The sequence below is a fragment of the Enoplosus armatus genome, chromosome 8, assembly GCF_043641665.1.
Source record: "Enoplosus armatus isolate fEnoArm2 chromosome 8, fEnoArm2.hap1, whole genome shotgun sequence".
In the NCBI taxonomy this organism is placed as follows: domain Eukaryota; kingdom Metazoa; phylum Chordata; class Actinopteri; order Centrarchiformes; family Enoplosidae; genus Enoplosus; species Enoplosus armatus.
Genome location: NC_092187.1, coordinates 446767 through 708794, shown reverse-complemented (window position 1 = coordinate 708794; position 262028 = coordinate 446767). Strand labels below are relative to the sequence as shown.

Here is a 262028-nt window from a genome sequence, read left to right as displayed (position 1 = left end):
CTGAATCTAAAACTCGACGTGCTGAGACTTGCTGGGATGAGAGTTACCAAGAAATAACAATAACAGTTCATTTAAAAACATCTGTGATATATTACATTTGTAAATGCCATTTTCATAATTTAAGGACAGTTAAATAACAGTGGAAGCAGCGGAAGCAATATGCGTAACAATATGTCCCGGTTTCAAGGTGCAACAGTCACTTAATGACCCCCCCACCTATGGTCGCATTAAATAGAAATAATACAAAACGGCAGGCCAGCTCCTTCTTTTCTCCTTTTTTTTTTTAAAGAAAAGCCAGCAGCTGTCAGTCAACACAGTGTTACAAAACCAAAAGTAATTCAAGCTATGCTGACAAATGCTCTCCTGATGGCAAAGATACCATCGGTGGCACTTCACCGTCAGCCACTGCCCTTAAAGAAAAGAGCTTCCTCTGACATTTGTCCTGCTTCGAAAACAGGGCCAAAGAGCGCTCGCTGGCAAAGAACCATTCAATTAGCTACTACAACATATGAGTCATTCTTTCTGAAAGAGCAAAACTGCCTTTTTAAAAGTGGCTGCTGTGGCAGGAAATATCCACAATCTGTTGCCTGTGAGCCAGTCCACTGAAAACCAATGTGCTTGCAGTTAAAAAAAAAAAAAAAAGCTTGCCATACATGTTTACCAGGACACAGCTTCATCAATCAATGGCACAAGTTAACAGCTACTTACTGTTACCTATTCTGTGTCAGCTCAGAAGGAAAGCACCACCTGCTGTTTTGCTGCTGGTGACTTTGTCCGCGAGGGAGAGCAGAATCCATCCTGGAGTGCGCGGCAACATCTCCCGCCTCCTCCAGGGGAGGAGCTTCACCTCTTTCCAGGACTGTTCCCGCTCACAGCAGAGGGAGGCTGAGGGATGTAGCCGGTGAGAGGGTAGAGGAGAGGGGCCTGTACTGCTTGGCTGTCTGGTGGTACGTGGTGTTGGAACCGCAGTCTATGTAGCGATAGGCCTCAAGGCTGTTCTGGGATGTTCGCACCATGTATGAGGTTTTCACCGAGGTTCTGAAAACAGGGAGGATAATACCAAAATTAAGACCAAGCTGCTGCACACAATGACTATCACAATAAATTAGCTACAGACAAAATGCATGATGGGACCACAGAAATGATCTCCAATAATATTTAATTACAACTAGTAGGGAAAAGTGCACCTGCAGAAGAAATGCCAGTCATTTCCAGTATGTGAAATGATGGTTATTTAGTCTAAACTGCAAAGCAAGAATTATTGTGAGCACACAATTTCACACGAGCAACAACCTTGAGGAAGTGGGGTGTGTGGTTTCTACTTCATACTTCTACTTCAACATTTCAGAGGGATTGGAATTTTTACTTCTCTCACACACACATATATATATACGTATATATATGTATATGCACACACACACACACACACACACACACACACACACACACACACACACACACACACACACACACACACACACACACACACACACACACACACACACACACACACACACACACACACACACACACACACACACATTTTTTTTGAACACGACTTTTACTCGAGTGAAGGATTCAATTTTCAATTCAATTGTATTTATATAGCGCCAAATCACAACAAAAGTCATCTCATGACACTTTACAAACAGAGCAGGTCTAGACCGATTCTTTATGATGTTACTACAGAGACCCAACAGTTCCCACCATGAGCAAGCACTTTGCTAAATACTACTTCCACCCCTGTGATGATGAAAGTAAAAACTTAACAGAAGTAACGAGACAAAAAGGACTTTGTAATAATAAAATGAAGCATTCGCTCAAGTGAAAGAAATACTTACTGCATAAACACCACAATGTTGTGGACCTTAATGCTGGGCATGGTGCAGAAGGCACTGAAAACGACACAAAACAGAAACTTCGGAGTTATATACCAACTCTTCAACCAACTCTTTTCTTTTTGTGCAATGTACACAGGAAAAACTCTTTGTGTTGGCTTTAAGTTAAAAAGGGGCACTCCACAAATTCTACACATCAGAGTCAGTTCGCTCATCACGAGAAGTACTACTCAGCCATGTGGAAGCGGTTGTATGCGTCTTCTGTGGCTCTGGAGGGAGCTTTATAAAGTCTGAAACTATGACCCTGATGACGTCATCATCATCATCATCGGCCTTGGAGACTACAAATGTATAATACAGGAAAGCCTGCGTTTCAAACTAGAGGTAGTTGAGAAGATGTGGTTGTGTTTCAACATGACACTGACTAACTGTTTGGACAAAGTTTAGGCAGAGACACTTACTAGACATATGGTGCACTGCTACCAATCTCCACACTGACAGTGTAGTTCACCTGCAGAAGATCGATATGTTACACAACAACAAAGCTCAACGTGTCGCTACAGATGATGATGAGGAAGTAACTTCATGGCAAATACATAGATACTCTATCAGCAGTGAGACAATGGGTTTGGGCAGCATGTACAAGGGTTCGCCTCAGAAGCTAACTCTTTGATCAACCTCGAGTAACGCTGCCAAAGTGCAATTCCTATGCATCTGACAGTGCAGAGCAGCTGAAGAAACTTAAAGGATGAGGCTGGCTATATGTTATATTTTTGTTATGGTCAACAGATCCCCTGGCAAAACCGAAACCCTCATGTGTCTGTCTATGGCTCTCTGCACCAAGGCAATGAGGGTCACAAACATTATCATTTTTTAAAAGGCTAAATGATTTTCTATTTTACCTGACTCTCGCTGAGCGGCAGAATGGTGGTGGCATTGTCCAGCTGCTCGGTGCCAATCACCGTCTTCATGTAAAGGACCTGGCAGCTCACGCTGTGCACCAGCACCGAGAAGAAGTTTGGGTTGCTGAGGTTCAGAGTGTTCTGAGAAAAAAACAAAAGTGAACTAGAACATTTCTGAAGAAATTCTGCATGCGCCTGAAGCGCCTCGCCCAAAACCCGACGCCGCCACCCGCCCCGAACCGCTGTGTGGGCACGTCCCATTAGTCTCCCACTCATCCTCCTCCTCTCTCTCAGCCTCCGGCCCTCTGACCCCCACCCTTAATGTTAGACCACAGCACTCTGTACGATAACATTACTTAGTCTTCACTGAGGACGCTAATATATAGTATGTTTATGTAGTCTTTAAAATGCAGGAGCTGTCACAGAGTGACCTGGGGCCCCTGGGGTTAGGGTTAGGGCAGCTCAGACAGTTAATTTAATGGCAAATCAACCTCTCGAACTATTGCTTTCCATGATTAGACCGTGAGTCCAATCGCCCTGATAAACATATCAGCAGAACCCAAAGAAACACGCAGACCCTATGGGGAGCTTGCTGTTTTAACTGTCACTGGGAAGCCAAGAGTACAAATCTATATGAGTGTGAACACTGTGAACACTCATATAGATCAGGAGCGACTTTAAGATTGACATTTTTTAGAAAACTTGAAAAAGCCTCTCCACTCTAGGTCACGTGACTCCCTCTCTATCTCACTACATACACAATCAATGTTTGCCCATTCTTTATGATTTAGGCAAAAATGGTTGGGCTGATCTCTGAGAAAAGTCATAGCACACCGACAGGGTGGGACTAGATACAAAACAAAACATTTACACTGAAGAAGATGGAATAATAATAATAATAATAACAATAAAAAGAAGTAAGCTTCGCTTCAGGCATACAGTGAAATACACAGACAAGAACTATTATGTTTTTGTGACAATACATAATGAAATGGCAAGTGAGCATATGTTCTGGCGAGAGAAAACCTACGGTCATGTTCATTAGGACCTTCATATTGGAGTGGTCGAAGCGCACAGTCACAGAGTGTATCCCATCGTCCACCACAACCATGGAGCGAGGGAAGAGGAAGAAGGCCACAAGCGAAGAAGCCAGGAGGCACAGCACAACGGACAGCACCACATACAGCTTCCTACAACACAGAAACACAGACAAACTCATGCACTATACAAAACAGACCAACGTTTTTGAATGGCACGTAAATACCATTTGATTTGAGTGCTACAGAAATAAATGTACAGTGGGCACAAAAATTGAAAATCTTTTTCAGCACCCAGAAAGCTGGGCACATATCAGTAAGTTTTTGGCTACTTACGTTCTTTGGGGCTGCAGCCTTTGGTCACTGTATGGGATCAATGCAACCAGTTCATTCACTTGATCTATTGGGCAAGAGACAACAGGTCATGTAGCATACCGATTAGTGTTTCCCATTCAAATACTTACTTAAATTAAAATACAACACACGCAATGCTATGGTTTCATCGCATCACATTTCTTCAGGCCCTTTATATACCAGTTTGAATGAAAGAACCAGTACCGGTAACATGAATAGACAGTTCAGACAGTTTACTGCATGAGCTACAGACAGGGGACAAATGAAGGGGGGGGAGGACCCTGAATACAAGAGCGGAGAAATGCATCAAATGCAGGTCTCACTGGCAAATGAGATTACCTGATGAAGTAAAGGTTGCACATATAAATCATATAAATGAATGATATATAAATTAGTTCACAGAGTTCCACAGACTTGGCAAGGAGCACTGAAGCTGCTCTGGGTGACTCCATGCTGAACCACTTCGTGTTTAGTGTTTTTTCCTTTCATTTGTCACCCATCTGTATTTGCACATTTAAGCCTTGGTCCGAGATAATTTAACAAACTTTTCCCGGGCTTGAGTCCAACAGTTTCTACTCACCCGATGGTATTCGTCCGGTGCCTTGGCATGTTGGACACGTTATGCTGTCCCTGCCTGTGAACTCCACGTACGGGAACTGGGCTATGTCCTCCCGTCTGCCGAGCCCGTCCAACGAGTCCTTATCGGAGCTCTCTCCGTCCTCGTCCCGCCGCCCAGGGCGCTGCCTCTCCGGCAGCAGCGACAGGCTGCTCTCGCTTCTAGACCACCGCGTCCCCATGGCGGCTCGACTCGCCGACGGACGCTCACAACCCGCTTATTTCTCCACCGACTACAGCTGGTATTGTTGGTGGATGAGAACGACCCATTCAGCCGAACAATATGGGAGCAAACTGACTCGGGGGCGACGGGTCGGCTGTGATTCACAGAGAATGCCCCTGTGTCCGCCGGCAACAAACCGTCACCATCTCCATTAAACCAGCTGACGGAGTCAAAATGTAACGTAACGTTGTTCGGGGCCGCCTCCCGAACAGAGGCGTCCAACAAGTTAGCCGGTACTCCCGCCGGCTGGGGCGGTGTTGAACATAACGCGAGCGGCGGGGGTTTGATGGCGTAACTGTTTGTTTTTTTCCCGTTTTGTTGCTTTGTACTGCAGCGCGAGCTCAGCTAGCATTAGCTTTGTTTTAGTACAGAGAAGCCCGCTCTGCTCCTCCCCGGGGTGTGTGTGTGTGTGTGTGTGTGTGTGTGTGCGCGCTGTATGACACTTTACCCGGTGGACAGGTGTGAAACTTTGGCCATATATTGCCTTTATTGTTTTACATCTATATTTCGGCTGCCGTGTTTTTAGTCGCATGCCGATTTTGGACATGACCAGGGGGGCTGCCAGAGGGCAGGCGCCACAAGCTCTACCCACCGAGGCGAACCACCCACGGCCCGGCCAGCTGGGGGCAAGCAGTGAATTCTAGTCCATTCACTATTTTGCGAAATATAGGGCATCTGTACAGTTTGATACATGTTCAAACTTTCTAATTATTATTTCAGTGAGCGTATATAGCCACTACCTATCCTGATTTAGAATGCTATGGTGCTGTGGCTTGTGTAACATATTTCCTTACACCAGAACATTTTCATCATGGGAATGGAGACATAGTAGATAGTAAAGACGTACAAGACAAGCTGGAATTGCTTTGTACATTGAGTCATACCAGCTCCAGTGAAGAGATCAGCGACTTGGATGACTTCTGTATAATCTTTACTTAACAACATCACATCTGGGGCCTCTGGGTGCTCTCTGGGGGCCTTGGGGTGCTCTTTAGGGGCCACTGGGTGAAGGCTTGTTTTCTTGTTCTTTCCAGACAATGGGTGTAGGGCAGCAGTGGAAGGGACATCGTTGGCGGTGACGGAGTTGGATTCTGGACTCTGTGCCCTAAAAAGACTGACTTTTATATAGTTTTTTTATGTTACTAGTTTAAAACCCTGTGTTGGAGCCATAATTTGTTTTTATTTTACCCTTACCTGCAGTTTGGGTTATTGAACACAAGGTAGAGCATTAGCATAGGTACCTATAAGTAAGTTGTCAGGTGTGGATGGGAAAGCAAACAGTTTTTGACCGTGTTGGCGTCTCGGCGTGTCTTTGTATCGCCATGATGCTGTGAGCTGTTTGAACATCGCTGTCATCAACTACGGGTATGTCAGTCTGTAAATAAATGGATCGCAAAAGATACAGTCCACTGGACATTGGTTTATTTTTTTAGCCCAGAACACGTTTCTGAAGAAGTTATCCCCATTGCTCCCTCAGTGGCTGATTTAGGTTTAGTTCTGCTGAAAGTCATTTATATTTATTTGGTAATTTATTAATAAATCATTGGAACTGAAGTATGTTTTCCTTTGGGTAATTTCTACTGCTCGGCCCTGCTAAACAAACACACAAGTCCTAGGCTCTCTCCTGGGTGGCGTTGTCACTAAAAAGAACCTCTTCTCGGTCCACACATGCTCTGAAGGTAACGGTAGCCACACCTAAACCTGATTCCAGACCTTGTAAAGCTCAATATCCACTGAGACCAGAAGCTACTGAAGGGATAACTCCGGTGTAGTAAGGACAACTCTATAATTTCATTCAACCTAGGATTGGGGTGAGGTTGGCTCGAAAGATGGTTGGGGTTAAGCATCGAACTTGAGTGGTCAGGGTCAAGAAAACCCATCGGTCAGGGCATCGTGCCTAGAAGTGTAACAGGAAGGACATAGCTAAGGCCAGAATGAGATCTGCGTGGAGCAAACTAGCCATGCATTAACCTGTACCCAATGGATTACCCAGGAAATGAGCCAAAATGGGTTTAAGGTTAAATAGTCCTCTTCCAGTAGCCTCGAACGGAGGTGGTTGAGGTCAGTCAGCTGTCCAAGGATCCTAAAGTCCTATGAGTTGAAAGTAGACAACTGGTGTTTGATCCAACTTTGTTACTGTAGTTGTCTGGATTTCTGGATATTGCTTTTCTAAGTATAATACTTATGCCCCTGTCTTTATAACAGCAACAACTGGTTGTGGTTGCACCACCCCGTCTTCTAACCCAGGATGAGGAGGGGAGCTCATCATCAAGGAGCTTCAGGGGAAACAAAGTTGTTAATTTTCAAATTATGTAACGAGTCTAATAAATACAGCACACTTCAGAAAGAAAATAAAGAGCGTAACACGTTGGTCTTACAATGCGATGAGGAATCTCTGATGAAGGCCCTCCTCCCTTTCCGCTGGTGGCATTCGTCGTTTCAGTGTCTTCATAAAAGCAAAGAGGCAACATTCATACCGGAAATTGGCAATGTCAAATCGACCCATACAAATTCAGACATCTTTCCAAATGAACTCTATGTCGCTGTTTCCAAGTTCCAATTCCAAATCGTGCGCGTTTCACCTTCCAAAGTTATACATCCAAAGCACAATTTATGCGGCATTAGAACCAGGAAGTAGACGTATCCTCTTCCAAGTCCCACTCTGTGTTCCAATGGGTCTTACCCACATTTATTCCCCAGTATTCAAGGTGAGTTTCAATAAAACTACAAAAGAATGAGACATTACCATTACCTTTTTGGAATGCGTAATAGCTGGAAAGGCTCAATCTCTGAAATCACTAGGAAGAACAATTGCATTTTGGGAATGTTACATACCGTTGGCTATGATTTAAATTTTTAAACAGGCAGCAGATACATTTGTTGGAAGCATTACTGATTTCTATTCAATATTCTATTAGACCGTGAAGAGAACCAATATACCTGCGAGGAAACGTAGAAATACAATTAGGGCATTTTGCAACCAGTGCTATTGTCTACATATGCAACTGTGCACATATAGAAACATTTTTGCAAGGCACTGTATGTCACATTATTATTAGCTGCTTAACTTTGCACATCTTCAACAACGTATATCGTTTTACACTTTTCTCTGTCTTAATAATCCAAACAATGACTGAAACATGTTTTCTTAGAGAGCACAGGCCTAAATGAGGTGACGTGAGACCATCGGAGCTTCTGTGTTTTGTCAGAGTGATTGATATCAGGTGATTTGTTTCTGCGCTCTCCCTCCTGCCTGTTGGTGCAGCTGGACTGTTACAGGGGTCTTACCTTCCGTCCCCTCTTTCTCGCAGCAGGGGGGCTTCATTTTGTTCCCAGCCTTCATCCCCTCACGGAGAATGCCAGGTATTCTACCGTGAGGTGCCAACATGGATCAGTGGCTGAGCCGTAAAGCGCTTTAGGAACCGTGAAGGTTGAAGAGCGCTATATAAATGAAGACCATTTACCGTTTACTGGTTCCTTAAACAGCTGAAGAAAAAGCTGCTTTTATTTTAATTTATACACAAAGTGAGGCCGAGGTGAGATCCACACAACAGGTGGACGTGGACTAAAATTTCTTCAATGCTGTACTATTCATATCAATACGACCAAAGGGCCTCATGAAGCCTCACATTTTCTCTTCTGTCAAGAGAAAAAGAATAAGACTCCAGATGCACGTTCCTAACCATCCAAATCTGCTCTAACCCTGGTGTGCTGAATGATGACTCACACTTGATCATAAATTGGAGGTGTGAGGCAGATTGTTTATTAGCATAGGTAAGGCCACCTAAACACCATATAAGGGCGTTGTGTTGTGCCATGTGCAACGTGGACATGCCAAAGAATTGCCACCAAAAAAAAAAAGGCTGTAAGAAGAAGAACTTCAGCAGTAGTGAAATCAAGGTACTGTTAAATAAACTTAAACAAAGTAAACGTTTTTTTTAAAGTCATGCACTTATATAGACTTAATTGGGATCAATGGACTGATAGTATCTCTTTAGAACACAAATTTAATAATCTGATATATTATAATTACTCCAAAATATATAGTCATCTAAATTTGATTATATGATATTCATGTGTTGTTTTTTTTATGCTCCTCAAATTTAAAACGTAGGTTTCCTTTTTGGGGACTGTGAAAACAAGATGTTTGTTTTATTTTCTTTGTTCTAGACCACTCCTAAAGTTTCCTCTTACCTGGGAGAAGAGCAAGGACAAGAAGGCATTGGTGAAGCCCACAAATCGATGGGTACTAACAAAATAGGAACAAATTGTGGATACAGATAAAAGCGTGAGAAAACGTCTTCGTATATATCCCTGCATGAGGCCCAATGTGTTTATGATGAAGTTGTTTACAAGATCACAAAGCTCTTCACGGATCTAGCCTCGTGATTTTGCTCTGAAAATGCACCAGATTGACACATTTAACTTTAAAATGTAAGAGATTTCCGGCATGGGAGCAGGCCCCTAGACCCCCATAGAGGGTCGGAGGTCCACCCACCACAGTCTTACTAAATCCTGTGGGAAACACTGCACAGAGCCCCTCCTCATAACAAATCCCAGTTGAACAGTTTTTGGGTCAACCTGTGTTGATTTTGGTTATATGACCTGGGGGGCTTATCTTGAGGTGGATTGTATTCCTCATGGGTTTGTTGCCTGGCGGATGTTCGTTAGTTGGTTCTGTCTGGGTGGACCTTGTGACCTTAGGTTACATCTGGGCTGTGGAGTCTAAGCTATCTTTCTTTTCCATGAGGTTATGTCACGGCATCATAAGCCAAGCCTCTGTTTCCTCCCTCCATCATTGACTCACTATCGGGATTTAGCTTGGATTTCTTGCGACTACACCCCATAGTTTTATCTTGAAAGTAAAATACAAGTTAAAAGTTAAAAAACACACTTTTTAGAAAGCCATATTTTCTGTATTATCTACTCTAGTGGCTTATTTTTATTTTTATTTTTATTTTTTGCTGCTGCACTGAAGACTACAATCATCCCGAGTCAATAAATGGCTGCAGGCACAAAAGGGCTAATGAAATCTGGTTGATATTCAGAGTGTTTTGACTTGTGCCAATGCATTCCTCTGTACTAATTTTATTCAAAAAAGAAACAACTGACAAAAACTGAAATCAGGAATTTATTAGTAGACATGTCCCCTGTTCACTGATCTACCAAACTGTCCACAGATTGGATATGACCCCTTATAGTGCCTCACCTCAAAATAAAACATCTGGTACAATGTTATCACCAAAAACTGTTTAAATACCATAAAAATAAATCATTTGCACAAAACAATGTGCCATTTTGCTTGTGATTACCTCTGTGCAGCACTTGTATACATATATAAACATTGACAACCTCTTGATACGTTTTTATAGAAAGAACAAACACTCAACTGGACTAAAACCATGATCTAGATTGATGACAGAGCATTAGCCTTGTAACTGGTAGAGTCTGAATCAGCACTGGTGAATGTGACCATTCCATATGTTTACTAGCCCTTTGGACCATTTTACCAGCTGAAATGACTGTTTGGATTAATTTACCATTGTAGAATTTGACCGGTGTTAAGTTTGCATCCCTCCCCGTGACAACTCAAAAAAAAAAAAGTGATCTTCTGGGCATAAAAATAACTTGTTTGGGATTTACACGTGAAATTGAAAGCAGCCAAAAGAGTTTTGAACGGGAAAAGAAGGATTACACACATGGTCTGTCTACATAGACACTGCACAGGCTAGTGAATCTAACAGATGTAACGGCCACAGTAAAATGTAAAGTGTTAAGCTGGTGAATGATGTTCACTTCAAGCCCCGACTCTCTGCTCCCCTATAAAACAACAGGTTCAGGTACGTGTTCAAGTGACAGAGAGAGAGAAATTAAGAGCCGTTTGGATGAGCTGCATAAGCAAAAGGAAGAAGCTAAATGACAACAGAATTCTTTCATAAAACCTCAAACAATCATAAATAATACACATAAATAAAAAAAATAAAAAAACACACAACAAAAGGGAAACCAAGGCAAATCCAGGCATTAAGCATGACATGGAAACACATTGATCAAATATGTGACAGAGGCTGGTTGTCGTGCCAAGTAGTTCAACAAGTCATCACTTCAGATTATTAGAAATATATTAAGATAAACTAAGAAGGCAAAGTCGTTATTTGGAGATACATCTGAATGTTCAAGCTTAGAGGCTGAGGGGGGGGTGGAAAGCAACTGTACAGTAACAGATCAGACACATACTGCTCATGTCACGTTGCATAGAGTTGGCATTGTGAAATAATAAATAAATGCACCGGTGAAAACGCGATTAAATAAACTGCAGGGAACAAAATGCAGAAAAATGCTGGTGACAAATTAAAGATTTCTGAAAATCACGTCGGGCAGCTCCATAGATTTATAGTTTGTTTCTCTATCCATTGTGTATTCAAAAGGGATGCGACCTAGTAGAAATTTTTCCATAGTTTCAACACAAGCACTTCACACAAAACGAGTTGCTTGCTGTCAAAAAGTCACAAACAGGTCTGCGAGCAGTGTGAAGAGTGTGTGTGTGCGTGTCATGGTGTGACGATAACCTGGAGAGCTGAGGATTGTTCATTCTACGCTCATCGAATTAAAATTCTGATGCAAGCTGAATCAGGGTTTTCTATAAACAAGACAAAGTAAAACACAACCTTAGACTGTATCTGCTTCCACCAAGGGCAAAGCAACAGATAACGGGGTTTTAAATTAGAATTAATCTCGGATATTTCATTTTTGAGCGTGTAACTCCGTTTGAAAACCTTTTTATTTATTTATTTATTTATTTTTATTAAATCTGCTCACGTTCAAGTCAAGATGAAATGGCATTTCAAGAGTATTTAGCTTTGTTGTCGTATTTCCAAGAGAAACCGAACAGGCAGGCAGAGACGTAACACTGGGAGGAATTCGATGTTAACGTTGAAAAGCTGGCGTGTCATGACCAACGCACCATGCTGTTGCTAGCTAACTACTGAATCTCAGCTCCGTGCCGCTAAAAGTTGAATATTGAATGATGGGTGGACGTCATGATATTATTATACGTTTTTTTTTTGGCATGTATTCTGAAAGGGTTTTCATCTCGACATTGAATATCAAATCAACACCAACAACCCATAAACTGAAAGTAAAATCTACATTCTGCATTTGGATTTCAGCTCCAAATTTGAATGGACATTTGAGTCCTGCTCAGCTTAAAAGGCGAAATACTGAAAGTCAACTGTCCAAATGTGTATTTGTAACATCGTGATAAAGCTTCAGAGCAGCTGAAGTCCGAATATTTGCAACATGGGGTCATGATGTTGTATCTCACGTGTGAGGTCGAGACACTTTTCAGAGTTCCAGTGCATTAAGCCAAATTACTAGCTACCCAGTCTACTCGGCTGCGTTGCCTCTGGGCCCAGTAGACTCGTTCAGTCGTCCTCCTGTGCGTTAACATCCAATCCAGCTGGGCAGGAGAATATCTAATGCCGACATGAAATAATGTTTCCACTCTCTCTTGAAGTTAATATGGCGTCAAGTGTCTGTACACAGTTATACGCTCATTCCCAAGATAAATTTACTCAGTGTTCTTTTGGTTTCAACACAGCGTTACTCAGTTTAACACAGGTTATCATCCACATTCGATTTATCTTGACCAATTTTTTTGAGAGAGTTTGGGTCTTTAAAAGTTTCCAAAAAAGAAAAAGCACCCATCAAGATCCATCCCCAAAGAAGCCTTCACGTCACTGATTTCCCCCGTTAACTTGGTGTCTGTCCAAGTCCACCACTGTGATTATTATACCTTACTTCATGTTGTTTTTATTTATTTATATGGATATACTAGTAATGACACACGACCGGCCGGTGGTTCCTCAGAGAAGAGAATTTGATTGTGAAGACGTTGTTTCACGTGTACCAACTCTCTGCCGCTGGGATTGTGGTTGGGAAGAAAATGATTCTTGAGAGAGCGAGAGACGGGAAACGTTTGCTGGTCGTTGTGTGACAACAAGATGTTGAGAATAAAACTGAAGTGAAGATAGTGTCAAATCTTTTACATGTAAACACAAAAAAAAAGGTTAAAGATGATGAAGGCAGTGAGATAAAGTCCTCTTCTGCATGTGTATTCTTAACATTTCTCTCCATTTCATGACGGGCAGATCGCTGCAGGTTATAAAGGATGTCAGTAGACATCGGGGGAGTCTTGGTAGTTCCTACTGAAGTAGTCACCAGTGTAGAGCCAGCCCTGGGAGCCGGTGTACGGGTTGGTGCCCATCTGGAACCACCTGAAAGATACGCAAACACAGATTAAATGTTTGCAGAATTCTTTGCTTAATGCAAGTACAATCCAATCCACATTTATGGGATTTTTTTATGGAATACTGAGTACTCATGTAATAATGCGCTGGCACCGGAATACCTTCAGGTCATGGAATGTTGGCAATAATCGCATTTTGGTGTAACATGAAACACTGACTGTAAGTACTGTAAGTACAAGAGACCAACCCGCTGAAAGGAAAGTGGTAGGGATAAGTACTGATTGAAAGGTAAAGCAAAAAGATGAGTTTTAAGCTTAGATTTAAAGGCCTCAACAGAACTGTGAACCATTTGAACACTTTAGTAGTAGTGTGCTGTAGAGCGGACAACATAATGGTACAGTAATCCAATCTTAGATGAAACAAAGGCATGTATTAGGATCTCTGCAGCAGCCAAGGACAGAAAAACGCCTTATTTTAGCCACGTTGTGTGAGCGGGGCTGCTCAAAAGAGAGGATGGGATCAAGCGTTAACGCCAAGAGTCTTGGCTGTTGAACTCGAGAGTTAGCAGCATCTCAGTTTTATTGGAATTTAGGAGCGGGAAATTACGTGACATCCAGCATTTCACGGCTGATAAACAGGCCTCGAGATTTCTGATTTGAGCATCATCATCTGCCTTTACAGGCGCGTACAGCTGAGTATCATAGGCGGAGCAGTGGAAATATATTTTTAACCACGTGAAAGACATTATGCATTTGTCAATTTGTAAATTTAATCTGAACGTGGCCCGTCACGACGGATGAAGAAACATCCAGGGCAGACACCTCTATCCCACGGGAGAGAATCGAGTCCAGGGTGTTCACACTGCTGTGTAGTAGGTTCATTTACATACTGTGTGAAACCAAAAGTGTTAATAAGTGCCAAAAAGGCTTTACTTAGAGGGTCAAAGGCCTTAATTAAGCGAATGCTGAAGTCGCCAATAACTGTGATTTTATCAGAGCGAGTAGCAAGAGAAGACATCAAGATACAAGATACCTTTTGTTATTAGTAAAAGGTTTTAGAGGCCAGCGTACGGGATGCTGGAGGGATTCAGTAGTGATTTTGTTTTGGAAGAATTCACCAGGTGCTTTCTGGGACATTTTATCACTGCCAGTGATAGGGATGATTATTACATTATTGTAGTTCACATGTTTAGGGAAGAGGGATGCAGTCTCAATGCTATTAACTTCGCTATTAGTCCGATCGCCTGCACTATGAACATTTCCCTGGCAGGAAACTCTAGGCTCCTGGCTAAGCTTTCTTTTGTGATCTCTGACTGCCTCATCCTGACGTTATTGACGCCGACATGGACTACAATGTTGCTAAAGCTAGTGGTGGTGTGTGCCTGGGTCCCCGTGCTTCTCCCTATGTCATGCCAGCACCCTCACATTAGCCTCTAAGCTAGGAAGCTCTGACCCTGGGTAAACAACACTGGCTGTCGTCGTCGTGTTTCCAATGGCGCCAGAGACACTACGGTGACCAAAAATAAAGCTTTACTCTCGACAATGCTTGTGATTCCACCGAATGTGCCGCAGTGCATTTCAGAAGTATGGAAAGCCAAAAGGATCACAACCAGTCAGGTCAGGAAGATGGATGACTTGCTCCCACCACAGCATGAAAATCTTACTCTGTTGTAGGTTACCATGTTGGCTTGAAAAACTTAACATTGTAGTCTAACATCAATATCTACGTAGTTTAACCAAAACTAGACTGCATTCCTTACAATAGAAAAGATATGTCATTTGATCCCATGTTCTAAATGGTCATAGTTAGTCACTTCTGACATGTGTGCAAAGTTTCCTGACTTTTCGAGCATGTTTAGGGCCTCAAAAAGGCAATTCATTTGGGGGAAGAAGAAGAAGAAGAAGAAGGAGAAGGAGAAGAAGAAGAAGAAGAAGAAGAAGAAGAAGAAGAAGAAGAAGAAGAAGAATTCCTTGCATTGCAGGACTTTCCTGCTGGAGCTCTAATAATACCCAAGTGCATACTTTTTCTTTAAGGTACCCAAACAAACAGCAAAGGAGATCAGTGCTTGATTAGCGTGGCGTGTCCTCCTTCTTTACCGATTGGGTGATTACAGTTCAAATTCATTGGCTGTGAAAACCAAAGGGGCAGAGCTTATTATCATGCTTATTAAAATGCCTGATGGCGATCAGAACAACATTTATAAACGCCTGGTGAACAGTGTTTACAGAAACACCCTCAAGCATCTCTCCACTCTGCTGTAAAAAAATACGTGCCTAATCTATTTTTGACAGAAGCTGCATCAGGCTACACAGAGCAGATGAGCCAGGCAGGAAGTCAGACACAGTAACAGCATAGTGCATCCGGCACAATTTTCAAAATAAAATGTCAAATAACCGGTGGTACCAGGCCGTGGTCGAAGAGCAAAAATCAAGGAAAAAATGACCAAATCAACAAGTCAACAAAGTCGGGCAGGCAAAACGCTCCGCTTCTGAAACTTCTCCTGGTGGGGTACGTAGCTGTGTGGAGGATGGCGCAAAACCGCAATGCAGACGCAATGCCATTGAGCCGTGTCCAGTGGAATCAGGGCGTTACTTTGTGTGTCACAGGAAGCAGCGTCCTTCTTGTGTTTGATCAAACTGAAACTACAAAAGGAGTCTACATAGAACCGCTCTTTGGTGTTTCTGTAACGTGATGCACCAGATATTTTACAGCTTTCAACGTGATAACTAGACTATAATTTCATTAAATGCTGGAGAGCATTGAAAGTTATCATGCATGTGTATCTGTGTGTTTCTTACCGAGTCGACCACTCCTCGTCATTCTTGGCTCTCCCCTTTCTGGCAGCTCTCTGTTTCTCCTCCAGTCTCTCCTTCTCCTTACTGGCCTCATCTGCACAAGAACAACACACACACACACACACACACACACACACACACACACACCACACACACACACACACACACACACACACACACACACACACACACACACACACACACACACACACACACACACACACACACACACACACACACACACACGTCTGCTGATTGTCCAATTTAACTCAAGGATCAAGTGGAAGAGACTAGAGACTTGTGCTAGAATATTATTATTGATATATTAATTTCAAGGTAATAATATACTTTGCTTCTTTCTTTAAACTCTTGGATTACTCACTTAGATCAACAAGATGACATGAGGCAGGGACGCATATATCCAGCAGGTGGCGGCATTGTCTTATTATTGCATATTCTTTGTGTCCCATGACAAGTAATTTAAGATATCACAGTGATATCACACAGAACACAGAAGAGGTTCTGGCTGTATGTTCAGTCAAACTCCATTAAACACTAATAAGGGACTTTAAATCAAATTACCCATGTTGCCATTCTCCATGGCTCTGATGTCAGGCCTGAAGCGACAGTCTGTGGGGGCCAAGCTGGCCTCCATGCCAGGCTCCAGCTCATTGAGAGACATTGCAAAGTTGGTGAAGTTGTACATCTGGAGAAGGAATTAGAGATAGAAGTGAGTGTGTTTGTAAATGCAGTCTTGAGACAAGAGCAGCTGACTAAAACAGCTCTTTAACTGCGTTTCTGTTTTCTGGCTCCATCAGAGTCCATCAGACCTTTTCGTATTGGAAAAGCTACTAATCAACAAAAACAAACGTTCTTTTCTTATTTCATGGCACGGAGTGACTTGTGATCCTGTGTGTGTGTTTTTATTTTGATACCGTAGCAGAGTGTGCTGGTCTGGAGTCTATCCTCCACAGCAGAGTGCTTCCTGGTACGACAGAAACCGTCTCCTGCACTTCAGGCAGGTCGTCTGCATCATCGTTTTCCGCTCCCTCCGGCTGCTCCTGGAAATAATGCTGTTTATTATAATTGCTGTTACTCTGAAAATATGCAATCAAAATATTCAGGGCAAATGTACTACACCACCAGGATACCAAGAAAAAAAGAAAACAAATAAATGGAAACACCAAAATCATAAGAACAATTATAGAAAACAAGCAATTCAATAATATTCAGAAACTGGGTGAAATAAACAGCAGTACAATACGGCCGTTCAGCCTTTTATACTTGCATTAACTGGACTTCACTTATGTAGCGCTTTTCAACCTTAACTGTTCCCAAAGGGCTTTGTAGATTAGGTCTCATTCTCACACCGATGGCGATGAACCTGCTATGCAACACAAGGTGTCCATTGGAATCAACTTAGGGTTCAGTGTCTTGCCCGGAGATAGGGATCGAACCCTACCTCCCGTGCGACAGTGCTAACCACTGCACTCCCCAATACAAGCATCAGTTTTAGATTAAAGAAGGGACAGGTGTCAATTGTTCTCACATTTTTGGGCTTCTTGTTGTCTCCTTTCCTCTCTGACTTCTTATGGGCCTCGTAGGCCTGAGGGTCGACACTCCAAATGCACTCAGTCCACTTCCCGTAGATGACACAGTGCTTCTTTTTACTGGACGGAGAGAAAGACAGAATGCAGAAGGGAGGAAGTAGAAGAAGAAGAAGAACGGGAGGGAGGCGGGGCAAGATGAGGAAACAAGGGAGAAGAGAAAGGCAAGAGAAATAAAAAAAAAAGAAGAAGCAGTATGGGGTAGAAGAAAATTATAGAAAAGGACAGGAGGCCAGCCAAGAAGAGGAGAATAAATGTGAGTGGAGAAAAAGAATAAACAAAGAATAGACAAAAACGGAGGAGAAGAAGAGGTGCACAGAGGAGATGAGGAAGAAGAGGAACCAGATTAGTATCTATTAGTAACTATTTTAAGTGCTATAGAATATGCATACTGTAGGTGATGTAAACTCTAACCTCTTATCCTGGATGTATCCCTCCACTTTGTGCAACTCTTTGAAAAACATCCCGCAGGGCTTGAAATTCAACACACACTTGTCTCCAGTGCTGCAGGTGGAACAGAATAATGGTGAACTGAATGTAAAAGGTGATATTAAATAAGAATTCCTTGATACGGGCGCATTGGAACGTTTTGTTTATTTTACTAAAGCTTATGCAACAAAACCCATTAGAAAACCCTTCAATTTAACATGCATCACTGTGCTTTATTAAGTTCATATAAAAGATACATGTTCAAACAATGACAATTACCAACATTTCTGGTCTCAAGGAGAAAACTTTAACTAATTATAATTAAGGGTATTATTAGTATAATTTAATTGAACCGATTAATTTAAACCCTCTTTAGAGGTGTGGTGTTTCAGACTGACTGAAAATGAGCGCAGAAAAAGAAAAAGAAAATGTCAATCAAGATTTCCTTGTTTTGCATGCAAGGCATTTCATCCAATCAATGCAACAGTAAAGCTCAGTGCCGGCAAACCGTGCCAGACTGTGATTCCAAGGCTTCTCAGCTCCTTGTGTGAATCTGGGCAACTTTGTGAACATGACACAGCGTGGCAGAAATAAAAATGATACAAGCTTTGCAGAGCTTGAGAAGACACACAAGCTGCAGTGAAGGGTGAGTCTCGATGATAAAGGTCAATCAACTCCACAGATGACTTAACGTCCCTTTAAATCACCTTGAATTATATTAGAATGAAGGAAAAGAGTACAAATCCCAACTAATTAATTAAGTAATGAATTGGTAATTCCGGTATTTTTTAAACCTGAGCCCTATTTTTACAGATTTTGGGGTCTAAATGACTAATGGTTACCAAAAAGACAGCAACAACAACTGCAGAGACCCTGAGTTCCTCTTAATTTGGGACTCAATAATCAGGTTTATGGAATTACCTACTGCTTTTCTGGGGGGCAAAAATGAAGGACTTATTGCTATTCATCCCTTCCATCCTTGACCACCGTCCCTCTGCACATACAGTAATTATTCATGTAGGCAGCAATGACATTAGACTCAGAAATGCTCGCTGAAACCATACAATGTCTGGGTAAAATATATTTATTCTCCAGTCCAATTCCAACCATGAAACAAGGATGTGAATGATTCAGCCACCTTTTTAATTTGGACCATTGTTGTTGTTGTTGTTGTTGGTTGCCACTTTGACTCATTCTGGAGAAGGAGAGACCCCTCAGGAAAGATAACTTTAACTTTAATCTCCATTTACATAAACTATCTGATAATTGACAGTCTATATACCAGTAATTATAATTCACAGACCCTACAACCCTCCCTCCCTCAGATCTGCCAATCATGAAGTTCTAACTCATTAAATTTACTAACTAATTTAGCAACTCTCTCCGTTCCGGCGGCATCTATTGTTTTTCAAATCTAATTCGTGTCTCATTTGTGGTCTGATGAACAGTAAGTTCAAGTAAGGGAGGGGGGCCTTAAAGAGACAGGAGCTAAAATGGCTTCTGGCTGCATGAAGGGACAGAATAAGATGAGTAAGGACTTATTTGAACAGTGAATCATGCAATCCCAGAATAAAAACATAGAACTGGAATTTAGCACAATAGGTCCCCTTTAAGGCTATTTAATGCCACTGTTTAATTAAACGTAAGGCCAGTTTTACGATAAATATAAACATTAAATGTGAAAATATAAACATACATTGTCAGTTCAAAATTATAAATAAGGCACAATGACAATAACTAAATTAAAGAACATTTGTCCAAATACATTTATTGGTGTGAAAAAAAAAAAAGTCTGAATGCTGAAAGTCACTTAGACCCCTGTATTATTATCGTGGTTCTCTGTTCTATAGTTATACATGGCTTTAAAATAAATAGGCAAATGCCATCCTGTCTCATTTAGCCTACAGACAGTCTGTTGTCATAATGAATCTAGTCAACTTCCTTGTGTAGACTGATGATTGCCCCACTTTTTACAGCTTGTCTTTTGCCCAAGTATTGGTGGAGTTGGATTATTTAGCCGGCAATGTTTCCTACACATATTACTTTTATATTGTTCCTCATATTTATATTCTGAATCTGGACTGTGCGAGGGAGTGCACCATGCAAATCATCAGTTCAAGTTGATGAGTGTAATTACATGAAAGGAGACTTCCTCTGAAATACTGGAGATGAATGGCTAAAGGTTAGGTAGAAAGTAAACCCACATAAACTGGAGTGTTTGCAGGTTAGATAACTAGCTAGCTCCTCCATGCCATCCAGTCACCAGGAGACAAAGTTTGCAAACAGGAATAACAAAAAAACTAAAAGACTGTAACAGGACAACAGAGGCATTTGAATTCAGCTCTTGTTGATATTGCCAAAGATTAAATGTTGTTGTTGTTGGAGTGAATTTTAGACTATGCTTACTACATTCAATAAATAAATATGTAATACCTTCCCAAATAGAATTTAAGACTGTTTTATACTATTTAAAGGGCATTTTATTAGTAAATGTGAATTTGAGACATTTTAAGACATTGTAAAAGGACGCGTGGCCAGCCTGGTTCTATCTGGAGCTTCTCTCACATAATAATATGAGTCTAATTATGAAACCATTGTGGTTGGGTCACCACAGGTTTACCATGTCAGCTATGTTAAAAATAAATTGCAAATATTCCAACAAATTCTATGCTATAAACTATAAACTCCCATGTATAGTTTACCTGTGGTTGACTATTTCCACTGTGCCATACTGCTCTATCCATAGTTTGCCCAGGATGATATTATGTACACAGCAGTGTGGGTTACTCCATGTGTACGCCTCGTTGTGCCTGGAGAGGAAGGAAGGGAGAAAGACGGAGGAATTAAGGACAGAAGATGAGTAACTGATTTTGGATCAAGAAACTGTAACATTAACACACACACACACACACAGTTTCACCAGCCTCTCTTTTGGACTTACTTGAGTAACTCTAGTGTGATGGTCCCTTTAGGCTCAGCCTCAACGCTCTTGCCCCAGAACTTGAGTTTGGGGTAGATGGAGCCGTGGAAGACAAAGTCCCCGGCCAGGCTCTCTGCATGGAAGGCACTGACTGGTGGGTGATGGGACACTTGCTCCGATACCAGCCTGAAACCCTGCTCCTCTCTGTAGAAGGCAGTGAAGAAGAGAGAAGATAAACAAACGGTTAAAACGGAGTGACTGTGGCTGTGTGTGTGTGTGTGTGTGTGTGTGTGTGTGTGTGTGTGTGTACCTGGTGAGTTCATAGGTCTCTCCCAGCAGAGGATTGAAGGGTTTTCCAGTTCTTTCCCACTGAGACGCAACCGCTGACACCGCAAAAGCAGCTACTGCCTGAATACAAAGAATTAGTATAGTGTGTGTTAGTGTGCTAAGTGTATGTGTTTGCATGTCAGGTGGGTTTTCATGCAAGATGGTTGACTAATCAAACACACTGGGGATCAGTGGATTTAATGGAGAGAATTAGTGTCTGCACCATGTAGCCCCTGTTCTGGTTTCCCTCCTCTTCTCTCTTTACACCAAGTTACTTGGCTCTGTTATTCACTCACATGGCTTTTCCTACCAAACCTATATAGATGACACTTGACTATTTCTGTCTTTTCCCCCGGTCTGAAACCCAGGTGTCAGCACAAATCTCTACGTGTCTGGCTGACATCTCTCACTCTGCTCATCACCTGAAGCTCAACTTCGATAGGACTGAGCTGCTCTTCCTTCCAGGGAAGACATCTCCCGTCCATGACACTGAATGACCAACTGTCCTTTGCTGACAACATCATTGGGACAACCTGCTCCTGCAGATTCTTCCTCTACAACATCAGGAGGATACGTCTGTTCCTCATCCAGGAGGCAGCGCAGGTTCTGGTTCCTGCATATGCCATCTGACCTCTACAGCTCAACCAGAATGCAGCAGCTCGGCTGGTCTTCAAACTACCCAAGTTCTCCTACACTACACTGCTCCTCTGCACCTTGCACAAATCGGATTCAAGACACTGGTACTTGCCTACCATACTGTGAATGGCTCAGGCCCGTCCTACATCCAGGACATGGTCAAACCATACACCCCAGCACATCCACTACCTTCGGCTACTGCCAATCGGCTTGCCACTCCCTCACTACCGGGGGGTTCCCGGCGTGATTGAAATGCATTTATTGTAAGTTGATTTGGATAAGAGCGTCAGCTAAATCAATGTAATGTATTTCTTTAATTACACTGGCAGCGCAACGGTTTACATTTCACTAGTTGTTATTAACTGAGCATGTCAGAGTCAAACCTGCAACTGAAATAAACTCTTTACCTACCAAGTACTGGTTGCTGAACCTTTCTCTCCAAACACTTTCTTTCTTTTTGGGGCTCAATTTGTTTACATTATTTAATGTAGTGTATAGTGAAACTGTTGTTTTCTGCGAATAAAATAAAATGAATGAAAATGAACACTACTACATTTTTTTGGAGTTACAATGTGTCAGAATGTGTAAGAGATCAAAAAGGAATATCAAAACGTCCATACAGATACAGTAAAAAATGGTTAAAGGTAAAAAAAAACAAAAAAAACAGATGCTTGTTTATGTGAGTCCACACAGTGATGGCTGGCTGGATCTGGATGTGAAGGAGGTACATCATTGCTATCACTAATGTGTATGTGTTGTTCAGAGTCATGTGTTCTACGGAGCTGTAAAGCAAAACCACATGTAGACGGCGTGCACATGTGCGCCTGTAACCTGCATGCGTTCTATGGAGTTGGACAGCAAGCAGGCTCTGTTGATGAGGTAAGTGTGTTCCATGTATTCTGTGATCCTCTGCAGGAAGCTCAGAGGCTCGTTGAAGACGATGGGCATCGTGATCTTGGACAGTTCCTGTGAAAAGCACACATTATGAAGTCTGTATTTTAGGTCTGTGTGAAATCATTTGAATTTCTTAGACACTCTCCATTCTGGTCCCACTGAATCCAACTAATGCAAGAGAAAACTATTGATGTAATAGGCCAGATAATGTGATAATATCTACAGCTTGATGCTGAAACAATTGCTGGCTAATGTTACTTGATCATTAAAAATATTACACAATCTTCAACACCAGTTATGAAAGTACTGCCTCATCTTTGGTTACATGGCACCTAAAATGACATGCAGTTATTGAAAACCTGTTTCAAGTGTTTCTCTGTTTTATCCTTCTTTCTTTCTTTTTTTTTTAAAGGCCAACTATATCAGGGCTCAAATCACACTAAGCTCTACGTGGGCCAAATATATTCACCAGCCTGGTCATCTAAATTGACCAATCATCAAGTTTTCATCAGTACAGGGTATTTGTCATTGTGATGTTGACGCTTTCATTTACTGTATGTATAGAAAAGTAGCATTTGATTTGCGTCTGGAAATCTGCGAGTCCTTACCAGTCCGATGCATTTCTTCAGGATGCTCCAGACACTGACGGTGTTTCTGGGAAACATGGGCGCAGGTAATGACGTCCTGAAATGAAAGAAAACAAGAAAATGACTGGGCATGAATGGAGGACACACACACTATGAAGGGGGGGGGGGGGGGGGTGAAAAGGGTCACAGAGGACGACACGCACGTACATACATTCATGTGATTATTTACTAAAACGTACACGTGCACATCTGTGTGCATGGCGTTGTACTAATCACACACACACACAGCTCCCCCAATATTTGACACAGATTTTCTTGAAGGATTATGTCGAAATGGAAAATGCTAGAACAACAAAGGAACAAACTATTCACCCCAAATCATATTCATAGTCTGAGGATTGTGGACCGAGACGGATCAGAAGAGATTTGTTCACATGAAAAAGTCATGGCTCTCTTCCCTACAGTGGCTCTAGTGGGAGTGAATGGAGAAAATTCCGCTCTATATATTCAGATGTGTGGCGAAACATTTTTAGAAAAGAAATTGTTGCAATAAAATGAAAATGACTTGAAGACCTGTAAACAAAACTGTATTGGTTTCAGAGGGAGGCTTCAAATAGTTTCTGGACAACACATAATGCAACTACAAAATAAAAATGCACACAGCAGATGGAATGTGGTGCAGGAACGTAGCAGTACCTGTATTTCTTGATGCCGTTCTCCTGTGTCACTGACCCATTGTTCTTCTGACTGCTGCTATCAAACACCAGTGCATCTTTAAAACTGGCCTCCGACACCCCTTCATAGGACTCGTCTGAATCCAGGCCTGTGGGAGAGAAAATGTGACATTAGGTTATAACAAATCTCGCAAACAGACAATTTTCTGTGCAGAATACCTGCTCATTCACCAGTGTAATAAAAAGCAACTAAAAAGACATAGAAAGTCAACAACTAGTCTTCCAAATAAATGGCCCACATTGATCAAATATGAATATTTTGTTTGCAATATTTTAACACAGACAATGCAAACCGTTTTGCATCAGTCTTGTGTTTGCCTGGCACATTTGTTTGCCTGGAACAGTTTACATTGACTAACCTCTTCACTGGCACAGCGGTGGGTCAAAACTCTTATATACTTTTTAAATTTGATTCCAAAGTTTCAAGATACAATATATGCCAGGCTAAACAATGGAATGAGATGCATATATACTGTCATGGTGCAGCCACATGAAATCATGGCATCTTATTCAAATATTTGCAATAGCTGCAATAAAATGTTGGAAATCAAATAAAATACACTATCTATATTATATTATATTATCATACAGTGTGGACATTGTTTTCCTAAATTCAAAACAATATTAAGGGTACAATAGAAGTGCATGCAGTTATAATTGGGGTCCAAACCACCCATGAGATTCATAACAATGGACGTCCTGACCAAATGTAATTTGCTTTTTTGGTCTACGAGCCACCCAATGTTACAGTTGGCATCTTATAGTATGACAAGTATCCTGTCAGCTGGAGTATTTTTGAATGTGTATACCATGTACCGTGTGTGCGCACACCACTTTTACAGAGATACACGTTTTTAGAATTTGTGGTGCCCCCTATGTGGTGCCCCCTATGAGTTAGGCTCAAAATGATTTGGAAAGTCTATATAGATTACTATATAGATTTATGATGATTAGACATGGCAAAGTTTTTGATTGATGGCGGCCAAGCAATCTTGCCCATTTATAGTGCATTAGTGTATCCTGTCTAATATCGCAAACCTGACTGCTTCCTTCGCCACTGGTATCTACCAACAGGTTCTTAGGTTACTGCCACGACAGGCTCCAACAGCCTTCTGGCCACAACGGCAGCCTCCCCCGCCATCTGATCCAACCCACCACCAGGTGGTGATCAGTTGACAGCTCTGTGCCTCTCTTCACCCGAGTATCCAAGACATACGGCCACAGATCTGATGACACGACCACAAAGTCGATCATCAATTTTTGGCCTTGGGCGTTCTGGTACCAGGTACACTTATGAATCACCCTATGCTCAAACATGGTGTTTGTTATGGCCAATCCATGACTACCTTCTGTTCAAAGTTAACCTCTCAGTCTGGCAAGTCAGACCCCTGGAATGCTGGCCAAGCTATGTAAACAGCTCATAGTCAACAGTCAAGATGACACTGAAGGGACACTAAACTAATAATACATGAAAAAAAATACACAACATCCTCGTGACTCAAAGCAACTCTATAAGGATTTGTTTTCATCTAATGTATTTTGTAATTAGCTAATGCATGGGTTTCAGACCCTTAATAGCAACTGTAACATTAGCATGCATGGCATCCCATGGGTGTTGACTTGGGGGATTAGAAACCTGAAACGACCTGAAACGACCACAATACAGCATATGAATAAGTACAGATAAATCAGATAAATAAGTACTGATTTGGGGCAGACACTCCCAAACTTAAACCCCCACTCCATCCCTTCTCTGCTGCTGGATAAAATAAAATAAATACTGCTGCAAATTTGTCTTTTCTTTGAGAAAGACGATCTGCAAAATATCTTCATCTTCATCTATAAGCCAACACGTTAAGATGCAGTTTTAGATTTTCTTTTTTCAGACTGACCAACAAACATGCAAACGCAATCCCACCTGTGACGGCGTCGTAGAACTCATCGTCATTGCTCATCTTCTAGAGTCAAAGCCGACCAGTCGTTTAGGAAAGATGCACAACTTCTAGCACATGTTCCTTTTGGTGGTGGCCCCTCAGAGCTCTGAAGGGAGGCCTGTCCCCCTGGAGTGTGGACTGATTTTTGGCAGATGGTTTGACCACGCAAGAATGACACCAGGAGATTTTTGATTAACAGAAAGCCCATGGACAGCTGAATCAGTTCGGTTTGTGTTTCTTTGGCTTCGTTGAGAGAAGCTACTTAGTAACCTGTAGAGACAAAAAAAACAACAACACCTATGTCTTGAGTTTTTTTTTTTACCATGAAACCTGTGTTAACAAGTCAAGAAGAAGATTTGACAATGACATCAGCCTTACCTGGGTGCTTGGAAACTAATATAGTGAGAGACAGAAAACAATATTTTTGTGCAAATCTCGTCTGTCTTTTAAGCAGAAGCAACACCTCTCTAATCCTTCTCCTTGTGAGAATGAAGTCTGAGGAAAATACACAATAGGAAAACATATTAGTCTACGTTTGAGCAATAGCACTGTCCATTACAGCTAAACAAAGACTGAAATTCCCATTCCCTGCCTTATATCTGTTGGATCTGGAGACCTTGGCCTCTAGGGCTGACCCAAATGCTTTAAAGCCTCTACTGTTGGCATGGTAATTGACGTCCAAATCAGTATACAAATGCTGCAGGGTTTTACCCCAAAAATCCCAAATAGCCCATGAATGAGAAGTAGTAATCCAACATTATCGTCTATAACTACTAGTCATAAGATTGAGTGTTATTTTACATTCTGATCTTAAATCTTCAACTCCTTTAAGTTTGTCGAAAACATTTTCTGTAATTTATGCAGCAATGCTGGTGTGAGAACTTCCTAAAGAAAACAACATGCTGAGATGGTTGAGTATGGACTACAGCAATGCTCATTATACTAGCCCTCCATAGGCAGCAGTTGTAGGTTTTCAGATGACACAAAATGCTAAGGGTCATTCCCAGACACTGCATAATTCTTATTTTGTATTAAGCAACAGGAAGCATCATGTTGCTGACAAAGTCCCTGCAGTCAACACAACACTGAGTCCAACTCCAGGCTCATAACAGAATCAACAACTACAGACAAAAGTGAACTTAAATACTCTCAGTATCAGTACCCCTGATAATCCAATATTATACTAATTAGGGCCCGAGCAGGAAAGTCCTGCAAGGACCCTATTGGAATTGCTCGGATTATTATTAGGGCCTGAGTACCGAAGGGTGCGAGGTTATTAGGTTGTTATAGCTATATGGCTGCTTTGGTTATAGCTAGCTAGCCTCCAATAGAAATAATGTTACACCTCTATAGATTGCCAACAGTGTCTTTCATAAACAAGCTTAGTTATAATAATATAATTACAGAGAGTGAAGATAGAGGTATAGAGGTCACAATATAGTTGTTTGCCATGCTAGCTTACATGGTAAGGGGATAAATTGGTGAAGGCAATAGCTCTGAATTAGCAAGCTTTTACCAAAAAATTGTTATGGCCAAATGAAATTGGTCTTATTGGAACCACAAGAACTGTGCCCAGCTTGTTGATACCATGAAGTTTAGGGCAAAAACTCTATACAACAGTTTTGTATAGAGATGTGCTTTCCATAACTCAGAACTGTCCCCAATTGTCCATTGTCCATGTGCTTATCCACACGTACTTTCTCTATGTGCTTCTCCAAAGTAAAAGATAGTAATAGTAATAGTAATTATAATAGTAATAATCTCAGCTCTGTTGCCGCCATGCCACCGCATACATTCGCTGTGACAATACCTGTATTCTCATCAACACAATCAAAATTGAAGGATTTTTTTTACCAGGCGCTGGCGAATGTAGACAGGTCAGTTAGATAAGTAATCCAGTTCTATGTCAGCTTTCACACCCTGTACTGTCACTGGATGCACACACAGACATACACATGCACATGCGTGTGCATGGCTGAGTTGTACTAATCACACACATGTGGGAATTCTAATCAATAATCACACCAACGTATGTACTATGTGGGGTGAAATGGGTCATGGAGGATACAAGTGTATGTGTGTGTGTGCGATTAGTAAAACTCAGCCATGAACACGCACATGCATGTGTCATTTTTAATCCAAATAATTCAAACTGAATTGAGGATTGCAATGCCACTTTGCATATTGATTGAATTGCCAACTGCAATATGTATTGCCATTTGAATAAAGAGGCCAAAAACCTTCCATACGTACACACGTGTGGAACTTTTAGAAAATAAACACACAAACATATGTACATGCGTCTTGTCCTCCGTGACACAGACACACACACACACACACACACACACACACACAGAAACAGAAACAGAAACAGAGAGTCTATGATTGGCTGTAACAGGCTCTCAGATCATATAGCTCACTCTTTTCCAGACACCCGTGAGCTGTTTCGTAACCATGACAGACAACAAACACACTCCTCCATACTTAATGAATACATACTTAATACGTAATCTCAATCTATGGCTCTTATAGCACAAGCAAATGCATTCCTGCAGTTTGACCATTTCTTCTTCACACGTAACTATATTGTTACCTTCAGGGCACATCAGGTAAACTAGCATACATCAGCAACACACACACATAATGTTTGACAGCTGACACTGGTAGGGAGTACAATTGTTTCTCTCTACAGGACTGTTTTGAGTGCACAGACATGTTAAGAGATGCTGCCACCAAGGAGAACCACATCAACCTTGAGGGGACTATACATCATCAGTGACATCATACATCATAATGTCAGTGTTTCCCATACATAGGCACTACTTGGGCGGCCACCCAGGTAGATTAAGACGTGCCAAGCTAGATAAAATCCGAATATAATTTTTTTTGTCCCCAATCAAGACACACAATTGTCATTTCATAATGCGCACAGACCAGCAGACCTTCAGCCCCGTGGAACAAAAGATTCTAGCGTGATTTTACTGGGACGTTGGGCAGTGCACCAGTTGTTGTCTATGTAGCAGCTGTAGTTTCCTGATTAGTTACAGCAAAAATGATTAGTGCCAAGCTGTTTCCCGGGTCTGTCTGTGGAAACACTCCAAACACGACATTTACAACGGCATCACCTGAATGTGTCGATCAGCAGAACGAGACAAAACCAGACTGGAAGGCGAGTCCAGGCAGCCTCTCACTGCAGATCCGGACCGTGCCAATGTAATAACTAATGCTATGGGAGTGTTTATCGTGCAGATATGCCACCGTGCACTGTCGTACGAGACTATAGAATTTAAGCATATGGTCAAAGTACTTGAGCCCTGCTACAATGTGCCTTCGCAGGTGCATGTCAGTCAGTCCGTTGTGCCTGCCCTGTATAAACCAGCACAAGCTGCAGTTCATCAGTTATTATCAATAGTCTTGCAATGGAGCATTACTGACATTTGTGTTATTATTATTTCCCTATCCAGAGCCAAAACAAAGCTGCCTTTGGATCAGGTGACAAGGAATCACACACCGCTAGAGCGGGACTGACAGCTGGTATCAAAAAGGCAAAGCGGAGACGTCAGGAGAGACTGGAGAGAGACCTCACCACCAAAGATATGTGACAAGTGATCCAGACCATCGCAGGCTACAAAAGCGGGAGCGCCCCATCATGTGTGAGGCTACGTCACCAGATGAGCTTAACACATTTCATGCTTGCTTCGATCTCCTCAACAAAGAGTCAACTGTCGAGTCTGATATCACAAGACCATTACCAAGGGAGAGTTTAAATGTCAATCGCTCACAAACGTTTTATTAGACTACGGCCTACTATGACTCGCCGTCAATCACAAGACCAACCTTGCCAGAGTACATCGACTGACTGGGGCCATTTGGACAAAATAAGTGCTAACGTCAGTGTTTCCCACAGGTTGAGAATTTACTTGTGGTGGTGGGTGGCGGGGCGTGTGATGGGCAGTGTTTCATTCTGCCCTGTCACTACATTATTAACGATTAAAGCACTGTCCGCTGCTTACGCGGGTTCTTAATTCTGTCACAGCTTCACATTCATGACATGCCAAACACTCTAGTCAGCAACTTGACACGTGCATCCCACTCTGAAAATTGTCCGTGTGGAAACAAACACCACATAACAATATGATTGTTACGCTAATAAACTTGTCAAACAAAAGGTCTATGAATTAATCAGAGAGACGTAACTTAGCTGTTATGTTAGGTAGCTAGCTAACTCATTGATACATCATTTTGCACTGACTGTTCAGTTCTGTGTAGAGGTTAATATTGCTAGCTAGCCAGTCCATCTACCCTCATAAGTTAAAATAAGATGTTGTGGGATATTTGTTTTTGTTATGCATTAAGATGCAAATGATCTTTAAAATGATTGAACAGTGAATAAACCTTTAGTTCATATAAATCTAATAATAGGCTGAAATATAATGGTATAGAATGGAAAACTTCAGGACACAATGAGCATACAGTGTACATGATGAAGCCCTGAGGAATGTTAGATAAGGCACCAGTGTACCAGTGTATCAGCTGTTGCTTGATAAATCAAACATGAGGCTACTTATAATAGTGTCTAAAAACAAAAGATTTTCTATGAGAACTGAAGTAGAAAATGTATGTATGTATGATAAGTTTAATCCTAAGAAAATCAATGAAGCATGAATGAGCAGAAAGTAAGTACAGCTGAGCACACGAACATTGAAAAGCAAAGGTCACTCTGCCCTGAACATGTCAGAGTTATAGGGTTGTTTTTGTAAGATAAAGGATGCACATGTCAGAAGAGTTATAGGGGTGTTTTTGTAAGAAACAGGATAACAGCATTGATACTGGAAGTTGCCCTGATGCCAGAAAGCAGGGGCAAGTTTCGGTAGATAAGGTGTTCTGCATAGCAACAGCGTAAGGAAAGCATGCAGAATTTGTAGTTGTTGACTACAAGTTGTTGACTACAAATTCTGTTGACCAGCTCGATTTATTGTACTTTGTTTTATTCTTCAATAAATCTACAATATACCAGACTCTGAAGATCTAGTAGTGTGTTATTACAGACAATGTGGTGGGAGGGAGACCTGCACCCATCTGGCCCTGGTGAAGTTTTTTTCATCCACAATGTAAAGTTAACATTAACACACTAAATACCACAAGGTGTTCTTTTTTTAGGCATCCAATACTAAGGGTGTAATGGTACACAAAATTCACGGTTCGGTATGTACCTCGGTTTGGGGGTCACGGCTTGTTATGTTTTGGCTACAGCACGGAAAACAAAAAAAACACTTATTTTGAAAAATGTGAACATTCAACAGTGGCTCATTGGCCATCATTCTCACTGTAACAGTTAATGCACTCAAGAAAAAAATAATAATAACACAAATGTCAGTAATGCTCCATCGCAAAACTCTGACCTGTTGAAAATTCCTGAACAACTGCAGCTTGTGCTGGTTTATACAGGGCAGGCACATTGTAGTGGGGCTCAAGCACTTTGACCACATGCTTAAATGCTCTTCGGCCGAGTACAGTCGCATATCTGCAGCAATAAACACTCCTGTAGCATTAGTTATTACTTTGGCACAGTCCGGTTCTGAGAGGCTGCCTGGACTCGCCTTCTGCTGATCTGACACATTCAGGTGATGCCGTCATAAATGTCATGTTTGAAGCATTTCCACAGACAGACCCGACTTCTGTTGAACAATGTCGGCACACCGTTTGACACCAATCGTTGTCCATCTTTGCTGTAACTAACCAGGAAAGGATTGCTACTACAGCTGATAGACTACAACCGGTGCATTGGCAAAACATCCCGGGTAAAATTTGCACTCTAGAAGTTTTGTTCCACAGGGCTAAAGGTCCGCTGGTCTGTGTGCATCACGAAATGACAATTGTGCGTCATGATTGAAAAAAACAAGATTTGGATTTTATCTACCTGGGCGGGCCACCCAAGAAGAGCCTATGTATGGGAAACACTGAACATCAACATGTATCCTGGTCTGCAGAGGGAGGACTTGCACTACTGGCTACAATAACGACTGCTCAACAGAATGGGAAAAACATCTCGAAAAAAGGGAGCAACAGCAATATACTGTACCTAATCAGCTTAAATCACACACTGGTGCTGCTGAAAAAATGATAAATGAGAGTGTAAATGGTAAATGATCTCACTTATATAGAGCTTTTCAACCTTCACGGTTCCCAAAACGCTTTACAGCTTTTCACCCCGTTGTATCTCATATTTCTCTTCCCACTAAGGCAAAACAACATGCAGAGGGACAAAATAAAACATGTCCACCAAAGACAGTGAGAGACAGAGTAGTGCAACCTCTAGTTGGCATCAGTCATTCGGCCTTGGATGAGGACATCAGCCCAGGAGGAACATCACAGAGGGAAAAACACTGTCCCACTCAAACACACACACAATATTTTATATATATATATATATATATATATATATACATATATATTATTCCAGCCAAAAAGAAAGTCATGATTTAAAGGATTTAAGCCAATGTGCCGTGATAGAAGAATTCTGTAGCGCAAATTTCTAATTTTAGCATGTGTGAGAGTAAAGTTCATCATTGACAAATGAAAACAATAGCTCAAGACCTGGTTTTCCAAGCAAAGACAAAAGCTAGTCCTAGACTTACATACACATACAGAATATTACACATATAGAATATTTTTAAAATGGATATATTTTACCTGAGAACTCCCCTTAATCCCCATACAGAGCAAATCTTAAAGTGTTCACCGAGTTACTTCGTGTCTCTACCTCTGACTTCAGTGGTGAGTCTGTCATGGTCATGCTGCTGGAACTCAGTGTAGGCTAAACCTTCTGGGAACAGAATCCTGAGCACACACACACACACACACACAAACCGGTCAGTGTTGTGTGAGTCAGCACGTTTCAGCAATACCTGCCAGGATGAGTGTTACGTCTTTAATAAGTCCATCTTTAATATGTACGCAAACACAGAGACACTCCTAACTGAGTGCATATAAAATACATGCAACATAGTTCACGACTGTACTGGTGTTTGCCTGGTTCTGCTGGGAAATCTAGTTTAGCTTGATTTTTGCTTTTGTGTCGAGGAGTTCTGTGGGTCCTGCCCAAGATGATTACTATGTAGGAATGTATTTAGAATTTATTTTGGGATTTAACCTGAGTGCTTAAGCAGCTCTGAAGAATAGGTTTCACATTATCAGGACGAGATACACTTTCCTTTCATATGGTATCTCCAATATAAAATCATAATAAAATACATTCAGAACAGGATTAGAATTGATTTATATTTTAAATATAACTAGCTGAAATATTATTTCCAGAGCAGCAACAGCAAAGTCACTATATACACGTAATATCTCACTGGAAACATGTCAGTAAAATAAATAATATCCTGACCTGATAAAAACACTGAGTGAAGTTTCAAAAGAATGAAGACAGACAGACATCAGTCAGTATCAGTCCTTCCTCCTGTCCTCTGTCCTCCTCCCTCTGCTGCCGTTTGTAGAGAGAGGAGCGGCTGCTGTCTCATCCAGTAGCTAAATTTACAAGAATTTGCCACAGATTCATGCCAAAACAGTTAGCTACATACACGACAGCTTTCCTTTCAGCTCGTTCGTAACAATTCGCTATTAGCTTAAGCATCTAAAGCTGTATTAGTAAACAAGCTAATATCAGATAGTCATATTGATCTACTCTGTCTGTCAGTTATATTAATACTCACATCCCTCGAGGCACCGACCGAGGAGGTGGAGTTGCAGCCATCTTTGACTCAAGCCTGTTGATCAATTCTAGACCTAAACTGGATTATAACTCATTCGAAAGCCTTGTTGTTAGTCTTTCACTCCCAACCTGGAAAACTCTAAAGATACTCACTGTTTTAATCACACTCTCTGGTTATGGCATTGAAATTGAACATCTAATAGTCTTTCCACAGAATCCTTTGATATCGGACCATTATTTAATAACTTTTGAATTCCTATTACTGGACGACACGCCATTAGGCAAAAATGCCTACATCAGATATCTATCTGATAGTGCTGTAGCTCAATTTGCAGAAATGGCGCTCCACCAAACTGGAGGAATCATGTTTAATTTTGCTGAGATAGTCTCAAAACTTATAGGAAGGCCCTCTGTAAAGCCAGAGCGGCCTATTACTCATCATTAATAGAGGAGAACAAGAACAACCCCAGGTTTCTCTTCAGCACTGTAGCCAGGCTGACAGAGAGTCCTATAGCCCTCAGCAGTAATGACTTCATGAGCTTCATTAATGATAAAAATAAAAAACTATTAGAGATAGAATTGATCACCTCCTGCCCTCAGGTGGTGCCTCACCTTCAAACACCTTAGAAACAGCTGTAAAACCTGATGTATATTTGGATTGCTTTTTTCCCATCGACCTTCACCAAAGAACTAAAACGATTTCTTCATCAAAACCATCAACTTGTGTCTTAGACCCCATCCCAAAGTAGGCTGCTTAAAGAGGTTTTACCTTTCGTGAACACTTCTTTACTAGATATGATCAACCTGTCTTTAGCAACTTTATTATAACACAAACACATCACAAAAAATAACCAAAAGTTACCTTAACTGCAATCTCTACAAGAAAGCATTTTGTTTTCAAATGATCAATCTCATACAAAAAAAGTGCAGCGCTTTAAGCATAAGGATTCACCGTATTGTCAGTCTGGCAACAACGGTTACTGATTTATCAAAAAAAAGATAAACATGTAATGTTCTGTTGATGTTAGCAGCATTTTTATCCCTTATTGTAATGCAATGTTCCCAAGTGACAGCCTACTGTGTCAGTGTAGACCTTGGTGTCAATGACCCGCAGTTCGCCAACATTAAAAGACAAAGCTTTGCTGAGTCTCTCCTGTGAGTCAGATCTAGATGGTGATGGAGGCGGTGAGAAGCCAAACAGGCAGGGGAACATTCCCTCTGTTTGCTGCGGCAGTGAAACGAGATAAGCGGTGACTTTAAGCTGACGTTACGCCTTGCCTGAGATACGCGCTGCAGGTGACCCAGGTGTTTCTTTGCAAATCATTCTTACACAAGGGAACCCGAGGGGCTTCACACAGTACTCTCCTTCCGACATGTACATCCTTATCTTTTTTGGCGTTATCTGCCTTTCGTTTCACAATGGGCAGTTTTTTTTCTGGCAGAAAGGCGCTGGCAGGGTCACTGGGAGCGCCGGGGTGAAGCGCGTGTGCGAAACACTGCGCGTCGAGTTGTGTTTCTATGACAACGACACAGCTAACATCGCGCCAACAACGCGCGCGGTGTTACTAGCACTCACCGGCAACATTTAGTTTCCGGTCGACAAAGCTCGGGTCGAGCGCCTTGTGGGCAATTTAAAAAAAAGGGGTGAGGCCAGCGTACTTTTTTTTTTATTGTTTCCAATGGGCGCGCCGTGTATTAACACTCTGCTACAAACGCTGGCCGTTGGGCGTTTTTTTTTTTTGTGGTCGCCGAGAGTTAAAAAATGTTCAACTTTGGGCAAAACGCTGCGCTCGTCACTGTCACTTTTTACCCAGCCGCCCAACCACAGTGGAGGAGGGGTGGGACAAATACCACGAAGACCAACTGAGATGTTTTCTCGCACACAAAGTCACATGAAACCAGACAGACTGGCGGGTCCGTCCTCTCTCCCTACATGCTTCAGCCTTTCCTTCATCCAGAGCAACTAATCTACCTTGTGCCGACATGTTTACATTCAGTATTTGTTGATAACACAAACTATCTGCGAAATTAGGTAGACTACTTGCAACACATACTTCCGCATATATTCCGTATCATAGCAACCAAAGCGTCACAGCTGAAAAAACGCTAGCGTTTTCTGCTGGGAATAACGCTTTGGTGGACAGTCAACTGTCAAGCTGGGTGTTGTTAACTCGCTACCAAGGAGAAACCATCCCAAATGCAACGCTACCGTCAACTGTTTGTTTGCAAACATTAGCACATACAGACTAGCAACTGATCTAGCTGGCCAAATGAAAACTAAATGAACCTCTGCTAACAATTTTAAATAAGGACGATGTAATTAATTAAGCATATGGGGTACTGCTCGCCCTTGACAACACTCACCAAGCTGACTGTTTGACTCTGACAGGGCGTCAGGGAGCTTTTTATCAGATAGCATTAACGTTAGCGGGTAGGGCTATAAAAAAGGGTGGCTAACTAGTCTAGTTAGTAGTTATAACAGTTTGCGGCCTTTAAAACACAACATGAGACCATGGGCAGAGCGGTAAAATGACTGTCGTCTTACCTCGGTGGTGTGTGCAAGGTGAATGTTTGAAGAAAATCCAAAGAGATTAGCAGGAATTTAGTGTGTAATTTAGCCTTGGATTGACACAGAAGCGGAAGTGGCTGGTAGTGGGGGCGTGGTTACATGAATGACAGGCATGGTATGCAGCCAATCAGGTGATACGTATCTACGGCTTGACCAATAACAATTCATGTTGGGTGTCTGTAAATAATATCATAAAGAGTACGGTCTGGACCAGAGTTTCCCAAACTTTGGAGGCTTGAGGCCAACTAAAAATTCTGCCAAAACCTCCGAGGCCTACCCCCATCTCATTTTGTCATGGACATACATGAAAAACACTGACAAGTAGATGTCTCATCGCACAAAATAACATTATTTATTTAACAGTAGCAAAGGTTTCAATGAAACTATGGACACTACAATAAATATTTACATATCATCTTTTAAATTGAGGGGGGGGGGGGGGGGGGGGTGATGGCTCTGTTCTAGTCAAGTGCTCACTGTGGCAGTATGACAGTGAGCAAGTATGCATGTACCAGGACCAGCTAAATGGAATTCAGTCATCATCAAATGTATTATTTACACCTGTGCTTTTCCTACTGTGACATGTTATGAAATGAAAAAGGCCTATTACATACTATTTGAAAATATGACATTAGTGGACTCCTTTGGATAGCTGGTGTTCATTTCAAGCCCTGTACATGAGATATTAGCTTGGCCCGTGTGTATTATCTCTCTCATCAATAATGTAACCTGGCAGTCACTGAGATGTTTCAACAGCTGGCTGCCTGCTTAGTAACATGCATGACAAAGAATTAGGGATGGTCTACATCGACAGTATCTCCACTACAGTCTCACTCTTTCTGTGTACATGTTCCTGTGTTTGTGAGCTACTAAAATAGTCATTATTGTGTTGATTTGTATGAATGCATGTCCCTTTTGTTCCTCATATCACCTTTTGATATAAAGCAATAATGATTCTTCCAGTCAGTTTCATAAAGCTTTTCAATTTGTTGTTCTTAACACTTGTTGTCACTCATAACACTCTCCTGAGAAAATTCACACACTACAAGTGATGCATTTCTGGTCTGTTTGCCATGAACAAACTGGGTAGTTTCTGATTGACACTTGATCTCAATGAAGCGCAAGGAGGGCTTAGCAAATTGACAGCATTAAAAAAAATCTTCTTAATCTTGGATTTGTATTTGTGGTTGGGTTGTGTGATATCTATGTGTGAAGTGTCAGTTTTTCATGCAGTGAACTCTACACACACAGAGACTGCACACAGAAGAGTAGAACAATGCTTTGCTGTTGAAGGCAGCATCAGACAGACAAACAGTGTTTTTCTTTTCCCACCGGCGCTTAACAACTATGATGGTGTGAGGAGAAGAAAAGAAAGTGGGAACAGAGAATGGCATGAGAATAACTAGGAGAAGAGGAGGGAACAAGCAGGGAACAGCGGAGCAGAGGGGAAAATGGTCTCCTTTCAGACACGGTGGGACACAGAGTCCAGCTTGTACACAACCACACACACATACAAAGACACAGTCATGTACTGTACATACAGATGCTCACACAAGCTTACATAATAAACTAACATGCACACTAGGAATGTGTTAATAATGGTGCTGTACATATCACAAATATCACGCTAGGCTAGAGTCAACATAGTTACTGCCATTGTCTACATGTACTGCTCAGTGGCTAAGAAAAAGACAGATGTAAATTACACTTGTTCTCTTTTTTAATGTGTGAAAGATTCAGAAATGGCGTTTCTCTGCCTTTCAACATCTATCTCAATAGTTTTTCAATAGTTTTCCTCCTGTTTGCTGTGCCGAATTGCGTTTTAACATAAAAGCACTTCTGGCCAAGCAAATGCTTGATGTTTATCATACAATTGCACCAGCAGACATGCTTTTTCTTCCTCACGTGTTCCCCTGCACCACACCGCCTCACTGCAGGTCCATCTACTCACCACCAGATGGAGGTAGCAGATGAACTTTGCTACCAAATGGTGGCCTACTCACAATGTGGAACCGAATCTGGTTAACTGACATTTTATTTGTTATGTCCTGTAATAGATGGGCCTTCATAATCCTTAAAAAAACCTTCAATAGAATAGAGAAAAGGAATGTGTAGTTATTTAAAGGCACACCCACGCTAATACAACATAATGGAATATAAATAAAAGCATGTGTACAGTGCACAATTGTGGGACAATAAAGGAAATTTATAGTAAGATAATCTAGAAGTGAATTTTACAAAAACTAAAATAAATCATGTGACTTACCAAAACTATATGATGTGCAAATGTACATCATATTTCCATATGTACAACTCTACAGATGTATAAGAAACTAATATTTAGTGGCATAAAAGCTCTTTCATAATGTTTTAAATTATTCAAGATACCAGGGGTGGAAGAGGTATTCAGATCTTTTACTGAAGTAAAACGTTGGAAACAGTCCAAGAATATTTTACTCAGGTAAAAGTACTATTACTAAAACTGTTACAGATTTCTAAAGAATTACTAAAAATGTGCTTTGATAAAAAGTAAAAAGTAGGTTCAGCACTCTGAGTAAATGGTTCAGCGTTACATTTTTAAAAGGGAACGAGTGGATGGAGGGAGGGTGAAGAAAGAATTGTATATAATGATGATGTTATAGACTTCAATTAAAAAAACACATTAAGGCTACAAAATAAAGTGCATTAATATGTCAATGCATACACATCACACCACTGATGTCACCTCATGTCCAAACCAACAGTATATTTCTTTTCTATAGACGGCACTGTGCATACAACTGATTATTGATTATAAATATACAACCTCTTACCTCCTTCCTCACTGTAGCCCTCCTGGAATTAACTAGCCTGCGAGCCTCGGGTCGGGCCAATTACAACCGTTGATCTAATATGTATGTATGATGACCTACAGAGCAGTGCCGTTGAGACATTTTTGTAAACAACCAAGATGGCCTACCTGCCATTTACCTAAATAAACAAAAAAACATACATATTCACATACAGATCATTTTTGTTTTCCTTGTCCAGGTTTTGAGGTAACTCCCTTTGAGATTCTTGCCTCCACCCCAATACAGTGGAGGTGGAATTTCATTTGTGGTACTCACAGCAATGAACATCTCTTCCCAGAGACAACAGGCTTCATTCACCAATATGTGTGTAGAAATATTCTCACTTTGCACACAAAGTAAGTGTGCAGGCAAAATTACCGTTGAGTTCATGACACGTGCGCACCGGCCAATTTTGTTCTTACCACAGTGCTTATATTTGTGAATCAGAGTCACTTTAATTTGTCCGCTATTTGCAATCAACATAGTGCTACACCCCCATTTCTCTATACAAGGAAATACGTTTGCCCAGAGATCTATCATGGAGAAAGCGGTGAAGTCGTTGCAAGAGGGAAGAATGGCCCCAAAAGCCAAAAAGCAAAAGAATTTCACGACTGAAGAAGTTGAAACAATAGTGTCTGAGGTTTTCCAAGTGTTTTCAGAATCAGAAATCAGAATCAGAAATACTTTATTGATCCCCGGGGGGAAATTTTACACTACTGGTGCTCCCATTCAAGATTAGAAAGCAGCATAAATTTTGAAATAAAAGTATGTACAAAATATAAAAATAAGAAATAGAGATTAAAAAATATACACATTTACAATATTTAAGTGAAAATAAAAGTAAAAAATATATACAGCAGGAATGTATATGTATGTCTATATATATATATGTATTGCACAGTCATTTGAGAATAAGTAATAGTGAGGTAGTATATTTAGAATATTTCCAGTCTGTTTCTTCTGAGTGTCAGTGACAGGGAGGAGTTGAACAGTTTGATGGCCACAGGCAGGAATGATTTCCTGTGGTGCTCAGTTGTACATTTGGGAGGAATGAGTCTCCCACTGAAGCTGCTCTTGTGTCTGACCAGTACATCATGGAGAGGATGTGAGACATTGTCCAAGATGCCCCGCAGCTTAGACAGCATCCTCCTCTCTGACACCACTGTCAGAATCAGTCGGATCAGTTTGTTGAGTCTGTTGGAGTCCGCCACCCTCAGCCTGCTGCCCCAGCATGCAACAGCATAGAGGATAGCACTGGCCACCAAAGACTCATAGAACATCAACATAGTTTTGTCTGGAATGATGAGGGCTGCAATAACCAAGGCGGTGAATGTTGCGTCTCATACTGACTGTGGCTCAGGTACAAACAAAATGGTTTGACATTTAAGTTGATGAGAAAAAAAGAATAACAGACCAGAAGAAAAAGGAGGAAAAAGGCAGAGGACAAGGACCGCCTGATCTGTCAGCCGAAGATGAGAGACTCGCTGCAATTATTGAACAAACATTCAGTGGGATATTTCTAAGAAATTAGGGTGACATCTGGCTAGGGGCTAATTGTAAGATGATGTTTGCAATTGCCTGTGTTTTTTTCTAATTAATGGTCTCTATTTTTTTTTACAAATGTTGGCGTCTAAATGACTAATAGTTACCAAAAGTTTTGGAATTGGTCCAGTAGATCGCCTCATCTGGCAACTGCGAGCGGACTGCAATGGCTGCAACATAATCCTTGCTGGAAATTAGTCGGGAGCTAGACCAATTAGTGAATTTGTAGACCAATAAAATAACCAATCCATTCTAAAACTAACAGGTAGCCTGTGCAGTGATTTTAAAAACGGTTGAAATGTGTGCTGTCCTTCTGGTCCTATGATCTATGGCTTTGGTCGATGAGAGAGGAGAGCTTCTCAGTATAAGCATGTGAGAAATGGACGCACTCTAGCAATATTTTTCAAGTGATAAAAGGAAGATTTAGTCACATTCCAGATGTGGGCATAGAAAATCAAATTAGAGTCGATGATGACACCTCACCTGAGTGCCTGTGGCTTTAAACTAAAGGTCAGTTTCTGTCTCTGTGCCTCTGCTCCTATGGGGAATACCTCAGTGTTATCCTGGTTAAGCTGAAGATTGTTCGGGGCCATCCAAGCATTAATGTCTGAAATACACTTGTGGAGGGCACCTATAGGGCTTGTGTCATCAGGAGACACAGCAATATAGAGTCGAGTATCATCAGTATATCTGTGAAAATTGATGCCATGTCTCCTGATGGCAGCACAAAAAGACTAAAAAGGACTGGACCAAGGATCCAGCCTTGAGGTATGCACAGTTGACGTCATATTTCTGAGAGGAGTGTTTGTCTAGGGCAACAAAAGATGTGAGGAAAGACGTAAACCACTTAAGAAGAGAGCCAGAGACGCCCACACATTTATGTAGTCCGTCTAAGACAATATTGTGGTTAACTGTATCAAATGCTGTACCCAGGTCAAGGAGAACAAGGACAGAGAGTGTTTTTGTGTCAATTCTAAGGTCGTTCACAATCTTTACCAAGGCCGTTCATGGGATCAAGAGGGCAAGTGGAGGGCTTAAGCTGTGATGCTACCTTCATGAGCATTTCAGTGTCAACCAGGGCAAAAACATAGTGATTCAGGAGATTCTAAGGTATCACTTCTTTGCTGAGTAATGCCAGACCTAATGAGGATTATCTTATCCCTGAAGTAAGCTGCAAACTCTTTACTTCACTTTACTCATCCCAAAGCTCCTTTACTTCTCATGCGAAGTTCGTTTGAGCTTTAAACTTGCTGACAATATTAACAAATACTAGCAACACACAGTATTACTGCACTGATTAATCGTGATTAGCATCTGACTTTAACACACTACATCTTGATGAAGCAGTACAAAAAATACACACAGAGGTATTTACCCTCTGCAGGTTGCATATGTCTGGTAAAACTCTGCATCCACCAAATGAATGGACATAATTACTCTGCAATAACTTTTTTTAGCTACATCTATAAACAGATCCAGCAGTTTGAATTTATGAATGACATTTTGCTGCTGTTTGTGTCCACAGTAAGCTGTGTAGTGTTAATAGAATTAAAATAAATATTGGAAGATAAAACATGGTCATGGACATTCACAAATGAAGGTCAGATACTGATAATAAATGACCTAACAATATAAATGTATTCCATATCATATCCTGAATATGATAGGATAAGACTTTAAACACAGCCCTTTTCAACATAAACTTTAATGAAGTCACCATGTGCAAAATTTGGAAAAAAACAAGAACGAAGTCCAAAGTCGAGATGGAATGAAAAATTCCCTTTTAACCCTTTTAGATCACATCCCCGGTCATATTGTGCACCTATCTAACAATATATGCCAAAAAGATTTTGTTTCTTTTCCTGAAAAACAAATATATGATATATGCTTATATAAGCTTGAACTAATCAATTTCAACCAATACTATAATGACAATTTCAATTCAATTCAATTTTATTTATATAGCGCCAAATCACAACAAAGTCATCTCATGACACTTTACAAAATAGAGCAGGTCTAGACCGACTCTTTATAATGTTATTACAGAGACCCAACAGTTCCCACCATGAGCAAGCACTTTGGCGACAGTGGCAAGGAAAAACTTCCTTTTAAGAGGCAGAAACCTTGAGCAGAACCAGACTCTAGGTGGGCGGTCATCTGCTTTGACCGGTTGGGTTTTAGGGAGAGAGAGAGAGAGAGAGAGAGAGAGAGACAGACAGAGACAGAGAGATAGACATAGAGACACAGATAGACAGACAGACAGACAGATAGGTAGGCAAAGATGTATGGCAGCACTAACAGTAGAAATAGCTGTAATATTAGCTGAGATTAATAATAGGAGCTTTAATAGTGACAGAACTACGACTAAACATAATAACGGTAGTGATGGGAGTCAGGCAGGCCCATGGCAGCAGCAGCACCCAGGCGTACCAGGACCACGATCCACAGCGACCTACGAGTCGACAAAGCACAAAGAAACTCCGGGGAAGAAATAAAGTTAGTAACATGCATTGGACTGTGATGAATGTGCAAAGATGAGGAGGGAGAGGAGGAAAGCTCAGTGCATCATGGGAAGTCCCCCGGCAGTCTAGGCCTATAGCAGCATAACTAGGGGGCTGGTCCAGGCAGGCCTGAGCCAGCCCTTAACTATAAGCGTTATCAAAAAGCAAAGTTTTAAGCCTACTCTTAAAAGTAGAGAGTGTGTCTGCCTCCCGGACCCAAACTGGGAGCCGATTCCACAGGAGAGGAGCTTGATAGCTGAAGGCTCTGGCTCCTGTTCTGTTTTTGGAGACTCTAGGAACCACAAGCAGCCCTGCATTCTGGGAGCGGAGTGCTCTAGTGGGGTAATAAGGTACTATGAGCTCTTTAAGATATGATGGTGCCTGACCAGTAAGAGCTTTGTAGGTGAGGAGAAGGATTTTAAACTCTATTCTAGATTTTACAGGGAGCCAGTGCAGAGAAGCTAATACAGGAGAAATATGATCTCTTTTCCTGGTTCCTGTCAGTACACGTGCTGCAGCATTCTGGATCAGCTGGAGAGTCCTCAGGGACTTATTGGGACAGCCTGATAATAAGGAATTGCAATAATCCAGCCTAGACGTGACAAATGCATGGACTAATTTTTCTGCATCTGTTTGAGACAGGATCTTCCTGATTTTTGCAATATTACGGAGGTGAAAAAAGGCAGTCCGTGAAGTTTGTTTTACGTGGGAGTTAAAGGACATGTCCTGATCAAAGACAACTCCGAGATTCCTCACGGTGGCGCTGGAGGCCAGGGCAATGCCATCTAGGGTAACAATATCCTTAGATATTGTATTTCTGAGGTGTTCAGGGCCAAGAACAATAACTTCTGTCTTGTCTGAGTTCAACATCAGATAATTACAGGTCATCCAGGTCTTTATGTCCTTAAGGCATGCTTGGAGGTTGGCTAACTGATGAGGTTCTTCTGGCTTGATCGATAAATATAGCTGGGTATCATCTGCATAGCAATGAAAATGTATGGAGTGTTTTCTAATAATATCCCCTAAAGGAAGCATATATAAGGTGAATAGTATTGGTCCAAGCACAGAACCTTGTGGAACTCCATGACTGACTTTGGCGTACATGGAGGATTCATCGTTAACATGTACAAACTGAGATCGATCTGATAAATACGACTTAAACCAGCTTAGTGCGGTTCCTTTGATGCCAATTAAATGTTCCAGTCTCTGTAATAGGATATGATGGTCAATGGTGTCGAAAGCAGCACTAAGATCTAACAAAACAAGTATAGAGACAAGTCCTTTGTCTGATGCAGTGAGAAGGTCATTTGTAACTTTCACCAGTGCTGTCTCTGTGCTATGATGAGCTCTGAAACCTGACTGAAAGTCCTCAAGCAACCTATTGTCATGTAGAAAGTCACACAGCTGGTTGGCGACTGCTTTCTCAAGGATCTTGGAGAGAAAGGGGAGGTTAGATATAGGTCTATAGTTGGCTAAAACCTCTGGATCAAGTGTGGTCTTTTTAAGAAGAGGTTTAATTACAGCAACTTTAAAGGACTGTGGTACGTAGCCTGTTAATAAAGACAGATTGATCATGTCTAGTAAAGAAGTGCTGACTAAAGGTAAAACCTCTTTGAGCAGCCAGGTTGGGATGGGGTCTAAGAGACAAGTTGATGGCTTAGATGAAGAGATAGTTTTAGTAATTTGGTGAAGGTCAATGGGAGAAAAGCAATCCAAATATACATCAGGTTTTACAGCTATTTCTGAGATTCCTGTGTTTGAAGGTAGGATACCACCTGAAGACAGGAGGTGATCAATTCTGTCTCTAATAGTTAGAATTTTATCATTAAAGAAGCTCATGAAGTCATTACTGCTGAGGGTTTTAGGAATACATGGCTCAATAGAGCTGTGACTCTCTGTCAGCCTGGCTACAGTGCTGAAGAGAAACCTGGGGTTGTTCTTGTTCTCTTCTATTAGTGATGAGTAATAGGCTGCTCTGGCTTTACAGAGGGCCTTCCTATAAGTTCTAAGACTATCTTGCCAAATTAAACGTGATTCCTCCAGTTTGGTGGAGCGCCATTTCCTTTCAAGTTTCTGCACTGTTTGCTTTAATTTGCGGGTTTGGGTGTTATACCATGGAGCTGACTTTCTTTGTTTTATTATCTTCTTTTTAAGAGGGGCAATAGAGTCAAGTGTCAATCGCATTGAGCCTGCAGCACTGTCAACAACATTGTCTATTTGAGAGGGACGAAGGTTAGCATAGGAGTCCTCAGTTGTATTGAGACGTGGCATTGAATTTAATGCCGAAGGAATCACTTCCTTAAATTTAGCTACAGCACTATCAGATAGATATCTGGTGTAGACTTTTTTGCCTAATGGCGTGTAGTCCAGTAATAGGAATTCAAAAGTTATTAAATAATGGTCCGATAACAAAGGATTCTGTGGAAAGACAGTTAGATGTTCAATTTCCAGTCCATATGTCAGAACCAGGTCGAGGGTGTGATTAAAACAGTGAGTGGGTTTCTGTACCCTCTGACAGAAGCCAATCGAATCCAATAAAGAGGTAAATGCAGTACCAAGGCTATCCTTATCAACGTCCACATGAATATTAAAATCACCTACGATAATGACTTTGTCTGTTTTAAGGACTAAACCTGATAAAAACTCTGAGAATTCAGATAAGAATTCAGAGTATGGACCTGGAGCGCGATAGACTATAACGAATAAGACTGGCTTCAGTGTTTTCCAGGTTGGGAGTGAGAGACTCATAACGAGGCTTTCAAAGGAGTTATAATCCAGTTTAGGTCTAGAGTTCATCAACAGGCTTGAGTCAAAGATGGCTGCAACTCCACCTCCTCGGCCGGTGCCTCGAGGGATGTGAGTATTAGTGTGACTGGGCGGAGTGGATTCATTCAGGCTGACATACTCTTCATGACACAGCCAGGTTTCTGTCAGACACAGTAGATCAATGTGATTCTCTGATATTAGCTCGTTTACTAATACAGCTTTAGATGACAGAGATCTGATGTTTAACAGTCCACACTTCATTTTCCTATTGTTTCGGCCTATAGCAGTAGTGGTCTTAATTTTTATTAAGTTTTTATTAATGACTCCTCTCCTGTTTAACTTTGGTTGAATTAATTTAAGTGGTCGGGGGGCAGACACAGTCATTATGGGGTTTTGGGTGGGTAACTGCTCTAATGGAAGCGCAGAGAAGCGTGTAGGACTGCGACTCTGCCTCCTGGTCTGGACTCTGGGTTGTCACGGTTTTGGTTCACTAATAAAGTCGGTCAGATTTCTAGATATGAGAGCCGCTCCATCCAAAGTGGGATGAATGCCGTCTCTCCTCATCAGACCAGGTCTCCTCCAGAAAGTCCGCCAATTATCTACGAAGCCCACATCGTTTGCTGACAGCCACCTATCAATCAATCTTTAAGTTTTGGCGGCACAGAGCTAACATTCATTAGTTATCTAGCCAGCAACAGCATGGCAGGTCGGTTATGGCATGCCCACTTTCAACGTCCAAATCAATCAATCTGTTTCACTTGGAAATCACGGTTGGACGTCATGATACGGATGTTAGATACTGCCAGAAAATGCCATCTCATCTCCACTTTAACTCTATGCAAAACGGACACATGTAGACCTGCTCTATCCAATCCATGTATGTAGTGGACCGGAACAGATCCAAATGCTGCCTGCATTTCATAGTTCGCACTCTCTGTCTGCCTCAAAAACTTTTTGTGGCTTGACTCCAGAAAAGCAGGGGGCCAGCCCTATAGACATGAAAGTCTATAAAGAGTGCGGCCTAGATGTCTATTTGTGTCATGAGATAACTTTTGTTGTGATTTGGCGCTATAGAAATAAAACTGAATTGAACTGAATGAAAGTCTGTCTGTGACTTACTGAGTGAGTGAGTGATGAAGTTACACCATTGGTCCGTCGAGTGCGAACGTTAATTACTCACAGTAACTCCAGATTCTATGAGTATACAGTAGGCGCAGCCCTCTAAGCTATTGACCTCACTCAGCACCAAGGTGGGGCACGTAGTAAGTGGGCGGAAGTTCGACTAAAAGTCTTCAATTCAATTCAATTTTATTTTATTTATATATTGCCCAATCACAACAAAAGTTATCTCATGGCACTTTACAAACAGAGCAGGTCTAGACCGACTCTTTATAATGTTATTTACAGAGACCCAACAGTTCCCACCATGAGCAAGCACTTTGTGACAGCGGCAAGGACAGACTTCCTTTTAACAGGCAGAAACCTTGAACAGAACAATGCTTTAGGTGGGCGACCATCATAAAATCTACTGCTGTGAGAAGTGGAGAAGATGGTTACGCACCGTAACGGTCCAGAAGAGAGCAGAGTAGGAGAATCAGACTCAGAATCAGAAATACTTTATTGATCCCCGCGGGGGAAATTACACCACAAATAAATATCAAAATAACAAAAGCACCGCAAATAACAATCACTCTGACAAAACACTAAACACAGAGTGTGTCATAGAAAAATGACATTCGGCAGATAGAAACGAATGAAAGAGCAGGGGGGGAGTTCATCATTAGAATAGTTCTAGTTATAATTAGAATAAGTTCTCTTTTTAACTATGTCCATGTGTGTGTGTGTATGTGACCATATGTGGTCCAGCCATATACTAGGTTTCAACCTGCTCTTGTTTTTCCTGTGATGATCATGACACACTACAGAACCTGGACCTGACTAGATCCAAATATAATTTGGACACAGCCCACCTTGGGTCCCAGGTTGGGTCTGTAAGAACCGAGAGGACCCTTAAAGAAGTCTCTTCCCGGTTGATGCTCTGTCAGACCCGTACTGCATCACAGTGGAGCAATAGCTGAGACATCTGCAGCTCAGGAGGTAGAGCGGGATGGCTACTAATCATAAGGTTGGTGGGTAAACTCCCCCTGTTTACATGTTGAAGTGTCCTTGAGCAAGGCACTGAACCATAAACTGTCCCCAAGTGTGTGGGAGAAATGTGAGTTGAATTGTGGACTAATAAATTAATTTTATGTATGAAAAGTATGTTTAGGATCATTCTCATAAAATTAGGGGACTCAACCTATTGCCAGACAGAACGTCAATATTGGACGACTACGCAAAACCCTAAATTACATTCAGTGACAATGTTTTTAAAATGATCTCTTTCTACAGTATCTGCGTATGGCAACCACAGTATGGTAAAGGTTAAGGTTAAAGATTAGGGTGTATAGCAGATAAGTTATAGGAGGGTTAAGCAACTGATACACCTGGTTAGGGTTAGGGGAGATTGTGTTTATGATTAATAAAAAGGCATTAAAGGCTAAATCAATCAATGCAATTAATTACAATTATTATTGTTCTCTGAAAGGACACAAATGCCAGTCTTCTGCATCAAAGTCAGACGCTCTACACACCCATCCTGTACCCTCACCTCTGGACCCAAACTTTCTATCTACATAAAGGGCACACAACTACTGCTGTACAATTGTGAGGTGCAGAATCATCCTTTGAGGACTTGATGGCTATGATGCTGGGCTGGTATAAAAAGGTCCTCAATTGACCATCCTCGAACACCCTTAAAGCTGAAACTCAGCACTTTGACCTGTGATAGTGATCGTTTGTCCAAGCCAAAACAATAGAAAATGTGTCCCTGTTCAAACTTGCAAACAGTTTGAGGGTTTCTTTAAAGAAAACCATTTAATGTGAATTCAGAATGTTTTCCAATCTCATGACACCTACTTGAAAACATCATGCATTTATTCTAATAAAAGCTTTGTAGGGTCAGAGTGGGCTCCTTCAGCCTGGCTGGGAGCAGTGTGTCCAGCTCAGGCCACAGCTGGCCCATCAGGCAGGGGGCGGGGCAAAAGCGACTGGCCAGCAGCCCTCTGTTTGAATGAATATCAATCATCCCTCCCTGGCTGAGCCGCCACCCCTCTGTCACCCAGGGGCTGTGATTGGTTCATGGGGGACCAACCTGAAGCAGCCGGTGAAAGCCGCTTTGTCAGTGACCACAATGAGGTTGAATAACTAATGAGATGTCCGAGCTGAGGTGTCTTCCTCGCACTATTCTCAGAGTAGCTCTGGACATGACCAGCAGCCTTCCGTGGGCCGAACCCTTGGGACCAGGGAAGCTAATGGAATGACAATGCTTTAACACAAAACAATACAAATTTTAGCTTTATCGCCAAAGAAGATACATAGTTGGAGGACAACAAGACACCTTTCCATTTGGATTACTTTTTTTAAAATCTATTTGTTTTTGACAGTTCGAAGGGGAAGAAGCTTTGAAGTCCAGTAGGTTGGAGTGAAGAAAACCAAAATGAAACCAACAATCCTTCTCACCTGCCTGGCAGCTCTCTACTGTTTGAGTAAGTACAGTTTAGCTTTTAAATTCAGTACTGTAGTGTAGCTTGGTTCAGCTATTGGACGGCATGGGGTTAGAATTTGGGGAACTGTCAAGTCCAGAAAGCAGAGGATGCTGCTGCAGCTCTTCTGTTGCTGCTTTGACTTTGACTTTCAGTAAACTGGAAGTCAAATGTTTGGCACCTAAGTTAAGAATTATCCAGTTGAAATCCATAATCACTATCATAACAGTTTCCCTGTTGAAGATCCAATTGTTCCCCATAGAACAGTTCCACTCAGTCCAGGTGACTGGAAACTCTTGTCAGTATCTACATGGATGAGAACCGATTTTCACTGATCCCCTGCACAAATATGCAAACTCAAAGTGAGTGTTAACATCTGGATATAAACTGGAACTAAGTATCAAGTTGCACAAGAACTGTGGATGTGATGAACGCAAATTTGACAAAGATTCTTACCACAACATCCATTTGGTCTTTCCTGCACTTTCAGCCACCTCTTGTGGCCCCAAGCTTCAGAAAAACCAAGTGGACCGTGGTCTGATACGAATTTATGGTCAAACTGCTATTTCCGAAGACTAAGAATGTACAATGTTGTGGTATATAAATGCAAACATACCTCATAGTCCATTTAAAGCTGTTGCATTGAAAATGTTGAATAACTTTTTTGAAGAACATTATGCAATTTTGTGTCACTTTCTTCCCACCAAAAGAGTGAAAGCAGAAGGCTTTGGAGAATGGAGATTTATTTGGGGGATGGATAACAGGGGTCTCCTCCAAATAACTCAAAAATAGTAATATACATGCATAAGATGTAATTGTTAATCTTTAATAAACACTAAAATATTCAAATTGAAGGCCACCAACCACTGTTTGACAAAGCAAGATAGTTTATTCTTCAACAAACAGTAGTTTTACAAATAAATAAAAAGCTCACTACCTTTTTCTGAAGACTTTAATAAGCAAACTCCATCTGGGATGGAAGATTGTATAGTGCAGTTGAAAGCTCCAGAAAAAGCTAGTAAGTGGGCTTTTCATTTTTAAATGTTTAGCTTGATTTAAGTGTTTGAATCAGGGTTTAGTTTTTGGTGTATTTTTGGGGCAGCCAAAAACCACTTTTTCTGTACCCAGAATTAATTTCCGAACCCAGTGCTAATTTATTCATATATTCATATCTCCAAACAATAAAAAAAGAGCATTTAAAAGAAAACTGAAACCCTGAGGGTCAAGTCATCGTAATTTTCCAGGTGTTTTCCAGGCATGGTCATACCATGGTAAACCTTCAAAATAACCCACAAAGTTGTAAATTGGAACACAAAAAATGTATTTGAGGAAAAACAGAGCAGCTTTGCATGAGAAGGGGAGCAGAGCAGACGCTGTAGGAGTCTCTGTCTTTAGCTCAGACCACAGTAACGCATTAGAGTCAGTGGCCTCTGACCTTCAGGAGGGGGTAGGTCTCTAGGTTGTCCTGGTCAGCAGAGCAGTCTGTGGGGGGGGGGGGGACCACAGACACAATAGGCCCCCCAAGTTCTCAGCCTTCAGTGACCTGACCTTCCCACCCTCATCTCCATAACACTGTCACCAGTCTGCACTCAGATTGAGACCTTATTAAAGATATGTGTGTAGGTAATCCCCCTACAGCTGCCCATGACCGTGTCCTCAACAACCCTCCCCTGTCAGGGCTCCACACACACACTGTCCGCGATGTACAAGGCCAGCAGTAACACCCCTTTAATCCATAGCAGGGACACAAAGGGCCTGTGGTGGCTGGGGCTTCCTGCAGTGTGATAACTGATAACTTCTCAATCAGTGGAGAGTTTAGGCTAATGCTATGATTTGGAGGCCTTACTGTAGAGGCCCCTCATCTAACATTTACTTGGAAGGATTTGTGAAATCCCTAATTCTTTATATTTCCACTAGGGCTGTGACTAGCGATTATTTTCACCATCGATTATTGTCACAATTCATCGTTTAGTCTATAAAATGTCAAAGAATTGTGAAAAGTGCCCAAAGTCCCGCCCTCAGAATGCTTCTTTTGTCCAACCAACAGTCCAAAGCCCAAAGACTCTTCACTTACTATCGTAAACGACAAAGAAAAGCAGCAAATCTTTACATTTATGAAGCTGGAACCAGCAAATGTTCTTTTGAATAATCGATTTATTGAATAATTTGTTGCAGCTCCACTTTCCACCCAGGTAAAACTTGAGAATTCTAAGGGAATTCTCACAGCCATATGTCCAACGCCAGTGAGTGGTTGACAGTAGGAGCATGACTGAGCAACTTCTGATAATTGACGGTTCGACAAGGCAGGATGAATATGTACTAAAAATAAATCCAACGCTGGTCATCAGCTTCACTAGTAGTTATAGTGATCATGACCAGCACATTTCCAGCTGGTTAGAAAGCACGATCTAGCTTTGTAACCAGCTTGACCATCATGGTACAAGTCTGTTACTACCATAACCATCAAATCTTTGACCAATCAAGCAGCACCTTAGACCATCGAAGGCCAGCATGCATCATGAGCTGATTCGAGTTGAATTTTGTGCTGTGGTTGTGTGAGGCAGCTCCCAGGGTGATTGTGTGAAACGGTGTAAACTGTGGAACATGGTGCTGCTGGTGAACAGCGTGGAGCTCAGGTGAAATATAGCCAATTGGAAGGAAAAGTTTGAAAGTTTCGGTGAAAGTTTTGGGACTGAATATAGATGTCGGAGGAGCTGGCCTGTTTTCGGCACAGGATAAGCTCACAATTTTTCAAGTCTGTCTTAAAAACAATAGTCAGGTGCCCATATGAACATTGAAACAGGTTTTGCTTGCTGTAATCAGTCATTCTGTTCATTCCGACCATTGAAAGAGTCCTTCCTTTATGTATTGTTAGACTTCATAACTTTTCCAGATAAGCTGTAACTTTGAGTTTTAACCAGTAAATTCAGTGGTCGCATAGAATTCACAACAATGGCATAGGAGCCTATAACTGATTATACTGAGTTATCTTCCTCTACTACTATTATTGTCCCATTAAATGACAGCCTCATTTGTCCAGTAGTGCTCTCAACTGGCTGCTTATGTCCGAGTGTCCTGCCTGGCTTTTTGTTGATAATGAGATTTCCCTAATAAGAGTTTCTGCACCCATTCTGTGAGCTGACACCTCACTGATTAAAACTGCAGGACAAACAAAGAGACCTCCTCTCCATCGCATTCGAGATTATTGCTTATTGATCCACCTGGTGGGGACCCTGTTTTTGGTCAAGCTTTTTACATCTGCACTGACAACAAAAAAGCAGCCCCCAAATACAGATGGGACATACTGGGTCCCAGGATGGGCTAAGCATCTCATCAATGTTGTAAAAAAAAAAGATTGAGCCCGATCCTACCTTGATTTTCAAAGATTAAACTCACACTCTTTATATCATGTAATATACATTTTGTAGGTTTAACATTCAGGATATTTACAAAATGAAATGAAGTTCTGTGAGAGAATGTCGAATAGGGATGGATACCAAACCTCAATGTATCTGTTGGTACTGGTCCAAACTGAAACTAGTCTGAAGCACAGAGATTCAAAAAACTGTCAGAAGTACAGAAAGCTCGCAGATTCATAATCTTGTTAACTGTTTGATCAGATAGTTCTTGATTTCAATTAAAACGTAGCCAGTTTCATCAAATTTTGGTTTGTTTATTGTTAAATGAATAAAGGATTTGTAAGAAACTGGCTTATATTTCTCAAAGTAAGGCACCAAAAATAGTACTGTTTTGGTACTCAGGTTTTTTTTTTATAGTTTGAGCTGTCTTAAAACTATGCCTGTTAACTGTTTTAACTGCACTTTGAGTCATGGACACAAGCATGTTTTTATCTCCACTCATCTCTCAGAAAAACTCAGTGTTGAGACGTTCAACTTGGCATATGACACAGTTGGCCTAAACAAAAGACATGAGCAGACCCATCGCAGCAACTACAACTGCATGTTTGTGTAACACAGCCGAGAAAACTTGCCGTCTCTGAGCAAGGAGAGTTTTACCCCCATTACGAGGACAATGGAGGAAGCCCCGGGGGCAAAAGGCTTCATGCCAGCACAGACCTTCAACTGCACATTCATCGTTTAAATCAGTCAGGGGCAGTGGAAAACAAGAAAGGGGAATATTAGAATATATGATATTGCATGTGCTCTGATTTGTTATTGTTTGAATCTAACATCAAACCTTTGCTTTAATGGTATGTCAGATTATTCTCCTTGTTTCTTATTCTCACCTCTAACCGCGACCATTGCAAGGGATTAATGAGAACTATTTCTCAGTTTCGTTTTGCTCGTCATTCCTAGCTCAAATCAATGCAGCCCTCAGAAGTTGCCTTTCAAACAGAGACTGTGAGAAACTACCCTTCTGGACACAGTTTCCCCCAACTGTTGTGCGTAAATGACCAGAATGCAAGTTGTTTTCATGTTCCCTCAGGGTTGTGATGCAGCATTTAGTCACTGGGCTCGTTCATGGTCGGTTATTTCACCGTTTTGCCTTAATTACCTTCTAAGCTCCCAATTCTGATGGAGGGCACCGCGTGGTTGCTGTCTTGTGTTAGCTTCATCGATGTACTTCAGTTGTGGCGTCTTCAAATATGTTGAGTGATTTAAATGCTACATATTCAGTGCTGCCATAAGGGCTTTCCTAAATTTGTAACTTATCAGCTTAGTTTGCAAAGAGCTATGTTTGCCTCTATTGCTTTGAAGGTAGTTAATTCTTATTCATGTTATTTGTAACTATATTGTTATTTTCCACAAACACACACACACCCTTACTCAACCTATCAAGTGTCCTGCCGAGGAATATGTATGCACGCTGCACGGTCTACAATCAGTTCGTGAACAGCGGATCCTCTCTGTTGTCCTGATTCTTTGACGGGAATCATCTCCATATCTGCCGACTCAAACCAATGACCTTTCCAAAGGCCCCACCTTTATTTTAGAGATGTTTGAAGGGGGAGAAAGGATAAAGGAAAATAAATTGATGAAAGGATTTTCTTCTCTGTCCCCTTTTTTTTATGGGTGGGGCGGACAGAAATCTGTGAAGTTCAGGGGCAGCAGTCCTGCTAAACAATAGCAGCGGAGGGCTGGGAGAGTAGCTCAGGCTGGACACAATCTGCCCCCCACCCTCATATACACATCCATCCTCTCCACCTCCGACTCTCTCATGACCCCTGACGAGCTCTGGGTTGCAAACACAGGGTGCTAGTGTGGGGGTTGCTGGACAATCCCCTCCCCCATCCCTATATTGAAAACGGTCCAATCTCTAATGCTATGCATTTAATCATACCTCACGCAGCTTCAGCTTGTTGGAAGTTGCATAGTTAACTCCGCCGGTCTGGATCTGCTTTAAAGGTTGTTGTCTGGCATCCTTTAGTCTTGACACACAATTATCATTCTTCATCCATCTTGATGCAGTGATCTACTGGATGTGAGGGACACAAGGCTTGATCCCATGTCAATGCCAATGTGTCAAGGCACAAGTCTCAGAGGTTAGCTCAAAATGACTATTGACTTAGTCCTGTTACACTCTACTCTGTTCCTATATACTCGACACTAGATTACGAACCTTACACTGACTTACGTCACAAAACCACATTTTCTTAAATGATGTTACCTGAAGTTACATTACCTTAAACTACACTACCTTAAGTTACGTTACATTATCCTGCATTACCTCACGCTTCGTTTCTTTACGTACCCTTACATTACCTTCCCTTACCTTATGTTAGCTTATGCTACCTTCCATTCCATTACTTTATGTTGCCTCACGTTGCCTTAAGTTACCTTATGTTAGCTTACATTGATTTGTGTTTTACTCCCCAACCCCCCCACATCCATACACTCTCCTGCATCAGAGATCAACACCGGCCTTTTAGGCACCATTCATAGGTTGCAACACCATGTGTTCGATAACCGTGGCCACAGAATGCAATGCAAGTCCCCTCTTGGGAGCCCTGAATTTCATTAGCAGGCCTCAGGGATGGGAGGCTCAGGAGGGTTGCAGGGCTCTATCAGCCCGTCCAGACACAGCTGACCAGTAGACCCACAATTCTCTCTGCTGGCTGCATTTGCTGGGTGGGAGATCTCTCATTAGGAGGAGGGCAGATGCTCATGTCTTTATGTGACACATCAGTGAAGCTGATGACAGAAATCATTGGGAGGGGGGAACAGCGCTGCTGTATGTTCAGGCTGTGGGTAAGCTCCCTGGCTGCATTAATATATTTAAGTGACAATCTATGATCTGACGGGCTGTCAAGAACTCAAAGTCAGTGCAGTGCCATGATACCTCAGTCCATACCATTTATCAGGGTTTAACCAACACAAAGCATTTATGCTGAATGTAACTGCTGTGGAGGATGTTTTATCCATGTTTACATTGATTCATTTAATTTGGATGTGCAGATGTAAGGCACGGTGGGGGCCAGTGACAATTTTGGTTGAACCAAATTTCAAGACTTAATATTTTCTCCACCCATGCAGATAGTTTTGGTTGGATATGTTCAGATTTTGAGATACCTGTGTCTGAGATCCACCCCTATACTATGGAGGTGTTTCATTCACTGTAGTGCTCACAGCATTTAAAAATGTCATTTGAAAAATTCAACAGTAACAGGGTTAAGTAACCAGGACAGATTTTCTTCCAATGTTGCATATGAGCACCGCAAACCAAATTCCATTTTATTGGGTTGGAGGTAGAATATGTTTGTTTGTTTTTTGGTTTTAATGAAAAATAACAATCAATGGGAATATATATGTGATGATGATGTTCAACACATTAGCAAACAGCATCAACTAGCCTTCAGAGTGCAAATGAACTTCACCGGGAAAAGAAATACACAAAATGACCGAAACCAATCCAAAGTCAAGTTCAATTGCAGGCTGCTGTGTCTGGTACGTGATGCTTGATGGTGGCTGAGCAACAATGAATGTTGTTGGCTGAGTTGAAGGAAAGGGCATATTTGGCTGAACAGATGCAGGACTCCATAGTGACACGGATAAGGCATTGTACAGGTTCAAGTGCAACCGCGATTGTTACTGCTTCACAGCTGGGACGGAAAGCAGCCATTGCAAGGGTTCAAGGCTCTTTGCATATGAGGACATTAACACCAAAAAAAACTGAAAGACCATCACCAAGGTCACAATGGAGAGGGACAAGGGTGAGGAAAAGAGCTCTGGTGGCATGGGAAAGTCACCTCATAGATGGATCTGAAAGGACGGAAAGAGATGGGAGGGGTGGAGGGGATGCATAAGAAGGGGCAGATGGTGCCCTTGGATGCATGGTGGCTGATGTGATTTTTTACAGAGGTCACTGTGGGTTGGGTGCAAATAAGCATAGTCACAACACTATTGTCACAACCGGCCCCTGGTTCAATGGAGGCTCTTCTAATTTGACCCCAGCAACCCTTGCCAGTGTTCTCCTCCTCAGCTCGGGTATTGTTGTTGCCCTCTCTGGCTGGATGCATCGCTGGCATTCAGCCTCCATTGTAGCTCATCTTCAGTAACAGCGTTACTTTTTGCGCCTGCAAAACCAAAGCACCATCACTCAAATACTTGGTGTGGAGTGAGGTTTTTTTTCGGGGCTATTCAGGTGGGGTTCCCTGAGGCTTGGTGTCCTTCCCCCTGTGTCTCCGGAACCATGGGACGTTTGTGGATTTGAAAAATGGGTGATCCACCATAAATTACTTTATACCAAACACCCCTGCAGTTCAAGGTTGCTTTCCGACATACAACTCATTCCATGCATATGGTGTGTCCTTGAGCAAGACACTGAACCCTAAGTTGCTCCCAATGGAGGCCAGCACTGGTCGCCATCGGTGTGTGAATGGGTGAAAAGCACTATATAAGTGAGACCATTTACCTTTATTGGGCCTCCCATCACTTCCTCAATGTTCAAGATGGTTTAATGGGATATAAACACAAACCTGATTACATTTCTGAGTTGCAATATGCCTTTCTCTCTCTGATAACCTGTGTTTGTCTTTCTCCGGCTGCAGGTGGTTGTCTGGCCTCAGAGCTGTCTTTCCTGCTGGAACCCAGTGATGTGATTGCGGTGAGGGATCGCCCACTCATGCTGGACTGTCGGGTGCAGGGCGAGGAACCGATCACGGTTACATGGCGTAAAAATGGGTTGCCTTTAACCACCAGCCCGCGGGTTCGGGTGCTGGCGAATGGCACTCTCTTCATCCAGAGCTTCCAGAAACGCAGAGAGGGGAGTGATGCGGATATGGGCGAGTATGACTGTGCTGCCCAAAACCGCTATGGCATGCTGGTCAGCCGCAAGGCCAAAGTCCATTTGTCATGTAAGTGTTTCACAGTGTAACACAGCACATACTGAATCTATATACTTTTTTGTGCCATACATGTGCTTTGGAACAGTACAAATATTCCTCAGAGATAGGAAGAAATAATGTCACTAGTTATCTTATTCCCTGACGAGCAGAGGAAGTTTCTCGCAGTGCAAATAAGTTGAGTAGGAAACTGGAGACGCAAAGAGGAAGTGCAGACATACTGATATCGTAATTATGAGATCCTTTTGTGTAATCAGGAGATGCTGTCACAATTACAAGGAATTTCAAAATTGCCATTTTCTTTCTTTGGTTAATGCAATTTCCTTCTGTAGAGGTCTGATCAAAATCTAAATTACAGCTCTAAGTAATTACTTGTTTGTCCATTAATTAATGATGTTGTAATTATGGGCCGTGGTCATGAGTCCCCATGTCTGGGGTAAATCTTAATTCCCTGTAAGAAGACCTGCCTTCTCTATGGCACTAGCCAAATTCTGGTGGAGAAATCTTGGAATTTATTATTATTGGCTTACAAGTAGTCAAATTTAAATATACTGAATATACAAGGGAACACGATGTGAAGTTAGGGAATAAGGGGGTAACAACATGGAAATAATATGGAAAGAATTTAAACTAACAGGTGCCTATTCTATCATTACGGGGTACAGTGTGACCTACTGACCGACAAAAGTGGAAGTTTGGGGGAAGATGGAGTAATGACTTCTGTAGCACTTTACAAATTGGCTGTGATTCATTTCAAAATGATTCTTGGGCCCACCCAGTGAGGATGTTTAGATGAAAGATGTTTCTATGCAATCACAGTGGACTTTCACATCACATTTCCCTGCTATCTATTTAAGAAGAGAACTAAAATGAGCCTTTTTGCACATCCTTCTCTGGTCACTATACATACACATATAGTGCCTATTTGAGCATTTCTTCAGAGGGCTCACAGTGCAGAGGCAGAGACAGTATGGCTCCCTTGGAAGTGTTCTGGAGGTTCTGTCTCGCTCAGGGGGACTTTGTTATAGATCTGAAACCAGCCACTCTCCAGATGATCACAGCAATAGAGCTGGTAAATAAGATGTTATCGTATCCAGTAGGAATGATGGACCAAACTATACGTTACAAGTTGTAATAAAACATGATTTACTTTAAAACTGTATTTGTGTGATGGGCATTTGATAAAGACAACCATGTCCACCCAAACACAGATAATCACACAATAACATAATTAGATTTAGGTGTGAAGGCTGCACACTCTCCAGTCTTGTTCTCTGACTCACTTGAAGATAACAAACGGTAATTTCCTCAGGCATTTTAATATCCATATCCCTGCTTTACCCAGAGGCCATAAACCTGCACAGGGAGCAGAGAATGTCCCACAGATAATCACCACATGTTGACTTTCTCTGTCAAAACATCCCATAGTCTTTGTTATAAATGATGCGTCACATGGTGAACACCTCTGCATCATACTTGGCAACCTGCACCCCCCTCGGGCTCTTTGATCCGTTGTTGTCAGTGGGAACGGGCGCCCAGATACAAAACATACCAGCTTCTCATTATGGGAAACCTATAAATTACACTGCATGTGTTTTACTGTCCATGGCTACATGTGCTGAACACACACACAAACATACACACTACTTTAATGTACTACCTTCTCTCCCCCACCCCACCCCTTCGCTCAGACGAATAAAACAGGGGGAGTGGATAATCCAGGAGAATTATGGCTATCTTGAGGTGGTCTTACTTCAGTGTAATGAGTTGCTATGGTGATGCTCTCTCATTTGCGGACCCCTCTATGGTATACACCCTTATTGATTATGGCCACCAGGTTATTAGAAATCCTGTGTGTGTGTGTGTGTGTGTGTGTGTACATGAATGTGAGTGGAAGTCCTGGAAGTGGTAATGCTATTTTAGGCTATTCCAAACCTTCAGTAGGATTTTTTTTTCTTTGCATATACAGGACAAGTGTGGTGAGAAAAACTAGGTGTGAAAGACATGTCATGATTTATAGTGACAAAGGCTACACATCATTTTGAAATGGATCGCAACTAGCAAAAATAATTCTAATCCAACCCAAAACTCTGAACAATGCAAGTCTACACAACAATGAACAATATACAGAAGGAAAGTTGGACATACCAGGAAAAACAAGTGGAGAAATAGGAAATGTAATTTAGGAAATAGGAAATGTAATTTAGTGAAAACCTGGTATGAAATAGAGCCCACAAACCATCTCATCAGAGTAGTAACTTTTAGTCCCTAGTTTAGGTCAAGCTCAAGAAAAAAAAATCTTTAAAACTCCACAGCCACAGTTGTTTTAGGCAGACTTTCTATTCTAAACCTTTGGTCAAACTAAAGCTGGGACGTCATAATGATCATTTTTTTCTCAGACTTGACAATTCAATGAAATTTTTATTTATATAGCCAAATCACAAAAACAGTTATCTTATGACAGGTCTAGACCATACTCTTTATAATGACAAGACTCAGAAGACACAAGTGCCCTGTCAGTGTTTCAAAATGATATCCACTTTCCTCAATATAGCTGATTTTTGTGTGGTTTGCTCCTCAGCTCTTCCTAAGTTCCACACCCACCCAGCATCCATGTCTGTGGATGAAGGAGGTGTTGCCCGCTTCCAGTGTCAGATCAACGGAGTACCTGAGGCCAATATAACCTGGGAGAGAGACAGCATCGCACTCAACACCACCGACAACAGGTAACATCATACACACAACCACTACAGTGCGCTGGACAGTATGTGCAGTAGTATGTGTGGCTGCTACTACACAACCACAACTGCACTATAAAAAGCAAACTGCACTCAGATAATGTTCATTAAAGTGTACTTGTACATCACAGTGTACATTTGCACACCTTGTGTGCTAGTTGGGGGTGTTGTTTTCAATACAACACATTTCACTGGCTTCATCTATGGCTAAAACGACATATAGTATAATGTGTGTGTGCGTATTTGTAATTCAGTGCCTCACCTCCATCCTGACCTCCCCTCCTGTCCAGGTACACTCTGCTGCCAATGGGTATTCTCCAGGTGACAGGCGTGAGGCAGGCGGATGCTGGGGTTTTCCGTTGTGTCGCTACCAACACTGCCAACACTCGCTACAGCCGCGAGGCCACGCTCAACATCACTGGTAGGTGGACACACATGTAGCGTGTGATATACAGAGTTCTATTCCCTCTGGCTCTAGTTGTCAAACTTTTCCTGTCATGCCCCCCCCCCCCAGCAAAAGTGGATTTCATTTTAATCAATCATTAACAATACAGGCGATTAAAATAAAGAAAAGATTCAGGTTGGCGAGATAGCCTTGCTAGCATCAGAGCACTTTTGTTTGTCACCACATGAATCATATTCATGCAACTAAGTCCCCCCCCCCCCCCCCCCCCCAGCTTTGTGTTTAATGTGCTATAGTAATAATTGACAATGTGAAAGTAAGTGAAATGAACATTCTACAGTTTATCGTGGATTGACATGGACACTGCAGCACCAGCTGATAATATAGGCTCAGTTATCGCCTCATCCTCATTCACTTTTTGTCTTCCTTTGTTCTTCCAGGCGGAGCTCCCAGAACCTACAAGGAGCCAGTCATTCTGTCAGGACCCCAAAATCTGACCATCACTGTGCATCAGACAGCCATCTTGGAGTGCATCGCCACAGGAAACCCAAGGCCCATTGTTTCCTGGAGCAGGCTAGGTACCACTGGAAAATGCTAATGGAATGAATATGATTGGAGGAGAATTAGTTCATAACATGCAGCATGTTTTAACCTCCTCTGTTTGTTCTGTTTGTTTGTGTGTCCATCAGACGGACGCTCCATTGGGGTGGAGGGTATCCAGGTTCTGGGGACGGGAAACTTGATGATTTCAGATGTTTCCCTGCAGCACTCGGGGGTGTATGTGTGTGCTGCCAATCGGCCCGGCACCAGAATGAGACGCACTGCACTCGGACGACTCGTGGTACAAGGTGAGGCCATATAGAGATTATAGAGTATATAGTGTTGTTGAGCAAAGCACTGAACTCTCTACTGGCCCAGTAGAGCTCCTCATTGGCCACCAGTACTGGTCACTGACTTTGTATTGACCTACTCTACAGACAAGGCTCTTTTGTTAACAAAGTCTAGTCCAACAGTTTTGGAAATACACTTCTTTGCTGAAATATCTACATCGGGTGAGAAGACCGTTATGAAATATAATCTCTCTGTGTCCAGTAAAGACAGAGCCAAGACCAGCATTTAAAAAATACTGAAGTTATGAGTCCAAGTGCAACCCCCTTCTCAGAAATGTATGACTAGCAGGCAAAAACATCTGTAAAGGTCTCCTGTTATTCTCGTATTGTATACATGTAATTATTTAGCTACATTTTCTTTATACTTATCTACCTTTCAAAACCCTCCTAACACAGTGGAGAAATGCTAAATCACTTTATTTTGCTTAGATTTAATATAAAGTTATTATCAGAATCAGCTTTAAAAAACGGAATAATGTGAACCTCATTAAGACCCCAAATTTCCAGAATCTGTTGTCTTGCTACAAAGATAGGTGTAATAGATGTTAAGCCTAGCTGCACTTTGCTCGATGAGCTCTGTCAAAAGTGAGAACATACAATCAAGTATGACAATGTCTGATTTACAAGTTGGCTAGTTGTTAATAAAGCATCAATAAGGTTCATCTATGTTTTGTTCCAATTTACAACAGTGTGTTTTTTAACCTGTCAGGACCATTATGAGGACAGTGCTTGAGAAAAGCTGTGTGCAGTCACTCAGTTGTTAGAAGTTAAGCAAGGCTAGCAGTTTAGCCTTGTTCCCAGTCTCTGTGCTAAGCTACGCTACACACGTCCTGGCCCTATCTCTGTAAAATGTTGGACTGTTCCTTTAATATAAAAACACATCAGTGCGGGTCAATGTGCAGTCAGGGAAGGAAGGGCTTAGTGAAGATACACTAAAGATAAATTAGTCTGAATTATATATAAACATGTACTGTGTTGTCATGTAAGCAAACTGTACACGCTGTTTTGTGGATTGACCATCCGATACAGATACATCCTCTCCAGCAAACATGCAGCCATTGTACTTGAGCTCGATGAGAGATCCTGTGTGTTTGTGTGTGCACTTGACCATATTAACTGGCAGTGGTGGTGAGGGGAGGGGAAGGAGAGGGTTGATAGCGAAGCTCCGCCCTATCTTATCACCTTTGCCCCTGGCAGTTTAGGGGAGGTGGAGGCTGGGAGCATGGGCCTGCTGTGTGGTGTATGGTGACACTATTAAGCTCTCACACCAGTGTGCAGCTGGCTGTGTGCGTTTGCATGTGTGTGTGTGTGTGTGTGGGGGGGGGTGGACTCATCCATCATCCTGCAGATGTCCATACACTCATATTTCTCACTGTCATTAGCTGTGTTTTAATTGGCTGTCCAGAGACCAGCTCAATTAACTGCTCACCTCCCAGCGTATAAGAAGTGTTAAAGTGTTAAAGTGTTCAAGGTTTACTTAACAGACTATCTCTGGTTTCTCTGTAGATGATGCACTTTCCTATAAGTCATGGGAGTTCAATTTGATTTGCAGAAAGGCTTAAACCCTCACTTGACTGTTATCAGGCTATTGAATAGGTGTTATCGTCACACATGTTGTCCCAAATGTATGGGCTAGTAGGGCCTACTGGTATGTTCAGGAGGCTGTTATCAGCCATTTATTTCAGTGAGCCAATGCAGTGTGTTCAGGTGACATGGTCCGCAGCACCGGGAGGTGGCTCTCACCCAGTAGGCTGGGGTTTGTCTGTTAAACGTGTTAAACCAAAAGTCATCAGTGTAACGGAGTTTTCAGAAAGTCGCTCTTATTAATGACACTGGTGGCCGCTAAGTGAACGGCAGTCTGCATCCTGTTGCTCGTGCCCAAAGTCTGTAGACGCAAGCGAGCCAAAACTATATAACAATGTATAATAATAACGTACGTGAGTTGCATGTCAAGTGACTTCACGTGTCATGTGATCTTTTCCTAACCTTAACCAAGTGCCTAAACCCCAAGCCTTCTGAAGCTACTAGGAGGTGTAGTAGGCCCAGATAACCACTGATTAACCATGTGAGTAGATTCACTGACTTCAGCTAAAATTCAAGTTCAGTGGGAGTCAGCTGCTGTTTGTGTTTGCAGTGTGAAGGTTAGCAGAGGTCTGAACGCTCACACAGTCTGTGTGTCAGTCTGTGTCCACGGTCATGGTCAGGATGGAGGGACAAAGCGGACAACATGCAGAGAGACAAAAAAGCGGAGGACAGCTAGGCAGTCAGTGCAAGGTGCATAAAGGGAGTGCAAGGGTAAGGGAAGGGGGTTGAGCAATGACCTGCAACCTCAGACCTCTAACCTCTGAAGAATGGAGGATGGTCAGGCAAATAGGCCCAGCCCTCCCTCCCTCCTTCCTAACCCCGATAACATCATCAGGGTTATTTTTCTCAGGCTTTGTAAAGGTCGTCCACAGAATATATAATACAAATATTTGGAGATTGGTATTAAGTATTAGGAGCATTACTCCCCATGACAACTAAACTGAACTTTATAAGTAAAAGTGGTGGTGCGCCTAAAACAGACTTAAGTTACTGCTTGTTTTCAGCGAGCTCTTCAGTCTGTGGGATGAAGAGGACCGAAAAAGCCACAACACTGAACTCAACTCAGTCCAACTCCCATGTCAGTCAAGACTTAACTTAAGTGTGATAAAATCAGGAAAAGATATAAACTATTTTTATACTTTATTAATTTCAGTGCAGCGTGAAAATCAACCAGCAGAGACTTCAAACAGGCTCTACTAAACCACCGATACTGCATTTGAAATGAAAATGGTTGGGTATAAAGTCAACTAGGAAATATTGCAATAACATGCAAATGCCCCACATTTCTCCACAGATCCCCCGAAAAGAAAGACATGAAGCACATTTCATTAAATGTCTTGTAATCTCAGTGACATAAATCTATATTCATATAATTCAGCTTTGCCTTCATCCATCCGTCCTTCTCTTGCTGTTGTGTCCGACTCTTTGACCGGATCAATCAATACTTTCTCCTGTCACTCTCTTGCAGTGATTGGCATGGCCTCGGGTGTAGAGGAGGGAAGAAGGGGACGATCTCTAATATATTAATCCGTTTATTGATCAATTTGATCTTTGTTTGGGAGGGGGTTGGGGGGGGGGTTGAGAGAGAACAAAGAGCTTCAGGCTTTGGACATTTGATAACATGACCACCTAGAATGTGGTTTACAGAGCTTCACAAGTGTAGAAGTTGTAATGTCCTCATTCGGCATCCAAAATTAGAACTGGAGTAGAAGAGAGCTGAGATGAATCTTTACGAATTTCTTTAATGACACTGGGTCATTGTAGTAAATACTAATACTACTAATAAAATGAACGTGATACATTTGATGTGATATCACATCATATCTCAGATGATTATGTCTCATAGGATATATGGGCTAAAATGTGCGCATTACAACATTATTGTAATGTTGTAAGTATCTTTTTGTATATGTTGGGAAGTGTGTTTAACACCAATAAGTGTCAGTAAGATTCTGATCTTGTCCAATTATGCTTTTGAATGTAAAGAAAAAACGACATGAGAATGTCCGAATGCATTTTGTGCACAAATGACAGGAATCAATGGTCTTCGATGTCTGAGTTTATGAATGGGAATATACATTGAATTTATTTCTATCGTTTCACAAGCTCAAAATCTTATTGACCCTCATTTGAGCCCATAAAAACTGAGACTTTTTTAAAATGTGAAAATGATTTCTAGTGTTTAGAAACATGTTTATTGTTCATTTTTGCAAATATGCCCAAAATAGACAATCAGAAAATATTATACTGGAAATGTTTGCTCTGTCTCCACCGGCCTTTTTGTAGTCAAGTCAAGCCCTCCGTTCCAGTTGTAAAGGTTCTACACAGCCTGAGGTTCAGATGTGCTGATGACTCACGGTGAAGGGAAATGTGTTCATTATTCAGCTGATTCAAGTTCAGTGGGAGCCAGCTGCTGTTTGTGTTTGCAGTGTGAAGGTTAGCAGAGGTCTGAACGTTCACACACGTCTGTGTGTCAGCCCGTCTGTGTCCACGGCCATGGTCAGGATGGAGGGACAAAGAGGGACAACGTGCGGAGAGACAAAACATGGAGGACAGTGTAGGGTGCAAGGTGCAGGGAGGGAGTGCAAGGGCAAGGGAAGGGGGTTGAGGAATGACCTGCAACCTCAGACCTCTGACCTCTGAAGAATGGAGGATGGTGCGCCCAGCCCCCCCTCCTCATTTTTGTCCACGTTTTCCAGACGAGATGAACGGCAGATCATTATCATGCAAATCCCACTGAGGGCTTGAGTTTGCTTCTCACATTTTATATGAAAATCTTTCGCTCACTGAGGAGACAAAGTATCACATGCTGAACCACCATTACTTCTTGCCCAAATGTGTTGACAAAAATATACAAATATGTAAATATGGCATGTATCCATATTATCTCTTTTACTGCAGGATTTTAGTGTATTTTCTGTTCGCGTCTGCTATGAATGTACTATTTATGATAATATCAGGTTTTATTGCTTATGTAATATTTGATTATATGTACATTTATAACTTCAAACGCATAGTATTTGAAATATAAACTTAAAGAAAGAGATGAAGCACTTATCATTACATTTCTTGTAATGACAATGACATAAATCTTATTATTAGAATAATTATTTAATTATTATATGAATAATTAAGCAATCTTTTCAGAATGTGATAACTGAACTGATCATTTCATTCAGTGCTGGTAACTAAGTACATTTACTGAAGTGCTGTATTTAAGTCTAATTCTGGTAAAACTACTTTTATGTTACTTTATAATTACAGTCCACTTAATTTCAGAGAGAAATGTTTAGAAATAGCAGATAAATGCTATTATGCTAGCTGTGCAATTATTGGTAATTATTAAGAATGATTAAAAATTTAAGCATTACCCATTAAAATTCTCTTTGCAGCTTATTGTAATGATATTTAGAGGCGCTGGAAGATAATGTCCCTCAGCATACCTTACTACCTATATGTTTGCTTATATTTAAATGCATCTACTGCTCGTACTCTTTTACTTGTGCTTTAACGACACTTTTTATGCGGGACTGCGCTACATGACTCATCATCGGCTGCATCAGGCACAACTAAGAGACCAAAATAGAATGCCCAGTTGTTTTGCTCAAACATATGTAAATCTAGTCATGTCCAAGCAGTGGACTAATAAGATGAGCTGTGAAGCGCGGTGAAACTCAAGGTCAACACTGATCAATAGAGTATGGATCCAACTGATGAACGGTCAGCCGAGGACGCCTGACACTTTCTAACATGATGCTGCGACAGCTGAGCAGATGAAGGGGTGGACAGCTACCCCACCCCCTGAGAGTTAATGACCACACACACACACACACACACACACACACAGAAAGAGACAGCAAAACCTGATTTTTTTTTCTTTTCTTTCTTTTCTGACAATGAAGGAAACATACATTGGGCATTGAACTTACTACAAATCACGCAGCACTTTAATTACTGCTGACCATTTAAAACGTACTGTAGTACTTTATGATAATTTCAATGTTTAATGGAAATCAACTCTGGGATACTTTAGACTGTCTTGAGATAGATAACCCATCACAGTCATGCAAGTCTGCATTTAAAACTGCATTACAGTGATAACATATTATACCCTGGTCACCAAAAATACCATGATTGGCTGATAGGTGTTCGTTGAATCATATGTGGGGACACCTCAAACACAGTTCTTAACAGTGTACGTTAAACTGCAGGTAACCCTAATGCTCTCTCTGCTTTGTGCTATGCTACCAGTTAGCTGAAACCTACTTCGCCATGGTTTAAAGTGGTAAAGGCAGACAGGTGGGGGGGGGTTATTCCAACAAGCAGGTACAATGAGTTATCTTACCAGGAGACACACTGGTACTGAACACAAAGACGAGTAAAGTTACTATAACAACAGAAAGCCTGAGACCACAACAATGCCTCTTGTGACTGTCACTTTACCAGACCGGCTCTTTCTGCATCAGTGTTCGTTTTCCAGATCCGAAGGAGTCTTATTCACTAACACAAGCGATGTTTTCAACTGCTATAGCCTTTTTACACAGGACAAGTCTGTTTCTTGAAACCCAAAAGCTGACATTACTTAGTTTTGGCTCAGATGATCGAAACAAAGTGGCATGGCCAGTAGAGGAAAGAAAACCCCTGGCTGCAATGATGAATGTGTCCTCATTGAAATGGTCATCTAGCTGACACATCCCCCACAGCACATAGGTGGATGGTTGGGGGTGTGGGGTCACGGTGGGTGTTGAGGTCAATAGATCAATGGATGCTAAGTGTGGGCTGAAGTGGGGAGGGGCTTTAGGGCTTAAGAAGCGTTGCCTATATCCCAGCATATATATGCATGTCTATTGTGCCTCTAATATTGAACTGGGTGTCAACCCTGCATCTGTCCGGGGACAGCTGAGGACTGGCTGGGGTCAGCAGGCTGTGTGTGTTGTAAAGGGACCTGACTATCCTCTGGGGTTTGGAGAGACACCCTTGATATATGAAGTTCAAGCACTGACAGATTTATTAATTGGTGAAACATTCTATGTATTTATTGATGGTTTGAGAAGATTTTCAAATGAAGGGTACACTATTTAGATCAGGCATATTCGGTTAAGTACCTCTTTAGGTATATATAAATTGTAAATGTATTATTTGAATACATTTCCCCTTGACATTAGCATTTAAGGTCTCAGTATCTGTTAGCTGTTAACAAGGAAAAAGGAGGCCATTGGGGGCAGCAAGGTTTATGGGGTACATGAGTCACGTGCTTTAGTTTTATATTGTGATTTTTTTTTATTGTTATTGCACCTTGTCTCATCAGCCTCTCTGTTCCTTCTCAGCTCCTCCTGAGTTCCTACAGTGGCCGCAGTCTGTGTCCAAACCAGCAGGGGGCAGCGCTGTGTTCACCTGTGTGGCCCAGGGCGTCCCTGAGCCCCACCTCATTTGGCTGAAGAATGGCAAGGTCCTGATGCCCGGACACAACATCAAGCTGACCAATAACAACAGGTAGGTGATGACACTGATGTACTGTGATCATAGACTGTATAAAAGAAGTGGACGTAGCCACCGTGACGTCACCCACCGGTTTGTGGACTACCGTTGTGAAGCCTCGAGTTTGGCACTTGGGCCGCCTCTAGAAGTGACCATATTTGGACAAGAGGGTGGAGCTGGGGATCTAAGAACCCGAAGAAACGCCTACCTAGTAGCTGCTAACAAAGTTAGCTTGTAAATGTACTTACTGGGAAAAATGAACAGCCAAGTCATTAAGAAAATGTTTACTGAGGTAATAAATCAAGTGAGAAGTAGGGTTATTAGGGTTATTATATTCTATACAATCAGACTTCTATTTGCAGCCAGTGGAGTCGCCCCTGCTGGCCATTAAAAAGAATGCAGGATTGAGGCATTTCCACATTGACTTCACTGTTCAGAACCAGAGTTTGGTGCTTGAGTGTATTTCTTTTTCATCCCAAAACTGAGAATAAGAATGACTTCAGTCTCTTCTCTGACTCCAATTCTTAGCTCCGTACTCACAGAATGGGAAGTGACACCGTTTAATGATCTTTAAAGTACATAATTACACATTTAGACAAATAGTGTTCAAAGAAAACAAGTACAAGCTGAATCAACGTGCTGCATTCAGTATGATCCTGATGGGCCAGTTGCTTATCAAGCCCACACAAGTAGATAAATGTTAATTTAACTTTAAAAAAAACTGCTCAAATACTGCGGGAAGTTGGAACGTGTTACTCAGAGTACCTAGAGCTCCAATCAGACTGAACATTAGGTTGAGTTACAGTCCTGGTGCTAGTTCAAACTTAAAAAGAACATTACAAAAATATGAGGAATGCATATTGACTATAAAGTTGAATATCACAGCAATCCAAAGACAGAGTCAGCAGTCGCACGTTCTCTTATGACGGAAGCAAAAAGAGAGAAAAAGTGCATTTGCATGCAACAAACAGCAAAGAAATGGAAATAGAGACTTGTGTATCGCATAGGTCTGGCATGTGAGAGGCTTGTCTTCCCCTAAAGTCTGGTTCTCTATGAAAAGTCGAATCTGTGCAAGTCACCTCTAACATGCAGTAGAGCCTTTTTAGCCCTGCATTTAACAATTGTACCACATGGTGGCAACACTGAGTCACTGAGTCTGTTAGACCCTGGATGGGGACTATGATTAAACAATGACATAAAATCAAATTACATCCCTCCATTGGAATGTTAAATAGTGTCCATACTGTATATTTATGAATTATACCATGTTTGTATTTGGGATACAAATTAAAATGACCATGTATCCCAAATACAAATACACTGTAAATCTGCTGTGCATTCCACTTTCAAATATTTCCAACATTCCCTGTAACCACATGTTGGTGTTGATGCTGACTTCTTAATATTATTATTGATGTTGTTCAGTTAATTAAAGCAAATCAGCCTAGTATGATAGTAGAGTAGTAACAATAACATTGAAAGAGTATCCTGTATGTATGCAGCTAGAGTGCATGCAGCAGACAACACAAGGAAGCTTCGTAATATTTGACTTAAAAACCAACCGGTTCCACTACCCTGACCCCGGCTTACTGTGTGATTAAACGCATCTGTAATTTAGAATATGCAACATGCAAGCATAATATGCACTGAAAAAATGAAGGTATTAAAACTAGGGCCTCTCAGTAAGATGAATAAAGTTTAGGGATGGCCTGATTCCCCTTTTTCATGTCCAATACCAATTCCGATACTCCAACCTTGAGTGTCTTTTTCTCTCTCTTAAACAACTAACTAACAAATCTAAAACGAACAACTCTACTCCCATAAAGGAAGAAATACAGAGCCCACAACATGACTCAGTTATAGACAGAACGGTACATATGGCATCTTAAGGCGCTCACAACTGAAACTCTATTTCACCTGATATCAAGTTAGCTGCATTGAAAAAAATATATATATCTAAGGGTCATTTACATGATAGTTTAGGCTGATGGATCATACCAGATTGTACTTTTCTCCAACATCTGATCCATTCATTTTGGCCAGTATCGGACCGACACTGATACATCCCTAATAAAGTTATGAATTTAATTCAAGTTAAAGGAATTTCTACAGAGCAGACCAGGGGGCCTTTTGGCTCCTGATGATCTGGGACACCAGGACAGGTGCCCAATTTGTCCAGTTGGTGATCCAGCGTTGAACAGCAGTAGTACAGTAGTAGTATTCATATGGGTTGTAGTGGAAGAGGTAGCAGCAGTGATAATAGCGTCGGAGTAGTACTAGTATTAATGATGTCATTGCATTAGTATTAGTACTAGTATTCATACAGTATTAATAGTGTTGTGAGTATTATTATTAGTAGTGGTAATACGTAGCCATAGTAGTAAATGTAGCTGCAGTAGAAGCAGTAGTAGTGGTATTAGTAGTTGCAGGAGTACTAGTGGTAGTAGTAACAGCAGCAGCACAGCAGGTGAAGTTGAAACAGTAGTATTAAGTGTAGTTGTATGAACAGTATTGGTACAGTGTCTCTATCTGCCGACCTTCCGTGTGTTTCCATACAGTGCCCGTGTTGTGGCGTCTGGTAGATATGACTAGCAGTGAACTGATGCAGCTGTGTGTTGTCTGTGCAGCACTCTGGCCCTGACCCGCATCAGCTCGGAGGATGAGGCCATCTACCAGTGCATAGCTGAGAACAGCGCCGGCACCAACCAGGCCAGTGCACGTCTGGCAGTGGCCCAGGTTAAAGACCTGCCCGACGCACCCCAGGGCCTCACAGCCAGCGCGCTGTCCCCCAGCGCCCTGCAGATCACATGGAGCCAGCCCCCCCCCAATGTCACTGACAGCATCATTGGATATGTTCTGCACATTCGCAAGATAGGAGGTGAGTGTCAGCACACACACACACACACAGCAAGAGTCTACTGTAGAAAGATACCGTCTGTAATAATAACTAAATCTAAATGCCTGTGTGTGTGTGTGTGTGTGTGTGTGTGTGTGTGCGTGATTCAGAGCCCGACAGTCTGGAGCTGCAGGAAGCCATCAGTAAAGGCACCTTCCAGCATGATGTGACCAACCTGGAGCCAGCCACCACCTACCGCCTCTACCTGAAGGCCTACTCTCCTCTGGGAGCCAGCCAGCAGTCCCGCACTGTGGTGGCTACAACACTAGGGGGTGGTAAGAACCACAGGGAGTTCACTTCTGCTGTGTCTCCTGCTTCATTTTTCATTATTCATGTTTTATATCACAGTGTTGGTCGTCGTCCAAAAGATGAGAGAAGAGAGAAAATGTAAAATAGTGAAAAAGTGAAAATAGAATCTTCCAAAGTTACAGCCTTTAAGGAAGGGATCACTTCATGATTATTCTGGTCACTGCACTTATTCTGGTCACTGCACTGTTTGTTATTTATCTTATTTTTATTTTTATTCTTATTTTACCTTTTATATTCTACTTATTTGTTATCGAAACAATAGCACCTTCAGACCACGGCAAATTCCTTGTAATGTATGTTACTTGGCAATAAACAGATTCTGATTCTGATGGACTGTATGGACAGGAGGAATGATGGCACGTAATGGCATGTCTGATAGATTCCTAACAAATTGGAACGTAGCCTTTAAAAAACGTTCATCTCAACGCTGTCCACGCACACCTTCATGTCCTCACTGGTGTTTTTGAAAGGTTTCTTGTGAATCATGTCTCCTCTTCTTCCCCTTATTTTGCCCAGATTAAAATGAGTCACCCTGCAACTATTTTGCATTCTATTCACATTTTTATAAGGAGGACAGGGCGCTTAAGAGCTGTAAAACCATTTTGAACAAAACGAAGTGCCGCACACTAATGGAAAACTTTTGTGAGTTCCATTATGTATTCAGAGACTCGAGGGAGCAGCTTCCGTATATAAATGGTACATTTGGTGCGAGATTTATAAGTCTTTATATATTTCAACAACTATGAAGGATACCTGTGTTATGTAATAACGTCACTCAGTTGTAAAATTGAATGGCTTTGCGATGAAATTAAAAATGGCATCTTTCAATAGGTTCTTTTATTAGTTTGCAGTTTTATTGTTTCACTAGTTTTATTATTCTTAATGTTTCTTTAGCTGTTGTTCTGTGGTTTTTATTATCATGTTGCTGAATTGACTTCCTGTCAGCTGTTCTCATCATGTCCTTGGAGGACAATTTTTCTGTCTAATCTATCAGCTCGTCCCTCACCACCCTCCTTTTTCTGTCTCCGCTCCCCGTCCAGTGCCGACCCCTCCCACGTTCTTCACCAAGGTGGTGAACTCCAGCGCTGTGCAGGTCTTCTGGGAGCTTCCCAGTAAGGCAGGCAAGGCTGAGGGCTTCAAGCTGTCCTACCGCAGGGTCCCCCACTCTGTCTTCCAGGGACCAATTCAGCTACCCTGTCACATCAATGCCCACACCATCTCTAAGCTGGGTGAGTCTGTGTTGGGTGTGTGTGTGCGTGTGTGCTTCAGGAGTAGATGGGGTAAAGTTTGGCCCTCAGTTGTATCTCTCAGGCAGGGCTTTCTCGCAGGCTGCTTACAAATATTGCCTCCTTTGCTTGAACAAACACACTCTTCTCCCAACCATCACCCTAACACTGACCTTAATCATGATCATCAACATGAGATCTCATCACGTTGTACTATGACTCTGGCTGTTCGTGTGTCTGCCTGTCATAGTTGCACCAGCAAGTATAAGTAGATTAACTGAAATCCTCTGTTCCCTCCCCATTAATCGGTATGAACTATACAACGGGTCAGCATTAACAAACACTTGCTGGTGGAGTGAAAAAGGGAAATAAATTGCCTACACCATAAATATTTCCAGCCCATACCACCAAGATGTCACCCCCCCCCCCCCCCCCCCTTGTCTTCTTTACTGAACAGCAGACTCTCCCCAGTGTTTGTTTACACAGTGACACATCCGGGCTCAATACCTGTAACCATGACAACACATTTATATTGGTCACCTACACAAATGACTGAATTGGAATACAAGCCATCGGCTGCACCATGTCATCTTCTATAATGGTATTGTATTTCAATGGAAAAAATTTAAAAACATGTGTTGCATTGTTGATTGTGTGGTAATCCCCACTTTCTGCTACTCCTATATAGAGCTTTTTCCAGTTTTATTTAATAGGTTCATTTATAACGCCATCAGTATGTCTTGGGTACGGCAAAAGTGTCAGTGGTGACCATGCCAAGTGGACAAATCAACAATTTTCGAGGTCCCTCGGTTTCCTGAGGGAAACTGTAAATTGTAACTGTAAATCCAGACAGTGTTCAATTGGTACACTTTCAATGAATTTCTAGTGCAATTTAAAGATTCTTTAGTCAGTACACAGCAGGTCAGTTGAACATGCAACAGTGTGAAAATTGTTTAAGGACAAACACAACTCAACAAATATGGAGAACAGTGTATATGTAATAATGATAAAACCATTGGGTTTAAGTGGGAGCAGCTCTTTTTAAATTCAAGAACTGCTTAGAATGTCAACACAATTCACTGCACCCACTGTCTCAAGACTCTGCCACATAATTATAGCTCTTTCCAAGAGTTCATTCCATCTTCCTAGAAAACTGAAAGTACAGACCTTTAAAATAAAGTATTGCCACTTTTCCTTATGACACCCCAACATGTTTATCTCATTTCTGGACTTAAAGTAAACTATAAAATCAAGAAAACTGAAAAGGAAATAGCCGTATGTGATAATATATTATATCTGCAGTGAAAATAAAGGTTGACTACTCGTAGAAGGTCACTGACAGACAATTAAGTCTATGTCTGTCTCTTGTCAGTCAACAGTTTCATGACGTATCAGCTCATTATCTAACGGCACTTGATGTAATTGCGGTTGAAAGTGCGGCTCCATGGCTCAACATCAGAATCAGAATCAGAATCAGAAACTGTTTATTGCCGAGTAACATACATTACAAGGAATTTGCTGTGGTCTGAAGGTGTTATTGTTTTGATAACAAATAAGTAGAATATAAAAGCTAAAATAAGAATAAGAATAAAAATAAAAATAAGATAAGATAAATAACAACAGTGCAGTGACCAGAATAAAGTAAAGTGTCCAGGTAAAGTGTCCAGTAGGGGGTGGGTGCGTTAATGTAACGCAGGGGGGACAGGGGTGATGTACATTAACATAACGTATAAGTAGTGTTTGTGTTCGGGGGGGGGGGGGGGTCAATGTAAGTTCGTCAGGTTGACTGCAGAGGGGAAGAAACTGTTTTTGTGGCGGGAGGTTTTGGTCCTGATGGACCGCAGCCTCCTGCCAGAGGGGAGGGGGTCGAACAGATGGTGTCCGGGGTGGGAGGGGTCGGCAGCGATCTTCCCTGCTCTCCTCAGGGTCCTGGAGGAGTACAGGTCCTGAAGAGATGGGAGGTTCCAGCCGATCACCCTGTGATCAGGTTAAACTTCCTCAGCTGCCTCAGAAAGTACATCCTCTGTTGGGCTTTCTTGATGAGGGAGCTGATGTTCAGCTCCCATCGGAGGTCCTGGCTGATGATGGAGCCCAGGAAACGGAAGGACTCCACAGTGTCCACTGGAGAGTCACACAGGGTGATGGGGGCGCGTGGGGCTGCACTCTTCACATCATGTCTCAGCATACAGTTACCGTTTTGGATGCTAAAGACCAATTCTGTAAAATAGGCTGGTGCCACTTACTGATTGATTGCTTTCAATTCACAGCGTGAAATGCAATCGGCAGCAGTCATAAAATTTAGATTTTTTGATTTAATATTTATATATCGTAAGAGGGGAGGGAGAGAGGGGTTATCAGGAAGCCAAGAGGACACGTGACTGAAAGAAGAAGTGATTGTAATGCAGGAACAAGATATTGTGGTATAAAACCAAGACACAGCGAGGTGTCGTTGAACTGTCGCATTGCTTCATAAGCAGCTAAATTATAATGAATAAACTGTAGTCTTTATTCCAATTAATCCAATTTTCCCTCTGATACAGTATATAGGGTGTGCACTTGTAATCCCTGCACCACTGATATGACAGCCGATGTGTTGGTTTTGTAGGAAAGGGTAACTGAGTGTGGTCGCGCTTAAAGAAGAGCGCGCATCCTCCGTAGGAACATTCTCTTAAGACACAAACCCTCCCACTTTAAAAACATTGCTTCTGACTGACTATCCTGACCGACTGTTTCAGAACCGGGTGCGGTGTATGAAGTCAAACTGGTGGCCTACAATGGAAATGGGGAGAGCGACTGCTCCAAGAGGCTCGTGTCACTGGCAGAGGAAGGCATGAGTGACCAAAGTGCTGGTGAGTATGAGTCCTCCTACAGATGCAATGTACATTTACTAATTTACTAATTCACAACTTGGACACACCTTTTAACTATTACGAACAGTGGTTGGAAGCATTTTCTCATCTTCATCTTAAAATTGTCTAATTCGTTCATCATCATTTAGTTAAATAACAGCTCAATCATGTTTAAATAATACAAATAACCTTGAAAAAAAATTTTCATCAGAAAATCAGTCTACAGTCTTAGATGCATACAAGATTTAAGACAACAATTGCCTAATATCCCAATTATTCAATAGAGTCCAAAACTCCAAAAATGATTTCACAGTCTGCACCAAAAGGAAATGAGAAAGAGAATCATCCCAAGACATAACTGAGGAAGAATGTCCTAATACATGGCTAAATCAGACTAAGACCACCAGCTCAAGCTACTAATAAAACCATAACCCTTAGACAAAGCAAGCAAATTTAAGCAAATTTGTGGCCTTGACCAGCTAGAGAATTGTATCCCTTCCACTGAAGCATGCATTCAGATGACACTCAGATGACAGTCAGGTGGATTTGATCGACTCATCAGAGGCTCGTTCAAGTAACTCAGCTGGCAGCCAGTGTTCACCTGTTGTAAACATGGCTGTGCTTCAAGTTTCCAGCAGATCATTGCTTCTTAAGTAGCATTGTGATAGTGGGAAACATGGCATCATAACTAAGTGAAAGTGTCAGAAGTCAAATTGTTATTCTAAGAAAGGAGGGGCTTTCTCAGCATCAAATCATGGCTAGACTTAAAGGTTTCTAAGGGAGCAGTTCATGGAACTCTAAAACGCAGAAACCGGATCAGTTGTGTGCAAATCACGATCAGGCTTAATTCCCTGAGAGATATAAAAGCGACTTCATCACAGATACAGAATTTGCTTAATAAAGAATGCCAGACTCTAAACTTTCTAAACCACTTCTCAGAAGACAAACCAAGGCCAAACGATTGGGGTGGGATGAAAAGTCCTATTTACTGTTGAATCCCAGTTTGAGATGTATGGCAGTAACAGAAGGGTGTATGTAAGGAGACGAACAGGAGAGAGAATGATACCGCAGTGTATCAAACCAACAGTGGAACATGGTGGTGGGAATATTCAAGTCTGGGGGTGTTTTGCCTACTCTGGAGTTGGATACCTGCACCGAATCGACTACACCCTGACCAAGGAGAAGCAGCACTCCGTTCTTCAGAGACATGCTGTACCCTCTGGTTTGAATCTTTGTGGAGATGGATTCATGCTGCAGCAGGATAATGACCCCAAACACACCTCAAAGCTTTGCAAGAACTACTTGAAGACCAAAGAAGACCAAGGAGTCCTGACTGTTTTATCCACACCAGCGGTCTTTGGACCCCACTGTGTGTGCCGAATGTTCCATCACGAGGGTGTTCCTCATTAGTGCTGTGTGTGTGTGTGTTTCCAGCAGGGGACAGTCTGTGTCAGTGCAGGGATGGAGAGGCCTCTCTGGGCAGCATTGTCATTGGCATCCATATTGGCACCGCCTGCATCATCTTCTGTGTTCTCTTCCTCATGTTTGGATACCGTCGCAGGTAAGTGCCAATACACTGTATATCCTTTTTAGTTGTATATCATACACTATCAATAATTATTGTTAAATTATAATCCAATGAATTGTGTATCATGTTTACTGATATGGTAGACCAGGTTAGTTCGGTGATCCTGTACCTTGATGAATTGTTTTTCACCTATGTTAATATATAAAGTTATGCAGAATCTGTACTCATAGCTCGAACCTGTTTACAGTCTGTTTTGCAGTAAAGGTACTCAGGATAACTGGTCTGTACCGAGGGCCAACAAGGGCCAAAATGGCATCCCTAAAGATGGAGCAAACCGTCCCACAGTGGAATCAGCGCCTCAGGTAGTCACTCAGAATATGTTGGTCACAGTTTTTATCACTTTATTCAACCACTTTATTTAGTAAGTGCAGTTTCAGTGCATTTTCAAGTCATTTTCCTTTGTCATGGGTCCGTGGACCTTGCATTCAATTGCAAGTTAAACAATGAAAATGTATTGTTTCTGTGGCTTGGAAGTACTCGAGTGTAAAATCACTGCAGTGTGCACATACTCAGGGTGCTGGCACACATTTGCCACAAGTAACATTTAAATCTGACATTTGAACATTTTGCTTGTGGCTAATAACCTGACTTACTCACTGGTCATATTTTCCCATCATTAGTGTGGTGGGGCAGCCAATAGTTGTTAATGTGTTTCCACCGGTGGAAAAGGTGTATCTCAGTGAATGTCATCCAGACCATCAAAGCCAAAGAGATCTGCTAAGTCAGACTAACACGTATGTGGTTGCATTGCTTGTAATTACTCATTCTTACAGTTTTAGATGTGGATTTAGCTGTAGGTTTTGATTTAACATATTGACCATTTAATCAGGTAACAAACATGCAAACAAAATTGCCCTGTTTGTGGTCTTGTTTGTACATTTGGGTAAAAACAAGTCCATGTAGAACCACAGTCAGCATCTGTCACAGGTAAGAACAGCAGCTGCCGATATTTGGAATTACTGCCATCCATCATTTTCCACGATGGCAAATACTGACCTACTGAAATACTGGATGAGGTTTGATGCTGTTATTCATCTATCTGTCATATGACACAATGATAGGACCTTTTTATGTGACCACTTGTGGCAGACATTTTGGGGTCTGAAACAAAGAAATAAGACTGAAAAAGAACAAACTGAAAATTCTCTTTAAAGACAGAAGAAATTGTTAGTGTTCCTCCAAGATCAGGAATAGCCTCAGTGGAAAGATCCTCAAGTCCTCAAATGGAGCTACTAGAAGAACAGTTATAGTAGCAGCTCAACAGTCTAATGGTGACGTAGAGGTCAGCCAGGGGTAACTTCATTGGTGCTTTATGCATGTCATAAATATTTCCATACTTGAATGATATCTGATTCCTTGTCTTTCTTCTTTCTTGTCTCCTCCCTGTCCTGTGGTTGTGACTCTTCCTGTGAGCAGGTGGTCTGTCCAGGGCAGTGCCAGGTTGTCATTGAGCAGCACTTGCCATGTTTGCCTGGCACGGGCACTGGCTAACACTGGTCAATAATGTCAACACTCACATCCCTGTAACCCCCCCACCTCCAACGGTCTACTACTCACTTAGGAACCCCACACCTCCTGTCAATGAGCACCTTCCGTGCACGTTGATAGGGGTCAGTCGTAGGTTTAGTCTCCCCTGTTGCTAATAACCTGAAAGTAGCCTCCACAAAACAGTGACAGAATGTTTATAGAGCTAGGAGACCTCCTGCTCCTTCGTCACTCCACCCCTGCCTCAAACCAAACCTTATTGCCGTTATTGCCTGTGCATGCGCACAAACAGCATTGCCACTCCAGATTAAGTCCTGTCACATTCGAATTGTGTGTGCACCTCAAACATGCTTGTCACTTTTCCAGAGGGAGTCTGTTCTATAACCAAAATATTTCTATTACTCAGATCTCCTGGTGGTAGCTGACATGTAAAAATGTGCACTATAGTCAATTGTGTGAACCCCAAGTGAAGCCAAATATTCTCACCTGACTGGGACCTTCCAATTAGTCTGTTGTGACAGAACTCTTGACTTTGCCTTCAGTTCCTCTGCAATAAGAGAGGGAAGAAACATAGCGGCCTTTGAGAACACCTTACAGATGTGAGAGTCTGATTAGCAATGATTGTCTATCACCATACGAGCCATTTAGAAATACCATGTCAACAGACATTCTTTACTCAACTCTTCCTCTCCCCAAAGCTGCACACTTCCAAAGAAAGTTACCTCAGCCTGGCAAGAATGCCTGAGCCATAGTTGAGGCCAATGTTAGCCTGATGATGCTGCTTGTGCTAGCCTACCTCAACCAAAAAAATAGTGAAACCCTTCCCCTTCAGCAACTACTTCCTTGACCATTGCCAGTGCCAGTGTATCGTGCCAGCCGCCAACAAGGCAGGTCCAGAGAGTGCTCACCAGGACGACTACCATGGAGAGCATAACTGTGGTGGAGCCTGAATTCCGCTGCCACAAGTCTAAGCCTGTACCAGAGATCAACAAGAGCCTTAACAACATCCTGTTCCAGCCAGGTCACCTTTTGTTTCTGTCGTGTCCAGTTTTTGATGGAAATCTTCAACTCTTCTGATCTGACGTCAGAAGATATCAAGAAGGCCATGTAGTCTTTCCTCCTTGATTATCCATTATGTGGTTATCCATGACAAGTGTCCATCTCCAAAGACATATTTGTGCAGAGGATGTAGCTCATGGAAAATGTCGACCTCAAAGAGTGCTTCAGGAACCTTTTAAGCCATGCATTCGATTTTCCTATGAAGTCCCTCAAAGAAAACATGTTCAAACTAACAGGATGCTTGTTTGATCTGCACAGACCTGATGGCATACTGAATACAAGCCAAAAAACGACTGAGGCCATGCTGCCAAGTTAACTCTCCAGATGCCAAATTGGTCACCCTGGGACCTCAATGACACTGAGTTGGCGGCTGAAGAAATTTTAAGGAGATACTTGCCTGAATGCACGGACCAGGCTCATGTTTCACCATGTCGGCCTATCCAAAAAAGTTCCTCTATGAAAACCAAGCTGAATGATACCCAAAGATGTAAACATTTTGATGGTTTTCTTTATTTTCCTTTTAAAGAATTATTTTAAGAGAGACTACATTTACTTACCGTTTTGGATTGTTCCTATTTGAAAGGGGTCGCCTGTGTGTAAAGTGCTTTAACTGAACCCAAGCCAAAAAGATTTTGCTCATGATTTCATTACCATTTTTTGAATAATATTTTTCATGCCCTTTAGTTTGGAAGTCATTGCAGGTGCACCCCTTCAACACGGAACTCTTTATTTTGTTGATTCTAACATTTAACTTTTAAAGAGTGACCAAATGAAGATGTCAGATATTTTGAAAGATGTTTTATGTTGATATTATAAGGAATACTTCCTTGCTTTTTTAAAGTAGTTGAATTTGTGCCAAATATTTAGCTATCTGAAAGAAATATGTAACCAAATACCTCTACATTTTTAACATTCATAGTCTTCACACTTCCTCATAACCAAAGCACAGAAACATGCTTGTGATTGGGATAATACAGATGTGTATGAATGGCTAACAATACGTGAACCTTGAGGGCAGCAGCTTTGAGAAGGAACCACAAATTTAGATACAAAAAGTTTTGTTTTTGACCCAAGTTGTTTATACGAACCTACCCAAAGAACACAACTAAATTTAAAGTCCAGTGGAAATTCCATGTTTTAGGGCACAAAAAGGAGAAATTTGTATTTTTTTTTTACATTTCACAACAGTTGGTTGCCCTTTGGTTCTTTGCATGTAACCAGTGTCATAATTTTATCGCTGACACTAACAGCCAGAAAACAGGCACGACACAACACAAAATGAGCCTTAGACTTTGGTCGCCAAACCACGTTAGCTTACCAGCTAATGTCTCCTTCTTATCCACAAATAAAGCCCACATTACCCAACACCTAATACATAAATACATTTTTTCTAACTTTCAGCGATAAAAAATAACAATAATTAAAAAAAGAAAAAAATCCATCCAACATTTTCTGTGATTGATTATGATTTCAGATGGATTTTAAAAAATGCTTTGAACCAGGGTTTCAACCATGGCTTTGCCTCTTATTACATGACTGAAGAAACCAAAATTGTGTGTTGCCTCAAGCTTTTATGGCCCTCAAGGTTTGCCATAATCCTTTATGAGTGTTAAAGGTTTACTTAAAGCAAAGCAGTATAAAAGATGAGGGTTTCCCCCTCATCTCCTTTCTTACACAAGTGAAAGCTGTTAAACCAACATGATACCAAAAAATGTATTTGATATGGAAGACCTAAAGCATCAATGTGTTTTTGTAGTGTGAAGTGCGTAGTGCTTAAAGTAGTTTTTGAAATGGAAAGCATTTGTTGCTTTTGTTTGGAATGATTCATTTCCCTGCCTCTTTTCATTTGAATATCTTGTTCTGCCTGCTGTGCGCAGGAAAATTTGCCAAAACAAATGTTTGCTTTTTTTTGAAAGTTTATTATTGTTATTATTGTCATTAGATCTGATAACATTAATTATGATCGTTTCAAATGTTTTCTCTTTTTTTGACATGTGTAAGGATGATATGAAAATGATTGTTAGGAATACTTTGTGATGGTCTTTGAGCAAGTGTGTTTTCCAGAGACAGTACATTTAAGGCTGGAAAGTGTTTGAAACCAAATTCACCCTGAAGAGCCGGCGACTAGAAGAAAAAGAACTACAAAAAAGAAAGAAAAAAAATTTGTAGGAAAGTAGAAGCTGGCTGCTAGTACCAATGAGAAACAACGCTTTAATGATTATAATTGCTTCTCTGTTCTCTGAGCTTCCTGCTGGTGTATTGTAGCCACATGGAAACCTAAAGCTTTAACCTGTTGTGACTGAGGCTCTGTTCTTGGTCTTTGGCCAAAATGAAAAGGTTTGGAGGTGAAAGGACTGACTGTAGAGAAGCTGCAGCTGGAAAGGGAGACCAAGCTGTGACGAGGTATTCAGAGTTCATTTTATTTTACACGTTAATGTAGTACATTCTCTCACAAAAAAAAAAAAAATGTTTTAATGGTGTCAGTTCACACAAATAACAAAAAAAAAATCTTATAGTTTGGGGTTTATTTACCAAGGTTTGTTTGTTACCAGCCCGGTGCAGTGGAAGCTTAAGATGAGACTTTTTTTCCCCATTGCAAATTAACACACAAGGAACGAAACGCGCCTTTGCTTGATTCATTATACATTTGCTGCTACAGTCCTACTTGGCCTGGTATGACCAGTAGTTTATGGTGGCTAATGCTGTAAGTATTAGATAGATATTGCTGTGCTACTGACATTACTTAGTCAGCTCACTAACTAATCTCTACTTGTGCTTCTGTTACACTGTGCTGGAGCATTTCATCCCATAATCCCCACTTGTCAGCAAAAGTTACACAGGCTCACTTTAAAGCATTCAAAAATATACTTGGAATAACTCAACAGAAGTTGTGCTTTCTATTTTGCTTGCACCTCCTGAATGGCTACATGCCACTAAGGAGAAGAAGGAGAGTGTGATTTTTGTGATTTGTTTGAACTGACCCTTTAATGTTATTTATTTATTTATTTAGCCTAAGGGCTCCTGTAATTACAAGACAACACCAGCACTTTGCCATAGAAACGGTGGCGCCCATATAATAAAACCCTCATGAATTGCATATTTATTGTCAGTTAGTATCCTGATAATACTCAGTGTCCATAAACTACTCTTCTTTCATTGTTTCTGTTGATAGCTACATATAGATCAAATTACTTGTTTAAAATGTTTGTTAATGGACACTGAACAAACTTAGCAATGAACAAAGTCAATAATGTTAGTATTGGAGGACATGATTATTAAAGTTTGGTAGTTTAAATTAAGAAATATTTAAGAGACGAGCTAGTGCCTGCTGACTGTGATAGCAGCATTTTTCAACTCTGTAATTCCTACCAAACAGCTTGGTCTCTGTGTGACTGCAGAGTGCTCTATATGAAGGTCTGGACTGACCTCTGCCTTTTCTCCTTCCTTGATCACATTCCAACATACCTAAAACCAAATAAAGACATTTTTTGCTAAATGAATGTTTCTCTACCTATTTTTCTTTTCTCAGCATCCAATAGATGAGTTCAGTTAGCCCTGGGCTAGACTGGCAACCCGTCTAGGTGAACCCCATGTCTCACTCAGGGTGTGTGGGGGTCCCTCAAATTGACAGATAGATCACATACATACATTGTTTAACTCTATAAGTCCAAGCGGGACACTGGTGCCTGCCCACTGTTTGAATGAGGCCTGCTCATGGGAACAATGGTGTATCTTGTTGTCAGTCGACAAGTTTGGTTGGGTCCCATTCTGCTTAATGGGAAAGAGCTTGTAAAGTAGTTCCCTGATAGCAAAGTATTTACATCCTAGGTTTTGACCCTTGACCCCTGAAGTCAGAGAGGTAAGTGATATGGTTTGAAAAGTCACTTTGAACAAAAGGTTTGTTGCTGCACTATGTCATGTTTTGCTATTTGATGTTATACACCACTCCAGTCTTCAGCTTAAGGGGGTCCTGTCTTGCTTGTATACCAGCAGAGGTGTTAAGAAGTGGAGTGGTTTGTGGTAAGTGCTGACCCCTTGTGATTTGAAAACCCGGACCAGATGTTCTGACAATCCAGGCACATAAGAGAGGGATGCGAGGGATGAGAGGGGTGGGGCAGGATTTTGAACATCCCCTCTTTGTACCCGTTGGCCCAGAATGTACCTCAGACCTTCTGCACATCCCTCTCTATCCTCCTCACTGACAGATGTGCTCTGAGTAGGAGGCTCCTCACCACTGATATTTTATGTTGTCAGTTGTAAGATATTGGTCCGTGTGAGTGGGTTTCCTATACACTGTGGTCTTTATGCTCCTGTCAGCCTTCACATGAACACAGACGTCTAGGAAAGGCAGCTTAACCACCCTCGTCCTTTTCACAAGTGGACTTCAAGTCAATTTTATTTATATAGCCCAATATCACAAATCTCAATTTTCCTCAAGGGGGCTTTATAATCTGTACAGCATACAACACACGCTGTCCTTAGACCCTTGATTTGTATGAGCAGCCTAACATGCAGAGGCAACAGGTTCCAGAGTTTGGGGGCTACAACTGCAAAGGCGCAATGTCCTCTGTGCTTCACTCTTGACCTTGGGACAACCAGAAGCAACTGGTCTGTGGTTGTGGTTGTGGTTTGTGGTTGTAAAAGGTCAGAGAAAAAGGGTTGGAGCAAGCCCTTTTAATGATTCATAGGCAAACAATAAAATCATAAAAATCAAACCTCAAATGTACAGGGAGCCAGAGAAGGGAGGCCCCATCTCCCCCTCTCACCGTCATTTCCACGTCTTCTAATTCTCCTACAGGCGGAGTTATTCTGTTACTTAACAATACTGACTTAGTTCATGTAAAAGAAAATCTATAATAGGACCACTTTTCCATTGTTGTCTGTCCAACAGCTGAACTGCACTCGGGACACCAAGTAACTTGCATAAAGATTACATTTGTCCCGACGGAGCCATGCGGTGTTGCCTTTTCTCTAGTCTGACTCACTGGATGTAGGCTTTTGGGATACATCTGCCATTGGCCGACTATTTCAGTCTGAATTCCCCTATCTGCTTGCTACTGTTTTACAAGGGCACTGTCGATGCATCCTGGGCTCAGCACCGCCCAAGACAATTGTGACAGGTAACACAAACGAGCCAGAGCATTTTTTCCCCGTCCCGGAATGACAATGGGTTGGTCTGGCTATGCAAGACTGCATAACAGCCAATATCATGGTGGATTCATTCAGGTTGCTCATCAACGTCCCGACTGATATTGGAGGCTAACCAAGCCGCAGCCACTACTGCTGAGTGTTAAAGCCAGCATTTATGTCAAACACAGAAACAATCTAAGAGACTTGTTCACTCCTGTCACCATATAGGACGGTGAACGTGAATATAGACTGATGTGATCTATACTACACCTACATGTATTAAAAGTGTAATATTCAGAACCCTATTGTAACACAAAAGACTGAGATTCTGTCACAACCGTTAAAGATATTGTCCAGTAGACCTTTATTGAGCATATATTAGACTCTGGTTGATCCTATACATCACACTGCTTGCACTTGGAGAACGATAATGTTGGTACAGTCACATTCAGTACATATAAATTACATATAATTACATATAACAGCAGGTTATTTATTGCAGACTATTACAATCTACAAAGAGTTTAATACTGGCCAAGTGCCAACTCAGTACATATGAATTTCAGAGATAAGTAATGGCTTCCTATTACTTTTTCAAGAAATGATCTCTAGACAATACAAACTATTGTTCATAGTCATTTTTCAAAAACATGCAGGGAAATGGTAATCGTCCAGTTGGCAGCTTTTGTCTTCTCTTAGAGGTAGTGTTAACTCAGACTCTTAAAGGGATTTTGGGAAGTCAGTATGTGGTAAAGGACCAAGTTTAAATAGCCTTCAGTAGACTTTATGCTTCACTAGGTATGCAAGAAAAAATAATGTAGGGAACTGTGTATTGATGTTCATCAGACCAACACAGCTGTTAGGTGAGACGGAGGACTAAAATGTCTCAAAAGACTATCACAGATCAGCCTTTATGTAGTGTAGTGGCTCCCAAGCTGGAGGACATAGTTCAAAACAGAGCTATTGAGTTCAAGAGAACATCTGTGGGGACAGAAAACATATTGCTGTTTTATGATATACAGTCATTTAACATGATGTTAATGTTGCAGCATTAGTTTTCGTTTGCAGTCTTGAGAAGCCATACCTGCATTTACCACAAACACAGGTTGGTGCAGACATTGAGGAGAGAGGTTTTTCCCTGTGGATCACAGTTCCACAGCTCAAAACTGCTGTTTTAAAGGGCAAAAAAAGTTGTTCACCATCCAGTTACCCGTAAAAGCAGATGGCTGTCCACCTAGAGTTTGGTTCTGCTCGAGGTTTCTGCCTCTTTTTCTTTGCCACTGTTGCCATAGTGCTTGCTCGTGGTGGGAACTGTTGGGTCTCTGTAATAATATTATTAGTACAGTCTAGACCTGCTCTATTTGTAAAGTGTCATGAGATGACTTTTGTTGTGATTTGGTGCTACATAAATTGAATTGAAAAATCAAATTCAATTATGTATTTATGGATTTCCTTGAGGTTCAAACAGCTGAAATCTGCATTAAGCACAGTGGGTAACGATGCTTAACTCCTCAGAGTCAGATCACCACTGTTTAACCAGGATTCCCACTGTGCCGGCTTGAGCTCAGATCAGACTCCATCTCCACAGCAGCTCCAGCACTCCGAGCAGACAGACGGTCCACAGAGCGAGGCGAGGCGTTTCTGGTTTGGAGACCACGGCAGCATGCAACCATGTCGTTGAGGTCGGCCCGGAAAGACGCCGTGTAGAAGCCGTAGATGACCGGGTCACAGCATGTGTTCAGGTTGCCAAAGACAAACAGTATGTGGTGCACATACTCAGGTGTGTGCTGGATAATGGCTGGTTGGAACCAGTACCATATCCCCAGGAGGTAGTAGGGTGTCCAACAGATGACAAAGGAGCTGACAATGACAATGGTCATCTTGAGGGTCTTCATCCGGGCTTTGGGTATAATGTCTGTTCCACTGCGTCTCAGGCAGTGCTCACCATCTGTAGAAACACAACATGGGCAAAAACTCAAATACAGGAAAGCATACATTCCATAAATGTAAGTAGATAGGTCATTACCACCTTTTTCTTCAAAATGGCACCGCACTAGTGGCAGCCTGTTACAGCAGCTCTGGCTCACCGTTAAAGTTTTTTTTAAATTTTGTTTTTTTCTCTTACTTTGTTATTTTCTTTAGTTTGTTAACTTTTTAAACTTGTCTGTACACCATGGACATTAAACACGTTGAGTTTGCTCTGGTGTTTTTGCTGGTTCTTGCGTTGTGTCCGGGGAGCGCAGCCATGGCCCTATTGTTTACACCAGGGATCAGCTGATAGCACTTCGTAACACGGCAGTGTTACCCAAGGAGAGGCCCGATGTCCCCCGTGAGCTGAGGAGGAGGAGACGGGAAAATCGTGCTGGTGGGAGCGCCGCTCTAGGAGGAGACACTTTAAACCCGTCCTTCCATCGGTCATCATGGGGAATGTGAGATCTCTCCCCAATAAGATGGATGAGTTAGCAGCGCTGACCCGGCACCAGAGGGAATACTGGGAGTGTAGCATCATGGTGTTTACGGAGACATGGCTAACACCGCTAACCCCGGATACCAACGCCACGCTGGACGGTTTCCAGTTTTTCCAACAACAAAGCCTTGATGACGGCGGACATAAAGGCTCTCCTCAAGGAAAAGAAGAGGGCCTTTAAGTCAGGAAACAAGGAGGAGCTGAAGAACATGCAGAAGGAGCTGAAGTGGAGGATCGGGGACAGTAAAAACAGCTACAGGAGGAAGATGGAGGATCATCTGCAACAGAACAACATCAGTGGAGTCTGGAAGGGCCTTAAAACCATCTCTGGTTATAGGGAACTCAACTCCCAGCCTGTGGGGGACCGGAAGTGGGTGAATGATCTGAACGTCTTCTTCAATAGATTTGATCAGGCATGTGCCCTTCCCCCGGCTCAGTCCACTCTGCTGCAACCCCCATCGTCTGCACCCCCTGTATACTGCCCCACCCCCACCTTCTCCCCCCTTCCCACAACAGTCAGCACACAGCCACCCTTCACATCCACTGCACTTCCTGCCTTCAGCATACAGCCCCCCTGCTTCAATCTGTCCCTCACAACAAACCAGGTGAGGAATGAACTCAGGAGGATCAAGGCGAGGAAGGATGCAGGTCCGAATGGCATCAGCTCAAGGCTCCTCAAGTCCTGTGCAGACCAGCTGTGCGGGACAGTTGAGCACATTTTCAACCTGAGCCTGAGGCTGGAGAGAGTACAGCTGTGGAAAACATCCTGCGTGGTATCAGTGCCGAAGACCCAGCACCCCAAGGACTTCAACAGCTACAGGCCGGTGGCACTGACATCGCACCTGATGAAGACCCTGGAGAGGCTGGTCCTTGTCCACCTCCGCCTGGGGAGCCTGTCTATGGGCCCGCTACAGTTGGCCTATCAACCTGGCATTGGGGTGGATGACGCTGTCATCTACCTCCTACACAGACCACTCACTCACCTAGAAAAGGCTGGGAGCACTGTGGGAACCATGTTCTCTGATTTCTCCAGCACCTCACAGCATGGACTCTGGACTACCTCACCAACCGACCACAGTACGTAAGGATACGATATGGTTGTCTGCAGCACGGGGGCCCTGCAGGGGATGGTCCTGGCTCCCTTCCTCTTCACCCTCTACACCGCAGACTTCACACACAACTCAGCCAACTGCTACCTGCATGAATTCTCTGATGACTCTGCAGGGAACTGACCTAGGACTTTGTGGACTGGTGCTGGCGGAACCGCCTCCACATCAACGCAGGGAAAACCAAAGAGATGGTGGGGTGGTGGACTTCCGTCGGTGCAAACACACCCCTCCTGCACCAGTGAACATCAAGGGAATGGACATTGAGATGGTAAAATCATACAAGTACCTGAATGTTCACCTGAACAATAAACTTGACTGGACTGACAACACAATTGCACTGTACAAGAAAGGCCAGAGCAGACTCTATCTGCTTAGGAGACTCAGGTCTTTTGGAGTGCAGGAGGCACTCCTGAAGACCTTCTTTGACTCCGTGGTGGCATCAGCCATCTTTTATGGAGTGGTCCGCTGGGGCAGCAGCATCTCAGCTGCCGACAGGAAGAAACAGGACAGACTGATTAAGAAGGCCAGCTCTGTTCTGGGATGCCCCCTGGACTCAGTGGAAGTGGTGGGAGAAAGGTGAATGATGGTTAAGCTATCATTTCTTGAGGGAGAACATGTCCCACCCCATGCAGGACACTCTGGCAGCACTGGAAAGCTCCTTCAGTGACAGGCTGTTTCACCCGCGGTGTGTGAAGGAGAGATACCGCAGGCCCGGCTGCAGTCAGGCTCTACAATCAGCACTGCTCCCAGTTGACCACGCGCACCGAAATGGACAATCCACTCTCAGGCAATATTTCTGATTGTATAACAAATGGTGCAATATCTACAATACAATATAGTATAATTCCTTCACCTTTCTTTCTTTCGTTCTGTGAATTTGTAAATTTGTAAATCATAGTTTTAGTAGCTTTTTTATAACTGTCTTTATTGTTTTTATTTATTATATCTTTATTTTTCTGACTCCTGTCTCTTGCTATTGCACTATCCTGTATGCTGCTGTAACAATGCAAATTTCCCGGCAGAGGGATTAATAAAGGATTATCTTATCTTTAGGTTTGGAGGGATGCATTACTGACTACTGAGTCTTTTTTGATATTACAACTGCAAAGTCGGACATTTTCAAACTCTGCACATAGTGACTTTAAAGCTAGTACTTTTTTTTCGAATTAGAATCTTTGCTATTGTTTCATGTGTTTGCTTGAGTATCACATATTAAACACTAAACCAGTACATTTATCATTGTCAGAGACTACTGTAGTCAACTACTGAGAGATGCTGAATAGCTTGTCAGGGCATAGCTGTCCTGGTTGGCAATGGCAAGAAAAAAGAGCTAGTGGACTGGTACATGGCCCAATATCACACCTCAATAGCAATAATAAATTAAAATGAATAACTCACTGCCGCCTTACTTTACTCTATAACTTCAACATCTTTGTTGTGGTTTAAATACCACAGTATACAACAGTTAGAGAGCTTAATTCCAGTTCATATTTTCATAGTTTTGGCCATCATTTTGTATCAGTCATGAGAACATTGTACCAACCAAGTTAATAGCTGAGATCTGGGAGCACGGGAACATCACTGAAAAGTCTGACAGGTCAAGAAACACAAGCGTTCAGATGATCAGACACATTGCAAACAAACCAAGAGTTTATCCAGATTATCTAAACCACTTTTTTTTTTTAATTTGGAGCTGTGTAGTGACTACAATGGAGGAGTGTGTCTCCCCCAGATTCATAGACATCCTACAGGACTGATTCTTCACTTTGAGTAATTCCAAGGAGGAAGAACCCTCTTTGGGGAGACCTCTCCTGATCTGATAACTGACTTCTCACATCTTGAATAGTAAAGGTGGCATTGGGACACTTCCCAGAGAATGTACCAGGACTTTCTACCCCTGAGAAATACACGTCTTGTTGAAGTAACAACCAGATGTGAAGACACAACATGACTCTTTTGATTATTGTAGTTGGCGTTTAACTGAAAACCCCCCTTTTATTCTTTCTCTCTCTCTCTCACACACACACACACACACACACACACACACACACATGCAACATGTTCTCTCTGCCTCTCTCACCTCTGATCTGGTCTGAGATAAGATGACCACCAGGCCTGTCATAAAACTTAAGTGCATTCCTGAGGAAGTAACCTTGTTGTATTATTTTCCCAGCCTGAGCCTGAATCAAGATTAAAATAAGAGGTAAATTGAAATCAGTAATGCTAACATTACTTAGCATATGTTCTACTGGAAAATAGTGCAATTCCGATCTCTGTACGATGTAAGATGACTGAATTATTAATTCATCATTTAATACAGTGTGTACCATGTGGCCACAGTGCCATCTACTGACTGTAGAGAAGGGTTAGCACAAGATGCAATTAAAAGTGTGTAAAATGGTTTATTATACTGTATTGTGTAATCAAATTAAGTATTAATTTTCTGTTCACCTATGTGAGTATGTGAATTTTGCGCGTACAACTTAAATTAAATTCACTAGAGTCAGGAAACATGAACAGCAATATTAAAGTTCAGACAAAGGAATAGAGTTTCAGCACGAAACACCTTCCTCCATCCCAAACTCTGCCTGTTTTGGCACAGTGTTAAAGGAATCTGACCGAACTGTGTTTCTTCAGGTTGGTCCTCAACTTGAATTTAAGTAACATCTCTTAGTTATCTTAGAAATGTTGACGTTTCTTTTTCCTTTGCCTAAAGTTGCCGTGCACAAGTTAAACTTGAGTGCCTTAGTGTTAAACTGAAGAACAAATTTTCTTTTATCTTTTTATATTTTTGTGCCACTAAGCCTCATGGTTTTAAAGTTTTTCTCTTTTTCCAAAGTTTTCCTCCGGCCAACCGAGTTACACAAGGCTAGCTGAAGAAGTTAGTACAGGCAGAAAAACTTTATTCGACATTCAGCCGCCGCATCACAAGGATTCAACAAGAGCCTTATTGCCCCAGTGAAGCGTGCCAGCGATGAAGAGTCGCGTCATCTCTTTTCACTCCAATGGACCATTTCTTTTACAGCAATGGCAGATCACGGAGTCTCTCAATAGTTTGCGGATGTGAGCAGCACATACTAGCAGCCCAGTAGTGGTGCAGCAAAATAGACCGTGTGATGCACTTTTAAGGAGTAAGATATTTAAAGAATTAAATTTTATATATATATACACATCTGAATAAAATTAACACGTTCATTAAAGCATGTTAGTGGATTATCCAACCACTAAATTAATAGATTTAGGGAACGTTAACAGACAACAGATTAGGCTAGAATACTGGATAAAGTTAGCAAAAGTTGAAAAATGAATCATACTAGACTAGAAGGGGAATCATACTAAATATAGTATAATAAATACGTACTCATACTAAACATGTATTATATAAATAATCTTGTTAATGTATATTAGTAACCTACTGTAGGAGTAGTGATGCCGCAGGACCACTATGAGATGGAGCATCAGTGATGCTGCAGGTCAGGAGTGCTGAGTGGACCAGGGGGAGATTGAAAATATAACAAGGTATGTTTCAAATAAGCCAGCAATAGGGAATCATACTAAATGTATATTTTTGCCATATTATATAAGGAATCATACTGAATATGTAATATATATTATAAGTAATAATTTAAAGGAATCGTACTGCAGTGTTGCATGCTGGGTTTATATATATATATAGGTATGTCGAACCCTTTCTTCTCCCTCTCTTACTCTCTCTCTCTTTTTCAGCACAAGAACCACAGGGGAATTCATTGGAGCCCGAATACCTGCAATGAGACAGCACTGTCACCCAACAAGTCTCAACTCCCTGGGTTGTGCAAGTCTTTCCCTGTTCCTTATTTTAATAAACCAAGCATTAAGCCTCCCAGTGGTGTAGTCTTTGTGAAAAAAGTGCAAATGCACCGTTTGAATCTGATTACCTCACATATTTTTATTGTTGTAAATACATATGTGTTTTAATGTGTCCTCTCTGGATGTGATGTGTTTTAAAGTAACATTTTTAATAGTTTTCTGCAAATGCAAGCCAAGGAGAAATGTTTGCCTTTTTGCACACAAAAGGTGGAATATATTATGTATATATTAATAAGTGCAGGGGTGCATAAGAATTACAGACTAAAAAGATCAATTTAATTTCATTCATTTGCAATGGATTTCCTAATGCAACACATTTAACATAATCATGCTGCTGCTGCTAGTCCATTGACTCAGTCAGTTGACAATTATTGATAGTCACCTGTCTGTCTCCTGCTGTTGTATCTGAAAGTCATGATTACATTAGTCATAAAGTCATTAAGATTACTTCGGTTACCATGGGATTACTGAAACCACCATGAATTAAATCTGAATTTTGAAACATTCCTTCTCTTCCTTCTCACTCTTAATGTATCAATAAACATTAGGATGTGATTGCTCTTGACTACCATATAATTTTAAGAACATAATAAAATAAAAAAGATTTCAAAGCAATAAACAACAGCCACACGCTCTTTAACCAAGGTAACATTAGCCTAAAATATGCCAAAAAAGCAGGTAAAAATATTAGCTAGTGTAGATCTGCTATATAAATATTGACGACTAATTACCAAAAATCTATGTCTATTAGACATTTAGCTATAAATAAATGTCCTCATTTAGCAGCAAGAAGTTGTCTGTGTTTTTTTCTTTGAAGCAGAAGACAGAAGTAAATGTATCAAAAAGAATTCCAATTCCTTCTGACGAGATCAATTTAACGATTCATTTGGGTTGTTTATTTCCTTCAGTTTGCAAGTGGTGCCCCAAATGAGAGCAAATCTTTCAATTTTAAAGTGGTAATATTGCTACGCCTGTTACCAAGGTGCTGACTCCACAGCATGTCGTCCCTTAAGATGGCATTCTTACAGGTATCCCCACTGCTGGGTCAAAGGTATCACAACAACCAAACTATCTCGAGTCATCAGACACATCCTATTCACCTGTGTGCGTCCTTTATAAACGCTGTGCGCTCTCTCTCCAATCTGACAGTCAAATCAAATCAATTCAGCGCAATCAGGATTGGCAGGGGCAAAGTAAATCTGTGCAAATCTTTTACGTTTGAGATGAAGTTTGTAGGACTTTGACACATGACTTTGAGCTCCATTGTCACGACAGTACTGACCTCTGCAAGGACGTGGAGCTGGAGCACAAACACAAGCTCCAGGGGATACTGCGCCTGACTCGCGCTAGCGTGTTCCTGGCTTACTAGCATGTTAGCGGGTAGCTTGTCAGCTACAGTAGTTCACCTAGCCCTCTGAGCAATCACTACATCCTGAAGCTCACGGCACTGCGAGAAGGACGTCCACTTTCTTGCAGCGCCATGAGCGGGCCCTTTAGTCTTGTCTGCTCCACAGACAATGTCACAGAATTTAAAGAAAGTCAAACTCTTTTGAATTTACACAGTAATTCTAACAATATTTTAGTCATTCTCTTCTAAATTACCTTCCTTGTTTATTATTTATTTGACATGATTTAAAGACTGTTTCTCTGTATTTAGGCCCTATCAACAACTGCAGCCAGCACACCCGAGACATCAGTGATAATCCGTCATTGCCCCATAGAACTGGTTCCGCAGGATAAATCAAAGTTTGTAAACAGAATGACTCATTAGGAGGTTTGTTTCCAACCTGTCTGATCATCTGACTGCTTGTGTTTCTTGACCTGTTTGGCTTATTTTCAGTCACGTCACCATATGTCCACATCTCAGCTATTCACTTGGTGAGTACAAAGTAAAATGTACTTAGGTAAAAGTAAAAAAAGTACTCTTGAGTAAACGTTATTGGAGCAGCTGTGTGGAGTGTCGGGTGAAAAGGGTTCAAATGTGCCCATCCTGATTCTAGGTCACACCTTTTGAGAGTCACACACCTTTGCTCTTGTGCATCTGCCCATTGATCTTGGTGAGGATGCGTGTGTAGCAGAAAGTCATGACAAGCAGGGGGAAGACATACAGCGTCACAAAGTGAAACATGTTGTATGCTGTCTCCTGCCAGAGATGCCGGAAACTTCCGTGGGTCACACACTGAGTGAAGTCCACCCCATCAGCTTTAATGGCCTGAAAGATGAACAGCTGGAGGATGAAGAGAGTGTCAAGAGATGAGTAATGAATTTTCATGCCGTCACAGAAAAACACAATGCAGGAGGTTCTTTGACTCCATATGATCCATTTAAGTCCTTTTAATGCACTGAATGTCCCAATTGTCTAAACCATGCAAAAAAACATAACTTTCTGGTTGGACGCATGGATTTACAACAGTGGTTACACTTGAGCTGAACTATTGTGCAAAGTGTGTAAATTTAATTTTTTTTAGTTTTAGTATTACAACAGTCTTTATTGTTTTGATTTATTATACCTTGATTCTCTACTTATGTCTCTATCGCACTATCCTGTATGCTGCTGGAACAATGCACATTTCCCCGCTGAGGGATTAATAAAGGATTTTCTTATCTTATGTTATCAAATGGTTGTTAGTGGCAATGCTGTGGGGCGTGTTAGTGGCAGTGCTGTGGGTTAATGACAGTGATGTCAGAGCCCCCTCAGAGGCCCCCTCTGACATCATCACTGTTAGTCAAGTTAACAAGAAGACCAGTACACAGATAAAGGTTCTGTACAGCAGTAGTATAAGGAATTCATCACAGATGGGCCATGGGAGAAGAATTATTAGATTCCAATTCTAATAATTGTATAATGTGAGTAATTTATGTTTCTCATTGTCGACAAATCCCATGTGTGTGCAGACCCAAACCACCAATGAATGCAACGTGTTATTGTGTGTGTATCACAGCCTGATAGTATATCTTCTTCCTCTGTTGCTGATGCTGTTCAGCTCCATTGTTGTTAAAAAGACACACCAGTGAGCCACACTGTGGCACTGGGTGACGTGCTCCTTCATTACCATGAACACACACACTGGAGTTTCTTTTGACTCCAACCCAAATACACCGGAAACACTCACTAGAGCACCAAATGTGGATTAATCCGCCACTGAAAATAGTCCCCGACAAACGCACTATTTCCTCCTGTTTGAGTGATATCTGTTAAAAGCTTCATTGCCTAGCTGTCGGGAGTTTCCGAGCCTTTACAAAAAATGTAACGATATATTTGTGAGGTGTTTTTAAAGAGTAGAGCCACAGACGGTGTTGAGAGACACATTGTTGATTTGGGTCTCCACGTGGGATTTGTAGATGAACAGAAACATATAGAACAGAGCAGCAGACTTACTGTTTAACAAAAGTTCTAGAGGAAAAAAACTAAATTAAATGCAAAAAAGGAAAGTATTATTATTATTAATTATTATTAAGTAATGCAATAACTAAGTTTTAAACATATTGATTTTGAGTTATTTCACTGCATATTTATTCATTTGATCCTCTATGTAATCATTTCATTGGTGGAGAAATACAAATATTTATATTTAGTCACTGGATAATTCAAAGATACCTAAACATTTTCTTTTACCAAGAAGATGTCCGGGCTTAAAAGCAGGTTACAATTAGTTTTTTTTTTTTTAGTTTTAGTCTGTGTTAGTAGCCCGATTACATACACAGTAACAGTTTTTTTCAACAGCATTGTGGTAAGTTTAATAAAGCCCATAATACTGTGCCTAACTTTAACTTCAACGTATGGCTGTAGCATACATAATGTATATTAAAGCTGTCTCATATTGACATAAAGTTATTGGAATGCTGTTGAACAGTTCTCTGTAAACTTGGCCCAGCCAGGTATGGATCAGTAATCACATAAGCCTGGCATGTAAGTTATTAGCCTAGGAGCGCTAGATACAAGAGCTCTGTCAGATCAGTCGTCAGCTTCAACAGGATATTGTATTCTGTGGTCATTGCAGTATAAACACGTAAAAACTTGTAGTTTGTTGGGTTTTTTTTGCAGAGACTGTATATAGGAAGAGGATGTAGCCACTGTGACGTCATCAGTTGTTTTGTGGACTACCGTTCTGAAGCCTCTTGATGCCTTTATTACTGAGATAATAAATCTGATATCTTTTTTGCCAGTGGAGTTGCCCCCCCCCCTGCTGGCCATTACAAAGAATGCAGGTTTAAGGCACTTTCACATTGGGTTCACTTTTCAGACCCGAAGGTTGGTGCTTGGTTTTTTGTCACTTTGCACCAGATTTTTGTAAGTTTGTATTTTTTTTTTTTTTTTTTTTTTACATTCTTCCTGTAAAGAATTGTAGTGTTGCTTTTATTTTTCAAACAAATCTAATTTTCTAGCCATGACATTACTGCCAATAAATTGAATGCCAGGGACTTATTTGCCCTAAATGGCCCTAAATGGAATGATTGACATTCATATACAAACCTCGTTTTCCAGGTGTTGCACACCATCTAATGAACTTTTCAGTGAATTTCAGGGGTCATACGGAGTGCAACTCTGATGAATGTCACTTTTATTTAACCAGGTGGCGTGAAATAGTTTATGTGTAATGTCAGACTAACCCTTCAACATGATTAACGGGTGAAAAAAGCATGTCCAGTCTGTGGTAAGTCCACACTACAAGTCCAGTCTAGTGTTACGTGGGTGCACTAAAATGATAAAGGCCTTCACCTCAAGCTCAGTGTGTAACCTAGAACCTACTGTACCTGTGGAGATGCCAGCAGCAGACTCAGGGTCCAGGCCACCAGCAACATGCGTCTGTTCCTGAGCCCAGCGTCTAGAGAATCCAGAGGATGAAGGATGGCCCGATAGCGGTCCAGACTTACCACCACCAGTATGAATGCTGCTGAGTGCATGGCAAAGAGCTTGAGGAAACACAGCAGCTTACACATGATGTCCCCAGCATACCACTGCACTGTAATGTTCCAAATGGCATCCAGTGGCATCACCACAAAAGTCATGACTAGATCAGCTGATGCCAAGCTTGCGATGAGTGGGCGCAGGTGTGCTGCCAGGCGATAACCCCGCCCCCAGCACACACTGATCAGGACCGACAGGTTACTGCCAGCAGCAAAGACAAACAGCACCACTGTGGCGGCTACGCGGCAGCGGGCCGCCACAGTGAAGGACGGAGCCTCCCAGGGTGGAGGGGAGGGTGGGGCAGATGAGTTCAGCAGGGAGAAGATAGAGCCATTCTGTAAAGGATCAGCAGGTGTGGCAACCCACAGAGACAGGTTCCCAGTCATCCTGTGACAGAGGGAGAAAACGAATGCTTTGTTTTGATGGACAAGCGCACAGTCACTGACATTGCTGCATCAGTGATACAAAACATTCAAGCAGCCTCATTGGGATTTTGAAAGGTTTCGTTGAAAGCTTTCTGAACTCATAGATGTTGACTAGACTTCCTTGTACTTTCCTGTAATTTGTTATGGGCATTAGTGTCTGGGAAACCTGCCTCTTAGACCCCATCCCAACTAGGCTGCTTAAAGAAGTTTTACCCTTAGTCAGCACTTCTTCACTAGATATGATCAGTCTGTCTGCACCACAGTCCTTTAAAGTAGCCGTAATTAAACCTCTTTAAAATCCCACTCTTGATCCAGAGGTTTTAGCCAACTATACACCTATATCTAACCCCCCCCTTTCTCTCCAAGATTCTTGAGAAAGCAGTCGCCAACCAGCTGTGTGACTTTCTACATGACAATAAGTTATTTGAAGACTTTCAGTCAGGTTTCAGAGCTCATCATAGCACAGAGACAGCACTGATGAAAGTTACAAATGACCTTCTAATTGCATCAGACAGAGGACTTGTCTCTGTACTTGTCTTGTTAGACCTTAGTGCTGCAATTGATTTATTTTTCACCTTTCAATTTGCAAAAAATCAGGAAGATCCTGTCTCAAACAGATGCAGAAAAACTAGTCCATGCATTTCTTACTTCTAGGCTGGATTATTGCAATTCCTTATTATCAGGCTGTCCCAATAAGTCCCTGATTTGATCCAGAATGCTGCAGCACGTGTACTGACAGGAACCAGGAAAAGAGATCATATTTCTCCCATACCAGCTTCTCTGCACTGGCTCCCTGTAAAGAGTTTAATTTAAAAGACAGGGAACATTGGACTTACATAGACACAAACATGACTCCAAATGAATAGTGCTGGTCTGTAACTGCGTGATTTGTAAATAGACAACTGTTTGCTAATACGCTCACCATATCATCTTAAAAAGTGATTACTCCAAACCTGTCACATTCTGCCTCTCTGTCTCTCCCTCCAGCCACATTCCAACTTCCCCAAACCTAACCTTTGTCATTCTCTACGGCTACATGTTGTTCTGCCTCCCGGACCCAAACTGGGAGCTGGTTCCACAGGAGTGGAGCTTGATAGCTGAAGGCTCTGGCTCCCGTTCGACTTTTGGAGGCTCTAGGAACCACAGGCAACTCCAGTGGGGTAATAGGGTACTATGAGCTCTTTAAGATATGATGGTGCCTGACTCCATCTCCATCCAACTCGATTCTGGATTTTACAGGGAGCCAGTGCAGAGGAGCTAATACAGGAGAAATATGATCTCTTTTCCTGGTTCCTGTCAGTACACGTGCCGCAGCATTCGGGATCAACTGGAGAGTCTTAAGGGACTTATTGCAATAATCCAGCCTAGAAGTAACAAATGCAGTTGCTGTTTAAGACAGCGTCTTCCTGACTTTTGCAATGTTATGTAGGTAAAAAAGGTCCTTGAAGTTTGTTTTATGTGGGAGTTAAAGGACATGAGATTCCTCACGGTGGCGCTGGAGGCCAGGGCAACGCCATCTAGAGTAACTATACCTTTAGATCATGTGTACATTCCAAAAGCAACATATCACAGTTCCTCCTGAGCTTTTACATTCATTACAAAGACTTAATGTTCATTTTAAGTCTAGATGTTGGTGTTATGTGTAGTGGATGTAATATCTTGTATTACTTCCTCCAGGCGGAGTTGCTCAAGTAATGAAGAAGACTTATATCTTTCCAGTTTACCTCCTCATTGGCTGTGCCAAACTCAGCTCCCTATAGAGGGCTAATGCACTTTTGCATCAATGGTAAGTTTCAACTATCTGTAAGTCTACTATATCTGATGTATAGTCTGATTTGTGTTATGCCACAAGCGGCCACATACGACTGCTGCACACACGCCGGGAGGAACGATGCCAGAGATCTCTCATTCACTTCTACCCCCTCCCTCTCCCTCTATCTGCAGCCTCTCCACTGTGTCCCCACTCTGGTGTTGGATTACACTCAACTCTAACTGACAAGTTTTCCCACAGCGAGCATGCAAATTCAATGCGTCGCTACAATAAAACCGCTTGATGAAAAATTTCAAGCTTCACAATCTAGCTTCATCAATGTCTTAAGCCTTTGCTGACCGAATTTGAGGTGGATCTGATGAACCGTCTAGGAGTACTTTGTAAAAGTATAGAGCATGAACGTCCTGAAACGTCCTTATTCATGGCGAAACATCAAAATTCACAGCGTCGTTCCAGTAATGGAATAACTTGGTGAAGGTCTTTGGATTGCACTTTTGATAACTTTTCATCCCCAATGCCTTTAAATTGCACTGCCCAAATTTGAAGTCGATCGGATTAAATCTCCAGGAGGAGTTCGTTAAAGTACGGAGCATGTAAATGGTGAAAAATTACCTAAAAGCGTACAGTAAATCCAAAATGGCTGACTTCCTGTTGGGTTTAGGGCATGGTTCCAACAAACTTTTTTTTATAAGTCTCGACATGATACACCTGCTCACCAAATTTCGTGCATCAAGGTGAAACGTACCACGGGGGCTGCTTTGCGCCGCCACTTCTGACATTTTCTGACTTTTCAAGCATGTTCAGGCCCTCAAAAAGGCAATTCATTGTGGGGAACACAAAGAATAATCCGAGCAATTCCAATAGGGTCCTTGCAGTTTTCCTGGTCGGGCACTAATAATCCTTTGAATTTCAATAATGCGTCGCCACTATTCTCAGTGCTCGGACCCTAATAATAATTTTAGCAAAAACAATAGGGTCTTCGCAATTTTCCTGCTCGGGCCCTAATAAGAATAATAATAATCCTTTGGGACTCGATAGGGTTTTTGGGTAACGCCTCATTTTACTGGTCTGCAAATCTCCATTGTAAGTAGGTGATAATTAGATAGTAATGTATTTGAAATTTCTTTGAAATTACACCGAAATTACCCCAAAATGTATCAAAAATAAGCCCAACATTAGTTAATAATTATATTCCACTATTTCCCAATAAATAGCTGGTAATTTCTTTAATACATCACCAGCACAGTAATATGAAGTTAACTGATAGGTAAGGTAACACAAAAGCTTGACTCACAGCTCCGTTGTCTCCTGGTAAGTTGATGATAATTAGTAAGCTACTTCCTTGAAATGTCTTGGAAATGCAGATATCGACGGTCTGATTAGTGGAGGGCGGAGCAAGAGTGTCCTCTGCAGGCGGAGCACTGCAGCTCTGTGTGTGTCGACGCACCCGGAGAGCTCGGTGCAGGCCGTGGCTCCATTCAAACGTACATGAAAGAAAAAAAAATAAAATAAATAGAACTCCCCTGTTCTCTTTAGTGTGACGTATGAGTGCACGTATGAGTGGATGCATTCTCTTTTCTTTGACTTTTTGTTTCATGTTCTCAGCTCCATACATCGGACTGCATTACAGGGAGGAGACGCGCCCTCATCCCCCACCGACATGAGCCCACTGATACTGACTTAAATGCATTACACCGTCTATTACCACACCATTACCATCAACTGCATTCTTACCTGGGGAAGATTCTTATCGGTCTGCGGGTGGTCAGATGAAGAGGAAACACAGCTGCAGAAGCGTCACTTTGCCTGGCCTGTGTCCTCCGGCGGTTTTCACCCGCACACTTGTTAGTCTACACTTTTTTTTTTTCTTACATCGCATCCATCTGCTTGCGCCATCAGCACCAACACTCTGCCTTCCACGGCGAATGTCTTCGGCGTGAGCAAGGAGCCACGAGGATCGACGCCGATTGGTTAATTAAGGCGGATGACGTGCGGGGGTGTTGCAGCGGTAGCCACCTTTGTGGCAGAGAGAGACATCTTGGGGGAATTTCCAGCACATTATGGGGCTCTTTGTGACTTGGTCCTTGTTATTATTAGATCATTAACTTTTTTATTATTTCAGAGTAATTGTAAAAGAGCACGTATGCTCAGCCAACAGAACCCATATAAATGTGTATAAATCCATATCTGCATTGTGTCCTTTCCATTGTATAATTTGACAGACAGAACTGAAATATTAAACAAGATTAAATTGCACTCTACATACTGACATGCTCATACTGTTAAATGCATACCAGATCTGGGTATATGAATCCCTTGAAATTCAAAACCTTGAAGCACGGAAGCCACATCTCCATTTCATGTGTTTTATCTGTGATGCCTTACATGCAGGCTAAATATAGACTGGTGCAGTATTTGATGTGTGGATCCTTCTCCTCACCTCCAAAGCCCTTAGTAGTCAGGCGCCATCATATCTTAACAGGAGCTCATCATACCCTATTACCCCACTAGAGCATCCATCCAGAGTCCTGGTTCTGCTCGAGGTTTCTGCCTCGTAAAAGGATGTTTATCCTTGCCACTGTCACCAGAGTGCTTGGTCATGGTGGGAACTGTTGGGTCTCTGTAATAATATTATAAAGAGTCAGTCTTTGTATGTAAAGTGCTCCGAGATAACGTCCGTTATGATTTGGCCCTATACAAATAAAATTTATTTATTTTTTCCGTGCAACTCTCTCAAATGTGGGTTTAACATTGGATGGTGAGTTTGGAGGGACTGCAGACTTGGCTGGGCCTGGATGCTGCTGCTGGTCACAGGTTGACTACTGCCAGGTTCCCATGGGCTTGTGTCTCTTTAGACACCCCCATGTCCCCACATGGAAAACAGAAATGACAGTATGGCAGTTTCATATTTATGGCGATTTATTAGTTTATTTATTGATCATAATCTGACATATTATCATGTTACCGTACCAGATTATCTCTACCTATCGATATGTACTTTAGAATGCCTTGGAATTTATACTGTCTATTTGTGGGACGTGTGGAGGAATTGTAAATACAATGTGAAGAAGCTATGCGCCGCTAGGCCTGTAGATGTCGCCGCAGGCATAGCTAAAGCATTTGTAGAGGAGTTGTAAATATAATGTATATAACATTGTACTATTGAGAATTGCTCAGTACAACATCCAGTCGCCTTGGCTAGAATTGTTTAGCCACTGACTTGCTGTTAGTTAATCTGACCCACTGTAACTGCAGGTTTACTCAGTAATTATCTCAGTGGGTATCTTCTTGAAACTGTTTACTAAGTGACATTTCATATGCCTGATCTTCAAACATCAGGGTTGGGATGAACATTTTTTGGCTGACACATTCTTTATGAAATGACATGACATCCAAAATATCTACCTGGGATTTAATATAGATATATGTAAAGGCCTGTATTAAACTATTTGCAAAGCATTTTTCTTATTATTAATATTATAATAGTATATTTCATATAAAAAGCAAAAAATATATATAAACAACAAATAATCAACACATCACTGTGTAGACCTGATCCGGTTAGGGGTCCACGTTCTGGCACATGCAATGTTCAATCCATCTCCTTCCCCAATGCTGAGTTTGCAAGTACCCCACCATCACTGGTTCGGCCAAAATCCCCAACCTGAATCACCCTGAAGCGGTAATCTGTAATGTTTTTTTTATTATGTTCAGAATCAGAATCAGAAATACTTTATTGATCCCCGGGGGGAAATTGTACAGTACCAGTGCTCCCATTTAAGAGTAGAAAGTAGCATCATTTAGAGCTAAAAGTATGTACAAAATATAAAAATAAGAAATAGAAAATAAAAATATACACATTTACAGTATTTAAGTGAAAAATAAAGTAAAAAATATATACAATAACAATGTATATGTATGTGTATATATATATATATATATATATGTATTGCACTGTGTGTATGACTATATATGTATTACACTGAAACATTTAAAGAATAAATAGTGACGTAGTATATGGCAGGTGAAGTAGGTCCAGATTTCCAGTCTCTTCCTGAGTGTCTGACACTCAGAGGGAGGAGTTGAACAGTTTGATGGCCACAGGCAGGAATGATTTCCTGTGGAGCTCAGTTGTACATTTGGGAGGAATGAGTCTCCCACCGAAGGTGCTCTTGTGTCTGACCAGTACGTCATGGTGAGGATGTGAAGCATTGTCCAAGATGCCCCGCAGTTTCGACAGCATCCTCCTCTCTGACACCACCGTCAGAGAGTCCAGCTCCACCCCCACAATGTCACTGGCCTTGCGGATCAGTTTGTTGTTGCCTTCGATGGTTCTAATGCAGTTTGGGAAATTTCACTTTTCCAAAAAAGCGTACTGCTATCTCTCTCCATGCCTCCTCTGTAGGCTTTGGGATGTAGGTCTACATCCTTAGCCTCACGACTGCTCTGCAAGTCATGTAGACTGCGTCTGCCACAGTTTTCCTTCCGAGCCGGTAGGCAAAAGCCAGGCTTCGGAGGATCTTCAGTAGCTAGGAACCTGTAGAAAAAAAAGTGATGAATTGTCAACTGATGTGTACATATAAATGATGATGGCTTTTTAAAATGTGTGTGTGTTTATACTGATCAACTTGTCTCAACAGTTGACGACTGCCAAAAACGGTGGAAATATCTAAGAGATCAGATGGTGAGGAGCAACAAACCAAAACCAAAGAGTGGATCGGCAGGAAAATCCCAAAGAGAGTGGAAATACACTCAATAGATCTCATTCCTGCTACCCTATGTACAGCCGAGAACAAAATCTAATCTTCCAGCCGGGATTGAATGTTTACATATGTATTACATATTACACATTCCATTAATCTCCTAGCTCAAGAAGCAGCCTGGATATCCGTGCCACAGAGGCCTTCTGGGAAGCTATGGACTTGAGCGCTGGGATGGACTCAGAGGATGTGGGAGAGGGAACTTCCCATACCTATAGTAGGCCCATAACTGTCCCTCGCCCTTTAGAGGACATTCAAGAGCAGCGATTCCGACCTGAAACTTCTTCCACTGGGGGACATAGCCAGCCCAGAGATACAACTCCTGGCTTTGAGGGACCAGGACGCATTTATTTATATGTTTATTGAAACAATAAAAAATGTACTTATTTACTAAAACTGAGTGTATACTTTATGGAACTGAAATGTACTGCCTGTCATATTCCATATCAACAAGTTACACTGTAGGCCAGGTGTAAGTATTCTGTATGCCTGATATAACGTCCACTTTTTCAGAAATGCAGATGACATTTTATATGCCCAAACTGCAAATATTTCAAAAGCAAGTGAAATAAGTCAGCTACCTCAATGCTACAGCAAGACGTTGTTTAGGTTCAATGGATTCCCTAAAGTATTTTGCCTCTGAAGTTCTGTGCCTATAATTGAGAGGACATTAGCTGGAATTCAGGTAGTTTACTTCTGAATGACGACCGTTTATCTTAACTGACAGTTGATATGGGCAACTAGTTTGTTTGCTAGTTTCTGTAATGGCAACAACAAGTTAATGAAATAACGCTACCTTCATTTTAAATCAATGTTTCCTGTCAATTTATAATTATCTTTAATAAGTAGCCATACTGTATATTGGCTGCTTTGTATCAGGGCTTCCACGTTGGGGACTTGATCACCCTGTCTGCATATATTTTGCCAGTAGCACTGGCGGTTGCTGAGTAACTTTATCCCTTACATAGACTACTGTAGTCTGTAGATATTAAAAAAATGAAAAAGTTGAAGCTTCGCAGCGCTGTGTTGGCTACAAAAACTGAAGTCACAATCCCAAAACGATTGTTCCTCCCACTTTGTGGATGAAAAGCATACCCACAGAAGTTGCCTTGGCTATGAAGCTATGAATTATCAGGCTCCTTTGTGTACACTGGTTCATTAAAAAGAATGTGTACAATTTGTAACGATAATAACAATAATAATAGTTTGTTGCTAAATGCCCAGAGAGATGTTGGGACCCAGTGGGAGGACTGCACACTTGGCGACCATAGTTACAGTTCAAGTCTCCCCCTGATGCCTTATTATTTGACATGAGACATGTACAAAAAAGAAAATCAATAAACACCTAGTATGTCCTAGTTTGGTGCTTGTAGTGGTACAATAACTAAAGAAAAGGAGAAAGAACTGCAAAAAACAGACAAAGATGTAATGATCAAAACAAACTCAAGGTAGTAAAACTCTGTAGTTATTTTGCGACTACCAGCACCAAACTAGGACACTGGTGTGTATGACGCAAGCGTTCACACAAATTGTTGTTAAATTGCTTAGACCTGTTAATTCCTTTCGACTCTTTAGAGGTGCAGAACGCCTAGAGCCTTGCATTGGTACCTGCCTTAGGAAGAGAAATGAATGGCAGGATCTGGCTTTCACAAAGCTGCTTGCACCTATCGCTCAATGACAACCTGCCTGCCTGAAATTTATTGGCAATATGAGGCAGCATATATTTAAATTAGAAAGCCTTTAGCCTTGGCACAATTTCAGCACAGAAATCTGCATCGTATACAACACTGATCAAGACTTGCTGGGATGGAGTGCGGATGAGCACCTTTGATGCGGTCAGCCCTGTACAGAACATGTCCAGCTGCACGTAGCGGCAACGTGGCCCATGTCGTTTGAGTTGAAATACCCCCTCTACCATCTTTACATCTGAGGTCTTTCCCATGACTGGACACTTGATCTCTAACACTCTCCTTCACTCTCCTTCCCATAGCATTTAGCTGCATTCCCATGGAACCTTGGGGTAGAGATGCTCATGGAGGAACTTCTCAGGACTGGTTCTGACTGGTACCCTCTTGGCAGAACTGATGCAAATTTTACAAGTATCATGCCACATGTGTGAGGCCCTCTGCTCTTTGGTGATGTGGTCCAGTGTTGCAGACTTGGTCAAGTCAAGTGCAATGAAGGTACTGGCTCAGGTTCTCCCTCAACTTCTCATGGGAATGAAATGCAGGGGTGGGAGGCAGAGGTGAACAGTTTGACCTTACTTCTGGGTGCTGAAATTGGTTAGTGGCTCTTTGGTGCACAAAGCTGATGTCCATTAACCGCTTTGGGGCAAGGTTCCTCAGGGTTCCAGTATTCCAGTAGTGAGTAGCTCCTCAGTGCACGCTATACCAGTGAGTCACTGGGACACAGCCTTTTGGACATGAGACAGACAATTACAGTCTGAAGAAAATATAGATATTTCTTTCAAGCAACAATGGAATTGTCAGCAATTCTAAATTCAGACATCTGAATATCCTAATAATAAACTTACTTTGGATCCAAGTGATATGATTAGACTTACTGTGACATCTCAAGACTATTTCTGTATGACCCAAACCTGTGGAACTGATTAGGCTACTATCAATTATGAAGTGACAACTCGTTTTGTTTTGATGTGGAGAAGATTTGACATAGCTCACTTAACTTGACCCCATACAATGTACTTACCTTCCTCCTCAGCCAATATGAGATTTGACTAGATACTTTCAGATTCTCCATGATTCTTATTCTGGCAGTCCTGTGATACACAAATAGTATGTTAGCATTTTCCACATTCCAAGTAATTTTGTTTTGTTTTAATATGAAAATATTTTTTTTAATAAATTGTACATTGTCACACCATTTCAGTTCTGTGAGAGAATTGAAGTAGCTCAGTCAATAGTCAATAGATTCTATTTTCTGGTTAGTACTTTTCTTTTTTTTTTTTACCTAGTTTAGTCACATAATTATTATGAAAGATTATCTGCTAATTGGAGTTTATACTTTCAAATAGAGGACTATGCCCTTGTATGCTTAACAATCATTCTGGATAAAAAAAAACCCCACTCTACTTTCCTACCTTCCACAAAATTGAAGCTGCATGGCTGCATGACTTCCCAGGCCCACGATGCAAGAACATGCTGCTGTCTCTAAGGCTCCCAGGCTTGTCACCAGTATCTAGGAGTGTACTGGACTGCTGGACCGACTGGGCTAAACATCAGCCTTCAGAAACAGCAGATCTTTTACTTGGTGGAGTAATACGCGACTCACTCAGGTACTGGTAGGCTTCAGTGCTCTCTCGCCTCTTCTAGCCTCTTGGAGCCATACCCTAAACCCAAAAGGAAGTCAGCCATTTTTACTGTGCAATTTTAGGGCCTTTTTCCAGGTGCTGTAGTTTGACTAACTCCTTCTAGAGAATTAATCAGATAGACTTCCAGTTTGGACAGTGCAATCTAAAGACCTTCAACAATGTTTCAACAATTACATGTTTTATACTTTGATACTCCGCCTAGCAGGTTGACCAGATCCAGCTCAAAACTGTCTCAGAAAAGCCTTCAGACCCTGACGATGCTTTTTACTGATGAAGACTGTGAGTTTTTGTTTAATGACGGTCCCGGGCGACGTGGCAAATTTCGATGTTACGCCCCAAATTTGGTCAGAAAACTCTTGATGCTCAATAGTGAAGCTTTTGAGTTTTCACCAAACACCAGTGCCGTGGCGACGCATTATTCACCATGAAACAGGAAGCTTTCTTTGAGGGGCGAGGGATGCTTGAAAACTCTTGAAACTTGGCATACGCATAACGCCCCGTAATGCATGGGAGGCCTTAGTCAGGTGAAGGTGGCTCCGATGTTCACGAAATTTGGTACACACATTGCTCTTATCATTCAAACATATTTCATATGGCTGTCATTAACTCTGCCCCACTGGAAGTCGGCCATTTTGAAATGTGATTTTCCTGTATTTTATGCAAACTTTTACCAACTCCTCCTTGAGGGTTTGGGGTTAGCAAAGTTTTCCATGAAGGAGGAAGCCCTTTTTTGGAGGACTAGGGCTTTTCTAAAACTCAAGAAATGTGGCACACACATCAGAAGTGGTTAAGGTTTTGATCTGATGTGGGTCTTGTGTTCAGGTGTGATATTATGGCAGGATAGTGCCCTTTACAAAATTTCAACAAAGTAGCCCTTGAGGAACGTTTCACCTTGATGCAGGATGACGGAACATAATTTAGAGCCGTGTCAAACGATCTCTATTAACAGAAATGAGACTGCTGCTAGGGTCATTCACTGCTGCTTGCAGCTTATTATTATTATTATAATAATTATTAATAATTATAATTATTTGTTTCATAACAATAGCTGTGGACAAGTCCAGTGCAAGACTAATGTTCACCTAATATTGTAAAACATCATAGCTGATAGCATAGCTGCTAACCTTTGCAGTTATAAGGCTGATGCCATGTCAGTATTATGAGCCATCACAAAGCTAACCTAAATATGTGCAGTAAGTCAGTTGCTAGTCTACAGTCACTCAAATCACTCGGTTTTTAGCCACCAGGGTTTCACGAAAGATGTTCCAACATGTCACAGTAGGAAAAGCACAGATGTAAATAATAAAATGAATGATGATTTCCATTTAGCTGCTTCCATTTCAAGGTACTGCACTGTGCATGCTAGGTCACAGTCACACTGCCATGGCTTACTTACACTTGAGTAGAAACCAATGTTATTAGTAACACCTGTGTGAGGTAGTTGGCCCAAGACAGTAGCCAGCCTGTAGGGAACCACTCCTAAAGGGAACAGAGCCATTTTCATACAAGTGATAATGTCTGCCTTGAGACAGTTATGATGTAAGACACGTCAGTTGGTCAGTTGTGATTAATTGTAAATCAAAAGCTTTTGTGAGTCTCAATTATACTAAAGTCTTAGTGTTTGCAAAACACAAGAAAGAAAGGATAGAGAAAGAAAGAAAACAGACAGAACACAGAATGAAGAATGGAATTTAAGAAGTAAGTAAGTACATGGCACAACAGATATAAAAGTGCTTTCTCCCATTCTTCAGGCTTACCATTAAGTAGCAACAACCAATAACCGCTCACACTGACAGCTACCTTTGAATTAATTTCATATATTCCCATCTTGATGCCTTTGTTATTACAACTAAAATGTTGAATGTGTTAACACAATGGTAACAAAAGAGATCAAAACAAAAGCAGACCAAATGTGCACTCTTATCTATGTTTTTATCTCTCCAAGTTGATGTTCAAACTGTAGAGGAAATAATGGAATTCAATGGCTGCTTGGGAGGAAAACACAATTAAATGTCAAAAATACAACATTTGGAAAATGGTCAGAAATGTTAAGTTACTGTACATGATATGATATGCAGGAAAAGGCAGTCATTGGGAGGAGCAAAAAAAGTGCCACTTTCCTGACTTGTTTGGGGAGAAGAGGTGAAGAGGTGAAATCAAAGAAAGGACAGACCCTTGGTAGGAGATAAATGACAAGAACAGTCTTCTCTGTTTCTACCTCTGGACTTGGGCAGTTAAAGTACTGATTGAGGTTTTCCCCTCCTATCAATCAATCAACCATTCAGAGCTGACCAATAGGGTTTCCCCGCCTTGGCCTGTTGCTTAAAGTGAAGTGGAGTGCTGGCATGTTGCTCATTTTAATCTCCTTAAGTAATCACCCCCACAGTAGAGTCAATGAGTCAGCCTGTCAGAGTGATCGATTCCAGTGTTGCAGGTTCCTGGGCAGCCAGGAAGGAGCAGGAAACCATACACTGGATGAGAAACTGGATGTTGGATACCACAATTCATCAGCCACTTCATGAAAGCAGATTGAAAAGAGGCTTTGGACTCCTGCCATACAGTCTGGCACTGTAGAAATGACAAATGTTGGTGGTTATTTTATAGCCTCCCAAGGCCAATCTCTAAGTTTCCTTTGCTTACTATGGCCAGCCAAGACGCAACAGGCATTTGCCTTGTTTAAAGCCAGTGGGACAAAATTATAGCGATTAGAGTCCGTGACCAATCAGAGCAAGGCTACACTTTAAATAAGGTGTTACATTCACAGACTTTTAATCACTCCTGCACACTTGTGTGATCTTTATATCTTTTTTTCTTGAAGGGTCAGTTCTCCCAAATTACATGCACATTTACCACGTTTTTATGAAAGTGGGTCTAACTCTGTTGTTCGTAGCATGAAAAATGTTTCAAAACTTTGGTCATATCTTTGACCACACCTGCTGTCCTTTCTTTCACCCTGGATTGGCCTGAGATGAGATGCTGACCAAGCCCGGTCGGCATTCCTGTAGCAATAGTTCAACTACGATATCTGCACGATGTAGAACAAATTAATTATTCAATTAGTATTACACGCTCTGTGTACCATGGGACCACACTGCCATCTAGTGAACCTAGGTAGTCGGGTCTCTGTAATAATCAGCATTACAACCACGATGAATGATTTTAATCACAGCCTATTCTATTCTGTAACCAAATGTAAATAGTAATGTTAATCCCTGTCCACTCCATCATCGCCTTGGAAATTGTTCTTCTAACAGTTAAGTGGGTAAGAAGATTATAATTAACAATGCTTAATATGTGAGTTACGTTTTAAACAAATATACCTGTTGAATGAAGAAGAAATTAACAACAAATGCGTAGTATGAAACTATGTGTGGTTTGTATTGCAATCATAATCCATTTGACCACAGTGATGGAAAGTATGTGATTTATGCGCGTGACAAATTAACTCATAGTTTGCATTTTAACTTAGTGGAAGCACGTCTCAATTTTTAATACTATTTTGTACTTAGTTAATCCTGCATTGATAATAACCACATGAGAAACACCACCAACACATCTTCGGCTAAGGTGTCGCTTCATGGCCAACACTTTGCTGGGAGGCCGTAAAGCAACACCTTAGCCGAAGCAGTAGTTTGGGGGTCCTCTCTGGAAGACTACGTCAGTGACCATCTGCAAAAGTAGGCAAACAGATCCAACCTGCTGCTGTGATAAAGAGTTGATGTCGGACAGGGCTCTTAACTGTAGATTCTAGAGAAGTTGAATTAGCACTCTAATTTAGCGACCATCCGTTCCCTGATGTATCTCTGAAACCACATACTCCTTTCACTATTGTCAAATAGTGTAGTAATTTTTTTGCCAATTTGCCATTTAAATAACACATTGCTTGCATTTATTGTGTTCTAATTTCATGTGATATCGACATTAATATGCCATTTATTCTCTATTCACTTGTTAACCAACATATAGCTACAAATAAATGTTTCATTCATCACAAAGTCATTGTCTGTGAATATTTCCTCTAAGCAGAGAATTAAGATCAGTGTATAAAGAATTTACTACTTCGATTGTGAGATTGATTTAACAGGTTTATTCATTTTCTCTCAGCTGTGACCAAGGGTGGTGCCCCAAATTGGTAACGAGAGCTAATCTTTCATATTAAAGTAGTACCCACAACTACATATGACATTTGAAAAACTCAACAGCAACATCTATTAACAGAAGTGATGTCCAAGCTGGTAAAGAGGTAAAGAGAATATAAGTAAAAATTTCCACCTTTTCGCTCTGGAAGTTTAACGCTTCTAGAATGAATGTGTTTGTGTTAACAATCGATCACTGACTACTTGTATGTGAGAGGGGTTTTCATAGTGAGTTTTCACAGATCAGGTGTGAGCCCCCCCACACATCCAGGTCTAAGATTATAGAAGTAATTGTTACTTCAAAAAGATTGGAGAAGTGGCCAAATCAGTCTCTTACCCTTCTCTAATGTCTCATATCAGATGACTCATTTAGGCTCATTAGGAGATGATGCCGTGACGTTTCATCATTAATTGCGTATTAAATACAGGTGTGTTCACTTTTACAGACTGACCTGAAGAAGACCATCTGTTGTTGAAACATTATATCACTCATGTCCATGTGAAATATTGTCTTTTTTTTTGTGTGTGTGCATAATTTGGTCTCTTTTCTGTCTCTTCATCAGGCTACATGAATGAGATGGATTAGGGTGTTATTACAAACCATCTGCCTTTGCTAAAACAAATGGAATTGTGTCTTCGGCCAGAAATGTCCAGTCTCACCAAAAATGTTTATTTTGGCATTGGAATCCCTGGCATGTCCTATCAGGTCTAACCAACAAATATGTGGAATTAATATACAGTCATGGAAAAAATTATTAGACCACCCTTGTTTTCTTCAATTTCTTGTTCATTTTAATGCCTGGTACCACTAAAGGTACATTTGTTTGGACAAATATAATGATAACAACAAAAATAGCTCATAAGACTTTAATTTAAGAGCTGATATCTAGCCATTTTCCATGGTTTTCTTGATAATAACCAAAATCACTTAAGTTCTTACATCAATAGCTATGGCATTGTACTGCCAAAAACAGTGCTTTTAGGCATTCCATGTTTTCTTTTCTGTCTGTTTTAGTCACATGATACACACAGGAGTTAGTACTTGATTGCATAACCATTGTTTTTGATGACTGCAGCCATGCGTCTTGGCATGCTCTCCACCAGCTTCTGACATTGTCGGCTGTCTTGGAGATCTTCAGTTTTTTGGCTACCTGTCTCTCACTCATGCCAATTTCCAGCAGTGCCAAGATGGCTGCCTTTGTGGCTTCACATAATTCTTTTGTTTTAGGCATTATGTGAGAGCTGACAACTTCTGAGTTGTGCTACGGCTTGAATGTAAGCAGGAAACCACTCCAGGCCTTTGCATGTGCAGTGCTGCTTATGACATGAAATGGCCTCTTATATACCCTGGGAATACAATTAAGCTTAAGCATGCCAAATAGGACATAAAGTATTATGTAATCAGCTGCATTTTTTGTCGTGTTCATTGTATTCTTCAGGTAATATACCTTTAGTGGTACCAGGCATTAAAATGAACAAGAAATTGAAGAAAACAAGGGTGGTCTAATAATTTTTTCCATGACTGTATATGGGTATGATTTTTAATTTAAATTTATAATAAAATGATAATATATTTAGATGATATAGTATTAACGCTTTCAAATCCATATTTAAGCCCATAGATGGGTTTGGCAATGTTTCTAGATATAAAGTAAATTGAAAGAGTGAAGCAACTCCACTCACCTGCATGACTTTCCCAGTACATTTTGCCACAGCTCAGATAGTTTGGAAGAAAGAGGGACTGAAATATCTTGGTATTAATATAATTTCCCCCATTGAGATGATATTCGAGATAAATGGTCCTACATTGATTAAAGGGGAGCTGTTATGCTCATTTCCAGCTCTATATCTTTATTCTGGGACACCACTAGAGTAGATTTGCATGATACACAGTTCAAATAAGTTCTTATTCATCTTATTGTGGCCCTTCATGCAGCCCCTCAGTTCACCCTCTGTCTGGCACAAGCTGTTTGAGCTCCTGTCTCTTCAAGGCCCGCCTCCCTAAAAGCCCACTTTCTTCTGACAGCTACAGTAACTTAGCTTGGAAAATAGTGATATGGGGCGTTTAATTTGATGAACTTACTGTTTGTCAGACCACAAATGAGACTAGAAGTGGGTTGGAAAAAAACGATAGATGCTGCTGGAGCTGAGTGTTTCTTGGGGTCTGGGCCTCACTGAGTACTGTTCAAAAACACACAACTTTATTCACTGATTTTGGTAAAAACTTATTTTATGGAGAAAATGTTTTCTGGTTTTCCCTCTGATGTCCTCCGGCTGCTCTGCCTCAACTCTCTGTGTTTTATGGAGTTTCCTGATGGACAGAAAGCTTTAGAAAGTAACTGCTAACTGCTGCTAACTGTAGCTGCCGTTAGCTCAGTTAGCTCTGAGGACCAGGGGGAGTGTTGGTGTTTACACCGCCAGCACAGGAGCTTTGGACCGCTGAGAGGAGGAGGTTTCCAGTCCCGGACTCCAAGAGTCAGATGGTTAGAGTCAGCTAACTAAGAGCATAGATATAGATATATATCTATGGCTAAGAGGACTGCTAGATGCACAGCTTAGCAGAGCAAAGATAATTAAAATGAATGTTTTCCCCTGATTGTCTTTTATGATATCTGTAATTCCACTTAAATTACCTGAATATTTTTTCAAAGAAATTAAATAGCTTTTTACAATGTTTCTTTGGGGGAATAAAAAACCAAGAATCTTACAAAGCACAGAAATATATACATATTATTTGCCTTTAATGGCAAATATCCCAATCCCCGGGCCTATCACAAACAATGTGGGGTTGGCAGCCGGATATGGCTGGAACAGAAAATTGTAGATGAGAGTAAAAGACAAATATCCCTTTTTTTCTTTGTGGTATTGTACAAAGGTCAGTACAAACATTAAGAACACAAATATATTTTTCATGTGAAATACCAAAGATAATCCAAAGGAAATGTGCAATCAATAGATTAGTGTTGCCTTCGTGTCCATTATGGGAGAACCCATTATTCACTGCTGGAGGGAAGACTCATATTAATAAGGAATGGAAAAGTCATATGTTGGAAATCTGGGCCAAATTGTAAAACAGGAGAGAATAATGAGTTTTAACAAGCCCAAAGCTAATTACGATTTTAATGATTTGTGTTTTCTGCAGTATCTACAGCTTAAATCTATATTGCAGAAATTCATACTGGCCTCAGATAAATATTCAGTTAATCAATTGAAAGTGATTGTAACAAACAGAGGCACAGTATCCAAACTTTACAGATGTATATGGCTTGGATAAAGTTAAATTATAATGGGAACGTGAAAACACTTACCACTAGAACAATGGGACACTGTAATGCGAATACAAATTACTTATCAAAATGTGTTAAACTTGTACAGATGAAGACTTTATGTCGAATATATATAACTCCATTGAATAGGATGAATAAAATAAATCCTATGCTGGCATTGCTGTGTAAAGAGAGGATCTTTAATACGTATGCCATGGTACTGCCCAGAAATAAGACTGTTATATTATTTTCTGTTTAATACTAAATGTGGTTATATCAAGTGTGTTTATTGGGCGTTAAAGTGGATGGCTTGCCTGATAACATAAGCATTCCTTTCTGTGAAAATGATCTCTCTTATGAACTGGAAAGTAAGGAAATCAAATTGTTTTTGTTTGAATTACTGGCTAAAGGACATTATAGAACTGATAATGACAGAACGTGCAGCCTCAGCCCTGCAGAGGTAGACATAATCGGACAAAGCTTCAAACCTGTAGATATCTAAAAATATGACCTTTTGGGATGCAAAGATACCCTCAATATACAAATCATTAAATTACTTTATCCCAAGATTAGACCACATGGAAAAAGCTCCATCTGCTAGAGAGAGATGGAAAGCATTATCTTTTGACATAGGAGCCAGTAGTGAAAAGGTTTGCAATCCAAAATGGCGTCTAAATTGTTTCCAGATTTTCAGAGTCATCTTGACGAAAATGTTTTTGCAGTATTCTGAGCAGGCTGAACCACTGGAGTTGTAAACCAAAGCAGCCAGTGGACCAGAGTTGGCCTTAATGTGATAATGTGGGCATGAGTCATGATGTTAAGGGCCAAATGAATCTACCTAGCCCTATTTCTAGATTACATTGCACTGCATTGCATTATACTTTCGTGATCCCAATAAGATAATTCTCAAGTCGTCTTTATGGTCATTTGGAAACAAAATATAAAATTGAATATATGTAATAGGAAAACAAAGGAAAATGTTCATAACAGAAGCATTTGTGCAATAAGCCTATACAAAAGCAGGCCCATTGGCCTCAACTGGGCCACTTTTGGCCCTGTTGTGTGGGACAGAAGTGGCCTGTAAGAAGCCGAATCAGATTTGGCTGTTGCAATACAATATTATACATAAAGACTATCAAGCAACGCTTTATTTAACTGCCAAATTTCTGAATGGTCTTTGGTGGGACGTTCAGGGGTGACAGCGGCGTTCAGTAATATAGTAAACTATGCTAACGACAGATCAGAAACGTGTAACTATATTTTTTTTGCAGACACTAGATATCAAACAAAAGCCGGAGACTATATCGTATTGAATTGTTGTGACCTGTAAATTCACCTCCTCTAGAACTGGGCAGCTGCCTCCATCTCACTCGGACTCACCCTGGGTCCAGGTCCACAGCCTTTAACGGCGGGTGGCGCTTGCTGGTTCACGAAGTACCAAGGCTTTATCTGCTGCCTGCTTCTGTAGTCACTCAGCAGTGGTTTACAGTCATCAGTTGTTGACAAATACTAAAAATATACTTTAAAGTAGTATTTCCGTGAAATAAAGCAAAACTTTGAATTAAATAACTATTGCCACTACTTCATGGGGCTTAGAGAAATGTGACCCCCCCCCCCTTCTGCTTGACCTTGGGTGGAACTCCTGATGCCTTCAAAGTTAAGACTATTGTGTTTACTGTGAGTCAATTTTAACAACAATGGTATTCATGAGTTTGTGGGTGGACGTTTTCTGGAAGCTCTGAGTTCAAGAGTTGTGACATAAGCTGGTGGTTTAAAAAATGTTGAGCTCATGGAAGTTGCTTTTTAAATTTATTTCTTTTATTGTCTACTGTTTTGTTGGTCCAGGTGCAACCCTTGTTAAAAGTTAATGTTGAAAACACAAGAAATGGTCTCAAATGAAAACTAATAGCTTTATTTGTGAAATATGAAAGCTGAAAGACGCTTAGAGGAGAATTGTTTTTTCTCTATCTTTTGTACCAGCACGCTGAGACTACACAGTATACATGCAGCGATTATTATTATTATTATATCTTATCATCTTATTATCTCTTATTTATTATCTCTATAAAGTCTGGCCTCAGAGACAGGGAGTGAACCTTTTCTCAGTGGCTGAGTGTGTGAGATGCTGTTACCTGACCGACTTTGTTGTTATTGTTCTATGGGATGGATTTAATACCCTTTTTCTCTTTAAATATGTTTTTGTTACTGTTAAATATTTATGTTGTAGTTGTTGGTCTAACTGATGTTGATGCTGGGCAGGTTCAAGTAAAATAAAATATGACAAAGTCTTACGTAGTGTTTGAATTTAGAGAACTGAACAGAAAACATTTCCGCTGCAATTGGTCGGCACAAATGCCGAAACCTAAGCTATAAAAGTAGCATTGTTTCTGCATAAATGTTGTTTGTCTTTTACCCCAATTGCTCTACATTGATGAACATAGTGGCAGACAGGCCTCAGGGGTGAAAATCAGCAGTGGGCCCCAGATTGGCCACATATTTATTTTGGAATTGTAGACCATGTACATTTTGACATAGGCAGAGAAGTTACCAGTGGGGACACAGAGGTTATGTCAGTTATATAGCTCGTAAAATTGGAATTTTGGCATCATGAAGAGGAGTTTACATTCTACTATTAAACACATGTAACACATGTTGGTTTTTTTAGGTCGATTCTATTTTTTTCAATGTGTTTATGCAAAAATAAATAAATAAATCAAGGGTAAGGTAAAGATGAAAGGAATTAGTATTCTCCATCAGAATTACACACATGGCCCCAAGACATAATAGAGGGAGATACAATTTACAGAAAATACAGTTGAACAGTTGAATTAATACATAAATAGTGAAATTTTATGATTTAAATTTCTGCCTACAGCCCTGGACACTTATAATATGACATAATGCAGGGACTGCCTTAAGGCCATTATCAGTTGATTGGGTGCTTTAGTTATGCTCATTCCCAGGCGAATCTTTAATTTACTGAAAGGACCACAAACCAACAGACACACAATGAATCGGAGCCCTCTGAGGGTCTCGGGCCCTGGGGCGGTTGCCCACTTTGCCTGGTCGGTAATCCAGCCTTGGTGGCAGACGATCACAAAACACTCGCCTGCATAGATCCAGACCTTCAATTTGTATATGGGCTCTTGGCCTAAATTTCTACCAACTTTCATTTAAATGTGGCAACACCAATGTATTATTTGGATTTGTCTCAGAACTCAAAGCCTATAGGTGATATAGTCAACCCAATATGTCAAATTCAACAGATAAACGTTTTCTGGACCTATACATCTCTCAATAAATAGTGAGTGAGCACCATGGAGTGTTTTTGGACACGTGACGCGCTGGTGCAGTCGATCCTGACGCCTCTGCGCGTTCACGTCACTCCTCGTGTCCTCCTGTTAATTGTGTGAGAAAGTGTCACGTGAACGCTCGCGTATGGGTATACTGTAGCCCCCCCCCCCTCTCCTCCTTCGCTCCTCACTTCTCGCCTTCTCGGCATCAGCAGCGCTCACAAGCCAGGGAGAGCGCGCCCGCGTCCGTGGCTCCGCAGCGCGCTCCCGTCATCACGTCAGGTGGCAGCCCACTGGTCCTGAAGCTGACGAGGATGATGATGATGATGATGGCGGAGGAGCAACGCTGAGTTCGCTCTTCCATTTTTTTTTTCTCTCGCTTCATTCTTTTTGATTATATTAAAAATAAAAAAGGACAACACTGCGACATAAGAGCAACACCGCCGGTTTGAGCGAATATTCCTCCACCTCCCTCCCGTCTCCTGAGCCGAGACCGAGATGGGGAATGAAGCGAGCATGGAGGGCGGCGGGCAGCTCGGTGAGCCGGGAGCCGCCGGGATGATGGGGTCGGCGATGCCCGGAGGACCCGTAACAGGACCGGGGGCAGGGCAGCACATGAAGCCGGTCAACGGAGCCGCCGCCGGGGGAGGGATGGGAGTCGGAGGCCCCGGGATGGGAATGACGAGGTAGGAGCAGCAGCGGTGGAAGTGTTTCGAGTAAATGGGGCTGGGTGTTCTGGGTATACTACCGATGTGTGTTTGAACGCGGGACGCGGTTGATGGAAAACAAGAGACCAGATACCCTTTCCTTCACATTTTACAGGGATGGGATTAACAGGGTGTCCCACAGTGTTTCCCCTCTCTCGTGCATGATTTTAAAGAGGACACATGAGCGTCTGACGGAGTGTTATTAATAGGAGAAGGCTGACATCTCTGGTCGCTGAAATTGAAAAACCCGAGACCTGTCTGTGGTGCTGAAATCAGACGCACCACTGAGCCCGAATGGCTCATTTGAACTCGCCTTGGTTTCCCCAAAATAGATTTTACCTCCCATATTACATGTTAAGGTGGCTTACAACCCCCTTGTCCCTGTGCTCTGTGTCACGGCTGTCATCTCATTCTGCTGTAATGATGTTTTCTCCTGTTGGAGATGTGATACAGTTGGATGCTTGGAGCGCCTTCGTACGCTCGCATGTTTCCGCATGGGCGAGGGGTGGACAGCCTCCTGTGTGTGTTCTGTGCATGTGTGCGTGTTGAGCCTGTGTGTTGCGTACGTTAAGGGGCTTGCCTGGCTATGTAGGCTTGAGTTTGATGACGTGTATGTGAAGTACTGGTATTATTTCCCTGCTAATGACGTAGAAATACCATACCATGTCAAACCAAACACCCCTTTGCATGTCACTATATCATGTTATGGCAGATATATTTAGACCTGTGTAATAAGGCATGAATTGAACAGAGTATTCATTGCTAATTTTATTTCATAAATGAAATAATTTCGATTCATTTCACAATTACAATGAGCTAAATCCTGTTTGTAATCTCACATTACTGATATTTTAATATACAGTATCTATACACCTACTGGAAATAGTAAACGGGCTATAAAATAGCCCTGCCATGCACAGCACTATAACATACACCATTTGTCATATGCCACTAAATCATGTGACTCCATACAGCGCCACAACTGCAGCTCCAATCTCTCGTTTAGCTCGGCTCAGCCAATGCAGGCGACTACACTCACTCGTCTTTTCCACAATCCAGGAATCCCAATTTACTGCACCAACTCATCCATAAAGCCCTTCCGTACAGCCAGGCTACGGCACAGAGACCTAATCAGGTTGACGTTTTATAGAAATAATACCTGACTGGGGCTGCAGCTGGTCTGCGCACACCAGGGTCTGTGCGTGTGTGTGTGTGTGTGTGTGTGTGGGTTATATTTAGGACACATCCCTGGTTTGATTCATGCCTCCGTAGGAGAGGAGAGCGGAGCAGCACAGGCCTATCCATCATTATGTAACACAGGGACTCAGGAGCAGATGACAGCTCGCCTCTGATGAACAATAACGGAGCTGAACATGCTTTGATGCATTATCTCTTCATTACTATTAGTCTTCTTTGGTGCTTTTATAAAAAAACATCTGGTGTTTCTGCAGGTTTCTGGGCTCCTGGTTCCAGACCTCGAAATCGCTGCCCACATTTCCAATCCATTCAGACTAAAAGGCGATGGTCTTTGCAGCATGCAGCGCCTTTACATTAAGTATTTATAATGGCGTAACACAAGGCCATGTGAACAGATTGAATCACGTGCAGAGCGTGTTTGCTCGCCCCCACCCTTCTCACTCTCACACTCCCTCCCTCCTCTGCGCTGCTCTGCCTGCTCCTATCACTCTCTCTCTCTTCCGCTCTCTCGCTCCTTGTCTCCTCTGCACACTTGCATGCTTTGCTACCTTCTCTCTCTCCATGTCCTTCTGTCTTCCTGTCCTCCTGCACACTTCCAGTCCTTATATAGGAGAAAGGGTTTCCCTCTTCCCCTAAATGAACATACCACTCAGTATTTTTTTTTGCTATTTACAATGATAATATTTGTTTAAGCCTGCCATTATTCATTCATTTATCTAATTGTCAACAAAACCTAACTGACAGACCAAAACCAACAATGCATTCGTCCGTCTCTCAGTACTTCCTGACTGTCCTCCCGTGTCTGTGGTTCTTTCAATTAAAAAAAGGCTCAGTAACTTTATAAAACAGCCTGACAACGTAGTTGTTAGCAAAAGTTATTTAAACAGGAGTAAATAGTGCATTTTATTTTTTTTTCTGGACTATTTTCAGCTGCGGATGAATACAAATTTGGTACTCTTTAGTCTATTTAAGGCAGCAAGACGCTGCACATGGCTTTGACTCAACATCGCTTGTCTGTGCTTTTCAAAACTCTTGCTGATCACTGTTGCATCCTCCCAAACCTCTATAATTAAGTCATCTCTCTCCCTCCTTTGTTCCGCCATAGTCACTGCTGCTGCTAGAAGGCTATGTCACAGTAATGCTGTCTCTGTGAATATACTGTACATTTGCTCCTTCTGTGAAAATCCCTCCACCTCTATCTCACTCTCTCCCTTGCTGCCTCCTTTTCAACCAATATCCAGCAGCCTATAAATGGTTCTGCCTTTACTATGAGACACAACTGTAGTGCATGGCAGTGCAGATGAAGAGAGATATACTGAGAGTAAGGGGAAATAGGAGGGTAGGAAAGGTGAGAGAGAGCTGAAGGAGGTAAAAGGGGAGAGAACAGTGAGAGAAAAGAGAGAGGGATTAGCAGCTGGTGGAAATATATCAAGTGTAGCTATACAATGGGATAAAACCTAAAGGGATACAGGAAGGGGAAGGGAGTGATTGGGTAGTGATAAATTGATATCCAGTCAGGGATCATCCAGGAACAACCAGAAAAATACATTATATTGCCAGCAGAACAGTTCCATAAGACGTATTATTATTTTATATATACAGTGGGGTCCATAGGTCTGAGACCGCATTGAAAATCTCTAATATTTTCACGTAAACCTGGAAATAATCACAATGTTTGAGGATTCAGAAACATTTAAAAACACAAATGCAATCAAATTTAAGCAAATTTGTGGCAGTGACCAACTTAACTCCTTCGTACAAAAGGTCAGATTTCTTAGATGACACTCAGGTGGATTTGATCTACTCATCAGAGGCTCGTTCAGCTCGCAGCCAGTGTTCACCTGTTATAAATATGGCTGTGCCTCAAGTTTCCAGCAGATCATTGCTTACTAAGTAGCATAATGATAGTGGGAAACATGGCATCCGAACTAAGTGAAAGTGTCAGAAGTCAAACTGTTATTCTGAACAAAGAGGGACTTTCTCAGCGTCAAATCATGGCCAGACTAAAGGTTTCTAAGGTGGCAGTGCATGGAACTCCAGAATGCTTTGCAGAAAGGGAATCAGTTGTATCCAAAGCGCCATCAGGCAGACCAAAAGTGACAGTCTCACTCACAGTTTCTGAACCACTTCTCAGAAGGGGAAACAAGGCCAAACGCTTGAGATGGGCTAAGAAATACCAGCATTTTACTGTGGGTGACGAAAAGTCCTATTTACTGATGAATTCCAGTTTGAGATGTATGGCAGTAACAGAAGGGCATATGTAAGGAGACGAACAGGAGAGAGAATGATACAGCAGTGTATCAAACCAACAGTGAAACATGGTGGTGGGAATATTCAAGTCTGGGGGTATTTTGTCTACTCTGGAGTTGGACACCTGCACCGAATCGACTACGCCAGGGGTATTCAACTAAAATTGAAAGAGGTCCAGTTAGAGAAAATTTCTTCAAGCAAAGGTCCGGAACATCCTAATGTCTAAATTGCGTTGTGATTTAGTGTGATATATATTGAAGTAGCCTCGTAGTTGTATCAATGTCTGCATGTGATCAACAACTGACGGTCAAATCAAATAAAGAAAGTACAATTCAAAAACATTGACAATATTTATTGTCACTTAACATTGAACTGTACAGATATATAATTCTGTAGATATGTATAATGTTCTTCTCTCATTAAGTAAAAGAAGGGCTGCATTTAAAAATGAAATAGAGAAAATAAATAAAATAGCTTTTGAAAAATCGTGCATCTTAGAATAAAGTGCTAAATTTTAGAAAAATAAAATAAAGTGTAGCAGCAGCTTGAGTTTCCCTTTTTCTTTGTTAACTGTTTCACATCTTGAACAGTCTCTCTCCCTGTGTCGTTCACTCACTTATCATCGGTCACTCACCTCTCTCGTCTGTCTGTATTCAGAGTTGCAATGTTTAGCGCCTGGAATACACAGATTTGATTGGCTTGATTCGCCTCTGCCTACTCCCTGCGTGGTCTGACTGCTTACCTGTGTACCGCACTTTGCCTGCCTCAAGTAAAGACTGCTTTTACTTACAAACCCTGCCTTCGTTCGAGTCGTGCTTTTGAGTCCTTTCCTTGTGAACCCAGTCGTTACAGTACGAACTGGCCTCAACTGACTCAGCCAACTCCGACCCGTGGGTTGCTGCGATCCGTGCTCTGGGAACACGGATTCACCACCACGAGGAGTAACTCACCTCTGCGTGCACCAGTGGAGGCCACTTGACTGGTGATCATTCATTTCGAATGAGGCTAGTCCAGCCCTGCCTTGTTTTTAAGGCAGTGCGGAGGGTATAGAGGTTGGGGCGGTGGATGGGTGTGTGGTGCAGATGACTTTCATGTGAGTCCCCCTCCTGTTGCAGACTTGCAATTAATGTTTGGGTTTTTCTTAATGGTAAACTTGATTTTCATTGACCTTAGCCTTGGTTGGCTAACCCTAATCATACTACATATTGTAGTTGCATTGTGCGGATATTGAAGAAAGCAAGGATTTAAAAAAATGTTGTCATTGAGTGTATTCCAGGGTTTTGCAGGATTGTCCAGTGTTGATGTTTTTGCCTGGTTGCAGGGCTGGATAGTGAGGTAGAGTTTGTGTATATGGATGTCTGAATCGGAACACACAAAATAATAGATGCTAGTAGCCTCGAGCTGCTAGACTCAAGCAGAAGAGGAGTGGGCTACAGGGGTCTGGTAAACTCATTTCTTTCTTAGTCCACTCCATCATATTCTTTTTTTTTTTTTCATTTTCCGACTTGAAGTCTTCAGTCCCAACTGACTCGAGTGACTCAGTTTGGATCACTGGAGGCAATTCATCAAATTTTGTGCAGCTCACTCTGAAGACACAAAAGGCTTTATGCAACCTTTTTTTCCACACATGCAGTAGTAGTCCCCAAGACCTGTAAACAGACTTTGATGTGTAAAATCGGTGGAGCTCCCCTTTAAGAGCCAATATTTTATATTGATAGTGGTGGGCTGCAGTTTTAAAGTCACATGCTGTGTTTACACATCCACCCACCCACGAAGTTCAGCGAAGCTACAACAATGTCACACTACTTCTGCCTTTGTTCCTCTTTGGCCACAGTCATTATTCACACGGCCACGAAAGGTCCTCACTTATTAGTTTTCAATAATTTTCTTTTAATGTCCTATGCTTACCATATTTTTCTGTTTTCTTGCGCTTACGTTTTAGAGATTCTACAACATGCAAAGTACATTTGAATTTGAGAATAGAAAGTTACGTAGAAGTTAAAAAAAGGCAGAGTTCAATGGAGAGTGCACAGGTGTATAAGGGAAGAAAGAATACAAAATAAAGAGTGAAATCAAGGAACATGGTAAGAATGTGAGATGAAAATGGGGACAGAGAGAAAGAGAAGAGGGGGATGAAGAGTATGGATATCCAGATGGCTGAAGAAAAAGGAGGTAGAAAGGAGTGTGAGTGCATAGCAAAGCCATAGAGAGAGAGAGAGAGAGAGCCTTAGATGTAAAGTGAGGGAATGGCTCTAAATGTGCTGTAGATGTGACTCAACTCACACGCATGCCTGCAGACCTATTTGTCACATATAGGCTAGGCTGTGTGTACATGTGTGTGTGTGTGTTTTTATGCAAATGTATGTGTGTGTATTATGTGTGACTACTATACTGTTTTGTGTATATGATCAGTAACTGTGAAGAGCTGCTCGACGACGTGCGTCCGCCTGCAGTCATTGCTTGCACACCCTTCACTTGGCAGAGAGAGAGAGTGTGAATTTGTGAGTACGTTGGAGAGAGAAAAAGAGTGCGTGAACATCGAGTGTGTTGTATTTTGTCTTTCTCTGACATACTACACACTTGCATGCATGTAGGACGTGTGTGTGTGCATGCTTCGTGTGTCACTGCTGTTCAGTGGGAAAGTGCAATTCAACTTCACTTGTTATTGTGGCAGAGTGATGTGATTGTTTTTTCCTCAAATTCAGTTTAAGCTGTCAGCCCCTCAGTCCTATTTCATATTAGTCATTAACCATATTTATTGCTTTATAAAGTTGCTATTGCTAACATGTAAGCAAACATTTGCCTAATATTTACACATCCAGCAGGTGTGTAGCAACATTATCATCTAACTCCTGCTGCTAGGTGTTTTGCTACATTTACCAGCTGGTCGCGAAATTCACCTGCCTGCTGTTTGGTGCTGGGCAGTAACTTACAGCGCGTTCATCAGAGGTCGTTCACTCAAAACAGCTGCCAGCAGTTGTTTCATATTTCATATTTTCTGATGCTGTAAAATGTTAGTTTACGTGAGTATATTTGTAAGAAGGGCAGGAACAAAGGCCAATATTTTCAATCGTGTGCCTCGTCGACCACTAAAAATGCTCTTCAGTCATTAATGTGAATTCAATCTCCTAGGGTCTGAATCTGGTGAATTAGGGGCATTTAAGGAGAAAATATTGGATCTATGTTTTGAAAGAAAGAAAGATGACATGAAACAGTGTTATCACGACAACAAAAAATGCAAATTAGATCTTGTATGTTTCGATAGAAATCTCTGAGCCCCCTGGCCTTTCTGACGGCTTCAGCAAAAACTAAATTAGAATATTTTGCTCACTTCCTCTTGAGGAAAGTTCTGCCGCTTGCAGTAAAGGCTTGGATTCCACTGGTGGCTACATTTTATACCCAAAATAGCTTCTGATTTCACCCCCAAAGTGGAAGTTGCATTCACAAGGCACTGGTCTTCGCTTTTTTATCTTGACTTAGTTGGTAATCAGATGCTTTGAGACACACAGTCCATCATAATGGTCAGCTCATCACCCCTTTTTTAGAAGGTTAAGTTACAAATGACATAAGAGCACGGACAGAAGCAGGTTATGTTTGTCTGACTAAACTTGAAAAACAAGAGAACCCTTTGTGTCTCAAGCTCTTTCTCTCTAACATGATCTTGGGAGATTTCAAACCATCCAGATGGAAAACAGTCCTTGGCTGAGATTGCAGTCACCGTCTTTAATCACCTGAAGGCCTGACCTCATCCTGCATAAGTTACGGACGCGTTCGAGAGTGATTCTGAAAAGACAGAGACTGTGAACGTGTTGGCGTGTGAGCTTAAATTGAGACTTTCATGAATTGTGTGTTGTGTAAATGTGTGAGAGAGTGGGCGAGAGACAGACAGAGGCTCTCTTATATATTTACACGGCCTGATATCAGGAGGCCATGTTTGTGGGAGCCTAAAAATACCAAACGTGTTTGGGTGGCTGCATCAGGAGATAAGATGGCAATAATCACAACATCACAGCCCAAGACGGTATTAGTTTTCAGCAAATAGATGCTGTCACTGGAGCTTATGAGTTAAAGCTAGAAATAGGTTCAACAGAAACAAAAATGACTATCTGAGCAGGACAAGGGGTGAAATCTATAGAATCGCAGGGAAGACACTGGTTGATAATGGACTGTCTGCAGGATTATTTTACCAGGAGTTTCAAAACAGACATAAACACATTTACTGCAGCCGCAAAGTGAATGCGTGCCTGTTATATGTAGATGGGACGGGACTTCACCCAGTGCAAAGTCAATACAATATACATAGTAGAACACAGGGAAGAGACACCACATGTTTAAATACTCAAAACAAATAATGTCACAAGAGACACCTCAGTATGATGTTGGAAAAAAAAGTCCACCCTCAATTTGGCGAGGATAAAACGAAACAAAATAGGGCGACGTCCTCTCACCCTTCCAAGAAATCCTTTCTGGGATAAACTGTGGTGTTGACGGATTGATCGGTTCGGAGGCGAGCTGTGACCCGGCGCACTGTGACATCTGGAGGGTCAACAACTAGCTCCCTCTGTCTCTGCCAGAAACCACCACGGGGGGGGGATTAATAAGCCAGCTCTAGTCAGAATGAACTCTCCAGACACTGAGACAGAGACTGACATACAGCAGCCTGCCCTGACTGCTCTCTTTGGCTTGCATTTACCAAGAGGCATTTTTCAATCCAACATTGCAGGCTTGGATCAAAGAGGCTTAATCCTTGTAAACGTGGCATGGAAAACAAGCGAATAACTGACGTAAAATAAAGCATTAATATCTATATATATCTATATCTATATATAGATATATATAACTAAAATAGTAATATAATAATTACAATAAAAATAGCTAAATACATTCACTGCACAATGTATATCCTCGACTTCCCGACAGGCAGACCCCAGGTGGTGAGGGTGGGCAGACATACTTCTTCCACCCTCATCTTGTACACACACACGACTGTGTAGCCCCATCCTACACATACATTATATTACTGTTCTTATTCTTCATAAATTCTTTTTCATGCCCAAATTGAAGGAGCACTGGACTGTAATTCATATATCGGGACATGTGACAAATAAACTTGACTGCTTCATTCGTGGGTCTTTTAATTCGTTTCGGTTTCAGTTGAAGATTTTTTGTCTGACGCTGGTTCACAGGCCTTTAGCATTAACAAAAACAACATTTCCGTGCAAGCGCTGGATACTTGTATCCAGTTTTTGGCCGAACATTTTATGATAATGATATTTATTGATCCCTGGGGCAATTAATTCTAGTACAGAAAGTTAAAATGTAATTTAGCTGATACTATGTGAGTTAAGTCAGTAATTTTCTTTTTTGGCTGGACCACAGCTAAGGATACTTTTAGTCTACGGCTACTTACTTTGTGGGCCCCATCTTGGTCTCACTTTGTATATGAATAATCTGCTCCCAAAAACAGCTTTTTCTTCAGATAGCTGAAGGAACCAGCGGGGCTTACATCTTAAAGGGCTGCGCCTGATCTGGAGTTACGGAACGTAACTAACGTTCTATTTCCGCCAGTGGGATAAGGGTGAAGTCCTCCGTGGTGCATGCCCCACTGGGTTTGTCTGGTACCCACAAGCACAAACACACAGCCACTTCACGAGAAATCACTAGTAACTAGAAACAAGTCCATACCTTGCCAGTGCGTCACAGCGCAATGGCTCATCACAGTCTCATATGTGCACCGATGGTACAGAGACGCACCTGATATTAACCACAAGGGAATGAAACCTTCTGTGGGCGGTAGAGATGATGGTTACGCACTGTAACAGTCCAGCAGAGAGCAGAGTAGGAGAGAAAACAGCAGCTCCACATGCACTGAGCAGCGTGAGGGAGAGCACACAGTGAAAGTACCACAAATGACAATCACTCTGGCAAAACACTCAAAACAGAGTGTGTCATACAAAAATGAGTGACGTTCGGCAGATAGCCGACAGCTTTATGAATGACATGTATTATTGTCATTATTACTATAATTAGAATAGTTAGAATTACAATTAGACTATGTTCTCTTTCAAATCAAACATCTTAACATAGATAGTGGAAATATTGTTCTTGCAACTGCATTTATACCTTTTTTTTTTGACCCAAACGTTGCTTTACCATGTCATGTGATGCTACTTCAGTGCACTTTAAGAGCAAATATTACTGTGACCACTAGAGAACATTGCAGATGAACATTTAATTTCCAGGAATTCACATTATGGATGCTACCACTGACTATCTGGCAGCAATAGCACATTGACCTTAAACGGTCCTGACATATACGAGGCTTCCACCTAGTCTTGTTTATTCACTAATATTCACTTGTAATTAGCCAATCTGCCCCTTAGTGACCATTCCCAATGGCAATGCAGCATTTTTAGGCCACTGAAAAAAATCCTGAGATCAAAATTGTGTCTCAGCTCAACGTATAATATCAAGTACTATCACACTAGGTACACGATAGAACAAGAATTTGCACTGTTCTTTACCATTTTATACTAATTAGCATATAATATTAACCAATCAGTTCAACTGCGACGTAAACGCTGCGTCCAATTAAAACAAACAAACAAAACAATCACGAAAAACGCTTTTAAAAAGGATTCAAAACTTTTGACTTGGTGTTTTTTTTTTTCCACTTTTGCATTGTGTCGTAGAACGGAAATTGTCTATTAGCACAATGGCTTCAAAATGGAAACCTTTTTATTTTGCATGCTGACATTGCAGTGCTTGCTTTATGTTGTAATTTTTTGGGTTACCACAGGATACAAATATGGCACTTTTTAAACTTTGCTAACTGTACTCGCTAAAACACATTGGGTTTATTTTTATGATTACTACCTGTGGGTAAATGGCACCCTACACTTGTTTTGTTTTGTTCAGTTGGGGATACATTTCCTTTGACTTTCATTTGTTTGTCAGAGAATATTATGCTGTCATTTTCCCCCTACTGCACTAGCGAAGGTCACGCCGCGTTTTCTCATTATGTTGTCGCCACCTGACAGTAAATGTTGCCTGTATTTATGATGTGGCGGAATATAGCGTGTGCATGCACTATATGTGTGTGTGTGTGTTCACAGACGCAGCACCACCTGAAACAAATTAAAGTAGCACGCTGTTTGTGTGTGTTTGTGTATCTTCTCACATTAGCCTTTTCCTCCTGTATTGTGAAGCCCATTGATGATTGCTTGTTCTTTTTCCATTTGGTTGTTATGGAGCATTAAACTGACTTACTGCTCTCTGTTCTTTATCCTTCACTCTGAACAGAGACTACGAACCTCAGCACTCCACAAACTCTTAAAACCGTCTCGTTCATAAACACAAACCCATGATTCTAAATCGATGATTTTAGGAGCAAAAGATGGCATGCAGAGTTTAATAAAGTAGCAGTTATTAAATGTTTTACGTCCGTTCGCTGATAAAGCCGAGTAGAGCAGAGTTTCCTTTGGATGACAGTTTAATTTTACGCACTCTTCTGCTCCTGCAGTCATGTGGACTCAGTGGGGGGGGTTGGCACAGCAAAAGACACTCAAATGGGATGTTTTTGTTATCAGCATGAAATTAGAAAAAATATAATTTGTGAATATAGGTCACTTTGGTTGACGTGTTTTCCAGCAGTTTTTCCAGCAGCTTCAAAAGGAGCTACAGCTTCTGTTCCTGTTATCGCGCTGCCTTGTCTAATTTTGGACATGAATCCGGTAACGAGCCACCTTTAGAAACACAGATGCTGTGTGCAGTCAACAGCTGATTTAGACATTTTTAACTTGCTTGGCAATATGGATTTTGGTGCACATTAAAGTAAGTTCATTAAACTGAAATCATAGAGAGAGCTGGAGAGCTAGGGAATAGAAAAAAACTGAAGCAAGATGAGACAGGAAGCTGTCAGGGAGTGAGTCAGTCCAATGCAAAGTTTATTGTCTGTCCCAAAAGGACAAAGAGGTTTGGGTCTCTGAGCTGCAGAAGGACAGCAGGTCTATGAATGCAGCTCATTTAACGGTCTTTTCCTAAAATCTCTGTCAATCACTGAGCTACTCACTAAATTATAACTTGTATCCAAAAGTCCTCAAATCAGGCGCTGAAAATATTATTTCATTAAATCAGCCGTGCCTGATCTGAGAGCAGATTACAGTAATCAGAGGTCAACAGCGTTATGCCATTATTAACAAAGCCGCGAACGCCGTCCAGGCATCACATTCATTTTATACCTCGACAATGGTGAAATTCACAAGCTACCCAGCAGAATATTTAGTAAAAACTGAAAGAATGTACATTATTATTGCATCAATAATTTTTAATTCAGTAGTATAGAATAATACATTATACTGAAATGAGCCATTTTACATAATGAGTAGTTTTACTTTTTGTACTTAAGATATATTTTGTTGCTAATACTTTAGTACTCTGACTCAAGTAAAATGTTGAATGCAGGACTTTTACCTGTAATGGAGTATTTCTACTACGTATTATTGCTTAAATAAACGTCTGAGTACTTCTTCCTCCACATGGAACTCTCCTGGTCAGATCATCAGTAGGAAAGATGAGCAACTGTTTGTATATATATATTTTTTTATTATTTGATTCTTTGATAAAAAGTCAAAGGCACAAGACATGGCGGACATAAAAAAAAACCTAAGGAGAAAAGTCAAGGACTCCTAAGCAGCATTTGGGTAGGAAGCTGAAAACTCCGCTAACGATGAGCTAAAGCTAAAACTTACACTTTAGAAAAAGTATAAAACAACCAACAGTTGAAAGCAATTCACTATGGGATTCTGGCTCATTTTTTGAGGAATTTAGCAACAACGGTGCTGTGTTTGGCTCCCAATTGCAACTGCAAGGTGCTCAGAATTTGCTACAGTTTCTGCTGATTCTGGCCGGTGTCTTTGCCATAGCAACAGTCGCTAAGAGCTGATTGGTACCGATTGGCACTCAGCCAATCATATTAACACTGATCATAGTTTCAACTCTGTACTCATTTTGCCTTTATTTTAAAATAAGAGTGCACTGAACCAAAGAGAAAAATTTGATGAGTTTAGTCTGATAACAGCACTCGTTTGACAGTCTCACAGCACAAACTTGCTGTTAGCAAGTTGCTTCGCTGTGGGGCTTACAGTAATCATAAGCCAAAAGACACCAAAAAGCATTGAACCAGCATACAGTTCATCTACCGGTACAGACAGAGCAGAGCAGATAAGATGAAATATCACACAAAATGTATTTACTAATTTGATAGTGGCAAAAGAGGTGTCGGATCCTGTTCCGGCAAGAATATAATGTAGATCCCAAACTCCTTAAATCTTAAATGGTAAAAGTGATTGAATATATGGCCATGGAGGGGCCTTGAATCAAACAAAATGAAAACTGACAGTGACAAATACAGTATGAGGCATGTTTCTCCTATGAAGTGAGCAGCTGTCTGCGAGCCCTGCAGCTCTGTTTAACTTGTGGTGCAACGCCTCCATGTTCCTGAAGGCCTGGCTGAGCAGTCTGCCAGCTCGTCTCTAACTCTGTGTGACGGTCCCGGATGACAGTTAATGAATAAGGGGAGAGGGAAGTAAATCCAGCAGGACACACTGCTCAGCAGTTCTGTTGTGTTGTGGCTCTGCCAAAAAACAGGCTGCATATCCTCGCCGTCACACGGCAACCTCATAACCTCCAGTCTCGCCCATATCGATATTGTGCTTCCTGTATTGAGAAGTGACAGAGTCCTCTGTGTGCTCACTGAGTTTCATGACCTTCAGGCCTCTGCAGCCCAATTAAAACCCAGGATCTCGTTTCAGACCTGATGCATTAAACCCAACATATGATCAATGTTCCACCACAGCCTTTAATCAATGAGTTTGATTACAAGTGAGATGAGCTTAGTGCTGATTTGTGCTTGTCAGCTGTGAGCCTCTTGGCCAATATTGTGATAAAATAAAATCAGTTGTAAATACTTTGTGACTATAACCTTTAAGCCTAATGGCAGCCTGGCACCAATCTCTTTCTGTAGAGCAAGTTTTTTTTTTTTCTCATTGAACCACCAGTCTGTCAACTAACTCCAGAAAAAAAACACTTTTTTGATTGGCATCATTCAGAAGTGAAATGATGAAAACAGTTCTCAGGCTGAAAAGGTCCTGCATTACTGATGTAACTGCCTGACATCCAGTTAGCAAGGCACACACCACTAATGTTAGGTAATCAAATTTTATACCTTATCAAGAAACAAGAACTTGAACAGACAGCTAAATTATGAAAAAGCAAAAAGTACAAATACTCGTACTTACTCTTACGACAGTATGAACGAAAGTTATGTCTGGAAACACATTTGCAATGGCAAAAGTAATGTGCGGTTCTGTAGAACAATAAAAACCTATATAGGGAAGAGGTCAGGGTGAAAATAACACAAGTCCACTTACTCACTTTTTCAGAGCTTCCAGGTTAACTGGCTCAGTTGTCATATGTGACGCATGTGAATTGCCTCCTTCATCTTTCCCCCGGCTGTCCACTGACTCTTTTCCAGTGACTTTGACCAACGACCCCTCAGTCGACCCCTTGGTCTGGTGTTTACAGATAGTTGGTGTGATCCCCCCAAATATATGACCGCTTGTAATTATGGGATTGACTGTCTGTGCACCTTTTAAATTGGGATTCTTTTCACAGATAATTATCCCAGTGTTCACCAGCAGATATAGCAGAGAAAACAAATGTACAATGTTGACAGTGAACATTTGGCAGATGCAGCATGTTCAATATGAACATTTTGCTGATTTATTGATATATTGTGGAGTTTTCTAGACCTGTACCTGAACTGGACCTAAGGCTGCTCCAATACCCAACTAACTACTGGCAAATGTCCGGTTGCAGGAAAATAGGATGGACAAAATGGGACGAAACTCAGCAATGGGAAATCAGAGACGGTGGGTGCAGGGGTTAGCGTTGTTGCACAGAAGGTAAAGCAGAGAAATGTCTATAAATATTAAACACTCTGCCAGTGGTTATAAGCTCAAACTCTAGTCAATTTAACACTGTCAGATGTAGTTTGCAAGCCCGGAGCCATATCAGCTCCATGAGAGAAAAACAGCTCTTGAAAATCACCAGTTAACACTGGGAACTTTGCTGTGGAGCCATTTGTGCAGCTTGTGTCATATTGTAAGTTCTACACTTTTCCTCTTGACCCGTTGTCCTTGCATCATGCTGAGTCAGTCTTTACTCATCATGTTACTACATCAGTTATTATTCTGGTGCGTTCAAATGTACACACTCAAGCAAGAAACAGAGCTACAGACACAGCAAATAGAAAAACCCTCAAGGTCAAATCATAGTAAAGACACATGATTAGGAACTCCGCGATAGAGATAATGATTAAGGATGGGGATGGTTGTGGAGAAATGATTTTGCTAACAGCATTTTTCGCAGCAATCTGTGTCAGGAAATAGGAAGTGTGGAGTGAGGTAGTCTCTATTTATATTCCTCTGTCCCATTTACTGCCCATTATGACTTTGAGCAGCACAAATGAATCCCTTACTACACGCGCAGCATGAAATAGCCCACTGCTGCTGCTGCTGCTGCTGCTGCTGCTGGAACCGAAAGATGGCTGGCCTGGAGAAATAATATTTGAAAGTGAGGATGGACGAGATAACTGAAGAAAAACAAAAGGCATTTCAACAGACTTGCTGAGCATCCAAATTACTACATTAAAAACAACTTCCAGAGTTACTCTCGATTACATTAAAATATTAATTATTATTATGAATTATTGATTATTACATAACTATTTAGTAGAAATGACAACAAAAACGTATCACCTGTCGGTTCTCATCAGCCTCAGCTGTACTTTGTATTAAGCGCTAATTAGCAAATGTTAGCATGCTAACACACTAAACAAAGACTGTTAGCATTTAGCTTGAAGCGCCGCTTTACCTATTTACAGCCTCACAGAGGTGTTAGCATGGCTGTTACTTTGTTGAAAGACAGGGGTGACAAGACAAGGCAAATGCTTTGATGGCCAACACAGTGATGCGCCCACAAATCGAAAAAAAAAGACGTGAAAAAATCATTTTGAAATGTCTCTTATTACAGCAGGCTGTTCGATTAACAAAGATCATAGGGAGAGAGACGATGGGATAAACTAGGATAAGGAGAGTAAGGGCAGAGACTGTCAGGGGAAGGAGAAAGACAACATGGGGAAAAGAGAGAGAAAGAGAGAGATTTCATTTTCAAATATTGATCTTGTGCCTCTGTGTTTAGTAGTTTTGTCCTCGGATAAAATACATCTAACTGAGCTGTTGTTTAAGTGAAATGAAAGGAGTTTCACTTTCCGTTTCACTGTTGAAGTCTGTTCAGTTTAACCTGACGGCGACACGGTTACCTGTGTGTTTACACCTGCACTGTCCAATTTATCCCTTCCATTTTTGATATTAGAAGTAACATTTTCATATCTACTATTTTATTTGTGTTCTTTGTGTTTATCTCTTCATAACATGATGTTTTATTGATTCCATAAACACCTGTAAACTCAAATACTTGTGGGAGAGAGAGAGAGAGAGAGAGAGAGAGAGAGAGAGAGAGAGAGAGAAGATATGCAGCAAAGGGGCCAGGGCTGGAATCAAACCCCGGGCCGCTGCAGTAAGGCCTCAGCCTAATGCAGAAATCTGGAATGAATTTGCTTGAAAAATCTGAAAGCTAAAATGTATTTCACTACACTGCTCAAAAAACCCTGGAAGCTGAAACATAAAACTGGTAGAATTGGGAGTTGAAAAAAGTTGAAAAGTTTGAATAGAAACATAAATGTAACGTGTGAATGCTTTCTGTATCTTAAAATATGCAGAAGTAGTAGTCGACCGAAAAGCAAACATTAGAAAAAATTACAAAACATTGCTGAAAATGCAAAAAATCTGAAATTTTGAAAATACGGCCTTCTTTGTGGCCAATCGGTAAGCTCCTATTATCATCTGGGGCTTTTATTTTGAAAGTCTGCGTGTGTGTCAGTTTGTGTATTCCTATATGTGTGTGTGTGTGTGTGTGAGACACACACACACACAGAGACAGAGACAGACAGACAGACAGGGAAAGTGGAACAGACAGGGACAGAGAGACAGGACAGAGGTCTCACCTGCCAAGAATAGCTTTACATCAATCTACCAATCAGAACGTAAAGTTTAAACAGTCTGTAGCTCAAAGTATGCGGAAGGAAGTAGAGTAGGTTGAAGAGGATTTGAAGATTCTTTCCATTGACCTGCATTGTAGTTTCTCTTTAAAAAGCTTCATATTTTAAAAAGTAGAAAAGGTAGAAAAAAAGCTGCTCAATCAGCATTCCAGCTAATAATAAAGAACAGAGGAACAATAGTGTGAATGCTGAATCAGCATCCGCGACCACGCCTACTTAGGAGACAGGAAGCGCCACCATTCCACACCATTGGAATAGCTTGTAATGCATCATGAGCATCTTTGACACAGGTCCAATAGAGATGAACCCGAGCTGGCTCTGGACCCAGACTGAAGAGGGAATGACTGCGCTCGCTCTTATAAAGCCCCAAAGTCTCCTCCTTCCCTCTCAAAAAATGACCAATCATCGCTAACGAAAATAATAGTGTCATCTCTTCCAAATTTGAGATCCGTCCAGCCCCCTGCTGGACAAAGTCCAGACACAAGTGCTGACATCGATGTTTCTGGGATTTTTAGGTACTTCCCACCTGCCAGGGATATTGCTGACACGGGTATCTTTGGGAATTTCCAGTCTGCACCTGGTTTCCTGAACACCATTATCTCTGGGACTTTTCCAGGCCATGTTTTTAAAAACATTAAAACTTTCAGGTTACATGTTTCAACTTCTGCAAACCTTAACATAAGATATGATTATATTTGATGTGATGAATACATTTGGTTATTACTTTATTACATTTAAAATACAGAGCACCCTTCATAAACGTTTACTACAACAAAACGATTTTGAAATGACACATTTTTGTGTCTTGTGTCTTAAAGTTAAATTGTGCATGAACGCTTATGAATCAAAATGTCCTTAAGCTCATGCAACCAAACCTGGTGCAAGCATTCAAATGCTAGGTACGAGCTTCACCGCGCAGTCCAGGGACATTGTGCCACTAGGGGATGCCACAAATGCAAAAAACGTTATTTTAGCTGGGGAGTGTGGGGAAATTTTGTGCTTCAAACAATACATTTTTTGTGCACCAATTTTACCTTTTCTGCATAAATTTATGGTGACAATTCAAAATCTAATGGAATATAATGCAGTAAGGCATTATTTATCTTCCTGTAGATCAACTCAATCACCAATCATACAGCATCATTATGACGTACAGTTAGTTAATAGACATTCATCAATATACATGAATTGAATTAAATAAAGAGCTGGTTTCTGCTGCCTCTGTGATAACTGTGTTCACCTGCTGCTGCAGCTGAAGCCTGGGCTAAGAGGGTACGCATGTGCAATTGCATGTTCTGTTGCAGGATGTGCACGTAGAAGTACGCACACATGCACATCTGTGTGTTAAGAGTTACATGTACATGGCTGAGTTTTAGCCTACTTATCTCACACACACACACACACACACACACACACACACACACGAGAACAGTATTTGTCATTTATAGCAGATATGGGCTAAAGACATAATGGATGGAGCAGTACAGTACTTTAGACATCTGGCTGACAGAGATTATCACTGCTGCAAAGTACAGGAAGTCAACATGTGTGTGTGCATGTGCACGTGCCCGTGCACGACAGGGCACCTGGGTATAGCAAAATACAGTTACTGCTCTAAGTGGTGGTCTCAAGCCTCTCTGACCGTAAATCAAACAGCAATCATCAAGCACCTGGTATGATGGGCCAACTCTGCAGAGAAATTGTATTAAAAGGTAAATGAATGATCTCACTTATATAGTGCTTTTCACGGTCACCGATGACGACCAAGCTGCCATTGCAGGGTGCTGGTCTCCATCACCTCCATCAGGAGCAACTTCAGTGTCTTGCTCAAGGACACTTCCACAACCCTTCATTATTTGTGCTAAAAGCCATTTAGAGAGAGGAGGTGTCACTTTCACATTTGGGAACAAAATTCATCATTTAGCCATGTAGGATGTGTGTCTATTTAAATCCAGGTCATTGTTTGTGGCCTTCACTAAGCACCATGTGGGATCATTGCAAAGTAATTTGCAGCAAAGCCCTACACTAACAGATGCTGTTAGAGCAGGATGTGTGTGGATGTGTGTAGACGTGTACTGTATATGTGTGTTCTCTGACATACATGTGCTTGAATGTGTGTACATGGGGGTATTAAGACGCACGCCTCCAAGTCTGCGTGTGTGTTGGTGTGAAGGTGCATGTGTGTTACACTGAATAGCACAGCTGTGCTTAAGTGTTGCCACTCCCTGATGACACAACTAAGGTTTATCTTTACCAAGTGCTCACATACAGTAATAAAGTGTTGCAGAATACTTTATTTCTCTTGACGTCTTGATAACACTGTAACAGCTGCAAAAATCAAAGCTACACTGTGTATATTAGCACATGTAGTAGCATATGAGTACATATGCTTAAATTACTAACGGTGGGTACTGTGCATGCAAGCTGTGATGCTTGCATGTTTTTGCAGAACAAAGGTCTGATTTTACACATAAAACTGATATTTTTGTCTGACAGATAGAATAATTTTTTTTACTATATTGTTTGCAGCTGTGATAAAATGTTAGTTTAAGCAAGATGAATCAAACAGCAATGTGAAATGCTTGTACTGTTGATGTTATGTTGCTATTTTTGGTGTGCAGTGTTTTTGCTTTTCAATGAAGAGTAAGAAAAGACATGGTGTGGTGTAATCCAGTGTATATTACTCTGTCTTGTCACTCAGAAAATAGTCTGCCGAGCTGCCCACTCATTCCTTAAACCAGCGAAAGGCACTTGTGAGAATGTGTGTGCTTGCATGTGCATATTTTCTATGCTCCTGCTCTCCCACTTCCATAAATCTAGTTTTCCTGCTGCTGCAAGGGACCAGTTTCCCCACAGGAATCAATAAAGCTTTTTCAAAACATACGCAAAATATGTGCTTGCATGTGCTTAAATGCATGTGCATGCTTTGCCTCCACTTGTGCATGCATTCAGTGTATGTGTGCATGTACCCGGTGGACCTGGTGCCCACAGTAACAACCAGGGTGTGCTTGTTTTGCATTGAATCTTTTGTCAGAGGAGCGAGGAGGAGAAAAGAGCATCCGCTACCGAGTTTATCCGCTCCCTGGCCCAGGTGAAGCCAGTAAACTGTGTTGATGATGGGCTGGCTTCACATATTCACCTGATAGGCCTCTCTGAAACTTGACTTACACTGCACGCCGTGCCATTCGAAAATCTAGTAATGTCAACATCAGTAACATTACAAACAATCAACAAAACATAATACAAGAGCCTAGAAATATTCCTGTGAGCAGAGAGTGAAGAACTAAAGAAGGAGGTAACTCTGGAACAGTCCGAGTGAGCAGAGATGTGATTCAGGAAGTGAACTCCTGATGTACTTGTTCAGAAGATGAGTTTTTTTCTGCCTGAGCTGAGGATAGACTTCCTTAAGAGCGTACTGGAATGTTGTGTCTCTCAATAGTTTTTAGCTGAACTGCAAGTCCAACCTAAGTGGGTCGCTCTGTTGGTAGTAAGCTAGTCTGCTGACTTTCCAAGATCATGGACAAGAGTGAGTGAAGACATTTGATTCGTATTGCCGTGTTTGTAGTATCTTATTTTGTATTCATGACAGATGACCTGTGCACTCGAAAACTGGAAGGAGAGGATTAGGACTAGAGCAGAAGAGAGGACAGAAACTAGTGGGACATCCAGGGCATGCTGAGTACGTTATGCTCTCAGTTTATGGGCCACACGGTCAGGTGGTAATGAGCAGGTAGTGGTTCTTTAACAAAAGGCCCACAAAAAGAAATGTATGGTCTATGTAATCATCACATTGTAAATGTATTTTATGTTCAGAACAGTTACTTCGTTCTTCTCTTTTTTTTTTTCAAATGACAATCTGTTACAGTTACAATTAAATCTTTTAGCATATCTGTTTGGAATATTCAGGGTTTAAATTCTTATTTATTTATTTATTTAAATGCAGAAACCTTGACTTCTTAGACAAGGTTAATGGTATATATTATTATTTTGCAGGAGACTTGGTACAAGGGAGATGTCCCTACTGGTTGTCCCCTCAGGGTAGAGACTTGGGGGGGGGGGTGATATGATTGAAGTCAGAATTAGCAGAAATATCACACTGGATTACCCGTTAACAAAATCAGAGCTGGAAGACAAACTGAAGGATCTGCAGCCCAAAAAAGCATGCAGGCCTGATGGCATCTTCAATGAGATGTTAAAATATACCAACAGAAAATGCAAATTGGCCATCCCAAAGATATTGAACTTGGTGCTGAGTGTGGGTAATTTCCCTGAAAGCTGGAGTGAAGGGCTGATCACACCCATCTTCAGGAATGGAGACGAATTCGACTTCCTCACCAATCAGTGTCTTAAGTAAATCTCAGATAGGATTTCTTCCAGATTATAGAACAGCTGACCACATTTTAACCTTACACACACCAATTGACCGATTTGTTGATTTCCAGAAAGGGATTACTTTTTAAACTAATAGAAAGTTGCATAGAGGGTACGTTCAATTCAATTTCAATTCAATTTTATTTATATAGCTCCAACAAAAGACATCTCATGACATTTTACAAATAGAGCAGGTCTAGACCGACTCTTTATAATGTTATTACAGAGACCCAACAGTTCCCACCATGAGCAAGCACTTTGGCGACAGTGGCAAGGAAAAACTTCCTGTTAAGAGGCAGAAACCTCGAGCAGAACCAGACTCTAGGTGGGGGGGGGGGTCATCTGCTTTGACTGGTTGGGTCGGAGAGAGAGAGAGAGAGAGAGAGAGAGAGAGAGAGACACACACACACACACACACACACACACATACACAGACAGATAGACAGACAGACAGGCAGAGATGTATGGCAGCACCAGCAGTAGCCATAGCAGCTATAATTATGATAATAATGGGAATATGACTGATAATAGTAGTTACACCTGTAATAATAACTGAGATATGATTAATAATCAATAACAGCTTTTATCGTAACAGAACTACGACTAAAAATAATAACTGTAGTGATGAGATATGCCATATTCAGGCATTCTATTCTTCACAAATAAGGCCCATGGCAGCAGCAGCCTTATTTGTGAAGAATATGGCAAGGTGTTAGCATAAATATTTTGAAATAACTATACAGAATTTGTAAGGAATTTGAAGTTTCACAGATTTTGATGTACAGTACAAGTAGTACAAGTACAATAGTGAAAGTGGGAAAAATGTTGCAAGATCAAATATCAAAATCAAAATTAAATTCGCTAAAAAGTTTGATGCTTTGGGAAAAAGCTTCGGTAGTTTTTATGCACTGAATCCGTTTAGTTAGTTAAATGTGGTGCTATGTGTTGTAAAAATTGTGGAAGTACTGAAATTAATTCAGTCAAATTGAAATAAGTTTGAAGGTATGTGTGTTGTTTCTTGCTTGAAGTATATGTGTGCATATGTGAAATGTGTATATATGTCTGTGTACATGGTCCGTCTTGCTGCAGCCTGTTATATTCCACTTTAATTTGTTAATGCCTGTGAATGTTCGGAGGTTCTTCCACTTCTTCACATATACTGGTTTTTAATGTTGCCTCTGCTGCTGTTTCTCTGGCATTGGGAAGATAACATTTTTTTTTTTAGAATACAGTGACAACTACCAGGCTGAATTCCCATGTAGTGCTCGTTAATTTAATAATGCATGAAATAACATGACATTTTTTTCAATTAAAACCTGGAGTGGCGTCAACCAACGCTGCTTATTACATTTACTCCAGAAAAAACAATACTATAATTGCATTCAGCAATTCATTTGTTATATAAGATTTGAATTAACACTGACACAAACGGTTTTGAAAGTAGTAGTAGTGGGAGGATTCATTACAGTTTGGCTACTTGCCAAAATAGCTAGTCATTTTAGTTGTGAGTAGTTTTTTCGAGCTTACTGTGTGTCCTAGCATTAGCTGTTTCTGTGGTGAAAATTTATTGATAATATAATTTGGAAAAAGACCGTGCTATAGAAGAACTATAAAAAACACAATCACAAACACATTCTGACCAGTCACCATGACTACTATAACAGTAAGATGACCAGCTGTTCCCAGTGCAGTGTGGGAGAACTGATCTAATTAGGGCCACTAGGTAAATAGCGGTTTGTCTGTTGCAGAAGGAAGACCTCTCTGGCAGGTCTTCACGCATGTACACGTATGTTGTATCATAAAAGTAGTCAACCTGAACCTGCATGCCTGTCAGCTGCTTGTCTACCTATACCATAGTTTGACTCATGGGATGTAGGCTGTTGGGACAAGTCTTATTTTGGTCGGAACTCTCCTCCCTTTCCACTATCTACCGCTATTTATTTTGCAAGAGCACCGTCACTGCATCCTGGGCTTAGCGCCGCCCAAGACAACTGTAATTGGTTTAAAGAAATACAAACAAGGCAGAATGTTTTTCCCCCTATCCTAGAACGATGATGGGTTGAGCCAGACCTTTCTCCAGCGGTACCACAGGTCTCACTTTCAATGTTGTTTCAATGTTGTAAGAAGTGAATAAAATTAATTATTTTCATTATTATCAATTAATTGACAGCAGAAATCTGTCCTGGCCTTTCTATATTGTCATTTAAATTCTTATTGTAGTTTTCATAGAATTTACCAGCAACTGAAAGTTGTAATCTGTTAATCTCTTCTCTTTTGCTTTGTCCCTCTCTTCCAGGGGTCCGATGGGTAGCCCCAAGCCTGACATGCAACAAGGAGGCCACGGAGGAGGAGGGATGGGAGGAGGAACGGGGGGAGGTGGAATGGGAGCAGGCATGGGCACTGGTGGAGGAATAGGGTTCAGAGCTGGTGAGCCTTACCGCCTGGCCACTCACGAGAGTCCAACTTCCCCCCGGCATATGCAGCCAAGCCAGGGGCCTGGCATGGGGCAGGGGCCTGGCATGGGGCAGGGCCCAGGTTCTGGCCACGGGATGAGTCACGGTCCAGCTGCGTCCAGCATGGGCGGCCAAAGTCCTGGTCAGCATGCCTCCCGTCGAAACCTCCAAGTCAACTTCAACAGTTTGGGTGGGTCCAGGACAGGCCGGTCACCCTCCGTGTCTCCTGACCGCGGCGTGACACCCACTTCGCCCTATTCTGTGCCGCAGATCGCACCAATGCCAAGCAGCAAACTGTGCCCAGTGTGCACCACCACAGAGCTGTCCAACCCACCGGCTGTACCCAACTACAACACCTGCACCCAGTGTAAGGCCACTGTCTGTAACCAGTGTGGATTCAACCCCAACCCGCACCTCACTGAGGTAGGTCAGGTTCGACAAGGAGATGTATGCATGTGTGTACAGTGGGGTCCAAAAGTCTGAGAACACATTGAAAATCTCAAATATTTTTACGTAAACCTGGAAATAATCACAAAGTTTTAGAAACATTTAAAAACACAAGTTATGACATGTAAAATGAAGAAGAAATATTTTCATTCTGCATTATTTTTAGCAAACAAATTTAAGCAAATTTGTGCCACTGACCAACTTAACTCCTTTATACAAAAGATCACATTTCTATGCGTTCAGATGACACTCAGGTGGATTTGATCTTTTCAAATTTTGAGGCTGTTCCTCAAGTTTCCAGCAGATCATGGCTTCCCAAGTAACATTGTGATAGTGGGAAACCTGGCATCCAAACTGATTGAAAGTGTCAGAAGTCAAATTGTTATTCTGAGCAAAGAGGGGCTTTCTCAGTGTCAAATCATGGCTAGACTAAAGGTTTCTAAGGGGGCAGTATCCAAACCACAATCAGGCAGACCAAAAGTGACCACACCATCAGAAGATCAATACATCAAGCTTAGTTCCCTGATAGATAGAAAAGCTACTTCCTCACAGATACAGAATTTGCTAAATAAAGAATGCCAGACTCCAATCAGCAAAACTACTGTCAAAAGAAGGCTGTAGTGGTCTCAGAGAATGAGTAGCAGTTTCTAAACCACTTCTCAGAAGGGGAAACAAGGCCAAATGCTTGGGGTGGGCTAAGCAATACCAGCATTTTACTGTGGATGATGAAAAGTCCTATTTACTGATGAATCCCTGTTTGAGATTTATGGCAGTAACAGAAGGGTGTATGTAAGGAGACAAGCAGGAGAGAGAATGATACCACAGTGTATCAAACCAGTGAAACATGGTGGCAGGAATATTCAAGTTTGGGGGTGTTTTGCCTTCTCCATCGTTCAGAGACATGCTATACCCTCTGGTTTGTGTCTTTGTGGAGAGGGATTCATACTGCAGCAGGATAATGACCCCAAACACACCTCAAAGCTTTGCAAGAACTACTTTAAGACCAAGGAGTCGTGACTATCATGGACTTCCCTCCACAGTCACCTGACCTCAACCCCATTGAACTATTCATGGGGGCACTTGAAGACTCAGAAAGCCATGCATTCTGGGACATCACAAGAAGCCCTTTGGAACATTCTCAAATCCTGCTGGGTTAACATGGGTCATCAGGTGTTGCGCAAACTTGTGAAGTCCATGCCAGCTGGAGTGCATGCTGTCATTAAAGCAATAGGGGGACATATCAAATACTAAGATTTCTGAAATTCCTGTACATTTTTCAAAAATTCAACTTTTCACTCACATTGTTTATCTGATATCATCATTTGTGATGAAAAAAGTAGCATTACATTCGAAAAACAAATGCAAAGTAGAAGTATCTTGATTGGTGGTCTCAGACTTTTGGACCCCACTGTATGTGCAGAATGGTTTTTCTTTTTGTCTGCCCTTAACTTTGCCACTGTAAATTTGTGCAACAAGGGAAAATCGTTGTTTTCTGGCTCCATAAATGGAATCAATAATCAAACAATGCTGATTTATAGTGAGGGACTAAGTGTTTGGGTATGAATTTAATTGAATCCTTTAGGCGGACAGACGTCACTGTTGATTGATGTTTCAGGTTTAGATGATAAACAACAGGGGAAAAAAAGTGTCGTTTATTCCAACACACAACTAAAGTTTGAGTCTGGAAACAGATCCAGCAGAGGCAGACAAAGATTTAATCTGGCTTGTTCTTAGAGTCAGGGATGGAGGAGAGAGAAATGTTTCTGCTCTGGCAGAAGCCACTTTAGTTTTGTCATGCCGATAATGCACCTTTGACTTGAATGAGACTGATTTAATGTGAGAGAACGAAGCGAACGAGAGAAAGTAATGGTGGAAGTGAGGGAGATGTTTTTTAAGCGAGGGAGATAAAGGAGATCAGGAAGAGAGAGGGCATAAAAGTTAGATGAAAATCAGTTGAAACAAATCTCTTCCTTCTCTAAAATCTTCCTACTCTTTTGGTGAAAATCAGGAAATAATTACAATGGCAAGGTTCGACTGTGTATATTTATGTGTGTGAAAAGAGAAAATAATTGAGGTAGAAAAATAATATAGTTATATAAGAGACAGAAAGTGCATGAATGAGCAAAGGAATGAGAGCATGGAAGTATAGAAGCTATGTGTATGTTATGTATGACTTTGTGCTATAGGTCTTTGTGTGTATTTGTGATAGGCAGTGAGTGTAAGGGTTCAGCAAGTGGCAGTAATTCCTTCTTGAGGCACTGACAGAATCTCCATTAATGTGCAAAGGCAAGACGTGCGGGTCAGGACACTGTGTGTGTGTGTGTGTGTGTGTGTGTGTGTGTGTGTGAGTTCATTGTACACAGGTGTGATGTGACAGGACGCCAAACACTACAGTACTTGGTATTCAGAGAGAGATGGAGGGAAAATAGTTGTAAAGAAAGAAATTACAGATTAATGCGACTGTAAAGTTATTCAGAGATGGATGGGGGGGTGGGGGGATGAGAAGGCAAGGGGAGGTTAAGAGGCTGTCTTTGATTGAGAGGAGTTCGACGCTTGCCTTTGGCGACAGGTTTAAACTATCATCTGAGTGTCAGCGTTTGGTGACAAATATGAAAACTCAGCTTCCCTGGGCAGACAGGAAAAGACTTCAGACAGAATACCCAATTGCACGAGGTCGCAGAAGCACAAGGCTAGGTCTGACATATTGGCTGTGATGTCAGGTCCAGGGGCATAGCAGACAGCACGATATAAACACTCTACTGGATTAAACAAACAACTGTGGTTGCGGTATTGTGCCTCATTTTTCATTGCTTTTGTGGGGGAAAATATTGGCACCAGAATCATCCAGGTGTACATGGTACATCATTCACCCTGATGCTACTTGCAAACAAATTAGCATCTACTGATATTATTTCCTGGTAGGCCTTTTTCCTCTTTTGTTTCTGATTAGTGGTATTTTGCAGATTCCTACATTTTGGAAATGATAAAAAAAATGATGTCAATGATGTATCATGATCAATCTTACTCAGCAAAATTTGTGAGTTCGCTGTCAGTGATTACTAGCTGTACACAATGTATCGTTACCAATTACCTTACTTCCTATGTAAACAGAAGAATTGACCTATAGTGAACAAATAGTGAACGAAACGAACACCTTACAACATACAATTCAAAAACACCCAAAACAACAACAGAGTTGAATCCACAGCTAGGTCTCCACTAAACTGGCAACTCTATTATAAATGAGTGTCTCTTTAAGACTGATTTAAACTTCATTTTCATTTAATACACGAAAAACTTCTAATATTCTTTGCTGTACAGCAGTAAAGGTTGCCCTTCATCTCTTGGTATATTTTATGCTATGTTAGCATTTACACGACAATGATAATATGATCTATGGGCATCACATGGGTGATTTTGGTCTTTGACGGCTTTATTGACTGGTTACATTTACAGAACGGCAGCTTCTGTCCGACTCGTGTAGGATCATCTTTAAGACCAACCTTTGATCTCTGCTCAGGTGTGTCTTGAGGCTACCAGGCCAATTTCAATTCAGTTTTCTTTATATGGAATAGAAGTCAGAAGTCTCATGACACTACATATAGAGCAGGTCCAGACTGTACTCTTATATTATTGGGAGGGACCCATTATTTACAGAGACCCACCAGGTCCCACCATGAGCAAGCACTGACAGTCCTCTGCAATTCCAGAGGAAACCTCCCGAGTGCCTTTGTCAGGGTTGCCTCCTTGTGCTTAATACTGACGGTGTTGTTGCAATAGTTCAAAAAGCACTGAATGGTGCGAATCACCTCACCAAGTTTGTCTGCTGGGTCCGTATTTATTATCAGATTATTAACAGTGAGGGTGGCAGCAAAGGGAGGGAAGGCAACATTGCAACTATGACGATCTGACAGGGGAAAAATGGAAGTGGACCGGTCTATGTAGTGAATGACTGATGGTGAATGATGATGAATGAGATGCAGGTCATGAGGTGGGTGGTGAAGGCCGGGCAACTGCAGAGCAGATGAGTGAAGTGGGAACAGGTGTGAGAATGGGTTGGGCTGTCAGGTGATGGGGAAAGGAGGGAAAGTCAGAGGGCATCTGGTGGATGGTGGCAATGAATGAGCCTGGTGAATTAGGAATGTGGCTGGAGAAGATAGACAGAGAGACAGACTGTGACAGCAAAACTTTTATTTGTATATGTCACAAACTAACCGCACATACAGTAAAAATATTTGTAAGCAAAACTAGAATGTCACATGTCATTCAAAATGAGAACAGCAATTAACTAATTTCATGAACAAGAAGTAAACATACACAGCTTGGCTGAGCGTAGTTCCTTCCCTGTTTACCTCCAAAGGTCCACTGCCAGCTCCTTAGTCTTGCTGACATTCAGTAGGTTACCAGCATCAGCAGGTCAGGTCCTCGACTTGCTTCAGGTAGGCCTTTTCATTGTTATCTATGATGAGGCCCACCACAGCTTGATGATGGCATTCAAACGCACCCTTCCAGGCACTCTCTTTATTTTTGAAGCCTTGTGTGTTTCTTTCGCAGACATATTCGAAGATCGGCAAGTATGACAATGTACAGAATGTATGATGGGTGAATGATGCTAGATTTCGGGCCAGTGACTGGCGAATCAACTTGCCTTGCATAAACCTTTACTGGCCATCGGTTAGTCGGACTCTGTGGCTTACCGGATGGTTTCGATGATACATGGTTTCTGGTTGTGGAATTATTTAACTGTAGTTTTGGGTACAGTTGTTTTACAAAGTACATCCACCACAGACTTAGTGAGTCCATTGGTGTCATTAGTGATGTCGGTGGTGATGTCCTGGAACTGTAAGGCGGCCTTTGATTGGCCTGACCTCTCACGGCACTGGCGTTTGTTTATTTATATACTTTGACCTCAGCAAGTTGGCCGCATGGCCGATCTTTCCGAACACGGGTAGCGATTCCGCTTTGTCGCCGTTGTTGAATGGTGTGTAGCAGTCCGGATCCAGATCCAGAGTGTTTTGGAAGTCCAGGTATAACCTTCTTAAGGTTAGCCTGATTGAAGTTTCCAGCAACAATGAGCGCAGCATCAGGATTACCAGACCATTGTGATAATGGCTGATGTAAATTCCCTTGGTAGAAAGTGCAGTCTGCATTTGATTGAGAACAACTCCAGAACAGATGAGCAGGAACAGGATAGCATTTTATATATTCCTACTGTCACACCAATCCTTATTCAATTCAATAGAATTCGATTTGATTTATATAGCGCCAAACAAACGTCATCTCATGACACTTTACAAATAGAGCAGGTCTAGCCCGTACCCTTTATAATGTTATTACAGAGACCCAACAGTTCCCACCATGAACCAGCACTTTGTGGCTAGGAAAAAAAAAAATACTTTTACACTATCTTTGAGACTAGAATCCTCTGTTTTAGAAATGTCTACAGCAAAATTACAGGTAGTATTTTTCTTTCTAAAATGGATAAGTAGCATTTGATGTTTTCGTGTGTGTTGTGTGTTGGTGTTATCAGTTTATCACATTAAAAGGATAAACCCTGAGATTTGCAGTTCTCATGAATATGGATGAGGGATATTGAAACACCCACATGGCATGCATTTGCAACTCATTTACATGAGTTATTCAATCCTTGAAAAAGTACACCTGGGAAAGATGCTGGAAACCCCTCACTGGCAGCTCATCTCTCAATACTGGGCATAGAAATCAGCCATGGCCTTTAAATGTTTTGTGCACCACAGCTGTTCAATAATACTACCCACTCTAACTCTAACAGTCACACACCCACAGCTGGAGTTTGAACCAGCAACCACTTGCTAACCTTCCCTCATTTTCAGAGCATTACTGATTTCTAAGTGGCTCTAAGCCAAAAAGCTCTGGAGACTGAAATAATCTCATTGGTTGACCTCATCCTTCGTGGGCAAAGTCATAGACAACATTTTTCTGATGACACAAAATTTTAAAACAGAAACTGATACTTGAATAACTGAATATACAGTGATATCTTCCTTTGTTATAGAGGCATTTAAGATGCTAGAAGGTCAACAGGCTAACTAGCTTCATAGCTTCCTTTACCTTTTTCTTTGCTTCAGCCCACCGTTACATTAATGCAACATTAAAACATAACATTAACATAACAAATATTACAAGTAATGTTACAGCTAACGTGGATAAAGTCTTTGAGTGTGTTCGCCTTCTGAGATTGGATTAAGATTACTTCTGCCTCCAGGGCAGGTCAGAGAACGATCCTGGAAGTCATTTATTGCTATAGCAATGAATGGTCCCATGTTTCAAGGTAAATATTATAGGCAAACAAGCAAGGAAGCTCTTCTACCTAGCATTTTGAAAACTTTAAGTTAAACTCAGTTTGTTCACTGAGTTTAGGCTGAATATGCCGATACAATAACAAAACAATTCTTTTTACAATATGATATAAACATTATTTGTATGTTGTTTTTTTTCTATAAAAACCCAAATTTTTATTTAACAAAATAAGTTTAAGCTCTCAAGCGTTAAATGTTGTCTAATCACGTGCTGCTGTACAAGAACTAAATAAAGTGCAGTCTAAAATTAGCAAAATGATGCACTGCATTTCCCCTGATTGTTGTAGACTAAATCACATGATTTGTGTCAACTGAGATTCAAGCTTTCAGTCTCAGATGGAAAATACATTAGCAGCCTGTGGTTGTGCAAACTGATGCATCGATCACACTGCTTTTTCTAGTTTTATTTGGATTTTTTTCTTAGCAAACTACAGAGCTATAGAGCAGCATGCAGAAGTTTGAATATGAATAGTGAATAATAATGAATTGATATGAATATGTTGATAAAAGTGAGAGGAATGTAATGCATGCAATTTTGTGGGGGCTTTTATCCAAAGTGCCTTGAGTGGGTGGAAACTTTAACTCTGTCCGACAACAAGTAACATGGCTGATATGAGAGACGAATCAATTGTAAATGATTCTTGAATTTTGCCATCATGGTAATCTTTTCTACTGTTTACGGCATACTTAAAGGTTCTTTATGTGAGATTTCACGAAAAACGTTATGAAGCAATCAACGCCAGATACACCGAACACCGGCAACCCCCTTGGTTTTAGCTGGGAGATGTGTGCGAGTGGCGAGTTTGCTACACTCCACAAGCTCTCTTAGGTCTATTAAATAAACTCATAAACGTCAAAAGAAATACTCTTACCTACTTTCCTTATTAAACAGAAAAATGCAACCACATACCTTCTAAATTCAAGTTTCTCTCTTCCACCGGACTAAGACTAGTTTATTGCCTTGTTAACTCATAAAACACACTTCATTCAAAAATGACAGAAACAAACCAAAACCCACCAAAACCGTCTTGGTAAGTCTTTCCACTGTCCCAACAATCACCAACTGGTTCTGGTGTTTTTTTGTTTTGGTCGAAATAAATCCATAATCCATGAGTTAGATGTGAAAATATTCTGGCTGTAACGGTACACACTGTTCCCCTGCTGCCTCCCTTCGTGACCGCTGGCCTCTCTGGGTTTGCTCGCCATAACATTAGCGAGCAAGCTAAGGTTAGCCAGCTAGCTGTAACTTAGCTACAATGCATGGATCTGACGTTGATTGCTTCGTATCGTTTGCTGATAAAACTGATTTGCAAACACCAAGCTAGACAATTTACCAGCCAGATTAGCCCTGGGAGTCTGGACGAATTAGCTGACGTTATCCACTCAAGACAGTATTTTGCTAGGTTAGCGAGCTAGCAATTTGTCTGCGTTAGCAAGCAAGCTAAGTGGAGTTTGTTGGGCTCTGTGTTTTGACGGGTGCTGGTCTTTTGTTGACAGTAGCGGACTGAGCTGAACACGGAGCTGAAGAGAGGCTAAGCACAACGTCACCTCCTGAAAAACTGTCATAAGTTGTTTATATAGAAATCAGTCCACAAGCTGTTAGAGGCTACCGAGAAAGTCAGGGAGGGTCTCATTTCTTATGTGACTTTACACTCCGTTCACACATTAGCAATAAAAAGCGATTAATACATGTAAATTGTTGCATATTGTTACATATAGGATCTTTATAATATAGTAACAAACAGCTATTTGCTGCATAAAGATATAGTGGAGTAATAGCATCCTGATCAGAGCATTAAGTCCCACTCCCTGAGTTGTAACCTCAAGTTTAACCCGGCTCTTATGCACAACCGCTCATGCACCATACAGAAGCAGGATTTTGGATTCACTCCCACTCGCAAATAGAGTCAACTCGTTCCTCTTTAGGAGTCGCTCAACGATTCGTTCGCAAATCTAACATCACTACTGGTGCTCTAGTGCTACATCTAGTGGTTCTGAATATTGTATATGGTGACTTTAATTTCTGTTGATTTCTTTGCATCACATGGTGAATCCCTGTACTTGTGTTTGCTGGGCTGACTGCATCAGTTTAACTCCCCAGGAAATTACCTTTCGAGCCAACACAAGTTTACAGTTAATGCCAATGAACGAAACAAAAGAAAAGAAAAAAGAAACTGAAGTTTAAGTTAATGAATGTTTGACGATATATCTTGTAGTCACTCTCGCCTTCCTACCTCCATCTCTCTATTGTCTCTCAGCCGTTTGTAATCTAAAGCCTTTTGGTTGCACGTCTTCCTCCCAGTAGCCTGTTTGTTGTTCAGCAGACTGTATACTAATTTTAGACTATAATATTTATGCTGAAAGGGCTGCTAATAGAAATATGTGTGTTTAGGTGTGTGCTGGATTAAGTAGTTTCCGGAGAATTTAATTTGTTTTTCTGTTCCCTCTCAATCCACCTGCCTTTCACACACTCTATTCATTGTGTTCAGTAGTCACACACCTACACACAGTATTTTCCTGCGACTACAGATTAACAATGGTTTATGTGCCACTGTTAATTAAAGGACAATTCAAAAATGTAATTGTAACAAATGACCATTAACGTGTTGTTGATACTACATAAATAGGACGTATAGAATATTTGATTTATTGCTTTATAATTATCTTACTACCATTATCATCACTATCATTTTATTTAAATATTTACTCATGTATTTATAGAATGCGCAGTTCAGGGAGCAACCAAGAGGAAGTCAGGAGAGGGTTATTATATTTCATTCAGATTTCATTTGTATTATTTTAGAGACATTTTACAGAAGAAGCAACAGAATGACTTTGCTTTGATCACTGGTTTTTAGGCCTCTGAGTAAATTGTAAAAGAAAATGTAAATGTTGCGTTTTATTATATACAGTAACAAGGCGCAAATAGAGTGCAAAAGTGTTGGAATGAGTTTGGATTACCTACATGTGGATGGATTTCAGTCAGGAGTTACAGATCCTCGCTTTATCCCTTGATCTTGATAACATGTCGAAGCAGAGGAAGAAGGACAAAGTTTGAGGGGGTGAACTAGGTGACAAACCTATCCATCTATCCCCCCCGATCTACTGCACCTCCTCCCTCCCAATATCTCTGTAATCGATCCATCCCTACCTGCTTCTGGTGCAATCAGCTGAAGAAGTGGAGCAGACGCTCAGTATCCACAGCTGCCCCTTTTCACAACAACTCCTCCAAATTGAACAACTAAATGCAACGATAACCATGTATTTCAGGTTAAGAAATGACCGTGTTCATGATTTAAAGGAACCAATATCAACTGTCGGTAGGAAGCAAACACTGGTCTCCTTTTCGGAAGTCCAACATTATTTTCAGCCATCCTTTTTGACCCCCCCCACTCTTTGGACTGAATTGCTCTATAATAGCATCACCTGATTTCCACCTTTGCTTCCTACACACAAGAGTAATGATTCCAGTAGATCATATTCACGTGGCAGTCATTTCAGGGAGGAATCAGACAAATCGTTTTCACCGCTTCTTGACTGATCAGCAACTTGAAAAGACAATAATAGGGACATTGGGCCATATTTCAAGGTAAAACAAGATATTTGATAACCCATTAGTGATAAGTCTTTTAAGGTCAGTTTTGTCAAATGGTCAAACCCAGGTGTTTGGGCGAGCGACATTCTCCCCTTCAGTCTCTCACTGCTTGTTTTGCACTGTGACCTCTCAAACTGTGAGAATGAGAATGAGTAGGAAAGAGAAAGAGAGAAAAGTGCAGGGGTGGAAGTAACAAATTCACTTTACCCTTATTACTGTAACAAAGTCCTTTTTTTGTTGTGTTTTTAAAAATCAGAATTTTACTTTCACCAAAGAACTTTTTTAAGTATTGCACTTCTACATTTCAAGTCGCATCCATTACAGAGTAAAAACAAAAGTCAAATGAAATAAACCCTGTTAAAGCGTGTGAGCAGAGAAGAATTAGTTGCTGATGGCGGGCATGAATGATAATCAGTTGTACGCATAGGCAGCAAAGTGCCATCTGTAGAAATCGAATTTATTTGGTTTGAGAATAAGGGCTTGGTGCCAGAGTGTATACAGTTACATTTAATGCAATTTATTTTGTAGCCTAAAGGTGTTAACAGTGGTAATATACAGTACAATCACCCTTTAACATTTTTTTTCTTTTACTTGTATAACATTCTAGTACTTCGTCCATCACTGTGGAGTTTAGAAATAGATTTTTTCTTTTCTTTTACTTAACCTTTACTTAAACAGGTAATCTCATTGAGACACAGGGTCTCGTTCTCAAGAGAGAAATTCTGTTGTTGCGGCAGGACAATGGCAGCAATAAGCATGGATAAGTATGGAGGGAAAAGAATAGAAAACAGAGGTGTATAAAAAGTAGAATAAAAAAAGAATACAAAATAGAAACATTTGGAGACAAAGATTACAACAAGTGGCAGTGGTGTGATTAATAGCAGCAGAAGCAACATGTTATGTAAACAGCAGAGACCCGACTAACATATGATACGGTTCAGTGATGGAACCGAGTTTGTCTGTATTAATATGGAGATGTAACAGAAGTGTAACAGAGAACATGAAGCAGGTCAAAGGCGCCAGGAGATGTCATCACCACCGCTGATGTCTGATATGAAGAACATTCCAGCCCCTGTCACTTTTGAGTTATTAACTCATCATGGCGAATTAAACCTCACAGTTGTAGGTCTCTCTCACACACACACACACACACATACATACATATTCTTTGCTGATGCCTTATGCCTACCTATGATTGGGGAAACGATACAAAAACATAAAATACTATAGAACAGAATATAGAAAAAAATATAGCCCATTGAGGATATTGTATATAAACACGTGCAATCTCATGAAGGCACAAATAGCCAGAAAATGTGCATGACAAAATCATAGTAACTTACAGTCCACTTACTACTACTGTCTGGCTGGCTTGTCTGTTTTTTCCTTGAACCTGTCACAATCGTCTTGGGTGGTGCACTTGCAAAATAACGTCAGAGGGGGGGCTTGTTTTGGTGGAACATTTGCACGTGGGGAGGCGAGCCCTGGCATTGAAATGGTTAAATCCCAGCTAAAGAAAACCCCACATGAAATAGCAGGTGATGTATGTAGATTATGTGATACAACATAACTTGATGATCAGTGTCCTGGAGGTGAAGCCTACCTACACTTTAGCTCTGGAGGAGCTCACTGGACCCGTTAAAACCACGGACGATCCAAATCTTTGTCAAAACGTTTTCAGCGTGTAGGCTGCTCGCATCGGTTGTTGTTCCACGTAGCGGGAAGGGACATTGAAAACAGTAACGCGCAGATCGAGGAAGGGGAGGAGACAGACTTATCCCATACTATGTATCATATACATTCCACACTTGGGCCGTGTGATGACCTCTGAGCCAGGTCTGTGAGATGCGGCTGCTAAAAAGCTAGTAAGTGGATGAACGTTGCTCAAACCCAAAAGTCATCTACAGTAAAGTCATCTATTCTTTCTGTACCTGTCCAAACACACACACACACACCCACACACACACACCCACACCCACACACACACACACACTTATTTACCCCTACAAATCATCATGGACAAAACATTTTGCACAGTTTGATGCCTCTAAAAGCTTCCTACCAATAACAGTAATTCTAATTGAGATGCAGAAACACTGGCTTAATCATACGGACCTATAATTAGGTCGCAAATAATTAATATTAGTCATTAGTGGGTTGTCGCTTCTGGTGAGAATTTAAAGCGATTGCCTGAATCCTGACATGCAATTAAGTTTCATTTTAAGTTGTAAACCTCTCTCCTTTTTCCATTTGGTTGTCTTCAGTTTGTCCCTCCCGTCTTTCCGTCTCTCCTTCTTGGCGGTAGAGAGCAGTCTGTCATGCATGGCTGTCCGTGAATGAGCGGCAAATCAAAAGCCCCAGCGTCAGCATAAACCTCTGCCAAGCGGCAGAAATCCTATTTGAAAGCCTCCAGTTGCACTGACAGCTCAGTGGAGGTGCACTCACACATATTCGCATGCACGCACACATTTGCTTTAAAGGAGTACTAACCAGATTTTCCCTGAGGACTCTTCCTCACCACAGCCACAACCGATAAGTCATTGTCCCATACTGACAGAGGACGGCTTTATTAAGTTAAAAGTGAAAGTAATTTGGTTAATTACCATTCCAACAGAAAATAAGCAACTTTGGTGTCACCCTTTGTCTCGTCAGTGTCGGAACAGAATGCGTTCTAAATCTGTTCTAGAACAGCATGTAACCACAGAATAAGTGCAAAATTGTCAGGATCTCTTCTCTCTCTCTCTTTTTTTATAGGCCCTTTCAGACGTGCATGCCTTTTCATTTATATGATGGCAATTTAACATGTTGTTAAATTCATGTCTGAATACGCCCCCCGAGTCACTTTTACATAAAACTGCACAACTGCAATCTTACTAGGTTGGAGCTCGTCTTGCATAGCCAGACCTAAAAAAAATGCTCAGGCTTGTTTGTATTTCTTTAAGCCAATCACAATTGTCTTGGAAAAGCCCAGGATGCAGCTACATCCGGTAAGTCAAACTAGGTTGGACCGAGTAACATTTCTGTATCACTTTCAATGGCACACGGCACTGAAGGCTGTCAGATTACGCATTACAACACAAGGAAATATATGTACAGAGAGACAAGTGCACGTCCTTCTTCCAAGATCATTGCAATACAGTTGATGGTCCCCCTCCCAGTTCCCCCAACCACAATACTAATCTGACCTACAGTCTCACCTTCATATTTAAAATCTTCATTCAAACTGGATACATTGATGAATAAAGATCCAGCGAAACGCCTTACATATAGCATGTGAGCAAATGGGGATTAGAGTAATTTAATGCTAACTGCTAACCTTTGTGCACTGTTGGACATTACAAAACAGGGAGTCAAGTTTGCTCATTTATAACTTAAATGATGACATTGATATGAAAGAAAACTCAACCGCAATGACCATTAATCAAGGCTTCCTCAGCAGCACACAGCATTTTTAAACGTTTTAACCTCTCTCTCTTGCTCCATCTGTTTACCCCCACTTTATCTTGATGAACCTTTATGACTGAGCAATTGCTAAAATCATGAGAAAGCTTGCTCAGAGGTTGGTTACCTAACTCAGCTACCTAGCTCACAAACTGCCAACCAGACATCTTCTGTTATTTAAAAAAGATTACCCCCTGCATGTAGCATGTTGAGTATGCACAGTTGTTATGTATCATTCACATTCACAGCTGATATAAATTCTTTCAACAGTTTCACCATTTTCATTTTGTCTGTTCTGCATGAGTGTGCGTATGCTGAGATGGGGGGGGGCGGGGGGGGGGCTATCGCTGTATGTTTCCATGTGTGAAGTTCTGTGGGCATGTTGGAACACCAAGGCGGAGAAATCTGCTGGGAGGGACCTCGATGGCAACAGCATTGTCAGGGCCACCAGGGGACACGTACTGTACATGCAAACACAGAAACAACAAACATGCGTGCACAGTAATACAACATCAGACACAACATAACTAACACACGCGAACTGAATGCCAAGACCATCAGTCTGTTTTTCTGTCTTTGATCTCTTATTTGCTCACTGATTCTGATTCTGATTCTGATACCTTGTTTACTCCTGCCTAGTTATTGACTTTGTTGTTTCAAGATATTATGCACATGAGTGACAATTACTAGAAATGATTACTTTCTGTTCCTATTTTCTGGAATGCCTCAAAAGCTGCAAACACAACAAAATGTAAAGAAATAGACAGCGGTCATTGCTCCCTGTATTCTAAAATAAGGTCAGACATATCGAGTTATCATATAGGGATATTGTGGTTCACAATTATTCAGTCCAAATGAGTGTTAACAAGTAAAATGTTGCTGAAATGTCACAGCATGAGCCTTTAAATACCTGCTCTGTCCTGCTGCGTCCTGCTCCTTAGGTCATGTTTTCCATTGCTCATTCAGTCATTGTTTCCTGTTTTATTTTGTATTCTCACCTCTCCTCTCATTTCAGGGCACTCCAGTTCCGGGCCAGTGTCCAGCTCGATTGTCTGTCTCCTCCCTGATTAGTGTCACCTGTTCCTCATCATCATGACCTCCCTTTGGTATTCAGCCTGCGTTTCCCCTTCCATCTCCTTAGTGCTGGTCTTTCCTGTATTCTGTATTCCTCGTTTTGATCTTCACTGGTTTCCCTGACCACGGGCCTCATTCATACTTGAACTTCTCTTGAGGTCATTTCCGACAGTGTGCTGACGTTCAACTCATGAAAGATAATGAGCATAAAAAAAAACCTTGCTTACATGGGTTCTAAGAAGCCCATTTGCAACTTATGTACCTGCGATCTAAAAATCTCAAATGAACTCAAAGCTGATGGCACCTACCTTACAATCAGCGTTTTCCCCTTTATACAATGCTGCACAAATGAGGGTTGTGTCAGGAACAGCCATGGTGGCTTCGTTCTTATTTGACACAATATTTATAGAACACAAGATGTTTTTAATTCAAAACACCTAAGAACCCCCCCCCCCCCTTATCTTCCTACCCTTTTTCTCTCGCCGTATCACATTTACTCTATCAAATCTGATGTGTGCACCAAAAATGGGGGGAAGAATGGGAGTTCTATCGTCATGTATGGTGAGGATCAGGTCTATTCTGGGGAAGTAGGGTGGTATGGGGGAGGGAGAAAACTGGAGTGATGAGGATTGTCTCTCCACTTGCATTAACCATGAGAGAGAGAGAGAGAGAGAGAGAGAGAGAGAGAGAGAGACCCCAGGCAAGCAGCACACACATATTCTATATCTGCATTAACACACCAACACTCATACACACACACTTCGAAAAATTAAGCATGTAAGCATCCAGGCACATGCATTCTTTAGTCAACTTGCACATGTTCACACACACATGCACACCATGACTGCAGCTGCAAGCCCAGGAGTTCAAACGTGGGAATTCATAATGAGTTGCTTTAAATGATTAATGCCTTTTGCTGGCACTCACAGATGCCTGCAGAGAGGAGGGCAGACAGACAGACAGACAGACAGACAGCACCCACGCTAAGACTAACTGAAAAAAAAGAAATGTAGAGAAGTAGCATGGCATCCCCAGACCAATTGACAAATGCAAATTAGTTAGACCAAAATGCCTCTGGACGCAATTGGATAGACCTACAAACAATCAGAGCAATGAAATGTGCGACGTAGTGCTGAATGACAGAAAAATGCAGATTAAAAATAGAAAACAGAGAAAACTTACCGTCCAGTTTGTTTAATACTGACATGATAGATGATTCAACAGAGCGTTCCACATTAGCGGGAGCCATCTTGGTTGTTTACGAAAATGCCTCAACGGCACTTAAACCGCCCACATTAGATAAATGGTTGTGATTGGCTTGGAATCAGGCCGGATGTAAATCTGTCTGAAGGGGGGGGGGGCGGGGGGGGCAGACGTATCTGCATAGCAAATAAAACATTGGCTCACAGATTCGTCTGGTTCCCAGGCTCGTAGAGAAGAGATAGATGTGACCATTTCACATAACCCGAAGTCATTTGATTCAGTGTTAATGTAACAAATATTGTTCAATGCGTCTTTTATTTTTTTTATAATTAAAAATTGAATATCATCAGTCCTACAAATGAAATGACAAAATATTAAAAGTTTGTAACTGCAGCAGTAATATTAATCCAAAAACATCAGATATAATAGTAAAACACTGATAGGGACCATTTTACTGCACAATGACTACTTTAAGTAAATTTTTAGTAAGGTTTACAATGCAGAACTTTTACTTGTAGTGGAGTATTAGTACTTTTGCTTGGCACACCCACAGCCTAACTGCACCTGTGTGTTACCGGCAAAGCCATCCACTTTAAGGAAGGTGGCCTTTTGTGTGTGTTTGTGTGTGTGTGTGTGAGACAGAAAAGAAATGAAAAGTCTCTGTTCATGTATCGTCACAGCATTGTTGGTCCAGACTGTGAAAAGCTAGCTAGTTAGCAGCCGCGAGGCCGGCTAAAGTCAATTACTGTGAAACCGGAGGTTTGGGGTTATGGTTCAGGGCCGCGGTCCTGGAGGAGTAACAAACACAATCAGATGTTTTCTTTTCATTGATATTCAAATATATCAGTATATATAATATATTGGATATATTGGATATATCACCAGCCAGTCATTGTCATGGTTACGATAATAACCACGCGGTAAAGGTTAGAGAGGGATTACTGTCATGCTTAATGAAAACTGTTGGTAGGAAATGGAAAACGAGCAGCGGTCTCTGCGAACGAGGAGTCGTTTAAGGACACAGCAGCAGTCTTCAGTTCCATGTCACTGATGTCTTAAGCACGTATTTTGCGCATGTCTCACACACTTTTTGATCATCTTCCGTATCCGGAAACAGGCTCGAACACGTGCAGATGCCTCTGATGTCCACGCCTATCACACATGCACACACCGAAGGGGAGGAATATGTTGGAGATAAAAAAAAAAAAAAAAAGAGGAGAGAAGGAGGGAGAGACTCGCCGTGGGAGGTTTTTTAAAGGCTGACTGGGTGCTGTCCCTGTGTGATAAGACTGTTTGACTCTTATACCTCAGCAAACATGTCTGCACCTGTCTGGCTGGGTCAGTGTAATGCTTATCAGTATCAATTTTACAAATAAAGAAATGAAAAATTGAAAATTTGAACATTTAAATTTTAAACTTAACATTTTCTAAAACTGTATTTGTCATGCATCAGATCAATGTATAATACAGAATTTTTTTTCATTTTTCTAATTTTCTTATTTGTGGAATGTTGGAGAGGTTTTATTTCTGTTGGCGTCTTGGGCTGCCTGAGAGGGCGGGGTCAAGGACCCACCTCAACTAATGTCATGCGGAGAAAGGAGGAAACTGTCAGTGTTTTTGTGACTTTGGGCCAACTTTGAGGGCAGCCACCTGCAGTTTTAGTTAAAAACCATTATAATTATAATTCAATGTGGGTGCAGATGATATTGATGAAATCCTCTGCCTATTAAAGGTATATGAAATTTTAAATTTATGAAAAAAACCCTGATGGTACACATGACAAGATGACAAGACAAGAGAAACCCCGCTCCTACTGAATCTGAAATTCTTTTAATTTCACAACTCCTGCACATGGCAGAGTTGGAAACTTGGAAATAGAGGCTTCTTGAAAATGGAATATAAACGAGAGTGCAACTGTATTGTATGGATGTAGTTTCAATTTGTTTGGTTTTTTTGTGTGTTGAATGAAATGCAAAGGTAAAATGTCTGCTGGCGATGCTGCGACGATTTTGTTAATCACAACTCAAGTTCTCTCCGTGAAACGGCGTTAATACCGGTTCAGTACTTGTAGTGTTTGGAGGTCGGTGACGTGAACATGACGAAACGAGCAATGATGAAAGTGTAAAGATGAGGGTATGTAATACTGTTTGTCAGGCATTATCCACCTGCGCAACAATATTGGAAACAACAGAGAATGACTGGCCACATTTTTTTTCTTTATTATTTTTTCTCAATATTGTTTTTTATTTGTTTATTATTATTGTTTGGTTGTATGTAAGTACTGTATACTGTGTAATTTAGGCTATTGGACACGTGATGTACCAGGTGCTGTATTCAATCAACTAAATCAACATCCTATTAGCTATTAGTTGAGAGTAGCAGTAAAAGCAAGAGGGATCGAGAGATGGAAGGAAGGGAGAGACATCATAGATGTCCTCCTCTACGCTGTTTTAGCTCTTTGATTGGATCTTGGTCGTCCCACTTCCTCACTGCTCCTCTCTCTGTGCCTCCAGGCTAATTAATGACTAATTCAATTAAAATCACAGCGAACTCTGCTCTGCGCAATTTCCACTCGTCTTTTGTACTCAATATTGCAGTTGGTGTACATTTTCTTTTTTATTTAACTGTTTTACTCTCCACGCTGCTAATCTGTGGAAACCAGTTGATATAACACTGCAGTGACTCAAGCAATAGGCAGCTTATGCAATCTTTAAAATGAGCTTTCTTTGTCTGATCGCTCTTCTTCTGCTGCCTGTGTATGTTTTTATGCTTTCAATTTCAATATACTGCACATACCAAAAAACAACTGGCTGGTTAACATGGGCACTGAACCGCTCCCACGAAATCTTGCTAACACAATGGCAGGAAGATTAAAGGATCTTGCCCATTTCTTTTGATTGACTGGTGATCCCCAAGAAGTGCAGTGCAATTCAATTTTATTTATGTAGCGTCAAATCATAACAGAAGTCATCTCGTGACACTTTACATATAGAGCAGGTGAAGACCGTACTCTTTATAACATTATTACAGGGACCCAACTGTTCCCACCATGAGCAAGCACTTCCTTTTAACAGGCAGAAGCCTTGAACAGAACCGGTCTCTGGGTGGACGGTCATCTGCCTCGACCGGTCGAGTACACAAACTCCTCAATGGTGCACCAAACAGTGCCTGTATGTGGTCTCACTTCAAGTCTCAACTTTTCTCGCAGTGGTGGGCACTTAACACCTGACCAGTTGTGATTATTTCTCACAAACGTGAGCACTGTCAAGGTGACATTGCGCAAGATTCAGCATGATCAAACATCATGGAAATGAACATAATTACGTGTACAGTGAAAAGTATCCAAACATGATTTGTGTAGTGTGTGTTTCCCTTACAGTCAACCATAAAATTGAACACTCAAAGGGTGTGGGAACCTCACTCCGTCAGGGGCTTGACTGGGTGAGGTCACCTCAGCTGTGTGCCAAGATTATCTCCATCATGATATGGCAGGAACCGGTCTATTGCCATAAGGCAGCATGTTGTTCCCCTGAAATCCCGTTCATCTAAAGGAATGCCAGGGTCTGTTGTCAGGCATTGATCTCATAATATATTAAGTCAATATGTTAACCAAGAGAATGTTCTTATCTGTTGCCCCGTTGAAGTTCGTTCTTCTTTCTTCACCCTGACTTGACAGTGGCCCTCCCTTTCATCTGTGTGCAGGACTCTCTCCCTGGGCCTCCGTCTCAAGTGGCGGCACCTTCTTGCAATGGCTGGCGTATGTCCAACTCATTCTCCCTTCCTACCTTAAGCCCTTGGTGGGGTCCTGTCCTATTTTTAGCGTGAGCTTCACATTTCCAGACAGATATTGCTGCGGGGAGAAGAATAGTTGTTGTAAAAATCCACTCCAAACGCATGTCTGCTGCCAGTATAAACAGTTCATGTTCTTCCTTCTGCTAAAATGCAGGCTCTGGTTAAAGCGTCATGGAGCTGAACTGCTCCGTGTGCAGAGAGATGGTCTGGAAGACTTCCAATGTCATGATCACTCACAACCGCATACATATAACTCGTTATTGCATTCTTTCCGGCAGAACCATCGACATACCACACACAGTCAGAGTTGGGAAGAGGTGTTTCCTGTAAATCTGCCCTTGGGGCTGCAAACCTGCGTTATGACTGCTAAACAATCACGTGGCTCACCACCATCTATGCTGGGGAGTGGAGTAGCAGGTTGTAGTGCTGTGCAGCATTTGATCTTTACATTAGGCAGAGATAAAAGAATGTTATTGTATCTCAGCGTTATCAGCTGTTTTTTTTTTGCTCTAACAGAATGGAAGATGCACAGATGTGACTTCCTGATATCCCATGATATCACGCGAAGCAATTATCGCCTTTTCTGCTGCAGCTATTGCTCTCAGACAGAGAGGCAGAGCTAATACTGCACACTCTAATATCGATGCAAAATATGCCACTGGTTGATGCTTTCCCCCATGTTCTTGTAGCAACGTGGACGTCATGAATCCCCCTCTTTCATCTACAGTCTGTGTATATGATCTGTTTGGATCTGGTAGTCCCAGTGCAGGTGTGGTACTCAGAGTAAATGCTGTGTCAGCGTCTTCTGTCCACGTTGGATTGTCTGTTGGTCTCAGTCCATGGCCATGCATAATAGACAAGAGTGGAGCCTTCAGGAGCACAAAATCACAGATCCGCTGGCTACAATAGTTGTTTTTTTGGTACGTGGTTTTTGGAATTTTGAGGATGATTTCCACACGCTTTGAACCAAATGTCTTGTCCGCTTTTAGAAATTTCAGATTTTCCTGGACAAACTGTATCTTAGCCAGGCTTCCATTGTGGCCCCGGTCTGCTAGATATTTTAGCAATGCTACTGTATCGACTTTACAGGCCTGAACAGATCATCAGATCATCAACATACTGTACCAGTGCACTCCCTGCTGGTAACTGCAAGTCCTCAAGACAGCAGGTGATTCAACAAAACCTTGACTCATTCTTGTAAATGTATAGCTTTTATTGTGAAACATCAAAGCAAACCAATACCGAGATTCTGGGTATGTTGGGACAACTGAGAACCATGTGCTTTCGGGTAGAACTTGTGAGCGTATGGTGTGCGGTTTAGGCACTGTGGGCGCTCGTGCATGTAGTGCTGCATTCGTGGCCTATAGATCCTGCCTGAACCTCCACTCTGCTGGTCGATTTTGTTGCCTTTTTTTTTTTTTTTTTTTTTTTACAGGAAAAATAGGCCTGACATGAACGGTATGTGCTTTTAGGTGTCACATTGAGAGGTTCAGCCCCTTTAACTAATCCCACATCATACTTACCCCTATTTGTAGCACTTCTTGTAACTCTGGTGAGTCAATTGTTAACTGGGATGTGGTCTGTGATAAATGCACTTTTCCCTACAAAAGTGCTCTGAAATGGGCGTATTGTATGCTTGCATTTGGGATGAATATTGAATTCCTTCTCCCCTATCTTCCCATGTACAATCTTGTGAACACAGAGTGACCCAGGGTCCCACATCTCTCCATTGCACATTATGTGTTCAAGCTAGAGACACGTGGTGATGAATTATGTACCTTTTTAAAAGGTTTGGTTACTGCAGTGGTCGGCACAACTGTCAATGCGCACATTTCCATTCCAGTACATCTAATTAAGCCATGAAGACGCTTTCTTTCCCTTCCTGGAACCAGTTTCTCTCAAACTCTATGTGGCTGTGCAGTGTAAATCAGATGCCTGCATGAACATCTGCTGTGACGTCATATGTGTGTGTTCTATCTTCAGCAGATCTGGGGTTACTGACCTGGGCCCTTAGGGCAGGAGGTCCCACTGGTATATATATATATATATACAGTATATATATATTATAGTGGCTTATCAAGCCGTAGTTGTACATATTGACCTGGGAAATCTGATACTCGGTTGATTTCAACTCCTTCCCCTGTTTAATGCAAAATCAAACCTAAAGCACACATGAGGTCTCTTACGAACAAATTTACAGGGCAACATTTGAAAAAGAGGAAGGAATGTTTTTTTCCTATCCTCATCTTCTATGACTACAGAGAGGTGCATAGTGTCTGATTCCTTTACTGTGGTGCCTGTTGCCCCTACAGTGTGAATATATCTGCCACTCAATTTTGGAGGAATTTGAAATCCAGTTTGTTTTTCAACCAGAAATGTAATATTTCTGCCTGCTACCTGAAGAGTCGATTCAGGTAAAACCTCAAATCCACTAATTCTTTTGCCATTTTAAGCATCCCTTTGTGTCTGGGTGTCGTTGTGTGTGTGTGTGTGTGTGAAGTATTTTCCCCATCTTGTTATTTTGCAGTCACTCACCAAGCAAACAGAGATATCTCCTACACCTGACATTCATTGATATTTTTCATTATTTCCTTTATCAGAATTCTTTGTGGATCAAAGAATTGAGTTAGGCATCAAATTTCATGGGAATTTTACAATCCCACTCTGTCAAAGTAACGAGACAAACCTCTTACAGTATTGCCGCACTTATTAATGCTCAGAGCATGGTACACAAGACAAAAGAAGCTAGTCACTCCCTTTATACCTTGGCTCAGTCTTCCCTAGTGGTCAAGGTTGCTTCTTTCAGTAAGCGTCCTTAATCTGGTTCGCTTTCCGTCTGTGGTGCTTGTGGCCTTTTGTTACCTCCGCCTACTTTTCATCGGCCTTGGTTCTCATGACAGCTCACAATTTACAAGCCTTCTGCTCTCAAGACAAAGAGGTCAAGACGTTCTGGTAACATCCCTCTGAGAAGTCCCTGTATGTGGTCTCACTTCAAGTCTTTACCTGACCAGATATTATATATTCTTGCAGTAGTGAGTGAAATTGAAGACTTTAAAAGCTGCGAAAAAGCTGAATTCAAAGTTTACCACACCATCTCCTGTACCTGCTGTTTATCAGCTTATTGTCATTATCATAGAATGGTAACGTTATTGCTTTATGCAAATATGCAATTTGACTGGCTTTATGGAGAACTAACAGCATTCTGATGGATTAAGGCAAAACTTGAAATGAAATCAAAAAATAGAAAATAGAAATGTCTCCCATTTGGTTTCTTAAAGGAGACCACAGGACATGTGATTTTCTGAGCAGATACTGTAACAGAAGTAAAACATGCTAATTTATAGATTTATTCATTATAAACAAAGGCTAGTATAATATATAGTATAAATATAATTGATGTCTCAGTTCATACAGTGAAGCAGAAGTGGACGTTCTGTGCTGCTGTGCTGTTGATTAAGCTTGACATGATGAGAGTTAAAGAGCTGCCTGGATTATAAAACTGCTGACTCCTCTCCCTCCACTGTTCGCTCCCTCTCCATGTCGTCCCTGCACTTTCCTGTCCCTCCATCCCTTGCTGTGTCCCTCATTCCTTCGAGTGTCTCTCGTGTGAAGTTGCTTATAAAGCAGAGGGATGGACAGGGACTCATTAAAATTAGTTCCCCTGCTTCTCTTTCTCCCTATTTACCTCTCGCCATCTTCATCAGATGTAATTATGGCAGCACAACATGGTAGAGGCCTACAAAGCAAAATTATACTTTCAAATCCCCTCCCGCTTCAGCTATTCAAAGAACGAGACCTACATTTTCAACCAGATCAGAGAGAGAACAGAAAAATGGGGGTGCGGGAAAAAAGGGAGAAGAGAAGCAGAGAGGAGAGGAAAGACAGCTACAAAGAGAATATGTTAAGGAGGATGTCAGGCTGCAGCAGTGGCTGTAGCCGCTGAGTTAACAGAACATGGGATCAGTGATGCTGTCAAGCTAGAAAATGCCAGACGGCAAAGCAGGCTGGGACAGCACAGTGAGGGGAGCTGCTTAGCTAGGGTACGTGACTGATGCAGGCCTTTTTTTTCCCTCTTTCCTCTCCCTGTGCTTTCCACATCTTCTCCTGAAATTCAAGGAGCCACTTTGTCCTGTAGCACTTTGCAATGGGTGGGGTGATACAGTACGTTTTCTCATTGCATTGTGGGAAGGAAAGGGGATGGGAGAAACGCTTGAAACATGCAGAGATTTACTAGCTTCGCTCTGGTTGCAGAGGAGCTAAAATAGCACAATTTATGACAGCTGGGTCGCTGTGGTGGATGCAAAGCTACAGGAGGACAGACAGGACGAGAGCAGCTGTGTGGGTTTTGTAGTCGGGAGAGATTAGAGCCAAGGTTTGGACACAAGGGAGTATCAGCTCTCATCTGGAGGAAGAAGAGAAGGAAGGAGGACAGGAGAAGAGGAGGACGAGGGGTGATGTTTCTTTTTTACGTTTAGCTGCTGCATTCGTATTCACTGCATTTGACCGTGTGTGTGTCTCTTATTATGTCTCGCTTGTGTCTACACTTGATTTATATGTGTGTGCATTCCTGTGTACCTGTGTGGATTCCTGTGTGTGTCTGTGGGAGATGTAATGCTTTTCACTCAGGTTGCGGCTTTGGCTCAGCAATCACTCAGTGCTACTGTCACTTACTCACTCCCTCTATTTCTGCTTGATTACAACTATTTTCTCTACACCTCAGTTTTCCATGGAAAAAAGATGGACCATATTCTATGTGCAGCCATCCAAATGCACTCTCTCTAGCATCTGCAGCTTTGACGTTGGCTGAATGAACACAGTGCCCATGTTGTTTAGATGATAAGAGACACTAGCATCCTGTCTGAGTCTGCAATGATATTTAAAGTAATCAATAGCAATCTGCTTTGAAAGGGAAAATTAATGAATCATAGTCACGTTTTATATCTATCGCATTTGCCCTCTATCTTTACAGAAGTTAATGTATTCTCTTTCTTTTGTCTTTCTCTTTCACCTGCTTTCAACACATGTTGTGCTATCAAGCATTGTTCAAACCCACAGATCCTTATCTTAAATTCCAGTGGAGATCCCAAATACCAAACACATCAGGCTGAATTTTGTGAATTGTGTATTAGATGATGCATAATACATCTAGAATATTTCCATTTGATGGATTGGTACAGTCATAAAAACAGTTTGAGGTTCAAATATTTAACTCAGTATGAAAATATAGCTTCAATAAAGAGTCAGACTAAGCTGATGAAGAATATATGTGTGAAAGTGAAAATTGATTTGAAGAGGTCAAATGACATCAAACCTGTCTGTTTCCTGTTTGCAGGTCCAGGAGTGGCTTTGTCTAAATTGTCAGATGCAGAGAGCTCTGGGCATTGATATGACCACGCCTCGCTCTAAGAGCCAACAGCAGATTCACTCTCCGTCCCACCAAGCCAAACACATCGTCCAGCCTCAGCAGCCTGCACCTCAGCCAACACAGCCAGCAGCAGCAGCAGCACAGCCCAAACCGTTGGCGCAGAGTCAGCCCACCCAGCAGCAGCAGCAGCAGCCCTACAGCCAGACTCAACCCTACTCCCAGCCGCAGCCATACTCCCAGTCCCAGCCATACTCCCAGTCCCAGCAGTATCCCCAGTCTCAGCCCCAGTCGTACCCTGCATCCCAGCCAGGGCCCCAGACTCAGCCTCATACCTCCCCAGGCTTGCAGAGACACCCAGGCCCTGGTGGCACACAGACTCAGGCAGGGCCCTTTCAGCAGGGCATGAGATCTGACCCATACTCCCAGAGAGGCCCCGGAGCTGACGGAGGTCTCGCAGGAGGTCCTGAAGCTGTCGGAGGTCTCGCAGGAGGTCCTGAAGCTGTCAGAGGTCTCTCAGGAGGCCCCAACCAGCCTGGGGGTCCACGGATTCCCCACCCTGGTGCTGTGCCCCTCCCTGGCTTGACCAAGGCTCCCTCCCAGCCCGATTTGGGTCGTGGTTCTTCAATGCACCAGTCTATGGCACGGCACCATGATCAGACCAGAAGTGCTGGCTCCTCCCCAGCCCACAGACCTCAGAGTCAAGCCCCTCCTCCTGCCCAAGATGGCCTGACCAAACTTTTTGGCTTCGGGGCATCGCTGCTCAATCAGGCTAGTACCCTGATCAATGTTGACCCTCTACCCACCGCCTCAACCCAGCCAAGCCCTGCCAGAGGCAAGGTGGTGTTCAGTAATGCAGCTCCTAACAACAGGCAGCAACAAGGGGCCCCTGGCACCAAACCATTCAGTGTGGGTGGCCCTCATGCACTGAGCCAAATGGGAGGCCCTTATCCACAGAGCCAAATGGGGGGTCCTCATGTGCCGAGCCAAATGGGGGGTCCTCATGTGCCAAGCCAAATGGGGGGTCCTCATGTGGCGAGCCAAATGGGAGGCCCTTATCCACCGAGCCAAATGGGGGGTCCTCATACACCGAGCCAAATGGGAACTCCCCAAGTGGGTGGACCGCATGCACCAACCCAGAAGCAGCCGACCATGCCCCATCAACAAGGAATGCCGCAACAGCAGTCGCCTGCGCATCATCAAAAAGGGCCGCAAGGACAGCAACATCAGCAATCACCTGCTTATCTGCAGAAAGCGTTGCAGAAGCAGGAGCCCGTGGTGGCTCCTGTGCCTGCTCCAGAGCCTGTGAGGCCTAAAGTGAACTGTCCTCTTTGTAAGACAGAGCTGAACATCAGCAGCTCCGACCCACCCAACTATAACACCTGTACGCAATGTCACAGCCAAGTGTGTAACCTGTGTGGCTTCAACCCCACGCCACATCTGGTGGAGGTAAGAGGAGTGTTACACATACATACAGAACACTGTACACAAAGTCACTCATACACAGATACAGGCTTGTATGTATTTCAGTTAGTAAAACAAGTTTTACTATATAATTCACATACTGTATGATTAGGAACAAGAACTGTACTTGCACACACACACATTAAGAATTATTTCCGCCCAGACAATCGATACCATTCACCACAAATAGAAATTGCTATTCATTCCACTGCTGGACTTCTTCCTCTTCACTGTGTGAATGCAGTTAGACCTGAACCTCTCATCTTTCTCTTTCCTCTGAGGAATTCTGAACTATCTTTTCTCCGTTGTTGCTCTTTGATCATCATCAGTATTTAAAGGCCTGCAGTTAATTTCTGATTTTCTCTTTTTTGTTCTTTTAAGGACTCCTTTTTCTTTCCGTCTTTCTGTGATAGCTGTAAGTTGTGTATTTGTTTTTTTTCTCTCTCTTCATTTCCATCTAACTACCTCTCTACCCCCTCAATATGTCCGGCTCTGTTGATCCTCCTATTAAATCCTGCTTGACTCACAACTTTTCATTATTTTAGTCTTCCATTAGCCTTTCTATCTCTTTCTTTAATATTTCACTCTCTGCCTTCTTGTTTTTTTTTGGCTATGGGTATTATACTGAATACATTTATTTACAGCACATGTGCCTTGCACCTTGGTACTTGGATCTTGGTCTGAGCTTGGTTTAGTCTCATTCCAGTCATTTATCCTTGGTCATTTCATTAGTGTGATGGCAATCTGGAGAGCTGGTTAATTCATGAGTGAAGACGTTTCAGGAGACGTGGATGTCTTAGAAGCATTTATTGAAGCTTGGTCAAGAAGAATAGAGATCAGCATCACAGCGTTTACACAGTGTAGTGCCACCTCAATTCTTAAGGTTAATTCCTGCCGAGGAGTATTTAACCCTTCCCAGAAGAGTCCACAGGGTATTGAATTTTAAGCAAGGAACTATGCTTACCTATGTTAATGTAAGTCACGTTGTATGTCACTTTACGTCACATTCAGTGTATATCTTAGAGGAAAAGTCAATGTTGAGTCTGAGCCCAGGTGGCAGCCTATCGCCCTCGATCTTGGTCTCCTAGACGATTGAGACAGCCTTGCCTTATCAGGACAGCTGCACCTTGACCAGCCTTTCCTTGCAGACAGAGAGTTGAACTATTGCTCTAACAGAGACAGGTCATGCCCTACTACTTTTAGGTGTACAACTGACCTGAATGTGACCTGAAGGAGCCACTGTGATAATATAATAATAATAACAACAACAACACATTTTATTTCTAGAGCGCTTTTCATGGCTTTTCTGCGGGAAGGGGTGTGGTGGTGGAGCAGATCGGTGAGGTAGTAGGCGGCCTGGTTATGGCGGGCTTAATGGCTGAGGAGAAGGAGTTTGATTTGGATCCATTGTGGGACAAGTCAGTGGGTCAGTGAAGGTTCTGGAGGACAGGGGTGATGTGGTTGCGGGAGCAGGAGTGGGTGAGCAGGCGAGCAGTAGAGTTCTGGATTTACTGGAGGACTTTGGATGATGTTCCATAAAGAATGCTGTTGCAGTAGTCAATTCTGAATGTGATGAAGGCATGGATCAAAGTTTCGACAGCAGAGAAGGAGAGTGTTGGATGGAGACAGGCTATGTTTTTTAGGTGGAAAAAGGCTGTTCTAGTGATTTGATTGACATGGTGTTCAAAGGAAAGGTTGTGTAGGGAGGGAGTGGAGTTATCGATGGTGAGGCAGAGGTTGTGAGTGGTTTTGGTGAGGGATTTGGGGCAGATGATGATCAAGTCTGATTTATCACAGTTTAGCTTGAGGAAGCTGGCTTGCATCCATGATTTCATTTCAGTGAGGCAGTTGGTAAGGTGGCCAGGTTGCTGTGGATGGTGACAATGTTTGTCTGGAAAAATGAAAGGAAAGAGTTGTACTTGTTAACTGTGAAGGAATTGGTGGTATTGTCACTGGGTTTGAGAAGTTTGTTCCTTGTGGAAAAGAGAGCCTTGGGGTTGGTGGAGCCAGGTTGTATGAGGTGTAAGTAGTAGGTGGACCGGGCTGTGGTGAGAGCGATTTTGAATTGTTGAAGGTAGTCGTTGTAAGCTTGGAGATGCACCGTTAAACCAGTTTTCTTGCTGAGAGTCTTTTAAGCTGGCGCTTGCTGGATTTCATTTGGTGGAGTTCAGGAGTATACTAGCTGAGTGTGTAAATGAGACTATTTTGGTTTTAATAGGAGCCAGCTGATCAAGACAGGAGGATAGTGAGAGGAGAAGATAGGGAAGTATGTAGGGAAGGAAGAAGGAAAGTGTTAAGAGTGTATGTAATAGTACAGGAGGGAAGTCAAAGAACAGAAGAAAGTCAAGAGGAAAGAGATATATTAAGGAGGACCTATTGTGCTTTTTCTCATTCCTATTAAATTTTACCAAGTTGCCAAATAATGAGGAAAACGTATGTAAAAGTAATCCCTGTGAGCCAAAAGCTCAGTCTTCAGACTGCTTTTTGTGTCTACTTCCGTGAAAGTACACTGCTCAAAAAAATTAAAGGAACACTTTTTAATCAGAGTATAGCATCAAGTTAATTAAACCTCTGGGATATTGATCTGGTCAGTTAAGTAGCAGAGGGGGCTGTGAATCAGTTTCAGCTGTTTTGGTGTTAATGAAATTAACAACAGGGGCACTAGAGGGGCAACAATGGGACGACCCCCAAAACAGCAAAACAGGAATGGTTTTCCAGGTGGAGGCCACTGACATTTTTTCCCTTCTCATCTTTTCTGGCTGTTGCTGGCTAGTTTTGCATTTGGCTAGGGTCAGTATCACTACTGGTAACATGAGGCGATACCTGGACCCTACAGAGGTTGCACAGGCAGTCCAACTCCTCCAGGATGGCACATCAATACGTGCCATTGCCAGAAGGTTTGCTGTATCTCCCAGCAGTCTCAAGAGCATGGAGGAGATTCCAGGAGACAGGCAGTTACTCTAGGAGAGCTGGACAGGGCCGTAGAAGGTCCTTAACCCATCAGCAGGACAGGTATCTGCTCCTTTGTTCAAGGAGGAACAGGATGAGCACTGCCAGAGCCCTACAAAATGACCTCCAGCAGGCCACTGGTGTGAATGTCTCTGACCAAACAATCAGAAACAGACTTCATGAGGGTGGCCTGAGGGCCCGACGTCCTCTAGTGGGCCCTGTGCTCACTGCCCGGCACCGTGGAGCTCGATTGGCATTTGCCATACAACACCAGAATTGGCAGGTCCACCACTGGTGCCCTGTGCTTTTCACAGATGAGAGCAGGTTCACCCTGAGCACATGTGACAGACATGAAAGGGTCCGGAGAAGCCGTGGAGAACGTTATGCTGCCTGTAACATCGTTCAGCATGACGGTGGTGGCTCAGTGATGGTTTGGGGAGGCATATCCATGGAGGGACGCACAGACCTCTACAGGCTAGACAACGGCACCCTGACTGCCATTAGGTATCGGGATGAAATCCTTGGACCCATTGCCAGACCCTACGCTGGTGCAGTGGGTCCTGGGTTCCTCCTGGTGCACGACAATGCCCGGCCTCATGTGGCGAGAGTATGCAGGCAGTTCCTGGAGGAAGAAGGAATTGATACCATTGACTGGCCCCCATGCTCGCCTGACCTGAATCCAATAGAACACCTCTGGGACATTATGTTTCGGTCCAAAATGGACTAGCCTGCCACATCATTTTTTCACTTTGATTTTCGGGGTGTCTTTGAATTCAGCCCTCTGTAGGTTGATAATTTTCATTTCCATCAAACGATGTGGCATCCTTTCGTTCCTAACACATTACACAGTCCATATCAGTATACCTCTGGGACATTATGTTTCGGTCCATCCAACGCCACCGGATTGCACCTCAGACTGTCCAGGAGCTCAGTGATGCCCTGGTCCAGATCTGGGAGGAGATACACCAGGACACCATTTGTCGTCTCATTAGGACCATGCCCCAATGTTGTCAGGCATGCTTACAAGCACGTGGGGGCAATACACAGTACTGAGTACCATTTTGAGTTGCTGCAATGGAATTTCAGCAAAATGGACTAGCCTGCCACATCATTTTTTCACTTTGATTTTCGGGGTGTCTTTGAATTCAGCCCTCTGTAGGTTGATAATTTTCATTTCCATCAAACGATGTGGCATCCTTTCGTTCCTAACACATTACACAGTCCATATCAGTATACCTCTGGGACATTATGTTTCGGTCCATCCAACACCACCAGATTGCACCTCAGACTGTCCAGGAGCTCAGTGATGCCCTGGTCCAGATCTGGGAGGAGATACACCAGGACACCATTTGTCGTCTCATTAGGACCATGCCCCAATGTTGTCAGGCATGCTTACAAGCACGTGGGGGAAATACACAGTACTGAGTACCATTTTGAGTTGCTGCAATGGAATTTCAGCAAAATGGACTAGCCTGCCACATCATTTTTTCACTTTGATTTTCGGGGTGTCTTTGAATTCAGCCCTCTGTAGGTTGATAATTTTAATTTCCATCAAACGATGTGGCATCCTTTCGTTCCTAACACATTACACAGTCCATATCAGTATAGATATCCAGCATGATTTTTTTCCCATTGAGATCTGATGTGTTTTCAAAGTGTTCCTTTAATTTTTTTGAGCAGTGTATTACGTAAGATAAAACGGATTTCCTCAGATGGTCATCTGCTCAGGGCACAGCAGTGACAGCACGCCCACGAAGTAGAGGGACGCGCTCATCCACCCGCTCAGTCTGTCTGAGTTATTCGGCGGCTCTGCTCAGGATTACTCTTTACTGCTGCTCAGGTTGTTCAGTATGTCTCACAGAAAGTGCTTTTTCTGTTGTGAAGGAAAGTAGGTAGTTTCTTGATGGACAGATGGCTTTACTTGTTATTAAAGTCATCGTTAACTACTGCTAACTGTAGCTGCTGTTCGCTAGTTAGCTGTGCATCTAGCAGTCCCCTTAGCCATAGATATATATCTATATCTATGCTCTCAGTTAGCTGACTCTAACCAATGGACTCTCGGAGTCTGTCCATCAGGAAACTCTGCAAATCACAGAGTTGAGGCAGAGCAGCTGGAGGACATCAGAGAGAAAAACAAGAAAACATTTTCTCCATAAAATGATGGAGTTTCACCAAAATCAGTGAATAAAGTTGTGTTTTTGTACAGTAATCAGTGATGCCCAGACCCCAGAAACACTCAGCTCCAGCAGCATCTATCGTTTTTCCAACCTACTTCTTGTCTCATTTGTGGCCTGATTAAAAGTAAGTTCATCAAATTCACTGCCCCATATCTCTATTTTCCAAGTTACTGTAGCTGTCATGCAGTCGAGCACAGCGGCTCGAGTATGAAGCAGTGTGGGCTTTGCGCAGAGCACAGAGGCTTCTCCCTGCCCCTCGGGGGCTGCAGGGAGCTGGCCAATCAGACGAAAGTGGGCTTTTAGGGAGGCGGGCCTTGAAGAGACAGAAGCTCAAACGGCTTGTGTCAGACAGAGGGTGAACTGAGGGGCTGCATGAAGGGCCACAATAACATGAATAAGGACTAGATCTGTGAATAATGCAAAGCTACTCTAGTGGTGTCCCATAATAAAGATATAGAGCTGGAAATGAGCATAATAAGTCCTATTTAAGATACAGGGAAGGAAAGAATTACATGAGGAAAAGAGGCAGTCATTAAGGAAATAAAAAAAAGAAGGAAGGAGGGTAAGGAAAAGGAAGGAAACTAGTCTGTAAGGAATGAAAAGGATGAAATGGATGAAAAGAGAAGAGAGCAGAAGGAAGAAGAATTGAGGGAAGAAACAGATAAAAGGAAAGACAGAAAGAAGCAGGGATGCGTGTAAATTAGTCAGTCAGGGAGGCAGACTGAGAATGACTCGTGTTCATTCACTTTGAGGCAGCATGACGCCTTCAGGGTCTTTGGGGAGTATGGTTATTCATAGCACTGTACTGTAATGTACTGTCACTGCCTCAAGACAGACCTAGAGATAATATACAGGGTTATATATAAGCACTACTATTGTGTACAGGACAGTAGTCTTGCATAGTCAGACCTTTCTCCACACTCTGCCTTGTGTGCATTTCTTTAAACCAATCCAACCAAAACAATTTGGGCAGCGCTAAAGCCAAGATGTAGATGCAGATGATGTGGTGCCCTTGCAAAACGGTAACACGCCGATAGCGGAAGGGGAGGAGAATTCCGCCTGAAATAGTCAGTCAATGGCAGACTTATCCCAACACAACATCCAGTGAGTCAGACTAACAGGACAGTGATAAACATACATACACAGAGCAAAGAGAAAGAATGGGTCAAAATGTTATTTAGACTGTGAGAAATCAACACCATCAAAACTGTTACACACATGCAGATCAAAAGAAGAATATTATGTGCCGGTATGTGAATGTTGATTAAGGCCTGTGGCTGTTCAGGGGAAGTGAATGAAACAGGAAATAGACAGAAGGAAGACAGGCATTTTTTCGGGAATCTTGTTCAATTTCAATTCAATTCAATTCAATTTTATTTATATAGCGCCAAATCTCAACAAAAGTCATCTCATGACACTTTACAAATAGAGCAGGTCTAGACCGACTCTTCATAATGTTATTACAGAGACCCAACAGTTCCCACCATGAGCAAGCACTTTGGCGACAGTGGCAAGGAAAAACTTCCTTTTAAGAGGCAGAAACCTCGAACAGAACCAGACTCTAGGGGGGGGGCGGTCATCGGCTTTGACCAGTTGGGTTGGAGAGAGAGAGAGAGAGAGAGAGAGAGAGAAAGAGGGAGGGGGAGAGACAGATAGACAGACAGAAAGAGACAGAGAGATAGACGTAGAGACACAGACAGACAGACAGACAGAGATGTATGGCAGCACTAGCAGTAGCCATAGCAGCTATAATTATAATAATAATGCAAATATGAGTGATAATAGTAGTTACAGCTGTAATAATAGCTGAGATTAATAATAGCAATAACAGCTTTAATAGTAACAGAACTACGACTAAACATAATAACTGTAGTGATGAGAGTCAAGCAGGCCCATGGCGGCAGCAGCCAGGCGTACCAGGACCACGATCCACAGGAACCTGCGAGGCGACAAAGCACAAAGAAAATGGTAGTCCAAGGTGTTTCACCTTTGCTCTGTAATTGCCAAGCTTGTACTTCAGGCTGTTGTGCCAACCATATAAACCATTGAAGAATACTGGGTCCCTCAAACACGGGTGCTTTGTAACCAGAGCCTCAGTAATCTACTCCCTTTGTGCTTGTTAAGGATAGGCATTGTAGACAACATGGCTCTATGCTAGTTTGTCCAGAATGTTAGATTTTCCTGCTGGACAGTTGAGTAGGGTTCCGTCCTTTCTGTGAGCTTCATTTGCAGCTTATAGAAAGAGCTCAGTGTCGAGGGAAAAGGTAGGTATTTCAAACAGAGCTGGCTGAGATACAGAACGAAGAGAGGAGCCCTTTAGCATTCAAAGAATCTCTAAATGTTAATTCAGCAAGAACCACCTTGATGGTGTCTCTGTCTTTTATTTCATGACCATCAAAACCTTGGTCTTGGAACTGCATAAAAGTGCTAAAATCTTGTTCAATTTCAAATATCTCTGTAATTGTACAATATATAGTAGGGTCCATAAGTCTGAGACCACTAGTCAAGATACTTCTATTTTGCATTTGTTTCAAATGTAATACTATTTTTTTCTATTCCAAATGATGATATCAGCAATTTGAGTGAAAGGTTGAATCTTTGAAAATGTACAGGAATTTCAGAAAATCTTCGTATTTGATATGTCCCCTTTTGCTTTAATGACAGCATACACTTCAGCTGGCATGGACTCCACAAGTTTGTGCAAAACCTGATGACCCTTGTTATCCCAGCATGATTTGACAATGTTCCAAAAGGCTTCTTGTGATGTCCCAGAATGCTTGGCCTTCTGAGTCTTTAAGTGCCCTCATAAATGGGGTTGAGGTCAGGTGACTGTGAAGGAAAGTCCATGACAGTCAGGACTCCTTGGTCTTCAAGTAGTTCTTGCAAAGCTTTGAAGTGTGTTTGGGGTCATTATCCTGCTGTAGTATGAATCCCTCTCCAGAAATACGCAAACCAGAGGGTATAGCATGTCTCTGAAGAATGGAGTGGTGCTTCTCCTTGGTCAGGGTGTAGTCGATTCGGTGCAGGTGTCCAACTCCCCAGACTTAAATATTCCCGCCACCATGTTTCACTGTTGGTTTGATACACTGCTGTATCATTCTCTCTCCTGTTCATCTCCTTACATACACCCTTCTGGTACTGCCATAAATCTCAAACAGGGATTTATCAGTAAATAGGACTTTTCATCATCCACAGTAAAATGCTGGTATTTCGTAGCCCACCCCAAGCATTTGGCCTTGTTTCCCCTTCTGAGAAGTGGTTTAGAAACTGCTACTTGTCCTCTGAGACCACTACAAGGCAGCCTTCTTTTGACAGTACTTTTGTTGATTGGAGTCTTGCGTTCTTTATTTTGCAAATTCTGTATCTGTGATGAAGTTGCTTTTCTATCTATCAGGGAACTGAGCTTGATGTATTGATCTTCTGATGGTGTGGTCATTTTTGGTCTCCCTGATCGTGCTTTGGATACAACTGATCTGGTTTCTGCAAAGCGTTTGAGTTCCATGAACTGCTCCCTTAGAAACCTTTAAGTCTAGCCATGATTTGATGCTGAGAGAACCCCCCTTTGCTGAGAATAACAATTTGACTTCTGACACTTTCACTTAGTTATGATGCCATGTTTCCCACTATCACAATGCTACTTAAGAAGCAATGATCTGCTGGAAACTTGAAGCACAGCCAGATTTATAACAGGTGAACACTGGCTACCAGCTGACTTATTTGAACGAGCCTCTGATGAGTGGATCAAATCCACCTGCCATCTGAGTGTCATCTGAACGCATGCTTCAATGGAAGGGATACAATTCTGTAGCTGGTCAATGCCATGAATTTGCTTAAATTTGATTGCTGACCTAGAAATAGTACAGAGTCAAAATATTTCTTCTTCATTTTACGTCAAACTTCTTGTGTTTTTAAGTATTTGTGAAATCTCAGTTATATTCCATTATTTCCAGGTTTATGTGAAAATATTTGAGATTTTCACTATGGTCTCAGACTTTTGGACTCCACTGCACTTCAATTCCTTCACAGTCTGAGGGACTCCTGAGAGCAAGGAAAGCTTGCATATTTCTTCTTGCAGTCTGACTCGAAGGCTGGCAGACATGTTGATGATTCTGTAGAAAGAAAAAAAAATATTGGTTATGTTGAACTTCGGCATGCATTCTATTACAAGAGATAAGTAAAAAGTGGATAACATGCTCATTTGTTTTCACAGGTAAAGCAATCAGAATAGTTTTAGCTGAGGGAGCCCTCGCTATTCAGTTACAGCGTTACGGGGGGGTGGTCACTGGAGACATCAGCACATCTCTCAGCAAGTGTCTCTACTTGCCATCGATCATCAAATGGTCAATCTGTTTCTTGTCTTTACCATTTGGGGAGAGCCAGTCTACGTCAGCTTGTGGATGTTCTTGTGAGGGAATAGACTGCCACCAATAACCAGGTTGTTGGTTAGACAGAATCTTGCTAGCATCTCACCATTGTTGTTCATTTCTCCACGTCCCTGTTTGCCCATGGCTCTCTCATAGTTGTTGTTTCCAACGTTTGTTTTTTTTGGAACTCCACAGACTAAGAGTAGATTATTGGAGGATGTTATAGAATAGGTCTTTGTCTTCTTCTTTGGCAGCATCGGTGGGCGCATAACATTGGATAAGTGTTAGGTGGGCATGTTGTCCTTTGAATCTGGCTTTTATCAACCTGCTATTAATGGGTTTCTATTCTATTAGTGTCTTCTCTACACCCTTCTTGAGAGTAATCATCCCGCCCCAAAGGACTGTTTTCCCTGTGTTTGTTTTGGTTGATCATGAATTGGTCCATCTGGTTTTGTTTATCCCAAGAGTATCAAGATTGTAGCATCATATTTGTTAGACCTCTCCCTTGACCTAAGTTTTTCCAGGTAATGGATTACAGACTCACACCACATGAGACCAGACAGGTTTTAGGTTGTGTACAAGCTTCCCTGGCACATCCAGCCCAATCAACTCCTGCTACCATGTATTTGCTACAGAGAATTTGTTTTGGTGCAAAGTAGGGCAGGTATTTGTAGTTGGTAGTTTAATAAACATTTAATTTATAAAGAACTTGATCATGTAGTTTCTGTGTATAAAGTATTATGGTTACTTAGCCTGGCATCATCAGACCAATTCGCCAATGCGATTTAGTCAGGAAGCTCTCATTGTCGATTATCAAGAGGCGTTATCAACGGGCGCAGACCAAAATGCCTCTGGCCATAATTGGATAGACCTACAACCAATCAGAGCAACGAAACATGCAATGTAGTGCTGAGTGACAGAAAAATGTACACAGACTACAGCAGCGGGAGCCATGGTTGTTAATGAAAATCCAGGTCGACTGGAAATCTGTCTGAATGGGAGCGGGCCAGATGCGTATGCCCGAGCAAATGAAACATGAGCTTGCAGATTTGTCTCTTTCCCAGATTTGTCTCAGGATGAGGTTGAATTGAATGCAAGTTAATTCTATTATTTGATATAAATATTGATTATTTCTGATAGCCCGAAGTGAGTGCAATAACTCTTCATCATCTTTTTGTATAGATGAATGTGTCTAAATGGGTATAACAGTGTTGGCCTTCAAGAATTCATATCAGGCCAAAACTATTGCCATGCACTAAAAAAGACTTTGAGATGTAGCTAAGGGCCAGAAATGAGGAGAGGTGGCAAGGAGAGAGGAGTCAAAGGTAGGACATAAGGATGGAGTGAGTCATGCTTCTCGATTTAGAAAGTATTCAGAATAAAAATAGAGGAGGACAGCAGCAGCAGGAGCGTCAGAGCTCCTAATGGATGGATGGTTCGTTCATGCATTTTAGGACATCTCACTGCAATTAATAATACAACTGCTCGCCATCCTCTCCTCTCCTCCTTCTCTCATCCTTCCTCTTCCACCTCTCCCTGCCTCTGTCCACCCGCCTCCTCTCCATCTGTTCCTTTCATCTCGTCCTCTCTGCCTCATTTCTCATCCTCTCTCTCCCACACAGATTTTCCCAGGTGGGATTCAAACTGGCAACTCTCTGATCACTGCTTTGAGTGTAAATATAGCCTTGCCACTTTCTACATCTCTTCCTCGTTTTCTCTTTCTCCTCTCTGTTACATTTCTCCTATTATTTCTATTTTGCAAATTGTCCTCTTTTGTTATCACATCTTTGCAGGAAACTAAACCTTGTTTATTTCAGCCTTTCTTCCATTTACTTATTTTCTTAGTTCTTCCACTGCTCTCTCTCTCAGAGCTCTTGACTTATTCAGGACACCTAACTCCTCTCGTTTTTATTTAGAATTCATACAATATGTATTGAGAAACCTGCATGACAAGTAAGTTTTCCTGCATGTGCTGTTGGCTTTCTTTTACTTTCTTCTCAGCCAGTTATTTATCAAATTGGTCATCAAAATCATGACGCGGTCGTGAAAAAAAGTAATTTAACTGTAAACTCTCCTCAACTTATAAAGGTGGTATGTATTCACAATTGGAAATTATGTCTCATTTGTTTAGAGAACATTTATGTGAATTCATCTTCACAATCAGGAACAGAATCTCTTTGTCTCAGAAAACACAGAAATCTATTGTAGCTTGGTGACAGTCAAATGATACAATATTATTCTCTACTGTCTATGTATGTCATCATAACCTCTTCAACCACTGGTAGACCTGTCTTTCAAACACGTGATGGTTAGTTTTCTTTCAAATATTTTGAACTTCATTTTGAATTCCAGTCAAGTTAGCAAATTCAATTAGTATTTGAACTGTTCATTTCTGCCAGTCATTCTGACTGGTGTTTCTCAAAAATGTGACCCCAAATACAGGTTTCCAACCGATCCTTGACATTACACTAATGTGCTGAGCTCCATGAAGGAGATTAAACAGATTCAATGTGATGCCCAAATTAGGAACGCCTTTAATATTTGAATGTATCTTTCTCAATTCAATTCAATTCAATTTTATTTATATAGCGCCAAATCACAACAAAAGTCATCTCATGACACTTTACAAAATAGAGCAGGTCTAGACTCTTTATAATGTTATTACAGAGACCCAACAGTTCCCACCATGAGCAAGCACTTTGGCGACAGTGGCGAGGAAAAACTTCCTTTTAAGAGGCAGAAACCTCGAGCAGAACCAGACTCTAGGTGGGCGGTCATCTGCTTTGACCGGTTGGGTTTGAGAGAGAGAGAGGGGGAGAGACAGACAGACAGACAGAAAGAGACAGAGAGAGAGAGATAGACGTAGAGACACAGATAGACAGACAGACAGACAGACAGACAGATAGGCAGAGATGTATGGCAGCACTAGCAGTAGAAATAGCAGCTATAATTATAATAATACTGGAAATATGACTGATAATAGTAGTTACAGCTGTAATAGCAGCTTTAATAGTAACAGAACTACGACTAAACATAATAACTGTAGTGATGAGAGTCAGGCAGGCCCATGGCAGCGGCACCCAGGCGTACCAGGACCACGATCCACAGCAACCTGGGAGACGAGAAAGCACAAAGAAACTCCGGAGAAGAAATAAAGTTAGTAACATGCATTGGACTGTGATGAATGTGCAAAGATGAAGAGGGAGAGGAGGAAAGCTCAGTGCATCATGGGAAGTCCCCCAGCAGTGTAGGCCTATAGCAGCATAACTAGGGGGCTGGTCCAGGGAGGCCTGAGCCAGCCCTTAACTATAAGCGTTATCAAAAAGCAAAGTTTTAAGCCTACTCTTAAAAGTAGAGAGTGTGTCTGCCTCCCGGACCCAAACTGGGAGCCGATTCCACAGGAGAGGAGCTTGATAGCTGAAGGCTCTGGCTCCTGTTCTTGAACATTTTGGTCTGCTATTTGTACTATTTGATGTTTAAAGACTTAAAACTTCTGTGCTTACATATCTCTGTCCTGAATCTGTAGACCTATCAATACTTTGCACTTAATAATTGCTAGCATTGAAATTTTCTTTGTAGTATTACTTTTGGCCCAGCTTTTCCTTACAGTTGCAATTACGTTGTGATTACTGGCATTGATACCTTTTCTGAACATAAGTCAGTTTTGCACATTTGTAAAAATTAGGTCAATGCAGTGGATGTTTCTGAGCCATCAGATTTTCGACATATTCTTGTTGGCTTTTGATGTGTATTATTTGACACTACTCATAAAAGTAGTCTTCTCATAAAATGATATACAGTACAAAGTTGCCACGTATGCAAATGTTCCAGGTGAACAACTGAGCAGATGTTGGGGCCCCATACCTATAAGATTCATTATTGTTTGGATGAGGTCTCCTTGGTATGTAGGCGTTATGGAGGTCTCTTTTCCTAACCCCTAGGCTGCTGTGCAAATAACTTGTCTATCATCGGTTTTGGGGTTTTGGGGGACCCTAGGGAGACATAACTTTACAGACTCATGTGTTATAGTAGGATCCCATGTATGCCTAAATGTATAAAAGATGAGTTTGAACAGTGTTCGAGGCAGCAGTACTGATTCGGCTACGGGTGCTGTACAGGTCAAGATGCGCATGCCTGTTGATCCTGATCTTTGATGCAAATGAAGAATATTATGTGAAAAGTCAGCATCAGCGGAGTCTCCTTCCATCATCGAATCATCACCTACATCTGGGGAATGAAGAAGAAATTAACAACACTTTGTTATGACTTGTGACAGACATGCATCTGCAAGAGAACGCAACGTAAGAGGCATGTCTTAGGAGTTTGAGCAGAGTACATGGCCGGGGGGAAGTGTGCAAGAGCCGGAGACAGGGACAGTGAGCCAGGCCAGGACTGTCAACAACTAGTTTGTGGTACATATATGTCTTTTAAATAAACTGTGTGAACTTATTGTCATGTTGGGGCGGTATGGTGGCACAGTGGCTAGCACTGTCGGTAGAGCAAGGGTAGAGTGGGTTGAGGGTTCGAGCTCCCCCCTGTCATGTCAAAGTGCCCTTGAGCAAGACACTGAACCCTAAGTTGCTCCCGATGGACACTAGCGCCTTGCATGGCAGCTCGGTCGCCATCGTTGCGTGAATTTGTGAGTAAATGAATGAATGAGACCTTAACTGTAAAGCGCTTTGGGAACCATGAAGGTTGAAAAGCGCTATATAAGTGAGACCATTGACCATTTAGTGACAGGGATTACCAGCGACCAATTGTCACCTAGCAAGCTAGAGCTTATTTCCACCATTAATTAATATTTCTTTATTGAATTCAGTTGTGTACAATCCAGAGAACCAGGGTTAGTAAACAGCACAGCATAGCAAAGACAGAAAGAAGCTTGGGGGGGGCTATTGTGGCTGACTAGCGCTAGCATGTTCTTGGCTTGTTAGCGAGGTAGTGGTTAGAAATTCTATTTCAAGTACAAATGAAGCTTATTATGACTCTCAGGTTTTTCCTTTAACTTGCCAATGTGTTGCAGTGTTGCAGCAATGTCTGAGACTTGCTATACTGACTTACTTTGTCAGAGTTACATTTACATGCTCCTGTCTGTTTAGATATACAGGTATAAGGTGAGTGGCAGGGATGCAACAGATAAACTCAGGAGGAAGACATCTGTGGCAGGAGAACAGGATGAGCAGGAGGGCAGTGAGTTTGTTCCCTCTTTATAGCCACAGAGGGGCAGATGGGGATGTTTGCACGGAAGCTGTTCCAAAACCTGCCTTGCTAAATTTTTAACACGCATGCAGGACATGCTCTATAAATAGTTCTAGATAGATAGTTACTTATCTGTGACGATAACCCTTCGTCACCAGCAAAGATTTTGTTGTTTTGTTTTTAAAGAGTGTAATTTTAATTTTGGCTTCAACTAAAACGTGTTGTGTTGCTGAGATACAGCTCCAGATTGGGAGAAAATTTAAACAGTTTTTCACTGTAACCCAGCAGCTTTTTATCTTCACCTTAAAGAACTCTTTGTGAGGGAGAAAGAGTCTACCATAAGTGAAGAAAAGAAAAGAAAAGTCTTGTATGTCTCTGTATTTCCCTGTGGATGTGTGTAAGACTGTACACTTCCATGATCAGGTGTGTTGCCCCCCCCCCCGCAGTCAGTGGTAGTGTTGTTATTTTGAAGTGGAGGCTGTAAGAGAGGTAGAATGGTATTTGGGAACAAAAACACCTCTATAAAAGAGAAATGGAACCGTGCTCTCTCTTGACACAAGCCTCCTTCTGCACCATGTGGACCACAAGTTGTAAGGTGTCTGGTCCATATCCATGTCGACATGATGGTACCTAACGAGAGGAACACCAGATAAGCATTAACTGTTTAAGAGGTATCTATTTCAACCCTCAAAATCTTAATGATGGAAATACTTTTACATGAGATTACAAATACAGTGGAAAACAACGTGGATACGCCACTAGAGCCGACGGTCCCAAAGTCAGTCTCCTATTCGTGTGATCATTGACTGTCATGTACAAGAATAATAACATAAGCGAAAATGGCTCGAGGCAGGTCATCAGCAGTTTCACACCCAGAGTCACTTTCCATCAAAGGGGAGTCTTCCTAACAGGTGGCTTCTTCTCCTTCTGCTGCGGTGTGTGCCTAAATGCTGCCACCATATTACTCCCATTGTATGTTCGCACTATAAGGATCTTCTCCCTTGGTATGTCCCACTCTTGCATACATTTGTCCACACATGCCTTGATTGACTTGTGCAGTGTGTGAGTTGGCTACTTGGTCATGGGCCGACAACATGTGTCCAGGTTTATTTCGTTCGACACAAAAGCAGTATGAACTTGAATGAAGCTGTCAGTCCTTTTTTTTTTTGTCCACATGTCAGTGTCAATAGATCGTCCCTGGGCAGCAGCCAGTTTCTTTTTGAATGTTTGTCTTTAATCTTCATAATGTTTGTCAATCAGATTGCTTACTTGCAACAGTCAGCCTCCTATCTACTCCATTGTTAGAACAAAGTCCTCGTCTTCAATGGTTGTGACTGGTTATGACCAGTCCATTTTGCCATGGTCTCCTCCTTGGTCTGTTTTTTAGAGCCACTTTTGTACTTTGAAGCACTTAGAAGAGCTGTTGAAATATTCTGCTGGGATGCACAGGCTTTATTTGCACTCTGCGGCCCATCTTTTTCATCCGAGGTCTTCTGTATCTGTGCAGTTAAATAAGACAGCTCCAAGTTGTCTCTGTACTACATTTCTGCTCCTTTCTCCCGTCATGTGTCTAAGCATATTACATTTCTTCAAACGTGCATTCTTCTTTTGGTTACATATTTGTTTCCAATTTGGCGACAGTACGACTTGACACTCATTATCTTTAGGGAGTCAACTGATGTTTTCATTTCTGATCTAAGATTAGCAACTCTGGGTCGTTCATTTCTTTAATCAGGACAGTACAGTGGTCCTTTCTTTTAGCTTGTATTGTATTTTAAGTTTAGCAAAAACACACCAGCTTGGGTTAGCTCATACATGAACATTAGAAGTGCCTGAATTGGACCAAAAAAGGTGCCAGTACCCTAATTCAGCAGTTGCATGACATGATCATCGCATGTGTCTTGGATATATATATATGCAGCCAGCCAGTGGGGGATAAAAATTAAGCATTGCGCAAGTACGTAAGGGTACTCAGGTGGACAAAAATCAGAAGTGCAGTGTAGTAAACTGTGCTTTTACAACTTTTACTGTTAAATAAGACAAACATGACTTGATCACCTATACTTTAGTTCTGGAGAAGCTCAGTAGACACGTTAAAGCCATGGACTTTGAAAACGGTAACGCACAGTTAGCGGAAGGGGAGGAGAATGGTGGCTGAAACAGTCGCCGGACTTATCCCGGCAGCCTACATTCGGTGAGCCGGACTACTTTCTCCCAAACGTTGACAACGTTGCTGCAAGTGCACGCTAGTTGACTAGATAGCTCAGTACTATCCAATTGTGTGCAGTTGCTGAGTTTTTGCATGCAGTACCTTTTAAGTTTTGTAATTTTCCTGTCCTACTTTCACTACTCTCTCCGTCATGTTGTTTTTTAAATGGGTCAGCGAGAAGGTCTGTTCCCTCCCCTTGGCTACACAGCTGATTAACAGCACCCACAAAAAGAGACTCCCACAGAAGCGGTGTGTGTGTGATTCTGCACAAGTTAAAATGCAGGGACGATACTGTGGAACAGAAGATGGGAATTCCCTCACCGTTGAAGCTGCTGGGAGCCACAGTGGAGGACCTTTTTGTTTTAATGCCTTTCGGTGTGAAGGGTGATTACAAGGGGGGGAATATATCTCCTCTATCCAAGGTTGGAGGTTTAAAAAAAACACACAGGTGAGGTTTTTGTCAATCCAAAAAAGTTAGGTGGATTTTTTGGAATGTTAATTAAAAGAAACACTTTCGGCTTTTATAATGAATGCCAACATGCAGATATTACATCCTGCACAGAGATTCTTGCTGAAGCTTTCTACTTTGAAATCTAAGAAGATAGAAAGACAAGCTTGACTAGTTGACAAATTGTGGAGCATAAAGCAGTTGCAGGATCCTCACTTTAACCCTATAACAAGCTCTGACAGCAGGAAACTTGGCAAATGCTGTAACTTAAAGAGACTTAGCGTACTGCGTGGGAATATGGACTGAAGTAAAGAGCAATGTCTCTTTTTACATCCCTCTGCCCCCACAGCTCTTCCTGTTTCTCTCCGGGGTTATGATGATTTCGTATCAAAGACAAACACGTTGATCTCCCTTTCTTTCACATGTTATCTCTCTCTCACACACCACTGCAAAATGAGTGACTCATGAGCTGAATTCTGTGTGTTCATCTGTTTGTGTGTGTGTGTGTGTGTGTGTGTTTCGTTGTTTATGAAAGAAGGATCATACAATAATACACATAATACTAATATATATCATAAAAAGGTCATCTGTTCTATAAAGGAAGCCTAGCACACACACACACACACACACACACACACACAGTCATGACTCACATCAATTATTGAGTAGAAATGGTGAATGACTCATCATCTTTTTTCTGTCTTTCGTTCTTCTTTCTTTCTTTCTTTCTTACTTCCTGATGAAGGGGGTGGGGATTGAGGGGTATACGTTGTTTCCGTTTATTGTCAAAAATTGTAAGTGCAAGATAGTTTTGTTTCTTCTGCGCTGTGGTGGCTATGACCACTCACATCGTTGTGGAGAATGTGCTGCTTGCTGTCAGCGAACCGGTAGACTATCAAAACTTGGGTAATGCTTGATGAATAAGGCGGTGGTTGGGTTCTTGAAGCAAGAAAGGTCGGTGAACGGGCTTTTGGTCAGTGGTGTGGTGGTAAAAGAGAAATTGCTGGCTTTCTCTCCCTAAGCAGCTCCTGCTACGCGGGTAATTGTGTTGAATGTTCCTCCATTTATAAAACGGGCCATATGCAACAATTTACATGTATTAATCGCTTTTTATTACCAATGTGTGAACAGAGTGTAACGTCACTCAAAAAATGAGACCTTCCTCGACTTTCTCGGTTGCCTCTAACAGCCTGTGGACTGATTTCGATGTAAAGGACTCGTTATGCATGCTCCCAGTTGCTTAGCCTCTCTTCAGCTCCATTTTCAGTTTGCTCAGTCTGCTACCGTCACCAAAAGACCGGCACGCACCGAAACACAGATCCCAACACAAAGTTCACGTAACTTGCTTGCTAAGGCGGACGAATTGCTAGCTAGCTAATGTAGCAAAATGCTGTCTTGAGTGGACAACAGCTAATTCATCCAGACTCCCAGGGCTAATCTGGCTGGTCAACTGGCTAGCTTGCCGTTTGCAAATCACTTTATCAGCCCACAACACAGACACCAGATCCATGCAGCAGCTAAGTTACAGCTAGCTGGCCAACATTAGCCTGCTCGCTATACAATATGACTGGTTTGTTTGTATTCCAACCAGGAGAGACAAGTGAATGAATTAAAGATAATTGTTTGTTGAAACAGATGATATGAGATAATTAAGTCTTGACAGAAAGTCTTGGCTGCTTAGACTCCACAGGGAGATTTGGTAATCGAGGGGGGACTGGCCTGAGCAGCAGCAAGATAAATCCCCCCATGAGTCCAGACACTGGTGGTGGTGGTGGTGGCTGATGACTCTGATGAGGCTGATGAATCTGCAGAGACGTGGCGGTGATGGGGAGGTGGAGGGCGCGCATAACAGCAGCACGAATGTACTGAAGGCAGAGAGAATCACATTTAAAAAGATGGCAGCGAGATGATAGGCTAACAACATGAAGAACATGATGAACAGCTGATATGTCCATTGATGCCCCAGAATATGACAGCAGGAAATTATGAGGCAGCAATGCAGGAGAGGAGCGGATGGTAGGATGGTAGAAATAAACTGCTGCCTGAGCAAAGAATAGTCTTCCTGACTGAAAATCATTTGTATGTTTGGCCCAAATCGTTACCAAGTCTCAAAATGTCAGTTAGATGTCTGAATTTTGTACATGATGTGAAATGTTACACACACATACACACACACACATTAGATCGAATTATTTCAGCACTGTTTCTAATACCCCTATCTCCTAATGCTCATCTCCTGATGAAGTAAAACTAGAAAAAGCAACCCTATCCTTATTTGGAATCACATATAAAACAAATATAAAACATTAATATCTCCTTTTTAATTAGTCATTAATTCATCATCATTTGTCAGTCATCTGTAGGTTCATGTGCAAATGTCCACATAATAAAAAAAGAAGGTCAAAACCTTAATGACTCCAGTGTTCTGTATAAACTCCCTCTGACAGCCTGATAATGTCCTCCGCTGTTGTCACACGGTTGTTGATGGTCCATCTGCCAATCAGCTGTCATGTGCTGTATGTGTGGCTGCCCGTCGCCGACACTGACAGCTATCAAGATGCAACTCATACAGCTCCACACTCACGCAAATAAAGCTATGTGTGCATGCAAATATAAACAAGCCATCTCTCACACATATGTGTATGTAGATACAGATAAATGTGTGCCGACTTAACTTGCAAGCTCCGTGCACACATGCGCACACATTCCCATTTGCAAGCAGTGTGTGGCATCATGTTGCTTTAATCACTACATTTGGGAGCGAAAGGCAGCAAGCAAGGTAGAAAGAGGAAGTAACGGGAGAGAAAGAGAGAGCATGGAAAAGAAAGGACTGAGGGAAAAGAGGGGAAGCACCAGACAGCCATGGAGGGGAGATGAGAAGATTGAAAGTGAAGGATTGAGAGAAGAGAGAAATCAAGGGAATGACTATGATGACTCAACTGTGAAACAAAGAGCGAATCTGACAAAGCAAGCAAAATAATTAACCAGAGAGAGAGAAATGGTCAGAGGTCATGATACTGAGCGCACACAAGAGAGAGAGAGAGAAAGAGGGTAGGCCCAGCCAGATCCATTTATTCTGTTTTCTTGCAGTTTTCTCCCGCTGTGCTGCTTACTGAATGGATGATTCCCAGGCCATTCTGTTGGTGTGTGTGGGGGTGTTTCTTTTTCCTCTGCTGGCTGTCCTGCCCCCGAGACTGAAGCTTGATGTGTTTCTGCTCCATTACCTCCTCCACTCGTCCCTCCCTCCTTCCTTCCAGCTGTTCTCCTCTACGCACTCCTCCTTTCTCTCCTTCTGTCTCCTCCTGTCCTCCTCTGCCTCTGTTTTCTGTTGCTTTATTGGCATTAGGATTCATGGGATTATGCATGCTGATACAGATACGTTTGGCCAGAAAATGTGTATTATTTCAAGCATTAATAAATGGACTTACTTCAAGAGAGCTTTTCAACCTTAACAGTTCCCAAAGCGCTTTACAGATTAGGTCTCATTCACACACCGATGGCGACCGAGCTGCCATGCAAGGTGCTGGCCTCCATCGGGAGCAACTTAGGGTTCAGTGTCTTGCTCAAGGACACTTGTGGACATGCGGACGGGGGAGAGCCAGGGATCAAACCCCCCAAAAAACTCTACTCTGCTCTATCTTCCGTGTAGTCTCACTCACCGTATGTAGGCTCCTGAGATAAGTCTGGTGACTATTTCCTCCCCTTCCTCTATCTGCACCTTACTGTTTTCAGTGATCCCGTCGCTACGTGAAAACAACAACATCAACAACCTCCAGGCTAGCAGCCTACGTGCTGAAAATGGCAGGTTTTGGTGATTTTGTTTGTGGTTTTTTACAGGTCCAGTAAACTTCACCTCTAGGGCACCGATGATTAAGTCTTATTTTACAGTAAAAGTTGTGTCACATAGTCTACATATGTCGTTTACTATTTTATGTGGCGTTTTCTTCAGCAGGGATGCAATTGTGCAAATGTTCCACCGAAACAAGTTTGGAGTCACAAAAGAAGTAAATGGAGAGTGATTTCAGACTTACTAAGCAGCTGGCACAGTCCTGTTTTGAGCTCACTGCATTACATTTCAAGCACCACTAAGGAAAACACACACTCACATATGCACATGCTTAGATAAATTCTGTCCTTGTGTAATTCAGGTGTGGGTTGTTCAATTCAATTCAATTCAATTTTATTTATATTGCGCCAAATCACAACAAAAGTCATCTCATCACACTTTACAAATAGAGCAGGTCTAGACCGACTCTTTGTTGAGTTAGCTCTGTCACTAGCATGTTGTTCATCTGCTCAGCTCAGTGGGAGATATGACGGCAGTGTGGAAACCCCTGTGTGTGTGTGTGTGTGTGTGTGTGTGCTTATGTATGCATGCTGTGCCTCATGATGGTTTGGATCCACCAATTAGCACACACATTGCCTCTATCTCATTGTGTACAATAACGGCTCCCACAAAAAAAAAGAGAGACGGAGAAACCAGTTAGCACATGCAAAGCACATGCACATCCTAACTTGCCTGCACGCACGCACACACGCCTACACTGTTATTGCATTCGTGGTGACACATCTGAGCAATAATGGTCCTCACAAACGCCATGAGAGTGTGAGCTAGAAACACAGGGAAAGAGAGACAAAGTGATGGATGGCTAAAGGAGCGTGAGATGGAAACAAGAAAAAAGGTTAGGATTGGACTGTACCATGATGCAGAGTGGGGGTGAGAAAGAGAGAAAAAGGGTAGGGAAAGGAAAAGATTTTTGAGAATACAGGAGACAACAGATATTTTGCATCTTTGTGTGCTTGTAATCGTATGAGCAATTGTATCAGTGTATGCGTCAAATACTTTAATCACCTTGAGAGAATCCTTTTCCATTTGCACATGGCTGATTTATGATAAAACTGAAATTTCATTTCATTTTCATGTTTGAAAATGCAGAATAATTGCCAAAAATTATGAATAAAAACTCACAAATGGAATGAAATGGACTTTCATTTGATGGACCCTTTCAAATGTGCAACCTAAAGCTGAAAATGAAATTGAAAACAGGACTTATATATTTGAATTTGAATAATATACTGATTGGCGTCCATCAAAACCACATGATATGACATCCTATTGGATAAAATGCACCAACACAGACATGTAAACCCTGACCAGAAACCAGAGTGGTGAAATGGTTTCCTCTGATTGGTGCTTTTCAGCCCTGGACTTCCATAGTGTGTGTGTGTGTGTGTGTGTGTGTGTGTGTGTGTATAGAACTAGAAAAATCCAGCTGCAACCAGCACCTCCGTGGTTTGTATTCTACTGCTGCTCTCTGCAGTTTCTCTCTCTCTCTCTCTCTCTCTCTCTCTCTCTCTCTCCCTCTCTCTCTGCCTCTTCTTATTCTTCTCTTTCTTTATTTCACTCTCTCATCCTCAATCCCCTTCTTCCACCTCCCTCTGTATAATTTTTTTGTGATTTTGAAATGCTAATATATTCTCCATTTCCCTCTCTGACAAACTAACCAGGACCACATTTTACTCTGTCTGGTATGTTCAATTATACAGACTACAGTAAATCAGAAACATGGCTCTCATATTAACTTTCCCTCTGCTGGTGAGTTGTGGTTCTTGCACTTGGATGTTGCCTCTGTCCAAGGTGCTGATCTCAGCTGTTTCTGGACAGCTGCCTAAATGGATAACTGGTGTCATGTTCGCAATGGATACACTTTAAAAGGATGCCTTGATGTTAATTGTGTATAGAGCCATTTGTCATGAATAATACATGATTAAGTTTATTTTGACACATTTTGTAATTATCACAAGTAAACAGGACAATCATTCAGCACATTCTCTACACTGCAGTTTAGGCTTGCGATGTTAAAATTAAAGGTAAAAGTGTTCTTATATTTAAATTGTTACATTATTTTGGCAGTGTGAACAGAAAATGCCACACCGAATTTTCACCGAATGTTCAATTCTGTCAGATGTATAGTATTGTCATTCTGGTATCGGGGGGAAAAAAACACTCTGGCTTGTTTTTGTTTTTTTTGTTTTTTTGTATTTCATTAAACCAATCACAATCATCTTGGGTGGGGCTAAGCCCAGGATGCAGCAACGATGACCTTGCAAAATGGTAACACGCAGATAGCGAAGGGGAGCAGAATTCTGATTGAAATAGACAGTCAATGGCAGACCTTTCCAAACTGCCCACATCTGGTGGGTCAGATTATGCATCCTCAATGTGAACATTTCAGGATCTGTGTGACATTTCAGTATAATTCTGTTCTAGCAATCAAATTTACATGATACTAATGATGGTGGTGGTAAGGAGAGATGGAGGATCGGGTCAGGTGTTACACCTTGATGCTGATGCTTATATTTGAGCATAACAAAAGAAAAAATAGGTAGTCGCCATCCACATACATTAAAGGTCCTATATTGTAGAAAATGAGATTTCCATGTCTTTTTGTTTATAAAGCAGGTCTAGGAGCTATATAAATACTGTGAAAGTATCGAAAAGCGCGGTCCACGGAGAAATGCACACAGCCTGTGTTCAGAAATTGTGCCTTTAAACGAGCCGTCAGGACTTCCGTATGGTTGTGATGTCACTATACAGTCACCGCACTCAGCCACACCCCTAGCAGGTCATCTGCTCCAGGCACGGCACACCCACGAAATAGACCACTCTGCTCAGGATTACTCTTCAAGTTTTTGAATGTGAAGGAAAGTTAGTTAGTTTCTTGAGGAACAGATGGCTTTACTTGTTGTAAGTAATCGCTAACTACTGCTAACTGTAGCTGCCGTTAGCTAGTTAGCTCAGTTAGCCATGCAGTTGTGCAAGCGGTGTAAACACCAAAACTCCGCCAGTGCTCTAAGCTCCCAGTCCGAGTCAGCTAAGCTAATGGGTTAGCTGCACGCCTAACTAGCTAATGGCCGCTACGGTTAGCAGCAGTTAGCGGTTACTTTAAAGCTATCGGTCCATCAGTGAACTCCGTAAATCACAGAGTTGAGGCAGAGCAGCTGGAGGGCATCAGAGGGAAAACCAGAAAACATTTTCTCCATAAAATATGATCCAGGTTCACCAAAATCAGTGAATTTGTGAAGTTTAAAAGTTGTGTGTTTTTGTATATGTATATTGTATATAATCAGTGAAGCCTAGTCCTCAGAAACACTCCGCTCTGGCGGCATCTATCATTTTTCCAACCTAATTCTTGTCTCATTTGTGGTCTGATAAACAGTAAGTTCATCAAATTCATGTCGCTATTTTCCAAGCTAAGTTACTGTAGCTGTCATATGCCGTCGAGCACACCGGCAAGAAGATGAGGCGGTGCGGGCTGCGCTCAGAAGCACTGGGTGCTGCCCCCATAGACATATATACATAGATGCCGCATTGGTCTTTGGACTGTATGTCAACGTCGCCGCCATATTGGACCTGGCAACTTGGCCAGAAGATGTGACTGGAAGAAAAGATGCCGACTCGTGCGCAGTTTGGGGCTGTACAAACCAAGACAGTCTCAGGGAATTACCTTTCACAGGTAAGACTGAACAATTGTTCTTCGGTTGTATTTGGCCTTTGTAACATTATGTTGAGAGCTAACTGGTTGGCTCCCAGTGTCAGACTACTAGCTAATAGCTAGCAATAACGCTAGCTAGCTATGAAAGCTGAGACTTTATTAGAAATCACATAAACTAAATTGCCCATAATCAAGAAACATTTGCTATATTTTTCTCCAAACCCATTTTTATGACAAGCTAATGCTAAGCAACTGACATATTCTAGCATTCTTCCACCTGAGCAATGATGCCAAAGTAAAGCCCTTTTGAACGAAGCATGAAAAATGTATTCATGCTTTCATTACTAGCAGATTGGACTATTGTAATGCCCTCTTCATTGGCCTACCCATTTCTGTTTTCGCAGCAAAGAATACTGCTTATTTTGTCAACCTAATTATATATACATACTTGATTTTTTTAATCATTCAAATTTGGCTGGATGGTCAATAACACATTTTTCTCTGGTGTGACAAACTCACAACACATTTATTATAGCTTTACACTAACTGTGTTGTGTTATGTGTCTTTCTGTTTTAGGCCGCTGGGATAGCAATCCTTCTGCAGGCCGCCTCATAGTCCAGTCAGGCAACGTGGAAGCCCAGGATGACACTGTGTCCTATCTGCTGTTGAGATGTCCTCTGCTCTTGCAGCAGAAGAAACTGAAGAGCTTCCATCCCCCTTTTGTAATTGTGTGTGACCATAGCTATCTACCAACCTGTTTTGAATATAAAAATGAGCCTTTGAAATGTGTTGAGCAATGTAAACGTTATAGTGCTTTTTATCCACAACTGGAAACTGCAGCTCCCTCTTTTACTTGTCCAATATGGCGGACATGTCGACGTGTCCCAGCATCGTGCCGAAGCAGCCATTCGGCATCTATTTATATATGTCTATGGCTGCCCCTCCGTACGATTCTGGAAACTGGCCATATGTCTGTCCAGCAAAAAGAAGAAAGTGGGCTTTTAGGGAGGGGGTCTTAAAGAGACAGGAGACAGAGGGTGAACTGAGGGGCTGCATGAAGGGCCAGTATAAGATGAAGAAGGACTTATTTGAATACATTTATAGTTATTACACATCACTTGACTTGTTGCTTTTGACTTGTGAGTTAACTTGGACTTGCCCCAAGGACTTGAAACTTGACTTGGGACTCCCCCCAAAATACCTAAAAACAAGGTCTGCTTTATACTTTTTTTTGTATCACATTCAGCAAGCTGCCCACCACAATAACAGCTACATTATGACATTTTTCCCCCGTTCACTAAATGCTGGCCAACTGCTGAATAAACTTTGAAGAAGCACGGCTACACAGTCTATTGACTGATTGGGAAATAAGATGGATGACATCAAGAGGGAGAGACAGCAGAGAACAGAAACAGAGAAAGAGATCAAAGAAAAAGATGGTGAAAACTGTATCTCAGCGGGGGCTTCTGTGCAGCTGCCAAACTCTTGCTACAGCCTCATATTTGTTATGAATCACTATATTTAGTGACACATCTCTTCAACAGACTGTCAGCTCCACTTCTCTCATTGTTCATGGCTCAAATAGATATTGCACTTTTATCCATTTCATTATGTTAACAGTGTCGGTAGCCAGGGGATGTCTGTTTTTTTTCTGAAATATAATGGATGTTGAATAGCTGGATGTTGGAAAAGCCTGCAGTTTCCATCAGAAGGCTGGAGAGGAAGAAAAAAACACATACAGTTAAAATAAGTGGGATGAGACTCCTTTCTGTATGTCTGCATTCATCATAATACCAACAACGTAGAACAGGGATGTGTAATATTATCCACTATTTTTAGCCAATGAAGTCTCTGTGATGTAATTATTTACTGTCTGCCATGTTGACCATGTAACCCTAACCCTGATTTATACATAGTCATACAGTGTTTTTGGTTATTTTCCCATTGCTTATTTTCACATAACGACACCTAGCTAAACGTTAACAAAAAAGTAAAAAACAAGGAAGTCATTTACATAAAGTGTAGTTAGAGTTGTGATAAGGGAGGAGTATGAAAATACAGCAGAATGGCTGAGATAGTATTATGGCACAGAAAGGGAGGGAGAGAGAAGAGCAGATGTCCAACTCTCTGACTCTTCTGGGAGAGGAGGGTAAATTTATCTTGCCTCCCCGGCAAACACACACACACAAGCACACTTAATCCTGTGCACACAAAACAGAAAACACCCCCTGAAACACTTTGGTGAATCAAATTACAGTCCAGGTTTTTACCCTGTAACTGACCAATCTGCTTTCATGGACACTAATCAATAAAAAGTGTTAAAACGCAGGACATGTCCGGTAGGGTGGGAGGTAGCTTTAACACTAAGTTGTCCCAAGGGACACAGAGAAATAATAGTGTAGTGTGATGCAGTGTGTGTGAATCCTTTTACTTTTATCTTTGTAAGGGCCAGTTTCAAACTTTGAGAGTGAGGGCATTTTTGGAAAGTGGAGACTTTTTGGTCTTTAAAGATTGCGTTCATCTCTAAAGGGCCGCTTTATAGTTAAAGTTCAACATTTCGGGAAATGCGCTTATTCACTTTCATCACCTCTAAAGCTTACAAATGAACATGTTATATTTTGTTTGTTTAATCCATGCAATAGTATGGATAATAGTAAAAACTATACAGGTTGTTATATTTATAGGTTGTTCTATGCAGGAAGTCTTTTTTGGCCAGACCAGTGACTTCTCATCTAATTCTCAGCAAGAAAGCAAATAAGTGGATTCTCCAAAATGTCGAACTATTCTTTTAAGCCTCAAACAGCCCTTTAAAGACTTTGTTTTAGGGTTAGGGTTAGACTTGGGTTTAGGTTAAGTTTAGGACAATGGTTGGGGTTACCCTTACAGTTGTAAGGGTTATATAGTATGTCAATGAAGGTCCTCACAAGTAAGTATAGACATACATGTTTGTGTATGGAGTACTGTCAAATCTCATAAATATATATGTATGTATGTAATCTATGTATTTATGGTTTTGGTTGGCTTATTGCACCATTGTAAGTAAAAAAGGAAAAACATGATGGAGCCGGGGGAATGAGGTTAAAGTGGTAAATCTTTTAAATCTACAAGAAAAAACTCACAAATTGTTGAGAAAAAAACGTATAAATATTCTCTGAGATGAGGGGGGGGCGGGGTTGCATCTACTTCTGTATGATGAAAGCCTCGATGGCTGCGTTCCCATGGAAACTACACTCATCCAGGTCCAGTGAAATATGACAGGAACAGTAGCTTGGAAAAGAAGTGACTTGGGGCACAAATGAGACAAGAATTAGCTAGTTAGCACGCTATTTCATTTACATGCATAATTCTGAAGGACTATGAGTTAATAGTTTCAGTCAAGCATAGAGGCTTGATTATGTGGAGCTCTGGTTGTGTCTGTGTTTTTCTTGCAGTGGGTTTGTAAAACAAACATCCAGTTTGGTACTGATACAGCAACTTGTGAGGTGTAGTTTCCCCAGTAAACACACCGAAGTCAAGCGATGTGGTTCCTTTTCTTTATTTTGTTTTTCTTGAGTTTTTTCTCGCAAATGTTGGAGATGTTTCTCCTAAATTTACCACTCAGAGAAGATTCATGTTTTTTCCTCTTAATATACCCCCCCCCCCCCCCCCCCCCCCTCCACCTCCGTCATTTTTTGTTTTCTTTGAACCTATAATGGCCCTAATACGCCGTCGTAGTTTGGAGGGTACTGACAAAAGCCCCTTTTTAGTTTTTTTAGGTATGAAGATTTAGGTTGTTTTTAATAAGCATCTAGCTTATGCATTGGAGCTTTTACAAATAGCTGCGACTTCCAGTATTTGTTCTGAACAAGGTGAAACACATCCTGGACCAATCCCTTTGTTGAACACACAAAGATGAAACTGATGATGATTTCCTCCCCTAAGTCCCGGGAATGAAAGAATATAGTCACGTTGTGATATGGCAGATATTGTGGAAATATACCCTTCACATAACACACAGTGTATGCAACTATCAATGTAAAACCAGGTGAATGTTTGTTTCTCCTCAGTGTGTAATTACGGATTGGTGGATGCTACCCCCCTTTATTCTCCCTTCTGGTTTTCTCTGTATTGATTGCACTGTCAGGGGTCTTCCTAGCCATGTGAGTGAATTAATGGTTATTGGTTATTGATCTGTGAGCAGCCCTTTTCTCTTCACTTCAGTTCTTTAGATCAAAGCAAAACACAAGACTGAATGTAACAACACACAATCTGAGGAGTTTTGCCAACAAAATCCATTTTTAAACCTCAATTTGCTGAGTTTAGATAATCTAAACTTGACTTGTTTACACTCTGTCTGACTATCTGGTTGATTGTGATGAAAATAAGACCAAAGTTGTAATAAATTGGAATTGTCCTTCAAAACGACAGTCTTTCTCTTTTCTCTGTCACTCTGTCTTTCATATCTGTCTTCACGTTTGGTTGCCCTCGCTGCAGTGGAACAGCAGTTTCTGCTTAGACCTCTCTGTCCTGCTCTGTGTTAGTAATGAACAAATGATGGGGGCAGAGCATTGACACTGACACCTAATCAATGCCTATCTGAGCTGCAGCGACAGGCAGGCAGCATGTCCACTGCCCAGAGATAAATAATCACTGTTTAGTGATCGTGTTGTCCCTGGAGCTACTGCAGATCCCCCAACAACCACACTGAATTCACACTCGCATACATGGACACACAAACAAATGCACGGGGGTTGATAGTCTTTGCAAATATTCTTAAACATCCCTGTCCATAACAATCAACTGCACTGTAGGAGAAAATAAATAAACAGCATCAAACATTATTAGCCAATCACCACGCTTTTCTACTATTCCTTAAATCTCTTTTGCAGCCCCCATTTTTAAACCTAATATCGTTTTCATTCTCTCACTCTCTCATGCTGAAAAGTATCTCAAGGTTACTATGATGATTGGGTCACTGTTTCTTAGTTGAGGGCTTAAATCACACACTTGGGGTACATCTCAAGTCTCTTAATTGCGTCCACGTTTCCCTCATTTGTGTCTTTTCCTTGCGTCTGCGATCAAGATGTTTTGGCTTCACATGTCGTCCATCTTTATATACAGTCAATAGCGCATAGAACTCCATATGCGCCCCATCTCTGCAGCTAAGAAGAAAACATGTTTTAGTCGTTTGAATTGTTAAGACAGAGAAAAGTGTAAAAAATTATGACATAGAAGAGCGTAGGCTCATGTGTCAGGTCAGAGCCCTGGCCAAATTAAACCATGTAATGTAAGAGTTTCTGACCTGAGGTCCGATAAATAAGTGTGCTGTACAATAGTATGATTAAATATGCTGGGAGGGTGCTGTTAATGAGATTTATGACAGAACAAAAAACAGGTTGTGGATGAAATAAACTTGAAACATGACCATGTTTAGGATCCCCATCTTCTTGCATGAAATATTTTTGCTCTTTTGAATCCGTAATGTAGGCACGTCTGAATTCCAGAATTATTGCAAAGAAGAAAATAACAGGCACTTAACGTCTGCAAATATGTCAGATGTAGGGGGAGTATTTATTTGTCATGGCATGCAGCTGAAAGTCTTTCGGGAAGGCTGTTCTTGTGTGTCCTCGCTCATGGCTCCTCAGAGATCCCTCCTCACTCCTCGGGGCAGAAATAAGAGCTTTGGGACGACCCGCAGGACGGCGGACCAGAACGACTTCCGGTTCAAGCGAGAATCGAACAGCAGGGAAATATCAAATAAGAGATACCCTGTGTCGCCGCCCTGGTAGTTCACTTGGTGAAGCACGTACCATACAGGCTGAGTCCTTACCGCAGCGTCCGGGTTTGATTTGAGTCGGGCCCTTTGCTGCATGTCATCCCCTCTCTCTAGCATTCACGCTAGTATGTGGCTAACTCCAAATGAGCAGCCATGTGATCCTTCCAGATCACACCCATCTCTGCAATACAGATGAAGCCGTACCCGTTGATGTGCCCTTGAGCAAGACACTCCTCTCCGAATCCTATCAATGGTAGAGTGCAGACTAACTTCGACACTGTTTGGCTGCACAGTGCGCAAGAAAAAGTGTGTGCGATTTTCGATGCTGACTCAGCGCGCTGTAAGTCAGGGTCAAAACAAACACACACACAGTGAGAGGAGGTGTGAGTTAAGACCTTAACACGTGGTTCCTGTCTGTCTGTGTGTGTGTGTTACTACTGGTAACCAGGCGAGCCTCTACAAAAGTGTCGACCCTTTGGTCACATGAGGACATGTTTGACTCATAACTATAGTAATAGTACATTTTTATGCGCTGTGTTTATATTTATCCTGAAAATTTACAGTCAAGATTCAATTCAATTCAATTCAATTTTATTTACAGTGCATCCGGAAAGTATTCACGGCGCTTCACTTTTTCCACATTTTGTTATGTTACACCCTTATTCCAAAATGGATTAAATTAATTTTTTTCCTCAAAATTCTACACACAACACCCCATAATGACAATGTGAAAAAAGTTTTTTTGAAATTTTTGCAAATTTATTAAAAATAAAAAACTAAGAAATCACATGTACATAAGTATTCACAGCCTTTGCCATGAAGCTCAAAATTGAGCTCAGGTGCATCCTGTTTCCACTGATCATCCTTGAGATGTTTCTGCAGCTTAATTGGAGTCCACCTGTGGTAAATTCAGTTGATTGGACATGATTTGGAAAGGCACACACCTGTCTATATAAGGTCCCACAGTTGACAGTGCATGTCAGAGCACAAACCAAGCATGAAGTCAAAGGAATTGTCTGTAGACCTCCGAGACAGGATTGTCTCGAGGCACAAATCTGGGGAAGGTTACAGAAAAATTTCTGCTGCTTTGAAGGTCCCAATGAGCACAGTGGCCTCCATCATCCGTAAGTGGAAGAAGTTCGGAACCACCAGGACTCTTCCTAGAGCTGGCCGGCCATCTAAACTGAGTAATCGGGGGAGAAGGGCCTTAGTCAGGGAGGTGACCAAGAACCCGATGGTCACTCTGTCAGAGCTCCAGAGTTCCTCTGTGGAGAGAGGAGAACCTTCCAGAAGGACAACCATCTCTGCAGCAATCCACCAATCAGGCCTGTATGGTAGAGTGGCCAGACGGAAGCCACTCCTTAGTAAAAGGCACATAGCAGCCCGCCTGGAGTTTGCCAAAAGGCACCTGAAGGACTCTCAGACCATGAGAAACAAAATTCTCTGGTCTGATGAGACAAAGATTGAACTCTTTGATGTGAATGCCAGGCGTCACGTTTGGAGGAAACCAGGCACCGCTCATCACCAGGCCAATACCATCCCTACAGTGAAGCATGGTGGTGGCAGCATCATGCTGTGGGGATGTTTTTCAGCGGCAGGAACTGGGAGACTAGTCAAGATAGAGGGAAAGATGAATGCAGCAAAGTACAGAGACATCCTGGATGAAAACCTGCTCCAGAGCGCTCTTGACCTCAGACTGGGGCGACGGTTTATCTTTCAGCAGGACAACGACCCTAAGCACACAGCCAAGATATCAAAGGAGTGGCTTCAGGACAACTCTGTGAATGTCCTTGAGTGGCCCAGCCAGAGCCCAGACTTGAATCCGATTGAACATCTCTGGAGAGATCTGAAAATGGCTGTGCACCGACGCTTCCCATCCAACCTGATGGAGCTTGAGAGGTGCTGCAAAGAGGAATGGGTGAAACTGCCCAAAGATAGGTGTGCCAAGCTTGTGGCATCATATTCAAAAAGACTTGAGGCTGTAATTGCTGCCAAAGGTGCATCAACAAAGTATTGAGCAAAGGCTGTGAATACTTATGTACATGTGATTTCTCAGGTTTTTTATTTTTAATAAATTTGCAAAAATCTCAAATAAACTTTTTTCACGTTGTCATTATGGGGTGTTGTGTGTAGAATTTTGAGGAAAAAAATGAATTTAATCCATTTTGGTATAAGGCTGCAACATAACAAAATGTGGAAAAAGTGAAGCGCTGTGAATACTTTCCGGATGCACTGTATATAGCGCCAAATCACAACAAAGTCATCTCATGACACTTTACAAAATAGAGCAGGTCTAGACCGACTCTTTATAATGTTATTACAGAGACCCAACAGTTCCCACCATGAGCAAGCACTTTGGCGACAGTGGCAAGGAAAAACTTCCTTTTAAGAGGCAGAAACCTCGAGCAGAACCAGACTCTAAACTACTGCAGCCAAAGATGGGATACAATAATATTAGCCAATTACATGTCAGGAGGATACATAAAAAATGAATTGATTACAGTATATACAGTTGGCGTAAGTTCTTTTATACAAGTTGGATTTTGTTCTCATATATTTCAGGTATTGTATGAGCATATGCGCATTTTGTATATTAGCAGGTAGCATTGCGTCAGTAATCCGAGCATTTCTGTCTTTCCTTTTTCTTCTCGTGCCTGGTGGGGAAGTTGATGGGAAAGAAATATGTTCTTGTTTTAGGATGACTTATTGGCCAAGTGACTTTCTGGATGAAGCAATAACTCACTGCTGATTAGGAGAAACGTGATTCTTAAATTCTGTTCCAATTCAACACTTCCACACCAGAAATTGGCCCCAGTTTTCTGATTAGAGCCCATGTGTTTTTCCATTAAAAATCTTTGAGTAGCTTTAAGGACTAGTTAAAGATTAAATGACATGTTGTGACTTGACAGAGACAGTTTATGATTTTTTTTTCTTTCTGTTTTGTACTCAACAGCAGCAGGAGCCGTCATTTCTGACCCTGTCAGCTCTCTGTGCGCTTCACTCACAGAGTTGCTCTTTGAAAAGACAGAGCTTGTGTTTTTGTCTAAATGTCAATGCATCAGCTCTGTTCTGGGGAGGCAGTGATGCTCTTTACACACAAACACACTCACAAACACAAGCAGCAAAGCCTGTAAGCACACAACGTAACATCCAGGCACATACACAACATACACACAAATGTTGGACAAACACACCAGCACACACATGGAAAGAGGGATGCACGCAGAAATCCTGGCTCCAAAGCATTTCTCAGCCAGAACTGCCAGTTTCATGAGGCAGAGCTAATTCACTGTACATTTTTGGAATCCGCCTCTCTTTTCTCTCCTCCAGCTCTCCTCTCTTTTATTCTCTCTCCTCATTCTCCTCTCATCTCTCTTCCTAATTCGTTAATATCCTCATCCACTGCCTCTGCCTCCCTCTTTCACTGTGACATTTTGCCTCATTCTCTTCTCCCTCCTCCTCTCCCTTTTCGGTTCTATTCTCCTCCATTTGATCCACCTTCTCTATCAATGCTGCTTTGTACATTACTCCTTCTGCCCTCCTGGGTCTGCTTTTTTTGGGGGTATTGGCAAGGTGTGATCACTTTTACACATCAAAGTCTGTTTACAGATCTTGGGGAGTGCTACCGCAAATGTGAAAAAAAGTTGTATACAGAACAACTAAAACACCAGAGTAATTTCAGTCTAAAAAACATTTTAGTGCTCGTCAGTATAGTTCGTCTTGTGCCTGCACTGATTCCATTATAGTGTGGGAATAAACAGGAGGAGAACAGAGCTATGAGAGGTTCTTATTTTCTTCTCCCTCTCATTTCACCCTCAACACCCTCTCATTGAGTTCTCTTCAATCACTCTCTCTCTGTTTTCTGTGTTTTTCTCTCCATCTTTCCTCAGCCCCCCCCCCCCCCCCCACACACACACTGGAAGACTTTCCCTATTCTCTCCTTTCCTCGCTCTAAGCCCTCTGCTAAACCTTCCTCAAGATTTTTCCTCCAACTTCATTTCTAGCATCCGTCTGATCGTGTCTTTTCCTTCGCCCCGCGGGATGAGCCAGCAATCTCCCCTACCCATAATGCTCCTGTCCACGGGAGAAGTGCCTGCTGCACTTCAAAGTACACACTTCAGCACTTCAAAGGCTGCAGTCTCTCTCATACTAAAAACCAAGGCCAGATCAATTAAATCCTAATAATAACCAGCAGCCCCCCACCACTGAGGATGAGGTTCAAATCTGGGTACACACGGCGATGTCAGCTGAATAGAAGTGCAGCTTTGGGTGTGATGGTAAAGTCACATTAATAGGCAAGAACACAGAGACCAGCTCAGTTCAGTTTTCAAATTTCATTTATTTTTAAGTTATTCAGCAGCAAAAAAAACGAAGTCACTCTGATAGATATTGGGGGTGGTAACCTGCAACAAACTGTGTTTTAGTTTATGTAAGAATAACTAGTGTTCAGTCGTTGTAACAACTTTATTATCCATGTAAAATTGTTTCATTAAACAATGATCAGTAGTTTACTTTGCTTTTGCTGTGACTTCAGCTATAACACATTTTAAACACTGATTAACAATACATATAGAAATACTCCAGTACAAGTACTCGTCCTACATTGAAAATGTCCCTTAAGTAAAAGCACATAATTGTTCTCAGCAAAATTTGTGAGAGAAAACTATGTTCTGCTACACAAATTTGTATACATTTTTTGTATGTTTTCTTTGTGAAATATTGGACACTTTTACCTCTTTGGGCCTCGACCAGTTATTATAATCTACCATCTAAGAAGTTTGGGGTGGGGATTTTTGGTGGCACAGCTAACAACTCATAGACATCTGAAACATGACAAGCAGCCCTAACCAGACAAGGTGTTTTTTTTTTGGTTCTGCTTTTCTCTTTTTTTCTGATATCAATCGCGTGCAGTATTTCCAACACACAAATCATTAATGATGGACAGCAGACAGGGAGCGAAGGAGGAGAGAAATAGAAGAAGAGAGCAGAAAGAGCAAGCAGCCAAACATTCAAAATATACCTGCCCCCAAAACTCACACAGTGTTGTTTTGGGTTGTTAGTGTAAAAATAATTAGCATGTCAAGAAACCAGCAAGCCAAGGAGGATGGAAGACACAAATTATGATATGTTGAAAGTGAATTATATATGACAATGCTCAGTGTTTGATTGGTTCTGAAAATATTTTATGGAAATTACTTTTTTTTTTCTTCTAATTTTTACAGTTCAAGAAAAGAAAACACAAAGTTTTGGAAGTTTTCAGTTTGACAGGATGTCCATTTTGGGCAATTAGGTTTTACTCAATTATATTAAATAATAACTAATTAATATTAAAGTCCCCCCCCCCCCCCCCCCCCTTTTAACAAATGGAAACCGATAGCAGATTAACTGATCAAGTCTCAATGGTTTATCATACATTTTGGCTATTTAAATTATTATTGTTATTATTATTATTATGAGATGACGTCATAAGTCGTGGGCTGTACTCGACCAATAGTAGTATGTTCTATACCCAGTACAAAACTGGGTCCATGGGCGGGGTTTCACACACACACACACACACACTGATAATGTGAGGGATCCTGGGAAACTGAGTTCAATGGCTCTCCCTTGTCTACAGAACAGAGAAGCATGCGGTTTCAGCCACCATTTTGAGTCTGGTAAATGTATCCATTCTCAGATGAAGCAAACGTAAAGTTGGGACTTTAAATGAACCCGACTGAAACTTCAAATGATGTTTGGCAATTGATGCTGACTGCTAGAACAGGTTAGAAAAACAAAATAAACACAGGAGAGTCAGGCATCCCAAAACCATTCTAGGTCTTGAGGGTGAAACGGGAGAGGTTCACGAAGACAGATCGAAGTCATCTTGTTTACCTCCACTGTATCCAACACAGCCCTCAACCATGTCCCCTCGAAATTATGTTCATGCTCTCCTAATTTGCAACACCAAATTTGTACTGAAAGAAATGTAAATGCCACCCAGATTATGGTTCGTGTGAATGTATCTGCAAAGACGCAAATGTTCATACTGTATCTGCAAAATGTTAACTGACAACATATTTCATTTGTTTACCCTATAGTATCATGGCAACTAAAGTCTGATTAACCTTTTTGTAGTTTTATAGTAATTTCCAACACAGCATTTGGTACATATATGAAACTATCATCATCATCAGAACCTGTCTCTGTCCACTTCGGCTGACTAACACCTCTTCCTCTGGTTCATCCTCTTGTTTTGTTCATCTCCTCTCCCCACTGCCCCCACTTCAAGACGGATACATTAGACTCAGCAGGGAGCCACATTACTTGAGGCTGAGCTGAATTACTGTGTGTGTGCATGCACTCCTGCCTGTACGGTGTCACCCACTTCCCCATTTTACCTCTCCTCCAACCAGTGGGCTTCTCTTCTCCCGTTCCCTCCTCCTCTTCCTCCTTCTGCTTGTCATCTTCTCTCTCCTTCTGATTAGCCTTCAGCTACACAAGCCCCCTCCATTTTGCATTGATGTGAATCATGTGATTACGTGTGTGTAAGTATGAGTGTATGTGTGGTGCAGTAGAGTGCTGCCTAAAGCATCAGCCAGTGCTAGGGAAGTGTGTGCTCAAGCAGAACAATGGCATTCTGGGTAAAAATAGCCCTGTTGGAGGGAGAGAAAATCAGACAGAGAGTGACAGCAGAGAGAAGAGAGGGAGGCTAAGAGCTCAGAATAAGGGGAAAGGTAGAAGTAGTTAAGAGAGGAAAGAGAGAAACTATAGGTGCAAAGTGTAATAGGAAAACATAAAAAAGGATGAGAATGACTCAGACCAGAAGGGAAGTAGAGAAGCTTTGGCACAAGAGAAGTATCCTGCTAAATATTTTAAATGTAGGGAGTGAGTGAGTTCACACAATCGCACCATGGTTATGAGTCTAATCATATGTAATATTTGATTATATTTGGGATATGATGTTTACATTGACTAGGGCTGACTGAATATCATTATATTTTACAATATGGTAAATGTATGCAAAATCAAATACACAATCATCAAATTGATGTTCATTGCAATTAACTTCATTCCACTGTTATGCATCAGATTCTAATAGTTATTTTATGCCTGATTTCAGTGACTTTTTATCCTCTCTCATTAGGTTGGACAGAGTTATTATGTTTGGTGATTTTATTATTCATAATGATAACGTTTCTTCCAGCTGATTTTCCTAATAATAATGAGTCTTTTAATTTTATTCAACACGTGTCTGGCGGGTCATGCATTGGACCTTGTTTTTACGCTTGGTTTAAATATTGATTATTTTTGCTCTGAGTACCACTGACCTCTGAGATGTCTAGCAGGGCTAGCATCCCCTCTTCTACTCTCCCTTCTGCTTATCCAACTTGGCCATCAATTTTGGACTGCCTCTCTTGTATCTCTCTGCAAGAGATTTGGTGGGCAGTATGAAACCTTCCTCAAGCCCTGTAGATATTTTACCAACGTCCATGCTTAAAAATGTTCTTGGGTCTATTATAAATAACTCCCTGCAATCTGGTTGTGCCACAGCTTATTTCAAACATACAGTTGTTCAGCCTCCTCTTCCATTTTAGAAACATTGCCAAACTTGTGTCTGTTGTATCACAACCTGAGATAGAGATGATCACTCTTGCTTTTATATCATCCTGGCTAGACTACTGCAATTCCCTTTTCACCAGCCTCAGCAAGTCGTCCAATGGTCCAGAACGCTGCAGCAAGGCTGTTGACCACGTCCAGCAGGACGACTCATGTCACACCCATTTTATCTTCAGGTTCAGGTTTCATTTTAAGGTTCCTTCTTTTCACATATAGAGCCCTGCATGGTCAGGCATGTGTAGAACCTGCTCCATCCATTAGGTCACTTACTGGTTATCTCACGCTCTCAACTGAAAAAAAAGGTGACCATGCTTTTGAAGTGGTGGCTCCAACAATGTGGAACACCATTCCTATAGACTAAGCATAACTAAGCACCTTTAAAAAGCAGCTGAAGACTCATTTATTCAAATTAGCCTTGGAGATCTTTTGTTAGTCTTTTCCGCCACAGTTGATTTCGATGCTCATTTTCTGACCCTAACCCTCTTTTTGACAGTCCTGGTATTCAAGCCAGCAACATTTCATTCAAAAGATTACTGTATTTGCTCTTTCAAGTGTATTCTTATGAAATATTCCCTCTCTGATTTTGTTATAGTACCCAATAGTGCCTTTCGTCCCAGGTTAGTGTAGCAGCTTTCAAACCTTAAAACAGCCTATTCAAAGCATTTACAATGAGCTTGAAGGAAGATTTTGGAATTTGAGAAGTTATAACAAAATAAGGGAGGGTCATGAAATTGACCACATTATAGCAATAATATAATAACAAAACATTTCTGTACTATTGTGGAAAACAGGCTGGTTGTCATTAACTGTTTTGGTCCTTTCTGTGTTTCAGAAAAAGGAGTGGTTATGTCTCAACTGCCAGACCCAGCGGCTGATGTCCGGAGGCGGTCCTGATGATCCTCTTCCTCTATTATCTCATCCGTCTCCCAAGCACCAGCCAATGGGCCAGGTGCCAACCAGTCAGCAAAGCCCTCTCCACAAACCCACCAATCAGCAGGGGCCCAGGCCAGTCCAGTCCCAGACGCAGAAACCCCATGCAGGAACTGGTGGTAGCCGGCCATTTGTGCCCACTGCTGCCAAACAACCGACCGACACCAAGACCACAACACCAGCTATGGCACCAGTACCAACCACAGAGACCCAGAAACAGCCGAAACCCACAGAGGATAAGTCCAAGACCGAATCTGAGAACCAAACTGCCAAAGAGCCCAAACCCTCCCAGAAGAAAGGAGAGCAGATCATACCAATAAAGGATATTAAAAAGTCCAGGCACTACGATGTAAGTTGGATTTTTTTGTAACATTGCTTTAGTCCAGTGTACTACTCTGTATGTTAAGATATGGAAAAGGACCAAAATTTTATCAAAAAAATAATGCACTAAAAGAGATGCAATGAAAGGAAAATACAAAAGAAAATTTGGCTGATTTTCAGTGAATATTCTGTGGAAACCATAAAGAGTAACATACAGGCCTATGTACCAAAATGGCTATTGTTGTGTGACCTTTTTAGAGTATGTTTATAGGTCAAGTGAGTATGCATGGCTGTTTCAGCGTGTCCCTGCTTAACATTCATACAGTTTTTCCATCAAGCTTAATGAGCTTAATGGACACTCCTGCTTTTGTTCAGCACCAGATATGTGTAGTCTACAGGATTTTGCCCATGTTGGACCTCCAAACACCTCACATTCCTTGCAGTCAAGATATGAGAAAAGGTAAATGACAACAAGGTTGTAATCCAGATTACATTTATATAGACTACGTGACAGGAAGAAAGCACACAGTGAAGGAAGTAAACTCTTACACACAGTTATTGGAGTCATCTTGTCCTGTGGGACTGCACTGCACATCTGTACCGATGTTTAAATGTATACTTATTGTATGAACAGACCCAAGATATTTTAACGTTCCTCACTGTAAAACCTGAACATAAATCTGACCAGACGTTGTGAAGGCAGCTGGTCAACGGTAGGATCTAATGTGATGGTTTCTTTTACAATTTAAAGAGCAAAAGTCCTGCTCCCCTTCCCAGCTACCCTCTGTTTCACTGATTATTATTTCAGAAAAGGTGAAACATGTTCTTGGGATTTTCTGTAAATATTCTGTGAAATCAGAATATTCGAGTACACTAGATTGCCAAATTTGAATACTTTGTAAATTAAGGAAGAATTCTTCATTTTATTTCAGCAGTATTTTCTTAGCATTCAAAAAAACATATACCATAATGCTATGCCATTGGGACATATAGGAGTTGTAATTGTTGATGGCATTCAAAATAATTGTTGTTTTTTCTACTAAAAATTTAAATTGTTCAAATTGTACCAACTTGTACAGCAGTAGATACCCATTTATCTTGAAATAAGATTGAAACAAAGGCTAGGTTAGCCTAATAATCAGACTCAAGTGCCATAAAAGAAATATGTTGATTAAAGAGTTGATATTTCTGTTAGAAACTATGAATGTATCATGAATGTATCAAACTAGCTAGCTAGCTATGTAGGAAGATAGTATCCCCATTCTTCTTACTGGTCAGCCTTCAGTGAGCACAACACCACACCTATTTGAATCGCTGATATTGTAGATGTTGTCAACAATTCATAGGTCTGGAACAAGGCTAAGTGGGGAGAAGGTTCAGGTCAATAAAAAAACAGGCTGAAAACTTCAAAACTAGACCCAACACTAAACTGTTGACTTCAGTATTATAGTCCACTTGCACATTTGAAAAACGGCAAACATTACTGTCCCTAGCAGAATCAGACCTAGGATTTACATAAAAGTGATGCATGTGATACATGGACCATGTGACCTGGGGTGTTTGTGTTGTCTGACACCTGCTCACAAAACGCTGAGGCTGCAATTGGCAGCATTTACGGACTGCCGTGGGGAGAGAGAGAGAGAGAGAGAGAGAGAGAGTGAGAGAGGAACACAGAGGGAATGAAATAATGCCTTTTCTTACTCAGCAGCAGCCATTGCTCCTGCTAAAATATTTACAAAGATTGGCTGCTTTGGACCATTTCAAAGGCTCAGACCCTTCCCATTTTGGGAGCTGCCAAGAATTTAATGTGCAGAGAGCTCAAAATAAAGTATTCTCTGAAGTAATGTCACCATCGTAAGAGGTTTTCGAGAAAAGAATTCTATAATTTTTACCTATTTTGTGTTGTTTCCTCCATCCCCCTTTCATTTACCAGGTTAGTCCCTTTGAGATTATGATTTAGCATGTTATTAACAACTGAGACAGAGCCATTGATGAATGACTTTTGAGTAGTTTTTATGTTTGGGTCATATTAACCTCACAATCTTACTGACATTTTCTCAGTCCTAAAAAACACAGTTTGACAAACCAATTCCCATCAATGGCTCCAAAAATTATAAGCCACTTTATGATAACTGTTTAATTGTGTCATTTGACTTAATGCTGTCATTTATTATATTATTTGAGATTTACCTTTTAATAAAATCAGACCATACTCTGAATGTTTTTGATCAAGTTTTATTGTTGCATCATACTTTATCTTTTATTACATATTTGAATTGTAACCACATTTTAATGAAAAGGATATTTATTTAGGATTTTGTTTAAAGGGCAGACATAGCTGTTAGGGTAGCTAATATGTAATATGGTTTATACAGTTTTGGAAATAGGAAGGGCAAATGTCTACATTTTTTACTTTAACTACTTGTAACTGTTTTCCTGTATAATTCAACATCGATGGTCTAATTGAATAACAACCTCAAGCCTGTTCTCTTACATGTTCTCTGTGAATTCAGTCGTGTCACTTTGTCTTTGTTCTAACTTTTTTACGGGATACATTGTAATCAATTTTGGCCCACATATCTAATGAGCTCATTTACAACTCTGATTTCTTTTTAAAAACGTCTCATCAAATGAAAAAGTATAATTTCTGTTATGGGATTTTAGGTTTCGTATGAACCAAAACTAAAGACCTTTTTAGTTGTTGTCTCAGTGGAATTAAAAATATTTTTATTACAATATACCAAGAAATGTTTTTTATAGGCCTCCAAACTTTCAAACCTAAGAGAACCATACTTTCATCCATTCCTGTTTCAAATTAAGAATATATATATATACATATATATTTTCTGTTTACTCAGGTTGTCTTTGTCTTATATTCAATTGTATTGTATTTGAATATCTGAAACAATTAAGTGTATGCAAATGGAAGAGATCAGGAAGGGGGTGAATACTTTTTAACGGCACTGTATCTAATATATAATGTATATATTTCATACCTAAAAATCAGAATATAAATATATGTGGGCTTAAATTGTATGCATACTGATGTGCTTATCCAGCATCAACAAATTATCCTAGATTCCACAAATCTAATGCATGTTTCTTTCTACTTCCCTCTATAGGATACAAAAAACAACAGCACCCATGACTTGTCACGCAGCCCTCAGAGCCTCAGTGACACCGGCTACTCCTCTGATGGCATCTCCAGCTCCCAAAGTGAAATCACAGGCCTAATCCAGGAAGAGGAGATGAAGCTGAGTGAGAGGGGGATCAGTGGGCGGGGCTCCCCACCAAGCCCTTCTGAAATCACCAAGCTAGAAAGCTCCATGAGGCCTTTGCTGGAGAAAAGCCTTTCTGAAGAGAAAGTGGACAGAAGGGGGAGAAAGCACAGAGACAGAGATTTGGATGACAGAGGAAAGCAGCGCCCACGCTCCCTGTCAATCCCACCTGATGCATACGACTCTGATGAGGAACTAGAAGATGTACTGGAGGAAGAAGAGGATGGAGGAGACTGGGAAGGTAAACGGAAGGAAGGGAAGGAGGAGAAAAAGGAGAAGAAAAAGAAGGAAAAAGAGGCCGAGCCCACAGAGATGACAGATGAGGAGTTTATGAGGAGACAAATAATGGAGATGAGCGCTGATGAAGAAAATGAGGAGGAGGAGGAGGAGGAGAAGGAAGAGGAAGACGAGGAAGATGAGGAAGACGAAGGATATGGCTACCAGAAACCCAAGAAAAGCCATCATAAGCACATCATCTCTGACTCAGGGAAAGAGAAGAGACGTCTTCAGCACCACTCCAGCAGTTTTGAGGAGGAAACTAAAAGCTCTACCGATGTTTATAAAGGCTCAGTGGAGGAGGGTGAGGAAGACGTGATGGCCTCGCAAGGAGGCCTGAGGCGCTTCAAAACTATTGAACTCAATAACACCAGTAGCTACAGCCGAGACATGGAGCTGAGCAATGAAAATGACTTGAGCCTTGACCGGGAGCCAGAGCTAGAGATGGAGAGCCTGACAGGATCTCCTGAGGAGCGTTCTAGGGGTGACTACTCCTCCACTCTGCCAGCCACTTCATCCTCATATGGCTCAGGCCAGTCTCCTACTTCCATCTCATCAATGGAGGAGGACAGTGACAGTAGCCCCAGCAGGAGGCAAAGGTTGGAAGAGGCCAAGCAGCAGAGGAAAGCACGCCACCGCTCCCACGGCCCTCTCCTTCCCACCATTGAAGACTCTTCAGAGGAGGATGAGCTGAGAGAGGAAGAGGAACTTCTGAGAGAGCAGGAGAAGATGAGGGAGGTGGAACAACAGAGAATTAGGAGCACAGCACGAAAGACCAAGAGGGATAAGGAGGAGCTGAGGGCTCAGAGGCGCAGAGAGAGGTCCAAGACGCCACCTAGCAATCTCTCACCTATTGAAGATGCTTCTCCAACAGAAGAGCTGAGACAAGCTGCAGAAATGGAAGAGCTCCATCGTTCTTCTGCTTCTGAATATTCCCCTCAGAGTCTGGACTCAGAGGCTGAGGGATACGAATCCAAACTTTACAAGTCAGGCAGTGAGTACAATCTGCCAACCTTCATGTCTCTCTACTCACCAATAGAGAAATCAACAACTACAACAACCACTACAGCTTCTTCAACCCCCAAACCATTAAAGAGTGCTGAGGAGGTTTATGAGGAGATGATGAGGAAGGCAGAGATGCTTCAAAAACAACAGAAACAGCAGCAACAACATGGAAGACACGGGCAGTACTACGAGGAGGACGTTAATGGACAAGGTTATGATGATGAGTATGAATATGCACGAGATCAAACAGGATATGACAATGAAGCAGCAGAGACAGAAACAGATATTTATGAGGAGATCCGACAAACATCTCAGAACATCACCAAGATGCAGCAGGCCACCGATGAGCAAGTAGAGATAGAGATTGAGAGCTCCTACCCAGACAAACAGCTCCTAGACACAGGCCCAGCCTTTGCTAAGCTACTGGAGCAAAGCAATGCTCTCTTAACTCCAGGGACCAGCCCCACCCAGATCTCAGCTCCTGTCTCCTTTGCTGAGACTGGAGGACGGATTCCTGATGTCCGAGTAACACAGCACTTCTCTGCAAAGGATGGACACAAAGACAGGATCAAAAGCCAAGCAGGAAAGAATGGAATAACTCCAACAGTGGCTGCCACCACCATTGCAGCTTATGGAGTGTATGCCAGAGATGCAGTGACTATTTCTCAGACTAGTTCAAGCCACACTATGACATCTACTCAATCTGGTATATATGGTCGACACACGGGAAGTCCTGCCACATCCTCAGCTACAGTGTCAAGTGTATGCAGCAAGATTGCAGAGATTACCCAGGCCTACAGTCAAAGAGAAGTGATCACCAGAAGGGTAGGGGAGTCCAGGGGTGTCCAAGTGCGAGACAGTTCAACATCTTCTACTGAGAGAATAATTGAGCCACATTCTCCCAAGTATACTACTTATTACAGGAGCACCAGTCCTCCTCTTTCTCCATCGCCACCACCACAGAGTCCCACCCGTTCACCATCCAGAAGGGCTACAGCTGAGTTCTCTACACAGACTTTCAATTCAGCATTACGAATGGAGTCAGCTGGATCTGGGCCTACATCTCCAGGGATGGCTCAGGGAACCCAAACATCACATCGATCGGTTTCCCCACGGCTCTATCGACAGCAGTCTTCCCAGGATGCCCCCTACTCCCCACCTCTAAGCCCAGCTAGGCCAATGACAGTCAACACTGCTACTTCTCCCCTGTCTTCGCCTACCCATTTTAGCCGCCAATCAACATTTGACACTTACTCCCCATGTGCCAGCCCTCCAGACACGCCACCTTACCAACAGTCTCCTACACGCAGCTTCTATCGAACTCAAAGAGTGGAGAAGGTAAATGTGGGAACAAGTATGGTCACAACAGCCAGCACTTACACAAGAGGGTCCATGTCAATGGATAACATCTCCCTCTGTCGAATATCTACAGTCCCAGGTACTTCTAGGGTAGAGCAGGGCCAAATGATCCAAGGTGGAAGTGTTGTAGACCTCAGAACAGCCACCAAATCTGCTCCTATTATCATGACTGACCAGGGAATGGATCTCACCTCCTTGGCCACTGAAAGCAGGAAATACCATGGTGGACCAGAGGATAGCAGACATTCAACAATTGTACAGCCACTTATTATGAACCTTAACACCCAGGTGACCACCACACCAACTACTGTCAGTGTCACTGTGGCTGCTTCTATGTTCATGACCCAGCCCAAACAGCCAACAGTCTATGGTGATCCCCATCAAAACCGAGTGGATCTGGGTCATGGTATGGGTACAGCCGTGTGTCTTTCCCAGAACAAACCACCAATTTCACCTCCAACTGACCCATCAATACCAAAAATTGATGCCAAACTGGAAGATCTCAGTGTCCAACAGAAAGAGTTACAAAAACAACAAGAGAAGTTGCAGAAGCAACAAGAGCTCCTGGAGCAGCAGTTGCAGCAGCACCATCAAATGCAACAGCAGCAGCAACAGGCATCTGCTTTGGCCAGGTACAACCTTACTGGCCAGATCTCACCTTTACTGAAAAAAGACTTGGTAGTCAGCCAGAATAGCACTGCCTCAGTTGTGGTCAGTGCTGTATCACCAGTAATTAACCCTGAGCTGTATGGCACTGGTCCCATTGAGCTGAAAGGGAAGCCAAGTCCTCCTGGTTTGATGTCAGGAGGTAAATCACCACATACCCTGATAGTGCAGATGGACGGAGGGCCAGAGCAGGCCAGGGCAGTAACTCAGCTGGTGACGGTAGAAGAAGGACAGGATGCTATGGATCTGGAAGGAGGCCAAATTAAACCTGACAACCAACCAGCTTGCTGTGATGTTGTTTACCGACTTCCATTTGGTGGAAGCTGTGTTGGGGGTTCTGAGAAAGAGGGCATAAGGCCTCCATCTGCCCCAGCTCTCACCTGCGAGTCTGACCAAGAAAAACAACCCGGAAATTATCACGAGTATTCAATGGATGGACGTAAGGCCTACACATTACTTTTCCCTGGTAGGCTACAGCCTTCAATGTCTGACACAAACCTAGCCGAAGCTGGGCTACAGTCCTACCATTCTAAACTAGAACCACACCTCCAAGCCTCAGGAGAACTTGCCATGGATTTAACTGCTATGAAACAGGGCTATGGAGGGTATATGGGGATGCAGTATGGATCCTATACAGATTTACGGCATGGAGGAGACATCACAGCCCAAACACTGCCTATAAGGAGATATAATTCCTTGTCTAACATTAGTTCAGACTATGGTTACTCTGCTCGTGATATTGCTAGCTTCCAAGAAGCTAACTTGGCTCAGTACAGTGCTACAACTGCCAGGGAGATAAGCCGAATGTGTGCGGCACTCAATTCCATAGATCGGTATGGAAGCAACCCAGACTTGATGCAGTTTGGCAGTTTGGGGAGAGGAACTGGGCCTGGGACCTCAAGACTAGGCATGAGACAAAATCTCCTCTTTGGACTAGATGGGAAACCAATCTCCCACAGTCAAGCGCTAACCAACCTTATCAATGCCAGGCAGGCCAGTCTCAGAGCCATGTACCCTGCTGCTGTTAGGTCCTCTGATGGGATGATCTATTCCACCATTCAAACCCCCATCGCTTCTACACTTCCCATCACAACACAGCCTGCCTCTGTTCTTCCCCCGCTACTGAGGGGGGTCTACAGGCCATACCCCTCTGCCAACATGACACCTGTGCCCCTATCCAGTCTTAGCAGGCTACCAATGAGCCCCAGAATGCCAGCTCCAGTCCATTACCCAGCACCAGGTCTTCTCCAAACAACGTCAACTACAGCCACTACTGCTGCTGCTGCAACAACTTCAGCACCAGTAAGTGCCCCAGTGTCTGTTTCCATGACTACTAGTTTTACAGTGCAGGATGAACCAGTTTACATTGGTAAAGGTGCCATAGTGACCTCCTCATCATCAGAGGTCACCTCAGTAAAAGGAACAGTTGTCATACCAATGGAGCCACAGCAGCAGCCAATAAATTTGTCCCAGGCACACCTGAACAGTCAAAAACAACAACAACAGCAACAGGTGACAACTGCTCAGCAGCCGCAACAGCCTTCTCCTGCAGCCCATGTGTACCCACCCTCAGCTTCTTCACACAATCATGGCTACACCCAACCTCCAGTGGGCCCCTCTGCCCCCGCCAGTGGCTCACCCATTCCAGGGGGTCTTCCTCCCTTCCCTCCACCAGGTGCCATACACAAGGAGGATGAAACAGAGGCAGAAAGGCTGCATCGGCAGCAGGAGCAGCTCCTACAGATGGAGAGGGAGCGCGTGGAGCTGGAGAAACTCCGGCAACTACGCCTGCAAGAGGAGCTGGAACGGGAAAGGATAGAGCTGAAGCTGCACAGGGAGAAGGAGCAGATACTGGTGCAGAGAGAGTTACAGGAGCTGCAGAGCATCAAGGAACAGGTAGAGGGACAAACAGGAGACGGAATGGAGAGTTTGATAGTTGTCCTGTTTGATGTTTTGTGGTTGTTGGTTTTGCTTTCTATTTTGGTTTGTGTTGTGGTGGAGTTACTTGTGGTGTATCTTATTGAGTTATTATCTTTTTATATTATTCGGGCCAGAGCACTTTGGCCTTGCCCGGGCAAGGAACCTATTGTTTTTGAAGAGATCATCATCATCAAGGCTTAACCTCAAGACATGTGTGATGCTAAATAACTTTTGAGCTTTCGTGGAATGTGGGTCTTGGGTTTGGGTGTGGCAATATGGCTTAATAGCGCCCCCTACAAAATTTCAACAAAGTAGGCCTTGAGGCATGTTTCACATGAACATGTACAAAATTTGGTAGGCATATGTAATATGCCCAGACTTACAAAAAAAACCTTGATGCCATGCCCTACATGCAACAGGAAATCAGCCATTTTGAATTTAGTGTGCAATTTTAGGCGCTCTGCTTTTACAAACTTGCAATCTTACAGGAGTCACCTCAAATTCTGTTCAGTGAAGACTTTCACGATGCCAATTGGCAAAGATTTTGAGTTTTCATGGAGCGCCGTTGCCATTGCGAGGTGAACAATTTGCATGTTTTGCTGTGAAACAGGAAGCTGTTGTAACTTGACTTGACATTTCCCAATCCACCCCAAAATCCACAGGCTTGATAAGAGTCCAGACCTGAAGACATCTACATGTCAGTACTGAGTATTAGTCATAGCACCACCTACTGGCAACATGAAGCAGTACTTGCAACAGGAAGCAAGCCATATGCGACAAACATAATTAGATTTACATCTAATTTTCATTGTGGGGTCTACACTTCATCACACATCATTCAAGTTGAATAAAATTTACATTTTGTGGACCACACTTTACTTTGGCAACATAACGCCAAAATTGGTGCATGTTCTCTAGCACCACATAGTGGACACAGGAAGTGATATTTAACTCCGCAGTGTTCGAAAGTCATGAAGATTCAGAGCCGTGTCAGTCGGCCTCCAGTAACAAGAGCACAGCTTGAACTCCTCCGAGTCGCACGTGGATGCAAGGGCCAGTTCAACGCTGCCTGCAGCTTTAATTTAAATTTTTTTGTTCTTTCAATGTCACATATTTAATGTGAAACCACTAAATGGACCTGCCCTACAAGATAAAGTACATCATTCCCCCAAAAACAAACAAATTTAACATACAATATACATTTATGCATATTTTTCAATGCATGTCTCCTGTCACTTCCTCAAAAATGCATATATGTAACAAACTGTGACAGTTTTATTAAAGATTTTTGGACAAAGTGACCATTCCCTTCAGAAGATGGTGTTAAAATTCTGTCATTGTTAGAGAAAATGCTATTTCATGTAATGATTGATGGTACTGATTTTATTGTTCAAAGAAATGCTTGCATCCTGCATTACAAAAATATAGTTCTATAGTCTGCATGCTGTGTTCTTCACTACTGATATTTTTATATGAAGTGTGCATGAACATACCTGTTGTATGTATGTGTGATAGAAACCGATGATGCTCAAATTTTGTTTGTAAAGTGGTTTCATGTTCCATTTGTTGGTCTGATTTGTGCACTTTTCTTAGCTCCTAAATCCTTGTGAAGATGTTTGAACAGTTAACAGAAGGGATAACATGACAATTTTCTTCTTTTTTGATAGAACAAGCAGTTGAAAATCTTTCAAGTTAACTCTGTTAAACAGGTGTGGAAGCCTTCCTTAATGAGAATGAACTAGAGATGGAATGTTTAATATGCATCTCATAACCTACAGTATAAGCAAAAACCCTATCTCCTTATTTGCACCGGCCTGTCATTTATGCAACAACAAAGATGCATTAAATATTTTCTTATGAGCATTATATGACTGGCAACAGCAATTATCAGTACATGCTGCAATTGATTTATGTTGCGCTTCCATTCTTGGTTTTTGCTATACATAGAAGTTTGATTAACTTGGAACCAATTTCAAAACTAATCCATCCTTCTTCCATCGTTTATTTTCCTTGATTTATGATTTCTTCTCCTCTCAACCCGTCCTCTCTCACCTCTCTATTGTGCAATGCTTCTCCATACTTTTTTCTCATCTTCTCTCTCTCTCTTTTTGCCGACGTGTGCTTCTTTATGTTTCCCTTTCCACCAACATTTTTTAGGTTCTACAGCAGCAGCAACAAGAACGTGAGAAACAACTTGTTCTCCAGAGGGAGCAGCTGGCCCAGCAGAAGTCCCAGCTAGACCAGATCCAGTCTTTACAGCAGCAGCTCCAGCAGCAGCTTGTAGAGCAGAAGAGACAGAAAGCAGCTGCTGCAGCTCAAGGCATGCAGGTGAGTGAAGAAGACAGGCAGATGGCGTTTAAGTGATGTGACAAACTCTAGATTTATGGCATGAAGAGTGCAAAATACAGAGGACGCATGCCACAAGAAGCTCTCACTAATACATTTTTGGCCTGCCTGACACCTGCCTGCACATGCCTGAACCCTGGCATAGACCCCCCGGGGATCAATAAAGCATTTTTGATTCTGATTCTGATAGACTTGTCTGTAAAATCAATTGACGAATAAAATCAGAATCAGAATCAGAAATACTTTATTGATCCCCGGGGGGAAATTATGCAGTTACCGGTGCTCCCATTCAAGAGTAGAAAGTAGCATAAATTTAGAAATAAGAGTATGTACAAAAATAAGAAATAGAAAATAAAAAATATACACATTTACAATATTTAAGTGAAAAATAAAAGTAAAAAATATATATACAATAACAATGCGTATATATATATATTGCACTGGTGAAATGTAAAGAATAAATAATGAGGTAGACACCACCATCAGAGAGTCCAACTCCACCCCCACAACGTCACTGGCCTTGTGGATCAGTTTGTTGAGTCTGCTGGAGTCTGCCACCCTCAGCCTGCTGCTCCAGTATGCAACAGCATAGAGGATGGCACTGGCCACCACAGACTCATAGAACATCCAAATTCAGTGTGCAAAATAATTATGATGTGCTTTCTAAAAATGATCAGTGTAACTGCTAACTGAATTGACTTCTCAAGCTACACCTCATAATGTTTGCATATATGTCTGCACTCAGCCAGTTCTTTGGTGGGCCTCTGTGATCTTGATATGAGGTGCAATTTCAAAGCCTATTCTGTCTCAATTAAATCAATGATGGGTGAGGGGGTAAAACAACTAATAATAAACTTGAAACAATCCTTTTTTTTCTTAAGCTGGATGTGGATGGACAGCCCCTGCATCCCTACTTTGATTCTCAGATGGGCTCCCGTTCCCTACCCAACTCGTCATCAGAGATGTGTCTGAGGAGCCAGGATGAGCACATGGAGACCAGGAGCAACATGAGGAAACACAGCTCCATGACCAGGCTGAGCAGGGACAGCTTGGAGGGAGATGGCGTGGTGTTTTACAGCTCACACCGCAGGATCGTGGACAGCTGTGTGCAGACAGACGATGAAGATGGGGAGGAGAGGTAGAAATGTGTTTGTGTGTGTGTGTGTGTTGGTGGGTGGAGTGAGTGAGTGGACAGATACATAGATATGTGTTAAGTGAGTGTAGGCGGATGTGGGTGTAGATGTGTGTGTGTGTGTGTGTGTGTGTGTTTATCAGGCAAGGATTACATTGATAGTCTTCCTATTTACTTTCCATCTTTTTGTATTTAGAAAACAAGACACAAGCTGAGATGCAGATGCAGATTTTATGAATAATTTATAAACAACGTCATACAGAATACAGATACCACATTTCTGAGAGTTTCAAAGCCAAAAAGCATTGTATTGTGTACAGTGTAAGCACTATATAATCCAGTATTGGTAAATGTTCAAACTCTTGTCTCAAACTCTTGACTTGTTGTCTGAGGACGTGTTTTTATGTTAGCTTCCTCAGCATATCAGTAGTGTTACCCTGTTTTTCCCACAATCCCACAAAAAAAATAACTGTGGTAATTATTGCTGTACAAATCGGTACTGGCAGGTACCCAAAAAGTATTTTATTGTTATGTACAAAATATTTATATGTAATATGCATGCCGTAACATAAAGCATTATTGTTTCTTCTTTATTGTTTTCTTCTTCTCTTCATCACCAGGTACATGATGCGCCATCGCACGAGGAGGCGTGGTCGCAGCGTTGACTGCTCCGTCCAGACAGATGACGACGAAGACAATGCTGAGACGGAGCAGCCAGTCCGTCGAAGACGTTCCCGTTTCTCCCGGCACTCTGAGTCCAGTGCCACTGGCAGCAGTGCTGCCGTCACTACCGCCACAGCTACTGACACCAAAACCGACACTCCCAAGATGGTATCCTCTAGTATCGCCATCCAGACCATCAGGGAAATGTCCTGCCAGACTGAAGTGGAGCACCTAGGAAGAGTTTCTCCAGCAATCCATGTGACAGTATCAGACCCAAATAAAGTAGAGATTGTGCACTACATCTCTGGACCTGAGCGGACGCAAAAAGGACAGTCTCTAGCATGCCAGACTGATCCAGAAACCCAGTCGCAGGGTGTTGTTGCTCCCCAGCTCAGTGTACCAACCACAGTCAGTCCATATTCTTCTACAAGTACAGGAATGCAACAATCTAGTTCTGTCGACCTTCTGACCCAGCAACGCATTGCAGCAAACGCAGCCAAGTTCGAGCGACGACGCCCAGACCCGCTCGACATCAACTACCAGCCTCACAACCATCTCCACAACGAGTCCATCTCCAGCATCATCCGGCAGCAGCAAACAGCCCCCAAGTCCCCACAAGTGCTCTACTCTCCTGTCTCCCCGGTGTCCCCTCACCGTCTGCTGGAAACTTCTCTGTCCAGCGAGAGGCTGAACAAGGCCCATGTCACACCTCAGCAGAAGTCCTACACAGCTGAGTCCCCCCAGCGACACCCCTCTGTGCCCCGACCCATCAAGAGCACCCAAAGGTCTATGTCAGACCCCAAGCCCCTCAGCCCCACCACAGACGAGCACACTAAGGCGAGGCTGTCCCTCTATCAACAACAAGCCCTCCAGAGCCAGGTAAAGTCACTTAAAACATGCTAACACAGGCAATAACACACATTGAAAGATACATGTATAATTGTAGAAAATTAAGCAATTAAAATCAATTCAGGACACAGTCTAGATAAGATAGGTGTCCAGTTAAAAATCTCTTGAGATTGGCACTCAAGTGATGTATTGTCCAAAAACGTATTTTGAACTGTACACTACACTCTTATGCAATGCTTACCTGGGCAGGCATTTCAGTTGTAAGCCATCTTCACTATAAAAACAAAGCAATGAATAGATGGTGCTTTATTGTATGTAAGCAACAGGCCAAGGTCTAGTGCCAACCAACAACAACAATTATTATTCAGTTACAGTTACAGAAGTTGCAGTACTGGACAGCTACTGTGATTAAGTGTAGCTGCAGAAAAAGGATAAATTTGCTTCCATAGTACTTCAGTGGTTTTAGGGCTATCAACAGAATAAAAACTATTTCCTAGATAATGTTTTAAAACCTTGGACAGGGCCCCAGCACAAGTTTACACAGTCATTATCCTCTAGTCAATAGTTTGACACACTTTTATATTGTTCAATGGAGTCAAAACCTACCAAAGGCATTATTACTGAATGGCCTCAATATAACTTTGATGAAACCATTCCTTTCATTCCACTTTGCCCCAGTTTTTTTTCGTGAGAGCTATGAATATTTCATGTGAATGCTATGATGACTAATTTCCTTTGTTGTGGATTTTCAGATGTTACTATTGTCTTGTTTTGTACATCTGTTAGGGCATACAGACTTTATTAAGTCCACCCCATTCCCAACTTGAAATAAGTGACACCTACTCTTATGAAACAATAGCTGCCACGACAGTGGAATACAAAGTTGAATCCAATGTTGAGCTTTCATGAGGTCTTCAGGGCCTTTATTATAGAAACCTCTGGTGAAGGAAGGCACCAGATAAAGCAATTAACTATATCCTGGCAAAATGGATTAACTTGGGGGAACAAATGAAACCATCCAAGTGATTGAAAACCTTAACATTAACCAGTTAAATTGAATTAAAGCACCATTCAGCAGCTGAGAGATTATTGGGCAGTAAAAGAGAAATGAGATAAGACAGTTTCTATATTTATGGGAGACCTTACTTGTAACCTCGCTCTTAAGCTCTATGTATGTAAATGTAAAGGGTCACCTGGTCAGATGGCCAAGGGAGGGGGACAAGCAGATGATCAGCACAGATTCACGTGTGGACCACTCCCCAGAGTTCTCTGGTATTCCCAGGTGTGATCAATCCCAGGAGGCGGCTCGGCCTAGTCCCTCTCTCTTGTGGACCACTCTGGCTTTCCCAGGGCAACTGGATGTTGAGGCCCCTCCCCACCCACCACTTGGCTGGGTGTGACTGATGGCAGTGTTTGTCAGGTGTTCGTTGAATTCAGAGTGGTTACAGGTAGAACTTTTGTAGTGTTAGAACACGGACGTTGCACAGGCTGGAGACAACAACTTAGGAGTGCTAGCACTAGCAGAGTTTGCTACATGTCAGCCTTCAGCATGTTCAGTGGCAAGAAGGCGTTAGAGTATGAAGATAAAAGAAAAGAAGAAGGAGAGAAAAGGAACAAAAGAAGAGGAAAAGGAAGAGAAGAGGCAAATGCGAGAGAGTGATCCTTGGGTCCTTTATAGTCTCTGTCAAGTGGGGGCGGTGTCCAGTGCCAATGGTGTGAATCTTTTCACCTCCCATCACTAAGTCACTCCTGTCTAATACACTTTCTTTCTAATAAATAATGTTTACGCGTCTGATTCTCCCATGTTTGAAGGCTTGGCCTTTTCGGCTACTGGAAGATACCAAAACCAATCCCCAGAAATCCGTCACTGAGTAATACCTGATAGTAGGGCTGGGCGATATGGCCTAAATCTTCTATCACTTTTATGTCACAGCAATGGTAGATATCACGATAGTTTACAGTCATCGTTCTTTAAATTCAATTTAGAGATGGTTTAAAATAACCATAACATAAGATAATCCTTTATGAATCCCTCAGCGGGGAAATTTGCAAAGTTTAAAAAGTTAACAAACTAAAGAAAGTAACAAAGTAAGAGAAAATAGTAAAGAGGAGAAAAACTTGACGGTGCCACTAGTGCAGCGCCATGTTGAGATTTTGAGAACCATACCATACTTATTGCTCTGTATTTACAGTTTCACTCTCCATCTCCATGTCTTCTTGTCACTCTCTTTTTCTGCTGCGGTTGGTAAACCAGAGGTGCATTACTGCCGCCAACTGTCGCTCTCACGTCACGTAAGAATGTGGTAAGCAGGCAGTCCCACTGCCCAAAGCACATGACCTTGCAAGGCAGCTGAATACGCGAGATCACGCAAGAATTGCAATCTCACACGAGAATCCAGCCCCGAATATATAGCAGAGAGCCCCGCGGTGGAAGCGATATTGCCAAATCTCCACCGGTGGACACATTTCTACGGTCGCAGGGTATATACCGTCAAATCGCCCAACCCTACCTGATAGGTAGTGTAATTTATCCTCTCAACACAGGTTACACCTAAAATGAACACATGCATATATCTATCTATATATATATACATATATCTATGCATAGAAAATTAGTAAAAATACAATTGATACACGTCATCCGGTGTTCTTTGCATCACAGGCCTGTGCTTTTCTTATTGTCCTCAGGAGAGGAAAAGGAGACGAAGAGTCGACCCACACTCACATTCATCCTACGTGTCAGAATTGGCATTTCAATTTGCAACTTACTTCCTGTTACAAATTATGATTGATTCACTGGTTAGACAAATATATATTGAAATTCCTCACATAGTTCAAACAACCTATTTGTATCTTTCCCAGGTTAGCGGATATGTGTAAACAATTCCTATTGGGTTTCTTACCAGTTGCCACTAACAACCCCTAGAAAAATGAATACAAATAATAACTATCCTGATTCATGCACCACTTTTCAAAACCTACAAACAAAAACAGTTGACTGGAAAAAAATGAAATCGGTAAAAACCAATTCTAGTAATATAAAAAACACAAGTAATAAAAGCAATAAAGAGACAATTCAAGTTAAATAAAGTCTAAAAATCAAAAATCTATCAAAAATTTAAACATGGCTATATTTATTTTCTTTACAATGGCCCATCCTCCCTCATCAATAGTAGTTATTATGTGAATGTTGTGCTAAACAACCCCAGTATATTCTCTATTGTGTTGGGAATATGTCTCCATGGGGATTTACCTTTTTTATGTTGTCGTCCCCACACAGATTGACATGATGAACAACACATGACACACAGAGTGATCTATTTCTAAATTGAAAAATGCAGTTAACGTGTGTTGTAGGGGAACAGTATTTACACTTTAAAAAGGTGAACCAATTCATTCTGACATTCATGTCATTCATGATATTGAATAGCCACAGGAAAACATTGACTCATTTGAACAAGACAGTGCTTGGCCGGTTTTCATGGGAGAATTGGCAGTCCACACATATTCAGTATTTCGTCAGTTGCATATTATGCAGTTAAAATATACAGCTAAAATGATCATCAAATACATACAAATTCTTGTCTTTTGTTCTTTGTGTTTCTCTTGGGTTTTAAAGTAGAACCCGTGGTGCCATAGGCTTGGTCTGAAGATCTGAAGTTTAAAAGCTCAGGCTCAGGAAGCAAACCATGTGTCATTTGCAAAGACAAGAAACAGCATATGGAAATAATGTACAAAGCAACCTCTGTGGCTGCTTTATTGTGTATACCTGCTGAAGTGCTAGAACCCCATTTTGTCTCCAGAACAGCATAAATTCAACAAGACGTGGATTCAACTAGTCGTTGGTAACATCCCTTATGGTTTTAGGTCCATACCAACTCAATAGCATTATATACTGGCCGTAAATTCATGCTGCCAACCTCCCAATCCTTGCCTCGGTCCAGACCTTTGAATCCGCCCACTCTTCTGGACTGCTTCTGGTCTGGCATCGTGACATAAAACAGCAGTTTTTCGGTTGAAAAGCGATCGATCCAATGAGCGCCGCGGGGGGGGGGCTAACGATTAGCCAATCAGCACCATGGGTGGGGACTACGCCTCTTATCAAGTGTTGCCAAAATTCAGATGGATACGTTGATGTCTAGTGATTGGTAAGGGAAAAATCGAATCCCCCTCCCTCATGAAAATCGGTTAGGGTAGAGGCAGTGTCAGACTGAAATGGAGTGAAACGAGTTGACAATTCTGTCTGATATCAGGCAATCCCAATCCACAACTGAAGGGAGATTTATTCCTTGCCATTTGCAAGTTGCAGTTATTTTGTTGTTCCATGATACATTATTACCACAAAGTGACTGCACTAGGGTTCAGTTTGAAGCAGATCAAGTCCCCCTTTTTCAGACCATCTTAGTGAGGGTCTACAATGAACACAGCGTTAAAAAAATGCATTTGCATTCAATGTAGTCGATAGATTGCCACTAATTTTAATGTTTTTTATGTCCTCTAACATAAGCTCCACTCTTGTTTCCTGTTGTCCTTGTCTCTGTGTCTATATGTTTCTCCTTTGTCTCCCTTGTATTATATCGTTGCATCCTCTCCTTGTTTGTTCTGTTCCTTGACCTTTTTGTCTTTTTGAGTTCCCCCCTCCTCTTCCTCCTGTTCTATTCATTTGTTGTGCACATTGTCTGTCCTCCCACCTCCATCAACTTTCTCCTTCCACCGTGAACCCTCTCTGTGAATCTCCCTCTGCCACCTCTCCTTTCTTCTCTACATCTTTGTCCTTTTCTTTTCTTTTTCACCTTACATTCCCTACATGCCTCTTTACCGCCTGCTCACTCCTCTACTTATGCTCACTACCTCTCTTCTCCTATTCTCCTTACCTCCTCTCCCTCTCTCTCTTCCCCATTCTTCTTACACTTTTCTCTCTTCATCCTTCACTCTCTTTAATCCTGTCTCTTTCTTTTTTCATCTGCCTCCTTTGCCTCTTACCCTCCCATGTCCCTGTCCATCTCCCATCCCTCTCCATTTAACTTGCCCATCGTCGTATCATATTGATTCCTCTCCACACTCCCTCTCTTCCCATGCATCTTTGTCTCCCCTTATTTTTCTGCTCTCCCATCCATCCCTCTCTCTCTCTCTCTCTCTCTCTCTCTCTTTCTCTCTCTCTCCAGCTGGCAGCCCTACAGCAGAGCTCACTGCTCCGTAAAGTCAAGCGAACCCTGCCCAGCCCTCCTCCGGACGAAACCACTGCATCAGCTCACCTGCCCATGATGACGCCTGCCCTCCAACAGGTCTACCTGCCCTCCGTGCCCAGCCTCAAGCCCAGCTCCAGGTCTGGCCTGGCTGCCAAAGCCAGCCTCCTCAAAGACCTCACCCACGAGCTAAAGGCCGTGGAGCAAGAGTCGACCAAACTGAGAAAACAGCAAGCTGAACTGGAGGAGGAAGAGAAAGAGATTGATGCCAAACTGAGATACCTAGAGCTGGGGATCCACCAAAGGAAAGAGACACTGGTCAAGGAGAGGGAGAGGAGGGATATTGCGTACCTGAGGTGTATGGGGGACACTAGGGACTATATGTCTGATAGTGAGTTGAATAACCTACGTTTAGCAGCGGCAGCTGCATCACATGAGACCAATGGGCTACTGTCAACCAGGCCAAGCACTGCCCCTCTCAGCCAGTTCACCAGCGATCTCAACACAGCAGCCCAGTACCCACCTACCTCTTCCTTCCTCTCCTGTCAGTACCCCCAGAGCCAACCGGCTGCACCAACTCAGCAATCAAGTTTGTCGTACCAGTCTTCAACATTCCACCAGCCTCCCTATCCAACAGTGTCTCAGTCACAGGCACTGCCACAGCCCACGCCCCTCCAGAGCCATGTCCCCCCTCCAGGACCAGTCTCTTACCAGTCTCAAACCTCCTACCCTTCCCACACCTATCCCCAAATTCAGCCCCCATACCCCCAGACAGACATGGGGTTACCAGTTGCACCTCAACCTCAGCCCCAGCCAGGGCATACAGGTTTTGGGCCTGCACCACCCGGTCAGCCCCCATACCCCACCCACAGCTCGCCCTATCCCAGCGCTGTGTCCTCCTACCCCAGCCAGACCACCCCATATCTTGGGCAGTCCCAAGCTGATATCCTGACAGTCCACCCTGGAAGACCAAGGCAGACTTCGCTAGCCGATCTGGAGCACAAGATGCCCACCAACTACGAGACGATCAGCAACCCCACAGTTGTGGTCACCACCACAGCCCAGGATGCTACCTATTCCAGTGGAGCCCCCTCTTATGGTCAGTACACTGGACAACCATCGACAACCATGGCCAGCTCCTATGGGCCCTATGGCTCAGCACCAGTGTCCAGCAGCTATGGTGGGTACTCTACCATGCCAGCAAGCACTTATGGTCAGTATACTTCAACCTCAGCTAATTCATATGGCCAGTACACCACAACCACTGCTAACACTTATGGCTACACCACCACCACAGCCAGTTCTTATGGACAGTACACTTCTGCAGTTTCCCATGCCTACGGGCACTCAGTAGACAGTCCCTCCACTTACAGCACTGCAGATGGGATGTATGGGGCTCCTGGCTTAGAGCAAAACATCCCAAGGAACTACATGATGATTGATGATGTAAGCGAGCTGACGGCAAAAGACGGGCTGGGCACGATGACAGGGGACATGATGCATCATGGCGGCAGTGGGCGCTACCCGGGCGACATCCATGGCCACAGCAGCACCATTGGCAGCTCGACGCGTGGGGGAACTGGCAGCTCCTCGTACGGCAGGGCACCTGAAGAGGAAGCAGCGATGCAGGAAGAGCTGTACGACCACCACGGCAGGGGTAAGAGCAGCTACAGGCACGGACCTCTAGGGGGCAGCAGCGTGAGCGCTAGCATGGGTGGGGGATCCCCCTATTACTATGACTATGACTACAAACATGGCAGCATTCGCACTGGGGTACAGAAACCTTTGTCATCCTCCAGAAGCCTTCTGGCTCCTGCTGTAATGTCCTCAAAGCGCAGCAAGCACAGAAAACTGGGGAATATGGAGCAAAAAATTTCGAAGTTTTCCCCCATTGAGGAGGCTCGGGATGTGGAGGCAGACCTGGCCTCCTATTCCTCAGCGACAGGTGGGGCTTACCCCTCCTCTCACATTAGAGGGCGCCAGCTGATTGAGGATTACGGCTTCAAGAGGAGTGCTTACGAGGCTGGCAGTGGCACTACTCATGGTAGTCGATACTACGGTCCAATGGTGGAGGAGGACGATCGGATTTACTACACCTCCACCGGCCGCTCCCGTTCCACCGGCTACGGGATGGACAAGATCTCAGCCAGGGACTACCCTGGGTATCGCAGCCGATCCTATGAGAGGGACGACCGCTCCTACAGATCTGGCTACAGCCGGGGGCGCCACCCAACTCAGCAGTGCTCTGAAGAGGGGAGCCCACTCAGTCCCTTGGGGAGGTTCATGGGTTCTGGGCGATCATCAAGCTTAGGTCCTGACCCGTACGACAGTCGCAGCAGTAGATATCATTACTATTATGGCCACTATGGTTCCAGCCACTCACTGCCAGATGTACAAGACCACATACGGGACCTTCCCCGGACACATGTCTACAAATCGGATGATACATACATTATAGACGATTATCATTGTGCTGTGTCAGACAGTGAAGGTAATTGTGGGAGCTGAATGCCCACACAGTCTTATTACCTACTACCGCCCCCACCATTTATCTACACGTCCCCCACCCACTCAGAGGATAGGCTTAGCAAAGAGAAAGAGAAAGTAAAAAGAGAGAGATAGCCGTTGCATGCTGATGTTTTCTTCTTCCTGAAAGTCACTTGGAGCTCTCAGTCAGTGGACTGCTGTCTGTCTGTCTGCCTGCCTTGTCCGTCCTTCCGCCTGTTCGTCCAGTCGTCTGTCTGTCCAATACTCGCATGGTTCTTCGGCGTGGCCGTTTTCTTCGTTCGCTACACTCTGGTTCACTGGAAAGGTCTTCTTTGCACGACACAGATGCATTGTATTTTTCTTTACAGGGTTTTATCTTTAATTATGTCTTTGGCATTGACGTTTTATATACATGTGTTTTAATAGATTAATTATTTGTCTGCACTGCAAAACAGTCGCTCACTATCAGTTCTATATTTAAATATTTTATTTCAAAGAGGGCCAGTATTATTGTCTCACTACAACAATTAACCCATACTAATAGCATCAGTAATCTAAAAAAGAAAGAAGATTCAAATGCTCTTTGCAAGGCAGTTGTTTAAAGTATGTTTGTGCTGCATACATTTTCCTCCATGTAATTGGCTTTAAATTTGAAGCTGAAACATTTGAGCGCAAAAACAGCTGCCAAAGCGGACAGTTTTGCAGTGTTTGTTTGATCCTGTTTGTATTGTCTTGTAATTTGTGAAGTGTATTCTGCATGGATGTAAAACCTTTGCTTTTATTTTCTTATTTTCTTTCTTTCTGTGTTTTCTCCCTCCTATACTTTTCTTTTGCATGTGGTTGGTCTTCTTCCTGTCTCCTTCCTTCTCTCAGCCTGCATGCCGCTGTCTCCAAACGACATGGAGATTGACTGTGATCTGCTCTCGGTTTCCAAAGCCTACCATCTGGGACAAGAAGAAACTGACTGGTTTGAGAAGCCACGCTCCAGTTCTCGACACTATGGCAGCAGCCACTCATCCGGGAGGAGCCGGCACAGTGTCAAACACACCTACCATGATTACGATGAACCTCCTGAGGAGGACCTGTGGCCCCAGGATGAGTATGGCCATGGAGGGCGACACTCTTCATCCCGTGACCACCGGCACCATGGCAGCTCTGGCCGACATTCGTCATCGTCACGTCATTCAGATGAGCCAAGGTCCTCAAGATCATCTAAGGGGCACCCCAAAGATCCATCAATGCGCCACGACCCTTCAGGACGATCCTCATCTTCAGGAAGACGTGGTGAGTCAAGGTCCGGAGGGTACCACTCTTCAGACTACTCCCGTGATTCATCTGGGCACCACCACAGCCAGCGCTCCTCCAGACAGGGGGACCAACAGCGCTCCTCACGCAGCAAGTCCCAGCAGCCAGTGGATATGCAGGGCCAACCACCAGGTACATACAGGGTACTTACACCTGACATAGTATAGCATTCTATGTTTTGAGCTGAATGAATGCTCTGCGGTCACAGCTATGACAAGGATTGTCAGAAACTGCAGAAAGACCTCAATGAAGGTAAAGGTTATGCAAAGATGCAATAATGCTAATCCTAACCATAACCCATCATGACATCATCCTTAATTTTATTGCATTGTTGTGCATTTTGTGTACAGCTGTCAGCTGAGTGCTGACTGTCACCTCTATGGACTAGTGATGTGTCGGTCGCGAACGAGCGGGTTCAAAGAGCCAGCTCTTTTAAGTGAGCGATGGGAACCGGCTCCCGTCCGCTACCAAGCCGGTTTTTTTTGTTGTAAAGTAATACAAGGCAGAATGATATGACGATTATTGATATTTATGCCAAAGGCTCGGACAATGATGCTTACCCCGTTGTCTGCACACGGCTCGCACCAGTCTGCAGGCAGAGTTAAGTTTCGTTTTCCCACTTCTCATCCACGGAGACGGCAAAACAGCTGATTGAGCTCGTTTAATACAGTTCGTGTGCATCAATGACAGCAAAACCACACCTACTGTAGCGATTTCTATTAAGTGCCTGTGCATCTGCCTTTAAAGTGCATGCTTCAGAAATATACCATTTAAAGCATATCCCTGCCTCCCGTGTCCTGACAAGACACCCCATATTGTTCACAAATTTCCTAACCAGTGAAGCTTTCCTACAATATTAGAAAATGTAATTTTTACTTTTGAATACTTCAGTACAAAGATGTATTGAATAATTTAAGTGATATATGTGTACACATACAAATCATAAGTCAAAACAGCGCTAAATTTGGCTGAATTATAAAAGGTATAAGTGGTAAAATGAAGAGCCGTTTGGGAGCCAAAAGAGCCGGCTCTTCTTGGTGAGCTGAGCCAAATGATCCGGCTCACTAAAAAGAGCCGTAATTCCCATCACTACTATGGACATGGAGCTCTGCCCTCCCCGCCACAGACACACCAGCAGCTTCTTCTCTGCTGCAGCTACTGATTTACCACTTTTCTTTTTTTTCCTTTCTCACACACAAACGGGACTTTTTCCTGTGAGTTTTGTTCTTACTCGGTAACGGATATTACTTCCACCCCTGCGTATTTGAAATTCACATGTCAAAGTGGCTTTACAATCTGTACACCATATGACATCCTCTAACTTTAGACCCTTGATTCAGATAAGGAAAAACTCCCCAAAACAGGGGGGGGGCATGGACAGAAAAGACAGAATTTTAACTATGTTACGGAGTTATGGTTGCCTCTGATGAGCAATGACCAGCATCTCAATTTTACCAGAATTTAGAAGCAGGAAATTATCTGCCATGGAAATTTATTCCATGACTCCGTAATTTGGCGAAGAGGTTGAAATATAAAGAGAGAAAAGCAGAGGGCCAGCAACAGAACCCTGAGGTACTCCATATTTCACATCAGTAAATTTTGATGTGGTATTATTATAGGACACACACTCACTCAGTCATGAGTATGTTTTAGCTAGTTTAGTTTAGCTTATTGTAAGGGGGTGAGCGCTGCTGGATTTACCAAGTCAAAACCACATTAAAGCAACATTATGCGAGAATTGGTATTTTATGCGCCTTGGTGCCCCAACAGTTTTCGGAGTGCAGCTCACCCTCATGGACAGCTGTACTGGTGCATTTGTTGATAAGCTGAAGGATTTGGATTTGGTGGGCTGACTTGGCTTATGATCAAAAACTAGGTAGTTGACAACTTTGCTGACACAGCCAAACATCAAGCATTATAGCATTACTTACTAGTCCACCAGCAAGAAGGCTCTCTTGCTCGGTCACTCCCTCTTTTTCCCTCCTTAGCTTCCTCCGCCAACGTCTTCTTCAGTCTCTTTTCTCCTGTCATGATGTCCGTACAGAGAATACCGAGCTAGACCCATGTGTGACGTATGCCGTAATACCGTTACACACTTCTCGCGGGAGATCGCACCCACTCAAGCAAGTTACATAGTGCAGGAACTATGGAGGAACAGGCGTTCAGGGCGCAGAGTATGAATGAAAGTGACACCATTCTTCATATTACAAGTCAGTGTACCATCTAAATTATTCTGAAGCTGTTATTTTAAGGTAAAATAGTTACATAATGTTGCTTTAAGTCCCTTTACCCTCACTCATTAAAGTACTTGCATCCCAATTTAAAGAAAAGTTAGTTTCTTTTTTTCATTAATGATCTAATGTTACGGATCAGTGAGCTAGTCTAAAAGCTTTTCTAAAATCCCCCCCCGGAAATCAATAAAGTATTTCTGATTCTGATTTCAGATTCTGAGCTAAATCTTATTTAACTACTTAACTGCACACATTGTGTGTCCACAAACCATATGGAATGAATGTCACATGTATCCCACAGAGCTAAACTAACTACATTACTAGACTATGGTAGGCCCTCAAATTATTATTGGAGCAATAATAAGCTGTGATCCTTGGATAAGATCCTTAGGTCTGAGGCAGAAGTATTTAATATCCCCTGTTGTTCAGACTGAGTTTGATGCTCTTTTCCTAACAACTGTAATCTCAGGGTTCAACAGTTTTTAATGAACTATATCAAGTGTAACTTGTCAAAGGAAATGTTTTCTCCCAGCAGTGTGGCTGTGTCCTTAGCAGTGTACTCATTAAATTGCTTGTTTGATCTTTGCTCTTTTGTCGTCCTCTCTTGCATTCCTGCTTCCCCCGTTAATTGCTATTGTAAACAATACATTAAAATCTGAAATGCCTTACTGTAAAATAAATACTGCAGTTCCTTAATCAGCCGATTGGAGTTTTAGTTTTACAAGATCAGAACTTTCTCTGAGGCAGGTGTGATCTGGCGGCAGAAATAATCTGATTGGAAGTTAGACCTCACTGACTGGAGCTTATCAGTCGAGATATTCTACCTTGGAACTGCTCACATAAGACAAGGAACAGATGACGCGAAGATCACAGATGTATCAACTGAATCCTTCTGGCGCACATGATTACTGTGGGCTGACAATCATTCCCTGCATTTTGACAGCATGTAAAAGCCTGCAGGGTTCAGAGTACTGCTGATATTCTATCTTTTTTTTTTGTTTTATAGTATCTGTTGTAAAAGTTGACTGCTGAATTCATGTCCTTTCATTTACCTTTTTCTAGTTCTTGAGGTAAGATGAAACCATTTTGGAACAGTGAGTGCAAACTTTACATAAAAAAAATAAAAAATTCCACCCTCCCTCCCTCCACCCAGGCTCCTCTAGGTCTGGCAGCAGCTCTGCCCGGGCTCAGGGCCCTGCTGGTGGGCCTACGGGATCAGTGCGACAGAGTGTTCCAAGTTCCCAGACAGACGGGGCTCCAGGACAGAGGACCCAGCTCCAACAACAAGCCCAGACATCAGCGGCCAGGCCAGGGCAGCCTGGTGCCGCAGCAACCACCGGCCCTCAGCAGCAGCCCCCAGCCCAGGGACAAGGCATGGGGCAGGGGCAAGCCAAGCCAGGGCAGATGGGACCAGCAGGTGGACCCATGGGGCAGGCCAGGCAGACAGGTCCAGCAGGAACCATCCCCGCCACCATGGTGAGTACAGAGAGGAAAGACTAGTAGTTGAAAGAAATAGAAAATGAGAATGATACAGAGATGATATGATCAGGGGTTAAATTGGGATTTGTTATATGTGTGTGTGGGGGGGGGGGGGGGGACCCCCCATGCTCCTGGACCTCTCTAGAGGCTCTAGAGAGGTCCAGGAGCATGCTCCCCCAGAAGAAAAGTTTGTACATTTTAAAGTTAAATGCATCAATCTGGTGCACTTTAAGAGCAAAAATGAGAATCTAGATCTATGAAGAACTTTGTGCTCTTGTAAACAATAATGTTCTCTAGTAAACAATTTAATCATGAACACATTGGGCCTCATCATGGTCTCACCTTGTGTATGAATTGGACTGAGACCAGTCAATCGGCCCCCAAAAACAGCTTTTTCTTCAGCTATTTAAGGAACCAGTGAGGGCTGCGTCTATACTCTGAACCTGGAGTTACAATATGTAACTAATGTTCTTCGCCCTCTAAGGGCACTAGTGTAATAAGGGTGACGCAGGATATAGTCTATGCTTCACTGGGTCCGTCCAGTACCACAAGCACAAACACACACCCACTTCACAACATAAAACAATCAGGGTTCCATCAGCAGCCACTGCGCCACGTGTAATGGCCCCAGTGGCACCTCACGGTAGAATACCTGACATTCTCCATGAGGAGATGAAGGCTGGGAACAAAATAAAGCCTACTGCTGTGAGAAAGAGGAAACGAAGGTTACTGTAGCAGTCCAGCTATAGGAGCAGAGGAGCAGCTCTCCACTATATGTAAAGTGTCAAGAGATAACTTTTGTTGTGATTTGATGCTATATAAATAAAGCTAATTTGAAAATTAAATTGAATTGAATCATGTACAAATGGATCCACAAATGCGTAAATATGACTTTATACATTTTTTGGGGGTGAAACTTTTTACATTTGTAAAACCTGTATCACTTTTATGTGAAATTGAAATACGTTTTTACAGACTAAGTTATGCTTATTTGCAAATTGCTCTGTGTTTTTGTGGATATGACTTTATCCTTGTGGACTCTTGCTTTCCCATCCCCTTCATGCTCCCAGAGATAAGGGCTGGTCCATCTCCTCCCAGTTCAGATGGTTTATTTATATTCTGCTGTGCCTTTGTTGGAAGGCCTTATCTAACACTGCAATTAGCACAGAGGCTGATAATTGATTACAACTGCAGCTGATTCACTGTCTGCTACACAAGAAATTGGCACTCAAAATGTCTCCCTGCAAAAATCTATTCCACCCTGCATTTACTCCATTATCATAAATCCATGTAAGTCTAAATGTATCTGCTATTGGGGTCAAAAAATCTGATTATGATGTTTAACATGAACATTCTGATTCATTCTGTCTCTGGCAAATATATGAATGTGTTGAGAATGAAGTTCATAAAGCCACTGTCGATTATGAATATCCCATAATTATTAATGATGTGGTTTCACTGCTGAAAGGTGTTCACAATCTTCATATGGTGGCGCAGTGGTTGGCACTGTCGCACGGGAGGTAAAGCTGGTTAGAGCGGGTTGGGGGTTTGATCCCGGGCTGCCCCCGCCATGTCGAAGTGTCCTTGAGCAAGACACTGAACCCTAAGTTGCTCCTGATGGAGACCAGCACCTTGCATGGCAGCTCGGTCGCCATCGGTGTGTGAATGTGTGAATGAGACTTAGCTGTAAAGCGCTTTTGGAACTGTGAAGGTTGAAAAGTGCTATATAAGTGAGATCATTTACCATTTACCATTTACCATTGCTGCATTGTTGTGCTATCAATGGTAAAGCAAATAATTCATTTGGTCTAATATCAAATTGGAGGAATTTGTCTTACTAAATTATTCTGAAAGCTCTGTTGAGGAAAAGCTCTGAGAGAAAGCCGTATACAGTAAATTGAATTTGTCATATGCTTATTATTCAGTCTGCAAACTCATTCATTTACACTCTTGTGTCCATTGCAATATTATGAGGTAATAAATCAAGTGAAAAGTAGGGTTACTGTAAGTAGGGTTAGCCCCCTGCTGGCCGTTAGAAAGAATGTAGGTTTAAGGCAATTCGGCTTTGGCTTCACTTTTCAGACCCAGAGGTTGGTGCTTGCCTCTAGTCAGTCTTGTTTTGGACGCAGATCTGCTCTTGGCTCTGCCTTTCATGCCATTTGCCTCTGCGGGTGGGCCCAGAAGATAGCTGCCCGGATGTGACAGTATATTTTACAGTTTTTCCAGTATCACCGAGAGAGAACAAAAATAAAATAGAATAGAAAAATAGAATAGAAATAGACCAAGAATAACATTACACAATAAGATTACTAAACATGTAGGGGATGTAGACTCTTGGCAGAGTTTCAGTGTAATAATATGATATGTCTGGCTATGAGAGATGTGAATGCAATTATTTGTTTTGTTTAGAGTTAAGAGCAAATGTTTCATTAGGGGTTCCAGAAATTGCCATCAGTGGACATTGTTGCAAGTTGAGTACTGAGGACATAGTTTTAAAAAAAACACGTCCCAATAGTTATGTAGTGCTGGACATAGAAAAAACATATTACTTAGATTGCAGGGAGTGTTATGACATCCACTGCATTTATCTACAACATCTGGATACATTCCTGAAAGCCTAGATTTGGAAGATGACCCCTATGAGTCGAGTATAGGATGTGGAAGTATACACCCTGTCTATGGCTGCCTCCCACCATGTGCTATTTAACTTCATCCCGAGCTCCTGTTCCCATTTAGTTTTTGCTTTAATTGTATCACTATCTTTAAATGAAATGAGGGAGATATAAAATTTTAGAAAGTAATGCTCTTTGGTTAGGATTCAAAGGAAGCAGATCCATGGTTGTTTTGTGGGAAGTGATGGAAAGCTGGGAAAAAATTGTAGAGGTACAGTGTCTTGTTTAAAAGGTATCTGAAAAGATGGGATGGAAGTTGTCCAAATGTGGATGATATATAAGAAAAATCAGCAAGCACCCCCTCCACATACAAGTCTTGAAAATTCTTAATGCCTTTACTGTACCACTGTATAACGACTGTTCCATGTTATCAACCTGACAGCAGTACCTGTTCCAATTGTGCCAATTAAGCTTTGTAGCAAGTGCCGTAGGTTATAACTTAATAGTTAAAAGTAAAGTTTCAGGATATGACCGCCTGGAAAGAACTAAGAGTCCATATTAAAGTTTTATCCACAGTATGTTTAGTAGTTATAGTTGTGCATGTAGTTAGTAGTAATAAACCTTTTATTATTAAAGAACTTGATTATTATGTGGTTTTTCTGTATGAAGTATTACAGTCAAGACTAGGTCTTCTTCTTCTTTTTCCTTTTTTCAATAGTGGTGCCCCGAGATGAATTTGACGTGAATTAAATTATGTTTTATAGTGTAAATATTGATTATATATACTATTGATAGGCAAAGTTGAGTGTCATCTACTACAGTTTGTATCAATTTGTATTTAGGCCTATGCATTTTTTGGTGGTATTAATGCTACAATTGTGAATATTTAAGAGCTATTTTCTCCACCGCTGTTTTCAATCTCCAACAATATGTACTATTTTCTCCACGGTCATTCCTGCTGTTTCAACTTCTCATAAACCCCCTCTCTCTTTCACTACAGGCCAAGATCGACACGCCTCCGGTAACAGCTATTGGAGCCAAGGCAGTGCCTGTCATGGCCACAAAAGCCGCACAGCCCCCACTCACAGGCATAGGTACAATATAATCATCACACACTCAAAGACTCCCACCCACTCCCACGTCTTGCCAGCTGCGAACCACTGTGTCTATATTATGTAATCGGCGTGTGCCGTCTCATCTGATCTCTGATTAATCTGCAGATAATCCCGCAGTGGAAAGCACACGGGAGGGTTTTCACTTCATGGCAGCAGATCAGCCTGAGTGTGCCAAGTCATTACGTAGTGAGTTAGTTAGTTAATTTGGTATTAAGTAGTTCAGTTAATTTGTTACTGAGTAGGTAGGCAGTGACTTAATATGTAGGTAGGTGGGAAAGCATGAAGGTTATATGTTCATATTGAAAAATTCTGCAAAATACTTCAAAATACTATCCAATACCAAAATGCAACGCTGATGCAACAAGTAGTCTGTCTCTTATGCAGTGTGGTAGGTACATGGATGGTTCTCACGTCGCATTTTACCAACAGTAAATGGTGTTTTTTCATGGTATATTGTGCCAGGACGATAGTCTCTCTAGAACTGAAATGATACGTTTATTTGATCAACATATCTGTTGATCAAAGGCAACATATCATAGGCAACCATTTTCATAATTGATGAATCGTTTAAATCATTTTTAAGCAAAAAAGAAAAAAAAATCTCTGGTTCCAACTACTCTTGTATGAATATTTGATGGATTCTTCTGAATATTCTAATTACCTTTCTGTTTTGGAGAGATTTGTTGGACAAAACAAGCAGTTTCAATGGGCATAGACCTTTCCCTAACTTTAACCAAGTGTTTTTTAGTTGCTTAACCATACTTTAACTATACTGTAGTTGCTAGTCTCAAATTCTTATTGCGTGTGTTATCGGTGGTTCACCTGAATGGGCCCTAAATAATGTTGCTTATTAATCACTTGCTAAATGAAAAATCTAATAATTGATCATAAGTATTGTGCTGAATCTTATTTTAGATTTTTTTAGGAATAATAATTTAATGTAATCCAGGGTTTTGCAGAATTGTCCGATATCAATGCTCTTTTTGGCAAGTGGGCTTCACAGTTCATCTTTAGTTAAAGGATCACTGTGTAGTGAGTCCTTTAGTGAAGGTTTGTTGGTAAGTAGTTTGTCTGCCACTGATGACTTAGTGAAGCAAGTAAGTTAGTTAGTTAGATAACAAACAGGGAGGAGATCTCAAGTAATGACTGAAGGCTACAACAAGATGGGGGCAGGTAGGTGGCTGAATAGGCAGAACTAGCGCGACGAAAGGACGACACATTACAGATACAGATACTGATTCCTCTTGTCCTCTGGATCATTCTCTGCCTTTTCCTTGCCCCTTGTCTTTCTCTCTCCTCTATCCTGTCATGCTCTCTTCCTCTCTCTGTTTTTCTGTCCAGGCTCCAAAGCAGCTCCGAGGCCAGGAGGTATTGGCAGTGCAGCAGCAGGTCAGCCTGGCATGGAGGGAGATGGCATGTTGTCCAAGATCCTGCCTGGAGGAGCTGCTGAGCAGGCCGGCAAACTGGGAGAAGGTACATGTAAACATGTGATTTGGCCATAGTATAAACTATTACTGTTAATCATCACCATATTAATAGTCGTTTAAGTTTAAGAGTCACTTAAAAAGAATGAAAATTAAAAGTAAAGGAGACTATGCTTTTGAGGATTTGGCTCCTAAACTTTGTAACTCTCTGCCTTTGGACTTGGACACTGTGGACACCTTTAAAAACCTAACTGTTTAGACTTGCCTTTGTATAATTTTTGATTTTACTCTTATTTGAATTTACTTCTATTTTATGGTGTTTTTATCTTCCTGTGTCTGTATTTATGTCAGTTGCCTTATTTCTTTTGTGAAGCACTATGTGATGTTCTGCTCTTTATAAATAAAGTTACCCATTTACTTACTATAGAGAAAGTATAGCAAAGCTACAAAACAACTACAAAGAGATGCAAAATGACTACAAATGGATACAAATTGACTACAAAGAGACACAAAACAACTACAGAGAGACACAAAGCAACTTCAAAGAGATGCAAAATTACTACAAAGAAATGCAAAACAACTACAAAAATAAAGCGACTGCCACATCCATGTAATAACCATGTACATTACAAAGTCACTGTATTAATAGTAACTCACTGGAGTGCTTTCAAGTTACACATCAACCAAACAAAAAAAATGACATGCCTTCTAATGTATTGTATGTACTGCCCAGTAAAAAGCAAACAACCTCATCATTAGGAATGCAAACAAATAATTGTACCTTATTGACGTGTTCAAGTTTTACTACTAAGTCCCTCAGTTCACATCTATTTAACCTCTTTTTCTTGTCCACTTTCCTCCAGCTATCTCCGGCTTTGGCAAGAAGTTCACCTCTTTCTTCTGAGGTGCTAAGATTAAGGTACATCTTTTCTTTCATTCCTTTCTCCTATGGTACCCAATGTAACCCAGTGAAGTCAAAAGCACAGTACGAGTTACCGCATGGACCGGAAAGGCTTTCCAATCTCCCCCCTATCATGTTTCCCATAGTCTGTGCACTGGAACCTGGAACGGGGCAATGCAAAACAACACCGCAGAAATGGGGTTACCTGATGTAATGTTTAATGACCAGTCAGAGCGAGTGTTCTCAGTTTCCAAGCTTTGATATATTCATGAAGTTGGGAACATACATAAATTGTACGCTACTGCTGTTGTCACGCATGCTCACTGTCACGCAGAATACGCTTGAGTCTGTAATCACTGTGCAGCGTTAACCATCCCTATTATTTACTAGACTCGCTACATTACACCTGGGAAGCAAAGACGAATGTCGTAGAGAACCACAGACCATGGACCACTTACTATGCTGCCCACTGCTGAAACAGCCATGCACACAAGTTTTGACATGTTGGCTTATCTAACATGGAATTAAAAAAGAATATTATTGAAACTGACTGAATGTATCCATATATTTCCAGGACTATGTAAATGACAAATGACGAAGTCATGAGGCCTTGTACCAGAAAAACCTGTCAAGTTCCCACAGCTTTTGTTTTACTGAAAGAGAGAGAAGAAGAAAAGCGAAAGAGGGGAACGGTGAAGAGAGCTGAGCATACTGGTGAGTACATAAATTGTCATTTAGCCTGCAAACACTGTAAATCTTAGTAAGTCATTCTAAACTTCTTCCACAGTTTCAGGCCAGGAATTGTGGACGGCCAACAGTCTGCAGGTTTTTATTCATCAGCTGTTTTCACTGATTAACTCACCATCAACTAAGGTAGCTGATCAGCTGCTGCAGTGGTTGAAATTGCATGTTTGGTTGCAACAGAAACCTTTGCGCCTTTTCCCAGAATTTAGTTCAACAGCACATTCCTGTCATATGGGAGTTTGTCGTTTGAGATTTGAAAATGTGGGTTTACGACAGGCTTCAGCTGACATGAGGCATCAACGTCTGCTTGTTTTTCAGGCCTTTCTGCATGATTACACTTCAAGTCAGATTCATCAGAGCTTTCAAAAAAAAATCAATTTTCCGGGTGGTAATTATGACTTGGATGTTGGATGTTAAGGAAAGCATCTTCAGATTTTTCACCAAGTTACCCACAAATAAAAGTAAATAAAATGGGGAACTGCTGATGCCCAAGTATCGTATAAGTTTTGAAATTTTACTTAATTACATGTTGTACAATTTGCAAGTAGTCTACCAAAATAATGATTAATATCCAGTGGGCACATTGGGAAACAGTGGAGTTTATGTCTGGTCCAATAATGTCCAACCATGTGTCAGAGGGTAGATGTTTCTATTAAGAAAAACATCTCGTCTAAAATGCTGCTGCTTCGCTCTTGCAGCCAACAAGGACTGGAATCCTCTGGATACTTCATGTCTCAGACCTGAGCACACACTGGCACACAGAGAGAACATGCTGCTCTCTCTGGCAGGCCAGACAGTAAGTAGCTTTTAACTTTGCCAAACTGATCCCATCAAGATCTTTCACACCTGTAGAAAACCACACTGTAAAACTTCCCCATCCAGAATCTGTTTTAACTTATCTAAACATGTGCAGTCTATACTTTGGTTTGGTTAGTTTGTGTTTACTGGTTATAATAACTGGAAAAACTGCATTTCCTGCAGAAAACGCGTGTGAAATGAATTTGTCTCAGATGTGTTGCAGTACAAAAACCTGGAAGCTGAAATGTAAAGCTGGTAGACTTGGGAGTTGGAAAAGTTGAATAGAAACATAAAAGTGCTTAAAGAGCAGAACATTTTTACATTTGAATTGTTTCTGTAGCTGAAAGTATGCAGAGGTATTAGTTGACCTAAAAATTGAAAAACATTGCTGAAAATGCAGAAATGTGAAATGAATTGCCAGAATTGGAAGCTGAACTGCTGTACCTAAAGAAGCTAAGAGCTGAAATATATGAAAGCTATTGTAATGAATTGTTGAAAAAACAATATTAATTAACTAATATTGATAAGTTGAAAAAGAAGCATAAATGCAAGTTTTAACCTTTGAATCTGTAGCTTAAAATATGCGGAAGTAGTAGTTGACCAAAAAACATACGGATGAAGAATAAATTGCAAAGCCTTGCTGAAAATGCAGAATAACTTATGTTGCAGTTCCATCCAGTAAGCTTCTGTTAACACTGGGGGCTTTCATTTCGTCTGTTGCCACCTAGGAAAGCTCATGTTACCATCTGGGGACTTTTATTTTGAAAATCCAGCCTGGTCTGCAGGCCCCCTGTAAGCTCCTGTTACCATCTGGGGCTTAATGATCATACATTCAACATATACAAACAAAAGTTATCCCATAGAAAGCTATGGTGAGGTGAAAAGGACAAAAAACACACAGATTAAAAAGAAAAAAGGGAACCAAGACTGTGAACTGTGAAAAGTGATGTCTTTGACGGTGTCTGATGGTATTGTGAGATGAGTTGTCTTTGATAAGTGATTCTGGTTTGTCCAGTGTTTTTTCAGGGATGCCCAAGAAGATGAGATTGTCCCGCATGCTGCAGGTTTGTATGTCTAAAATAGTCTTTTTCAGTTGTTTGTTTTCTGTAGTGACTCTTAGCATTTGTTCATTTAGTGATTTGACAGAGGACGGCAGTACCTGGTTTGGTTTCGGTAGTGCTGCGTTGTGGCTGGTGGCAAATTCCAGATTTTTGTTGATGGAGAGGATACTGACCTCAGTTTCCGTGGTCCCAGATCGCCTGTATCATTGGATGAGTCCATTTTCTTCTGATTGTTTGGGTTGTTGGAGACGTGTTTTGGGGTGTTGGTGTCGGGTTCCATATTTATATGTCTGTGGAAATATTCATCGATGAAGGCTTCTAGATCTGTTATTTCTTCCACTTTAGTATTTAGTATTGATCTGATCCACATCTGTGGCAGTAGTTGGTATGTTAATGGTTCTCAATTGGATGTCTTGTAATAGTTCTTTAACAAGACGTTTTGTGGAGCTTACAAAAGTTTGTTGCTTGTGACAGGGTGTCGCCATGTTGGATCTCATCTCAGCAGGTCCCGCAATAAGAGAATCTTCACACCTTCCTCCTTTTGATAACAGCTTTTGAGCTTTCCAGCCTGAGTGTGACATCAGCGGAAAATAGCCGCCATGTTGTATAACGAAACGTACGTTTGTTGTCCCTTTATGCTACTCAAACACAAACAACACATAGCAAAACATAAGAAAAAACAATTCTGATGAAGTGAGGGGGATGAATTTAAGTCTCAGGCTGTGGTTGGGATGGGTATTGTCTCTCCGATATCTCTGATGCTCGATAAATGGGTACCAAATCATTCTGGCCTGGTTTTAATCACTCACTGCAGAGCCCTCCAGTCCCGGGCTGTGCACATCCCATGCCAGTTTGTAATGTTTCCAGTCAGGATGCTTTCTATTGCTCCTCTGCGACAGTGAAAAAGAACTTGGCACAGGAATGTTGCTCTATTAGAAAGAAGAAATACTGCCGTTTCTGAGCTTTCCGTACCAGGGTGGAGATGTGTGATGTCCATCACTTTGTGGTGCTGATTCCCAGGAACCTAAAACTGTTCACCTGCTCCTCCTGAGTGTGTCTTTGCCTCCTTTTTTCTAAAATCAACAATCAGCTCCTTAGTTTTGTTGACGTTGAGCAGTAGGTCTTTCTCTGTGCACCACTCTGCAAGATTGCTGATTCCTCCCGATAAGAATTCTCATTGTTGTAATCCTGCCAGTGATGGTGGTGTCATCCGCAAACTTCATGACAGAGTTTTCTCCATGACAGGGATTGCAGTCGTGGGTTTAGAGTGTAAACAGGAGGGGGCTGAGCACACAGCCCTGGGGGACTCCAGTATTCAGCACTAGAGTGGAGGAGGTTTCTGGGGTCTGTTTGAGAGCAAGTCAGTATCCAGGTGCAGAGTGTAGTACTCAAGCCCATAGTACTACGTTTGCCAATCAGTTTCAGTGGGAGATTGTGTTGAATTCTCAGCTGAAATCAACAAACTGCATTCTGATGTAGGTGTTTTTTTTTTAAAGTGTGAGAAGTGTAGTGGAGATGACATCCTCTGTGGATCTGTTGGTTCTGTGTGCGAACTGGTGAGGGTCCAGGCTGGCTGGGATGTTGTTTTTGATGTGTTGGAGAACTAGTTTCTCAAAGCACTTCATCAGAATGGAGGCGAGTGCCCCAGGGCGGTACACAAGACACAGCCAACAGTTTTTTTGGTACGGGAAAGAGGGTGGCTGTCTTGAGGCAGGTGGAAACAATCTCCTGTCACAGTGAGATGTTAACTATGATAGGCACATGTTCTTACTGCACGGCCAGAGATGTTATCACGATACACACATTATGTTTTTGTGAGTAACACTGAATGTAAACATAACTTCTGTTTGTTTACTCCACAACTCCACAATGACCCTTTAAAAAACAAAGCAAGATAACCATTAAGAAACAAATACTGTATTGTGAGCCCAAAAGCACAATTTCTTATTTCTTATCACTTTGTCCTCGGGAGATTTCTCCATCTGTAATTCTCTGTCTCCAAATCTAATTTTTTAATCATGTCTAGAGACTCAGCCTATATTGTATGTTCAAGCCAATGTTTTTCTAGAAAAATCACTTGTATCTGGGTTGTGGGAGTTTAAAAACCTCCAGTCAGTTCAGCCAGAGACAAATCAGCACGTCATTCTTGTTCCAACAGGTCACCAGTGATTCATGAACCACTCTCTGATTTTAACCTATGAGAGTAAAATGACAAATAATCATAAAACTCAAAATATGATTAGAATCAGGCTTGTGGCTAATGTAGTTATAAGTACCACTTTAATATGAAATATTAGCTCTCGCTATCAATTTGGGGCACCACTCTGTCACAGCAGAGAGAAAATGAATACATTGAATTAGTCAAATTAATCAATTTATTGTAACTATTAAGTCAATCTTATAACCAAAGTAGTAAATTCTTTATACATTGATCTTCATTCTCTGCTTAGGAAATATTCACAATGACTAAATTAAAATAAAGTAATTAATTAAACATTTATTTATAGCTGAATGTTCGTTAAATGTTCCTATTAAATGTTACCAAAGTTGCCAAATAATGAGGAAAAAGGTATGTAAAAGTAATCCCTGTGAGCCAAAGGCTCAGCCTTCAGACTGTTCAGAACGCTCCCTTCGCTTTTCGTGTCTTACTTCCGTGAGATGTATTACGAAATACATCCCGTATCTGCTCAGGGCACAGCAGTGACAGCACGCCCACAAAGTAGAGGGACTCGGTCATCCACCCGCTCAGTCTGTCTGAATTATTCGGCGGCTCTGCTCAGGATTACTCTTTACTACTACTCAGGTTGTTCAGTAAGTCTCACAGAAAGTGCTTTTCCTGTTGAGAAGGAAAGTAGGTAGGTCGTTTCTTGATGGACTGATGGCTTTACTTGTTGCTAAAGTCATCGTTAACTACTGCTAACTGTAGCTGCTGTTCGCTAGTTAGCTGTGCATCTAGCAGTCCTCTTAGCCATCGATATATATCTATATCTACGCTCTTAGTTAGCTGACTCTAACCATCTGACTCTCAGAGCCCGGGATTGGAAACCTCCTCCTCTCGGCGGTCCAAAGCTCCTGTGCTGGCGGTGTAAACACCAACACTCCCCCTGGTCCTCAGAACTAACTAAGCTAACGGCAGCTACAGTTAGCAGCAGTTAGCAGTTACTTGGTAAAGCTTTCTGTCCATCAGGAAACTCTGTAAATCACAGAGAGTTGAGGCAGAGCAGCCGGTGGACATCAGAGAGAAAAACCAGAAAACATTTTCTCCATAAAATGATGGAGTTTCACCAAAATCAGTGAATAAAGTTGTGTTTTTGAACAGTAATCAGTGAGGCCCAGACCCCAGAAACACTCAGCTCCAGCAGCATCTATTGTTTTTTTCCAACCTACTTCTTGTCTCATTTGTGGTCTGATAAACAGTAAGTTTCAGTACCCCATATCTCTATTTTCCAAGCTAAGTTACTGTAGCTGTCATGCAGTCGAGCACAGCAGATCGAGTATGAAGCAGTGCGGGCTTTGCGCAGAGCACAGAGGCTTCTCCCTGCCCCTCGGGGGCTGCAGGGAGCTGGCCAATCAGAAGAAAGTGGGCTTTTAGGGAAGCGGGCCTTGAAGAGACAGGAGCTCAAACGGCTTGTGTCAGACAGAGGGTGAACTGAGGGGCTGCATGGAGGGCCACAATAAGATGAATGATCTGTGAATCATGCAAAGCTACTCTAGTAGTGTCCCAGAATAAAGATATAGAGCTGGAAGTGAGCATAATACCTCCTCTAGTAAATAAATGAAATATTAAGTGATATCACATGAAATTATAACACAATAAATGCAAGGAATGTATTATTTAAATGCCAAATTAAAATTACTACACTATTTGGCAATAGTGAAAGGAGTATGTGGTTTCAGAGATATAACGGGGAACAGATGGTCACCAAATTAGAGTACTAATTCAACTTCTCTAGAATCTACACTTAAGAGCCCTATCCGACATCAACTCTTTATCACAGCAGCAGGTTGGATCTGTTTGCCTACTTTTGAAGTGGGACTGAATGACTGGTCTTTCCTTTGTTCGAGTGGAAATGTGGTTTTCTAAATTTTAATAAAACTAAGTTAATTTGTCACGCCATAAGTCACATACTTTCCATCACTGTGGTCAAATGAATTATGATTGCAACATAAACCGCACAGAGTTTCATACTAAGCACACAACAGGTCTATTTGTCTGAAACATAACATATTACGCATTGTTAATTATAATCTTCTTACCCACTTAACTGTTAGAAGCACAATTTTCAAGGCGATCATGGAGTGAACAGTGTAACGACCCGGTTCACAAAGTGGAAGACTCAAATGGACGACTCAGACAGGTTTTGAAAAAACACAGTCTTTACTTAGCACAGGCAGATGCTCGGTAAACAGTTGAGCAGTCACACTAGGCAGAGAATACAGTGAGGAATAGGCAGAGGCGTTCCCAGGAAGAGTAATCCTGTTAAATACGTCTGATGTATTTTACGCTTTCTTGTGGTTTGCAGCCAGGTGAATCAAAGGAGGAGTTGGTGAGTGGTCCCAGTGTCTTGTTATCATGACAAGCCCCATAACTTTGGAGGAGTTGGAGAGTCTCGGTACCAGGCCTGGGAGGTGTCAGGGTGACAATTATACTGTTGAGGGGCGTTAAGTCAGTTTGCAGATCTCAGGGAGTCTCAGTAAAAGGTGTATTCCAACCCAGAGGAATTTCACAGGGCCATAAACAGTTCCTCCCTTTTGGCCTTCTCAAACCACTCACCTCCTTGCTGGTTGTCTTAATGGAATAGAGTTGTCCTTACTACACTCATTTTGTCTCTTGTTGAACCAAAGAACCAACGTAAAATGCTGCTCAGAAATGAAACTAAACTGGCATCAGTGTTTGTCTATAGACACCATTCAATGTGTGAGGTGTCTCTCGGAGCACCTGATTTTTTCCCCCCTTTGTTCTGACTGTGAAGGCAATTGCACATTGATGCCTTTTAAAATCTAAAAATGTTCAAGTTTTATTTTAGGGTTTATTTATCTTTACTTTGTTAACAACATCACACAGGTCAGAATTATTTCTGAGGTGTGACAAACACCCAAAGACCTCAAAACCTAGATATAAACAAGTGAGACAAACAATTCAAAGTGAAAATGTATAAAAGTGTTTTTGTAATTATATAATACAAAACTAAAAATACAGGCGGAGAAACAAAATTGTTCCGGAATGGTTTTGCATAATGCCAACTTAGTCAGGCCATGCCCGAGTATTGGCAGTATTTGTTGCATAACGGTTCAGAAGTCAGTATTTACTGTAGAGGTTCACTGTGTCACACATTTAGCCTTTGTATATCACTTGTTATGATATCTGTGTGTGATTACTACCAACTATTCAAATCACAGTTGCCAGCAGAGTTTTGCTATCAACATTAGTTAGCTCAACTTGTCAACTAATCAACTAATCACAAGAACACAGTTACAGTATCAACTGTTTGACAAATTCAACAGAGTTTTGTGCGGATTTACTTTTTCAAATACTCTGATGGTGACAACTGCATTTAAATATTCTGAATTCAGTGCAAAATATAAGCATATACTGGTGTGAATGGGCCCTTACCCTGGTGGTGTTTGTTTCATAGTTAGCAACGTTTAGAAACAAAAGCTTTGGATTTTTTCCAGTCCAACATATTCTCTTTTGTTATACTGAAGACATAGTTAACTGAAACTACAGGGCCTAGCCCACACCATGAGAAACAACCCCAGACCAAAAGTACACAAAAGTATGTGGTCATATAGTGTTATTTCCCCCTCCCTTCCTCTCTACGGCCATCTCTCTGTCCAGTAAGTCAGTCTTGTATGTGCATGTGTCGGCGCTTATATTATATTCACACATCGGTGTGTGCGTCATTGTGACTCTGTATGTGTGTGTGTGTACCAGCCCTTTGGGGCCATGTGTGTTGCCACTGGAACACATGTAAATATACAGTATGTTTGGAGCAGTTAATCTGGGTCAGGCAAGGTCTAAAAAGATTCAATTCAATTCAATTCAATTCAATTTTATTTATATAGCGCCAAATCACAACAAAAGTCATCTCATGACACTTTACAAAGCAGGTCTAGACCGACTCTTTATAATGTTATTACAGAGACCCAACAGTTCCCACCATGAGCAAGCACTTTGGCAACAGTGGCAAGGAAAAACTTCCTTTTAAGAGGCAGAAACCTCGAGCAGAACCAGACTCTAGGTGGGCGGTCATCTGCTTTGACCGGTTGGGTTTGAGAGAGAGAGAGAGAGGGAGGGAGAGAGAGAGAGAGAGAGAGAGAGAGAGAGAGAGGGAGGGAGAGAGAGAGAGGGGGAGAGACAGACAGACAGACAGAAAGAGACAGAGAGAGAGAAATAGACGTAGAGACACAGATAGACAGACAGACAGACAGACAGACAGATAGATGCATATATCCATTTGGCAAACATGTTGCTGCTGGACCTACAAGGAAACCGGAGTTCATGGAGGGGACAAAGACAACCTGTAGTTATGATTAAAGACTCCCAAAGCTTCAAAAGTCTTACACCTTTGTCTGACTTTTTTTTTTCTTTTATGATTATTTGTTAGTTACACAAGTACAAATCTCCTCTGCAACAATTCATCACACAAATATTTTGTTATACATCTACATTATGGCCACAACGTAATCTAGAGCTTGTGTTTTGCATTGGGGATAATTACTGTTTGCAGTTATATCGACTGAGGTGTTTCATTCTGTTTGTCCTCTTAGCCTGACCCAGGGAGAAGCTTGATGACCATAAGCAAGAACCAAATAGACAGAGCATGCAGGTCCCAGTTTGCAGAAGTACAAATGAAGTAGAGTTGAACAAATAAACACAACACGAACTAAAATAAAGAACATATAAGAACTGCTGGTTTGCACAATGAAATGCCTCTATCCTAGAGCTGTGAAGCAAATTTGAAGTGCCAGATCATACAAGTGACTTCACCCCTGCGTTATTGTCAGGCAGCAACGTAACATGCGCCCTTCCCATTATTGACAAGTGCTGTGTCAGCACAGGCTGGCATGGTGTCTGCGGATGTTAGGAATAGCTCTGGCCTCATTCTCCTACTGCCTTGTACAGCTGGTTCATGCTGGTAATACTCACTAAAAAACACATAATAAAAAAAATTTAAAAACTGTGCTGTTAATTTTTTGATCCATCTAAAATCCATTACCTAAGGGAGATATCAAGAGAAAGCATAGTTTTGGTCAAAACATGATTTATATATGTCTAAGCTTTATTGTAGGGAGCAGAAGTCCAGTTGCCTTTGATGTATTAATGACAAATAACTCATGAGCGGGATGACTGAGAACCATGTACATTTCCTAGGTTTATCCCCCATCTAGTGGCCAACTTAATTTTTACATCATTACAACTCTACACAGCAATCACCTTCATTTGAGCAGAGGCTCCCTGTGTGTCTTTAACCTTTATTGTTGTACAAAAACCTTTATGAACATATTAAACATACAGAGGCCATATCAAAAGGGTTGTGTTCAATACTTTTGACTAAATTACTGTTTTGTTTTTTTCACAGGTCATCGCAAGCCAGCATCCATCTTCAGAAGGAATAAAATCCATCCAGCGTCCCCAGCTAGAGAATTAGACTCCGCCAAACAACCGCAGAGCCCTGCAACCAACATGTCGCGGTTAAACACATCTCTGCCTCTTCATTCACGAAAGAGCAACTGGCGTCCAAAAATTACTACAAAATTCAAAGAAACAGGTTTTTTCGCTGCTCTTCCTCCAAGCCGGTAGAGGGTGTTCTACTTACATCACCTGAGATCTACACAGCCGTTGAAGACCGGTAGAATCGATGTCAGCCATGTACCACCTCAGCCCTTGTGGGGTTTGACAGTGCAGCTTCAATGGGAGAAAATAAAAGGGTGGTGAAAGTTTACTTCGATATGCTGACAACTTTGCCGTTTTTATGAGAGCTGCTTTTTCCTGCTAACAGCGTATTGGGAATGGTTGCTTTACCACAGGCATGGTGGCATGCTAGGATCCTTGGTTTTACAGTCCTGTGCTCAAAATAGGAGTAACCACAACAAACCAGCCTCTCTCCTCTTGTCTATCTCTTCTCAAAGTAAAAGAAAAATAGAGTGGGGAAAATGGAATAAAACTCGCTGAAGTACTGCAGGTTTTTCTGGTACTAAAGTTCTCTTGTTACGTCACCTGTTGGGAAGGAAATGAATGGAAATGTCACATTGAATGAATAAGACAACGATAACTACATAGCCGACACACAGAGCAAGTGTGTGGCCTGCGTTTCTTTCCACGTTTGCTCTGTTTCTATCTACATTCCAGATTGGAACTGTTGCTCCCCCTTTTCCTCACCTCTCTGCGTTTCTTGAATGCTGATTCTTCTTTCTTTCTAATCCCCACCCAATGACCCTCAACTTGCCATGTCTTTAAAGAAGTGTATAGCGGATTAAAAAATATGTAGGAGTTTGGAATGCATGGGACTTTATATCCAAGACCTTGCACTGTTCATCATTTCTTAACAGAGGCCATAAAGACACTGGAAAACACACCTTAGTTAGATGACGTAAACAATAACAAAGAAGTACCCGGAGCAACACACAGGATTCCGGTCACGGGAGTAAGAAGAGCCTTCTGTTTTTGAAAGAAAAATAAAATGGATTGATTTTTGTGGAGCCGTATATGGTCGGATTGTTTTTCAGCCATTACAAAGCCATTAAGACAACATTTACCTGCAGTGCTTGTGGTGATGGGATTTCCCCCACTGCTCCGCAACATTTGGCTATCAGATGTTTCTCATGTTGTAGGTGGTGTTCTCTTTTTTTATGATTTAGTTTTCTTTTTTGCCTGGTTTTTATGTTGCAGGTTACCAATATCGCCTTAATCATTCTAAAAAAAAGTTTTTTGTTTTGGCATATTTTTTATTACACCCTTTGAACACATTTTCATCATACCCTTTTTTTATGTAGTTATATCAGCTGGAACACTGGCCACACTGAGATTCATTTATATTTTTTAAATTAACTTTGTTTTTGATAATTGTTTGTGATATTATTTTGTGTTTTGATAAATTTGTTATGTTTTGTTACCTTCATCAAGCCCCCCCCCCCCCCCATCAATTCTCTGAGTCTTATTTATTATCAATACTTATAAAAGCAATAGAGTAAGAGCTAAGAATTGTAAAGAGCAAAATCTTGTCATTTTAAAAGTTGGTGGAATAGAAATGTATTGCCTCGCTCTGTCGAACTTACCATGCTCAAGTCTGACTTAAACATACCACAAATAGTATTCCAGTATTGTACACTGCTACTAATACATCAGAGTGCAGGAGCTCACCGATAAACAAGTTTGGTACCACCCAGATCTTTTCCTGCAACCAATAGTGAGACATCATGTCTTCAATCAGTCAGTGGATCAGAGTGATATGCTACCTGTATTAGTCAGCAGGAGTCTGATCTGAAAGCACTGCAGGGCAGCAGAGAGGCACTGAAAAGCCGACCAGCCACACATCGCGGCAGAACTGGACTTGACTTCATCACATGCAGGGTTTGGGTTTCTATGTGATTCTTCTGACCCTCCAAGATGGACGCCGAGCTCCTTACACATCAGTGCGTATCAGCATGTGTCTTCACTCAAATGTCAAATGTGCACAGCATACGTGAAAGCACACTTGAAAATGGTGTCAAAAAGAAGAAGAAAAAAAAACAAATCAGCATTCATGTGACTGAGGAACCAAAAATAACGCACTTGGTTGTGTCACGAAGTCACTCGTCTTTTTTTAACATTTTCACATCCAGACCTATAACCCAACCTCTGAAATCCTCTCTCTCAGACTGTCAGTTATAATGGAAACTTCTCAGGTCAGTGTTCTCCCTGCTGTTGCTCCTGCAGTGCATTGTGGGATCTGAGGTTCAGTACTCAAAACGTACTCTTGGGCCAAACATTGCGAGGCCTTCAGCAAAACCAACGAACCAAACAATTTCTGCTGTATATTGTCTGTGTGAACGCTCGCTGGGAACCTTCGCATGCCGCCCAGCGCAGAAAACCTCAGTCACCACTGTGTTGTTCTGTTCCAAATCTTTGTATGTATGTGTGTGGGGGTCTGTATGCGTGTATTTAAAGACCATCATCCAATGTGAAAAAGAAAAGAAAACAAGACAAACACGAGTTCAACCACAACAAACATTGTGGGCAGATGAGGTGACCTCTCATCTCCAGTCCTTCTATGCAATGAATCATATTTGGAAAAACAGAAACATGAGGAGGAAAATGGAAGTGAACACACAAAAGGGAATATTCACACAATCATTGTTTTCATACCTGAGTTATTCTAATATCAAGATTGCTTTATTTTGGCATTCCTCATAAATCGAAAAGAAGAAAGAAGGGTCTCTGTGAATTTATCTGTATGGGTCACCGGTAAATTAGGAAATAAAAGAAGGGTCTTTGCATTGCTTGTGTTAACCTGGCATGTTCAGGGTCCTTTCTCCTCTCCAACTTGGAGTCTCTGCCAAAGGATCTCTCTCTAAACATGTGTTCATGACAGCTGGGAAGTATGAGTAAGGCGACGGCAGTGTTGCTGCCACAGATGTTTTAGAAATTCTTCAAAATACAAATATTTTTACTACACTACTCACAAGTGCCACAAAAAAAAATTAATTCTACACCCTAGCAAGAAAATGTTTGTTTTCGGACAAGCAGTAATTTTTATTGAGACTAGTCTGTTTAAAACGAAACCTGCATATAAACAAACATAAAATAATAGACCATTTGCTTGAATTTCCCAGAAAAAGTAAGGAAATAAAATGCATTTTAAGTTCTGGGCTGCTGCAATAGCAGCTTGTTAAGGGTTAATAGAAGAACTGGGGCAGTCAGCAAAAGCTCTGAAAGCACAGTTGTCATGGACACATCCGTACAGCGGTCGGCCATCTTGTTTTGTTTTGCTTCAAGCAGGGGTTAACTGAGCATGCAGAATAGTTGTCCAGAGATTTATATAGAGAAAAATGAATTATTTATATAAATATTGAATATATATGTGGATACATATGAATATGTATATATAAAAAAAAATCCATATATTCCCTAATATAGTTTATGTCCACAGGTTGAAGAAAAAAGCCTCTCTTTTTTTTTTCTTTTTTTTTCATGACCACTGTACCTGAATGCGCATTTATTGTTGTTTTGCAGAGAGAAGCGTTTATATAATGTTTAGGTGAGACACAAAGGTAGTTCAAATACATATATATACACATTATAGATAATAATATACGATTTATAGATTATATTTGAATAGAAATACTACTGTAGTGAAGCACTATTCAGGGCATCCCTATATAAAGATTGTTGGTGGTTTTTGCAGTATGAAAACATCCTTGAACTCCCAACTCTTTTACAACTTCTACACTTTATTTGAGCACAGTCTAACAAGTCACTGAAACTGTGTAAAAGAAGTCAGTATATATTTTTTGTGAATCATTTATGAGATGATTTATCTATGTAAGAATTTATTTTATCATACTGAGGCGGGATAGAAAGCTGGCTGGGGGAAAAAAGAATGATTTAGATTTGAAATCTAGAGACAGAGTGAGAAATAATGTTTATGCAGATGATATCTATTGCTGGATTTATGCACACCCACAATAATCAGATTCATAAAAATCTGAATATGAAAATTATTTTTCATTGAAGTTAACTTTTTGAGTATGCCTAAACAGAACATTATGTCATCCTGTTTATTTTATCTTAGAAAATCAGATCGGTGGGCGTTAAAAAATACATTTTCTGGTTCTTGTTTAACACAAGAAATTCCAATCTGCTGTCAATTGATCTGCTCATTCCCGCTCACATCAGGTGCATGTGCACTGACAATCCTGGTGAGATTACTTCACAGGTGCACTGCCACAAGATCAGGTGCAGGAGCTTAAAATTAGACAACCGTTGTGAAAGTATAACAAATAATATGATAAAGACTTTAAAGTTACCCAAATTAATACCAAATTCCTCTGTTGGAAGTTTTTATTGAACATTTAATTTTTTTTTTTACAATGTTCCTCAATCACTTTTTCCTCAGGAAAGCACACACTAAATGCAGCATTACAATGGAGATGTTCACAAGACAATAGAAAATAATTGATGGATTTATGCAGACACAACACATCAGCTATGTAACATTTTATGACACAGATGTGATCTTCTCATTGTTGCTGTTAACTAGAGGGATTCAGTAATATTTGAATGACACAACCATGAAGATGTATATTATCTGATAACAAGATCTGCTTAAAAATGTGTAAAAAAAATCAAATTTTTTGCTCCTGTGTGAATACAGCCACTGAAGGTGACTTATGTATAGCAGTAAGGGCTTTAATACTACAATACTGGTCACTGAAGAAAGCCATCCCAAATTATGTTTTGGAACAAATCTCTTGTGTTTATTAGTTTGCAATGGAACACAAAGGGTCAGATTTACAGACATGTAGCCGAGAGGTTGCTTCCATCAGATCTGTGTTTAAAAGTAGAATCTCAAAAGGCTTGACTCGTCTTTGAATCAAAAGTCTCAGCAATAAGGTTGCATTCACGCAAAGTCAGATAATCACATTTTTAACCCTTTGTGGTACTGATCTGGTATCAGAATTCGGTATTTTTCTGACTGTCCAGCCATGAAAAGGACAAATGTCAAACTTTTAGCGCCACAGAGAGTTAAAAATCATTTCAGTCGACTTTAATTAAATGCAGCCTAGAATGCTTTTGGGAAACCCGAACTGTGTGTGTGTGTGTTCTTAACCAAAAAGGTAGCATACAGTGCTTGTACAATATGTAGTGTAGTCACCACTGCTCTTGGTGTTGGCCATGCAGACAGACGACGTATAGCAGGACAGGAAAAAGATTTTAAAACACACAAAAATATATATATAAATATATAAAAAATAATTGTTTCATAGGTGAGAGGTTGTAAAAAGAGAGCAAGGATACTGAGACAAACAAAATCATGAGCTACCAAGTCCATCTTACTATAAAATCATCAGGGAGTGTTTATTCATCTTTCACCTGTAATGAATCATCAAAGTAAAATTACAAGTGCATGACCTGACACCTCCCCCACCCAACCTAACCATCTCTTGACCTTTTGAACCTCTTTGACCTCCCACCTCACAGGCTGCCATCTTTTTTCCAGTGTAAATACCAGATGAGAACCAACCAGAGTCCGAGGACATGTTCTGTACGACATGTAAATCCCAAACATACTAACATAACCATAACATACACACACACACACGCACACAGGCATGGGAGAGGCCTTTGCACACGACACAGTGACACAAGCTGGAGCGTATGCAAGCCTGAACCTCCCTGTTCAAATTTGTGCTGTGTGTGTTTAAAACAACAACCTACATAACAAACAAGAATTGTTGTTGATTTGAATAATACATTACAAAAATGTCATTGTGTACGTATGTGGCTGGCTCGTGCGGACTGTTTAAAAATCATTAAAAAGTTGTATTTGGATATAAAAAAAAAGATAATAAAAACATTGGTCTGTGTAGAGTTTCCTATACATGTTGTGTTTGTAAAATGAGATGACATCAAAAGCAAAAAAAGGGAAAAATATTCTGGCTTCCATGTAATTTTTTGGGTGGACAGATCATTTTTTGAGAGATGGAAATGAAGAGGGCAAATTGAATAAATAAAAAGTGTATAAAGTGTGTAAACAAAATCGTAAAATAACCCAATTGAATGAAGAAAAGAGGGTGCGAGAAAAAGGTTAGAGAGCCTAAAAATGACTACAAAGTGTTCCATTCACTGTTGTAAGTGCAATGAGCTAAACTTCCTGTTTCCCCATGGTAAAACCTTGTGTATGTTTCTGTGTATTCCTCCTGTAAATGGGTGTAGTAGACCTGGTGCATCATGCCATGTAATGTGATGAATGACAAATTATGACCTTACAATACATTTCAATCAGGAAAAATAAATAAAAGACAAATACATAAAAACTCAAAACTGTTGTGTAAGCTCTTATTTTAGCTTTTATTTTTGGCCAAAAGATTTTCTGTGGATCATTATTGGACCAAGTTTATTAAAAGTTGTATAAAGCTTGATGATATCTTTAGTTTTCAAGGTATTGACCAATGCATTTCAAAAAGGGCCACGGACCAACAACCACGGGGCCAATCATCAGAAAATGTGTGAATCATACCGTGAAAGTTTCATTCAAATCGACCACTAGGGGGCGCAACCAAAGCAAAAATGGGCGTGGCATAACACAAATCACACTATAAATCAGATAATACATCACAAATAGTTTCTCCAGTCACTACAAAATCATTAAAAAAATGTTTGGCCTGGTGCAAATTGTCTGCGACCAATCCTCATTAAATGGCAGAACTTGAAGCTATTGAAATGCTGCATAATTATTTACATGTGAACATTGCCAGTGTTACGACTAGCCATGAGTGTGGTGTTTCTATTGGTGTATTTGAGATGGTGAAGTTTATGTACATTTACAGATATTCACAAGTTATGTACAGCTATTTACATATCATTTAAATGTAGTATTTGCACGCTATATATATGTTGATGTCGTTTAAATAGTAACTAGTGCTATCTTTCTGTATCATTTCAGTATTACAAATATCCTTTCATGAGAATGACGACAGCAGTAAAGAACATTCAACTTTAGTCCAGCCTCAGACTTTCTCTTGAAGCCTGTTAGCTATCTGTCAATTTGTGTAGAGACACACACATAGGGGACAGAATAGTAAAAGAACGTCTTCACAGCGGGCACTACAGCGTCAAGAAAAATAAGGTACAGTGCAAGCTCACCTCCCACACGCAGGCGAAAGCCTCCATACTCACCTCTTTTCATGCGTCTTTGGAGGACTGCAATTCATGATGTCACATACTGTTGAAGCTGGATTGGAACGATTGTCTATCAGTGAAGATGGTGTCATAGAACAGGATGTTGCACACGAAGCAAGATCACAACATTCCACCTCATCCCACCTCATCCACTTCATCAAAATCCTCTTTAGCTAGCAGCAGTCTTAACAGAAGCTGACGTTCTTGAAGCAGCAGTAGAGATCGAAGGTAGAGAGGGCAGTGGGAGTCATCACAAAACAGTTCATGTCGCCATTCAGCGCACCCGTGACTATGTTGAACACCACTCCCAGCTGCATCTTAGAGATGCCGAGCCCCCAGTACTTAAACCATATACACCATCTCTATTGCCACTCATGAAACAATCAGACATACAGGAGCATGCCCCTGGTCTTGACAACAGAGCTTCTCACTTCTTACCCAAGAATGATGTTCATGCACAGCAGCCTGAGAGGGCGATGCAGCGGTTCCCCAACTCACCACATGGGACAACAACAACTACAAGGCGCAGCTACCTGAAAGGCCAAAATCAGCAGTTCGTCACCGCCCCCCTGCTCAACTCAGCCACACTCTTCCTCTTTCAACAGAGCCTCATTCCCATGTACTGATGACAGGACTGGCATGAGTGACATCACAAGGTACTTGGTAGGTTGAGAGCTTGTGAATTTTGGCTTCATCAAGTTCAACGATCGCCCAGAAAGTTATTGGACGTGGAAGTCTTCATTCCTCAATGCCACTGGAGGACTCAACAGCCAGCAAGGACCTTGACCTCTTCAAACTTCAAACGATCTAAGGATCCGTTCTGTGCATGTCGCCAGCCCTGCCACAGGCTTAAGAATGGCCTGGCATCATCTAGAGGAGTGCTACGGCTCCCCTGAAGTGTTCGAGAGAGCTCTCTGTGAGGATGAAGAACTTTCCTAAAATCAATCACAAGGACCCCTTAAAGCTCAGGGAGCTGGGAGACCTGCTAAGGGAGTTAGAGTCTGTGAAATCTGAGGGCTCCTTGCCTGGGCTCTCGTACCTGGACACTGCCAGGGGTGTCAACCTTATCATTGAGAAGTTGCCACTCGGTCTGCAAGACTGAGAGCCTTGGTTAGCTCAAGGCAAAGAGGAGCACAGTGTCTCTTTTCCTCCGTTTACATTTTTCACAAACTTCATATGTAACGAAGCTCGCAGAAGAAACAACCCTAGCTTTACTCTCTCTACGGGTTCATCAAAGCCTGAACTAGTGGAAAGGAGATCCAAATACATTACAAGACTGAAGTCACATTGCATCGATCAGCTTCTCAATCAGACAGCTCCAGCAGCAAGCTGGGTAACATTGACAGATTTGTAGAGGTTTTTGGAGCAAGCCACTCGAAGAGCACAAGGCCTTTCTTGGTATGGTATCTGCTTTAGGTGTTGCTCGTCTTTTACTAACCTGGCGAATAACTTATAATAGCAGCTTTGAGAGTGATCAGTGGTCAGTTCAGACCTCCTCCATGGAACATGAGAGACCCCTTCTCAGAGGATGGCAGGGAGGGTGAAAGAGAGACACCTCAGCCAGCAGTCACCTCCAAGTGCACAGAAGTCTGTGGCAAAGGTAAGGAGCCTAGATTCTGTTCCAAGATCTGCCTGGTGAAGATCTATCACAAGGGACACCCCGACAAAGCCACTAAGGTCTATGTTATTCTTGATGACCAGAGCAACAGGTCACTGGCCAGGTCCGAATTATTTAACCTCTTCCAAATTAGAGGGTCAGACACATTCTGAGTCACTGAAACATCCGGGAGAGGAGCCACAGGGTTCATGGCAGAGTCATTGGATGGAACAACAAGTGCGATGCTCCCCACACTCATCGAGTGCAATCACATGCCAGATGACCGCTCGGAGATTCTAACTCCAGCGGCTTCACAGCGCCACACTCCCCAAGGTCCATTGCTCACAGAATACCACACCTAGATCCAGATACTCCTACTTCTGGGATGCGCCATCCTTCAGGTTCACAAAGTCAGAGAGCACCGCAGTGGTCCTCACAATATCTGCATGGGCTCAGCCCACTAGCTGGTGGCTGTGACTTCCTTCAATATCAACGTGCTTGAAAATGGAGATCCATTTGTCCTCACTCCATGCCCCAATCATCTACAAGTCAAGGAGAAGTTTAGCACCAAAGCACAGCAATGCTCCTCTCCTCACGGCCTTGTACACGACACACCAGTCCTCGATGACTGCAGCCTCGGCTGCACAATCTTTGAGAGAAGCAAGAATGATGACAAAGTGGTACAAAAGAAAAGAAGAGAGCCTTTAAGTCAGGAAACAAGGAGGAGCTGAAGAATGTGCAGAAGGAGCTGAACTGGAGGATCAGGGACGACAAAAACAGCTACAGGAGGAAGATGGAGGATCAGCTGCAGCAGAACAACATCAGTGGAGACTGGAAGGGCCTTAAAACCATCTCTGGTTACAAGAAACCCAACTCCCAGCCTGTGGGGGACCGGAAGTGGGTGAATGATCTGAACGTTTTCTTCAATAGATTTGATCAAGCATCTGCCCATCCCCCGGCCCAGTCCACTCTGCTGCAACCCCCATCGTCTGCAACCTCTGCATACTGCCCCACCCCCACCTTCTCCCCACCATCCCCAACCCCCAGCATACGGCCCCCCTGTCCCTCACAACAAACCAGGTGAGGAATGAACTCAGGAGGATCAAGGTGAGGAAGGCTGCGGGTCTGGATGGCATCAGCTCAAGGCTCCTCAGGTCCTGTGCAGACCAGCTGTGCGGGATAGTTGAGCACATTTTCAACCTGAGCCTGAGACTGGAGAGAGTACAGCTGTGGAAAACATCCTGCATGGTATCAGTGCCAAAAACCCAGCACCCCAAGGACTTCAACAGCTTCAAGCTGGTGGCACTGACATTGCACCTGATGAAGACCCTGGAGAGGCTGGTCCTTGTCCACCTCCACCCCCTGGTTAGGCCGCCTATGGACCCGCTGCAGTTCGCCTATCAACTTGGCAATGGGATGGATGACGCGGTCATCTACCTCCTACACCAGGGGTATTCAACTAAAATTCGAAGAGGTCCAGTTAGAGAAAATGTCAAGCAAAGGTCCGGAACATCCTAATGTCTAACTTGCGTTGTGATTTAGTG

At 41.8% G+C, this 262028-nt stretch overlaps 5 protein-coding genes across 5 annotated transcripts; 2 read left to right on the top strand and 3 right to left on the bottom strand.

Annotated features, from left to right (window-relative positions):
- Positions 1-869: 869 nt before the first annotated feature.
- Positions 870-4928, bottom strand: tmem106c (transmembrane protein 106C). Its single transcript, XM_070910913.1, has 7 exons — positions 4712-4928; positions 4114-4177; positions 3771-3930; positions 2741-2881; positions 2300-2349; positions 1842-1895; positions 870-1038 (listed from the first exon to the last, which is right to left on the bottom strand). Exons 1-7 carry the CDS (start codon positions 4926-4928, stop codon positions 870-872), a joined length of 855 nt encoding a protein of 284 aa, XP_070767014.1.
- Positions 4929-13014: 8086 nt separating this feature from the next.
- On the bottom strand, positions 13015-32840 carry osbpl2b (oxysterol binding protein-like 2b). The gene is made up of 14 exons (XM_070910434.1): positions 32775-32840; positions 26066-26351; positions 24110-24236; positions 23435-23510; positions 22764-22898; positions 21280-21377; positions 20991-21173; positions 20752-20859; positions 18035-18124; positions 17563-17683; positions 16949-17074; positions 16596-16719; positions 16017-16107; positions 13015-13245 (listed from the first exon to the last, which is right to left on the bottom strand). Exons 2-14 carry the CDS (start codon positions 26100-26102, stop codon positions 13143-13145), a joined length of 1419 nt encoding a protein of 472 aa, XP_070766535.1. The 5' UTR covers positions 26103-26351; positions 32775-32840; the 3' UTR covers positions 13015-13142.
- A 16705-nt stretch (positions 32841-49545) lies between these two features.
- Positions 49546-79345, top strand: LOC139289263 (immunoglobulin superfamily DCC subclass member 3). The gene is made up of 14 exons (XM_070910829.1): positions 49546-49594; positions 57600-57905; positions 60475-60619; positions 60922-61052; positions 61475-61612; positions 61724-61882; positions 68836-69001; positions 71614-71864; positions 71993-72157; positions 73232-73420; positions 76153-76266; positions 77701-77827; positions 78042-78156; positions 79268-79345. The coding sequence occupies exons 1-14, from the start codon at positions 49546-49548 to the stop codon at positions 79343-79345; spliced, it is 2133 nt and encodes a 710-aa protein (XP_070766930.1).
- Positions 79346-87060: 7715 nt separating this feature from the next.
- Positions 87061-98248, bottom strand: LOC139288403 (gonadotropin-releasing hormone II receptor-like). Its single transcript, XM_070909685.1, has 3 exons — positions 97709-98248; positions 94979-95180; positions 87061-87476 (listed from the first exon to the last, which is right to left on the bottom strand). The coding sequence occupies exons 1-3, from the start codon at positions 98246-98248 to the stop codon at positions 87061-87063; spliced, it is 1158 nt and encodes a 385-aa protein (XP_070765786.1).
- Positions 98249-119342: 21094 nt separating this feature from the next.
- On the top strand, positions 119343-241403 carry bsna (bassoon presynaptic cytomatrix protein a). The gene is made up of 17 exons (XM_070910281.1): positions 119343-119530; positions 142846-143425; positions 168225-168735; positions 168775-169177; positions 169376-169703; positions 208748-209194; positions 212289-217646; positions 219338-219379; positions 219828-219998; positions 220898-221154; positions 221769-222690; positions 227826-230337; positions 231270-231770; positions 235023-235345; positions 238961-239054; positions 240417-240548; positions 241363-241403. The coding sequence occupies exons 1-17, from the start codon at positions 119343-119345 to the stop codon at positions 241401-241403; spliced, it is 12810 nt and encodes a 4269-aa protein (XP_070766382.1).
- The last annotated feature ends 20625 nt before the right edge of the window (positions 241404-262028 follow it).

Excerpts from the sequence above, each read along its gene's own strand:
- tmem106c (XM_070910913.1), bottom strand. The coding sequence starts at position 4,928 with ATGGGGACGCGGTGGTCTAGAAGCGAGAGCAGCCTGTCGCTGCTGCCG. Across the intron at positions 3,931-4,113 it reads AGGCTGCAGCCCCAAAGAAC|GAAGCTGTATGTGGTGCTGT; the intron begins GTAAGTAGCCAA and ends TCTGTGTTGTAG. Across the intron at positions 2,350-2,740 it reads TGCCGCTCAGCGAGAGTCAG|GTGAACTACACTGTCAGTGT; the intron begins GTAAAATAGAAA and ends GATCTTCTGCAG.
- LOC139289263 (XM_070910829.1), top strand. The coding sequence starts at position 49,546 with ATGAAACCAACAATCCTTCTCACCTGCCTGGCAGCTCTCTACTGTTTG. Across the intron at positions 73,421-76,152 it reads CCACACCATCTCTAAGCTGG|AACCGGGTGCGGTGTATGAA; the intron begins GTGAGTCTGTGT and ends CGACTGTTTCAG. Across the intron at positions 78,157-79,267 it reads CAGTGGAATCAGCGCCTCAG|CAGGTGGTCTGTCCAGGGCA; the intron begins GTAGTCACTCAG and ends TCTTCCTGTGAG.
- osbpl2b (XM_070910434.1), bottom strand. The coding sequence starts at position 26,102 with ATGAGCAATGACGATGAGTTCTACGACGCCGTCACAG. Across the intron at positions 24,237-26,065 it reads GTTCTACGACGCCGTCACAG|GCCTGGATTCAGACGAGTCC; the intron begins GTGGGATTGCGT and ends TCTCTCCCACAG. Across the intron at positions 13,246-16,016 it reads GACGAGGAGTGGTCGACTCG|GTGGTTCCAGATGGGCACCA; the intron begins GTAAGAAACACA and ends CGTATCTTTCAG.
- LOC139288403 (XM_070909685.1), bottom strand. The coding sequence starts at position 98,248 with ATGACTGGGAACCTGTCTCTGTGGGTTGCCACACCTGCTGATCCTTTA. Across the intron at positions 95,181-97,708 it reads TGCTGCTGGCATCTCCACAG|CTGTTCATCTTTCAGGCCAT; the intron begins GTACAGTAGGTT and ends TTCATCCTCCAG. Across the intron at positions 87,477-94,978 it reads GCAGATGCACAAGAGCAAAG|ATGGTGAGCACTGCCTGAGA; the intron begins GTGTGTGACTCT and ends GTGTTTCTACAG.
- bsna (XM_070910281.1), top strand. The coding sequence starts at position 119,343 with ATGGGGAATGAAGCGAGCATGGAGGGCGGCGGGCAGCTCGGTGAGCCG. Across the intron at positions 209,195-212,288 it reads AAAAGTCCAGGCACTACGAT|GATACAAAAAACAACAGCAC; the intron begins GTAAGTTGGATT and ends TTCCCTCTATAG. Across the intron at positions 235,346-238,960 it reads GAACCATCCCCGCCACCATG|GCCAAGATCGACACGCCTCC; the intron begins GTGAGTACAGAG and ends CTTTCACTACAG.